The 209,838-nt window shown below is 42.7% G+C and overlaps 8 protein-coding genes across 11 annotated transcripts; 3 read left to right on the top strand and 5 right to left on the bottom strand.

Annotated features, from left to right (window-relative positions):
- The first annotated feature begins 12,075 nt into the window (after positions 1 to 12,075).
- Positions 12,076 to 15,066, top strand: LOC135544424 (boophilin-H2-like). Its single transcript, XM_064972017.1, has 6 exons — positions 12,076 to 12,339; positions 12,909 to 13,118; positions 13,397 to 13,561; positions 13,910 to 13,978; positions 14,124 to 14,202; positions 14,389 to 15,066. Exons 1-6 carry the CDS (start codon positions 12,276 to 12,278, stop codon positions 14,441 to 14,443), a joined length of 642 nt encoding a protein of 213 aa, XP_064828089.1. The 5' UTR covers positions 12,076 to 12,275; the 3' UTR covers positions 14,444 to 15,066.
- An 8,210-nt stretch (positions 15,067 to 23,276) lies between these two features.
- Positions 23,277 to 56,598, top strand: LOC135543793 (unconventional myosin-VIIa-like). Its single transcript, XM_064971132.1, has 14 exons — positions 23,277 to 23,645; positions 26,234 to 26,299; positions 26,641 to 26,771; positions 39,418 to 39,520; positions 47,245 to 47,347; positions 47,519 to 47,675; positions 48,559 to 48,661; positions 48,873 to 48,998; positions 51,137 to 51,245; positions 53,325 to 53,441; positions 53,564 to 53,664; positions 55,106 to 55,192; positions 56,204 to 56,269; positions 56,437 to 56,598. The coding sequence occupies exons 1-14, from the start codon at positions 23,544 to 23,546 to the stop codon at positions 56,596 to 56,598; spliced, it is 1,533 nt and encodes a 510-aa protein (XP_064827204.1). The 5' UTR covers positions 23,277 to 23,543.
- Positions 56,599 to 57,087: 489 nt separating this feature from the next.
- LOC135543792 (unconventional myosin-X-like) lies at positions 57,088 to 74,404 on the top strand. The gene is made up of 17 exons (XM_064971131.1): positions 57,088 to 57,150; positions 57,347 to 57,458; positions 57,766 to 57,809; positions 58,006 to 58,071; positions 58,274 to 58,393; positions 66,841 to 66,926; positions 67,144 to 67,191; positions 67,338 to 67,385; positions 68,512 to 68,603; positions 69,054 to 69,149; positions 69,435 to 69,556; positions 70,368 to 70,561; positions 70,859 to 70,948; positions 71,346 to 71,511; positions 71,661 to 72,032; positions 72,861 to 72,933; positions 74,079 to 74,404. The coding sequence occupies exons 1-17, from the start codon at positions 57,088 to 57,090 to the stop codon at positions 74,084 to 74,086; spliced, it is 1,800 nt and encodes a 599-aa protein (XP_064827203.1). The 3' UTR covers positions 74,087 to 74,404.
- A 3,199-nt stretch (positions 74,405 to 77,603) lies between these two features.
- arrdc1b (arrestin domain containing 1b) lies at positions 77,604 to 134,843 on the bottom strand. 2 transcript variants are annotated; one of them, XR_010456335.1, is made up of 9 exons: positions 134,479 to 134,843; positions 105,413 to 105,523; positions 90,142 to 90,192; positions 87,424 to 87,578; positions 85,357 to 85,539; positions 83,825 to 84,001; positions 82,786 to 83,251; positions 82,474 to 82,604; positions 77,604 to 81,751 (listed from the first exon to the last, which is right to left on the bottom strand). XR_010456335.1 is itself a non-coding variant. In XM_064972016.1 (8 exons), the coding sequence occupies exons 1-8, from the start codon at positions 134,594 to 134,596 to the stop codon at positions 82,537 to 82,539; spliced, it is 1,329 nt and encodes a 442-aa protein (XP_064828088.1). In that variant the 5' UTR covers positions 134,597 to 134,843; the 3' UTR covers positions 77,604 to 82,536. The 2 variants fall into 2 exon arrangements, 1 of the variants encoding a protein (XP_064828088.1); XM_064972016.1 differs by having other exon boundaries at positions 77,604 to 82,604.
- Positions 134,844 to 139,667: 4,824 nt separating this feature from the next.
- On the bottom strand, positions 139,668 to 147,952 carry LOC135544422 (glutamine synthetase-like). The gene is made up of 6 exons (XM_064972015.1): positions 147,536 to 147,952; positions 142,270 to 147,338; positions 140,868 to 141,002; positions 140,614 to 140,681; positions 140,424 to 140,516; positions 139,668 to 140,323 (listed from the first exon to the last, which is right to left on the bottom strand). Exons 3-6 carry the CDS (start codon positions 140,913 to 140,915, stop codon positions 140,143 to 140,145), a joined length of 390 nt encoding a protein of 129 aa, XP_064828087.1. The 5' UTR covers positions 140,916 to 141,002; positions 142,270 to 147,338; positions 147,536 to 147,952; the 3' UTR covers positions 139,668 to 140,142.
- Positions 147,953 to 148,372: 420 nt separating this feature from the next.
- Positions 148,373 to 167,077, bottom strand: mamdc4 (MAM domain containing 4). Of its 2 annotated transcripts, none has more exons than XM_064972013.1 (29): positions 166,938 to 167,077; positions 166,253 to 166,345; positions 165,792 to 165,953; positions 164,641 to 164,766; positions 164,256 to 164,492; positions 162,580 to 162,705; positions 162,342 to 162,500; positions 162,140 to 162,243; positions 161,503 to 161,658; positions 161,221 to 161,311; positions 160,932 to 161,048; positions 154,877 to 154,963; positions 154,555 to 154,692; positions 154,280 to 154,419; positions 154,022 to 154,130; positions 153,783 to 153,887; positions 153,447 to 153,581; positions 153,148 to 153,275; positions 152,780 to 152,993; positions 152,071 to 152,208; positions 151,650 to 151,777; positions 151,339 to 151,429; positions 151,101 to 151,250; positions 150,764 to 150,889; positions 150,514 to 150,638; positions 149,918 to 150,023; positions 149,619 to 149,824; positions 149,443 to 149,502; positions 148,373 to 149,328 (listed from the first exon to the last, which is right to left on the bottom strand). In XM_064972013.1, exons 1-29 carry the CDS (start codon positions 166,990 to 166,992, stop codon positions 149,293 to 149,295), a joined length of 3,648 nt encoding a protein of 1,215 aa, XP_064828085.1. In that variant the 5' UTR covers positions 166,993 to 167,077; the 3' UTR covers positions 148,373 to 149,292. The 2 variants fall into 2 exon arrangements, with proteins under 2 accessions (XP_064828085.1, XP_064828084.1); XM_064972012.1 differs by having other exon boundaries at positions 149,443 to 149,505; positions 166,938 to 167,076.
- A 918-nt stretch (positions 167,078 to 167,995) lies between these two features.
- Positions 167,996 to 171,770, bottom strand: LOC135544420 (14 kDa phosphohistidine phosphatase-like). The gene is made up of 3 exons (XM_064972014.1): positions 171,467 to 171,770; positions 168,688 to 168,815; positions 167,996 to 168,533 (listed from the first exon to the last, which is right to left on the bottom strand). Exons 1-3 carry the CDS (start codon positions 171,630 to 171,632, stop codon positions 168,441 to 168,443), a joined length of 387 nt encoding a protein of 128 aa, XP_064828086.1. The 5' UTR covers positions 171,633 to 171,770; the 3' UTR covers positions 167,996 to 168,440.
- Positions 171,771 to 171,839: 69 nt separating this feature from the next.
- LOC135544416 (ectonucleoside triphosphate diphosphohydrolase 2-like) lies at positions 171,840 to 203,593 on the bottom strand. Of its 2 annotated transcripts, none has more exons than XM_064972010.1 (9): positions 203,250 to 203,593; positions 180,537 to 180,654; positions 178,758 to 178,908; positions 175,790 to 175,949; positions 175,153 to 175,380; positions 173,288 to 173,560; positions 172,958 to 173,077; positions 172,592 to 172,726; positions 171,840 to 172,364 (listed from the first exon to the last, which is right to left on the bottom strand). In XM_064972010.1, exons 1-9 carry the CDS (start codon positions 203,364 to 203,366, stop codon positions 172,149 to 172,151), a joined length of 1,518 nt encoding a protein of 505 aa, XP_064828082.1. In that variant the 5' UTR covers positions 203,367 to 203,593; the 3' UTR covers positions 171,840 to 172,148. The 2 variants fall into 2 exon arrangements, with proteins under 2 accessions (XP_064828082.1, XP_064828083.1); XM_064972011.1 differs by lacking the exon at positions 203,250 to 203,593 and adding an exon at positions 181,655 to 181,895.
- Positions 203,594 to 209,838: the final 6,245 nt, after the last annotated feature.

Below are 209,838 nucleotides of genomic sequence, written 5' to 3'. Positions count from 1 at the left end.
ACCGAATACAAACAGTGCAGCTATTCCCTCCGCAAGGCTATCAAACAAGCTAAGCGTCAGTACAGAGACAAAGTAGAATCTCAATTCAACGGCTCAGACACAAGAGGCATGTGGCAGGGTCTACAGTCAATCACGGACTACAGGAAGAAATCCAGCCCAGTCACGGACCAGGATGTCTTGCTCCCAGGCAGACTAAATAACTTTTTTGCCCGCTTTGAGGACAATACAGTGCCACTGACATGGCCTGCAACGGAAACATGCGGTCTCTCCTTCACTGCAGCCGAGGTGAGTAAAACATTTAAACGTGTTAACCCTCACAAGGCTGCAGGCCCAGACGACATCCCCAGCCGCGCCCTCAGAGCATGCGCAGACCAGCTGGCTGGTGTGTTTACGGACATATTCAATCAATCCCTATACCAGTCTGCTGTTCCCACATGCTTCAAGAGGGCCACCATTGTTCCTGTTCCCAAGAAAGCTAAGGTAACTGAGCTAAACGACTACCGCCCCGTAGCACTCACTTCCGTCATCATGAAGTGCTTTGAGAGACTAGTCAAGGACCATATCACCTCCACCCTGACACCCTAGACCCACTCCAATTTGCTTACCGCCCAAATAGGTCCACAGACGATGCAATCTCAACCACACTGCACACTGCCCTAACCCACCTGGACAAGAGGAATACCTATGTGAGAATGCTGTTCATCGACTACAGCTCGGCATTCAACACCATAGTACCCTCCAAGCTCGTCATCAAGCTCAAGACCCTGGGTCTCGACCCCGCCCTGTGCAACTGGGTACTGGACTGACGGGCCGCCCCCAGGTGGTGAGGGTAGGTAACAACATCTCCTCCCCGCTGATCCTCAACACTGGGGCCCCACAAGGGTGCGTTCTGAGCCCTCTCCTGTACTCCCTGTTCACCCACGACTGCGTGGCCACGCACGCCTCCAACTCAATCATCAAGTTTGCGGACGACACAACAGTGGTAGGCTTGATTACCAACAACGACGAGACGGCCTACAGGGAGGAGGTGAGGGCCCTCGGAGTGTGGTGTCAGGAAAATAACCTCACACTCAACGTCAACAAAACTAAGGAGATGAGTGTGGACTTCAGGAAACAGCAGAGGGAACACCCCCCTATCCACATCGATGGAACAGTAGTGGAGAGGGTAGCAAGTTTTAAGTTCCTGGGCATACACATCACAGACAAACTGAATTGGTCCACTCACACAGACAGCATCGTGAAGAAGGCTGAAGAAATTCGGCTTGTCACCAAAAGCACTCACAAACTTCTACAGATGCACAATCGAGAGCATCCTGGCGGGCTGTATCACCGCCTGGTACGGCAACTGCTCCGCCCTCAACCGTAAGGCTCTCCAGAGGGTAGTGAGGTCTGCACAACACATCACCGGGGGCAAACTACCTGCCCTCCAGGACACCTACACCACCCGATGTTACAGGAAGGCCATAAAGATCATCAAGGACATCAACCACCCGAGCCACTGCCTGTTCACCCCGCTATCATCCAGAAGGCGAGGTCAGTACAGGTGCATCAAAGCTGGGACCGAGAGACTGAAAAACAGCTTCTATCTCAAGGCCATCAGACTGTTAAACAGCCACCACTAACATTGAGTGGCTGCTGCCAACACACTGACACTGACTCAACTTCAGCCACTTTAATAATGGGAATTGATGGGAAATGATGTAAATATATCACTAGCCACTTTAAACAATGCTACCTTATATAATGTTACTTACGCTACATTATTCATCTCATATGCATACGTATATACTGTACTCTATATCATCGACTGCATCCTTATGTAATACATGTATCACTAGCCACTTTAACTATGCCACTTTGTTTACATACTCATCTCATATGTATATACTGTACTCGATACCATCTACTGTATCTTGCCTATGCTGCTCTGTACCATCACTCATTCATATATCCTTATGTACATATTCTTTATCCCCTTACACTGTGTATAAGACAGTAGTTTAGGAATTGTTAGTTAGATTACTTGTTGGTTATTACTGCATTGTCGGAACTAGAAGCACAAGCATTTCGCTACACTCGCATTAACATCTGCTAACCATGTGTATGTGACAAATAAATTTGATTTGATTTATTTGATTTTGATTTGAATGTACGCTCAACAGGCCTACACATTGCACACCCTTTAGTTTGTCCCTTTTCACCCCAACAATTTTACATGAATTTTTCCAACATTCTAATTTCAATAGCTCCTTGGTCATGTGACCTACTGGACTCAAACAAGGTTCAGAATGTCCAGTGGCTAGCCTTCTATATTGCACACCCTTTTCATCTCAAACTATTTTACATGAATTGTTTTAAATAAAAAAAATCTCAATAGCTCCTTGGTCATGTAACCTACTGACTTCAAACAAGGTTCAGAATGTCCACTCAGTGGGCCTACACATTGCACACTCTTTTGTTTGTCCAATTTCGTCTCACACAATTTTACATTAATTTGCCTGCTCTGCCTCCCTGAAGGACAGTGTCACTCACACACCTATTCCCCGGGGCCTTCCTGACCTCCAGGTAGGCCACCATTGACCTGGTGACCTCTTACTCCTGGCCTCTAGGCCTACATTCCCTGCCTGCCTGCCCTCTCTCTGGGCCTGTATAGCTTACTCCCTGGAACTACAGACCTCCATACCTCCACACCTACTCTCCCTACCCGGTCAACACTCCTCTCCCTTGACCTTAGAGTATAGCTTACTCCCTGGAATTACTAAGACTTCTATAATCAAATCAAATTATAGTCCTGCTGTCAGGAACCACATGCACCTGGTAACCCGAAACAGGCTCTGTGCTACTGGTGACACACCCACTTTTTCCTGCTCATAGACTAAGTCCCCACTCCAACCTACATGGTCTGAGTGCTGCCCCCAGCCCCCGAGTCTGGCTGTCCCTGCTTGGACTCCGAGTGCCCCCTGCCTTGATGTAGACCTCCCTATGTACCTGGTGACCTTTTGACTTCCACAACGAGTCCCAACCTGACTCACAGTCCCACCAGAGGACAGGCTCGGGCAGATGGGTGACCGCTATGAACGCTTGGCCTCCACAAGCCAGTTATCAGTGTGGTAACTTTTCTGAAACTCCCAGCTTTCATGCTAAAAATTCAGAAGGATCACAAGGCCCCGCTTACTCTACACCCAGGTGTACACTTACACCTCTCATGTCTCTTCACAGTGCCAGACTAGAGCTCAACAGGGTCTTCTTTCCCCGCTGATTCCGTCAAGCCCGTTCCCTTGGCTGTGGTTTTGCTTGATAGTAGGTAGGGACAGTGGGAATCTCATTCATCCATTCATGCGGGTCACTAATTAGATGACGAGGCTACCTCAAGCCACACTTAAGGGCCCGGCGTGCGTCCAGAGTTGCCGCCCCCACCGGTCTGCCGACGGACACCACCCCGACGAACCTCCCACATGCAGCCCCTTGCGAGACCACGAGATGGGCCGTGCAAATAACTTCCAATGGTGGTGAGAGGAGGGCAACGGAGCGACTGCTCCATTAGCCACGGCTTGAGCCCAGCCTCGCTTCGCACCCCAGCCGGACCGACCCAGCCCTTAGAGCCAATACTTATCCCGATGTTACGGATCTTTTTTTCTAACTTCCCTTACGTTGTTTTCACATACCAGAGGCTGTTCATCTTGGAGACCTGCTGTGGACATGGGTATGGCCCGGCGTGAGATTTACACCCTCTCCCCTGGATTTTCAAGGGCCAGGGAGAGCTTGCCGGACGCTCCCAAAACCGCAACACTTTCCAGGGCTTGGGGCAAACCCATTCCTGGGCGCCCTGCCCTTCACAAAGGAAAGAGAACACTCCCCGTGGCTCCCACCAGCTTCTCCAGGACCGGTCATGTTACTGCACTGGATGCCTCTCGGCACCCATCTCAGCCAGCCCGTGGACATTCTGAAAGTAGTTTGAGGTCAGTAGGTCACATTACCAAGGAGCTATTGAATTAGAAAGTCTGAAAAACATATGTTAAATCGTGTGAGATGAAAATTGACAAACTAAAGGGTGTGCAATGTGTAGGCCCACTGAGTGTACATGTTGAACCTTGTTTGAAGTCAGTAGGTCACATGACCAAGGAGCTATTGAAATTAGAAAGTTTTTAAAACCTTGAAAATTCATGTAAAATTGGCAGCTTCTTTAAATAGTACCAGCAAAACACAAGTCTCAACGTCAAAAGTGAAGAGGCGTCTCCGGGATGCTTGCCTTCTAGGCAGAGTTCCTCTGTCCAGTGTCTGTGTTCTTTTGTCCATCTTAATCCTTTATTTTTATTGGCCAGTCTGAGATGTTGCAACTCTGCCTAGAAGACCAGCATCCCGGAGTCGCCTCTTCACTCTTGACGTTGAGACTGGTGTTTTGTGGGTACTATTTAATGAAGCTACCAGATCTAAAAGAAAAAAACAATGTTATGTTCTCATACATTAATTTCACATTTGTTTCCTTTCAAATGGTATTAAGAATATTCATATTTTTGCTTCAGGTCCTGAGCTACAGGCAGTTAGATTAGGGTATGTCATTTTAAGGAAAATGTTTTTTAAAAAAGGGTCAGATCCCTTTTTGGGATAGGAGGGCAGCATTTTCACTTTTGGATGAATAGCGTGCCCAGAGTGAACTGCTCTGTCCCAGATGGTAATATATGCATATTATTAGTAGTATTGGATAGAAAACACTCTGAAGCTTGGCCTACTGAATACACAGTGTCTATGGGGTCGAGTTGCACTTCCTAAGGCTTCCACTAGATGTCAACCGTCTTTAGAAACTTGTTTCAGGCTTCTGCTATAAAGAAGGGGAGAGTGGCAGAGTGTCTCAGGTTCGTGACGCGCGCTCCCGACAGAGTTAGCTCTCGTTCCAGTGATTTTCTTCAGACATAAGAATTCTCCGGTTGGAAACTTATTGATGATTTATGTTAAAAACATCCTAAAGATTGATTCCATACATCGTTTGACTTGTTTCTACAACCTGTAACGGAACTTTGAGTTTTTGTCTGGACGTAGTGCTCGCGCCTCGTGAAGATGGACTACTGGGCTGAACATGCTACCAACAAGTGGCTATTTGGACATAAATGATGGACTTTATGGAACAAATCAGTCATTTATTGTCAAACTGGGATTGCTGGGAGTGCATTCTGATGAAGATCATCTAAGGTAATGGAATATTTATAATGTTATTTCTCCCTATAGGCTGTCTCATCGTTGTTGGTGATCAGGCCTAACACTGTTGTGTCATTGGAAAACTTGATGATGTTGTTGGAGTTGTGCCCTGGCCATGCAGTCATGAGTGAACAGGGAGTACAGGAGGGGACTGAGCACCCACCCCTGAGGGGCCCCCGTGGTGAGGATCAGCTTGGCGGATGTGTTGTTTCCTACCCTTATCACCTGGGTGCGGCCTGTCAGGAAGTCCAGGATCCAGTTGCAAAGGGAGGTGTTTAGTTCAGGGTCTTTAGCTTAGTGTTGAGCTTTGAGAACACTATGGTGTTGAACGCTGTGCTGTTGTCAATGAATAGCATTCTCACATAGGTGTTCCTTTTGTCCAGATAGGAAAAGGCAGTGTCGAGTGCAATAGAGATTGCATCATCATCATCTTCTGTTGGGGCAGTATGCAAATTGTAGTGGGGTCTAAAGTTTCTGGGATGATGGTGTTGATGTGAGCCCTGACCAGCCTTTCAAAGCACTTCATGGCCACAGACATGCTATGGGTCGGTAGTCATTTAGGCAGGTTACCTTAGTGTTCTTGGGCACAGGAACTATGGTGGTTTATTTGAAACATGTTGGTATGACAGACTCCGTCAGGGACAGGTTGAAAAGGTCAGTGAAGACACTTGCCAGTTGGTCAGTGCATGCTCAGAGTACACTTCCTGGTAATCCGTCTGGCCCTGCGGCCTTGTGAACGTAGACCTGTTTAAAGGTCTTACTCTCATCTGCTACGGAGAGTGTGATCACACAGTCATCCGGAACAGCTGATGCTCTCAGGCATGCTTCAGTGTTACTTGCCTCGAAGCAATCATAGAAGTAATTTACCTCATCTGGTAAGCTCGTGTCACTGGGCAGCTCACGGCTGTGCTTCCATTTGTAGTCTGTAATAGCTTGCAAGCCCTGCCACATCCGACGAGAGTCAGAGCCGGTGTAATACGTTTCAATCTTAGTCCTGTATTAACAATTTGCCTGTTTGATGGTTCATCAGAGGGCATAGCGGGATTTCTTATAAGCTTCCGGGTTAGAGTCCCGCTCCTTGAAAGCGGCAGCTCTACCCTTTAGCTCATTGCGGATGTTGCCTGTAATCCATGGCTTCTGGTTGGGGTATGTACAAACAGTCATTGTGGTGACGACGTCATCGATGCACTTATTGATGAAGCCAGTGACTGATGTGTTGTACTCCTCAATGCCATCGGAAGAATCCCGGAACATATTCCAGTCTGTGCTAGCAAAACTGTCCTGTAGCTTAGATTCTGCTTCATCTGACCACTTTCTTATTGACCGAGTCACTGGTGCTTCCTGCTTTAGTTTTTGTTTGTAAGCAGTGAGCGTCTGCGTTGCCAAGCACTAAAATTGAAGAAGTTGATTCTATTTGTGATGCAGAACGCGCTGCAAGTCCTGCCTCTCCCTTCTCCTCATTGGTTTTTAGGAACGTATACCCATGGTTGTGGTAATGCACCTTACTTTGAAAGTTAGTTGACAATTGCCAAAGTCCAAAGAATAAAAATAAGCCTGGAAGGAGGAGAGATGCCCATTTCAGGTAAAATAACGACTCAATGTTTATTTCCCAGGCCAAATTATCAAGCAACAGCAAGCTAGCTAGCTAAATAGGACAAATTAGCTAGGAACTGCAAGCTAGCTAGCTAAATTGGCATAAATGTTTAATGCTTTTCAACCTGTCCCCAAATGAATATAATTGGTTCAGAGTTTGTTTTGATATTTTATCCTACGTTTCATGATCGTGTTTGGTGTGGAGGGACAAAATCAATTTGCAGATGCATACGCACGTCCGGTTTGGGCATTGTGTTTCAGCATCAGTTTGTGGTGGTATGTAGACAGCTACGAAAGATACAGATGAAAACTCTCTTGGTAAATAGTGTGGTCTACAGCTTATGCGATACTCCACCTCAGGCGAGCAAAACCTTTAGACTTCCTTAGATTTTGTGCATCAGCTGTTGTTTACAAATATACATAGACCACCACCCCTTGTCTTACCAGAGGCCGCTCTTCTATTCTGCCGAAAAAGCTTAAAACCTGCCAGCTGTATGTTATATATGTTGTCCATCAGCCACGACTCAGTGAAACATAAGATATTACAGTTTTTAATGTCCTGTTGGTAGGATATACATGATCGTAGTTTGTCTATTTTATTATCGATTGATTGTACGTTGGCTAATAGGACCTATGGTAAAGGTAGATTAACCTCTCGGCGACGGATCCTGACAAGGCACCCGGATCTTCGTCCACGATACCTCTGTCTCTTTTTCCTGCGAATGACGGGGATGAGGGCCTTGTCGGGCGTCTGAAGTAAATCCTTCCCGTCTGACAATATGGGGTGAGTAATCTTTGTCCTGATATCTAGAAGCTATTTTTTGGTCATAAGACAGTGGCAGAAACATTATGTAAAAATTTACTTGCAAATCACACAAAAAAACATTAGTTATGGGATTGGTTACGGGATTACGGGATCGTAAAATGGCAGCCATTTCCTTCGGCACCGTCCACTTTCTTTTTTTGTTGCCAATCAGTTGTGTTCTGACAAGGTAGGGGTGGTATACAGAAGATCGCCCTATTTGGTAAAAGTCCAAGTCCATATTATGGCAAGAACAGCTCAAATAAGCAAAGAGAAATGTCAGTCCATCATTACTATAAGACTAGAAGGTCAGTCATTCAGAATATTTCAAAAACTTTGAACGTTTCTTCAAGTGCAATCGCAAAAACCATCAAGTGCTATGATGAAACGGGTTCTCATGAGGACCGCCACAGGAAAGGAAGACCCAGGAAAGGAAGACCTCTGCTGCAGAGGATAAATTCATTAAAGTTAACTGCACCTCAGATTGCAGCCCAAATAAATGGTAGCCAAAATAATGTGCAAATGTGCAACATTTTTATACAGGAACCTAAGCATGATGGGATGTTAATTGCTTAATTAACTCAGAAACCACACCTCTGTGGAAGCACCTGCTTTCAATATACTTTGTATCCCTCATTTAATCAAGTGTTTACTTTATTTTGGCAGTTACCTGTATCTCTCTCATCAAAATCAACATTTCCCAAATGGTGGGCCAGGAAGCAGTAGTATGGTTTGATAGGGTTTCACGTTGTTTCATGACACCCTCACATGGAACAGTTTCAGTGTGTAATGGTGTCTTATGATCCCCAGGATGTCACTGTGTGTTCTTCCAGTTTCCTGTGTGCATCATGTGAGCAGCACCAGATGTTATTGGACCCTGAGCTGGGCCATGGGTAGCAATAGATACAGTATTCTACCTGTTGTTTTTTTGCGTCAAAATTTTTAAAGCAACAAATTGACACTTAAACAGAGGTCCCCACCCTAAGAAATAATATTTTAACAGGCAAGACTGAAGGACACCTATGCCCTGTCAGACAGTACAGGCAGAGCAAAGGACCCCTCAGCACTCACTGCCAGCACAAGAAAGGCTGTTTCATCATCATCATTCTGAGACGGGTCATCTTTGAATGATCTTGACTGGAATCAACTTTAAACTCATAAGATCCACACACTTCTTAGTTTTTTTTCTACATTTGTCTGAGGTCTTTTCAAATAACTTTTGAAAAGCCACACTGGACGCTTGTATTGTGTACTCTATGTCCATAATATATACCATACAATCTTGAACACATACAGTGGAGTGGGTCTAAGATAAAAGGAAATGACATCACTGTACCATCATTCTCATTGCTGGTCATAAAGACTGCTCTGTTGACGCCGTCATAATATTTAGGCCAACTTCTCTGACGTAGCTCTGTTATATTATCTTCACTGACTGTAAACTGATACCTGTTTTGGTTTATAGGCGAGAGTGAGACTGCTTTAACTCGATACTTGACTCCTAGTGGACTTCATCCAAATGCTTTTGTCCAATAGACTGTAGGCTACTGCCTGTATGGAGGCTTCATCACAGTAATCTAAATTGGCTTCATTTCATAGACTTCTGCACTTCATCTGCACTAATCTGAAAACAAAGGGTAAGACATAGCAGTTTGGGGGATTTCAGAAATGTGATATTACCTCTCAGGTTCTTTCATATCAGTGCAGACGAGGGGAAGCAGACAGAGAGAGGGATCCCCTTTAGACTATTGTGATGCACCCTAGATGTCGGAGTCTAAATACAACATTGTTCAGCAATCTTATGCACGTCTTAAAATTATACGATAAGTGAACATACCTTTGAAATCAGAAGTTTACACACACTTGTTTTTCAACCACTCCACAAATTTCTTGTTAACAAACTATAGTTTTGGCAAGTCAGTTAGGACATCTACTTTCTGCATGACACAAGTATTTTTTCCAACAATTGTTTACAACAATTTATTTCACTTATAATTCACTGTATCACAATTCCAGTGGGTCAGAAGTTTACATACACTGAGTTGACTTTGCCTTTAAACCGTTTGGAAAATTCCAGAAAATGATGTCATGGCTTTAGAAGCTTCTGATAGGCTAATTGACATCATTTGAATCAATTGGAGGTGTACCTGTGGATGTATTTCAAGGCCTACCTTCAAACTCAGTGCCTCTTTGCTTGACATCATGGGGAAATCAAAAGAAATCCGCCAAGACCTCAGAAATAAAATTGTAGACCACAAGTCTAGTTCATCCTTGAGAGCAATTCTCAAACGCTTGAAGGTATCATGTTCATCTGTCGAAACAATGGGACCACGCAGCCGTCATACCGCTCAGGAAGGAGACGCGTTCTGTCTCCTCGAGATGAATATACTTTGGTGCGAAGTGCAAATCAATCCCAGAACAACAGCAAAAGACCTTGTGAAGATGCTGGAGGAAACGGGTACAAAAGTTAAAGCTTGGTCACAAATGGGTCTTCCAAATGGACAATGACACTAAGCATACTTCCAAAGTTGTGGCAAAATGGCTTAAGGACAACAAAGTCAAGGTATTGGAGTGGCCGTCACAAAGTCCTAACCTCAATCCTATAGGACATTTGTGGGCTGAACTGAAAAAGCATGTGCGAGCAAGCAGGCCTACAAACCTGACTCAGTTACACCAGCTCTGTCAGAGGAATGGGCCAAAATTCACCCAACTTATTATGGGAAGCTTGTGGAAGGCTACCCGAAAAGTTTGACCCAAGTAAAACAATTTAAAGGCAATGCTACAAAACTAATTGTGTGTATGTCAACTTCTGACCCACTGGGGATGTGATGAAATAAATAAAAGCTGAAATAAATCATTCTCTCTTCTAATAAATCATTCTCTCTTCTTCACATTCTTAAAATATAGTGGTGATCCTAACTGACCTAAGACAGGGAATTTTTACTAGGATTAAATGTCAGGGATTGTGAAAAACTGAGTTTAAATGTATTTGGCTAAGGTGTATGTAAACTTCCGACTTCAACTGTATGATAGCCCTAATAAACCATTCGGATGGAGGAAATGTAGGGAGAATGAAAAATTGGAAAGTATATTTACTCACAGATGTGTTTTTGTTTGTTTGGTGCCATTTTTGGCCCAAGTTCAACCACATCCCAAATGTATGATTAATAATTTTAGTGTGGCCGTGGCTATAAATAAATCTACTTCAAATCCATTCTTATGAAATAGCATAAGGTGTCCTTATCCAATGAGTCAGGCCCATGGGTTAAATTGAGAATTTGGCCCTATTTAGAGGAGTTAGGGTAAGGGTTGACCCAGGAATTGAACATAAGGCTTAGGTTATGCCAAGATTAGATTAGGGTTGTGAATGAGGCGAGGATTAGGGATGAACCGGGATGTGTCCATGAAAGGGAAAGGGGGATACCTAGTAAGTTGTCCAACAAAATGTATTCAACTGAAATGTGTCTTCCTCATTTAACCCAACCCCTCTGAATCAGAGAGTTGCTGGGGGCTGCCTTAATTGACATCCATGTCTTTGGCGCCCATGGAACAGTGGGTTAACTGCTAGCTAACATTAGAGTTGTGGTTGAGGCCAGGGTTGAACCAGGATGTGGACACGAAGCTAGGGTAAATCTGCCCTTTTTATTTTTTACTTTTTGAAAATACTAATATTAATGGACCAAAATGCCCCAACATTTAAAAGTAGATGCAAAAATATCATTTTAGCCTGTGTTGCCTGGTCTTAAACATTATAATAAAAACCCATACAACAATGCAACACTGTATAATTTGCATAGTCATATGGTCTTCCTGTTTGTTAGATGTAGAATCAACAAAGCGGTTCTCATTCCCTTCCAGTCCTTTGTAGAAAAACAGAGAAACAGATGCCTGGTCCCTCATTGTAGTAAAACGGCAGTTTGTTGTTGTCTTCCTTTCCCTGCACTGACTTCCCCTCATTCATCTTACTACTGCAAAACGGCTCTGACAGAAGGCCACTTGTCACTAACAAAAGTAGTTACAGTACATGTTCTCTTGCCAGTTTCCACAGTTCTTCAATAGCAGAAAGTTAGGGTTATGGTTGAGGCTGGGGTTAGGGTTATGGTTGAGGCTAGGGTTGAACTGGGATCTGGACATGAAAATAGGGTTGGGCTAAGGGTTATGACTATGGATAGGGTGACTTCTATAAGTAAAATGTATTCCCATTGTATGTTTAGGGTTAATACTTTTATCCTACTTTCTATCCTGCTTTTTGACCCTAGGTTCAGGAGCTCAGCTCTGGGTTGCTCCAGCTCAATGTAACCACTGCACAGGACTTTACATGTTGAAAATGGACAATATTTACTTGAAGATACAAGAAAGGTAACCATAAGGTCTTGTAGTTGGGGATAGGCTTCTTTATTTCTCAATTTCTGTTTGTGAAATGCTTGATTACTCAACTACAATAAAAACATGAACACTGGAAAAGGGTTGCCAAGATACTGCCAGTCATTTCCATGTTTTATGACTGAAACCATGGGGTCTGTGACCGACAGCGAGACACTCCTAGGTAATAAAAACCTACTTGTTGATAAGGGGTCCAAAGGACGTTCCCTGCCTGTGGACAGAAGCTCATAGAACAGGATTTGAAAAGAAACTTGACATCTTCTGCTGGGGGAATCTACAGTCTTGGCCTACCAGCGTCAAAACGATGGCATATCCACTCTTACATGTCTTTTTACTTGGAGTTATGCTTCCTATAGCTTTGTCCATGAGTGAGTATATTCTGTTTCTTCACATCCTGCATTTTCTCTACAAACCCTTGTTAATCGCTTTGACTGCTTAAAATATAGTATGTGTGCTACTGTAACCAGGTCACTGAGCTCCTACTTTGTCATAATTCCTTTATGTTCAGTTATATCAAAGCAAAATCAAAGTAAGGAAAACACAGTTACTAAGTCTAGTATTGTAAATAATGTTGTATTTTTTTTCTCTGAAACGAATGAATTATGAATGAATTATGTAACCCATCCAATGTAAGGCTGAAGTTACATGTGTGAGTGGGATCATTTATCAATATGATTGTGATGAATATTGAGAAAATGTTGAGAGAAGTGTGAAGATGATGCTAGGAATGGAAAACCTTGCTTTTCAAGAGCAGGTGTGTCAGACTCAGAAATAAAAAAATAAATCAGACAGCTGAGATGGTTCAAATTAGATTTAGAATGCACTTGCAAATCATTAATAGAAACTGTATTTTTGCTGTTGAAGAACTCTGTCAAAACTGGCAAGAGAACATGTACTGTAACTACTCAGTGACTGACAAGTGGCCATCTTCTGTCAGAGCCATTTTGCAGTAGTAAGATGGACGAGGGGAAGGCAGTGGAAGGAAAGGAAGATGACAAACAACTGCAGTATTACTACAATGAGGGAAAAGGCGCCTGTTTTCCTTTCTTCTACAAAGGACTGGAAGGGAATGAGAACCGCTTCAACACAGACAGGCAGTGTATGAATGCCTGCTCTGACAAGTTTGAAGAGCTCTACCCAGCTGCAGGTAGGCTGCTACAGAGGGTGGGGAGGGAGAGCGGCTGCTGTATGGCGGCCATTTTGTTAGGTGTAGATTCTAAGAGGATTCATGAACATAAAATATAAGATATTAACAAAACCACATAAAAAGCAAACAGACAGCATACACAGCAATCCTATAATCTGATTAATATGCTACACTAACCTCTCAAAATGATCCATCCATTTAAGGAGGAATCGTTGAGCTGTTCATAGAAGTTTGTCAAACCAATTCATATTCCTCATCTATTCTCTCTGCTTTCTCAGATGGAGTGTGTGGCCTCCCAGTGGACCATGGGAGTTGTTTTGCTATGTTGCTGATGCACTACTACAACGCAGAAGAGGGGAACTGTCGTGTCTTCCACTACGGGGGCTGTCAGGGCAATGGCAACCGCTTCGAGACCCGAGAGCAGTGTCTGCAGACATGCATGGGTCAGTTCACTATTTATTGTTGTGATGCCACTATTTCTCATCTCTTCCTCTGAGGTATTGGCAATATACCTCAATATGCACTCAAAAATCAACAACCCATCATATTCAATATAATGAACCTACACAATTCTATATTTCACTCTACTGCCACGTGTAAAGGCTCGTTTCTGTATGAAAATAGTTTGTCGACATTGAAGTGCATTTGAATCATTAAGGTGCAATTGTCCTTTACAACTGTTTGGACTGTTCTTCTTAGTCCATTAGAGGTCCTTCCTCCACGACGTTATTGCAACTCTGTCTCTATTATGCTTGTTCATCCCGTTCATGTGAGATATTATTCTTCTGCAGCCAAAGCAGGAAGGTTTGGTGGTGCTATGGAACCAGGAACCAACCCAGATGAGAGTTCCACTAATGCAGGTACATCAATACCTTTGTGTACAGATAAGAAATTAGCTAATATCTTGATGATAATCTTTGTAATTGAGCTATATTGTGGTTATGAAAGAGTTGCTCTTGTATTTTTGGTTCTTAATCCTAACTGTCTTTGTTGTGTTTGTCTCAGGACTGATTGTGGGTATTTTAGGAGGAATTGTGTTCGCAGTGGCGGTGATCTCTGCTATTGTTCTTTTTGTTGTCCAAAGGTAAGCAAAGGTGCAGCAATGTACTCTTACAAAGTCAATACAGTAAAAATAAATGAAGGAAAGGGGTGAGAATCCATCTTTGGATTTCATGGTAATATCAATAAGTATGTTAACTCTGGAAATTATAGATTCAGATTTAAGATTTGATTACACTGAAATTTTTACATATAGTTTTTTACTTCACAGGAAAGAGAAATCAAGAAAAGGGAGTGAGCAGGTACCAACTCTTGAGATGAAGTAAAGATGCATCACCCTCAAGCCTTGTTTTGGATTTTTTAAATGTTGTGGTTGAATAAAAAAGGAAAATGTATCCCATGCCTTATCTATATATTTTTTGGTTTACAAACTGTGGGATGATGACAAAGATAGCAGGTGATGAGCATTAACCAAACTGTAAATAATGCCTGCATATTGTATGTTGAATTTTGTAACAAGGACTGATCTGATCAACCCTCAAACTGGTCTCTGACGTATAAACTGATCAACTGTCTTTTTCAGAAACCTAAACACTTATTCATGTTCAAATTACAATGCCATGTTTTAAGCAGTGGGGGCTGGTGGGATGAGCTATAGGAGGATGGGCTCATTGTAAGGACTGGAATTAAATAATTGGAACGGAGTCAAATGCGATTGCCATATGTTTGATACCGTTCCATTTATTTCATTCCAGCCATTACAATCAGCCCGTCCTCCTATAGCTCCTCCCACCATCCTCCACTGATTTTAAGTTAATTATTTTTCAAATAAGTCTATCTTATAAACAATTCAATAGATTGTTGAAAGGATTTACGTTTTTAAATTTGTATATGAATGTTTGCATTTGTTCTTTATTGTACAAACGTGAAAATAAATGCATTTTCATAATTTGGTATGGTCTTTTTCTTCCAAGTTGTCCAAGCACATGGAAAAATAAACTGATATGAAAAAGTCAACTGTTTGTTAAGTGATTGTTTTGCTCTGTGAAATATATATAAAAAATCTCACTTATGATTTTTGATCTCCCAAAAATCCCTGGCATATTTTAGATGGATTACATTTAAAATGTACTTTAGGTCTCTAAATATACAATCACTGACAATATTCCCCCGCTCAAAGGCTTTAAAATTCCATCCATACCTCAGTAGACAATTTCACTGCTTTGTCCTGTGTGACGTGCTCACAATGGCAATTGGTATGTACATATGTACAAAATGGAGGTGAAATTCAGTTATACTAGAGGGTAGAGATGTTATGATGTTATACACTAAAGGGAACACTTAAACAACACAATGTAACTTCAAGTCAATCACACTTCTGTGAAATCAAACTGTCCGAAGCAACACTGATTGACAATACATTTCACATGCTGTTGTGCAAATGGAATAGACAACAGGTGGAAATTATAGGCAATTAGCAAGACACCCCCAATAAAGGAGTGGTTCTGCAGGTGGTGACCACAGACCACTTCTCAGTTCCTATGCTTCCTGGCTGATGTTTTGGTCACTTTGGAATGCTGGCGGTCCTTTCACTCTAGTGGTAGCATGAGACGGAGTCTACAACCCACACAAGTGGCTCAGGTAGTGCAGCTCATCCAGGATGGCACATAAATGCGAGATGTGGCAAGAAGGTTTGCTGTGTCTGTCAGCCTAGTGTCCAGAGCATGGAGGCGCTACCAGGAGACAGGCCAGTACATCAGGAGACGTGGAGGAGGCCGTAGGAGGGCAACAACCCAGCAGCAGGACCGCTACCTTCGCCTTTGTGCAAGGAGGAGCAGGAGGAGCACTGCCAGAGCCATGCAAAATGACCTCCAGCAGGCCACAAATGTGCATGTGTCTGCTCAAACGGTCAGAAACAGACTCCATGAGGGTGGTATGAGGGCCTGACGTCCACAGGTGGGGGTTGTGCTTACAGCCCAACACCGTGCAGGACGTTTGGCATTTGCCAGAGAACACCAAGATTGGCAAATTTGCCACTGGGGCCCTGTGCTCTTCACAGAGATAAAAGCAGGTTCACACTGAGCACATGTGACAGACGTGACAGAGTCTGGAGACGCCGTGGAGAATGTTCTGCTGCCTGCAACATCCTCCAGCATGACCGGTTTGGCGGTGGGTCAGTCATGGTGTGGGGTGGCATTTCTTTGGGGGGGCCGCACAGCCCTCCATGTGCTCGCCAGAGGTAGCCTGACTGCCATTAGGTACCGAGATGAGATCCTCAGACCCCTTGTGAGATGCTGGTGCGGTTGGCCCTGGGTTCCTCCTACTGCAAGATTATGCTAGACCTCATGTGGCTGGAGTGTCAGCAGTTCCTGCAAGAGGAAGGCATTGATGCTATTGATTGGCCCACCCGTTCCCCAGACCTGAATCCAATTGAGCACATCTGGGACACCATGTCTCGCTCCATTCACCAATGCCACGTTGCACCACAGACTGTCCAGGAGTTGGCGGATGCTTTAGTCCAGGTCTGGGAGGAGATCCCTCAGGAGACCATGCGCCACCTCATCAGGAGCATGCCCAGGCATTTTAGGGAGGTCACACAGGCACGTGGAGGCCACACACACTACTGAGCCTCATTTTGACTTGTTTTAAGGACATTACATCAAAGTTGGATCAGCCTGTAGTGTGGTTTTCCACTTTAATTTTGAGTGTGACTCCAAGTCCAGACCTCCATGGTTTGATAAATTTGATTTTCATTGATAATTGTGTGATTTTGTTGTCAGCACATTCAACTATGTAAAGAAAAAAGTATTTAATAAGAATATTTCATTCATTCAGATCTAGGATGTGTTATTTTAGTGTTCCGTTTATTTTTTTGAGCAGTGTATAATGCACAGTGTAATAGCACTATAAAAACGTCTTTCTTCAGACACCCACATACAGGTGGAAAGATCCCTGTTAGGGGTATCATCTCATGCAAGACCAAGGGAGTAATCCTTCTCATCACCTGTTCATGTGGAAAAGCCTATGTAGGACAAACGAAAAGACAATTAAAACAACGCATAGCTGAACACCGCAGCTCAATTAGGTGTAAGAACATTTGACTATCCGGAAGCAGCTCACTTTGTTGAAGCTGACCATCCCATTTCCTCCATCAAATACACAGGCATTGAGCATGTTGCTCTACCAAGGAGAGGAGGTAACATTGAGATCCCACTACTACAAAAAGAGGCTTACTGGATATCCTATCTAAAAACATTGACCCCTGGTGGTCTGAATATTGACTTTGATCTCAGGCCCTTCTTATGAACACATTTTCCTTTATGAACAAGTCTTGTAAATGTAAAAAAATCTTCTTTTTACAGCTTATTAGCGTACACTGTTGATGATGATAATTATAAATTAAGGTTGAACCAATATAACATGTGACAAAAATGAAATACGAAATTATGTGAAATTGAATGAAACATCAATGTATGTTGACGCGAATATGATGTACACTATTCCATTATGTTTCCATATGATAACAATATGATAACAAATGATGATTGTGAAAGTGTGTGTGTCTTTGTGTTGCGTATGTAATGTACAAGTCGGGAAGTTTACATACACCTTAGCCAAATATATTTAAACTCTGTTTTTTCACAATTCCTGACATTTACTCCTAGTAAAAATTCCATGTCTTAGGTCAGTTAGGTCACTTTATTTTAAGAATAGGGAAATGTCAGAATAATAGTAGAGAATTATTTTTTTCAGTTTTGCCTTTAAATTGTTTTACATGTGTCAAACTTTTCAGGTAGCCTTCCACAAGCTTCCCACAATAAGTTGGGTGAATTTTGGCCCATTCCTCTGACAGAGCTGGTGTAACTGAGTCAGGTTTGTAGGCCTCTTTGCTCGCACACACTTTTTCAGTTCTGCCCACAAATTTTCCATAGGATTGAAGTCAGGGCTTTGTGATGGCCACTCCAATACCTTGCCTTTGTTGTGTTTAAGCCATTTTGTCACAACTTTGGAAGTATGATTGGGGTCATTGTCCATTTGGAAGACCCATTTGTGATCAAGCTTTAACTTCATGACTGATGTCTTGAGATGTTGCTTCAATATATCCACATAATTGTCATGATGCCATCTATTTTGTGAAGTGCACCAGCCCCTCCTGCAGCAAAGCACCCCCACAACATGATTCCAGAAAATGATGTCATGGCTTTAGAAGCTTCTGATAGGCTAATTGACATAATTTGAGTCAGTTGGAGGTGTACCTGTTGATGTATTTCAAGGCCTACCTTCAAACTCAGTGCCTCTTTGCTTGACATCATGGGAAAATCAAAAGAAATTAGCCAAACCTCAGAAAAAAATTGTAGACCTCCACAAGTCTGGTTCATCCTTGGGAGCAATTTCCATACGACTGAAGATACCATCTGTACAAACAATAGTACGCAAGTATAAACACCAACTTTTAGCCAAGAGTGAATAATGCTTGTAATCCATGTTTTTTGGTTTGGATACATTGTGGGGACGATATCGTCTATGCACTTATTAATGGAGCGTGTGACTGCTGTGGTAAACTCCTCAATGCTATCGGATGAATCCCAGAACATATCCCAGTCTGTACTAGCAAAACAGTCTTGAAGCCTCTGGTCTGCTTCATCCGACCACTTCCGTATTGAGCACATTACTGGTACTTCCTGTTTGAGCTTTTGTTTGTACACTGGAAGCAGGAGAATGGAGTCATGGTCAGATTTGCCGAAGGGAGGACCATGGGTAGAATAATGGGTAGAATAAATGTAGTCCAGTTTTAGCGCCCCTAGTGGCGCAGGAGATGTGTTGGTAGATGTGAGGTAGGGCGGTTTTAAGTCTCCCCACGTTAGCCTCCGACCACCAGAAATGCTGCCTTGTTTAAACACCCCTATTGAAGAGCAAACCTGCTGCTCCTTGATTCCTCCCATAAACATATAGGCCTAATCATGTGTTATAAACATCACTATGTAAGAACAACATACTTAATAGCCTGTTGAGTGGAAGTGTGCCAGCTGCTCCTTGACTCTCATGCAATCTTGTACTTTTTAATGGCAATCCTTGTAATAGAGTCCAGATGTGCATTGGTTAGTCTGTTCCTGTGTTTTCTCTTCACAGAGTTCATGGTTGAAAATGTTGATTCACAAGTGTATGTGCTCACCTTTTGAACACACGGCTTCAGAGCTGGGCACTCTGTGTCAGGGACCATGTTCCAGAAGTGGGAAACACCTGTTATGAGCTCAGCTTTCAGGGTGTCATTTGCCTGCAGTTCAACAACTTCACATTCCACTGCAGCATGGTCAGGGGAAAGGCCTGTGATGACTGCGGTCAGAGAAGTCCCCGGGACTTGGAAGAGGTCCTCAATGAAATGGAAAAACTCCTTGCACTCCTGTACATCTTGGAATCTTGATTCAAAATCCCTCCTCAGCTCCTCTAACACTTCCACAAATGCATCGTAGTTGAAATGTTGCAAAGGTTCTGGGTCATTTGTGGTGACTGCTATGAGTTTTGGGAAGTGCACAAATGTTCTGAGATATGAACAGTGTTGTGATTTTGTTTTGAAACGCTGTGATAACACGCAGCATGTTACTTGCAGGGATTCCAGTAAAAAGTTGCTCTGGGAACACACCAATGTAAAATCTTATATTCCACATTCTATTCTAAAACATATTTTTAAATTGTTTTATAATTTCGCTCGCTCTCCCAATTCCACCGCTAGTTACCTGACTTTTTTCTTCCCTTGGTGCTGGAGATTCAGTGTACTCAGATGGCAAGTGATGTCAGTCAACGTGGCCAAATGTATTATCCACTCAGTAATTTCCAAGTCCGGCTCGTCTCTCTCCTTATTTGAGAAGAATTTGTGTATTTGGGGGAGGAGACTCAAAAACCACTCAAGTACTCTGCCACAAGATAACCATCTCACCTCGTTGTGCATCACCAAGTCACTGTTAGGAGTGTGTATTGGAGGCGAAGTCAGGTGCAGGAGAGCAGAGTGTAGTGAGCAGGCACACTTTTTATTCCGGTCAAAATGACAGCACAAAATACATAAAATGTGCTCAAAACCTGGAACATAGAAAAAAAGTAATGCGCGTAACAATATCCACAATATCAAAATAAGCGTAACACAAACAATCCTACACAAAGACATGATGGGGAACAGAGGGATAAATACATATGAATTGATTGGGGAATAAAAAGCAGGTGTGCAGGGAACAAGACAAAACAAATGGATACATGAAAAAGGGAGCGGCCTTGGCTAGAAAGCCAGTGACGTTGACCACCTAACGCCGCCCCGAAAAAGGAGAGGAGGTCGTGACAGTCACTGTATTTTGTCTCATATTCCTGCAGCAGTTCACGAAACTGCCAATGATTCAGTGCTCTTGAAACAATACAGTTGACCACTTGTACAAGCAGTTGCATCACATTCTTCAAGTCACTGTTCTTGAGTTTTGCCACGAGTCCCTCTTGATGTATGATGCAATGAAACACAGCGAAGTTGGGGATCCTTTCTCTCTTCTCATTACCCCAACATGTCGGTGGCAGGGTAGCATAGTGGTTAGAGCGTTGGACTAGTAACCAAAAGGTTGCAAGTTCAAACCCCTGAGCTGACAAGGTACAAATCTGTCATTCTGCCCCTGAACAGGCAGTTAACCCACTGTTCATAGGCCGTCATTGAAAATAAGAATTTGTTCTTAACTGACTTGCCTAGAAAAAAAAAAAAAAAAAAAAAAAAAAAAATCCCTTCTCTTTTCCAGGCACGTTTGGGGCTCCATCAGTGCACACACATGTGAGATTTGACCTGTTCAGATTGTTCTTATCCATAAAGGTCTGAAGTGCATTCAACACATCCTCTCCTCTCATTTGACTCTTGCAGTGGTAGTAAGCACAACAGTTCTTACCAATTAGATTCATCTTTCGGGAACCAGACCCATATGCATTACTGAGCGATGTCTCAAACATATGTGCGTTCGTCCAATGCTATTCTGAAACACGGAGCCGCTGTTATATCCTCATTTAGATCCTAACCAATGTACTTTCCTATTTCTTCAACCCTTCTTATTATGGTTGTGTCCGATAGTTGCAGTCCTTTAATTTGTTTTAGAATTGCATCTTTGTTACTGAAATAAGCATAAATTATTTATACTAGTTTGGTAGTTTGATTCGACCAAAGATGGGGATAAATACTGACTTCGATGCAGCCCAAAACCTTCATTCTGCTCTCCACCTTACGCCTCTGTATCTAGCCTTGTTGAGAGCATAGCAACAGTTTACTCAACTGCAGATGTTGATGCAGCAGCTCAACATCATATTATACTGCCACCTATTGGGCAAGCAAAATAGTGCAGTTTGTGTTTGTGTAATTTGACTGCTCAAAAACTATTTGAAATTGTGCTGTATTTGGTAGTCTGCAGGGTTGGGTAGGTTACTTTCTAAATGTAATCCGTTACAGTTACTGTTAAATGTAATCCGTTACCTGTCCAAAATATTAATCAGTAATGTAACTTTTTGATTACCCAAACTCACTGCTCAAACTCGGATTACATTCAGTTACTTTTAGATTACTTTCCCCTTAAAATGCATTAGAAGAAGACAAAAATGTATGTTACCAATTGTACACATCTATTGCAGGATAAATCCATATTAAAGTTTACATAGGTGGCCATATATGGATGTTACATTTTACATTATGGGATGGTTATGTAGGCTTCTTCTAACCCATCACTTTCTACTACACATGGGCTCCCGAGTGGCACAGCGGTCTAAGGCTTTGCATCTCAGTGCTAGAGGTGTCACTACAGACCCTGGTTTGATTCCAGGTTGTATCACAACCGTCTGTGATTGGGAGTCCCATAGAGTGGTGCCCAATTGGCCCAGCATCATTAGGGTTTGGCCAGGGAAGGACATTATTGTAAATAAGAATTTGTTCATAACTGACTTGCCTAGTAAAATAAAAATATATTAATACGAAAAAATTATATCTTTACATTAAAAACCAAAGTCTATCAGAATTCCAGTCACTCCAATGAATGCAATACCTCTTGAAGAATAGAACTTGGAAGTATAGATTAACCAAAGTATTTTACCTGAGCATAACCCCAAAAGTAAGGATTTATTAGCCAGCCCTGCTCTGTTGTTTATGATTTTGTTGTCATGGAGGACTGATTGGGCTCATTGATTCAAGTTGAAAAATAAATGCTGCGTTACATGGAATGGCATGCTTTGAGCACTACTGAAAGGTGCTATATACATGTGAGAAATGAATGCCATATTCTGCATTTGCTATGGGTCTATTGTTTACCTTTTTGTTGGTGACACTTTGATATCTTAATAATAGTGAATCGACTCTGTTGCACGAGCATGCTTTTGCCGCACGGTCGATAGCGCGCCGGACCTCGGGCTCGAAGGTCGAGGGTTCGAGACCTGCTCCCTGCTGTTTCATTACAATATGTTTAAAGGGGAAAATCCACAGATGAAACAATAACAAAACGGAACGCCTCGCCTCTATTTTGGTAAAAAGCTGACCACTCCTGTCATCCTTACTTCCAAGCGTTAATTCAAATTGGATAATCTTTGGATGCTGACAGCAGTCGCACAATTGAAAAACAGCTTGGACTGCAAGCCTACAAACGCCTATTCCTGCTCTTTTCCCGCGATCCATCAAACACATATGGTGTCATCATAGTGGTCTCTGATTTATGGTCAGACTCACTCACGTTGAACAAATTTAATTTGCGCCTTTTTTCAATGCTGTTTTGAATTTCATTGAGAAAACAGAGAAGTGTCAAATATTTTTTTCGCAAACATCCTTTCTGAATTTCAAAGTAATCCTCGAAGTATCTATAATCTGATTACAATATGTTTTGCTGGTATTTTAACAAATTACAGTTAGTTTTTTGTAATCCCGTACGTGTAAAACATGACATATAATCTGTTACTCCCCAACCCTGGTAGTCTGTACATTTAAAATATAAATATTACTGCGAGCCGCCAATCAACGTTATATGACTGGACTATATCAACAATTGACGAATGAAACAAATACTAAAATATCGTTTGGGGGAGTTTTCCTTTAACCATTATAAATTTCAATTTCAACGGGGTGACGTCAGGGTTGGACGTCCCAAGGATATAGTATAGCAACGAAAGAGAGGGAACCCTTGCTTTGCACGCTTTTTAACTTCAGTACTCCCCTGGGAGTAGAGTAAACTCAGTTCAGTTACGCTGTGCGCACTGCTGTCACAGTAGCCTTTTTACGACATAGCACCGCTGTCGTTTCTAGGCGCATATGTTGGATTTTAATGTCAGAAAACCAAGGCAAATTAATTTGTTTTTAATCAAGCTTCAGTATAGTCCAGTAACGTTACATATAATTATTGCATCCGAGTTTATCGAATAAATACGATTTAGAAAGAAATGGAGGGGCTCTTCCACGAAGATTTGGCAGCCTTGTCAGATTTGGATGAACAAAGTTTGTTGGAATCCCTGAGTCAACGGTTCAAACAAGATCGCATCTATGTAAGTACATGTTCAGACTTGAAATGTGCATGTGACTGTTTTGGGAAAAGCAACGTGGTTTCAGAGCATGTCCTATTGTTCTGTACGTAAATCCGATACATTTCATTTAGTGTGGTATGTTACGTTTTCGCATGGAATTAATTTGTGGATGTCCATTCATTTCGTATGATATGTTAGGAATTACAATTTGTATGTTACGTTACGAATTGCAATTTGTATGATATGTTAGGAATTTGAAAAAGGAAGTATGATATGTTACAAATTCCAATTTCTAATTTGTTGTAGCTAACGTTAGCTAGGTGGCTAACACTAAGGTTAGCTAGCAGGGCTAACGTTAGTGCTAGGGGCTAGGGCAGGGTTTCGTAACTGATTCCCTCGGGAGTGGTTTTATTTGGCCCCACAAGTTTTCTGAGCAAAAAAAACCTCAACAGTGTTGAAGGGTTGGGATCTATGTACAATACAGATATTCAGTCATAAATCAACATGTCATTTTAATTCATGCCATTGTTTGCTGCCAGAACAAAACCTTTGTCAAATAAATTGTAATTGTCAGATGGTTCTTCAACAAGTATAGACTAACAGTGAAATGCTTATTTAGGCCCTTCCCAACAATGCAGAATACATAAAATAAAAAAGAATAATAGTAACACAAGGAATAAATACAACATGAGTTATGATAGCTTGGCTATATACGGTGCATTTGGAAAGCAGACCCCTTGACTTTTTACACATTTTGTTACCTTACAGCCTTATTCCGAAATGGATAAAAAAAAAAAATTGCCTCATCAGTCTACACACACTACCCCATAATGGCAAAGTGAAAAACAACAGTTTTTTATACATTTTTGCAAATGTATAAAAAAACGAAATACCTTATTTGCTGTGAGACTTGAAATTGAGCTCCGGTACATCCTGTTTCCATTGATCATCCTTGAAATGATTCTACAACTTCATTAGAGTCCACCTGTGGTCAATTCAATTGATTGGACATCATTTGGAAAGGCACACCTGTCTATATAAGGTCCCACAGTTGACAGTGTATTGTCAGAACAAAAACCAAGCCATGAGGTCGAAGGAATTGTCCGTAGAGCTCCGAGACAGGATTGTGCAGAGGCACAGATCTGGAGAAGTGTACCAAAATATTTCTGCAGCAGTGAAGGTCCCCAAGAACACAGTGGCCTCCATCATTCTTAAATGGAAGAAGTTTGGAACCACCAAGACTCTTCCTAGAGCTGGCAGCCCGGCCAAACTGAGCAATTGGGGGAGAAGGGTCTTGGTCAGGGAGGTGACCAAGAACACGATAGAGCTCCTCTGTGGCGATGGGAGAACCTTCCAGAAGGACACCCATCTCTGCAGCACTCCACCAATCAGGCCTTTATGGTAGAGTGGTCAGACGGAAGCCACTCTTCATCAAATGGCACGGCAGCGCACTTAAAGTTTGCCAAAAGGCACCTAAAGGACTGACCATGAAAGACAAGGTTCTTTGGTGTGATGAAACCAAGATTGATGTCTTTGGCCTGAATGCCAAGCGTCACGTCTGGAGGAAACTTTGCACCATCCCTACGTTGAAGCATGGTGGTGGTAGCATCATGCTGTGGGGAGGTTTTTCAGCGACAGGGACTGGAAGATGAGTCAGGATTGAGGGAAAGATGAATGGAGCACACAGCCAAGACCACACAGGAGTGGCTTCTGGGGTCAGTCTCAATGTCCCTGAGTGGCCCAGCCAGAGCCCGGAATTGAACCAGATCGAACACCTCTGGAGAGACCTGAAAATACCTGTGCAGCGACGCTCCCCATCCAACCAGACAGAGCTTGAGAGGATCTGCAGAGATCCCCCCCCCCCCTTAATGATTTAGATGCACTATTGTAAAGTGGCTGTTCCACTGGATGTCAGAAGGTGAATTCAGAAATTTGTAAGTCGCTCTGGATAAGAGCGTCTGCTAAATGACTTAAATGTAAATGTAAATGTGAATGGTGGAAATTCCACAAATACAAGTGGGCCAAGCTATAGCGTCATACCCAAGAAGACTCTGTAATTGCGACCAAAGGTGCTTCAACAAAGTATTGAGTAAAGGGTCTGAATATTTATGCAAATGTGATATTTATTTTTATAAATTTGCAAAAATGTGAACTGTTTTTGCTTTTTTATTATGGTGTATTGTGTGTAGATTGATGAGGGTGGAAACTATTTAATCAATTTTAGAATAAAGCTGTAACGCAACCAAAATGTGTACAAAGTCAAGGGTTCTTTGTACTTTCTGAATGCACTGTACATTGAGTACCAGTACCAAGTTGATGTGCAGGGGTACAACGAAATTGAGGTAGATATGTACATATACTGTAAGTACTGGTGAAGTGACTAGGCAACAGGATGGATAATAGACAGTAGCTGCAGCATGTGTAGAAGTGTGTGTGCGTAGAGTCAGTGACATTGACTCTGTGCAGGGACACTGGAGTGTTGTGTGTGTTTGAAAATACAGTACAGTACACATTAATTGGGCGGCAGGTAGCCTAGCGGTTAAAGTGTTGGGCCAGTAACCTAGTAAACTCTCTCTCTCTCTTTCCCTCCTACCACCTATCTCTACAAGACCTACATTGGGGACATCTTGGTCGCCATAAATCCATTTAAATACCTCCCTCTCTATGTGAAAGAGGTAAGTACTCCCACAAGACCAATAAGCATTAAGTTGTGCTGGCAGACTTTCTCCTAAAAGCTGCCTTAGTTATCTTGTGACTCACTATAACCTGGAAAACGTTAAAGTTGGCATATTGCAATTAATAATGGCACTTCAACCCAGAAGATAACGTATTTTCTTGGAATAGGACTAGACACTGAACTTGTAATTGTTTTTGGAACATTTGAATAGCTTTAGCACTTATGCTTGCCTTTATTATCTTAGGCGACATAACTGACCAGGAATCTTGGAAAAAAAAAAATCTACTCAACTATTTGTAGACAGTGGCTTTAAAGATGTTCCTCCTTGTATCTGTGCAGGTGTCAGAGAGGTATAAGTACCATGAGAAGAGCAAGCTACCTCCTCATATATTCGCTGTGGCAGACAGAGCCTACCAGTCCATGATGGGAAGGTTAGCCACGGGACCCCGAAACCAATGCATTGTTATCAGGTGAATCCATTAACAGTCTAGTACTTATTTTACACTACTGAGCCAAGCTGTATTGGACTAGCCTGGTCACATATCCACTATAATAGTTGCTGGAAACATGTTGTAAAGGACAATGAATAGAAAGTATCCAAGCCAGCACTGTAACAACGGTTAATGTAATACACTGGCTAATGTAATAACTTTTAAATTTTGTACGTAATAAAACCGGGTTAATGTAATAACTTGCTGGTTAACGTAATAACATGTTCCACTATTAACCTGTAATTATTACATTAACCGGTGAGTAATAACTTTTTGGATGAATAATGTAATAACTTCAACCAATCATGTAATAACATACCAAAATCAGTGTTTTTATGTACTACTTTTCTCAATTTGATGCACATACAGTTGAAGTCGGAAGTTTACATACACTTAGGTTGGAGTCATTAACTTGTTTTTCAACCACTCCACATTTTTCTTGTTAACAAACTATAGTTTTGGCAAGTCGGTTAGGACATCTACTTTGTGCATGACACAAGTAATTTTTCCAACAATTGTTTACAGACACCGTGAATTATAAGTGAAATAATTTATCACAATTCCAGTCGGTCAGAAGTTTACATACACTAAGCTGACTGTGCCTTTAAACAGCTTGGAAAATTCCAGAAAAGGATGGCATAGCTTTAGAAGCTTCTGACAGGTTAATTGACATAATTTGAGTCAATTGGAGGTGTACCTGTGGATGTATTTCAAGGCCTACCTTCAAACTCAGTGCCTCTTTGCTTGACGTCATGGGAAAATCAAAAGAAATCAGCCAAGACTTCAGAAAAAAATGGTAGACCTCCCCAAGTCTGGTTCATCCTTCGGAACAATTTCCAAACGCCTGAAGGTACCACGTTTATCTGTACAAACAATAGTACGCAAGTATAAACACCATCTCAAGACATCAATCAGGAAGTTAAAGCTTGGTCGCAAATGGGTCTTCCAAATGGACAATGACCCCAAGCATGCGTTCAATGGTGTGGCAAAATGGCTTAAGGACAACAAAGTCAAGGTATTGGATTGGCCATCATAAAGTCCTGACCTCAATCCTATAGAAAATTTGTGGGAGAACTGAAAAAGTGTGTGCGAACAAGGAGGCCGACAAACCTGACTCAGTTACACCAGCTCTGTCAGAGGAATGGGCCAAAATTCACCCAACTTATTGTGGGAAGCTTGTGAAAGGCTTCCCAAAACGTTTGACCCATGTAAAACAATTTAAAGGCAATGCTACCAAATAGTAATTGACTGTATGTAAACTTCTGACTCACTGGGAATGTGATGAAAGAAATAAAAGCGGAAATAAATAATTCTCTCAATTCTGACATTTCACATTCTTAAAATAAAGTGGTGATCCTAATAAAGGGAATTTTTACTAGGATTAAATGTCAGGAATTGTGAAACTTGAGTTTAAATGTATTTGGCTAAACTTCCAACTTCAACTGTACTACCACCCACTGACAATTACAACTCAAGCTCATGCCCATCATACAGGAACACTCACAAGCACACTTTGAAATGTAGACACTCACCGGACAGTTTATTAGGTACATCACCCCGTTCTCAAATGGCTCGCTCCTGCAGATGGGGAGTAATGTGGATTTCTATATAGAGCATGCAGACAGGCATCGTTAGTTACTGTTCTATTGAGTGTTCGAAGGGGCAAAACAAGTGACCTAAGCGACTGAGTGTGGTATGATCGTTGTTTCCAGGTGAGCTGGATCCAGGATCTCAGAAACGGCCGCCCTCCGGGGGTTTTCACACACGACAGTGTCAAGGGTTTGCCGAGAATGGTGCAATAAACAGAAAACATTCATTCGGTGGAAGTCCTGGAGCGAAAACAGCTTGTCGAAGGAAAATGGCAAGAATAGGGCAAGTTAAGAGGGGGGCCACAAACAGACCAATAATGGCGTAGTACAACAGTGATGTGCAGAATGGCATCTCGGAACGAACAACTTGCTGATCCGTGTCGGATGGGCTATTGCAGCAGATGACTACAACGGGTTCATCTCATATCAGCTAATAACAAGAAGAAGCGGCTCGAGTCGGCACACGATCACTGGACAATTGAGGAGTGGAAAAACATTGCCTGGAACATGACTGCGAGTTCAGTTCACTTGAGTGGCTTGCGCAGTCCCCAGACCTCAAACCAAATGAGCATCTTTGGGATGAGATGGAACCGGCAGATCGCAGCATGAATGTACCGCCGTCCAATCTGTAGCAACTGAGTGATGCCATCGCATTGGCATGGACCAACATCCCTGTGGAATGTTTCCGACATCTTGTAGAATTCCCAGAAGAATCGGGCTGTTCTGGAGGCAATGGGAAGTCCGACCCGGTCCTAGATGGGTGTACCTAAATAAATTTGCAGGTGAATGTAAAGATGCACACATTAAAATGTACACACCAAATTAACTGCGTACTCATACATGGAGACATAGTTTGGTGAATTGTGTTTCACCAAACTATCAAACCAAATTGAAATGTAGACACACATACACTCGGGTAACACTTTATTTGATTGGTTTCATGAATGCCATTCATGACATCAGTGGAATGGAATTTTCTAAATAAAAGTTGTAATGGAACACATCTTTACTTAGGCCAGGATTCAAGCACCCCTTTTCGGCTATTCACCATTTAAAGGCAATGTTACCCCTGTCGCAAAGATTGCATTGAGTAAATGCTGCAGATTCTTTAAATGTCAACCTGTTTTTATTACCAGTTACTTTATATTAGAAATATCTGGTGGGTTTGAGCTGGATGGTTACTGGTGTTAAAAAAAAAAATATATATATATATATAGATATATTTAAAACTAGGCAAGTCAGTTAAGAACAAATTCTTATTTACAATGACAGCCTACACCGGCCAAACCTGAATGATGCCAATTGTGCGTCGCCCTATTGGACTCCCAATCTTGGCCGGTTGTGATGCAGCCTGGATTTTAACCACAGTGTCTGTAGTGACGCCTCTAGCACTGAGATGCAGTTCCTTAGACTGCCGCGCCACTCGGGAGCCCACTTAATGACTGGTTTATTTCTGTGCAGAACTAGCTGACTAAATCCAACTCCACGATTTACGATGGAGTTGAGCGGCGACTGGTGTGGGCGGACTGGAGTTCTGACATCACACAAATTATATTTTTATCAAAAACAATGAATTATAGCACCCAAAGGATACCTCTGATGACATTTATTAGGGGTTCAGCAGCGAAGCTCGTGAAAGCTATTATATTTGTTGACTTATTATTCCTCCTCTTTACAAATGTGAATACGTAGATGTACCAAATTTGGTGCTGATCGGTCCAGCGGTCCTGGAGAAGAAGACGTTTAAAGTGGTCAACATCATTAAAAATGGTCCAAAAAACCTGAAAAGCATATTATATTGCATGAGCAGCTTGATTTTGTGTTCTGATATTTGGCAAGCTTAGTAAACAGTACAAATATAACTCGTCCTAGGACAATGTGTCCAATTCTTCCTGATGGTGACACAGTGGACACATCTGAACCCCGGAATAGCTGCTTGCAGCTTTAATTATTAAATGTTTTTACTCTGTGTCAAAACAATGACATAAAAATTGCACACGCCTCTCCCCTCATTGAATTAACCAAAAATTATGATTACAACCTCAAATAACAATAACTGTAGCGACCCTGTGTTTATGAACGTGGAGATCGACTTTACCACTTGCGTTAACAGCATGGACAAGCTCACTTTCATTAAACTTGTTGGGGTTTGTAACAAATGTCTCTTTCCATTCATCAAATGACCAGTTTGGATGCTGGAATTAGTAGAGTTAATGAACATGCACAGGTAGCCTACAAGATACTTTTAAGTAGCCTAATCAGATTAAAACATTGACTGGTTGTGTTGGTGCCACATCTAAAACAAGATCAATAGGGGAGCCTTTTGAGCTGCATTTCTCATGTCTTCACTGTTCTTTAATGCGCAATGACGCACCTGTCCTCCGCTGCCTATCAGCTATTCCTCTATGTTCTGGTGGATTTATATTGAAAATTGGTGCAGATTTGAAAGATTTTATTTGTGGTATGATTGGTTGTTTGCTTATTGTAGATCTGGACAAACAATCCACCTACCACTATTGTCACTGAATGGTGGAAAGAGGACAGGATTAGACAGACCAGTAGACTATATTGACCTGTGGTTTCGTAAGCGTGTGGAAAAGCCTAGTGCATATGGGAAGTACCAAAACCCCTTAATAGTGCAACCAGGTGAGGACATTTGGCTATGGAAGAAATGTGTGTATATAGTAAAACCAGGGGAAGAAATGTGTGTGTATATAGTAAAACCAGGGGAAGAAATGTGTGTGTGTGTGTGTGTATATAGTAAAACCAGGGGAAGAAATGTGTGTGTGTGTGTGTGTGTGTGTGTGTATATAGTAAAACCAGGGGAAGAAGTGTGTGTGTGTGTGTATATAGTAAAACCAGGGGAAGAAATGTGTGTGTGTGTATATAGTAAAACCAGGGGAAGAAATGTGTGTGTGTGTGTGTGTATATAGTAAAACCAGGGGAAGAAATGTGTGTGTGTGTGTGTATATATAGTAAAACCAGGGGAAGAAGTGTGTGTGTGTGTGTGTGTGTGTATATAGTAAAACCAGGGGAAGAAGTGTGTGTGTGTGTGTATATAGTAAAACCAGGGGAAGAAATGTGTGTGTATATAGTAAAACCAGGGGAAGAAGTGTGTGTGTAGTAAAACCAGGGGAAGAAATGTGTGTGTGTATATATAGTAAAACCAGGGGAAGAAATGTGTGTGTGTGTGTGTGTGTGTATATAGTAAAACCAGGGGAAGAAGTGTGTGTATATAGTAAAACCAGGGGAAGAAATGTGTGTGTGTGTGTGTGTGTGTGTGTGTATATAGTAAAACCAGGGGAAGAAGTGTGTGTGTGTGTGTGTGTGTATATAGTAAAACCACGGGAAGAAGTGTGTGTATATAGTAAAACCAGGGGAAGAAATGTGTGTGTGTGTGTGTGTATATAGTAAAACCAGGGGAAGAAGTGTGTGTATATAGTAAAACCAGGGGAAGAAATGTGTGTGTGTGTGTGTGTGTGTGTGTGTATATAGTAAAACCAGGGGAAGAAGTGTGTGTATATAGTAAAACCAGGGGAAGAAGTGTGTGTATATAGTAAAACCAGGGGAAGAAATGTGTGTGTGTGTGTGTATATAGTAAAACCAGGGGAAGAAGTGTGTGTGTGTGTGTGTGTATAGTAAAACCAGGGGAAGAAGTGTGTGTGTGTGTGTGTGTGTGTATGTATATAGTAAAACCAGGGGAAGAAGTGTGTGTGTGTGTGTGTGTATGTATATAGTAAAACCAGGGGAAGAAATGTGTGTGTGTGTGTGTGTGTGTGTATATATGTATATAGTAAAACCAGGGGAAGAAATGTGTGTGTGTGTGTGTGTGTATATATGTATATAGTAAAACCAGGGGAAGAAATGTGTGTGTGTGTGTGTATGTATATAGTAAAACCATGGGAAGAAATGTGTGTGTGTATAGTAAAACCAGGGGAAGAAATGTGTGTGTGTGTATAGTAAAACCACGGGAAGAAGTGTGTGTGTGTGTGTGTGTGTATATATAGTAAAACCAGGGGAAGAAATATGTGTGTGTGTATATAGTAAAACCAGGGGAAGAAATATGTGTGTGTGTGTGTGTGTGTATATAGTAAAACCAGGGGAAGAAATGTGTGTGTATGTATATAGTAAAACCAGGGGAAGAAATGTGTGTGTGTGTGTGTATGTATATAGTAAAACCAGGGGAAGAAATGTGTGTGTATGTATATAGTAAAACCAGGGGAAGAAATGTGTGTGTGTGTGTGTGTGTGTGTATATATGTATATAGTAAAACCAGGGGAAGAAGTGTGTGTGTGTGTGTGTGTGTGTATATAGTAAAACCACGGGAAGAAGTGTGTGTATATAGTAAAACCAGGGGAAGAAATGTGTGTGTGTGTGTGTATATAGTAAAACCAGGGGAAGAAGTGTGTGTATATAGTAAAACCAGGGGAAGAAATGTGTGTGTGTGTGTGTGTGTGTGTGTGTGTGTATAGTAAAACCAGGGGAAGAAGTGTGTGTATATAGTAAAACCAGGGGAAGAAGTGTGTGTATATAGTAAAACCAGGGGAAGAAATGTGTGTGTGTGTGTGTGTGTATATAGTAAAACCAGGGGAAGTGTGTGTGTGTGTGTGTGTGTGTGTGTATAGTAAAACCAGGGGAAGAAGTGTGTGTGTGTGTGTGTGTGTGTGTATGTATATAGTAAAACCAGGGGAAGAAGTGTGTGTGTGTGTGTGTGTATGTATATAGTAAAACCAGGGGAAGAAATGTGTGTGTGTGTGTGTGTGTATGTATATAGTAAAACCAGGGGAAGAAATGTGTGTGTGTGTGTGTGTGTATATATGTATATAGTAAAACCAGGGGAAGAAATGTGTGTGTGTGTGTGTATGTATATAGTAAAACCATGGGAAGAAATGTGTGTGTGTATAGTAAAACCAGGGGAAGAAATGTGTGTGTGTGTATAGTAAAACCACGGGAAGAAGTGTGTGTGTGTGTGTGTGTGTGTGTGTGTATATATAGTAAAACCAGGGGAAGAAATATGTGTGTGTGTATATAGTAAAACCAGGGGAAGAAATATGTGTGTGTGTGTGTGTGTATATAGTAAAACCAGGGGAAGAAATGTGTGTGTGTGTGTATGTATATAGTAAAACCAGGGGAAGAAATGTGTGTGTGTATGTATATAGTAAAACCAGGGGAAGAAATGTGTGTGTATGTATATAGTAAAACCAGGGGAAGAAATGTGTGTGTGTGTGTGTGTGTGTGTGTATATATGTATATAGTAAAACCAGGGGAAGAAATGTGTGTGTGTGTGTGTGTGTGTGTGTGTGTGTGTGTGTGTATGTATATAGTAAAACCAGGGGAAGAAATGTGTGTGTGTATAGTAAAACCAGGGGAAGAAATGTGTGTGTGTGTATAGTAAAACCACGGGAAGAAGTGTGTGTGTGTGTATATATAGTAAAACCAGGGGAAGAAATATGTGTGTGTGTGTATATAGTAAAACCAGGGGAAGAAATATGTGTGTGTGTGTGTATATAGTAAAACCAGGGGACGAAACATACTACCCTCCCCTGTGTCCAATTAAAAAAAACACAACCCTCCCCAAAGCAAAAACAAAAAAAAGTATCAACCCTCTTTTCTCTCCTACCCCAGTAAATTTCAAACTATCCCTTAAAGGACACAGCTGGAGATATACATCCTGTTCAATGTTTTATTACGTTAACCGGCAAGTTATTACATTAACCGTTGTTACAAGCATGGATCAGTTTGGGTTGGCACGATAGTGTGAGTTTCCTGACAAACGGCAACAAATACCAATGTCAGGGTTTTGTTTTTCTCAGCGTTCGCGGTTCACTTTTATGCTGACATTGACAGCTTAGCTGTGTCTGTTTGTTGTGGCTGCAGATCAGCAGGCTTGCGTCATGTCAGCATTATCCTGCTGCTAAATGCTGCCATAGTGAAGAGGTCTTGTGTAGCCTCCTTGTGAGAACACACCGTTTTCCTTATCTGCCTCTGGTGACCTTCATCTAGCTTGAAATATGGCACCCTTTTCTATTGCAGATGGAAGAAAAACATATTTTTTTACTGTCTGTCTGTCTGAATCCCCTTATCTGAGCATTTCTCATAACCTACTCTCCTCATGGTTCCTGTGTGTTATCCCCCCCCAAATCTCCTGGAAATGATTTTACAGCAGTTTTGGGTCTCTTAATTACAATACCACTACAGCATCCAGTATCAAGCTACAGAGGTTTCCACTACAGTAATGTGGATTCCTCCCTAAGCAATAAACTTACACTGAAGGTCTGCCCCGGCATAAAACTACAGTAAACTTGGTTAACACGAGGGTGGTTCTCCTCAATGGGTTTGTCAGACGTTTAGGAGCTTAACTTTAGCCCTGTCAATCATTCCAGTGGAGGATATTTTGTACTGTACTTTGCTCTCCATTGCTGCAGGCTACAGACCTTTTTTTCTGTTTTTAGATGTTAGTGTACATATTTTAATATGGTCATTTCAAACACTTTGTCACTTAAATGAATATGCAACCTGCGTGTGAATGTTTAAAAATTTAAGCCACTTTTATCCATTTTCTCTTAAGATAAAATGTCAAATGGCATAACCTACAACTTTACACTGAAAAGTAACTTCAGCAAACCAGACCATGGATTCTAGTATTGCAGATACATGTATCGACAGGATGTGTATCTCCAGCTGTGTCCTTTTTAGGAAAGTGATACATGAGGGTGTTCAGGGCCGGAAACAGGTGTTATTGCGAATGATTTGTAGACTGGAAGGGTGAACACCGTGTAGTTTGCATCTGTGGACATGTTGATTTGTAAACTCCTGCAATGGAAGTGAGATGTTGCTGTTCTGTTTTACATCCACAGAAGCTTGTTGATCCATCTGGAAAGAGGGGGGCTTAAATGCTTTAAAGCATGAATGGAAGGACTAATGCACTTTTACAGATCTATGCGGTTGTCGCTTGCATAGTATTTTCCCATTTGTTGTTCCAAGCACACGCCTTCCCAGCAGCCCCGGCAGTGTTTGATAGGGCCAGTCGTTCTGGGTTACAGCGACGCCACGAATGAGCCAGTCAGGCAGTGGGAGGGGTTGGATGAGGCTGATAATTGTTTAGGCAACAAGGAAGGACTGATTGACGACCTACTAGGGCTGGGCGATATATTTGAGTTTGTTTTAGCGCGATATGGAAAATGCCTGTTTCGCAATAATCAAGGTTCTAATGCTGCATTTGTAAAACGCTACATCTCACTGTCTCTTCTGTCAGCCCAATGTCAAATCATGTCCCAATTGCGTGCCAACACATGCACAGAGGTTATTCACCAATCACAGCCCTCAACAGCCTTTCACAAGAAAAGTTTGAGGTGGAAGGAGAATGGATGCAGAGACCTATTACATGGCGAAATACAGTGGGAAGAACAAGTATTTGATACACTGCCAATTTTGCAGGTTTTCCTACATACAAAGCATGTAGAGGTCTGTAATTTATCATAGGTACACTTCAACTGTGAGAGATGGAATCTAAAACAAAAATCCAGAAAATCATATTGTATGATTTTTAAGTAATTAATTTGCATTTTATTGCATGACATAAGTATTTGATACATCAGAAAAGCAGAACTTAATATTTGGTACAGAAACCTTTGTTTGCAATTACAGAGATCATACGTTTCCTGTAGTTCTTGACAAGGTTTGCACACACTGCAACAGGGATTTTGGCGCACTCCTCCATATAGACCTTCTCCAGATCCTTCAGGTTTCGGGGCTGTCGCTGGGCAATACGGACTTTCAGCTCCCTCCAAAGATGTTCTATTGGGTTCAGGTCTGGAGACTGGCTAGGCCACTCCAGGACCTTGAGATGCTTCTTACGAAGCCACTCCTTAGTTGCCCTGGCTGTGTGTTTCGGGACGTTGTCATGCTGGAAGACCCAGCCACGACCCATCTTCAATACTCTTACTGATGGAAGAAGGTTGTTGGCCAAGATCTCGCAATACATGGCCCCATCCATCTTCCCCTCAAAACGGTGCAGTCGTCCTGTCCCCTTTGCAGAAAAGCATGATGAATGATGTTTCCACCTCCATGCTTCACGGTTGGGATGGTGTTCTTGGGTTGTACTCATCCTTCTTCCTCCAAACACGGAGAGTTGAGTTTAGACCAAAAATCCCTATTTTTGTCTCATCAGACCACATGACCTTCTCCCATTCCTCCTCTGGATCATCCAGATGGTCATTGGCAAACTTCAGACGGGCCTGGACATGTGCTGGCTTGAGCAGGGGGACCTTGCGTGCGCTGCAGGATTTTAATCCATGACGGCATAGTGTGTTACTAATGGTTTTCTTTGAGACTGTGGTCCCAGCTCTCTTCAGGTCATTGACCAGGTCCTGCTGTGTAGTTCTGGGCTGATCCCTCACCTTCCTCATGATAATTGATGCCCCATGAGGTGAGATCTTGCATGGAGCCCCAGACCGAGGGTGATTGACCGTCATCTTGAACTTCTTCCATTTTCTAATAATTGCACCAACAGTTGTTGCCTTCTCACCAAGCTGCTTGCCTATTGTCCTGTAGCCCATCCCAGCCTTGTGCAGGTTTACAATTTTATCCCTGATGTCCTTACACAGCTCTCTGGTCTTGGCCATTGTGGAGAGGTTGGATTCTGTTTGAGTGTGTGGACAGGTGTCTTTTATACAGGTAACGAGTTCAAACAGGTGCAGTTAATACAGGTAATGAGTGGAGAACAGGAAGGCATCTTAAAGAAAAACTAACAAAACTAAAACGAACAGCCTGAATTCTTACTGGTTGGTAGGTAATCAAATACTTATGTCATGCAATAAAAAGCAAATTAATTACTTGAAAATCATACAATGTGATTTTCTGGATTTTTGTTTTAGATTCCGTCTCTCACAGTTGAAGTGGACCTATGATAAAAATTAGACTTCTACATGCTTTGTAAGTAGGAAACACTGCCGATTTTGCAGGTTATCAAATACTTGTTCTCCCCACTGTATATGATTTCAGTACTTACAGTAGGTAAAGTCAGGCTTTAAAAAGCTGATAAGTACAGTTGACCACAAATATCAGCTGCCAAGCCGTAGGTATTTAACGGAAGAAGCCCTGCCGTGATTATACACTGCTACCGGCGAAAGAGTCGCAGAGAAGCTGGCTAGTGCTTCTCATTTTTCCACCACAGTCGATCTATGGTCGAGCAGAACGTCAGAGCCGTACCGAAGTGTGACAGTCCACTACATCAATGAAGACTGGAAATTGCAAAATGTCTGCCTCCAGACGTCTTACTTCCCCGATGATCATACGGGTGAAGTAATGGCCCAGGGTCTCAATGACTCTGGCATCGTGGAAGATGAGCGAAGACCAACAGGTGTACATGACAACTGACAGCCGGAGCAACATGATAAAAACATTGCTCTTGAACAACTGATTGTTGTATTCCCAAAAATGATTATAGAAATTACATATTAAAACAGCTAGTGGTCAAACATTACTTAACAATAGAATATACGTGTGGGTGTTATTAATTTGTTTTGCACAAATAGGTGTATGTATATGTGTATATATATATATATATATATATTTATATTCACACACACACACACACACACACACACACACACACACACACACACACACATCTCAATTTCTTGTTATTTATATATCTATATATAAATCTCATGACTCTTCGAAACCTCTGAATTTTTTTTTGATATTACTTTTAGGCCATATCGCCCAGCCCTATGACCTACAGTATACAATGACAGGGAGAGAAAACACTAGCCTAAATGCATAGGTATACCCAAATGTTAGGATGTAAATAACACTTCTTATTTTAAAGAGAAAGGGCCAGACAAAAGGTGTCAATGTTCAATAGACAAAATGTCTATTAAATTACAGTTTTGCCCCCCACAGCCCCGTCCCCCGATGCACCAACGACCATCAAATGAACAAAAGAGAAAGACAAAGAAAAATAGACAGCCATAATCATGAAAGCAAAGCCAACTGAATATGTTTGAGTGCATGTATGGCACTATTTACATGTGTGTCCATGTATGTGCACGTGTGTGTATATGCATGTGTTCAAACACCTGCAAGGCTTCAGGCTCAGGCAAGCAGGCATCAGCTGTAACAATACTGTCCCTCTTGTCATTCAAACTTTTTTATTTTGACTTTCTTTTTTACTTCTTGCTTCATTGTAGGACAATAAATATGCTCTAGAGTTGCCATGGAGCCGTGATTTTACATGGGGATAAGGAAGAAATGCATTCAACTGCCAAGCCTTATCAGTTCTCCCAGGATTTTAAACTGAGTGTTGTTCTTGGACATGAACTTGCAGTTGGTGAATGTAGAGTTGTGTTATGCAGAAAGTCAAGAAGACTGATGGAATAATGGAAATGCAACCAGAGTTGATGTCATGGAAACATTTAAATTAGATTTAAAACATTTATTTGTGAAATGCCATTTGCAATCAGAGCTTATAACAATAGCCCTAGGCCACACTTGGCTTTCTCCCCTTGGCAGAATGGCGAATCCTGGTATCAACAGTAGCTTCACTGTATTTAGGCTACACTATCAGCTGCACATGAACATTTGCATGTCCTATTGCTCATGCAAAACCCTGCACTGGTTTTCAAGTACTCACTCATGTGTACTGCTTATCAGTTTGGTAGAGAGATACATCAAACTCCTGTAATTTGGCTGCCAAATGTCCTTTTAATTCTGGGTCACTAGAAACATGAACACATTTGTAAACAATCATGTTGAAGCCTAGCCTAATTAGGAATATGGTTCTGAACAAGGTAGATTAAAAAGTCGACATTCTGAGGTGATATTGTGTTATCTGTACCAAATGAATCTGCCAGTCAGTGTTCAGAATGTCTATCTCTCTAGTCTGTGTATTCGAGCAATGCACTGCTTTTTTTTCTTTGAATTTGAGCAATTGAGTAAATTGCCTTATTCAATGTTGTAATACAGCTGTACTACATGGCGCCACTGATACACTGCCACTTATTTAGAATGGTCTCCTGTACTTTGTTACACAGTGGGGAGAGTGGAGCAGGGAAGACCGAGAGCACCAAGCTGCTGCTCAGACAGATCATGGAGCTTTGCAGAGCCAACTCACAGCTGGAGCAACAGATACTACAGGTAAGACTCTACCATGCGCATACCTACACCAATGCTAACATATTGCAGGAAAGAGATCTGTCACTCTCCATACTATGAGCAACAGAAATTGCCGGGAAGACAGAGGTCTGTTATTATACCAATAACAATGCTGACTTTTATCAGACAAATGACAGTAATAACAAATTGGGTTGGCTGCTGTAGGTATGAGAGACATACTGCAGCTAGACCAGTTTCGACATGTTCCTTCTACCACACTTCAGGATTGCCCTCATACCTCAGTTTAAATCAATATGGACATGGAATTTGCATGATGTGAACAGAATGGGACACTCCTCTTATTGCCAATTCCTCAGACATAGTTTGAGTAGGAGTTGGATGTTGATCCAAGGCTACTTTGCCAGCTTACTATCAGAGTATCCAGCAGCAGTAGCACTGATGGACTGATGAAGGACGTGTGGTCCCACCTTGACATCATCTTGATATTCACCTCTGTGTGTAGTTGTCACGGTAAATACAGGGCTTGTGACCTGCTCGTAACACTCATTCCGCGTTCAAAACAACTGGGAACTCTGGTCAAATCATGGCGTCAGTGATATTCAGGTCAGAAAGTCTGAGCTCTAGAAAGAGGCCCAAGTTCCCGAGTTGGATGACCGTTCAAATCTATTTTTCCCAGTCGGAGCTCGATTTTTCCACCCCCAGAGTTCCCAGTTGTTTTGAACGCACTGAAGTCGGAAGTCGAAGATTTCCAAGTTCCCATTTGTTTTGAATGCGACATCATTCCAACGTCTGTGTGTCAGCCATTTTAGTGAGTCACTCAGTTGAAAAAGGGATGTTTAAGGTCATACTTTGTTCTTTTACGGTCCCACCTTCAGGTTGACGTGTTTTTTTTATGGGCGAGAAACAATGAAATGTCACGATTGCATCAAAGAAAGGGTTTGGCTTTTCTTAAAATAGCCTTGATTGTTGTATTCCTATAGGCCTGCCCACTGCTTGTTCAAAGGATGTAGCAGTGATAAAGAGGTGTGTTCTAGAAGGTATAATAACGTTGAATAGGTTAGGTTACCTAAGTCCCAGCATTCACCATTCTGTACCCACAAACCGGGCACACTATGCAGAGACCCACACTTGGGAAATTAACCAATTGGCGTAGACCTCATTTCATTGCACACCACTCGTAGACCGTGGTCTCAGGTTACCTACTATTTACCATGGGTCCAACTGAAACAGCTGAGTCTTGTCAAATGGCAAAACATTACTCAGTAACACAAAAGCATGTTTTTCCAGTTAGATGTGTAGCTGATGAGACTGCACAGTGGAGTGTACCGGTTTGAACTCGCCCAACATGGAATCCCAGTCCAGAAATGCTACACATTGGATTGGCTACATCCAGTTTGACATCGTAGGACATTTTATTTGGTTTGTTTATAAAAATGAATGGAGGAAACCCTCTAAGTCTGAAGTAAATGAGAAATTATAGAGATACCTAGATAAGACTGTTTTGTCTGGCATGTATTAGCTCAATGTTCTCTCCAATGCTACAAAACAAATTCTGGATTCTACTACCATTTTATGCCTATACAGTGCATTTGGAAAGTATTCAGGCTCCTTGACTTTTTCTACATTGTTACGTTACAGCCTTTTTCTAAAATGTATTCAATAGTTTTCTTCCCTTCATCAGTCTACACACAACACCCCCATACTGACAAATCAAAAACAGGTTTTTAGAAGTATCACACTTACATAAGTATTCAGATTCTTTACTGTGTTGAAGGTCCTTTGGCTGCAATTACAGCCTCAAGTCTAATTGGGTTTGACGCTACAAGCTTGGCACATCTGTATTTGGGGAGTTTCTCCCATTCTTCTATGCAGATCCTCTCAAGCTCTGGCAGGCTGGATGGGGAGCATCGCTGCACAGCTATTTTCAGGCCTTTCCACAAATGTTCGATCGGGTTCAAGTCCAGGCTCTGGCTGGGCCACTCAAGGACATTGAGACTTGTCCCGAAGTCACTCCTGTATTCTCTTCTTTTGGCTGTATGCTTAGGGTCGTTGTCTTGTTGGAAGGTGAACCTTCGCCCCAGTCTGAGGTCCTGAGTGCTCTGGAGCAGGTTTTCATTAAGGATCTCTCTGTACTTTGCTCCGTTCGTCTTTCCCTCGATCCTGACTAGTCTCCCAGTCCAAGCCACTGAAAAACATCCCCACGGCATGATGCTGCCACCCATGCTTCACGGTAGGATGTTGCCACGTTTCAGGCCAAAGAGTTCAATCTTCATTTCATCAGACCAGAGAATCTTGTTTCTTATGGTTGGTGAGTCCTTTAGGTTCCTTCAGGCGGGATGTCGTGCATTTTCCCGAGGGGTAGCTTCCATCTGGCCACTCTTATCATAAAGGCCTTATTGGTGGATTGCTGCAGAGATGGTTGTCCTTCTGGAAGGTTCTCCCATCTCCACGGAGGAACTCTGGAGCTCTGTCAGTGACCATCAGGGTTCTTGGTCACCTCCCTGACCAAGTCCCTTCTCCCCTGATTGCTCAGTTTGTTGGGCAGCCAGCTCTAGGAAGAGTCTTGGTGGTTCCAAACCGCTTCCATTTATGAATGATGGAGGCCACTGTGTTCTTGGCGACCTTCAATGCTGCAGAAATGTTTTGGTACCCTTCCCCAGATCTGTGCCCTAACACAATCCTGTATGGAAGGGCTATGGAGCATTTACTTCAACCTCTTGGCTTGGTTTTTGATCTGACATACACTGTCGACTGTGGGACCTTTTTATAGAGACAGGTTTGTGCGCCTTTCCAAATCATGTCCAAAGGGTCTAAATACTTATGTAAATAAGGTATTTAATTATTATTTATTTTTTTAATGTGCAAAAATGTAAACCTGTTTTCTCTGTCATTGTAGGGTATTGTGTGTAGATTGAGGAAGTGGGGCCCACATTCTGAAATATGATTTGTCCCCCTCAGTCTTATCATTGGAATGTGGTATAAAACAGGGAAACGGTGTGCTTTAGGACCATGCGGCCGCCTCCGAATGGTCGGGTAGGCTGTTTTTGAAGTGTGAATAGAATAGAATCCCTCCCTCACTTTTGAAACCAAAGTTGCGCCCATGTTCAGCATTGTTGACCGCTTGAGGGGAAGGGGGCAGGAGAGATGGTCTCTATCTTCTGTTGTATTAACTATGCTGTGTATTCCCCCTCATTCATAGTAGTGTTCAGTGATAGTTGAAAGTGATATAGCATCAATCAAGTGATGCTATGCTAACCTTATCTAATGGCTACATATACAGTATTATGTTGTAGGATTGTCATCCATCATGACCAAAGGTTATTATCTGCTTTGATATTGGAGAAGTATGATCTAATGCACATCCCTTTAAAATGTCATTGGACACATGTTGAGGATGGTCCTTTTGAAATAAGATGGTGGTATAGCGTTGTGCTTTTTCTTCGTGTACTACAGTACGGTCCACTGTGTTGCATTGGTTACCAAACTTGTTCTTATTGTGACCGAAATTAAAATATTTAGAATTTTCTTGTGACCCACCAAATACACACAACCACGTTTCTGGATTTTTGCCACAACCCAAGAGACACTTCCTTCCTACCATTTTGGAAACTCAAACGGAGTATCATAACATCATGGATGTTCCCCTTTTTGACTTCCTCTTGGCTCCCCCACTGTGATGATTACTATGGTAAACACACAGACTTGACCGACGTCCCTCTCCGGCCCCTGTTTTCTCACGCCTGTCTCATGGTACGAGAAGTTCTCTGTGGGATACGGGATGAGACTGAGGGCCTCGAGGAAAACTAGCAAGTGTGGGGAAATTCCTCCAGCCTTTCTGTGGAATTGCATCACTGGGACTTGGTGGGAGTGATTTGGCTGGCTCCTTGGCTGTGAGCTCGGGTTCAGAGAGAGGCTGTGTTTGACAACACTTTTTATTACACTGATGTTATTTCGGGGTACATGTGGTTGGAGTAGACATGGATTTGATTAGCTTGTATGGCTTAGGTCAGTATTCTGTAATGTACTGTACATTCGCTGGTTATTCTCAGTGTTACAGCTGCATGTTCTCTTCAGGCAGGTTGCTGATGAAGTATTCTAGACCTTTTTGGAACAGTGGAAAATGCCGTTCAACTGACCACTAAAAAACAGAGTAAGAATGGAAATATGGGTTTCCAGATATACTGTAGCCACATGTTCAAAGTCACTACTTTTTCTATGCCACGTAATGGTTTGCTTGCGTGTCTGCAGAGCAGGGATAATTGGGAGAGCCAAAGGGGGAGTACAGAGTTCCAGCAGTCAATAAAACATATTTTCCAGAGTTTCACATCTTCCATTTCCCCCTGCTGTTCTGCTGCGGTCTTCTGATGAGTTTGAGACAATCGTAGGTTGTCCAAGTAAACATTCATAATGCAAACACTTTTTCATAAATCGCTGTTCACACCATACAATTATGTTTCATTCATTGTACTTAAAGTGCTCCCTGGAACAAGTACATGGTATTGACGAGCTCACTTGACTATTCCTAATATGGTACAGCTTCTACCCTCTCTGACTGTCTTCAACAGTTGGCCTGGTAATTGACGGGATGGGGAAAGTGAGAACTTAGAGGTTAAGAGTGAAATATGTTGAAAGGCTGACAGGAAATCCTGTGTCATTTACTCCTACCTCGGCATGCAATCCCCTCATTGTGGTCACAGCCAGGACATTGGTTTCATTACAATCATGTGTTTTGCATTATTGTTTAAAAACCAGTATAGTGCTCTTGCTGCATTCTTTTATATGTTTGCTAATGTTCATTTGTTAACTTTTGCACACAGGTTGATAAGTCACCACCACCACATTTTTGATGGCCTGCTAGAGTTCAACACACTGACATGACTTGTAATCTAGATATATCGAGTTGAAGGAGATGTTTCAAAGTGTTTTATAGCTTCAATATGCCATCAGTTTCCCTGAATAACTGCATTGTATTCCTCGTCCAACTTTCACTTCCTTCATTCTCCTGAGGTGTCTATAAATCATTAATTTACACATTAATCCAATGACCTTTTGACTTTAGTATTAATTTCCCCTGGGGAAAACTCTTGACCTTGCTCCTCCGCTATTGTGGTATCTTGGTTTCAAAGTACCACATCCTTAACTTTCATGCTCTTTACTAGTCAGGAAACAAGTGAAAGGTTTCACTGGTCATGAATTCTGTAATGTATTGCATCCAGAGAACAATGCTATCATTCTTCCCTTGTTTATCAGATGATACAACCCTTAGTGTGTTTTGATACTTAGGCCATCTGGCACGAGAGGTTATGATCTAATCATGTGTATGTGACCAATAAAACATGGTTAGCAGATGTTAATGCGAGTGTAGTGACGTTTGTGCTTCTAGTTCCGACTGCAGTAAAAACTAACAAGTAATCTAACAATTTCCCAACAACTACCTAATACACTCAAATCTAGAGAGGTGAATGAGAATATGTACAGTTGAAGTCGGAAGTTTACGTACACTTAGGATAGTCATAAACACTTGTTTTTCAACCACTCCACAAATTTCTTGTTAACAAACTATAGTTTGGCAAGTCAGTTAGGACATCTACTTTGTGCATGACACAAGTAATTTTAACAACAATTGTTTACAGACAGTTTATTTCACTTATAATTCACTGTATCACAATTCCAGTGGTTCAGAAGTTTACATACACTAGGTTGACTGTGCCTTTAAACAGATTGGAAAATTCCAGAAGATTTCATAGGCTAATTGACATCATTTGAATCAATTGGAGGTGTACCTATGGATGTATTTCAAGGCCTACCTTCAAACTCAGTTCCTCTTTACTTGACATCATGGGAAAATCAAAAGAAATCAGTCAAGACCTCAGAAATAAAACTGTAAATTGTAGACCTCCACAAGTCTGGTTCATCCTTGGGAGCAATTTCCAAACTCCTGAAGGTACCACGTTCATCTGTACAAACAATAGTACGCAAGTATAAACACCACGGGACCACACAGCTGTCATACCAATCAGGAAGGAGACGCGTTCTTTCTCCTAGAGATGAATGTACTTTTGTGCGAAAAGTGCAAATCAATCCCAGAACAACTGCAAGGACCTTGTGAGATGCTGGAGGAAACAGGTCCGATATCGACATAACCTGAAAGGCCGCTCAGCAAGCAAGAAGCCATTGCTCCAAAACCGCCATTAAAAAAGCCAGAGTGAGGTTTACAACTGCACATGGGGACAAAGATCGTACTTTTTGGAAAAATGTCCTCTGGTCTGATGAAACAAAAATAGAACTGTTTGACCATAATGACCATCGTTATGTTTGGAGGAAAAAGGAGGAGGCTTGCAAGCAGACGAACACCATCCCAACTGTGAAGCACGGGGGTGACAGCATCATGTTGTAGGGGTGCTTTGCAGCAGGAGGGACTGGTGCACTTCGCAAAATAGATGACAGCATGAGGAAAGAAAATTGTGGATATATTGAAGCAACATCTCAAGACATCAGCCAGGAAGTTAAAGCTTGGTTGCAAATGGGTCTTCCAAATGGACAAGGACCCCAAGCATACATCCAAAGTTGTGGCAAAATGGCTTAAGGACAACAAAGTCAAGGTATTGGAGTGGCTATCACAAAGCCCTGACCTCAATCCTACAGAAAGTTGTGGGCAGAACTGAAGAAGTGTGTGCGAGCAAGGAGGCCTGACTGTTACACCAGCCCTGTTAGGAGGAATGGTCCGAAATTCCCTCAACTTATTGTGGGAAGCTTGTGGAAGGCTGCCCGAAACAACATTTGACCCAAGTTAAACAACTTAAAGGCAACGCTACCAAATACTAATTGAGTGTATGTAAACTTCTTACCCACTGGGAATGTGATGAAAGAAATAAAAGCTGAAATAAGTAATTTTCTTTTTTGAAATTTCAAATTCTTAAAATAAAGTGGTGATCCTGACTCACCCTTGGACAGGGAATTTTTACAATGATTAAATGTCAGGAATATGAGAAACTGAGTTTACATGTATTTGGCTAAGGTGTATGTAAAACTTCTGACTTCAACTGTATAGTCGTGGCCAAAAGTTTTGAGAATGTCACACACATTAATATTCACAAAGTCTGCTGCCTCAGTTTGTATGATGGCAATTTGCATATACTCCAGAATGTTATTAAGAGTGATCAGATGAATTGCAAAGTCCATCTTTGCCATGCAAATGAACTGAATACCCCAAAAACATTTCCACGTCATTTCAGCCCTGCCACAAAAGGATGAGCTGACATGTCAGTGATTCTCTCGTTAACACAGCTGTGAGTGTTGACGAGGACAAGGCTGGAGATCACTCTGTCATGCTGATTGAGTTTGAATAACAGACTGGAAGCTTCAAAAGGAGGGGGGTGCTTGGAATCATTGTTCTTCCTCTGTCAATCATGGTTAACTGCAAGGAAACACGTGCCGACATCATTGCTTTGCACAAAAAGGGCTTCACAGGCAAGGATATTGCTGCCAGTAAGATTGCACCTAAATCAACCATTTATCGGATCATCAAGAACTTCAGTGGCCCGGGTGGTGGTTGTCCTTGAATAAACCGTCACACTCTAATATACCGTGCCCCTCTAATATAGTGTGGTCAGGCACACGGAAAGTTGCAAATCATGGATGTCTTGTGATTAGGGCTTGGAAATGTTAAACTCCTGGCTCCATGTAGGATCACCATGATGAAAGTTCTGGTGCTGTACTGATCTTGTGCTGTATGGTATTTCAAGGTGAATCCTCTGCTGGAGGCCTTTGGCAATGCCCAGACTGTGATGAATGACAACAGCAGTCGCTTCGGGAAGTACATTCAGCTGCGCTTCCACAACTCCTCAGGTAGGTGGGGGGGGTGGTGTGTGTGACAGTGTATTCATATATTGTGTGTACTTATGTTCATATTTGTTTATTTATACACTAAATGTATGTGGTGATTGCATTGATACGACAGACATGTAGCATGACTTGATCCTGTGTGTGTCCTTGTGTGTGGTGCTGTGCCTTTAACAGTAAAAGGAGCTAAGATCAACGAGTACCTCCTGGAGAAGTCTCGTGTGGTCCACCAGGATGAGGGCGAGAGAAACTTCCATATCTTCTACTGCATGCTGGCGGGCATCTCCCCGGAGGACAAAGACATGTATGGACTCCTGGACCCCACACAGTACAGGTGGGTCCACTGTGATGTTATCATTCTGCAACGTTTCCTCCACAGGTAGTGATGACTCTGTGGGTGTGGTCTGGGAAGTTAGACATTTCCACAGAGTCATAGGGTCACACTGTAATAATTTAATTACATTTTTTATTTTCCTGACATAAACCAAGGTTTTTGTTTTGGAACTCTGATATCTAGTCTTAATGTTCCTTCCTGCCTTTTTTGGTTCTTATGGCTTATACAAATAGCGACCACATATAGTTCTCAGTGTTGTTCAGTATGTGTATGCTACTTGTATTTCACTTCTTCTTGACAGTTGAACAGGCCTAGGTCCAGAGTGAAATGCTATTTATTTTAACAATGTGGTGTTTGTAGTGCGCTATGATGCAGTCAGTTGCTGTGCTCTACGATAGTGGCTACCCTGCTATGTTGTTGTGCCCTATCCTATAATGCAGTGAGTTGTTGTGCCCTGCGATAGTGGCTGTCCTGCTATGTTGTAGTGCCCTATGATGCAGTCAGTTGTTGTGCCCTGCGATAGTGGCTGTCCTGCTATGTTGTTGTGCCCTATGATGCAGTGAGTTGTGCCCTGCGATAGTGGCTGTCCTGCTATATTGTAGTGCCCTATGATGCAGTCAGTTGTTGTGCCCTGCGATAGTGGCTGTCCCGCTATGTTGTAGTGCCCTATGATACAGTCAGTTGTTGTGCCCTGTGATAGTGGCTGCCCTGCTATATTGTAGTGCCCTGTGATACAGTGCAGCAATGTAGAAGCCTCAGTGTTTGTCAATCAGATATGCATAATGTGTTGACCATTATGCCCCCTACATATGTAGCCGGTGTGTGTGTTCTGTGCTCACTCATCAGATCTGTATAAATGTGTTTCTGTGGCTGTGTCTGTCAGGTATCTGAATGGGCGGTACGGCTCTGAGGACATAGTGAAGAAATGGGGGGAGAAGTACAGTGAAGTGTGTAACGCAATGGACATGGTGGGATTTCAGGAACAGGTAAGACCTCTCTGAAACTCTTTCTCATCCATCTGTTTGCAATATGTCAGCAATGAGGAGAACATCTGAATCTGATTGATTGTACTTTGTTGGACTAATTGGTTGATTGACTGATAAACAAGTTGTTAGATGTTATTAACCAGTTGATAAATGACCAATTGATTAACTGACAGATGGACTGATTGTATATATGTATATGTTGTGTCATCAGGAGAAGGTAGACATGATGACTATCCTGGCAGGGATCCTGTCTTTGGGAAACATCATGTTTGAGCCCACAGAGACCGACGTGCTCAGGGTCACTGGCAAGTCCATGGGCTGGCTCAAAGCCACAGCTGTGAGTCTACATCCTCCTCCACTCCTTCTTTGCCATTCTTTCTTTTGCTCTCAAGGAAATGGCTCGTCTGGCAGGTTCAATTATTACAAAAGTAAGAGGATGGTACTGCCAAACCAATAGATTCATGAATAGGCTAATAAAAATGGGTGGCTACAGAGTATATTTTGGGTTCTCAAGTGGGCCAGCGGTCTAAGGCACTGCATCTCAGTGCAAGAGGTGTCACTACAGACCCTGGTTCGATTCCAGGCTGTATCACAACCGGCCAGGAGTCCCATAGGGCAGCGCACAATTAGCTCAGCGTCGTTAGGGTTTGTCCGGGGAAGGCCGTCATTGTAAATAAGATTTTTTTTTCTTAACTGACTTGCCTAGTTAAATAAAATAAACATTTAATTCCATTTGGCCTCGTTTGGTAGCAGCTTCTGTTAACATATGCAGTTTACTTATTGACCTGTTGGCATTTTTTTCCCTTTTCCTCCATAAATGTTCATCAGTGGTATTGACATAGTAAAATATAAACTACAAGAACAGTTCCAATCAACAGTTTACAGTAGAAGAGTCATCTGATAGTGGTTTATACAGCAGAAGGAAGGGGTCCAACGACTAAGCTAGGGGAAGAAACTGTTGATTGTCAGTCCTGAGCATACATGGTAAAAACAAACAAGGGGATTTTTGAGGCAATCACTACAGTACTTTCTTTACAAAATCACCTCTGACCTTTCTAACATGGGCAGCTGCTGGCTCTTGGAGACAGTTTTGACACTTTATGTGTTCTTTTAAACTAGTTTGTGTGTCCATGATATTTAAACGTTCTACTGCGTCTGTTTGTTTATGCATAGATCCACATGCTATTTAAACAGGTGATCATGTGTGTGCGTGCCTTCAATTTAAACAGGTGACTGATTGCACCCTGCTCCGCTGTCCCTCTTGATTAGCAGCCCTCCCAGGCCGGCAGTGGGCTGAGGCAACATCTGGCTAGCTTAGATAAGACACAGGTTCACGAGAGGCTATATTTGGAGTTTAATGGAGAGGTACTGCTCACGATGCTAGGTTAACTTCCACCTGACGTAGGATCAGCTGGTCTTTGCCCAGTTTTCATCATCATTATGAGCAAAACATCTTCACAGATCTGGATACTGAGGGGATTTGGGTTCTAGCAACAGGGGTGATTAGGGCACATTAGCAACGGGTGATTAGGGCACGCTAGCAGCAGGGGTGATTAGGGCACGCTAGCAGCAGGGGTGATTAGGGCACGCTAGCAGCAGGGGTGATTAGGGCACGCTAGCAGCAGGGGTGATTAGGGCACGCAGGGGTGATTAGCAGCAGGGGTGATTAGGGCACGCTAGCAACAGGGGTGATTAGGGCACGCTAGCAGCAGGGGTGATTAGGGCACGCTAGCAGCAGGGGTGATTAGGGCACGCTAGCAGCAGGGGTGATTAGGGCACGCTAGCAGCAGGGGTGATTAGGGCACGCTAGCAGCAGGGGTGATTAGGGCACGCTAGCAGCAGGGGTGATTAGGGCACGCTAGCAGCAGGGGTGATTAGGGGGCACGCTAGCAGCAGGGGTGATTAGGGCACGCTAGCAGCAGGGGTGATTAGGGCACGCTAGCAGCAGGGGTGATTAGGGCACGCTAGCAGCAGGGGTGATTAGGGCACGCTAGCAGCAGGGGTGATTAGGGCACGCTAGCAGCAGGGGTGATTAGGGCACGCTAGCAGCAGGGGTGATTAGGGCACGCTAGCAGCAGGGGTGATTAGGGCACGCTAGCAGCAGGGGTGATTAGGGCACGCTAGCAGCAGGGGTGATTAGGGCACGCTAGCAGCAGGGGTGATTAGGGCACGCTAGCAGCAGGGGTGATTAGGGCACGCTAGCAGCAGGGGTGATTAGGGCACGCTAGCAGCAGGGGTGATTAGGGCACGCTAGCAGCAGGGGTGATTAGGGCACGCTAGCAGCAGGGGTGATTAGGGCACGCTAGCAGCAGGGGTGATTAGGGCACGCTAGCAGCAGGGGTGATTAGGGCACGCTAGCAGCAGGGGTGATTAGGGACATACAAATGACTTTGGGGAAGTAGATGACGGATCATAAAGGATCATTGCCAAAATCCTGAAGTATCCCTTTTAATATTTGTGTGTTTGCCTTCTCAGGGTCAGTTTGGGGTGCAGGAGGAGGAGTTGCTGAGGAGTCTGACCTGTACTCTGTCTGTGACGAGAGGAGAAGCCATCCGCAGGCTGCACAACCAGCAGCAGGCCGAGGGTAAGGAGAAAAGCTCTGGTCCAGGATCCGCTTCCCTTACCACATCACCTTAGCCATTAGAAAGGAGGGCCTGAGTCCGTATTAACCACCATGGATAATAACTGTTGTTGTAGGGCCTCTAGAACCCAGTTTCGTCATTCATTTGGGCTTTCCATGAAACTGGAGAGCACACGGTTTGTGTACATTCCTGACAGTGCTAGAACAGTATGAAAGAACATTACAGGATACGGTTTAATACAGTAAATGTACCGTGTCTTACTAATGCCAGCCAATGATGTCCCTAAGATATTGGACAATTTTTGGTGTTTTCACCCTAATGGTTAAGGTTAGGATTAAGGGAGGGTAGACTGACCACAACTTCCTCCTCGAGTGTTTAAAGAAGGCCCATGTCTGTCTGACCAACCACTGTAAATTGTATTGTATTTATTAAAGATCCTCATTAGTTCCTGCAAAGGCAGCAGCTACTCTTCCTGGGGTTCAGCAACATTAGGCAGTTATATATACCATTTTAAAATATTACATGACATTTCATAGCACATTTATTGTGTTCCCTCAGGCCACTAATCTACTACCACATATCTACAATACAAAATCCATATGTACGTGTGTCGAGTGAGTGTCTTATTGTGTGTGTCTCTCTTCAGTCTCCGCTGTTCCATATGGTGTTTAAAAAAAACTTTAAAAAACTCTGATTCTACTGCTTGCATCAGTTACCTGATGTGGAATAGAGTTCCATGTAGTCATGGTTCTATGTACTACTGGGCGACTCCCATAGTCTGTTCTGGACTTGGGGATTTTGAAGAGACCTTTTGGTGGTATGTCTTGTGGGGTATGCATGGGTGTCTGAGCTGTGTGCAATTAGTTCAAACACACCTCACTGCATTCAGCATGTCAACACTTCTTACAAAAACAATTAATGACAATGTCAATCCCTCCACTTTGACCCATTAGAGATGTATTTAAATAAAGAAAAAATGGACATGCATATTATTGTTAGTTCTCCATGTACATTTAAGGGCCAGTTGTGCTGCCCTCTTCTGAGTCAGTTATAATTTTCCAATGTCCCTCTTTGTGGCACCTGACCACACGACTGAACAGTCAAGAGCCTTTAGGACCTGCTTTGTTGATATTGTTGTTAAAAAGGCAGAGCAGCACTTTATTATGGACGGACTTCTCCCCATCTTAGCTACTATTGTTTTGACCATGACAGTTTACAATCCAGGATTACTCCTAGCAGTTTAGTCACCTCAACTTGCTCAATTTCCACATTATTTATTACAATATGTAGTTGTGGTTTAGTGAATGATTTGTCCAAAATACAATGCTTTTAGTTTTTGAAATATTTAGGACTAACTTATTCCTTTCCACCCATTCCAAAACTAACTACAGCTCTTTAAGTGTTACAGTAATTTCATGTGTTGAGTCATCCGCATACATAGATACACAGGCTTTACTCAAGGCCAATGGCGTGTCATTAGTAAAGACTGAAAGAAGTAAGGGGCCTAGACAGCGCCCTGGGGAATTCCTGATTCCACCTGGATTATGTTGAGCGGCTTCCATTAAAGAACACCCTCTGTGTTCTGTTAGACAGGTAACTCTTTATCCACAATATAGCATGGGGTGTAAAGCCATAACACATACGTTTTTCTGTCAGAAGACTACGATCGATAATGTCCAAATTTACACTGAAGTCTAACAGAACAGCTCCCACAATCTTTTTTTCACATAAATGTCTCTCAGCCAATCAGTCATTTGTCTAATGCCATGCTTGTTGAATGTCCTTCCCTATAAGCATGCTGAAAGTCTATTAATTTGTTTATAGTAAAATATCATTTTATCTGTTCAAGCATAGTTTTTCCTGAAAGTTTACTAAGGGTTGGTAACAGGCTGGTTGGTTGGCTATTTGAGCTAGTATTTTTGGTTAGCGGATTACTTTTGCTTCACTCCAGGCCTGACTGCTTTAGAATCCATGGGAAAGAAAAAAATAAACTGAAGCTCAAAATAGAAATACTATTAATCATGTTTTCAAGAGCACTTGACTCCGTTAATATGTTGTTGTTGTTGTGTGTTTATCTACAGATGCCAGGGACTCCATTGCCAAAGTGGCTTATGGGAGAGTATTTGGCTGGATTGTCAGTAAAGTTAACGAACTGCTGGCTCCCAATGTTGACTTTGACGTTGAGCTGAATGAAATAGGTCCGTTTCAAGGGAAACTTTAAATGTAACAAAATTCCACAACTCTTTTTACGTTTTCGTCTTCTCAACAAGAGATGGTCAATGTCAGATTGAACAGTCTATTTTCTTGTTATATAATACAGGTATCCTTGACATTTTCGGGTTTGAGAATTTTGCCGTGAACCGTTTTGAGCAGCTCTGCATCAACCTGGCCAATGAACAGCTGCAGTACTTCTTTAACCACGTAAGTGTAAATATCAGTGCACAAAGAAGTAGCCCTGTCATCTTGGGTCCCTTAGAAGTGATTCTCTATTCAAGTCCCCAAAAATGACAGCCTGTAGGGTTTGTTAACGTAAGACCCAAACACTTAAAAGAAACACGAGGTCAGCTTGTCTCTTTATTTAGTATTAGTAGAGGAACAGGAATCCAAACACAACCTGCAATTGGTTCTGCTTTTTGAAATGGCTATAAACGCCTATTAGTGTCTCTTTTTTAAATGTAATTTTTCAGTGGAAGGCTTCAGAAAAACATGTAATTTTAGGTCAGCTGTACATACAGTGAGCTCCAAAAGTATTGGGACAGTGCATTGTTTTCTTGTTGTTTTGGCTCTGTACTCCAGCACTTTGAATTTAAAATGATACAATGAATATTAGGTTAATGTGCAGACTATCAGCTATCATGATTATGGATATTCCTGAATTAGAAAGTTAGAGGCATAACTATCACCCCCCCCCCCTCAAAAAAAATGCTTGGGGTTATGATATTTGTGCATCAGTAACTTTCTCACTCATCATTATTCACAATTCCTTCAGGATTATCCATAATCATGGTAGCATCCACATTAATGTAGAAGTGTTTAGAAACATATTCTATTCTTATTTACAATTAAGTGTCTCAAATGACACTACATGATTTACCATTCATTTCTATCAGGCACAAAACAATCCAAAACAACCAAAATAAACAGCAAATGCATCCAACATGTTTGTAGAGTCACAACATTGATGTTATCATTGTGTGCTAGGAATATGGGACCAAATACTAAACTTTTGATACACATAAGTTAATTTGTACCAATACCTTAGTCCCCATGTTTTAGGGGACCAGTGTACAACAAGTGCTGTAATTTCTAAACAGTTTAACCAATATGGATGAAAATACCCTAAAATTAAAGCTGACACTCTGCACTTTAAACTCATAGTCATTATATCATCTTTATTTCAAAGTGCTAGAGTACAGAGCCAAAACAACATGTGTCCCTATACCTTTGGAGCTCACTGTACTGTATGCATGGGATGCTGGAGTTAGAGAGTCTACTTGTACTAGTCACACTGCTGTGAACTACTCTCTGCTAGTAAACATTACAGTTTACCTTTGGGGCCTGTCCATTTGAGCACGGAATACATTTGGGTCAAATGCCATAGGAATCTGCTTACGATGATTTACTGCTGTCGGATCACTAGATTACAACTGCATAGGGCTTCAGGGCTTCTGTTGGCGTTTTTGTGACTGAAGGCCACACTATTGAATGTGCCATCTTCTCATGAAACGATTGGACAAAGCAGATTGATCCAATGAAAGATGTTCCCCTGTGACCAAAGCTCTTGTGAAAGAAACTGGAAATACCTGCTGTCCTTTTGTTTTTAGTCGTTCATGTGTCTTTGTATGCATTTGTCATCCTGCAGCACATCTTTCTGATGGAGCAGAATGAATACAAGGAAGAGGGCATCGAGTGGGAGACGATCTCCTTCAAAGACAACAAGCCTATCCTGGTAAAAAGACACAACCTACTTTTTTCCCCCTCATCACTTACAGTAGTACTCTTTTCCCCCTCATCACTTACAGTAGTACTCTTTTCCCCCTCATCACTTACAGTAGTACTCTTTTCCCCCTCATCACTTACAGTAGTACTCTTTTTTTCCCCTCATCACTTACAGTAGTACTCTTTTTCCCCTCATCACTTACAGTAGTACTCTTTTTCCCCTCATCACTTACAGTAGTACTCTTTTTCCCCTCATCACTTACAGTAGTACTCTTTTTCTCCTCATCACTTACAGTAGTACTCTTTTCCTCCTCATCACTTACAGTAGTACTCTTTTCCCCCTCATCACTTACAGTAGTACTCTTTTCCCCCTCATCACTTACAGTAGTACTCTTTTCCCCCTCATCACTTACAGTAGTACTCTTTTCCCCCTCATCACTTACAGTAGTACTACTTTCCCCCTCATCACTTACAGTAGTACTCTTTTTCCCCTCATCACTTACAGTAGTACTCTTTTTCCCCTCATCACTTACAGTAGTACTCTTTTTCCCCTCATCACTTACAGTAGTACTCTTTTCCCCCTCATCACTTACAGTAGTACTCTTTTCCCCCTCATCACTTACAGTAGTACTCTTTTTTCCCCTCATCACTTACAGTAGTACTCTTTTTCCCCTCATCACTTACAGTAGTACTCTTTTCCCCCTCATCACTTACAGTAGTACTCTTTTTCCCCTCATCACTTACAGTAGTACTCTTTTTCTCTCAGCCTTTTTTGCATCCCCTTTTTACACCCTTTCTATCGCATACTTTTTTTGCTCTCCCTTTCACTCCGTTTACCCCCCCCCCCCCCCCCCCTCTCTCAGTAATAACACAGACAGGTTGTGTAAACCCACTGTGAGTCTGGCAGATCTAAAAGAACGCAGACCCCTGGAAGGGGAAATGCTGACGGGGCAGTGTTCAGTCACATGCCAGTAGCTTATACAACTTATACATATACAACTAATGCGTGTCTCTCCCACAGGACCTGATCCTTACTAAACCTATTGGGATACTTTCTCTCCTGGACGAGCAGAGTGCCTTTCCTCAGGTACTGTAGTGTTCTGCATACACCCATACATATCTGTATTAATCAGGGATGGGCTCACTTCTATTTCAATTCCACTCAATTCAGAAAGTACACCAAATTACAGAATTTCATTGTACTGTAATTTTTGTGTATTAATTCTAATCTCTTTTCCCTATTTGTCCCCTAAGGCATCAGACAGAGACTTTGTGGACAAGTTGAACAGTAAATTTAAAAGCAGCCCCCACTATGAGGTGGTCCGGAGTCACAGCCCCCTCTTCACTGTGGTTCACTATGCTGGGAAGGTGAGGTTACATACCTCCTTTATAATGGTACTTTATAATGCACTATGAGGTGGTCCGGAGTCACAGCCCCCTCTTCACTGTGGTTCACTATGCTGAGAAGGTGAGGTTACATACCTCCTTTATAATGGTACTTTATAATGCACTATGAGGTGGTCCGGAGTCACAGCCCCCTCTTCACTGTGGTTCACTATGCTGGGAAGGTGAGGTTACATACCTCCTTTATAATGGTACTTTATAATGCACTATGAGGTGGTCCGGAGTCACAGCCCCCTCTTCACTGTGGTTCACTATGCTGGGAAGGTGAGGTTACATACCTCCTTTATGATAGTACTTTATAATGCACTATGAGGTGGTCCGGAGTCACAGCCCCCTCTTCACTGTGGTTCACTATGCTGGGAAGGTGAGGTTACATACCTCCTTTATAATGGTACTTTATAATGCACTATGAGGTGGTCCGGAGTCACAGCCCCCTCTTCACTGTGGTTCACTATGCTGGGAAGGTGAGGTTACATACCTCCTTTATAATGGTACTTTATAATGCACTATGAGGTGGTCCGGAGTCACAGCCCCCTCTTCACTGTGGTTCACTATGCTGAGAAGGTGAGGTTACATACCTCCTTTATAATGGTACTTTACAATGCACTATGAGTATTGATATAGGCCATTTATAAGCTATTGTTTAGAACTACACTTATACTACATTATGACTGCATAATAACTCATTGAGTGTGTTTATGAAGCATTGTAGATATGGACTTCAAATTAAGTGTAAGTGTTCTGTACTTCCTGTGTCCAGGTCCAGTATAATGGAGGAGGCTTCCTAGAGATGAACAGAGATACCATCCCAGCCAGCATCAGAGACCTCTTCATCAACAGTGTCACCCCTCTACTCAGTGTCCTTTTTGCCGGTACGTGAGGCCATCTGAATGTGTCTGTGTTCTACAGCTCTTCGTTTAGCCAGAAATGAGCTGATACAGAGCTGATACACAATGACGTTTGCTGGTTCCCAATGAGAGCTTGTGGACAAATACACCTCTTAGAAAATGATGTAGTACGCATTTATAAATAATAAATGCTTACTCTTATCTGAACACACCACCATAACATGTACAGCCTCTGGTTAGTTTGAGCATTGTTGTAGTTTAGAACATTGATCAGTCTGTCTGGCATCTCATATCTAATATTCATATGATTTTATATTTTATGCATCTTCAGCCACAATCTCCAGGACAGGGACCTTGATGCCACGCAAAGCAAAGGTTGGCATTGTAGATCACAAGTCCAGTGCTGTTTTTTATTTTTTTATGACTGTTTCTGTAGAATGACAGTTTCTGTAGAATAATTATTGTTAACTAACAGCAAGGCCATATTTGGACATTTCTTACAGTACAAGTCAGAGGCATAAAGTGGATTTTTGGGGGGGTTTAAAGGATGTTAATATTTTTTCCTTTTTAGGTCATGCAAAAGGCAGATGACAACTTTAACTCAACTAGGAAACAGTCGGTGGGGGCCCAGTTTAAGGTAAGATGGAAGTTGACTATATAGCACATCTGGCTTTATAAACCTCTTATTTCTGAGCATTTGGTTTCATAATGTCTGAGCACTAAGTATGAACCAAACTGAAAATCCTAAATATGCCTACCTATAGACTGGACTGCTGTAAATGAAAGATGCACAGATAAGTTAGTAATCTCCACAATGTGTATGTGTGTCTTCCTTGCAGCACTCTCTAGCTGTGCTGATGGAGAAGATGTTTGTGGCCAATCCTCACTTTGTTCGCTGCATTAAACCTAACGGCAACAAGCTTCCTGACCAGGTGGACAACAAAAGGGTCATGGACCAGGTGAGAACCAATATATCATATCCTTTCAGATATTGCACTGTTGATATCTACCTTACACTGAAGATTATCCAGGTATCATCCAATGCTTTAGTATTTCCCCTACCTACTGTAGATTACTTCCTGGGAAGGGTGCACAAGCCTACTGATACAACACCAGTACTTTTGTGCCCTTGACGTTTAACCCTTTTTCAGAATCATCTTTGCTTTCAAAAGCTAAGCAAAGGTGCATTACAAAAGCTATGTGAACGGTGCATAATTGTCAGTGCTAAAAGTTATATCTATAACACAGAATTGATCCTAAGAGTGTAGATTGAGTGAACTTCAGAGTCAGGGTAGTGTTCAATAGGCACGAAATGGAAGAAATCGGACTGAACCTATCTGAACTTATAATAAACGATAATAATAAACGCTTGTTTTCCTTTTCCGTAGCAAAATGTTTTGCTCCGGTGTGTCCTAATGAACATGATTCAGTCCCCAGTATGGCAATCAGGGGTTGACTAAGCAGTAGCAGTAACAGGGTCTAGGTCAGGGCCATAGGGGGCCCGCCCTACCGTACCTCCTTGCCTGTCCAAAAAAACATATTGAAATATGGATCTTTATTTGACTGAGACGCGCCGACAAAGACTCACCAATCTCAAATAAAGCATCCGAGCCCATCTGTCTCAGTATGTGTAGACCATGCGTCTGATTCTGTCTGGACCAAAAGAGTATGGCATGTCATACTATTTCTACATATAGTAAGACAGAGGGGTGCTGTTTCACTCACTAAGATGCTTTCTCTGGTGAGACTTTCAGCAGAGCGGGTGGGCTCGCTCGCGCCAAAATCTGTCCAGAATATGCCCTGTGTGTTTTTATGGGCATAATATGCAGACCTAAAGCTTGTCGCCTGCGTTCCCGCCTTTGGGACAACGTCTCCCATTGTTAGGGTGGAGACATGAGCATCTTGTCGTTATATACAGAGCTCTGGTTTCAGACTCTTGTGAAAGGAAAGTTGGCAAGTGCACAGTGCACTGTTAGGATAATGGCTTCTCCTAAAGTAAGTTGATGTTTTGCCAAAATTCTATAATTCCTACTGTCTAAATAAAAACATTCAAAGTACTTCCTCCAGAATGTGCTCAGTGGTCTCCTGACAATTCATGTGCCTTCATGGTTTCCTTATGGGCGTTGTTTGCCCTTTTGATTGTCCTTTTATTTTTTTTAAATGAATCAATTCTCCATTACACATGTCACCAGTAGGCCCAGTAAATATACTGTTAATCCCCAGTCATTTGGTTAGTCATTTGTTAATGCATGTATTAATTAGTCATTTACAGTTCTCTTCCCCGGAGTGGAAAAATTGTTCGCAAAGTTCACAACCTGCTACGCTTGTGAGAAACACAGTGCCCATTTGGCAATGTATGATTTCTGATTGTCTTAACTCACCGCGTCCACCACTAATAAGCTGAGCTTCTCAAAAATGTTTTATTCACCTCACACAGTAACCTCACAACTTAACTTCTCTGCGACTGGGGGGCAGTACTGAGTAGCTTGGATGAAGATGCCCAGAGTAAACTGCCTGCTACTCAGGCCCAGTTGTGAATATATGCATATTATTAGTAGATTTGGATAGAAAACACTCTGTAGTTTCTGAAACTGTTTGAATGATGTCTGTGAGTATAACAACACTCATATTTACATTTACATTACATTTAAGTCATTTAGCAGACGCTCTTATCCAGAGCGACTTACAAATTGGTGAATTCACCTTCTGACATCCAGTGGAACAGCCACTTTACAATAGTGCATCTAAATCATTTAAGGGGGGGGTGAGAAGGATTACTTTATCCTATCCTAGGTATTCCTTGAAGAGGTGGGGTTTCAGGTGTCTCCGGGAGGTGGTGATTGACTCCGCTGTCCTGGCGTCATGAGGGAGTTTGTTCCACCATTGGGGGGCCAGCGCAGCGAACAGTTTTGACTGGGCTGAGCGGGAACTGTACTTCCTCAGTGGTAGGGAGGCGAGCAGGCCAGAGGTGGATGAACGCAGTGCCCTTGTTTGGGTGTAGGGCCTGATCAGATCCTGGAGGTACTGTGGTGCCGTTCCCCTCACAGCTCCGTAGGCAAGCACCATGGTCTTGTAGCGGATGCGAGCTTCAACTGGAAGCCAGTGGAGAGAGCGGAGGAGCGGGGTGACGTGAGAGAACTTGGGAAGGTTGAACACCAGACGGGCTGCGGCATTCTGGATGAGTTGTAGGGGTTTAATGGCACAGGCAGGGAGCCCAGCCAACAGCGAGTTGCAGTAATCCAGACGGGAGATGACAAGTGCCTGGATTAGGACCTGCGCCGCTTCCTGTGTGAGGCAGGGTCGTACTCTGCGGATGTTGTAGAGCATGAACCTACAGGAACGGGCCACCGCCTTGATGTTAGTTGAGAACGACAGGGTGTTGTCCAGGATCATGCCAAGGTTCTTAGCGCTCTGGGAGGAGGACACAATGGAGTTGTCAACTGTGATGGCGAGATCATGGAACGGGCAGTCCTTCCCCGGGAGGAAGAGCAGCTCCGTCTTGCCGAGGTTCAGCTTGAGGTGGTGATCCGTCATCCACACTGATGTCTGCCAGACATGCAGAGATGCGATTCGCCACCTGGTCATCAGAAGGGGGAAAGGAGAAGATTAATTGTGTGTCGTCTGCATAGCAATGATAGGAGAGACCATGTGAGGTTATGACAGAGCCAAGTGACTTGGTGTATAGCGAGAATAGGAGAGGGCCTAGAACAGAGCCCTGGGGGACACCGGTGGTGAGAGCGCGTGGCGAGGAGACAGATTCTCGCCACGCCACCTGGTAGGAGCGACCTGTCAGGTAGGACGCAATCCAAGCGTGGGCCGCGCCGGAGATGCCCAACTCGGAGAGGGTGGAGAGGAGGATCTGATGGTTCACAGTATCGAAGGCAGCCGATAGGTCTAGAAGGATGAGAGCAGAGGAGAGAGAGTTAGCTTTAGCAGTGCGGAGCGCCTCCGTGATACAGAGAAGAGCAGTCTCAGTTGAATGACTAGTCTTGAAACCTGACTGATTTGTATCAAGAAGGTCATTCTGAGAGAGATAGCGGGAGAGCTGGCCAAGGACGGCACGTTCAAGAGTTTTGGAGAGAAAAGAAAGAAGGGATACTGGTCTGTAGTTGTTGACATCGGAGGGATCGAGTGTAGGTTTTTTCAGAAGGGGTGCAACTCTCGCTCTCTTGAAGACGGAAGGGACGTAGCCAGCGGTCAGGGATGAGTTGATGAGCGAGGTGAGGTAAGGGAGAAGGTCTCCGGAAATGGTCTGGAGAAGAGAGGAGGGGATAGGGTCAAGCGGGCAGGTTGTTGGGCGGCCGGCCGTCACAAGAAGCGAGATTTCATCTGGAGAGAGAGGGGAGAAAGAGGTCAGAGCACAGGGTAGGGCAGTGTGAGCAGAACCAGCGGTGTCGTTTGACTTAGCAAACGAGGATCGGATGTCGTCGACCTTCTTTTCAAAATGGTTGACGAAGTCATCTGCAGAGAGGGAGGAGGGGGGGGGAGGGGGAGGAGGATTCAGGAGGGAGGAGAAGGTGGCAAAGAGCTTCCTAGGGTTAGAGGCAGATGCTTGGAATTTAGAGTGGTAGAAAGTGGCTTTAGCAGCAGAGACAGAGGAGGAAAATGTAGAGAGGAGGGAGTGAAAGGATGCCAGGTCCGCAGGGAGGCAAGTTTTCCTCCATTTCCGCTCGGCTGCCCGGAGCACTGTTCTGTGAGCTCGCAATGAGTCGTCGAGCCACGGAGCGGGAGGGGAGGACCGAGCCGGCCTGGAGGATAGGGGACATAGAGAGTCAAAGGATGCAGAAAGGGAAGAGAGGAGGGTTGAGGAGGCAGAATCAGGAGATAGGTTGGAGAAGGTTTGAGCAGAGGGAAGAGATGATAGGATGGAAGAGGAGAGAGTAGCGGGGGAGAGAGAGCGAAGGTTGGGACGGCGCGATACCATCCGAGTAGGGGCGGTGTGGGAAGTGTTGGATGAGAGCGAGAGGGAAAAGGATACAAGGTAGTGGTCGGAGACTTGGAGGGGAGTTGCAATGAGGTTAGTGGAAGAACAGCATCTAGTAAAGATGAGGTCGAGCGTATTGCCTGCCTTGTGAGTAGGGGGGAAGGTGAGAGGGTGAGGTCAAAAGAGGAGAGGAGTGGAAAGAAGGAGGCAGAGAGGAATGAGTCAAAGGTAGACGTGGGGAGGTTAAAGTCGCCCAGGACTGTGAGAGGTGAGCCGTCCTCAGGAAAGGAGCTTATCAAGGCATCAAGCTCATTGATGAACTCTCCGAGGGAACCTGGAGGGCGATAAATGATAAGGATGTAAAGCTTGAAAGGGCTGGTAACTGTGACAGCATGGAATTCAAAGGAGGCGATAGACAGATGGGTAAGGGGAGAAAGAGAGAATGACCACTTGGGAGAGATGAGGATCCCGGTGCCACCACCCCGCTGACCAGAAGCTCTCGGGGTGTGCGAGAACACGTGGGCGGACGAAGAGAGAGCAGTAGGAGTAGCAGTGTTATCTGTGGTGATCCATGTTTCCGTCAGTGCCAAGAAGTCGAGGGACTGGAGGGAGGCATAGGCTGAGATGAACTCTGCCTTGTTGGCCGCAGATCGGCAGTTCCAGAGGCTACCGGAGACCTGGAACTCCACGTGGGTCGTGCGCGCAGGGACCACCAGATTAGGGTGGCCGCGGCCACGCGGTGTGGAGCGTTTGTATGGTCTGTGCAGAGAGGAGAGAACAGGGATAGATAGACACATAGTTGACAGGCTACAGAAGAGGCTACGCTAATGCAAAGGAGATTGGAATGACAAGTGGACTACACGTCTCGAATGTTCCGAAAGTTAAGCTTACGTAGCAAGAATCTTATTGACTAAAATGATTGAAATGATACAGTACTGCTGGAGTAGGCTAGCTGGCAGTGGCTGCGTTGTTGACTTTGTAGGCTAGCAGGCAGTGGCTGCGTTGATGACACTACACTAATCAAGTCGTTCCGTCGAGTGTAATAGTTTCTACAGTGCTGCTATTCGGGGGCTAGCCGGCTAGCTAGCAGTGTTGATTACGTTACGTTACGTTAAAAGAATGACAATAGCTGGCTAGCTAACCTAGAAAATTGCTCTTGACTACACAATTGTCTTAGATACAAAGACGGCTATGTTTGTAGTTTTTCAAGTCATTGCATCTCGAATATAGTGTCTATGGGGTCAGATTGCACTTTCCTAAGGCTTCCACTAGATGTCAACTGTCTTTAGAACCTTGTTTGATATTTCTACTGTGTGGAGGGGGGAATGAGAGCGTCATGGGTCTGGGTCTGCCAGAGTGAGCTTGCGTTCCATTGCATTTCTACAGACAAAGGAATTCTCCGGTTGAAACATTATTGAAGATTTATGATAAAAACATCCTAAAGATTGTTTCTATACTTCGTTTGACATGTTTCTACGGACTGTAACAGAACTGCTCATGCCTCATGAATTTGGATTACTGGGCTAAACTCGTGAACAAAAAGGAGGTATTTTGACATAAATGATGGACTTTATCGAACAAAACAAACATTTATTGTGGAACTAGGATTCCTTTGATAATCTTCATCAGAATGCATTCCAAGGTAAGTGAATATTTATAATGCTATTTCTGACTTTGTTGACTCCACAACACGATGGATATCTGTATTCCTTGTTTTGTTGTCTGAGAGCTGTACTCAGATTATTGCATGGTGTGCTTTTTCGGTAAAGGTTTTTTGAAATCTGACAGCGGTTGTATTAAGGAGAAGTGGATCTAAAATTCCATGCATAACACTTATCTTTAAAAAAAATTTTTACCCCCTTTTTCTCCGCAATTTCGTGGTATCCAATTGTTAGTAGCTACTATCTTGTCTCATCGCTACAACTCCCGTATGGGCTCGGGAGAGACGAAGGTCGAAAGTCATGCGTCCTCCGATACACAACCCAACCAAGCCGCACTGCTTCTTAACACCGCGCACATCCAACCCGGAAGCCAGCCGCACCAATGTGTTGGAGGAAACACTGTGCACCTGGCAACCTTGGTTGGCATGCACTGCACCCGGCCCACCACAGGAGTCGCTGGTGCACAATGAGACAAGGATATCCCTACCGGCCAAACCCTCCCTAACCCGGACAACGCTGGGCCAATTGTGCGTTGCCCCACGGACCTCCCAGTTGCGACATAGGCGAACCCAGAGTCTCTGGTGGCACAGCCCTTAACCACTGCGCCACCCGGGAGGCCCTAACACTTGATTCTTTTAGCAATGTTTATTATGAGTATTACTGTAAATTGATGTGGCTCAAAATCACCCGATGTTTTGGAACTACTGAACGGAACACGCCAATGTAAACTGAGATTTTAGGATATAAATATTAACTTTATCGAACAACATACATGTATTGTGTAACATGAACTCCTATGAGTGTCATCTGATGAAGATCATCAAACGATAGTGATTAATTTGATCTCTATTTCTGCTTTTTGTGACTCCTCTCTTTGGCTGGAAAAATGGCTGTGCTTTTCTGTGACTAGGTACTGACAACATAATCCTTTGGTGTGCTTTCGAAATCGGACACTGTGGCTGGATTTACAACAAGTTTATCTTTGAAATGCTATGAAATACTTGTGTGTTTGAGGAATTTTAATTATGGGATTTCTGTTTTGAATTTGGTGCCCTGCACTTTCACTGGCTGTTGTTAAAGTGGGATGCTACCTTCCTGAATATCCTAGAGAGGTTAACATCCTTTGCAAATGGATCAATGTGTCCATATGGCAGAGACTGGTGCACTCGCCTTAGTTGAATTTATATATTTTTAAATAATTTTACTTCAGATTTGTATGATTAACCACGTGACAATGATTTTGAGAAACGAGAATGTTCTGTGAAAAAAATGTGCACGCCTATTTAAATCAAAGGCCCGTCCAACGGATTCATTCTGCTGCCAGCCCTGGGACTAGGTACTAGGTTAGTGGGTCAGTGTGTGACTGTCTGATGATGTTCATAGGAAGTGGATTTGGCCCCAGGGGAGGGTTAGTATAGCCCTGATGGCACAATGAAGTCGGTCAATACTCTGCCCTGTCAGTGAACACTGCTGTCTAGTCTGACACCAGGGGTCTTTCTTCTCTCGCCTCTCCTCCTCATCTGTAGTGCTTTTTAATTTGTTTGTCTAGGGCTGAACTGATCAAACAGTACAATGCAGTATTGGCGGGTGGGTGGACAATAGTCAAACTGGAACTATTGTTAATTAATTACTGTGAATAGTCTGTTAAAGCTGATTTAAGGTCTTTTTCATTACATATGTGGGTCATTCCACCAATACGGTGACTTTTGAGATGTGTAACTTGGAAAATATAATTTTTATTTCACAAAATGTTTCCATTCTGTCATAAAGAGCACATGTTCAACTTCATAAAAAAAACTAATTTTCCCATCTCAAGAGGTAAAAAAAAAAGAAGTGCCAAATGTAACAGGGTTGACTATTTTTAAATGACTAATAAATCCCCTTGTGACAGGGGGAATGGAAGCTTGGTGTGTGCAAACTTTCATTTGAATGCAAGTTTAAAGCATTTCTAGCCGGTCTGTCTCTGGGTAACAGGGTTGACCTGTTTTGCTCGGTCCACTCCGTTTACCTCCACAAAACACCAGGAAATGGCCAGGAAGAGTAGAACCAGATCACCTGCTTTTACTGTATGATTTATTGAACTATTAAGCAATTATTTAAAAAATAGTTTTACCATATTAAAATGAGAGTTCAGATGTAAATCAATCAATAATCACATGAAATAAGTAATAATCGTCATAAATTACTTTGTCAAAGCAACAAAATAACCAAGGCTTTATGATGATGAAACTTACATGTTACATGTTTGGGTTAAGTGGGTTAAAATCTCCCTGGAAGTGATACAGGGCTTCTTTAAATAAAATTTCAAAAATAATTTTAAAGGATGTTTTATTCATTTGTTGAATTCTCCATGTGGTCTATATTAAAGGACACTTCATTTAATATAACAGGCTTTTACAATTCAATATTGGTGCTCAATTTCTACTTAAAATATCAGGCATGCAAAAGGCACTGTTTGTGGCACAACCCATGTATGTGGTTATAGGGGCATAATATACCGATTTTTACAATGTTAATCATTGAAATCTCTGTACTGTAGATCTATTGCCCTCCATAAGTTAGACTAGTTAAAGACTAGTTCAAGACTAGCCAAAATAGTTATCATTCTGGAGCTGCTTGGCCATCTGTGGTTTGTGCGTTTTTAACAATCATCATAATGGTGCATTATGTTACATCGCCACCTGCTGTTCAGCCTTGAGATTGCGTTTAGTTTCAAATAAGTCCAGTAGGTCACTAATATGGCCATCAGTAACACCTGATTCTGTTTGGTCTCTGTGGAACATATTCAAATGTTAACTAAGAATAATTAAATATTTTCCAGCTAAGATACAACGGCCTGCTGGAAACCATCAGGATACGAAGAGATGGCTTCTCCTGGCGACCCTCATTCAAAGAATTTGCTCAGAGGTGTGTGTGTGTGTGTGTGTGTGTGTGTGTGTGTGTGTGTGTGTGTGTGTGTGTGTGTGCGCGTATGTGAATTTATATATTTTTATCAAACTTTGCATTATTTGTATAATTTGTATTATTTGTATAATAATCTTGACCAACACAAACTTGTATGCGTGATATTTCTGTAGACTGCCATTTTATTTTCGCTGCACCATGCTAAACTCTCTGTCTTCAGATATAACATTCTGCTGATCAAGCCAGATTTACCACTAACCAAGGAAAGGTATGTATAAAGACACTTGCTCTCATTCCAGCAATAAAAAAGATGACATACATCAACGTCCATTTGAGATATTAAACAGATCTTTGTAGCTGTGTTTTGTTACATCTTATCAAATGTAACCTGTGTGGTTTGTGGGTCTTTTTCAGCTGCTTGTCCATCCTCAACACGACTGCGATACATGGCTGGAAGTGTGGGTAAGTCTACAGTAGTTGCTTTTGTTGTGTTAAATTAATTGGAAATCGGTCCTAGAAGACTAACTTACTTCTGAATCTTCCTGTAAAAATATATATTTTTATAATATGTCCGTTCATCAAAGCATGTCATTCAGGCTATACTCATCAGATGTTTCATGTGTTTACGCTAGAGGTAATAGTGTTGATAAGATTTCAGTTTCAAGACATTTAGGTAGCTGCCTCCTAGATTCCAACATTCAATTTCAAGTCTTATAAAACTCAATCAGTCAAGTGAAAATCATTCTGTCAAAAGCAGCTCATTCTTCAGTTAACAGGTTAGCATTGTCATTGGCTTCAAATCAAATTTTATTTGTCACATACACATGGTTAGCAGATGTTAATGCAAGTGTAGTGAAATGCTTGTGCTTTTAGTTCCGACAATGCAGTAATAACCAACGAGTAATCGAACCGAACAATTCCACAACTACTACCTTATACACACAAGTGTTAAGGGATAAAGAATATGTACATGAAGATATATGAATGAGTGATGGTACAGAACGGCATAGGCAAGATGCAGTAGATGGTATAGAGTATAGTATATACATATGAGATGAGTAATGTAGGGTATGAAAACATTATATTAAGTGGCATTGTTTAAAGTGGCTGATGATACATTTTTTACATCAATTTCCATTATTAAAGTGAGCAGGAGTTGAGTCAGTATGTTGGCAGCAGCCACTCAATGTTAGTGATGGCTGTTTAACAGTCTGATGGCCTTGAGATTGAAAAACAGCTTCTGTCTCTCGGTTCCTGCTTTGATGCACCTGTACTGACCTCACCTTCTGGATGATAGTGGGGTGATCAGGCAGTGGCTTGTACTGGGAGGTCAGCTCAGGGTTTATATTGAGTAGAGGTCTTAACTCAGTTACACTCTTTCACCCTCTTGGTCCCCAGCTCCTGCTTTCTACTGCTGTGTTGTTCTTTAGAAATGTCCCAAAGTTATGAATGTGGATTAATGATTACTGGAGTTAAGTGGTAATCTCAATCTTTCTCGACTATAACAGTGCTCTATGCAACAATTCCCCCTGCAAATAGTACTTAATATCTATGAACACTGTTCAAACATTCTCTCTCACTATGGCAGGTCGTCTCGTCTGTTCTTTAAGTACTGGCACCAGGAGGAGTTGTCCAGGCTGTTGGAGAGACTGGGCAAAGCAGCACTTGTCATCCAGAAAAGTGAGGGTCACTCATCAATAGTATCTGGAACATAGTCTCTCAAATGTCTGTCCAAACAGCTTCATTGGCCTCTGTGAGATGTTACTGTTTTTAAACTCCGGCCTGAGGCTAGAAAACCTTGCAGGTAGGTAGATTAGGTAGATGATGTTGACATTGTTGAATCATGTCCCATCATGATGTATTTCAGACATTGCCATCAGCACCTTACTTGGTGTTTTAAGTGCGACCTGCAGTCTTTGTGTTGCAACTCCCCACAACCCTGTAAGATGGATGATAGTTTCCCTGTTATATTGTCTGTTATCTTGATTTCAAGGCCTGTAATGACCGCATCATTTTGTGTCTGAATGTGGTTCTTTACCATGTCATTCAGTAGTATTGTAGTAATCTATCTTCACTGTATCTCCCCCTCTGGCTCTCTGTTCACATTGTCTCTGTTGCTGTGTTCTGCAGACTACCTCTCTCTGCGCTACAGGAGGAAGTACCTGTCCCTACTGTTGGAGGTGAGCAGACAGAGGCAGGCTCAGAGAGAGAGGGAGGAGAACAAGAGTAAGTAGAAGGAATATTGCTTTCCTTTTCTATTTTGCCCTCTCATCTCACTCTTGCTCACCTTCCCTCCAATCCCCTACTTGTTCTCTTTCTCCCTACCACTGTTCTATTTTTGCTCTTGACCTCTTTACCCCTCAACTCTTTCTCTCTCTACATGCTTGTTGTCAAAGACATTTCTGTATGATGTCTTGAATATTTCAGCACTGTAAGGATCCTTGTCACTCAACATATGCAGCCCTATTAGTGCTGTATGAACAGTATTGTGTGTGTGTGTGTGTGTCTCAGGGCCCGTCTCTCCACCCGTGCCCCTACCCAGGAGGAAGAAGCCTCAGCCCCGGCCTCGCTCCATCATGCCCACAGCTGCCCACCTGACCCCTGTCCCCCGGCCCCGCAACAAACAGTTTGAGGTGGGCTATATTGAAATGAATTTATTTTGGATAACAAACATACAAAAACAATGTGGACCCAGAGGGTATCACTTGAAAGTATTATTTAAAATGCTTGTTTCCAAAGTGGTCCTCGATGGTACATTTCTACACTCAGGACCCTGGTAACCTTTAATTTATTTGAAACAGTGAAAAGTAATTTTCACAAAGTAATCTCATGTTTCGTCTCCCGATCTCTGGTGCTAGCTAGCCCATAGACAGCATGTTAGTTGAAACCTGCTATTGACTGATCTTGTGCCCTTCGACAATCGCCCTCCCACTCTTTCCTCTGACATCCCCTCCTACTCTCTGATGACTAAGGCCTAGATTCAATCAAATCAAGCGTTGGAGTTGTCCAATAGGTGAGCTGCTGCTCTTCATCATTGTCATAAAGCCTAAAGCGTCCCACTCACGTTAGAAGTTCAGAACGGGAAAGTGTAGGCTATATAGAAATAAGGACACTCAAATAAAAAATAATTAAACTAAATAATGAGGATTTATATCAGCCTAATCGAGGTGTAGATTACATCTCACATTCCAGTGTTCCAACTTGTAAAGAAGGCTGCATGGGATTTCTCTTATTACGATTCCATGTAGCCAATGGCAATGTCCGCTTTAGGTATAATTCTAGGAGCTGCTTATGGATTGATAGGTCAGCTGTAACACAGTTCCGACACCGCCAAAACAACCACTATGCGGATGTTGGCTAATGAGATCTGATTGAATAGAACCCTAAACTGAGCCTTAAACTACCCTAAGATTGACCCTATACGGTTCCCTCGGTCTCTCCCAGGCCACTCCCTTTGACAACCTGGAGGTGCACAGTGAGCTGGCTGAGCTGATGGTCCAGGTGGGGGGAGAGGAGCGGGCCAGGGAGAGGAGCAAGAAGAGAAGGGACAACATCCGCTGGTTCAAGGAGACGCAGGCCCGCAAGGTGGTCCGCAACGGTGCCTTCCCCTGCTGGTTCCATGGCATGATAACACGTAGGTCAGTAAGACAGGATGACACACACACACACAGCATATGTTTTATCCTTGTGGGGACCTAAAATTGATTGACATTAAAAATCCTATTTTCCAAACCTTAAACCAAACCCTAATTGTAACCCAAACTCCTAAGCCTAAAATAGCCTTTTCCTCATGGGGACCTGTAAAGTGTCCCCACGAGGGAGAATTGCCCTTGTTTTAGTGTCCAGTACCAACGAGGATAGTAATACACACTTCAGACTTAATTCTGTCAGATTTCAGGGAGGTTTTCAACGCACTGTGTATGTCTCCTCTCCAGACAAGCGGAGGATCTGATGACGGACAAGCCTGTAGGCTGCTTCCTGATTCGTGTAGGACAGAGCCGGGAGGGCTACACACTAACATACAAGTAAGACTACGGATGACAATCTGGATCCAAATTACCTTCCCCTACTGGCTCTGGTTCTCATCACATTAGATCAGTGGTCACCTTGAGGAAGGGTGCAGTTAAGTGTATTTGAAAGGGGTTGATAGACGAGTAGAAACAAGAACAGAAGACAGGGTTGTGTTCAGTAGGCAGTAAACGTTTTGATATAGATTTGGAATGGGGAGGTACTAATTGAACTTGTCCCCATTAGAGGGATTTTTGTTTTTCGTTAAATTGTTTTACTACAGTGTGCTGAAAACGACCCGGTGCTATAGCGTGAGATATAAGACATTAAACTCCTAACTCCTGTTTGCTCCCTCACCCTGTCTGACCGATATGTACCCTTTACCCTCTGTCCTCTCCATCTATCCGATGTCAGGGGGGCAAACCGCTGTAGGCACTATATGATTGAGATGCAGTCTAACGGGAAGTATGTGATCCTGGGGGAGGATAAAGCCCACCCCTCCCTGCCTGACCTGGTGCAGCACCACAGCCGGGTGGGCATCAAGCCCTTCAACGAGCTGCTCACCACCTCCTGTGGACAGGTCAGCAATTGGACCCCTTTAGGGTCTGGCTCCTGTGGAATATACTCACTGTTGGCACAGGCTCTGGCAGGACCTGTGTGTAATACTGTATATTAAGAATGGATAATCAAACATTTTATACACTAATGTTATTCTGTCTGCTGTTCCAGACATGTGACCACAATACAGACTACGAGGACTTGAAGGGCCTGGATCACCTGGTTGACCGCAGGAGCACCGTGTCTGGGGAAGAGGAGGGCGAGTTGAGCCCGGATCAGGTACACCTGGAGTTCCAGCAGCTCTTCCTGCCTCCGGGGCAGAACCCCGCCCTGGAGGCCAAGAGACCCCCTGTCCTCAGGCGGATATCTGACCGCAGACACCGGGCCGAGGCTGAAGGAGGAGGGGAGGCCCTGGAAGGGAAGCTCAGAGATGGGGAGAGAGGAAGAGCGTGGGGAGATGAGCGGGACCGCAAGAGCAAGCCCTTTCCCCGGTTGTATCCTTCCATCCGATTGGCTATGAGGGAGATCCAGCAGATTCAACAGGTGAGAGGCAATGATGAGGAAAGTGAAGACGGTGGATAGAAGGGAGACTTAATATGTTCAATGATACGGTGATTGGACATATAGTTTAGACTTTAATGACCTACGTATTAAAGGGATACTTCAGGATTTTGACAATGAAGCCCTTCCATCTACTTCCCTAGAGTCTGATTAACTCGTGGAAACCATTTTTATGTCTCTGCACAGAGACATGAAAATGGTATCCAAGAGTTCAACTGACTCTGGGGAAGTATATAAAGGGCTTTGTTGCCAAAATCCTGAAGTATCCTTTTAATGCTGAATCCAGTCAGTCATAATTTCTCAGTTTCAGCTAATTTCTCAATAAAATTACACAAACATCTTCTTGGAATGTCAGGGTCTATATAACTGGCTGGGCACATCTGGTCTATCGCTAGAACTGGGTCAGTTACATCTACGTATAGATGGCAGTCAGTATATGGTGTTAAACCATTAAAATAGCTACACTGTAGGCCTATTCTTTAAAACGTGTCATGACGTAACATACTACTCCATTATTCACTATTATCAAATGGTCTTTTTGAATTTATATAATGTAGGTTGAACCCTGTCTTTTTCTTCCAACCCAGATCATAGGTTGAACCCTGTCTTTGTTTTCTTCCAACCCAGATCATTTCAGAACCTCAGGGTTGATTTTTAGGACCTGACTTTTTATGCTGAATCATGATTATCTGACTACATAGCCAAACTGACACAATTCATGCTGGAGTACTGTGCCCCGACTGTTCATTTAATCTGCATTAATAAAGAATTGTGGATGCATTTGTGATCTTTTCTGTCTTGTGTCTGCAGCACTTTTCAGATGTCCAGGAACAGAGCCCCGCCGTCTCTCACAGTACACCCAAGCCCTCCTGGAGGAGGACAGGTAGGTCATAGTAGCTACGCACATACCCCGCCCACCTGAGGATCTGTCTTTTTCAGCCGTCTGCTTCCTCTGTGGGGTGCAGAATCCACTTGTCACGTAAACCTTGCTGAATTGATTGCTTTCATTTTAGTCCTGCGTCTAAAATGTCACAGGACTAAAATGAAATGATATAATGTAACGACCGCGGAAATGTTTGTAATGACCTGGGAAACACACCCCGGTAATGGCTGAAATGGGCTCAATGGAATGCGTGGTCTGCCCGTTGCATCGAGAAAAATAAAACTTTGTTGGAGATTTAACACATCTCGACACTTACATCGCAAGAAAGAGAAGAAAGAACTTTATTTTGATGGATGTACATTTTTTTCACTAATTAAAAAAAATAAAAAATTATTGTACAGTTGAAATATTTACAAACTAGAGGCGCTGAAATAAAAGCAACTGCTGAAAATGAACACATTATTATAGTGATATTGTGTCTGATCTCGCAAACCATGTAAAGTATGTATAGATACGCTTGGCTCTAGATTATGCCTGTTGATTTTCAAGAGGGTATCCTGCTATTGACACTTGTTTAATTATGCAACAGAACGTGACGACAGTAATTAGTGATGCAGTCTAGGCCGTGGAGGTGGGCCTAAACAGAGCACGGTTTTGGTGGTTGCTGCCCTGTTCCACCCCATTGTTAATATATTAATATATGCAAATATACCCAGTGCATTTATACAAATGAGGCACATATAATATTCTTTAGTTTAACGCAACATATTTAAAATTTAAAAAAACATACCTAATAGCATTAGAAAATATATATATAGGAGTGCATTCTAAGAAAAGAGAAGTGTAATTTGACACATTTAATACATGAATTCCCAGCAAAATCTCTGAACTTTATGTGCTATAATTCAGTCAACATCTGATTTAGTTTTTAAAATGTAAACCATTGTCCAACTGTTGTATTTATTAGAATTTTAAAAAAACAACCTTTTAACAACGTATATGCGTGTTTCTAGTCATAGTTCTGGCCTGCAGGGCTCTACAAGGCATTGTGCAATATATTGTGTCCAGTCATGTCTTTGTCGTGTAGAATATTTAGCTAAGCAGTGATTTTAAACTGACTTATGCTATTTTTGTTTCTGTTGCAGATTCATAACCCATGTGATGGAGGGAGTTCATTCAAAGCTGCTATTTGTTGTTTTTGCCCATCTGAATGAGTTAACTGTACCTTATTCTGTCAAGCGTTAACCAGGTTTTTATAAACAAATTGTAAGGAGATACTTCCTTGTTTTACTAGTGTTTTATTTAGTCACAATTTTAATATAAATTTGTTTACGTTTCTGAATATTGTTTTATGTGTGTATGTAAATTATTCAGTGGGAATTTTACATTCACTGTTTTACTGAATGTGTTTTTTACATTTTAGATATCTGGTTGTGCAAGTTTTTTTTCTTCATAATAATAAAATCTGCAGTCAAAAAAGCTAAGGCCACGGCCATGTATTCCTTCTTTAGTTTCACCATATCAGTCATCATTGAGTTATTTCTTTTTTTAACAGTTAAAGAATCATCCAATATGCTTGCAGACCTGTGCAGAGGAGTGGTTTGGACTTCAACAGATATTACTAGCAGCCAGTGATATCCAGAGTAGTAGACAGATCACAGCCCAGTTTCCCAAAAGCATCTTATGACCTATGGTTCTAACGATGAATTTATTAGCCTTAAGATGCTTTTGGAACACCGGGCCCAAAACCATAGAGGCCTCTATCAAAAAGCCATGTTGTCATGGGCAGTGCCATTGAGGGCTTCCACCATTTTAATGTAGCCAACTGGGTGGGACTTCCAACTTCATTGTTTGATCCCTCCTGGTGACTCTGTTGGAGTCCGGGTCATCAGGAGCGATCAGCCAATCATGAAGAAGAAAATTAACTACTTCAAAATAGAGTAGTTTATTAATCTGAGTCCATCTTTTGGTGCTGTCACACACAGCTCCAAAGATGAGTCCTTGATCTCTATGATCAGAACAGGCAAACAGGAGTCACTGGGCCATAGATCTAAATCGACCAGATTGGACAGGGCCATAGATCTAAATCGACCATACACTATAGGACTCCAAATCTCATTGATGCATCTCAGGGTTCTGGCTCTCGCACTGTGTCACCGTCTACTCCATCCAAGGTAATGTGATGCTGCTGTGAAACTGTTATGGATATACGTTGTGCACAACTCATGGATGTTAGAATGATTCGAGATGGACGTCGCAGCGGGAAAGTGCTAAATGAGGGAACTTGTGAGTGAAATTAATGAAGATCACCTGACTGAGGAAAATATTGCCGTGGTTAAGGATAATATTGAAGTGAGTGACAATCAGGAGCCTATTGAGAAACAAGAAATGGCTGGAATTGTCAGAATCATTGGACAGTTTGATAAAAGTATTGAGCAGTGGAACTCCTATACAGGATGGTTAGAATCTTTTGTTCTTGCAAATGACATTGAGGACAAAATGGTGCCTACATTTTTTTTGTGTGATAGGGCCAAACATTTTACTACACAGCCTGCTACAGCCAGACAGAACAGGTAAAATGACGTATGGTGATATTGTGGGAATCATGGAGACTTTTCACCAAAACCACTAGTTGCTGAAAGGTTTAGGTTCCAAAGAAGAAATCAGAAATGGGGAGAATCAGTGACAATGTTTGCTGCTGTGTTAATTTAACTCACAATGTTCTGATAGTTTATTTATGTCCTAAATTACACCATTAGAGACAGACTAGTATGTGGCATACGGAGTGAAGCCACACAGGAGACTGTTAACAAAGTATTCTGACCTTGGCAAAGGCCATAGAAGTCAGTGTTTCCATGGAACCTGAGAGGCTCAGGAAAGTGCACAGAGTTGCTACATTTTTCACCATCACCATAGGCCCTGTTCCAAAGAATGCCAAGGTAGCCTGTTTAAATTACTATCGCCCCATAGCACTCACATCTAGCAATGAAATGCTTTGAAGTGTTCATCGTGGCTCACATCAACACCATCAATCCCAGATACCCTGGGCCCACTCCAAAACGCAACCCCCCTCCCCCAACAGATCCACAACAGATCACTAAATCCCTATTGCACTCCACACTACCCTCTCCCACCTGCAGCTCCGTCTGCAACTGGCTTCTGGACTTCCTGACGGGCCGTCCCTAGGGGTTGAGGGTAGGCAACAACACATCCGCCATGCTGACCAGGGGGCCCCTCAAAGGGTTGCGTGCTTAGTCCCTTCCTGTACTCCCTGTTCGCGCACGACTCCAACCCCATCATTAAGTTTGCTGACAACACGACAGTGGTCGGCATGATCACCAACGATGATGAGACAGCCTATAGGGATGAGGTCAATAACCTGGCAGTGTGGTGCTAGGACAACGTCAGGAAGACAAAGATTGTGGACTACAGGAAACGGGGAGCCGAGCACGCCTGCATCCACATCGACAGGTCTGTAGTGAAGCGGGTCGGGGGCTTCGAATTCCTGTGTCCAGATCACTGAGGAATTAACTTTGTCCACACACACCAACACAGGCTAAAAAGATTTGACATGGGTCTTCAGATCGTCAAAAAGTTGTACAGCTGCACCATTGACAGAATCTTGACTGGCTGCATCACGGCTTGGAATGGCAACTGCTTGGCATCCGACCGCAAGGCGCTACAGAGAATAAAGCGTATGGCCCAGTACGTCACTGGGGCCGAGCTCACTGCCATCCAGAACCTCTATACCAGGTGGTGTCAGAGGAAGGCCCTAAAAATTGTCAAAGACTCCAGTCACCCTAGTCATAGACTGTTCTTTCTTTCTGCTATCGCACGGCAAGTGGTACCGATGCACCAGGTCAAGTCTGGAGCTAACGGGGCCCTGAACAGCTTCTACCCCAGGCTATAGGACTGCTAAATAGTTAGTCCAAGTAGGTCTTTGGCTATCTGCATTGACCCCCTTTGCACTAACTTTTTTGACTCATCACATACACTGCTGCTACTGATTTTTTTAAATCTATTTTGCCTAGTCACTTTACCCCTACTTACACTACTGTTCAAAAGTTTGGGGTCACTTAAATGCCCTCGTTTTTGAAAGAAAAGCATTTTTGTTGTCCATTTAAAATAACATCAAATTGATCAGAAATACAGTTTAGACATTGTTAATGTTGTGGCTGGAAACGGCTGATTTTTAATGGAATACCTACATAGGCGTACAGAAGCCCATTATCAGCAACCATCACTCCTGTGTTCCAATGGCACATTGTGTTAGCTAATCCAAATGTATCATTTTAAAAGACTAATTGATCATTATAAAACCATTTTGCAATTATGTTAGCACAACTGAAACCTGTTGTGCTGATTTAAAGAAGCAATAAAACTGGCCTTTAGACTAGTTGAGTATCTGGAGCATCAGCATTTGTGGGTTTGATTACAGGCTCAAAATGACCAGAAAGTATTCATACCCATTGACTTATTCCACATTTTGTTGTGTTACAACCTGAATTCAAAATGGATTAAATATATTTTTATTCCTCACCCATCTACACACAATTCCCTATAATGACAAAGTGAAAACATGTTTTTAGAAATTTTAGCACATTTTATTAAATGAGGTACTAAAATATCTAATTTGCATACAGTACCAGCCAAAAGTTTGGACACAACTACTCATTCAAGGGTTTTTATTTTTACATTGTAGAATAACAGTGAAGACATCAAAACTATGAAATAACATATGGAATCCTGTAGTAACCAAAAAAGTGGGAAACAAATAAAAAAAAATATATATATATATGACATTCTTGAAAGTAGCCACCCTTTGCCTCTGACAGCTTTGCACACTCTTGGCATTCTCTCAACCAGCTTCACCTGGAATGCTTTTCCAACAGTTTTGAAGGGGTTCCCACATATGCTGAGCACTTGTTGGTTGCTTTTCCTTCACTCTGCGGTCCAACTCATCTCAATTGGGTTGAGGTTTGGTGGTTGTGGAGGCCAGGTCATCTGATGCAGCACTCCATCACTCAAATAGCCCTTACACAGCCTGTGTTGGGTCATTGTCCTGTTGAAAAACAAATGATTGTCCCACTAAACGCAAACCAGATGAGATGGCGTATCGCTGCAGAATGTTTGCTGCTGTGCTAATTTAACAGAAAGTATTCTGACCTTGGCAAAGGCCATAGAAGTCAGTGTTTCCATGGAACTAGCTGATAAAGAGGCTCAGCCGTAGAGTTCATCAGGAAAGTGCAGAGTTGCTACATTTTTCAAAACCACCATAGGCCAAAAACATCTGATTGGCTCAGAATATAAACTGGTTTGGATCTGACAACTAGCTTAATTGGTTGAAACACTAAACAGCATTTTTTTAAATCAATGGGTAGTGAGCTCATTGTTATGGTTACCCTAGATAATTAGGCCTAGATCATTCTAATCACTTAACCATACTGCCATTAATCTCATAGGCTACTTGAAGTTCTTCCATATTTCATTAGTTAAGTAGGCAATTTACCATTTCTTCATCCATGTATGCGTTGGATTGCTCGTCCAATTTACTATGATGAAATGCAAATTGGTTATGATCGACGATAGGTCAGTCATCCAAGGACACTGTAGTAGGCCAGTGACGTAACAAATAGGTCAGCGGGAGGGGGGATGTCAGGGAGGGGATTTCTGTGCGCTCTCTAACATCACACATTCTAAACCCTCAAATGATTTACCTCACAAGTGGTTTGTACATTCTGGTGTATGTAAAAAAATTATAAAAAGAATGTCAAACGATATACCGTATATACAGGGGCTAACTTTAACTCACCACTAGCTCTGTCTCCAGTGGTTGATAATGATATAGGCCTGTAGCCCACACACCTTATTTGGGTCATTATATCATCACAGCAGGTGGTGGAGCTGAAGACAAGGCAATAGTCTAGATGTTGGCCCCAATATTTACTTCCATTATAAAATATCCAACAGTGTAGCTGTTGCAGCATGACAAAAATTAAGCAATGGCCACATACCAGCATAGAATATCCAGCAGTGATTCTGCACATTATGTGAAATGTGAAATTAGGTTGCCCTTGCAGATTATATTCCCTCCATCACTTGGCAGGTATGCAAGCAGACATGAGCTCTGTGGTCCATGTGTGACACAGGGAGGCTGGCGGATTGGGGCTAAGCAGTTTCTATGGCAACAGAGGATGAGTGATGCTGCGGTAAACAGTGAGGTGGCGAGCCCGGGGATGATGCCTGAAAAGGCTTTTTCTTCATTGCTCTTCTCACGCTCTACCCTGCTGCTCCCATTGTCATGGCTACTGGACAGTCTATGGGCCATGTCATTGTCAAAACATTATAAGGAAGGAGGCTAAAGTATAGCATCTCAGTCACACCACGGCATGTAGGATTACACAGGCAGAACACAAGGCATATGTTCCCATCTTTTAAAGCAGTTGATAGACCCATTTCCTTTGACGGCACTTGAGGTCACCTTTGATTCTCTATCATCCAACCACTTATAGTATCATAACATGATATCTTTGTGCTTTGGGACAGGTAAATATAGGGCCCAAGAAACCCTTTTCCTTTGCAAAACCAGTACAAAGGATATGTCAGATTATCATTTTATTGGTCAACTGTACAATTTTGATTGACTATGGTGCTACATTTTTTTCTCCATAATATTTTTTCTCTCTCAAATGGCTACCATTTGCACCAGAAAACTGTTCACAAGTAGAAAAATACAAAACCACATGTACACCACTCACCGATTTGTGAGGGGAAAGAATGCACAACGAAAACATGGAGTTTAGAAAGCTATAGTACCTTTGGTGAAGAGAAATAAAAACAGTGGGGCAGGATTGATAAAAGCAGCATGAAATGACTTGAGAACTAAGCTGCCGTACCAAACACGGAGATAACAGAATTGCACATTTTTAGTCTTGTTCTTTTTCTAGGATTAAAAAAGAGGAGATGCAAGGTTCACAAGCAGAGCTGAAATACATTTGAGGAAAATCCTCACGGGTTTCACAGCTACTTTAGTATTCATTCAGTGCATCTTCAGTCCAGGGGAGACCAGTAGATAAAACAGGGAGGGCCACAAAAGCCCTCCCAATATTCTCCTAGACAAAGAGATCCTATTCCAAACCTCTAGCACCTGGATGAGGATGATGACTATGCAGACTAATGGGAACTGGGACCATGTAGTTAAGGCTTGTTTTAACAACAACTCAGCGGACATGTACATTACACAGTATGTTTCACACAGTAGAAGGTGTAATATTATGTCTAGTGATGTTTAATGAGTGTATTACATAGTATATTTCGGATGTCACTTTCTGGTCAAGCTGCAAAGCCGGAAGATCTACTTCAAATCAAATAATATTTTAACCTTAACCACACTGCTAACCGTATTCCTAATCCTAACCTCAAATTAAGACCATAAATGTTGACAATATATTGCACATTTTGATTTAGCAGCTTGGCCTTATTTTCAGGAATCGTATGTTTCACACAATAGTAGATGGTAAATAAAGTAGAGGTGTGATTTCTATGGTTCTTTCAGAGCTGATGCCTTATTACTTTAGAGCAGTGGTCTAAACTGCAGATCAATTCCCAATATCATCTGCCATCTATTTTCTGGTATATGACGGCTTTGACAGCACGAGGCTGCCATTACAGGAGGGATGGCTATATACATTTATTCCCACAGCAGGTGCTAAAGTTTGTCATTACAGAATTGTAGGAAACATAAGCCACAGTGTGGTTGGCCTAGACATACAAAAGGAGGCTGTCATTGAGACAGAAACAAGACATACAAATCAACATAAACACACAGTGGATGATATTGCCTGATGTCAAGTTGTAAAACTGAGCTGTCCAACGTTATCAACTGCCAAAGATAGGAGGGGCGATCACCAACAGGAACTGGTACACTACATACACATCCACACACAACAACATATACATGCACTGTTTCAAACTGCCAAAAAGTGCTGTCTTGTGCTTGAACATTTCACACTGTTGGTTGTCGCACCAACAAATGTGTTATCTGCATTGACTGCCATTTCAAAAGCAACAGAAACCCTGAAGACAACTGTCTTCATCACCACATAGTAATGTAGGTAGAACAGAAGGAGTTAAGGCCACATGGGGAAAATCAGGGTAAAAATTGTATCCAGGGTAAAAGAAAAGAAAAGAGGAAGGTAAAAGTGTTTGCATCAGATGTCATAAATGCATATCAATCCATGCTATGTCAATTACCCCTACACACCCAAGAGTACAATGTCCCGCTTGTCTGTTTCAAGATGATGAGGTGACAAGATATGAAGCCCCTGGTCAGTAGATCACAGGTTGAAGGAGTATTGTTCTACTTAGCAGGCATCATTGAGTTCCAGTGCTTTAGGGCTCTATTCAATCTGCATTGCAGCTTTACAGCGTGCTTGAAATTTAAAGACCATGTTCCTCCTTTAGCGGAGACTGCATTCACTGTAAACGCTGCAGATGTTGGCTCAATGGGAATTGACCTCTACATTTCTATCGTGGAATCTGCAACGCTTCAGCTTTACAGATTAAATAGTGCCCTTAGTGATGGTCAGAAGCTTTCCCAATGGGCAACATTATCTTCCGTTGATGGGCAACATTATCTTCCGTTGATGGGCAACATTATCTTCCGTTGATGGGCAACATTCTCTTCCGTTGATGGGCAACATTCTCTTCTGTTGATGGGCAACATTCTCTTCCGTTGATGGCCACCAGGGGGTAGGCATGCTCAGGTCCTGATGTCCAGCTAGGCCAGCCCGACTCCACCCATCAAAAGACGGAGCCACTGTGGTGGAAGTGGACAGTGATGGATCGGAATTACAGTAGTGTGCACATTTGGAAAGAAACTACAACAAAGGCCAGCTTTTGGTTGTGTCTGAAGGATGAAGGAGAGACAGTAGCAGGCCTACAACAATTTCAAGGCATCATAGATGCAAGAATATTCTCAAATGCAAAAATGTTTAGCCTCCAATGGGCTCTAAACATGGAATGTCCTACCCACTATATGTTTACTCTGAAGTGCTAATTTTAGACACAGTTCATGTTCTCTCTCAAGCAATCTATATAATAGCAGGACATTTTAGTCAGGGAGAAAAAGGGGTATAAACCATCATGACACACACACAAAAAACAACAGATATGATCCCTTTTTTAAACATATTTAGAGCAGGGCTCTCTAACCCTGTTCCTAGAGAGCTACCGTCCTGTAGGTTTTCACTCCAGCCCCGTTCCTGGAGAGCTACCCTCCTGTAGGTTTTCACTCCAACCCTATTCCTGGAGCTACCCTCCTGTAGGTTTTCCAGGAATAGGGTCGGAGTGAAAACCTACAGGAGGGTAGCTCCAGGAACAGGGTTGGAGTGAAAACCTACAGGAGGGTAGCTCCAGGAACAGGGTCGGGGTGAAAAACTAGAGGTGGGTAGCTCCAGGAACAGGGTTGGAGAGCCCTGTTTAAGTGTAACATTTAGGAGGTTAGCGTCTTCTATCCCCTTGGAGCTAGGTCTGCAGTACCCTATTTGTCCTTTAGGGAGTGTAATTGCAGTTTTGAGCTGCATTATGCTCAGTCCCCCTCCTCTACGGCCTGCTGTTGTTGAAGCTGGAGTTGTTGCTGCTGCAGCTCTCCTCATAGGTGGGAGGGGGTTCTGTAAGATCCACATACAAACCAGAGAAACAGTCCGACAAATAGTAGACTATTGTTAATTTATCATCATAATGAAACAGAAGTGATTTACAGAATCAACTCCAGACAGGTTAAACTGTGTGTAGGAGCAGCAAGTGGTGACTAACTATGTAATAGTGCTGTATTAGGCAGGGGTAACTCACCATGTGGGTAGTCCCAGGTGCTGTACTCAGGGGGGAGTATGAGAGGACAGGACGTGGGTACTGGGGTGACGTTTCCCTCTGTGAAGAAAGGGATGGTGGACCCAGTGGACACACAGAACAGAGGTGCAGAGGTGTCGTCGGCACATCGCTGGCTGGGTGGGAAAGCTGCACCGGGAGCGTAGCTAAATGCACTGGGGGACATGGTGGGAGGCCGGCCGGATTGGTCCTGCTGGGAGTGGCTCTTAGTGGGGATCTCCTCGCTGACTGAACCCCCTGCACCCAACTCCTCATCCAGGTCCTCCTCAGCTGGGGGTGCGCTGGGGGTAACCCCTTCCAGGCCGGTGTTAGGGCTGATGGGTGTTGGGGCTGGGGTTGAGGGCATAGCTCGTGACGGGGTCAAGTTGACAGCGATGTTCCCGATGTAGATGGGTAAAGTGACAACCGTCTCAGGGGATTTTAGTGATACCTGCAGCGTTCACAAAGACACAATGTAAATGTTAAATATCCTGTCATCCCAGGTGATCCTTTAAGTACAGTACTGACACAAATCGCTTTGCCATACTGTATGACGACCAAGACATCTGATCTGTTCAGATTACCATAGTTGTAATCCCTGAACTCAAAAGAGACCTCTGAAACAGAGCATGAATGACTTACAGCATACTACATGGCAGGTGCATTGGGTTAATGAGAGGATTACTACAGTATGATACTGTATGAGGAACATTGTCTGGTTCATATTGCAACTATAACTACAGAATGAACAGTATGAGAATGGTTTACCAAGAAAAACTTCCAAAATGACCTTTTAACCTCTAATTATTCCTTAGGAAGTTTTTCTTGGTAAGCAACTCTCGTGATTTTTGTCATTGTTGTTGAGCACCCCTCCTTGCCTTTGTTTGCTGAAGCGTGAAGTGCCCACCTGAACTCTATAGAATGAACACTATACAACTGCTAAAACTCTGAAATACCACCTGTGAACAACATGCTTTAATCGGGTGGATGCCCATCAGAGCACTCGATTGAGGATGTTACTAACCTGGATGAAGTAGTCAATCTCTATGAGGCTGCAGCCAGCCAGCGCAGACTGGGGGAGGGGCGGTACGATGATCTGCTCTCGCCACTCAGCGTGTTTCCCCGCCTTCACTCCCGCCCCCTCTACCTCTGCTATGGTCCGCAGGTCGTACAAAGCTCGTTTGGTCTTATAAGTCACTTTCTGAGCAAGAGAAAAGGAGGAGGGGTATCAGAGACAAGATCTACATCCAACAAACATACAGCCTAGAGTAAACAATACAGACAAACACTACAGATCAAATATATACACTAAAAATACTAAAAAGTATGTGTACAGCTGCTCGTCGAACATCTCATTCCAAAATCCTGGGCATTAATATGGAGTTGGTCCCACCTTAGCTGCTATAACAGCCTTCACTTTTCTGGGAAGGCTTTCCACTTGATGTTGGAACATTGCTAAAGGTACTTCCATTCAGCCACGAGCATTAGTGAGATCAGGCACGCAGTCGGAGTTCCAATTCATTCCAAAGGTGTTTGATGGGGTTGAGGTCAGGGCTCTGGGCAGGCCAGTCAAGTTCTTCCACACCAATCTCGACAAACCACTTCTGCATGGACCTCACTTAGTGCACGGGGGCATTGTCATGATGAAACAGGAAAGGGCCTTCCCAAGACTGTTGCCACAAAGTTGGACAGAATAGTCTAGAATGTAATTGTATGCTGTAGCATTACAATTTCCCTTCACTGGAACTAAGGGGCCTAGCCCGAACCATGGAAAACAGCCTCAGACAATTATTCCTCCTCCACCACACTTTACAGTTAGTACTATGCATTGGGACAGGTAGAGTTCTCCTGGCATCTGCCAAACCCAGATTCGTCCGTCTGACTGCCAGATGGTGAAGCGTGATTCATCACTCCAGAGAACGCGTTTCCACGGCTCCAGAGTCCAGTGGCTGTGAGCTTTACACCACTCCAGCCGACACTTGGCATTGCGCATGGTGATCTTAGGCTTGTGTGCGTGCGGCTGCTCGGCTATGGAAACCCATTTCTGGGTTTCTGACGAACAGTTCTTAAGCTGACGTTGCTTCCAGAGGCAGTTTGGAACTCAGTAGTGAGTGTTGCAACCGAGGATAGACAAATTTTATGCGCTCCATGCTTCAGCATTCGGCCGCTCCGTTCCGTGAACTTGTGTGGCCTACTACTTCGCGGCTGACCCATTGTTGCTCCGAGACATTTCCACTTCACAATAACAGCACTTACAGTTGACCGGGGCAGCTCCAGCAGGGCAGAAATTTGATGAACTGACTTGTTGGAAGACAGTGCCACGTTGAAAGTCACTGAGCTCTCCAGTAAGGTCATTCTACTGCCAATGTTAGTCTATGGAAATTAAATGGCTGTGTGCTACATTTTATACAACTGTCAAGCAACGGTGTGGTTGAAATAGCCGAATCCACTCATTTGAAGTGGTGTCCACATACTTTAGTATATATAGTGTATCAGCATTTGATCAAAAGTTACACCAGTAGCAACATGAAACCGTGAGACGTGGTCTTGTGGTACCTGTATGAGACTGGCCAGCACACAGCCCGTGTCCTTGCCTGACTTGTTGTGGATCTCAGTGGCTAGTCTGATGATCTGGCCTGGTGTGTATCCCCTCAGGTCACTGCAAGCCTTCAGCATGAGGGTGCCCGTCTTCACCAGGAGATAGCTGAACCTCTTAGTGGTCACAGCATAACTGGGTTGCTGGGGAGAAGCAGTCATAGGAAGGGTAAAACAACCAGTTCTGAGGGACAGATGAACAGAGCGTAGTAACAGAAATAAGAGCTGGGGGGAAGACCTCGTGTAATCTTCAATTATGGATGAGAAAGTGGTTTTACTGCGCTCATCGTGCAGAAATCAAATCCACTAACTATCAAACAAAATAAGGCATGATCAAATAAGTGGGCACTCTACAGATAGTCAGTCCACTGTCCTCTTCAGAAATATATACTGTTCTAGTACACAGTCTATAGCCAAGTACTATATATACACACCACCTTTTAAAAGTTTGGGGTCACTTAGAAATGTCCTTGTTTTTGAAAGAAAAGCTTTTTTTTATCCATTAAAATAACTTCAAATTGATCAGAAATACAGTGTAAACATTGTTAATGTTGTAAATGATTATTGTAGCTGGAAACGGGTGATTCTTAATGGAATACCTACATAGGCGCACAGAGGCCCATTATCAGCAGCCATCACTCCTGTGTTCCAATGGCGCATTGTGTTAGCTAATCCAAGTGTATTATTTTAAAAGTTTAATTGATCATTATAAAACCCTTTTGCAATTATGTTAGCACAGCTGAAAACTGTTGTTTTGATTAAAGAAGCAATAAAACTGGCCTTCTTTAGACTAGTTGAGTATCTGGAGCATCAGCATTTGTGGGTTCGATTACAGGCTCAAAATGGCCAAAAACAAAGAACTTACTTCTGAAACTCATCAGTCTATTCTTGTTCTGAGGAATTAAGGCTATTCAATGTGAGAAATTGCCAAGAAACTGAAGATCTCGCTGTGTACTACCCCTTCACAGAACAGAGCAAACTGGCGCTAACCAGAATAGAAAGAGGAGTGGAAGGCCCTGGTGCAAAACTGAGCAAGAGGACAAGTACATTAGTGTCTAGTTTGAGAAAGACGCATCACAAGTCCTCAACTGGCATTCATTAAATAGTACCCGCAAAATACCAGTCTCAACATCAACAGTGAAGAGGCAACTCCGGGATGCTGGCCTTCTAGGCAGAGTTGCAAAGAAAAAGCCATATCTCAGACTGGACAATAAAAAGAAAAGATTAAGATGGGCAAAAGAACACAGACACTGGACAGAGGAAGATTGGAAAAAAACTGTTATGGACAGACAAATCTAAGTTTGAGGTGTTCGGATCACAAAGACGAACATTCGTGAGACAGAAAAAATTAAAAGATGCAGGAGGAGTGCTTGACGACACCTGTCAAGCATGGTGGAGGCAATGTGATGGTCTGAGGGTGATTTGGTGGTGGTAAAGTGGGAGATTTGTACATGGTAAAAAGGGATCTTGAAGAAGGAAGGCTATCACTCCATTTTGCAATGCCATGCCATACCCTGTGGACAGCGCTTAATTGGAGCCAATTTCCTTCTACAACAGGACAATGACCCAAAGCACAGCTCCAAACTATGCAATAACTATTTAGGGAAGAAGCAGTCAGCTGGTATTCTGTCTATAATGGAGTGGCCAGCACAGTCATCGGATCTCAACCCTATTGAGCTGTTGTGGGAGCAGCTTGACCGTACGGTACGTAAGAAGTGCCCATCAAGCCAATCCAACTTCAGGAAGCATGGGACAAAGTCTCTTCGGATTACCTCAACAAATTGACAACTAGAATGCCAAGGTCTGCAAGGCGCTATTTGCTGCAAATGGAGGATTCTTTGATGAAAGCAAAGTTTTAAAGGACACAATTATTATTTCAATTAAAAATCATTATTTATAACCTTGTCAACGTCTTGACTATATTTCCTATTCATTTTGCAACTAATTTCATGTATGTTTTCATGGAAATGACTGCATAATAACACAAGTTCAGACAGTGCTGAGACATTGGTGACTGGTGGTCTTTACCTCAATGTCGGGCACTTGATTGAGGTTGAGCAGGTTGAGTAGGTAGAAGGGCTTCTGGGCCTTGTAGTCCTTGGAGAAGCGAGGTGTGTCTATGACGGCTCTCACACGGTAAACAATTTTCCCAAAGGGCCCTTCAAAGGAGGTTGGGGCAGCCACTGAGTTGGACAGATACAAAACACAGTTATTAGACAGAGCGAGATTGACTACAGAGAGTTTAAGATTGTATACTAAATGTAACTCTTGGACATAAATAATTTCACAATATCAACTTCTACAGCAGCAACATAGACCACAGCTGATTAATGTATTTCATAAAGCCTCTGCTGTCTGCAGGTGAAACCTATAAATGGGAATACGAGATTCTGACCTAAACAGGGTGGCAGTCTAAAATGGTGGCTGGTCAGTGTGTGTACTTTATCAGAGGAGGGCCAGTCAGTGCTTGGTCTGAGCAGTGGGAAGCAGATAGATCAGGACAGGGGGACAGATACTCAGGGCTCCTAGCAGCGCTGTCACTAAGTGTCTGTGCCTATCTGTCTGATCTGCACAAATCCCCTCCTAACAGGACAGGGGGACAGATACTCAGGGCTCTGTGCCTATCGGTCTGATCTGCACAAATCCCCTCCGAACAGGACAGGGGGAGGACAGAGTTTATTTACAGACTTCCGAAAGGACAGAGGAGGAGAGATGGAGGAACGGAAACTAAAGAAGAGAAAGACAAAAATAACAATTCTGAGAGGTTTGAAGGAGGGAGGAAATGGAGAATGGTCAGATTAAGTTTAGTACAAAAGAGATAGAGATGAGAGAAAAACCTTGGAACATCTCAGAGAAAAACCTTGGAAAACATGTTATCTACAATCTGAATACATTTACAAATGTCATACAGGGTTAAAGAAATGTTCATACTGAATATCCATCTACGGTATTCAGCTCATAAAGCACAATAGGTGCTGATACATTCAAATTGGAATGTATTGTGTCCAATGTCATGCTTTTAACCAAATACATTATAGGATTTTCCTATGAATCATTGGAATAAATAGATAATGCAAAATGGAAGACGTATGAAGGACAGAGATGCATACAGAACACACAATTCAGTCTCTCACATTCCCAATATTATCAATTCCAATTCAGCCCTCCTCCTCTTGTAGCCCTTTCCTGCAGACAAATGACCAAATCATCTTCTAGTGGCTTCACGGGTGGAATGTTATTAATATAAAAAACCTGCCAAAAATCTGGTGTTTCTATGTCAAACGGTTTTGTTATATTTCAGCCTTCTGTGATGTATATAAAGTGTAATATTGGGATACAAACAAAAAATGTAATACATTTCAACTCTATATCTGACATGGTACTGGTGTCTTCTTTTTTTAAGCCCATAACCATAAGTGTTAGGTGTATACTTTTTTCCCAAAGTAGACTTGTTTAAGACTACCCTGATTTAGCCCACTGCAGTAAAAGGTTAAATGATCATGTCAGCAGCGGGTGCTTCACAAGGGAATTGCCTGCTGTCAAAAAGGATTAGTGAGGAGCAGCAGTCTGGGTGCAGAAGGCTTGGCAGAACAGACACAGACAGGCTCCTGGCCAGAGGGAACCCAGCACCAGGCCAGCCAGTCACGTCTCCCTAAGGAAAGAGTGGCTGTCTGGCCTCTTCTACCACTTGCTCCATTCCTCCAGCCTCCTCCACAGAACCAAGGGCTCCTTTTTTCAAGTCTTTACTTTAAGTGTTTATGTACATTCAACAATCTTCACAGCACGAACACCAGTTTTAATGTAGCATCCCATTTGGAGGCGCTATAAAATGTGGATTTTAAAGCCTCCCCTGTCAGCCCCTGACCTGACAACCAGCAGGGGGCACTGCCACTGGGTCACGCAGCTCAATTAAGTGCCTGGATGATTCAATCATCAGCTCTATAATTATCATGTATTCTGTTGCCGTTCTGTTGACGACGGGGGAAGGAGGGACGTGGAGAGCAGCAGGGTGATTGCAGGGGGCCCACAAGGAGCAATTAAATAGTGACAGCACTACGGGACTAAAGGAATATATATAGACAGAGTGTAGCCTAATAGACAGACAACCACTGCACTGTCTGTACCCTCACACCTGCATGTACTCGAGTTCACAGTCCAGTCAAAAGCATTCCGGAGAAAACAAGGAATAGCATTCTACATGTCATGTGTTACGACACAAAGGAGTGTCTGTAGGGACATGATAAGTCTCTAGGCTACTGGCACTTGTTTGCTTGGCCTTTGTGTTAGTCCTTGGCCAGGGGTGACTAACATGGCCTACTTTGACATATATCACCCACTCAAACAGGAGATGTTGACACAAAGGGGGCTGGCTGACTAAGGCAGTTACGATTAAAGTGCATGTAGCGCAAGGGCAGAGACATTAGTTTCAATAATGTACCCTACTTCTGATATGAAAAGGCATTTCTTTATTTACCTGAACAAACTGTACTGAACGTTCTTATACCATTCATATTGCTATATTATATCTAGTCCAATTGTTTCATTGTTAGACAAAGAGCCAAGGACTCTAAGCAATACTACAAAAGCAACACACACTGTGCCTATTCAGAAACTTCACGCTATCAGTGGTTATACCTGAAAACCAGATTCCTTCAAAAAAGTCACCAACAACAGTTCAGCTGTACTGCACTGCACCATAATGATATGGACCTATTGAATGCAGTTCCAGCATTATTCCAAACTTACCTGGGATGACAAATTGGAAAGGGAAACTGTGCTCGCCAGCTGCCAGGGTACCTGTAAGAGATAGAGATAGCTTGGTCAGATAGACAGGCAAAATCACATTTAGACAGACAAGACAAGTACAGACACAGACACAGAGCGCAAGGTAGACTAGTGGCCAGTCTAAGGCCTTGATTCAATCAGATCGAGCGTTAACTGGCGATATCTGACACCCGCAACGCTGGTGTTTTGGCAGTGTCGGCGGTGTAACTGCGTTAGAGCTGTCAAATCAGAGCGGCTGCTCGCGTAGTCATTGCCACAAAGCGCCCCACTCAAGTTAGAAGTTCAGAACGGGAAAGTGTAGGCTATATAGAAATAATGACACTCAAATAAAAAATCATTAAACTAAATAATGAGGATTTCTATCAGCCGAATCGAGGTGTAGATTACATCTCATATTCAGTGTTTGAACTTGTAAACAAGGCTGCATGGGATTTATCTTAATGTCTGCTTTAGGTATAATGCTAGGAGCCGCTTGTGGATTTGACAGCTCTAATGCAGTTCCGCCTCCGACATCACCAAAACAACAGCAGATCTGATAGAATCGAGCCCTACATTTTTAACAGCTCCCACAATGGTGTACAATAAGGGATTATGTTTTTCACTCTGCTTTTCTATATCAACCCACTGTGACATTTCAGCACAAAGGTGTGCAAGTACGATGTGTGTGTGTATGAACAGCTCAGTGGGTAACCATGGAGATCCCTTGGTTAAGCACCACACCTGCAGGGCTGAGGGTTCACCTACATTCTTTAAAAAAAAAGGTGCTCTCTCGACCCAAAAAGGGTTCTTTGCCTGTCCCCATAGGATAACCCTTTGAATAACCCCATGGAACCCAAAATAGTTCTACCTGGAACCAAAACCGGTTCTACCTGGAAACAAGAAGGGTTATACTATGGGGACAGCTGGAGAAACCTTTTGGAAACCTTTTTTTAAATTTAAGAGTGAAGTTTATGTGATAAACCAACAACATTGTTCAACTGCAGTTCCAGAGACATCATTTCACTTCTGATAATACAGATAATACAACTTCAGTTTTTGATAGTTTTGTGGGAATACACTCATATTTCACTCATAATGTGGTTTTAAAAGAACATTGTGCCAATGGAGGCGATAAACCAATAGATACTGTAGGTTTCATAATATAGAAAACCTTGTAGACATTAAAGCCTCTCTGGCCATGAATTCCCTCATAAGCCGACAGTCCAATTAAAATGGTTCAGATAGCAGTGTTCGTTCACTGCATCAAGACGTCAATGTGTTTTCCGTTTGTCTCCATTTCCTAAAGGGGAAGCACTCAGGGATTTCCACATGTTCATTTACATCACTTGTTTACTGTTAGAGGAAGCATCTCTTTGCAAGAAAAGGCAAGGGTGTCACACTATGAAAGCAACTCTGCAGGTGACTCATGTAGTAGCCACATTCTTCCACCTTTTCTCGCTCTCTCTTTCTCACTCAACTCTGTAGAGAACCACTCTCCACGTGCTGCTGAGAGAAAGTACAGTACAGGGAAACTTAAACAAAGTTGATGGGGCTGTATTTCAAATGAGCTCCAGGTGAGAGACAGAGCCTTCTACTGCAGTTCAAGACAGTTGAAAACGCGTACAGCGTTTCTAGCTATGCAACAATATAGAGCAGATGTCTTATAAAGATCTTTTCACCCCCAGTTTGGTACAGTTCGACATATATTATGATGACATTTTGTGATGTTTTTGTTCGTTTTGGAGTTTGGTTAGGATTTTGTAGGCTGTTAGGGCACACAACATGTTTTTCTCAAGGGCCAGCCAAAGTTTGGAAGCTGAAGTCTACGCCCCTTCGTCCACCGTAGGGGTGACATGAGTTTCCGCTTCTTGACAATTCAGCCCGAAACTCAGTGTGGATTCAACATTTACATTTACATTTAAGTCATTTAGCAGACGCTCTTATCCAGAGCGACTTACAAATTGGTGAATTCACCTTCTGACATCCAGGTTCAACATGGCGAATGACAACTTTGCTTGACTGAGGAGGTACAAAAGTACCTTCACCAGTACGATTCTGTCTACTTGGCTGGCTAATGGCTAGCTAGCCTAGCAGCATACTCATGCAGGGAAAGCAAGTAAACTAACTAAACTAAAGATCTAAAGATTTTGATCAAACATCATTTTGTCATAGAAAGAAAATCATAAGCTTACCCAAATTGGTAACACCAAAGTCAAAGTTTAGTAGCAAGGTCCGGTTAGTCAAAATGTTGCAAACGTTTGAGCAGAGATGTGTAACTAGGCCAGGCCTACTCAACTCTGCTCAACATTTCGCAACATTGGTATTGGTATTTTATTAGGATCCCCATTAGCTGTTGCAAAAGCAGCATCTACTCTCCTGGGGTTCAACACAAAACATGAAACATAATAAAGAACATCATTAGACAAGAACAGCTCAAGGACAGAACTACATACACTTTTAACTAACCTGGGGCGGCAGGGTAGCCTAGTGGTTAGAGCGTAACCCACTGTTCCTAGGCCGTCATTAAAAATAAGAATTTGTTCTTAACTGACTTGCCTAGTTAAATAAAGGTAAAATAAAAAAAAAGGCACACGTAGCCTACATATCAATGCATACACACAAACTATCTAGGTCAAATAGGGGAGAGGTGTTGTGCCGCAAAGTGTTGCTTTACCTTTTGTTAAAACCAGGTGTGTTGTTTATTTGAGCAATATGCGATGGAAGGAAGTTCCATGCAATATGGGCTCTATATAATACTGTACATTATTGTAGTCTCGGTTAATGATTTTTGATGTTCATTAATGTTTTGGATGTGTACTAAATAGCCCTCTACTTTTTTATTTTCAAGACACAAACACCAGTGAATGGAGACAGCACCTGGTTTTGTTCTCTGCGTCCCAGCACAGCCTGTTCACCGGCCCAAGCACTACCTCCTACCCCCAGTACTGACTGGTGGTCGGCTCCCAGCCCATCTCCCGCACTGAGTTGCAGTGCAGAATTAGAAACATCTCCATGCTGGACCTGGGAAGCTCTATCCTGGGCCCACCTCCAAGACCTACTCCACTGATGCCTCAGAGCAGCAGCAGTAGTTCTGTAGCAGGGGTGTGAGAAGAAGGGAGAAAACAGCTGCAGACATCACTCACAAAGGCATTGATTGAAGACATATCTCAAGATCTCCGAGCATGTCTTGTTCGCAATGTTGTGTGTCTCACATGTCTGTTCATAAGACACTGTTTTACTATTGTTCCGAAATATTTATATGGCTCATAAATATTTGTATCTACACTCTTGACACTTCATATTTCACCATTTTGTTGTTTACACGTCTGTTCATAGCAGACACTGTTGTACTACTGTTAAGAAATATGTATATTCAGAAATATTTGTAACTATACTGACATATTTTTATTCCATAGACACTTGTTTACATGTCTGTTCTCAGCAGAGACTTTTGTACTGTGGTTTACTTTCAGAAGCAATAATAAAGGTTTATTTGTGTGCTGAAAAAGCATTACTTCATCGCAACACAAGGTGTTTGAATGCATTCTATTTGCGCTGACAGTACAGAAGAGCTGTGCGCCACAGATTTTACTGGCTTTTTTCTACTTGTGGTGTAGTTTAAGCTAATCTAAATTAAAACACAGTGCACACAAAGAACTGGGTCTGTGTGTACATCAAAAATCTTCATCCTTGCAGCCATGATGCCAAATGCATTCTCTGACTCTCCGACAACGAGAATGGTGGTAGTTCCAGGTAGTCATTTCTTTAAACTAATTTTTCAACCACGCCACAAATGTCTTGTTAACTAACTATAGTTCTGGAAAGTTGGTTAGGACATCTACTTGACATGACATCTAAATGACAGAAGTCATTTTTCCAACAATTGTTTACAGACAGATTATTCCACTAATAATTCACTGTATCACAATTTCACTGGGTCAGAAGTTAACATACACTAAGTTGACAGTTTTTTAATTTATTTTTTACTTCACCTTTATTTAACCAGGTAGGCTAGTTGAGAACAAGTTCTCATTTGCAACTGCAACCTGGCCAAGATAAAGCAAAGCAGTGTGACACAGACAACAACACAGGGTTACACATGGAGTAAACAATAAACAAGCCAATAACACAATAAACAAGTCAATGACACAGTAGAAAAAAGAAAGTCTATATACAGTGTGTGCAAAATGCATGAGGAGGTAGGCAATAAATAGGCCATAGGAGCAAATAATTACAATTTAGCAGATTAACACTGGAGTGATAAATGAGCAGATGATGATGTGCAAGTAGAGATACTGGTGTGCAAAAGAGCAGAAAAGTAAATAAAATAAAAACAGTATGGGGATGAGGTAGGTACATTGGGTGGGCTATTTACAGATGGACTATGTACAGCTGCAGCGATTGGTTAGTTGATTGTTAAAGTTGGAGAGGGAAATAAAAGTCTCCAACTTCAGCCATTTTTGCAATTCGTTCCAGTCACTGGCAGCAGAAAACTGGAAGGAAAGGCGGCCAAATGAGGTGTTGGCTTTGGTGATGATCGGTGAGATATACCTGCTGGAACATGTGCTATGGGCGGGTGTTGTTATCGTGACCAGTGAACTGAGATAAGGCGGAGCTTTACCTGGCATAGACTTATAGATGACCTGGAGCCAGTGGGTCTGGCGACGAATATGTAGCGAGGGCCAGCCGACTAGAGCATACAGGTCGCAGTGGTGGGTGGTATACGGTGATTTGGAAACAAAACAGATGGCACTGTGATAGACTGCATCCAGTTTGCTGAGTAGAGTATTGGAAGCCATTTTGTAGATGACATCGCCGAAGTTGAGGATCGGTAGGATAGTCAGTTTTACTAGGGTAAGTTTGGCGACGTTAGTATTAAACATCTCCAATCCAAAATTAAATCTAGAATCAGCTTTCTATTTCGCAATTCTTTGTTGCGAAATATAAAGCTGATTCTAGATTTAATTTTGGATTGGAGATGTTTAATATGAGTCTGGAAGCAGAGTTTACAGTCTAGCCAGACACGTAGGTATTTATAGTTTTCCACATATTCTAGGTTGGAACCGTTCAGGGTGGTGATGCTAGTCAGGCGGGCGGGTGCGGGCAGCGAACGGTTGAAAAGCATGCATTTGGTTCTACTAGCGTTTAAGAGCAGTTGGAGGCCACGGAAGGAGTGTTGTATGGCATTCAAGCTCGTTTGGAGGTTTGTTAGCACAGTGTCCAAGGAAGGGCCAGAAGTATACAGAATGATGTCGTCTGCGTAGAGGTGGATCAGGGAATCGCCCGCAGCAAGAGCGACATCATTGAAAATACAGAGAAAAGAGTCGGACTGAGATTTGAACCCTGGGGTACCCCGATAGCAAATGCCAGAGGTCCGATTTGACACACTGAACTCTGTCTGCAAAGTAGTTAGTGAACCAGGCGAGGCAGTCATTAGAAAAACCAAGGTTATTGAGTGTGCCGGTAAGAATATGGGGATTGACAGAGTTGAAAGCCTTGGCCAGGTCGATGAAGACGGCTGCACAGTACTGTCTTTTATCGATGGCGGTTATGATATCATTTAGTACCTTGAGCGTGGCTGAGGTGCACCCGTGACCGGCTCGGAAGCCAGATTGCACAGCGGAGAAGGTACGGCGGGATTCGAAATGGTCAGTGATCTGTTGATTAACTTGGCTTTTGAAGACTTTAGATAGGCAGGGCAGGATGGATATAGGTCTGTAACAGTTTGGGTTTAGGGTGTCACCCCCTTTGACGAGGGGGATGACCGCGGCAGCTTTCCAATCTTTAGGGATCTCGGACGATACGAAAGAGAGATTGAACAGGCTGGTAATAGGGGTTGCAACAATGGCGGTGGATAGTTTTAGAAAGAGAGGGTCCAGATTGTCTAGCCCAGCTGATTTTTATGGGTCTAGGTTTTGCAGCTCTTTCAGAACATCTGCTGTCTGGATTTGGGTGAAGGAGAAGCTGGGGAGGCTTGGGCGAGTAGCTGCGGGGGAGGCGGAGCTGTTGGCCAGGTTTGGAGTAGCCAGGAGGAAGGCATGGCCAGCCGTTGAGAAATGCTTATTGAAATGTTTGATTATCATGGATTTATCAGTGGTGACCGTGTTACCTAGCCTCAGTGCAGTGGGCAGCTGGGAGGAGGTGCTCATGTTCTCCATGGACTTTACAGTGTCCCAAAACCTTTTGGAGTTAGAGCTACAGGATGCGAATTTCTGCATGAAAAAGCTAGCCTTTGCTTTCCTGACTGACTGCGTGTATTGGTTCCTGACTTCCCTGAACAGTTGCGTTATCGTGTGGACTATTCGATGTTATTGCAGTCTGCCACAGGATGTTTTTTGTGGTGGTCAAGGGCAGTCAGGTCTGGAGTGAACCAAGGGCTATATCTGTTCTTGGTTCTGCATTTTCTGAACGGGGCATGCTTATCTAAGATGGTGAGGAAATTACTTTTAAAGAATGACCAGGCATCCTCAACTGACGGGATGAGGTCAATATCCTTCCAGGATACCCGGGCCAGGTCGATTAGAAAGGACTGCACGCAGAAGTGTTTTAGGGCGCGTTTGACTATGATGAGGGGTGGTCATTTGACCGCGGGCCCATAGCGGACACAGGCAATGGGGCAGTGATCGCTGAGATCCTGATTGAAAACAGCGGAGGTGTATTTGGAGGGCAAGTTGGTCAGGATAATGTCTATGAGGGTGCCCATGTTTACAGATTTAGGGATGTACCTGTTGGGTTCCTAGATGATTTGTGTTAGATTGAGGGCATCTAGCTTAGATTGTAGAACTGCCCGGGTGTTAAGAATATCCCAGTTTAGGTCACCTAACAGAACGAACTCTGAAGCTAGATGGGGGGCGATCAATTCACAAATGGTGTCCAGGGCACAGCTGGGAGGGGAGGGGGGTCGATAGCAGGCTTCAACATGAGGGACTTAATTCTGGAGAGGTTCATTTTTAAAATTAGAAGTTCAAACTGTTTGGGTATAAACCTGGAAAGTATGACAGAACTTTGCAGGCTATCTCTGCAGTAGATTGCAACTCCTCCTCCTTTGGCAGTTCTATCTTGACAGAAAATGTTGTAGCTGGGTATGGAAATCTCAGAATTGTTGGTGGCCTTCCTAAGCCAGGATTCAGACACGGCAAGGACATCAGGGTTGGCGGAGTGTGCTAAAGCAGTGAGTAAAACAAATTGTGAAGTCAGCCAAGACCTCAGAAACTGAATTGTAGACCTCAACAAGTCTGGTTCATCCTTGGGAGCAATTTCCAAGCGCCTGAAGGTACCACATTCATCTGTACAAACAATAATATGCAAGTATAAACACCATGGGATCACGCAGCAATCATACCACTCAGGAAGGAGACGCATTCTGTCTCCTAGAGAGAAACGTACTTTGCTGCGAAAAGTGCAAATAAATTCCAGAACAACAGCAAAGGACCCTGTGAAGATGCTGGAGGAAACATGTACAAAAGTATCTACATCCACAGTAATACGAGTCCTGTATCGATATAACCTGAAAGGCCGCTCAGCAAGGAAGAAGCCACTATTCCAAAACCACCAGAAAAAGCCAGACTACGGTTTGAAACTGCACATGGGGACAAAGATCGTACTTTTTGGAGAAATGTCCTCTGATCTGATGAAACAAAAATAGAACTGTTTGGCCATAATGATCATCGTTATGTTTGGAGGAAAAAGTGGGAGGCTTGCAAGCTGAAGAACACCATCCCAACCGTGAAGCACTGGGGTGGTAGCATCATGTTGTGGGGGTGCTTTGCTGCAGGAGGGACTGGTGCACTTCATAAAATAGATGGCATCATGAGGAAAGAAAATTATGTGGATATATTGAAGCAACATCTCAAGACATCAGTCAAGAGATTAAAGCTTGGTCGCAAATGGGTCTTCCAAATGGACAATGACCCCAAGCATACTTCCAAAGGTGTGGCAAAATGGCTTAAGGACAACAAAGTCAAACTATTGGAGTGGCCATCACAAAGCTCTGACCTCAATCCTATAGAACATTTGTGGGCAGAACTGAAAAAGCGTGTGCGAGCAAGGAGGTCTACAAACCTGACTCAGTTACATCAGCTCTGTCAAGAGGAATGGGCCAAAATTCATCCAACTTATTGTGGGAAGCTTGTGGAAGGCTACCCGAAACATTTGACCCAAGTTAAACAATTTAACAGGCAATGCTACCAAATACTAATTGAGTGTATGAAAACTTCTGACCCACTCGGAATGTGATGAAAGAAATAAAAGCTGAAATTAATCATTCTCTCTAATAATATTCTGATATTTCACCTTCTTAAAATAAAGTGGTGATCCTAACTGACTTAAGACAGGGTATTAACCTCTTGAAACTCTGGGGGCGCAATTTCATTTTTGGATGAAAAACGTTCCCGTTTTAAACAAGATATTTTGTCACAAAAAGATGCTCGACTATGCATATAATTGATAGCTTTGGAAAGAAAACACTCTGAATTTTCCAGAACTGCAAAGATATTGTCTGTGGGTGCCGTAGAACAGGAGCTACAGGCAAAACCAAGATGAAACGGCAACCAGGAAATGAGCAGGATTTTTGAGCAAGACATGTGAGCTTTTTGTAGCCAATGTGAGCAAGACCTTTAAACATATCAACATTCACTAGGCCGCGGGGCCAGACGGATTACTAGGATGTGTACTCAGAGCATGCGCGGACCAACAGGCAAGTCTTCATGGACATTTTCAACCTCTCCCTGACCGAGTATGTAATACCTACATGTTTCAAGCAGACCACCATAGTCCCTGTGCCCAAGAAAACAAAGGTAACATGTTGGTAACCATAAAGTGCCTTGAAAGGCTGGTCATGGCTCACATCAAGACCATCATCCCGGAAACCTGAGACCCACTCTAATTTCCATACGCCCCAACAGATCCACAGATGACGCAATCTCAATCACACTCCCCTTTCCCACCTGGACAAAAGGAACACATGTGAGAATGCTGTTCATTGACTACAGCTCCGTGTTCAACACCATAGTGCCCACAAAGCTCATCACTAAGCTAAGGATCCTGGGATTAAACACCTCTCTCTGCAACTGGATCCTGGACTTACTGACGGGTCGCCCCCAGGTGATGAGGGTAGGTAACAACACATCCGCCACGCTGATCCTCAACACAGGGGCCCCTCATGGTAACCTGCTAGGTTAACATCCAATTGGCGACAGGTTATATATTCAAAACTCTACATAAAAACAATATGCACATTTTCCTACCAGAGATGTGTTTCCATCAAATTAAGTTGTTGCAGATAAAAGGCTGCGCATGATGGTGTAGCACACATAAACATACATTTTGTGGTTAAATTCCCATGTACTGAATAAAAAATACAAGTTAAATGGGTTACCATCGAATTTCCAACTCCACCGATGATTTTCTCACCAAAATGTTTTGTTTTGCTACAGAACTGTATCTGCACGCTGCTGACTAGAGCACACCTATAGCCTACATGATGAGATTAGTACGGACAAAAACCATTTTTATTTGCCTAACGCAACCTAGCGTCGATGATCATTGTTACCAGAATAAAACCCTTAAGATGTATTGTAAAGGAGCCTCAAGCTCATCACCTTGCACTTTCACCACCCTGTGATGTTCATCATAACTTATTTCATCTGTAGCCTAATAAACTGCATGCTTTCCAGACGTAGTGGGAGGATCACACAAGGTGACTCCATGTTTACTTCCATATGATGGTTAATATATCCATATTTTCGCATAAAAGCATTTCCCTCAACATTTCATATTACCGACACAAAAAGATCCCACTTTGTCTAGCATATTTAGTTTTTTCAGATTTTTTTTATCTGACATGTACTTTACTTGCATAAAAAGGTTGGATGGAAACCTGGTTACAGAATCACTTGTTATTTGTTCCTAAAAACCCAAAGCCAGCAATAGAGGCCTTTAAGACACTTGTACAGGAAATTTGCACTGATGCACTGACTACTGGGAAAGAGATGAGATGCAAACACCTCTTCACAGCTTGGCTAAAGATGACTGACAGCTTACCGCAGTCACACACACACACACCACCCTACCATCTGCAGGATATATCTGAGGGTCACATGAACAGAAGTAGCAGAGTATGGGAGGGTACGCTGCCTCATCCCCGTAACCCCCCTACATGTGTGGCTGGCATACCACATTAACAGTCAGCCACAGTGGCCACACATGTCCCCTTGTGTGGTTGGCCACCGCTGTACCCTTCCCTGTCTCAGTGTCCCTACTGTGCCTGTGTCACATAACCTAGAGGCAGAGGAGCCCATTGTTGGGAGGAAAAATGGGATAGGAAAAAAACATTGAGATAAAAAGGAGGAGGATGTGAAATTAATTATTTATGACTTCAGTTTTGGTGTGTGTGTGTGTCAGAGGTGTTGGGATAGTTAAAAGTGCTAAATAACACAAACCCATCCAGTGATTATTCTAATAATCTCTTGGGATGTTTACGTGATGGATGTGTGGTATAGGATTGGTACACACATTGGAATTCTACAAAGAAATGAAAACAAATAAGGTGTCACTCTTAAACGACCTCCAACATATTTGTATGCATGCATGCTAGAACATCTACAATCACTGTAAAGGCTTGTGCTTGAGTTTGTGCATGCCCCCACCTATTTGTATGCAACATGCACAGCCAGTACTTGGATTCCACCTGCTTTCAGCTCTCGGAAATGGTTGTTCTTTGATCTAAGAATAGTCCTGGATTTCACATGCTTCTGTGAGGCTAAATTACATCAAAAATATTAAATCAGCTCTATTGACTGGAATTTTGAGCAGCAAAGACATTCAAGAGCATCTAATTAAATTCCCCTTAACTGATCCAATGAATTGACAGAACATTACAAACACTAACTAGGACATAAAACAAACAGGCATGGAACTGATCTGTCGTTACACAACTGAGTGTTAATGAGACAGTAATTAATATTGACTGCAAGAAATGTCTATTAGACAAGTAGTAATATGGCCAGCCAAATATGACTAGATTCATATTTGCAATTCACAATCTGTGATCACACCAGCATCAATAAATACTGTATAAATAAATAACTGTTTGATAGTTTCACATCACACTCTCCTTCAAATTAGTGGACTTGGCTATTTCAGTCACACCCGTTACTGACAGGTGTATAAAATCGAGCACACGGCCATCCAATCTCCATAGACAAACATTGGCAGTAGAATGGCCCATACTGAAGAGCTCAGTGACTTTCAAAGTGGCACTTAGGATGCTACCTTTCCAACAAGTCAGTTTGTCACATTTCCGCCCTGCTAAAGCTGCAACACCCGTTCCAAACTGCCTCTGGAAGCATCGTCAGCACAAGAACTGTTCGTCAGCAGCTTCATGAAATGGGTTTCCATGGCCGAGCAGACACACACAAGCCTAAGATCACCATGTGCAATGCCAAGCGTCGGCTGGAGTGGTGTAAAGCTCTCTGCCATTGGACTTTGGAGCAGTGGAAATGTGTTCTCTGGAGTGATGAATCACGCTTCACCATCTGGCAGTCCGACAGACGAATCTGGGTTTGGCGGATGCCAGGAGAACACTACCTGCCCGAATGCATATTGGAGGAGGAGGAATAATGGTCTGGGGCTTTTTTTCCTGATTTGGGCTAGGCCGCTTAGTTCCAGTGAAGGGAAATCTTAACTCTACATCATACAACAATTCTGTGCTTCCAACTTTGTGGCAACAGAATGGGGAAGACCCTTTCCAGTTTCAGCATGACAATGCCCCTGTGCACAAAGTGAGGTCCATAAAGAAATGGTTTGTTGAGATTGGTGTGGAAAAACTTGACTGGCTTGCACAGAGCCCTGATCTCAACCCAATTGAACACCTTTGGGATGAATTGAAAGGCAGACTTTGAGCCAGGCCTAATCGCCCAAAATCAGTGCCCGACCTCACTAATTCTCGTGGCTGAATGGAAAGTCCCCGCAGCAATGTTCCAACATCTAGTGGAAAGCCTTCCCAGAAGAGTGGAGGCTGTTATAGCAGCAAAGGGGGGACGAACTCCAAATTAATGCACATGATTTTGGAATGAGATGTTCGATGAGCAGGTTTCCACATTCTTTTGGTCATGGAGTGTATTTGACGATACCCAATAGCACATTCACACAAACACAACACGAGGGGGCGGCTCAGTGGGTTGTTGGAGAAAAGTGCTTGCAACACCAAAATTATGGGTTAATGAATCCGTATGGATATTGAGTATATTAATATACAAGGAAAGTCTATGGAGTATACTGGAAGAATGAAGACAGAAAGAAGGAAGACAGAGTTGAATAGACTGCTCTCTAGTAACACCTCCCAGCTCTGTGAAAAATCATGGAGCCTATAGGTGAGAGAGGCAGAGTTAAACATTAAGCAACATAGTAGTGGTGTGCTAACCTAACCAGCATGGATTATACCCAGTTGTCTGTCCCGACAGGACCAACAAAAATCTGTCTATGTTTGGTTGAGATTTGGTCTGGTCTGGACTGGCCTTGATTTGGCCCAAACATAGACGTCTATAATTGGTTCAGATTTGGTCCGGACCAAATCAGGTTCGGACCAAATCATAGACAACCATGTTTCACAAGTTTGAACAGAACAGTACATCATAGTATAGTACATTACAGTACACAATAAAGAAAAGTAGAATATAGTACAGTTATGTACAGCAGAATAAAGTATGGTGTACTGTATTGTACCAAACTTTACTCTAATGTACTGTACTCTTCTATAATGAACTAAACTAAACTGTACTGTATTCTTCTGAATTAAACTCCACGGTACTTTACTGAATTAAATTATACTGTACTGTACTCTACTACACTCTACTCTACTGAATAAATTTGATGACTGTCCTGTACATGACTCTAATGTGCTCTACTGTACTAATCTGTGCCGTACTATAATGTGATGTTCAAAGTTGTGAAACATAGCCTAGAAGTATATGATTTGTTCAGATTTGGATCTGGTCCGCACCGACCAAATATGTACTTATTTGGAGGTGGAGCTCATCACAATAATACCCAGCATGCTTTGTAAGTGTACATGTTGGTCATTCAGCAGACGCTATTATCTAGAGAGAGACTTAGTCAGTCAAGCGCATTCAACTAAGGTAGATAAACACCAACATAAGTGCATGTGACAGATGGGAGTAATAATAAATATTCTGTTGTAATCTTCAATTGGCTCATTTGTCCTATATTAAAAGATACTTCAGAATTTTGGCCATGAATCCCTTTACCTACTTCCCGAGAGTCAGATGAATTCGTGGATACCATTTTTATATCTCTGCTTGCAGTTTGAAGGAAGTTGCTAACGAGAGTTAGAGCAATTGCTTACTAGAGTTAGCGCGATGACTCGAAGTCTATGGTATGAGCTAGCATGCTGGTAGATACCGTAGACTTCCAGTCATTGCGCTTATGCTAGTAAGCATTGGCTCACAAAATAGCCTCTAACTTTATTCAGTAGAAGTAGATAAAAATCCCAAAGTATCCCGTTAAGAGGCATGAAAAATGATTATTTTGATATAATGCTTACTGCGTTGAAAATATATGTGTAGTTGAAATTTGGCCATAGAATCGATGACTGAAAAATACATATTTTCAACATCTGTAAATTACGTATTTTCAGGACGTAAAAAGACATATTTTCCAGATGTTGAAAATACGTCATTTACAGATGTTGAAAATTCTATGGCCAAATTTCAACTACACATATATTTTTTTTGGAAGTCATATTTTTTTTTCAACGTTCAAAATGTTCAACATCTGTAAAATACATATTTTCACCTTTCACTCAGTACCTAAAATGACCTGACGTCAATGTCAAATACTCGTTTTGCTTACTGGGCATGCTCCACAGCTCACATACAGCATAGCCAGGCCTGCCTGGGTTTAATGACTTCCAGTACCAGTGTGTTGTTCCACTCAAATCTACATTCTCAACAGGTTTCACCACATATTCACCACAAAAAAGGTGCACCTGTTGCTCACAGGAAGCAACTTAACTGGGTTCTCCATTAAGGCCTCTCAGTATGACTATAATGAACATGTGTCTAACTTGCACCGTTATGCGATTATTAAGAGACTAGATAGCTAATCCTGGCAACCAATATTCTAGCATTCATTTAGAGGCAACTATCAATAGACCTACTAAAATATAAGCGTTTAGTCAATCAAAGAATTACTCTGTAAAACGAGGAACGCATTTACTCAATTCAACTAATAGAATGTATTAGTCATAAAATAATTAACACTCAGAACAATTACAGTGTACATGAAATACTTGATACATTACTATCAAGGCACAAGGCGAGACCCAAATGCAGACACAGGAAGCAAATGGCTGGAGTCTTACAATGTTTATTCATCCAAAGGGGTAGGCAAGAGAATGGTCGTGGACCGGCAAAAAGGTCCAAACCAGATCAGAGTCCAGAGTGGTAGACAGGCTGGTCAAGGCAGACAGAATGGTCAGGCAGGTGGGTACAAAGTGGTAGACAGGCTCATGATCAAGGCAGGCAGAATGGTCAGGCAGGTGGGTACAAAGTCCAGAAACAGGCAAGGGTCAAAACCGGGAGGACTAGAAAAAGGAGAATGTAAAAAGCAGGAGAACGGGAAAACCTCTGGTTGACTTGAAAACATACAAGACGAACTTGCACAGAGAGACAGGAAACACAGGGATAAATACACCGGGGAAAATAATCGACACCTGGAGGGGGTGGAGACAATCACAGGGACAAGTGAAATAGACAAGGGTGTGACAATTACAGAATAACACAGAGTAAATGACTATGAATGTTCTACACCAGAACACCACCACAAGACCATCGGGAGACAAACAGACGGGTTCTGTGGAGCACAGCACATCCCTTCTCTTTATCAGCAATTGTTAGGTACAGCCACGTTCGCAGACAGAACATTTAGTACAGGAAGACCCCTGCAGGGACCTATTACTTCAGCTGATTGGCAGTTTCAGTATTTTGTCTCAAGAGGTGTGTAAAATTGCAATTATACTTTAGAATGGTCACCACTATAAAAAAGTTAAAAACCGCTCTTTAGGACAAAAACCTAATCGAGCGGCAGAATGCTACATTATTTTCACAGCATTTTATAATTCAACAGAGATGAAGAGGGCTGCAACTCGACCAGCCTCTATTTAGATTCTCATTCTATATGTTATACTCTATATATTTTGTATCAGTAGCCCCAAAATGGCTTCCATAATCCTCACCTTTGTCAGCTACAGACAGTGTGCTGCTGAAGTATTGCTCTTCCAGTGTCCACGACGTGTCGTTCATTTTGTTGGAGACCCCACATGATCCCAGGCAGTTCACCTTAATGGCTGGAATGGAAAGAAAGAAAAGATTCAATCAACTGTGCAGTTAACTAACTTTATCTATCATTCATAGTTCTCTAAAATGGGTGTTTCCATTATGAGTTTTTCTATCTGTCATGAGTTGGTATAAAAAAAGCCCACATATGGATGCTATAAACACCAAATAGCAGGGTTTTCAATGAATGGTGTCTATAAATATGTTTTGCTGTTGACAGGAAGCCACGTGTTCAACATGAACCCCTTTAAATGAAACCCTTGGCCCTGGTGTGCTCACTGTGCTGTGTAAAAATAGCAGCACTAAACATTCAATAGCGAGGGGTTTGTAGAGTGATCTGTATCATAGACTAGAATAGCCTCACCACTCACCTGTTCGATGGGGCTATTGAATATGTTACTAAGAAGCTAATGCAAGTAAATTCCAATTTCTAGCCTATAATCGGGGAAGCCAGCCACCCTTGCCCTATCGGGATAGGCAGACTCTACATCAAACTTCAGATAAACCCGAACTTTTCTGGGTAATATTATCATTATGTAAGTAAAGGTCAACCTAGACGTGTTCCAGGAGATTTTTATCATGTTTAATGATGTAGCATACATGCAGCCACTACTAATCTATGATAAGCTCCTATCTCTCCCCAGAGGGTTAGTGTGATCCTCAGAGGGATCTGAGAGTGACATCATGATCACACCGCACACAGCAGACACAACACATGTGAAGTGATGTATGGAGAGGCTCTGTGTGGTTTAAGGACCGCTGTGTTGAGTTCTATACTAGGCTTGGGTGGTAAATTGTATATTGGGGTATTTGGAAAACTTCACAGGATGGTTTTTCCAATTGCGTCAATACTGTCAAAACAATTTCTTTGAAGTTGTTCAATACATTTTAATATTTAAGGCTACTTTTTAAGCTAATAAATATGTAGTGTCAACTTGTGCAATATGTTAGGAGATAAAGCAAATTCCATCCTTCATTTCATTGGTCACATTTATTTTACAATATGAAGCTTACAGTAGTTCCCCAGAACAGTTGAGCCAGTCATATGTTTTGCTGTAAAAAGCACAATGGGTTAAATTTGGCCATTACCAGCGGCTGCTGCTGCTGCTGCTGCTGCTGCTGGGTAGGGTGGCTCTATTCTCTCTTGGTTGTAAATAATCGAACAAAACAGACACTTGATTGTATTGTGTAGTTAACAGATGGAGAATGTGGAGGAAACAGCGAAGAAACAGTATCAGTGTTTTCCAATATTCATATGAAACAAGTGTCGAATGGGGACCATTTTGTGTCCAATGATTGTTAGAAAAATCCATTCTGGAAAAAAAATTCTGGTTGGGTAAACCTGGGGGATGCTCTAAAGCCCAATTCACCACACAGCACTGCATTACAGCACATGTCAATGGCTGTAGGGGCAGCAAGTAGCCTGGCGGGTAGGACCATTGGGTTAGTAAGTGAAAGGTTGCTGGATCGAATCCCCAAGCTGACAAGATACAAATCTGTCGTTCTGAGCAAGGCAGGTAACCCACTGTTCCCTGGGCGCTGATGACATGGAAGTTGATTAAGGCAGCCCCCTGCACCTCTCTGATTCAGAGATTTTTCAGTTGAATGCATTCAGTTGTACAACTGACTAGATATCCCCCTTTCCCTGTAGTCAGAGCTCTGTCTCTCTGTCCATATCTCTCAGAACTGAAACCTTTTGATAATGTGCAGTGGAACACCATGTTCACACAAGGTCACACTCCTCCACCCTTATAGCATCATGTTCCCTCATGGCCTCACATTGTCAAAAATGGAAGGAGAGAGAGAGAGGTTAGAGATGGAGAGATCTGTACAGGGAATGGAAGTGGTAGCATATTACACTGCGCAGTTATGGACTGTGTGACCGAATGACACACACAAGTAGAAGATAGCTCGCTAACTCTACTGTCACCAGTGGAGGGGAGCCATCTCTAATCTGCTAACCCCACCACCACAGCAGACATACTGACTGTAAGGCAGCACATGACTTCCTGTGTCAGCAGAACTATATGCCTTCATACACCTACCAGCAGTGCCTACAAGAATCACTCACACATAGTAATGTTAACAGAAGTTTAGCAGTCTTGAGCCATCCCTTATCAGACCACACATAAAGTATTTACAACCTCTGAGCATCAAACAAACACAACAAATGATCAGAGAGTGCATTGCTGGTTGGGAGAGGGAGAGACTAGAGCGAGTTCTGACTCAGTGTCTGTCTTTGTGTTCACTCTAATATGCTGGAGTCCTTCCAAGGCCTATTCCACGGTTCAATAAGTGTAGGAGAAACATGTCAGTAAGCGTGGAGAACACCGGCTCCATTTATTAGTTTCAATTTTCAACGTTTATTCTCCCTGTTCACAGGATACAGATTAAAGCTGATCTCCAAAGGATCAGCCAGCGTAGGCTACTCCAGTACTGTAAGTGTTCATATGATCAGGACCTTGACAAACATGGATGGTTGTATCATAATTAGAGGTCGACCGACTACGATTTTTCAACGCCGATACCGATGCAGATTATTGGAGGACCAAAAAAGCCGATACCAATAATGTAATAATGACAATTACAACAATACTGAATGAACACTTTTATTTTAACTTAATATAATACATAAATAAAAATCTATTTAGTCTCAAATAAATAATGAAACATTCAATTTGGTTTAAATAATGCAAAAACAAAGTGTTCGAGAAGAAAGTAAAAGTGCAATATGTGCTATGTGAAAAAAGCCAACGTTTAAGTTCCTTGCTCCGAACATGAGAACCTATGAAAGCTGGTGGTTCCTTTTAACATGAGTCTTCAATATTCCCAGTTAATAAGTTTTAGGTTGTAGTTATTATAGGAATTATAGGACTATTTCTCTCTATTCCATTTGTATTTCATATACCTTTGACTATTAGATGTTCTTATAGGCACTATAGTATTGCCAGTCTAATCTCGGGAATTGATAGGCTTGAAGTCAAAAACAGCACTGTGCTTCAAGCATTGCAAAGAGCTGCTGGCAAACACAGGAAAGTGCTGTTTGAATGAATGCTTACTGCTCGATCAGACTTAATTATAATATAATAAACACACAGAAATACGAGCCTTAGGTCATTAATATGGTCAAATCCGTAAAAACTTATTTTGAAAACAAAACATTTATTCTTTCAGTGAAATACAGAACCGTTCCGTATTTTATCGAACGGGTTGCATCCATAAGTCTAAATATTGCTGTTACATTGAACAACCTTCAATGTTATGTCATAATTATGTAAAATTATGGCAAATTAATTACGGTCTTTGTTAGGAAGAAATGATCTTCACACAGTTTGCAAAGAGCCAGGCGGCCCAAACTGCTGCATATACCCTGACTCTACTTGCAAAGAACGCAAGAGAGGTGACACAATTTCCCTAGTTAATATTGCCTGCTAACATGAATTTATTTTAACTAAATATGCATGTTTAAAAAAATACTTGTGTATTGATTTTAAGAAAGGCATTGATGTTTATGGTTAGGTACATTGGTGCAACGACAGTGCTTTTATTTGCGAATCACCCGTTTGGCGAAATAGGCTGTGATTAGATGATAAATTAACAGGCACCGCATTGATTATTAGCAATGCAGGACAAGCTAGTTAAACTAATAATATCATCAACCATGTGTAGTTAACTAGTAATTATATTAAGATTGATTGTTTTTATAAGATAAGATTAATGCTAGCTAGCAACTTACCTTGGCTCCTTGCTGCACTCGTGTAACAGGTGGTGATTAAGGCAGTGTAGGCTGAATATGTATGAATATACTTTTGTCATATTTTATTATCATTATTTTTATTTTATTTTTTATTTTACTTGTGCATAAGGCATATGTTTTGTCCATGTGCAATATGATTTCATAGGAAGTCAAAAGTCAAAGTCAAAAGTCACATTTTTTGGCCAAATGCCATAAGAAATGCCCAAATGCAATATGATGGTGGGGCGGATAACAGTCTCCTCGTGGAGTGCAATGTAATCGGCCATAATTGGCACGCAAAAATGCAGATTACCCCTTTGTTATGAAAACTTGAAATCGGCCCTAATTAATCGGTCGACCTCTAATTATAAGCATTCCTTATCCCTTGGTTGAGAGCTTAGAATAGTTCACATTTTCTTCCCTACTTCTTTGTGTAGTTTTGAAGGACTTTTTGTCTAGGACCTATTATACCTGACATTACAACCTTTCTCCACAGGAATGTCTTTGAGGGCACACTTTCATAGAAACTATTATGCAATATTGCATTAAAGCAATATTGCATTGTGTCTGTGTTCTTTCAAACATTTTACATTTTAGTCATTTACCAGATGCTCTTAACTAGAGCGACTTACAGTAGTGACTGCATACATTTGAATACTTTCTTCATACTGGTCCCACCGTGGGAATCGAACCCGCAACCCTGGTGCCATGCTCTACCAATTTAGCTTCACAGGACTATAGAACCTAGAGTTCCTGTGATTTGACATGGATTTTTAAACCTTTGGTTAATGTTATTGTCCTTTTGGTACATGCCTAGGTGGGCAATGCAACTATCTTGTTGGGAAGAAATCTCCTCGGTAACAGATAGAGGGTTGCCCTGACAGTGCAACCAATCAGGGCCATGATATGAAGTCATTCAGTTAGAGAACATGACCCCTAGTGACATCCCTGCATGGCAACAATGAGTCAGCGTGAGTGTCAGGAGAGAGGAACTGGCAGGGAAAACAAAAGACAGACTGCTAACTTTGGGCTGATAATGATATTTCCTTGTTTACGAGCACCCTTAGAAGGGTTTCAACTGGTGGGGCGGAAAACAGAGGAGCTAGAGTGGGTTTGTTTAAGGTCTGGCATTTAAGAGAACAATAAAAGACAGCGGTAGCTCGTTTTCCTCCAGCCAAAACAAGGAGCGGAACTGTGGCTCAAACAAGGGGAGGATTGTGTCTGTCCAGAGGCTGGTATTTGATCACAGGAGTATTAATGAGCAGATTAAAAAGGTCTGCTGAATTTATTGGGAGACCAGGAGGAACATTCCATGGATGAGTCTTAGAGGTCCACGTGATGTCAACAGTAGCATACACACCCACACATATACACACAAGTTCACATAAGATAAAGCATCCTAAGATAAAAAAGGGTGGTACCTTTTAAGGAGCCAAATCCATGCTGACTTCCCCTAAATAAAGAATGGTGTTTGCAACAAGAGAGAAAGCTGAAGACTTGATACTCCCTGTTGAGATCTGTCCACCTTCACTTTACTTGAATATTTCTATTCACCGCACATATCACTTTTAACGTTACAACACCAATTAAAACCTGTAGCCTCCAGTTTTACATGAAGCCCATTAGCAGGGCAGAGATCACCCGTACTTCGTCATTTTCAACATATTCCATCCTTACACTCCAGTAATCCAATGCCACGCTCACTATCCTCATTAAATCTTAACCTCTTACATCTATGGGGGCGCTATTTCATTTTTGGATGAAAAACGTTCCCGTTTTAAACAAGATATTTTGTCACAAAAAGATGCTCGACTATGCATATAATTGATAGCATTCGAAAGAAAACACTCTGACGTGTCCAGAAATACCAAGATATTCTCTGTGCGTGCCCTAGAACGTGAGCTTCAGGCAAAACCAAGATGAGATGGCATCCAGGAAATGACAAGGATTTTTGAGGCTCTGTTTTCCATTGTCTCCTTATATGGCTGTGAATGCGAGAGGAATGAGCCTGCCCTTTCTGTCGTTTCCCCAAGGTGTCTGCAGCATTGTGACGTATTTGTAGGCAGATCATTGGAAGATTGACCATAAGAGACCACATTTACCAGGTGTCCGCCCGGTGTCCTGCGCCGAAATTGGTGCGCAAAAGTCACCTGCAAGTATTTTTCCATGGGGTACAGAGAGGAAAGCAAGCTTCCACGAACTGCATATCAATGAAGAGATATGTGAAAAAACACCTTGAGGATTGATACCAAACAACGTTTGCCATGTTTCGGTCGATATTATGTAGTTAATCCGGCAAAAGTTTTACGTTGTAGGTGACTGAATTTTCGGTTCGTTTCGGTAGCCAGACGCAATGTAGAAAACGGAACGATTTCTCCTACACACAGACGCTTTCAGGAAAAACTGCGCATTTGGTATGTAACTGAGAGTCTCCTCATTGAAAACATCAGAAGCTCTTCAAAGGTAAATGATTTTATTTATTTGGTTATCTGGTTTTTGTGAAAATGTTGCGTGCTAAATGCTACTCAAAATGCTATGCTAGCTTTGCATACTCTTACACAAATTAGTCAATTTCTATGGTTCAAAAGCATATTTTGAAAATCTGAGATGACAGTGTTGTTAAGAAAAGGCTAAGCTTGAGAGCAGACGCATTATTTTCATTTTATTTGCGATTTTCAGAAATCGTTAACGTTGCGTTATGCTAATGAGCCTGAGGCTTTAGTCACAAACCCGGATCCGGGATGGGGAGTTTCAAGAAGTTAAAGAGCTGCAAACAATTAGAGAGCCTCTTGCTTTCAGCTAGCTAGCTAATGTTAGCTGGCTGGCTGGCTTGACTATGCAAGTAACCATTTCAATAGAATGTTCATGATGTCACTGCGACAACTGTCATAAGACGTAGCTGGTAAATTCGATTTCAAAGCACTTATCCGAGTGTGCCAGAGCGCAGAATAACTGACGAATTTTCGAACGCTCAACACCCGTTGAACTGGTCAGTAAAGGTTGGCAAAAAAGCGTAATTAAATTGTTGCCAGCAGCACATTTGTAGTCACCAACGCTCGGTATAACATAAAAACAATGTAACCAGTTCTGCTAGGGCTAGTAAAATGTTCAGAGTGAACTGTTCCCTCATTTGTGTCTGGAAGTAGCTAGCCAACATTAGCCAGTTAGCTTGGGTGCTTGACTGCTGTTGTTAGGTCAGAAAGCTCGATCAACCCTACTCCTCGGCCAGTGTCCAGTGTGAGCTCTGAAAGTTCTGTGTTTATGAACAGACAATCTGACAAAGCTCTGAGTTTACGAACGCCCAGAGCGCACTCTGAGCACACTCTAGCACTCCAGATTGAATATATGAACACACCCATAGTATAAACCAGCCTTTAGTCTGAAATATTTGGTTGTTTAGTACATGGCCTCACATGTGTCTCCTTAAAGAGCTGGGTGGGGCCAAGGCTTAAGAGAGTGTGAACGATGCTGAATGGGTGAAGACAAAAAAGAGCTCTCTAATACTAACGTTGTACCAAAACATTCAAGAGACATTTTCAAACAAAATAGGTTACAACTTTATCAACTTTCAAAGCAGAATTACTTACTTTTTGTTCCTCCTGCAGTATATAATATACTATTTTTTAGCTCTGAGTATCTACTTTTATCCAATGTAAAAGACACAATTGAAAATTTTGTCAAATAAGATTGAGCCGGTCAGTCACTTCTCAGAATGCATCTCTCACTTCTCCATGCTCACAGTGAGGAGAGGGAGTCCAAGTGGCTTGCTCACACAGCAGCAGACAGCAAAACATGGACAAGCAGATACTTTCATAGCAGGAATAAAAAATAATGCATAGGCTATTACTGTTGATCAAATTGTTCTAAAACCATTAGCCTATCTACAGGAATGTTGTATTGCAAAATCAAAGAAAATTACTGGCATATGCAAAATGCTTCAGTAAGAGGAAGGCAATGTCGGTAACTTTCTGTTTATTGTCCTAGCTCTAATTGAGAGTATAGTGGTCAGTAAGTGCTCATGCCTGACTCCTCATATCTGTCTGCTGACTGTCCATAAAAGAAGGGGCAGAACAGACATCCATCCCCCTTCTTAATCTCTGCTGATTTCCACTGATACCATTATGTGCTCTTTGGGGATAACCAAACTCCTCAGGTCATGAGGCCTGACTGGACCTGAGCCTAATTGGGGGGAAATGTTTGGGGTCTGGGCACGGTGCTAGTGCAGGAGCACCCAGAGCTAAAACTTTAGGTTATGACTTGAACCCTGTTTTTCTGATAGTATAAGTGAGGTATTTCACTATGGGATACACCCCCAGTGTATTCATCAGAAGCCTTCATTGCACTACGCCAGCCATGATTGGCTGGATGTCGAGAAGTGTGCGTCAGAGAAGGGCATCCCTCCTACCCTATAAAAAGGTCAGACATAGCATCTCCTAGTTGGAAAGGTGTTATTTAGTGAGCGCTTTACCCGTGTGAGGTTTGGTCCAAGAAGCAAACAACTCCTTCGAAACTCCTTAGTCCTGTCCATGTTTATTTATTTATTTTTATTTAACCAGGCAAGTCAGTTAAGAACAAATTCTTACAATGACGGCCAGAAGGACAACCATCTCTGCAGCACTCCACCAACCAGTGGCCAAACGGAAGCCACAACTCAGTAAAAGGCACATGAGAGCCCGCTTGGAGTTTGCCAAAGGGCACCTAAAGGAATCTCAGGCCATGAGAAACAAGATTCTCTGGTCTGATGAAACCAAGATTGAACTATTTGGCCTGAATGCCAAGTGTCACGTCTGGAGGAAACTAGGCACCGCTCATCACCTCGCCAACACCATCCCTACGGTGAAGCATGGTGGTGGCTGCAACTTGCTGTGTGGATGTTTTTCAGCGGCAGGGACTGAGAGACTAGTCAGGATCGAGGGAAAGATGAACGGAGCAATATACAGAGAGATTCTCGATGAAAAACTGCTCCAGAGTGCTCAGGACCTCAACTGGGGTGAAGGTTCACCTTCCAACAAAACAACGACCCTAAGCACACAGCCAAGACAACGCAGGAGTGGCTTCGGGACAAGTCTCGGAATGTCCTGAGTGGCCCAGCCAGAGCCAGGACTTGAACTCAATCAAACATCTCTATAGAGACCTGAAAAAAGCTGTTTAACCAAGAAGACTCGAGGCTGTAATCTCTGCCAAAGGTGCTTCAACAAAGTACTGAGCAAAAGGTCTGAATACTTATGTAAATGTAATATTTCAGTTTTTTATTTGTAATACATTTGCAAAAATTTATAAAAAAATGTTTTTGCTTTTTCATTATGGGGTATTGTGTGTAGATTTTGTGTAGATTGATGAGGGAAAAAATATTTTTCATAGATTATGTAACGTAACAAAATGTGGAAAAAGTAAAGGGGACTGAATACTTTCCGAATGCACTGTATGGTGAATGTTACGAATACCAGTATCCTGTGTGTGTATCCTGTGTGTGTATCCTGTGTGTGTTTGCTCTCCTTCTCCCCTCACAGGTGAAAATCATCACTCCCCAATCAGTCACCAATCCAATCATCAATCAGAAGACACACCTCCTCCTGTTTCCTACCCTATAACAGTTCCTTGCCCTTGGTTTAAAAACCCTGTCAGTTGTTTGCTCTTGAGCTCAATCTCTCTGTAAATGCCATGTCTGTAGGTCACTCTCTCGTTGTGTATTAACCTCTCTTTTGTTTGAGCACCTCATAGCACTTTGTCTTCACCTGTGAGTATTGTTTTGGTTATGGTGTTTGATTGCTGGTGGGAAAAGGGGAAACCAAGACAAGTCGCCCATGGGCATACACTACCCGTAGGTAGACTTTGTTAAATACACTAGTTAGAACTGGGCGGACCACCCACTGTATTTTTGGTTAGTTAGTTAGCTGTTGTTAAAGTAGGCTAGTCTAGCTTAGTTTTTTTTTTGAATACTTATTGTTTCTTTCCTTGGGTCCAGCTCAGCCCCTTTTCCTGCTCCCCCCATTACCGTGTGTTTTCAAATAAACCTTGAGTTTGACGGTAGATTTCAGTTGTCCTGGTTATTTCGTTCACACTTTTGCTTTGTCACTATTATAATTTGCATGAGTTATGTTACGGGTCTCATTACCATCCCCCCCCCTAGACTGTCGGGCCAAATGGGATTTGTAACAGTGAACAATATGTTTGGAACATCGAATCTCAGTAGAATCACTGTATCGAATTGCAATATATATACACTGAGTGTAAAAAACTTGAAGAAGACCTTCCTAATATTTTGCCATGAGAACTGCCTCAATTTGTCGGGGCACTGACTCTACAAGGTTTCAAAAGCGCTCCACAGGGATGCTGGCTCATGTTGACTCCAATGCTTCCCACAGTTGTGTCAAATTGGCTGGATGTCCTTTGGTTGGTGGACCATTAGATACACACGGGAAACTGTTGAGCGTACCAGCACTTACGTATCATGATAATATCATAAAATTCCCAGCTCTAATTCACACACACAATCGCTTTGCATGCAGGCGCATAATTTATCTACTATACCAGAGCAAATGGTATATACAAAATACCTCAGACCCTTCTGTTAGCCTACTACCTTCTACTATTGAATAAAGATACTCTTGGTTACTCTCACCCAGACTTTATCTTGGAGGAATTGTAATTTAAATGCAAACATTTCTTTATCTACTCCAAGCCCTGTGGGACCTTAGTTGAACCGACAGCTCCTACAGTCCTGTCTGTGCAGGATTCACTTACAGGCATTTGAACTAGATCATTAGATGAACTCACTGTGTGCTCTTTGAGCGTTACTGAGAGACACAGAGAAGGAGATGGAGTGGAAGGGAGAGAAATACGGCAACAGTACGCTTTAACTTGAAATGAAAATTACTTTGACAAATTTGAAATGTGTAATATCTGATTAGCTATCTTACCCGAATACATGGGTGGGTATACATGGATGGGCACTTCTTCCTCTCTGTCACGGATGCCATGGTGGCCTTAGTTTGAAGATGTATTCCGGAGACAGGTGTTTTATACAACAGCCTTTTGTGTGTTCTCTTTTCGACTCCATCTGCATACTTGCAATCAAACGCCAGAACTTTAAAAAAAAACTGCGTTAGGATTACCTACACATACTGACCAGCTCATGTTATAGACAGAAGCGTGCAACATGGCAGACCAATCCGAACTCATCTTTCGACATGTCCAGACCACCCATTATCTCAGCCAATCATGGCTAGCAGGAAGGTTCCTGTCTTTTTCTGTGGTAAGGCTCGGGTAAGGCTCATAATATTGTATTTACAGTTGGCATACAAGTTTGTTATTAAAGCACATGAAAGTTCACATGTTACAGAGGAATTAATGCCCAAAAATGCATTTAGATTTTTTATTTTTTTATTTATGTTTTCTGTGAGTATATTTCTTTTTCACCTCTTAATGTTGAACTCATGGTACCACTTTTCAACTGGAGTAGGCTGTAGTATGGATTTGATGCACCCGCAGAGTGGAGCAGAGCTGCCAGAGTCTCCCGTCTGTCAGCCAGGAGCTGCCAGAGTCTCCCGTCTGTCAGCCAGGAGCTGCCAGAGTCTCCCGTCTGTCAGCCAGGAGCTGGAGCTGTCAGCCAGGAGCTGCCAGAGTCTCCCGTCTGTCAGCCAGGAGCTGCCAGAGTCTCCCGTCTGTCAGCCAGGAGCTGCTGTCAGCCAGGAGCTGCCAGAGTCTCCCGTCTGTCAGCCAGGAGCTGCCAGAGTCTCCCGTCTGTCAGCCAGGAGCTGCCAGAGTCTCCCGTCTGTCAGCCAGGAGCTGCCAGAGTCTCCCGTCTGTCAGCCAGGAGCTGCCAGAGTCTCCCATCAGTCTCCCAATTGAGGTAGTATGTACATGAATATATAGTTAAAGTGACTATGCATATAAGATAAACAGAGAGTAGCAGCAGTGTAAAAGAGGGGTTGCCGGGGGGGGGGGGTCACACAATCAATGCAAATAGTCCGGGTAACCATTTGGTATTTCACTGAAAAAATAAACGTTTTGTTTTCGAAATGATAGTTTCCGGATTCGACCATATTAATGACCAAACGCTCGTATTTATTACATTTACATTTACATTTACATTTAAGCCATTTGGCAGACGCTCTTATCCAGAGCGACTTACAAATTTATGTGTGTTATTATGTTATAATTAAGTCTATGATTTGATATTTGATAGAGCAGTCTGACTGAGCGATGGTAGGCAGCAGCAGGCTTGCACGATTTAATTCAAACAGCACTTTTGTGCGTTTTGCTTCAAGCATTGAGCAGTTTATGACTTCAAGCCTATCAACTCCTGAGATTAGGCTGGTGTAACCGATGTCAAATGGCTAGCTAGTTAGCGGGGTGCGTGGTAATAGCGTTTCAATTGGTCACGCCACTCGCTCTGAGACTTGGAGTAGTTCTTCTCCTTGCTCTGCAAGGGCCGCGGCTTTTGTGGAGTGATGGGTAACGATGTTTCGAGGGTGGCTGTTGTCGATGTGTTCCTGGTTCGAGCCCAGGTAGGGGCGAGAAGAGGGACGGAAGCTATACTGTTACACTGAAAATACTATAGTGCCTATAATAACATCCAATAGTCAAAGGTATATGAAATACAAATGGTATAGAGAGAAATAGTCCTATAATTCCTATAATAACTACAACCTAAAAATTCTTAACTGGGAATATTGAAGACTCATGTTAAAAGGAACCACCAGCTTTCATATGTTCTCATGTTCTGAGCAAGGAACTTAAACGTTAGCTTTTTTACATGGCACATATTGCACTTTTACTTTCTTCTCCAACACTTTGTTTTTGCATTTAAACCAAATTGAACACGTTTCATGATTTATTTGAGGCTAAATTGATTTTATTGATGTACTATATTAAGTTAAAATAAGTGCTCATTCAGTATTGTTGTAATTGTCATTATTACAATTAAAAATAAATGAAAAACTTGGCCGATTAATCGGTATTGGCTTTTTTGGTCCTCCAATAATCGGTATCGGCGTTGAAAAATCATAATCAGTCGACCTCTATCTCAGATCATGAGAAACAAGATTCTCTGTTCTTTTTTCTCCTTATTCCTGTCCCATTGATACAACTCCAGTATGGACTTGGGAGAGGCGAAACACAATCCAGCCAAGCTGCTCTGCTTCTTGACACAATGCCCGCTTAACCCGACACCAATGTGTCAGAGGAAACACCATACACCTGGTGACCGTGTCAGTGTGCAATGCGCCCAGCCCACCACAGGAGTCGCTAGTGTGCGATGCGACAAGAATATCCCTGCCGGCCAAACCCTCCCTTAACTGGAACGATGCTGGGCCAATTGTGCTCCCCCCATGGGTCTCCGGGTGCGGCCGGCTGCGACAGAGCCTGGACTCAAACCAGGATCTCTAGGGTCACAGCTAGCACTGTGATGCAGTGCCTTAGACCCCTGAGCCACTCAGGAGTCCCTAAGATTGAACTCTTTGGCCTGAATGCCAAGCGTCACGTCTGGATGAAAGCTGGCACCATTCCTACGGTGAAGCATGGTGGTGGCAGCATCATGCTGTGGGAATGCTTTTCAGTGGAAGTGACTGGGAGACTAGTCAGGATCGAGGGAAAGATGAACAGGGCAGAGTACAGAGAGATCCTTGATGAAAACCTGCTCTAGAGCGCTCAGGACCTCAGACTGGGGCAAAGGTTCACCTTCCAACAGGACAACAACCCTAACCACACAGCCAAGACAACACAGGAGTGGCTTTGGGACAAGTCTTTCAATGTCCTTGAGAGGCCCAGCCAGAGCCCGGACTTGAACCCGATCAAACATCTCTGGAGAGACACAAAAATAGCCGTGCAGCGGCGCTCCCCATCCAACCTGACAGAGCTTGAGAGGATCTGCAAAGAAGAATGGGAGAAACTCCCCAAATACAGGTATGCCAAGTTTGTAGCATCATACCCAAGAAGACTCATGGCTGTAATCGCTGCCAAAGGTACTTCAACAAAGTACTGATTAAACGGTCTGAATACTTATGTACATTTTATATTTCCGTATAAAAAAAAAAAAAAATATTTCAGTTTTTGGTTTGTCATTATGGGGTGTTGTGTGTAGATTGATTGAGGGAGGAAATGATTTAATCCATTTTAGAATAAGGATGTAACGTAACAAAATGTGGAAAAAGTCAAGGGGTCTGAATACTTTCCGAATGCACTGTATATTATTGGAAGAGTTTGCAGTTCCCCTCCACACATATCCCTACCAAGCATCCTCTGTCTGAGCCAGTCTGGCCCACAGCCGAGCCATTACAAACCATGTAACAGAACTGTAGAGTCGGCTACTCTTGGCATCCTCGCTCTCCTTTTAAGACTTTGTACAGGCCTTGTACATTTCCACCAACCATCCTGCAGAGTTAAAATAAGAGCCAGAGGTTGGCCTAAACCCTGCCTTGCCTTTCAGAGGGATTTATTTGCAATATGGGGACATCTGCTTTGATTGTGTACATACAGATAAGGCACAGCAGCACGATGAGTATATGTTAAATCATCCATCAAAAAGGCAGTTTTCCTAAATGTTGATTGTGACTGATTGGCATTATACTTTTGTCTATAATGTTAATCTTTGAGCCTTTGGAATTAGGATTATATCACATGGCCTATATAAAACTATGTATAGCCTACTGTACAAACTGATTTGTTGCCTCGTAGTATCTTGCTAAAATCAGATTAAATCAAATCCTAATTATGTTACACATTGTTGAGTTGGAGGATCTGCTGAATTATTGTGGAAGAAGTAGATTGTAATTTGAGGAAATCTGTGAAGTCTATGCACATCAATGTGTGTCTATGTAAAGGCCTGTTCAAATACTCATCAAATTAGTTAAACTACTTCAGCTACTACTTCATAGCATTTCTTAGAATCCTGAGAAGTTCAAAAATGGTGAATGTTGTTACTCTTGTATTTACGCACGTGCACCAATAGGAAATAATCATGTCAGTTTGGGTCATGTTGCATTGAATCCTTAAATACTCAACCTAATAAGAATAATACTAGATTGGATTTATATAGTGCTTTTCTACCAACATGGATAGTCAAAGGACTTTACATAGTAGGGAGAAACTCGCCTCACCCCAAATGGGTGATGCACGGTGACCATTTTTGTGCCAGAACACTCACCACACATCAGCTATCAGGTGGTAAGGTGAGGAGTGATATATGCCGATTAGGAATGAGGGGGATAATTAGGTAGCCATGATGGAATTGGGCCAGGTTGGGAATTTTACCACTTGATCTGACATACAGCAAACTAGGTCAAATAAAGAAATGTGTGACCTGATAAATGAATTTTGAGCATGATTCCATTACCATACAAAAAATTACAAGTAGCATAAACTGTTGTGTGACATGATGTAAACTAGATGGAGATAAAGAGACTCCTGAGGCAAGAGGAGCCTTTGTTTTGAGAGGAGAGGGGGAGGGCTATCACAGGTGGAGAGGTGAAGGGGGAAGGTAGAAACCTCCTCTCTCCAGTGGCCATTGATCAGAGTTGGTGTCATGGTAACCAACACATTACCTTCACACACGACAGCTGCTGGCTTGCTTACCTGTCTCAAGTGATAGTGGCTATTATACACTCGGTGTACAGTGTGGTCTTGTGTGTTGTGTAGTCAGCTCAGATCCATCAAACCACCCATTCTGTGTCCAGCAGTAGAGAGTGGTTCTGTTAGCTGTGGAATGTGTGACATTCCAGACAATCTTCCAGCTCCCCACCACCCCCAACACAACCTCTCCCATCCCTTCTGTCTACAAGGGCCTCTGTCTCCAAGGATGGGTGAACCCTGGCCTTTCAAGACAATCATTCCAATCATTGATCAATGTTTGGATCCTTGTTATCATGAGGGTTACAGGAAACCAGATCGTTTTGTGAGCTCATACAGCCTTAACAAACAATACAACACCAGGCTAAGTGCCTGTCACATTATGTCAAGTTAACAACACAGAACAGCACACGCTAACTGGAAAATCCACTTGGTGTGTAGATAACGACAATCAAAATGTAATCTGTATCTCTAAGCAGGAAACCAATGTCTCTGTCTCTTACACAATGTACAAGTGGTAGGTGACTCATCCATCTCCACCCAGGAAGGCTTTGATCTCTAGACTATCTACAGGTAACTGCCAAAATAGAGGAAACACTTGCCCATTATTTTGGCTACCATGGATAGAAGAAGAAATCTCAGTGACTTTGAAAGAGGGATCTCAAAAGAGCATGGAGGGTTAAAAGTGTGTGTGTATATGTGTGTCTCAGTCACAAGATCTCAACCCAATGGAACTCTTATGGGAGATTCTTGAGCGACACCAAAGACAGCATTTTCCACCACCATCTTGTGGAAGAATGGTGTCACATCCCTCGAATCGAGATCCAGGCACTTGTAGAATATATGCCTAAGCGCATTGAAGCTGTTCTGGCTGCTCGTGCTGGCCCAATGCCTAGAGCTGGGACGATAAACCGAAAATTTGCCACATCGACCATACTAGTGTTGCACAGTATACCGAAACGTTGTGAGAAACGGTTCAGTAGTAGAATTTTTTGCTACTTTCGTTACTTTGTCAAATGTGTCTCACGTTGTGTGCTGATTTGAGAGAGGATCAAGTCTGTCTATCACCGTGCCTGCTCCATGCCTGCTCCACATACTCATTGCTAGCTGTAGCCTGTCCTGAGGAAACACTGCACTCCCTTGGGAGTCTGTATCGTCACTTATGTTGCATAGAAGTTAACACACTTGAACAATGCTACAAGGCATGTACATTTTTTTTAAACTGTTAATTACTGTTCGCACAACAATGTCCATTAGCATTACAGGCTAGAACACTTTACAATGCAAGAAGTTACCGGTAGCTTCAAGCTTTGTGGGTCAACTTTCCTTGCTAGCCTACAGCTAAAGCTAACATCAATTCACTACCATAGTACAAAACAGTGATAATGCAAAATATTGCTGATTTCAAAGTTGATTGTCACCAAAAACATTATTAATTTTCTTCATCTCCCCTGTCTCACATCTCTCAATATCATCTTCTGTGCGTGAGAATAACGTATAGAAACAGTGCACACTTCCATAAAATAAAGGGTTGATTCTTCTATGGAAAAGCTGTTGATCAGTACAATAAAATAAGTCCCAAATGGAAGGGAACAGACTGTAGCCTCATGAAATCAACCAAAACAAGCTCAATAACTCAATGCATGCACTCCTATTGAATATGCATTCACCTGTATTGTGAATAAGCCTAGGCTACATCTTGATTTACCTAGTTCATTAATAGACTCAAGATTTAGGGTCCTGTGTGGCTCAGTCGGTAGAGCATGGCGCTTGCAACGCCAAGCGTCGTGGGTTCGATTCCCGCTGGGGCCACCCATATGTAAAAGTAGTGGCCCCAGCCGACTTGTAAGTCGCTTTGGACAAAAGCGTCTGCTAAATGGGATATATTTACAATTCAAATAAATGATTACCCTTATGTTATGTCGTTAGATTGGTAAAAAAAAATATGTCAAATTGGTTATATGATTGTATAATTGATTAATTCATTAAAAAATTAACATTTCAAATGGAATAATGAACTCAAAAGATCTGTTTGAATCAAGTGCCATTCTCTGACTTTGGCTAATACGCCTTCTTTTTTTTGCCGTGGTATCGTTTTGGTAATGAGTATCGTGATGGTATAGAGCAGAGTTATGGACTCGAGTCACATGACATGGACTCGAGGCTGACTCGAGTCACAAACTTGATGACTTGAGACTCGACTTGACAGAAAATAATTAACTTGAGACTTGACTTGGAGCTTTAAGAGTTGGGACTCGACTTTGACTTGAGACTGATGACTTGATCTTATCTGGCCAGGTTTGGTAATGTTTTGTCACTCATTTTGTGGCACAGAGTCTACGTGGTTTACTTTACACACAGCCAGAGACAGTAGCAGCACCATCGCTCTTACAAAACAACCTGCATCAGATTGGCACTCTGACTGGACCAGCAAACTGTCAATCAAACTGTCAATGCCTTCTGCTGGTGTCATGCTCTTATGACTGCTACCAGGACAATATTTTACAATTAGCTTACATGGGCTAATCAAAATGTGTTGTACAAGCAATTATGAAAAGGGCTGGCTGGTAGCCTCAATAAATAGACAAAGATTTGTAGTTGAACAAGTCATTGCATGTATAGATTTTTTAAAACATGATTTAAGACTTGACTTAAACTTGTGACTCGACTTGCTCTTAGAATGCACGACTTGGACTTCACTCGAGTCTTGACCCGTTCTACTTGGGACTAGACTTGAGTCTTGCTTGTGACTAGAATAATAGTGACTTGGTCCCACCTCTGGTATAGACTATTGTGATACTAAACCTGGTATCGAAGTCAGAATTATGGTATGTGACAACACTAGACCATACCGATCACTTATCGCTGGTATTTTGCTGTTATGTGACCCGTTTCAAGAAAATAGGCGTATGTCACGGGTCACTACTTCACACAAGAGCCATTTGAATGTAATATTTTGTTTTATAAAAATGAGCTTTTTGGCAGAAATGCCTTCTGAGACATGTGAACTTTCATGTGCCTTAATAACAAACTTCTATACCGTCTGTCAGAGATGGACTCTAACTCAAAGACTTGTGAACAAGTCAAGTCTCATGTCTTTTAGGGCCAAGTCTAAGTCAAGTCTCAAGTACCTTTTGGACTTTTTTTTTGTTTTTTTGGGTTAGATCTATAAACCTTGTAAATGATTTGAAGAGACTCTCTTGTTCATTAGTCCAAATTGTATGAAAGAAAGCACATCAGGCGCTATTTAAATCAAAACAATTTACATTAATAAAAGTCATTGTAAGGGATATGAAAAAAAAGCAAACATAACATTTTAAAGTGCATGGGTATTTTGCATGGGTATAGACAATTGTCTATATTTCACTTCATTCTGTCACACAAACAGAAAATCTGTAGGTGAGGTAAGATAAATGACAAGTATGAATGTAAACCAAACTGACAAGTGTTCAATAACTGCACTAGTAAAGTGTCCTATATATCAAAAGTAATGACCTTTAGGGGCTGGTAAAACCTTGGATCATTGCTATTCTAACTTAACTTCCGCGACGCATATAAGGCCCTCCCCCGCCCTCCTTTCGGAAAAGCTGACCACGACTCCAATTTGTTGCTCCCTGCCTACAGACAGAAGCTAAAACAAGAACCTCCCGCGCTTAGGTCTGTTCAACGCTGGTCCGACCAATCTGACTCCACGCTCCAAGACTGCTTCCATCACGTGGACTGGGATATGTTCCGCATTGCGGCGAACAACAACATTGACGAATACGCCAATTCGGTGTGCGAGTTCATTAGAACGTGCATTGAAGATGTCGTTCCCAAAGCAACGATTAAAACATTCTCAAACCAGAAACTGTGGATTGATGGCAGCATTCGCGTCAAACTGCGAACCACTGCTTTTAATCAGGGCAAGGTGACCGAAAACATGACTGAATACAAACAGTGTACCTATTCCCTCCGCAAGGCAATCAAACAAGCTAAGCGTCAGTATAGAGACAAAGTAGAGTCGCAATTGAACGGCTAAGACACGAGGTATGTGGCAGGGTCCACAGTCAATCACGAATTACAAAAAGAAAACCAGCCCCGTCACGGACCAGGATGTCTTGCTCCCAGGCAGACTAAATAACTTTTTTGCTCGTTTTGAGGACAATACAGTGCCATTGACACGGCCAGCAACCAAAACATGTGGACTCTCCTTCACTGCAGCCGACGTGAGTAAAACATTTAAACATGTTAACCCTCGCAAGGCTGCAGGCCCAGACGGCATCCCCAGCCGCGCCCTCAGAGCATGCGCAGACCAGCTGGCTGGTGTGTTTACGGACATATTCAATCAATCCTTATCCCAGTCTGCTGTTCCCACATGCTTCAAGAGGGCCACCATTGTTCCTGTTCCCAAGAAAGCTAAGGTAACTGAGCTAAACGACTACCGCCCCGTAGCACTCACTTCCGTCATCATGAAGTGCTTTGAGAGACGAGTCAAGGACCATATCACCTCCACCCTACCTGACACCCTAGACCCACTCCAATTTGCTTACCGCCCAAATAGGTCCACAGACGATGCAATCTCAACCACACTGCACACTGCCCTAACCCATCTGGACAAGAGGAATACCTATGTGAGAATGCTGTTCATCGACAACAGCTCAGCATTTAACACCATAGTACCCTCCAAACTCGTCATCAAGCTCGAGACCCTGGGTCTCGACTACGCCCTGTGCAACTGGGTACTGGACTTCCTGACGGGCCGCCCCCAGGTGGTTAGGGTAGGTAACAACATCTCCACCCCGCTGATCCTCAACACTGGGGCCCCACAAGGGTGCGTTCTGAGCCCTCTCCTGTACTCCCTGTTCACCCACGACTGCGTGGCCACGCACGCCTCCAACTCAATCATCAAGTTTGCGGACGACACTACAGTGGTAGGCTTGATTACCAACAATGACGAGACGCCCTACAGGGAGGAGGTGAGGGCCCTCGGAGTGTGGTGTCAGGAAAATAACCTCACACTCAACGTCAACAAAACAAAGGAGATGGTTGTGGACTTCAGGAAACAGCAGAGGGAGCACCCCCTATCCACATCGATGGGACAGTAGTGGACAGGGTAGTAAGTTTTAAGTTCCTCGGCGTACACATCACAGACAAACTGAATTGGTCCACCCACACAGACAGCATCGTGAAGAAGGCGCAGCAGCGCCTCTTCAACCTCAGGAGGCTGAAGAAATTCGGCTTGTCACCAAAAACACTCACAAACTTCTACAGATGCACAATCGAGAGCATCCTGTCGGGCTGTATCACGGCCTGGTACGGCAACTGCTCCGCCCACAACCGTAAGGCTCTCCAGAGGGTAGTGAGGTCTGCACAACGCATCACCCGGGGCAAACTTCTGTCCTCCAGGACACCTACACCACCCGATGTCACAGGAAGGCCAAAAAGATCATCAAGGACAACAACCACCCGAGCCACTGCCTGTTCACCCCGCTATCATCCAGAAGGCGAGGTCAGTACAGGTGCATCAAAGCTGGGACCGAGAGACTGTTAAACAGCCACCACTAACATTGAGTGGCTGCTGCCAACACACTGACTCAAGTCCAGCCACTTTAATAATGGGAATTGATGGAAATTGTTGTAAAATATATCACTAGCCGCTTTAAACTATGCCACTTTACTCATCTCATATGTATATACTGTACTCGATACCATCTACTGCATCTTGCCTATGCCGTTCTGTACCATCACTCATTCATATATCTTTATGTACATATTCTTTATCCCTTTACACTTGTGTGTATAAGGTAGTAGTTGTGGAATTGTTAGGTTAGATTACTCGTTGGTTATTACCGCATTGTTGGAACTAGAAGCACAAGCAGTTCGCTACCCTCGCATTTACATCTGCTAACCATGTGTATGTGACAAATACATTTGATTTGATTATTCCTAAAATATACTTACTGACCATGACATTTAACAGAAATACAAGTAGCAAATTACATCCTGTGCCCTAAGACGGAGAACATTTCTGTTGCAGACAGTTTACATTTCAGAAAGATCAAGTTTGTCAGCGTTTTTGCACTGAGCCTGGCACGATGAGGGCGCATGATGAGGCCTCCATGACTAAACACTCTCTCCACTGGGGCACTGGTGGCAGGCACAGCCAACACTTGAAATCGATACGTTATTGTCTGCATATTTTTTGACATTCTAGAACGCTTTTCAGCCCTCTGGATTAAACTACTTTGTGTTACAATGCCGCCTGTTCAAATGAAATCAAATTGTATTAGTCACATGCGGCGAATACAACAGGTGTACACCTTACAGTGAAATGCTTACTTACGAGCCCAAAACCAACAATGCAGTTTAAAATATGGACAAGAATAAGAGATAAAAGTAACAAGTAATTAAAGAGCGTCCAACCATAATTAAAGCGTCCAACCATAATGTAAGATAGTCTAGCTAGCTACATTTTCAGATATTACACGTTTCTAATTTTGACATAAAATCTTTTAATTTCAAGTTAAAGTGTAATGTTAGCTAGCTAGCTTTAGCCGGCTGGCTCGCTAGCTAACGTTACATGTATGATCCTATTATTCGTATCTCAGAGCCATTTGCTTTGCTAGTTATAGCCTAATATTAGCTAGCTAACATTGAACCTGTTTGGTTAGTTACCTGCAGATTCATGCAGGGTAGTAATGTCATGAGTTGCGATCATGGTTCATTGTTTAGCTAGCTAGCTACATGTCTTAACAAAAGACTCCACTATGCAAGTGTCCATTTTAATAGAATGTCAATGCAACAACTGTTAGCCAGTTCGCTTGGGTGCTTGACTGCTGTTGTTAGGATAGAATGCTTGGATCAACAATTAAAGAGATTGGTGGAGCTAAAGCTTAAGAGGTTGTGAATGATGCTGAATAGGTGTAGACAAAGAAGAGCTCTTCAGTAGGTACCAAAACATTCAAAGGCCATTTTCTCAAAAGTGAGGTTACAAGTTTATCAACTTTCAAAGCAGAATTTCTTTCCAATTGTTCCTCAAATGCAGTGTATAATATACAATTTTGTAGCTCTGTGTCTCTCCTTTCATGTAAAAAAAATGTTAAAAAACCCCCACATAAGACACACAAAACGGCCGCGACCGGGAGGTCTGCGGGGCGACGCACAATTGACATAGCGTCGTCCGGGTTAGGGAGGGCTTGGCCGGTAGGGATATCCTTGTCTCATCACGCACCAGCGACTCCTGTGGCAGGCCGTCCGCAGTGCGCGCCAACCAAGGTTGCCAGGTGCACAGTGTTTCCTCCGACACATTGGTGCGGCTGGCTTCCGGGTTGGATGCGCGCTGTGTTAAGAAGCAGTGCGGCTTGGTTGGGTTGAGTATTGGAGGACGCATGACTTTCAACCTTCGTCTCTCCCGAGCCCGTACGGGAGTTGTAACGATGAGACAAGATGGTAGCTACTAACAATTGGATACCACGAAATCAGGAGTTGTAGCGATAACACAAGATGGTAGCTACAAACAATTGGATATTGGGGGAAAAAAGGGGGTAGAATTTTTAAAAATAAATAAATAAACACATAAGACCAAATCAAGGCCGTCGGTCACATATCGTTCATTACAACGATATTTACTAGAGGAATGTTAAGTTTGAAATTAAACATGTTTGCTAAAATGGGTGACTGTTAATGGGACAATTGATGGCTACAACAATCAAACGAGTACTAGTAGTTTAAAGGATCATATTTTGTTATTGCACATTAATTATCTTTCTATTTATCGTTATCACATTAATTTAGACAATTTATTGCAATATGGATTTTTGTCCATATCGTCCCAACTCTACTAATGCCCTATTAAGACACTTTATGTTGGTGTTTGCTTTATTTAGGCAATTACCAGTACATCCTTTCCTCTGACTTCATGGATCTGTAACGATTGAACAAGTTAAAGCCAGTCAAATGATGAGAATGAACTTGTTGCTTACACCTTTCAAGTCTTACAGATCATTGCAGAAGAGACAAGCGGGAAGGAAGTCTACTAAAACCAATGTCTCCAGTGGAGCCAAGTACACTAGTCATGCAGATATTACAATATTACAATACAATAAGGAAACTAAGTCCTGTTAACTTAGAAAAAATAGTGGGGGAGATGTGTGAGGTGAGGAAGGGGTAGGATTCCACCAAGGGATTCTGATAGATTCGGGGTTTATGAGGGAGTTGGGGTACGCAGGCCAGAAAAGGAAAAATCATATCTTAGCCAAGGGGGAGGTAGTGGTACTGATAGTGATAACAAAACCTTGCACAGTCGCACCATCCAAATGACATGCGTTTGAAAGCCTTGTGTTTTGTAGGCCTAGCAAGGCAAACTGAAACATGCTCGTCAGTCATGGAAACTGCACATGACAGGAGAAAGTAAAGAGGTTCTTTAGTGTTGTTGTTCCCGTTACAGTTCATGAGTGTTGGGTTACAGTAAATGTTTGTCTGTTTCTGTTTTCTGCAAGGGCAGGCATCATCCATTATCAGCCAGCCACAAACAGGATGAATAGACCTGGACCTAATTTCCCCACCTTGCTCTTTACAGTCTGCTTAGGCTTGTAAAGTTAAACCAAACATGCATTACTGGCCACTTCAAAAGAACAACAGACCAGATGCTAGTATCAACCATCCATACTGGGTCTGAAAACCTGTTTAGGTTCTGGTTTCTCTTTATTGGCCTAGTTGCAAGAGGTTATCAGATAGCGTTTTCACCTGAAATGTCAGGTTGGGAAAAACCAGCCTCCCCTTACGTATAACTCTCGTAAGAGCCCTTTGATGGGACTTCATCAGACTGATGTGGCGTTTTCACCTGAAATGTTAGTCTCATTTCCTACCAGCCTCATAATTGGACACTTCCAGTGACAGTCAGATGGACATCAAATGTGTGAGTCAATTATATACATCCTGACCACAAGCATCCCAAAGCCTGATGAAACCAGCAGTATCAATAAGTGGGGTTACCTTACTGTATCAGATGTCTATATGTGACTCACCACCTGGATTCAGTCTTATCTTTTTTACATTGGATAAAAGTAGAGACTCGGAGCTACAAAATGGTATATCGTACACTGCATTTGAAGAACAATGGGAAAGTAATTCTGCTTTGGAAGTTGATAAAGTTGTCAACTCACTTTTGAGAAAATGGCATTTTAGTGTTTCGGTGAGAGAGCTCTTCTTTGTCTACACCCATTCAGCATCGTTCACACCCTCTTAAGCTTTAGCCCCACACATCTCGTTGATGCTCTGGCCGATAATTTGTTTACCTCTGGATAACATGAAAACAGCCTAACCGGCTCTGCTGGCAACAATTTCATTATGCTTTTTTGCCGACTTTTACTGACACCGGCCATATTCAATGGGTTTTGTAGCTAGCTACCTAGGTAAACAAGGAATGTAGCTAGACAAACAACATGTAAGATCACACACATCACGTCACGTTAGCTAACGAGCCAGCCACCTAACGTTCGCTAGGGAGCCAGTCAGCTAACAGTAGCTAACAATACACTTTAGCTTGAAATGAAACCACTTTGTAAAAATGTTAAACGTGTAATATCTGAAAATGTAGCTAGCTAGACTATCTTACATACATGGAGGACGCGTCTCCCTGTCATGAATCTATGCCACAAATGGTTTTAGTTTTAAGACGTAATCCGGAAACAAGTGTTTTTGCCATCTCTTTAGCTATCGTACTCTAATTGCACTGATTTCAAGACTCGATCCTCCAGAAAGTATAGAGCAACATTATACAGCTACATTTAAAGAAAATCAGCGTTCGACAGAATTACCAACACAGACTGACCAGCTAAAATAGACAAAAGCCTTCTATATGGCAGACCAATCCGAACTCATCTCTCGGCGTGTCCAGCCCACTCATTATCTCAGCCAATCATGACTAGGTGGAAGGTTGCTATCTTTTTATGTGGCTTAACCAACAAGGCTCATAATTGAACAAATGTATTCATATTTACAGATGGCATACAAGTTTGTTATTAAGGCACATGAAAGTTAACATGTTCAAGAAGGCATTTCTGCCGACAAAAAAAGCACATTTCGATAAAAATGGTTTTTACATTGAAACTGCTCTCCTGTGAAGTCGTGACTTGCGACCTACGCCTAGTTTCCTGAATCGGGTCACATATTCAGACTGGGGACCACCATGCTGCTTGCCCAGGGGAAAGACAGACAGCCAGTCAACACAGAGCAGTACAGTGAACATACATGTAATAGACACCACGATTCTCACAGCCACCACGTCAGATCTATAAAGGGACGGTCACAGTCTTATTATTGACTCTGTGGGTTCCCCTGCCACTGAATGAATGCTAAGTAACCAAAGAAAAACAGAACGCCTTGGTCTACCTATGCCTACCTGAACTAGCCTTTATGTGAGGGGCTGCCATAATCAACATACACGGCGCCTGGGGAACAGTGGGTTAACTGCCTTGCTCAGTGACAGAATCCCCGAGCTGGGGATTTGATCCAGCAACCTTTCGGTTACTGGCCCAATGCTGCTGCCCCTTGTGTTTGTCTTCCTCTGCTAGATAATCAATGGAAATAGACTAATGGTCTACTCTTCATCAATAATACAGTGGGCCAGTGAATCTCCCTCATCATTCAAGGTCCGTCTCTACATACAGACACACCATGGGCTGCACCACACCACTGTACTTGCTATTCTATTTGTTGCTGTACAACACTGGGTAACTGTATACACCTCACTCAGACCACAATGCAGATGCAAGGCAGGTATTGAGCCAGTTCATAAAGCTCACATAATGAAGACATCCATGTAATGGATAGCATACACATAATAGTATTACTGTCGTGCCAGATAGTGTTTACACACAAAAGCACATATTTATCCACAGAAACGACACACCCGATTGATCTCCTTTACTAAAATATCCTCACAGCAGTCCTGTTGCATATAGTGACGATGACAGAATGAAATACAATAACCTGGTGTTAATGCAGTGTCTGATGCAGTTCCTCAACATGATTCAGGGCTTGCTAGGGCTGGCTCTAGCGCCAAATAGACATGGCTACACATCAGCAGAATGATTTTAAAAAGCTCTTGAGGACCCATTGTCTCCTGGGGCCTTACAGACTTCATGCAGACTGACTAAACGAGAGGAGAGACTAGGCTGATTGTGTAGGCACTAGGTAGCTCACGGACAATGGTGTGGCTAGGAGACAGAGATCAATTTCAACCAATTTCCCCTTCTTCCTCTCTGCGGGGTGGCAGTTGCCCTCCGGCAATCGGCAGTGAAGCTTGAGGAACAAACCTCTGTGGGAGAGATAAGACAAAAGTGCTGACATTTGTCACACAGGGAAGTATGGTATATATCACCATCGGTTTGGAATGAGGTAGCAGCAACCATATCAAGAGAAGATGGGATACATTTGAACAATGGCATTCTGAATTTGAATCTGAACATTAGGGGTGGACACAGAAAACATTATGTATTTTCTGTTCTCACTAATCTACATAGATTTTCTTTCGGTCTCCAAAAAACAGGTTTATATGTCTGGTGTTTTGAGATAGATAGTGAGAGTATTGGGAGAGGGTACAGCCTGTGATAGGAATACAGAGTACTCCTGGACCCTATTTGTCTGGTATTAATGTTTCACCAATCACAGTCTAAAAAAACATGGCTGGCATTACTACTGGAAAGAAATCAAGACAATTTATCTGGTTATAGCCAGGGCATTTAAAATATTCTGTCGTTAATTAGATTTAGAGTCAAGGCATTTAATGGATAATGATGTCATCAATCAAATAGGGGAGCCATTGCATCTAAAAGGATGATGTCATTGATCACATAGACGGGCATTTACAGTAAAGGGTGATGTCATGCCTGAGAAAGAGCCTGAAATGGGTCCAGAATCTCTTAACCTAAGGAGCCTTCATTCAACAAGGACGTGCCATATATCACATTGGGGATGATAACATGGTCTGGTCACAGGTTTCACACTAGAAGTCTAATGTGAATGCTGTGAGTGTATTACTTAAACAGAGAATGTGGTAGGCAAGTTACAGACCATCTACTGACAACTGCTGGATGCTATGAGGGTGTTGGTGTTAGGCTGATGACAACACCTACCCCCAAGTGTCTCCGTCCTCGGAGCTCACACCTACTAGTCTCATCAGTCACCATAGGGATGTGTGATCGGCCGGCCCGGTGCCAATATGACCTCCCAGTGTAACGTATCACAGTACGCGCCACGACCCGTCTTAAGGTCTGAAAACATGGGAAGGTCTTAATCTACTAATACATACATGTCAAGGTGGATCAGGCTCAGAATGTCAAGGAGACTGAGAAATGTTGGCTTAAATTCACCATGTCACACGACATGATTGAGACAGAAAAAATATATATATGATATTCAAACTTAATAGCAATATTTGAATAAGACACATCATGTGATTTCAAATTTAGATCAGATCCATATGCAGGTGTTTAATAAAGAAAGCAAACAGATTGAAGTGGAAGTCAGGCAAAGGATGCTTGCAAAATACTTGGCATTAGTCAAACTACATTAATGGGGATTCTGGGAAGGGTTTGCATTTCAAGTAACCACACTTGCCAATTTAAAGAGCCAAAATCTTATTGCCTAATAGATTATTGCCATCGCACTAGGCTTGTCTGTGAGATGAGACTGTTGTCTCACAAGTCTGAAAATTCAATATACCGTATTATTGCAAGCAAGGAGCTGTTAATGATGTTGTGTAATGGTCATATATAATGTGAAGTGAAATATACTTTATTTTGAAGTTGTCTATGGCTATGGGCTGATTGCATTCCCCTATTATCCGCCAGGAATCTCATCTAAAATCACTTCTACACACAATTTAAACAATGAGTGCTTTGTGTACCTTAATGGAAACCTCACAAGCTGCCCTCCACCTTACCCTAACCTATTTTCGACCTTCTACCATCTCAAAAACATAATCTATACAAAACCTAAAATGATCTGCCTTTTTAAGTAACAATCCACTGAGCACACATTGGGTGAATCAACGTTGTTTCCACGTCATTTAAATTTCATTTAAACGTTGAACCAACGTGGAATAGACGTTGAATTGTCGTCTGTACAGTGGAAATTGACCAGATTAAAATCAGACATTCACACCTTGAAAAAAAAACACTACACTGCCACACCTGTTGACTTTCTGTTCTTGTGTTTTTTTCTCCACATCATATTGGAATAACTGGCAACATATATACAACTATGATAACTAAACAACAGGTCATACTAAACTAGAACTAAACAGGATGCGATAATGTTACGGGATGTTGCTACTGTCTGAAAGTAACTGTTACCAAAACTGCTGTAAACATCTCTGAAATCAGCAGCTGTCACAGTCAAGAACAGGCATGCCCACTACCCAGCACCAATGCACAATAGCTATCCAAACATAAATGTAGGATACTACTAATACAATGTTATAAGACAAAAGGCAAATACAATAGACAATAGAAAACTCATACATGTCATTTTTGGAAATTAAGGACAGCATCTTCCATTTAAACCATGTAAAGAGCGGAAAAGTTCCACCCCTCCCGCAGTTCGTCCACCGAAATCGAATCCTAATGCGCTTCGTTGAGCCAGTGGTAAATGTATCAACAAATAATTAAATCTTACCCTTATATTGCAGTGAGCTACCACTTGTAATTTTCACAGTTCCACTTATGGATTCGCCAGGGCTGTAGACCACTTTGTTGTTGGTAAAAGTAATATCGAATTCCTGAAGCTTGCCCATGACTTCGCTACCCTCCGCGTCTCATAACAAAAAAAACGGATAATGGTGCGTGAGGGACAGGTCTACCGCCGCCTATGGAAATTTGAACCGAGCTCTCTCGAAGATGGTGGATAAATAAAATTTACTACTAAGGCCGTTTACCATTGACAAACATGGTTAGTTTCGGTCTGCTTAAGGGGGTGGCTCTCCCGATAGGCACCAATGCGATAGCAGCTGGGTCTAGTCTGCGAGTTCATTGACTGTAATATAACCAGAACAACGAGGGAGTGGGATGTCTCGCTTCCCCTTCCGTCTCTGGCTCTCTAATCTCACCTGCAGCATGCACTCCACCAGTTTTCAAGAGCAGTGACGTCAATAAGCAAATATGTATTATATTCAAGTGTATTTTGTTATACTTGTTGTTAATAATAACAAATATTTATTTCTAAAAAAATATTCAAGGTTGGTAGCCTACTCTTTCATAACTAGCCACATAATGTAAATATATGTTATTCAAGCAGTTGCGTTTAGGTCATCTTGGCATATTCACAGTACACCTCCCAGTGGAGATTCTATAATAACAGTGTAATAACCACAGTACACATTACACTACTCAACATTGGTCTCTGAAATGTTCTATATTTCTTAAACATGCTATTTTGCAGACATTGAGCCATTGATTGAGTTGGACCACACATTCACTGAATTACAGGACGGATGCATCAAACACTGTATGGTGGGTTACCCCTCTCTTCACCCATCTCCACCTCCATCCCCACCTCACTAGAAAATGGTAGACAGCAGGGCACTCCCCATCTCCAGATCGAGATTAGCTACATGCTGCTGACATCAGCAATTTGTCTCACTCAGAAAGGAAGGCTGATCAAAGCAGAGGTAGGCAACCCTGTTCCTGGAGTGACGTAGATATTGCAGGATTTTGTCCCAACTGGGCACCACGTCAGACCAACTGAGCTAATGGATTAGTTCAGTGATTGACAAAATTCAACACACCTGGTTTTCCAGAGTGTTTAAATCAAAAACATGAAGTGACTGCGGCACACCAGGACCATGGTGGCCTACCCCTGGAGCAAAGGAATGTGATAGTTTATAGCTCTCAGAGAAAATAATGAAAGTGTCCTGGAGAGAATGAGCTCCCAAGCTGAAGTGGTAATGTGACTTCTGTTCCCAAATGAGAAGCTAGTTGTTCCCCGTTTAAGCTGAGTAAGTAATTTATCTACGCTTATTGCTTTATTAGTGCATGTAGTAAGGTGATATACTAAAGTGCAAGCTTGTGAAACATACAGTTATTGCATTTGCACACACACACACACAAGTGCATGTACACACTCGTATACACAAGCTTGTGTGTGTGTGTCAGAGAGAGAGACAATGACTGGGCTGTTAAAAAAGCAGAGTACATCACATGCAATGAGACAGATGCTTCCATGACAACAGACAGACGCAGTAGTTGCCAAGATACTGCCAGTATCCATGGGAATGGCTCTAATCTTGTCTGAATAAGTATTTAATTTTGAAGCAGCATGTTGTATATGCCTCCAGGTTGCTGATTCACTGTAGGTTCAGACGCCTGTAGAAGTATCTGAAATTACCCTCTTTGACATTCACTCCACCTCTATTACTGAATTTGTGAGCCATTTTCAAATGCATAGGATAAATCAATGAATATAAACGTGATTCCAGCAGCAGTCCATAGCCACATGAAATGGCAACTGAAGGCGTAGATGGAAGTAACACCAGCATATAGAGGCATTCAGATATCAGGACTTGATATCAGTAGCACACATCATATCCTCCTGAGATCCAGCAATTCATTTTTGTCCTTTCTAGTACACATCAGTTCTTGGTCCACACCTCTGATACCATACAAACCACTGTATTAAGTCCTGTTGTCCCTTTGAGAGGACATTCTTGGTGTCACGACTTCCGCCGAAGTCGGTTCCTCTTCTTGTTCGGTCGGCGGTCGACGTTACTGGTATTCTAGCCATCGCCGATCCACCTTTAATTTTCTATTTGTTTTGTCTCGTCTTCCTGCACACCTGATTTACATCTCCTACTAATTTACATGTGTATTTCGCCCTCTGTTCCCTCGATGTCTGTGTGGGGTATTGTTTATTGTCAAGGTTGGCATGCTTCCGGGCTGGGTTGCGGCGGGTTTTCTTTATACCCGTGATTTGTGGCAGCCGGTACTTTGTACTTGGGTTTCATACTTTGTGCTGCCTCATTTGTTCTTTGGGCATTTGTGTTGCGACGCGGTTGCGTTCTGTATTATGATTGCCTAAGTAAAGTGCTTTGTCCATTCATCTCTGCTCTCCTGCGCCTGACTTCCATGCACCAGCTACACCCACCATTGACACTTGGCTTTTCACTGATATCACATGTGGGGGTGTGACCTTGGCAACTTTATCTTCCTGGTTCTTAAATGGCTGCCGTCAAAAGCACATTTTATGGAAGTGTGTATGGAAATGTATGTAATTATTAATGAAAAAAATGGTGAGTTTGATATTCAAATTGTTTCTAGTAAGTGAATATCTCAGGAATAGTTAAGTGAGTTATGAGGACTGTGTAAAATATTTTTTTCACAATAAATAAGAGCTTATCAAGAAATGCCCTCAGTCGTGGACACCCGGATGCCGCAACTATGGTTTTCACCTACTGTACCATTGGCTGTAATGTTAATGTTTTAATATTTACGTCCTAATGACCACTACGGAGGACAATTTGCAACATACAATAAAATATAAATAGCATGTTTAGGTAATAAGTTAATTTTCCATATCAAAGACTTACATTATGTAACAAACAAAAAAACTTTCTGGTCTCAGAAGGCTATTACACTCAACATCCTCATCCAGACACCTACTAGGTTCAAATCAGGTAAACCCATGTATTATGCAACCAGTTTATAGACATTTACTGCTGGGTTGTTTGATTATGTGTTATGGATTTAACTACAAGCGTAGTACCAACGGCAGTTTGAACCAACCTTCAAATTGTATACATGACGGTTGTTAAATTGGTCCCAGATTCAGCTATGTTCAGCATATAGTGCCTTCGGTAAGTATTCAGACCCATTGACTTTTTCCACATTTTGTTACATTACAGCCTTATTCTAAAATAGATTATCATTTAAAAAAAAATCCTCAGCAGTCTACACACAACGACAAAGCAAAAACAGCTTTTTACACGTTTCTGTTCATTTAGTAAAAATAAAAACACAAATACCTTATTTGCATAAGTATTCAGACCCTTTGCTATGAGACTTGAAATTGAGCTCAGGTGCATCCAATATCCATTGATCCTCCTTGAGATGTTTCTTCAACTTGACTGGAGTCCACCTGTGGTAAATTCAATTGATTGGACATGATTTAGAAAGGCACGCACATGTCTATATAAGGTCCTACAGTTGGCCGAGCATGTCAGAGCAAAAACCAAGCCAAGGTCGAAGTAATTGTCTGTTGAGCTCCGAGACATGATTGTGTCGAGGCACAGAAGGTCCCCAAGAACGCAGTGGCCTCCATTCTTAAATGGAAAAAGTTTGGAACCACCAACACTCTTCCTAGAGCTGGCCGCACAGCCAAACTGAGCAATTGGGGGAGAAGGGCCTTGGTCAGGGAGGTGACCAAGACCCCACTGGTCACTGTGACAGAGCTGATGAAAACAGGATTGAACTCTTTGGCCTGAATGCCAAGCGTCATGTCCGGAGGAAACCTGAAACCATCCCTATGGGGAAGCATGGTGGTGGCAGCATCATGCTGCGGGGATGTTTTTCAGCGGCAGGGACTGGGAGACTAGTCAGGATTAAGGCAAAGATGAATGGAGCAAAGTAGAGAGATCCTTAATGAAGGACAACGACCCTAAGCACACAGCCAAGACAATGCAGGAGTGGCTTCGGGACAAGTCTATGAATGTCCTTGAATGGCCCAGCCAGAGCCCGGACTTGAACCCGATCGAACATCTTTGGAGACCTGAAAATAGCTGTGCAGCAACGCTCCTCATCCAACCTGAATTGAGAGGATCTGCAGAGAAGAATGGGAGAAACTCCCCAAATACAGGTGTGTCAAGCTTATAGCATCATAACCAAGAAGAATCGAGGCTGCAATCGCTGCCAAAGATGTTTCAACGAACTACTGAGTAAAGGGTCTGAATACTTATGTAAATGTAATATTTAGATCTTTTTTTTTAATTAGCAAAACATTCTAAAAAACAGTTTTTGCTTTGTCATTATGTGGTATTGTGAGGGGAAAAAAATAATGTAATCAATTTTAGAATAGGGCTGTAACCTTACAGAATGTGGAAAAAGTCAAGGGGTCTGAATACTTTCCAAGGCACTGTATACATAGCGTTTACATTAATATGTTAGGGTTATGGCTAGGGTAAGGTAGTTTGGTACTGATATCTTCAGCTAACATTCCACTCCTTGCCAAAGAGACTGGCCAGGGGTATTATGGTTAGGGTTGAGGTTGAGCCAGGGTGTAGACATGAAGCTAGGGTTAGGGTTAGTTTTGAGCCAGGGTGTAGACATGAAGCTTGGGTTAGGGCTAGGGTGCAGACATGAAGCGAGGGTTAGGGCTAGGGTTAGGGCTAGGGTTAGGACTAGGGTTAGGACTAGGGTTAGCACTAGGGTTAGGGTTGAGCCAGGGTGCAGACATGAAGCTAGGGTTAGGGTTAGGGTTGAGCCAGGGTGCGAACATGAAGCTAGGGTTAGGGCTAGGGTTACTGTTGAGCCAGAGTGTGAACATAAGACGATAGGAAAGTGTGGAGAGACATGGCAGATGACAGTGAGCAGGGCTCCTCCACCTCAGAATTGCCACTTCAACCTCTGGCATCATGAATTTGTCATCATCAAACTAAAGTAATACCATTCCATCACCATTCAAGATTTGTCAATGGGTGAGGTGCAGTATGGCTTGACGTGATGTGTGTGTTGTTTTAACCACAGCTGACATGTTGGTAATAAATAAGCTAACCTGATTCAATGCATTTACATTCTAATTTGACTGGTAGTCATGTGTTGTCAATATATTCAAATAGTTTACAATCAAAGGTTATTGTGCTATTCATTTTATTGTCATTCATGTCCAGTATGAGGGGTGACAATCAAAACTTGCATCATGATTCCACCTAGTGGTCATTTTAAAGAGCACGCGAATCATTCAATTCTGCACCTCTTTATTTAATCTCAATTTCAGACAAACTGAATAATATGCCAATTGGACCAGCTGTAATCTGAAGGATGTAAAACTATAATTGACCATAAACATTCAACCTACATTCAAGTAATGACTCTTCAAAGTCAGCACAACAAAAAACATCACTACAGATTGCTTTGGCTACAATATAGTTCTCTCCTACAATCATGTAACGGGCCGGTTTGACCGAACCAGCAGCTACAGTACCATACTGTATGAGTCTGGTCACTCTCTCATGTACTCTCCTCTTCCTCCTCCACCCGAGCAGGCAGGTGCTTGTGATGCCATCATGGCATAAGGGTCACAGCTGGCGGAGGGCCGACAGTCTTCAATGTAGTCCTTCTCGTCTTGGCCCACCTAGCGTGGGATCCAGATGCTGGCCCCGCGGTTGACCACCCTGGCATAGAAGTCGCGGGTGATGGAGGTTTCATGGAATCCTGTGAGGCATCTGATGTTGTCCTGGCCTCCGCAAGGGTCATACACACGGATGTGCTCGGCGTGTTGCTTGCTCAGCTTCTCAATGGCCTGCTCAATATGTCTGTTTGAAGAGGGGAGGGGTTAGGTATTGGACCGAATCTCGTAGTTATACAGCCTCACAGAACCTGACAGGTCAATAATGATTTTACAGTAATACTCACTGCAGCCACCCTTCTTCACTTATCTCCTTTGTGCTAACTTCGGTGTGGCAGCCCGCGCCGCTCCAGTTCCCCTTTAGAACCATCCTGAAAGACCTGTTATATGGCATTGGGGGAAAAAAGTAAAAGTTTACAGAGTCGGCATGACCTCAACATTGGTGCCACAGATTCTGAGCCCAGAATAGAGACATGCCTTGTCGTGACACTCCACAATGTCCCTGCCATAGATATTGTCTGCACCAACCCCACAGTAGTGTGGACCTGAAAGACAAAGAGAGAGAGTTAAATGGAACCAAATTCAAAGGCCTATTTAATAACATTAAGATTGTAATATGGACATATAGATTGAGGTAGATTTAATATATGTAGTGCTTTTCCGAGTGCACAAGACCATTTACATTCTGAAATGAACAAGGACACATGGTATAATACAATAGAGTCAGTCACCTTGGGGACCTGGGAATCCATTTTGGGGCCAGCCATAAGGGTGACCATCCATCCCTAGGAGAGTGGACTCCTGCTCCGTTCAAAACTAGGGGGTATAGTCCTTCACCTTCTTACAGCCTGAAAGTATGTTACACTCTGTATAGGAGAGAATAGGCATACTGTGGGATTAGTTTGATTGACAGGGAAATATTAGACAGTCAAAGCCTACAGGCTGCTGTTTATCTTGACCAAAACCAGTTGGTCTCTGTCAACTGATGTAGAAAAGTGATCTCTTGCAGTCATTTTTTTACATGTACCTGCAGGCAAGCGGTTGTACTTAAGGACCTCACACAGTACCAGTTTGTTGGGTGACAGGGTGAAATGGTGCCGGAACATCAAATCAAATTTTATTAGTCACACGCGCAGTGAAATGCTTGCTTACTTACGAGCGCCTATCCAACAATGCAGTTAAAAAAAAAATACAGATAAGAATAAGTGATAAAAGTAACAGGTAATTAAAGAGCAGCAGCGAAATAACAAAAGCGTGACTATATACAGGGGGGTACCGATACAGAGTCAATGCACGGGGACACCGGTTATTTGAGGTAGTATGTACATGTCGGTAGAGTTATTGAAGGGACAATGCATAGATGACAACAGAGAGTAGCAGTGGTGTAAAGAGGGGGTGAGAGGGCACTGCAAATAGTCTGGGTAGCCATTTGACTAGATGTTCAAGAGTCTTATGGCTCGGGGTAGAAGCTGTTTAGAACCCTCTTGGACCTAAATTTGGCGCTCCGGTACCGCTTGCCATGCAGTAGCAGAGAGCACAGTCTATGACTAGGGTGGCTAGAGTCTTTGACAATTTTTAGGGCCTTCGTCTGACACCGCCTGGTATTGAGGTCCTGGATGGCAGGAAGCTTGGCCCAGTGATGTACTGGGCTGTTCACACTACCCTCTGTAGTGCCTTGCAGTCGGAGGCTGAGCAGTTGCTGTACCAGGCAGTGATGCAAACCGTCAGGATGCTCTCGATGGTGCATCTGTAGAACCTGAGGATCTGAGGACCCATGACAAATCTTTTCAGTCTCCTGAGGGGGAACATAGCCACTGGGATCAGGTATCTGTAACTGTTGAATCCCTGGACCTGGTAGGTGCTGGAGCCATCAAAGTTCTGCCGATATCAATTCCAGCATTAACATCAGTGTACTAGAGATAAAATGTTCTGCGAGATGGGTCTAATGCTTTCGGTTTGATGAAGCAAGCAAAACTTTATTATACATGTCACCTCTGGACAAGTATAGGTAAACACTCCAAGTCAAAGTCAGAACTTCTTTTTACCTTCCTGCAGAGGTACAAAGGAAAAAAACATGTTTTGCTGAGTGGGAAGTTTTGGCCACACAGTTAAACCTGTGGTCTGGTAAGTTACCTTCTATTCCCAGCGCTCTTTGTGCAGGTTACGAGTCTTGTTCCTCAGCCCCTCCCCGGAGCCATCGATCCAGATGTAGATAACGTGGCACAGGTCCCCTGAGGGAGGGACAGGTAGTGCTGATAGATGGCCTTGTTTAGATGAGAGCTGACTGACACAGATGCCATGGCTTAGAGTCTAAGGGGATTAAAATGACAGAGAAACAGATACTTGAGAACACTTGCTGTATAGTGACACATAGTTCAGCAGGTAATTCCTCACGGTTGTTTCATCAGACAGTGTCATCAGGTGTTGCACAAGACCATATTTTGTATCGTTATTCATGTTCCATTCCATTCCCTTGTACTCTATGCAAATTAGAATTTAACACATTTTTATTTCACAAAATGTATTTAGATCCCAATCTTTTGATGGGACAAATCCTTTGATCCACCCAAATCCGGGTGGATTTCTGTTGCTTTCAGCAGCATTTCAACCATACAGGTCTTTGTGTTTGTCTGAAAACAGCATTGGCTAAACAACAGTAAGACTATAGGTCAACAATACACCTCTACCTCTGTGTAAACAAACCACTAAAGCCAAATGGGGGATTGTCAGGAGCATAATCAAACAACAAGAAAAAGCCTAAATTCACGACCCCTCTAGAAACAAACAAAACATTCAGAATCTGAATGCTGTGATGGATCCGCTATAAAGGGTTACTGTGAATTTTACAGTGGCTTACAGGCAGCTCTGTGGCAAGTAAAATTATGTATTTCATATTAAAGAACACTTACTGTAATATAAATACGGTATCAAAGCAAGTAATGACACAAAATACTATAAAAATAACTATTATACTGTAAAAAAGTCAACGCTATCAGAATCGGAATGAATTAATGGATGAATGAAATTAATTGAGTGTAGGGGTTTGTATTTCACAGTATTTTACTGTAATTACAAGGTATTGGTGCTAGTAGGTTGGCTGCTATGTAAAGTGTTTACACATAACAGTATATCCAAGAATATTTGGTGTTTTATATCACTTACAGTTCTACAGGCCTTAACAACGGCTTCCAAGCTGGCAGCGACTACAGGACAAAACAGACCAAAGAATATGGCAAAATGTTCAACCATGTAAGGTTAAAGACTTGCTGCCACTCCGATCTGTACCCTATACAAATTGATGGGGCATTGTAACCACATAGGAGTTAAATTGTTACAGGATTCTCACTCATGGTTGCAACAAATACAACCTCTTCCAGGGCAAACGCAAAAATATGATAATGAACCAGAAACCACAATACCATGCACCCACTAGTGGTCAAGAGGTTTTTGGCGCTCTAAAAGGTATGGTACGGTACTGTATTCTGTCAGATGGATTTACAGTACCATTCGTAATACAGCAATTCTTTCCCTGCCCATATTTTCCCACAATGCACCATAATTTACAGTATGCTGCAGAGTATTTTACTGATGATAATACACCAAATTACTATATAATTTACAGTTCTCCGTTACAGTGTAGACATACAGTGTAGAAAGAAAACGTATACAAAATAAGCCTGCACACTGTTGTATTCTCCCAAATATCATGTTTTTCTAGGACAATCTTTTGTCAATTGGTCTTAATCAAAAAACCTCTAACAAAATGTATCATTTGTGAGCACACAACGATATTTGTGAGTTTTATTTTGTTTATATTGAACAATTTGCTCTACCTGACAGCTGGTAAGTTTAGCTGGTTGTGCACACATTAAATTCATGTAAAGCATGTCCTCCCACTGGGCGCAGACATCAGTTCAACAGCCAATCCACATTAGTTCAATGTAATTTCAATTAAATGACGTGGAAACAACGTTGAATTAACCAGTGTGTGCCCAGTGGGCGAGGCGTTTCACTTTCTTTTACATCAACCAAACTTCCAACTTCTTCACTTGCTGTTTTATGGGTGACGTGAGGAGAGTTGATTCTACTGAAGCAGGGCTCTGGTCTCTCTTCCTGTCAGCCTCAGATCATCCAAGTCGATTGAGACGTCTAAACCCATTTAGAGTTTTTACACAGGTTATGGAAATTAGCTTGTTGTGACATGGAAGAGAGAGGCTCACATGTCCTCTCATCACTGACAGCTGAGCTATCAACCAACTAGTTAAACTGCTTTGAAGTTCATTGTCTTACCGTATAACTAATTACAAACATTTTAATTAACATTAAAACACCTTAAACTTGTTTCTAAAAAGGTTTCCGTAACCTACATCTGGCTTTGACAAGTTGTCAACTATGTAAGTCTTATGATGTACATTTAACTTTGAGTTGACAACATCCTTTAGTGTTTCACAGGTCCACATCTGTGAAAAAATAAGCTGAAGAGATGCAAAAGCACTGACCAACTCAAATTCACAATGTGATCCTATATGCAAACACCAACAACAATTTCAAATTCTGTTTCATTTGTTGACATCCCACACGTTAACCCCTAAATGAACACAAAACCCTCTTACAAAAATACAACCAGATTTCGACAAGCATGGACCTTTGAACCAGGAAGACTGCGGCAGCCAAATGCTTCCTTCCCATGAAAAATAAAACATGAGCACCCACCTGTGCTATCGCAGGCGGGCCATCTGCTGAGAGAGGACTAGCGCTGTTTAGTGATCCATGCATTGTAAGCAGCTCAGTGCACAAGAGCACACATTACAGGCCAGTACGGAGGACGGCTCCTTATGAAACGCACCTACTTTCCACTAGGCTGGCTTTCCTGAGACTGACAAGGTCTTCTAATGACACGGACTACTGATCTGACATTGGAGAACTGACCACAGGACAGAAGGGGTGGGTATTTCTGAGTCTGATGTGGCACAATGCTCAACGTCTGCTGACAAAGTCAATGACTACAGGAGGGAGAGATCGGGTGTCTCTCTCGTGTATAATCAGATAATATACTGAGATTGGGAGAGGTGCTATGTAAGCCTAAACTGGATGAGTCATCTTTTGAAAAGTAGGTATGAAGCCACTGAATCCTTCCTCCAAAAGAAAAAGATGCAAATAAAGTTCTAATGCAATGGTGTTTCAAAGGGAAACCTATGTTTTGCAGGACATTACCAAAATTGACATGTAACATTCTCTCCAATCAAGTCTCTTATTCTTTTGTATTCGATACCACAGTCCAATATTGTGCTCTTACACAACATATTTGATATATACTGAACAAAAATATTAACGCAACATGTAAAGTGTTGGTCCCATGTTTCATGAGCTGAAATAAAATATCCTAGAAATGTTCCATACACACAAAAAAAAGATTTCTTTCAAATGTTGTGCACAAATGTGTTTAAATCCCTGCTAGTGAATATTTCTCATTTGGCAAGATAATCCATCCACCTGACAGGTGAGGCATATCAAGAAGCTTATAAAACAGCATGATCATTACACAGGTGCACCTTGTGCTGTGGACAATAATGGGCTACTCTAAAATGTGCAGTTTTGTCACACAACACAATGCCACAGATGTCTCAAGTTTTTAGGGATAGCGCAATTGGCATGCTAACTGCATGAGTGTCCAACAGTGCTATTGCCAGAAAATGTCATGTTCATTTCTATACCATAATCTGGCTTCCAATATCATTTTAGAGAGTTTGGCAGTACGTCCAACTGGCCTCAATCGCAGACCACGTGTATGGCATCATGTGGGTGAGCGGTTTGCTGATGTCAATGTTCTTGAACAGTGCCCCATGGTGGCGGTGAGGTTATGGTATGGGCAGGGATAAGCTATGGAAAACAAAAACAATTGCATTTTATCGATGGCAATTTGAATGCACAGAGATACCATATTGAGATCCTGAAGCCCATTGTTGTGCCATTCATCTGCTGCCATCACCTCATGTTTCAGCATGATAATGCATAGCACCATGTCACAAGAATCTGTACACAATTCCTGGAAGCTGAAAATGTCCCAGTTCTTCTATGGCCTGCATACTCACCAGACATGTCACCAATTGAGCATGTTTGGGATGCTCTGGATCGACATGTACAATAGCGTGTTCCTGTTCCCACCAATATCCAGCAACTTCACACAGCCATTGAATAGGAGAGGGACAACATTCCACAGGCCACAATCAACTCACTGAGAAGGAGATGTGTCACGCTGCATGAGGCAAATGGTGGTCACACCAGATACTGACTGGTTTTCTGATTCACACCCCTACCTTAAAGAAAAAAAGGTATCTCTGACCAAAATATGCATATCTGTATTCCCAGTCAAATCTATAGACTAGGGCCTAATTAATTTATTTCAATAGGCTGATTTCCTTAAATGAAGTGCAACTCAGTAAAGTCTCTGAAATTGTTGCATGTTGCATTATTATTTTGTTCAGTATACTGGCTGCTCCATCACAGACAGTCTTTCAACGGTTCATTTCAGAAGTGTGTGTTAATACAAACGTTATTAGAGCCACATCCACAGTAAACACACCTGGTGGTCTCTACATTGGTGGGAAACATGACAAACGTGTATTTTTCTCTTTGAGAAAGAATTAAGTGTCTAAATGAAAAGGACACTTACAATTCCTGGATGGATCTGATGGAATATATAGCATTCTTTTGGAAGTGTGGTCTAAAAGACAGATCCTGGAGGGAGGCTAACAGCTGATTTTGAATACAAACATCACAAAATAACATGATAACATAGGACTATGACCATATAGATTAACAAATAAATAGACAAAATTCCCACACATCCACAGACATTTCCTCATGTTGTACTGCTCTCCGGAGTTTAGACTCATAGCTGTGTTGACCAAATCCCCATGGGCAATGTGCTGCTCAATCACAGCAAAGAGATGCTGCAGCAGATCAAGCTCTTCAAACCTGTCAAAGTTCCAAGTTCAAGACAAGAAGAGGTCTTTCAGTCCAACAATCCACTCTGGGGTTGTGGAATTGTCTGAAGTTCTGCTCAACAGATGCTCTCTCCAGCTCAGGCCTTTCTGACAATTCGTCGCCCACTTTTCCCAGCAGCCCTCCTCCAGTCTCGTCCTCTCTCTGTCCTGCAAGGCTGGCTACTGACCCGCCAGCTGCTAGGGCAAACTCGGGCACTGAGGGGTAGAGAGGAGGGAGTAACAGCTGAATGAATAATGTATTTGTCATGCTGTATTGTAATAACTGCATAATAGCCTGTAATAATGAATATTAGTTATTCAAACACAAAAAAAAGTTCATTATAATAGCCTTAGTCTACTACCGTTGATGCATTTTGTTATTCATCCCATAATAGCATTCACATAGCCCTTACCTGGTACTCCACATCGGCCCGGCTCGTTTGCGGGGCTTGGCAGCTTGCCTCCGGTACTGCAACCAGCCGCAGACCAGCTCATGAGCGATCATCATATACAGCAGGAAGATGAGAACAGCGGGATCCATCCGTACGAACGGTAACAGGCTGCTGTGCAGGTATTCGAAGAGGACGGATGGCGCGAGTCTGGAAAGGAGGTTGTCCAGGGAGCGGGAGCCAGAATGGGTTCGCTCGTGGTATACTCAGTTTATTCTCGAGAGCAATGAAGTAATTTGTCCTAATGGAATTGCAACCGAGATTTTCTCGAGTCCTGCTCCTTCCTAATTTGCGCCTAATAACCACCCACATCTATGGGGTGTGTGCGCTGTCACTGTGTAGCCTACCCCACCCGTGCTAATCTCACTATAGACTAGGCTACAGCCGAAATGATGCCCCCCCCCCCTCCCCACCGATCAATACAATGTGTACCCCAACCATCGTACGAGTTGGTCATCTAATCGAAAACATGCTACTGTGCAAGTGACCATTATGCTTGTAATACTATTGATGCCACCGAAGAGGACAGGGGAGGATGTTGCCGTGGAGACATGGCGGTTGCTAGGGTGGGATGTCGTGTCGTGATTCCCTTGTCCATCTGTTTTTTTGATCAGTCTCATTTGACCAGGGCAAAGCCTTCTGGACTCCTGATCAGGGAGCCAAGAGAAATAACATGACGCAATTTACTTACCTTATGATTACACATTAGACCCATAATTAGGCTACACATAGGTCTGACTGGTTTTAGTTGAATATATCTACCATGCATGTTACTTGTCACAATATATGCAATAGCCTCAGTCAAATGAATGATGATATTTATTGTAAAACTGAACTGAAGCAATATGGTGCATGACATTTTGATTTAATTAGTACTATTCATCATCACAAAACATACAACTAAGCTACATTTAAATAGCATTTTGTTTGGAAATACATGCTCATCATTATATTTTCATTTTAGTCTTTTATTTGCCCCAGAACATCAGCACTGTATTTGGAAGCAAATTGCAACAAGGCACCTCTCTTTCACATATTCTAATATAAGGCATCACATCCCTCTCTCTGTCTTTGTCTCTCTTACTTGAAGTCGAACCAGCTGTCTTCTATGACAGTGTTTATAAACAGCTATATAGCATGGCTCTCATATCAATAAGCTATAAGTACAATTTAGCACTGTAGCCAACAGACAGGATTCTGCAACAGACATTTTTGTCAGTGTTCTTCATTTCTACTTCATCTAACTCATTATTAGTAGAATTACCATAGCAGAGCAGTGTCTGTCTTATCTCTGAGGACCGAAGGGGCAATTTCATGCTTTGGCAGCTAGAACTGCATACAGTGAGCCATCTCATCTCATTGACCTCCAACTATCCTGACAGTGCACCAGCAGAAGTCCCAGACTTCAGGACCCAGTTAGTCAAATCTGCAGCTGCTTCATTGATTGCAATGGTATATGGATGAGAGTGAGTGTGTTTGTGTGTAGGGTTTGTGAAGGTGTGCAGTGGATGCTATAGCCATTCACTCAAAGTTAGCAAGTCAATGCTATCCTGATATCCAGGTGTGTGTGTGTGTGTGTGTGTGTGTGTGTGTGTGTGTGTGTGTGTGTGTATGTGTGTGTGTGTGTGTGTGTGTCAGGTGCAAGACGACACAAGCAGTTCTTCTGCTGTGATATCGCCTTCATTTCACAAAGCCGCCACTAGGCAGCAGAGTCTCCCCGTCTACACGATCTCCTTCCTCACTAATTCTGAGGAATCCTGCAGACACACAAAAACAGATATTTGTAGGTTATTCACAGAGCACATTAGAATAAATAAGTCAACAGAAGTGAATTGATTCTAAGTGGGACATGTACTTAGAGAGAAGCATACTTCATTAGTGAAGTCCCCCGCCATTGGTTGTGCCAGAACTGGAGACACGGTCATTCGGTCCTGCTGAAAATGGACAGAAGGAGAATGAAAACAAATGTACAAATATTTCATTTTAGAAACACCTTCTTGAACCGTTCTTAAATCAGGTGAAAAAAACCCCAAGCCATAATACTCACTGTGGGGTGTGGGTCATACATGTCATTGGCAATGCCTTCGACAGGGGAAGGCGAAGTTGATTGTTCCACAGCTCCGCCAGTCATTGCCTTTGTTTTGTCCTGGGTGCGCAGATAGTAGTACAGCAACACTCCCAGAGTGGCCAGCAGCAGCAGTACCACGATGATGGAAGCAGCAATACCTCCTGCGTTGTCTGGTTCTGGTGTGGCTGTATTGGACATAAGGTGCTATTAGATAAGGGTTGCTCAGCCAGGCCTGGCGAGTGGCATGAGCCATGAAAAAGATATTGCTTGTGTCTTACTTGTTAGTGGGTCTTTTGCTTCACCGGCACAGTTGAATCCTATGTCATAGTCAATGTCATCCAGGGCCAAGACTCCAGCGAATCCTTTGAAACCCTCAAATATAATCTAGAAACACACATTCTCAATGAACAACAACCCTTCCTTGCAATAATACAATATGAGACAATATATACAGGTAACTGACAAAATAAAGTGTCTTAATAGGACGTTGGGCCACCACGAGCCTGAACAGCTCCAATGTGCCTTGGCATAGGAGGGATGCGACACGAGGAAATCCAGCATTTGGTGTTTTGTTGATGGCGGTGAAAAACGTAGTCTCAGGCGTCACTCCAGAATCTCCCCTAAGTGTTCAATTGGGTTCAAATCTTGTGACCGAGATGCACACGTACAGGATCGCACACACACACTTTAAGCCCCCTATGCTCCGTTGAGACCCCCTCTTTCAAAGTCACTGAGATCTCTTCTTCTAGCCATGGTAGCCATAATAATGGGTAACTGGGCATTTTTATACATGACCTGAAGCATGATGGGATGTTAATTGCTTAATAAACTCAGGAACCACACCTGTGTTGTATGTGTTTGTGTGATGTCTGACCTGATACTCTTCAGCAGAAGTGATGTCAACATTGAAGCGTGTCCAAACTGCTCCCACCTCTTCCACACTCAACATTTGTTCCAGGTTCCCTTCAGACTGCCTACACACCTTCAGATGACTACCATCTGCATGGACACAGTATGGAATATAACGGCATTAACAAACTGGCAACCAGGATCACCACCATCAAGGTTGTTTGATAGAGTTAAGACAGCAGTGGTGATGTTCAGTGGTGTAGGTTGGGTCTTACGGGAGACTGGTTTGTACACCCAGAAGCGCAGGCAGGTGCCCATGGTGGAGGGCAGATGAGGACTCAGCAACCAGGCCTTGTATTTGGCTGTGTCCCTGGTGCTACTGGGGAGGAACAGGAAGTGACCTGCAGAATGGACACAAGGACAATAAGACTGGGACCAATCAGAACATGGATTCTAATCTGGAAGAGTAGGATTTCAGAGGCCAATTTGATGCTTATTACGACTTTTATAATGCATTATAACTGCATCATAACTCCATCTTGTAAATAAAGTGTGAGGATTAATCAAGACCGTAGCTTACAGTAAATGTATTTAAATGTGTCAGTGTGTCACCTCTCTCTGTCCCAAGGGTGTGGTCATGGGATGGGGTGAGGTAGTGGGTCTCTGCCTCAGCACTGGTCAGCTCCCAGTCCAACTGGTCTAGCTCAGGGTTCTGAGTGTTGGTCCAGTCACACATTCCTATCTCCAGGTCACACTTAGTACCTGACAAACACACCAGCATGTATGTCACTAACACACACAATAAGAATAATTATCTCTCTGTGTGTTCGTGAGTGTGTAAAGTACTGACCAAGTGTTTGACAAGGATGGCTTGAGAAAATTATGTCATCAACTGAGACATGAGTGCCTTTGCCACCCGCTCCCTGCACCTCAAACTCCAACTGAAACACAAACCGACACACTTATCCAGAGCGACATACAGAAGCAATTTGGGTCAAGTGCCTTGCACAAGGGTATGTCGTCAGCTTTTTAATCTAGTTGGCTCGGGGATTCAAACCAGCGACCTTTCGGCTACTGGCCCAACTAGGCTGCTTACATCTGACCTTTCAGTGCTTGCAGTGTCTGACCAGTGGCTTGATCACATGACATCATGTACACTACCTGCCAGTCTGTGATGGTGCTGCTGATGTTGCCGTTGCCTTGGCGCCAGACATCTCCCTGGTTCAGGTTGTTGGAGAAGATCTTCACCCTATCTCCTTTCACTGGCTTCATGTACACAGTCAGCAAACCTAAATTAGAACACAGACACACTAATGTTGGCAAACATATTTTTTGTAGTACATTTACCCCTTTCTAGTCACAGTCTTGTCCCATTGCTGCAACTCCCGCTAGAGCGCGATGGGACAAGGACATCCCAGCTGGCCAAGTCCTCCCCTGACCCGGACGATGCTTGGCCAATTGTGCGTCGTCTGTAGTGACTACTTAAGCATTTCGATGCCTTAGACCGCTGCGCCACTCTGGAGGCCCCAGCATGCAAAGTGTGATTGAGGGTGGGTATGTACTGTAAAAGGTATATACTCACCAGGATTCTCTCCCCCCATGTGGTACCAGAAGTGAACACACTCTGTTTGTGCCACGCCTACTCGCACAGGGGATGTAAGGGTGGCCACACTGCCCTGTGGCAGGATCTCCACATCACTGTTTGCCATCATGTAGTACCCTAAGGACCAACAATAGGATATGTTTAAGTAGATTCCATGTATCTTTGTATCTCTCACTACTTGTATTTCTGAGAGGTATTGACATGTTGAAAGCACTGAGCTGTCTGTTTAAACAACTAGCACACAGCTCAGACACCCATGCATACCCCACAAGACATGCCACCAGAGGGCTCTTCACACTCCCCAAGTCCAGAACAGACTATGGGAGGTGCACATTACTACATAGAGCCACGACTACATGGAACTCTATTCCACATAAAAATACACCTTATGGAACAGCGGGGACTGTGAAGCAACACAAACATAGGCACAGACACATGTATACACACAAATGACAACATACGCACTACACACACATACACATGGATTTTGTGTTGTAGATATGTGTTAGTGGAGTAGGGCGTTGAAGGCACACAGTGTGTTGTGAAATCTGTTATGAACATATTGTAATGTTTTCAAAATTGTATAACTGTCTTAATTTTGCCAGACTCCAGGAAGAGTAACGGGATCCATAATAAATACAAAGTATGTCCTTTTGTCGTTCTATTTCTCTATCTCTCCGTCTCTCACCCATCACTGTCTCCAGTGTGTGGTCTGTTTTTGGCCCAGTGGTGGAGGACTTCCAGTTTGTGTGGAGCCAGCTGGCAGTGCCAGTGGTAGTGTAGCCGCATTGCTGGCCTTCAAAGGAGCACTTATTGGGCACGGTGCATGGGCCCTTCACAAACGCCACGTCATCTAGTGCAACCCGCCCATCAAAGCCGGAGCGCACTGCTTCAAATATCAGCTGTGTGTGTTTGTGAATCAGAGAGGAGAAAGGAGAGGGGTGGAGAGAAATGGAAGTGTCATATCAATGTCAACATGAACAGATATATTCTATTTTTGTTATTATTATGTTTACGTGCAACTGGACCTGAATCCTGTATTGAACCCACTCATACCTGGAAGCTAGTTAGCTGCTCAGATACTGGACAGTGTCCCTCATGCCAGAAGTTGCCATGGGCACCGCTGCGGCTCCATAGCAGACTCTCACCGCCGTAGGTATCCCGCATCTTAACACTGAGTGCACCTGAGAGGGATAGAGAGAGGGGGAGATGGAGGGGAGTTGAGGGAGGAGTAAAAACATAGGAAGTGGATGTGAGAGGAAGAGAAGAGGGAGATAGAAATAGAACGTGAAAGTGGTGTTCATTGTGTTCAGGAGTGACTCTTCTGGAAGTCAAGGAGAGCCCTTCATCCTCACCTGTCTCAGGCCCGTAGAGCTTATAATAGAAGGACAGGCAGTGATGTCCGGGGGTGCCTGGCTGACGGTACGATAACAGACGGCCAGACACACCCCGTAACAAGGGGCTCCATACGTCCACAGCAAGGCTTTTACCTGTAATCAAAGACAGGATTAATTAAGGCGTTATAGACCCCTAATGACTTAATGATCAGGTCCATTGGTTACATAGAGAGCAGAGAACACTTGGAGTAATGCTACTATGTGATAAGTACGACATGTTTAGAATGTAAAACTGGTATGTGGTTATGTGAACCTAGCTAACTATACTATGCAGGTGTAAGGGCATGTTAGTACCGATGCCAATGGAATGGTCCATCCCTGTGAGTAGGGTCCAATCAAAGTTGTCCGTTTGATCCTGGTACCAGCCACACAGTCCCTCTTCGAAGTTACATGACAGAGCTGTCCAGAAGAAACAAATCATATCAGTAGAAAACTAAATAAAATGCTATATACTATACAGGATATGTGTGTGACCATACTGAAATAATCACAACAAAACAATATTTGTTCAAACTGAAACATAAATTGCTTACCTGTGGGAGAGGATGGGAAATACTGAGCGTGACAGTTGAAGAAACGAACATCCTTCACAGATATTCTGGCACATGGGCACAACTTCCTAGCACGAGCCACAAATTCCATCTTGGAAAGAGAGGGGGAGTGAAAGATAGAGTAACCACAGTATCAAAAAATGAATACAATTAATATGGTAGTAGATAATACAAGATAATTACTGGCTACAAACAAGGTCCCCCAAACCAAACCATAAGCATGTCCTGAAGGTGTCATACCTGGAAGCGGTGATCCCTGGCTCCGATGTACACCTGCGCCTGCTGGTACACCTCCTCTACAGATCCTGTTTTCCCACTGAACTCCCACAGCCTGGGCAGAATGCCCAACAGACTGTCAACCACCCGGATGGACAGCTCACCTAGGGGAGGAAACGGGGAACAAAGAGACAGAGGTAAAGACAAGGAGCGGCAGATGTCCTGAACTGTAGGAGGGACATAGGTTTTGGTTAAGGGGATTGTTAGGGTTTTCTTGCAGGTGGCTGAGGCCGTGTTACCGGTGTGATTGTTCTTGCTGGTCAAGGAGTAGGAGAAGTTGAGGGTGCAGGCTGGCCCCGAGGGGCCCAGGAGAGGTGTGCGTGTCTGGGCCTCGGTTAACTGCTGCCCTGGGGCTTCAGCTAAAAACAGGTACTTGTCTGAGGGCAGAGAGAGAGATGGAGAGAGTTGGAGGTCTGTCACTATACTGAAAAACAAACTAAACAAAATGTACAGCTGACCAGACATGGCCACTCATACCTTATAGTATCTTAATATGCAAGCATAACACACAGAAGCAAGCATGCACACGCATACGCACACACTCCTCTGTCCAAAAGTTACCTTTGGGGGTGTCATTCAGCACCCACTGCTGGCTTCCAATGCTGCTGTCTGTCCATCCAGAGCTGCCCTTCTCATAGGAGAAGTCCCCTACACAAACACACACATTAAGAACATGCAGATTCACACCAAACATTTTTTCACAAATAATAGAAATACAGTTGAAGTCGGAAGTTTACATACACTTAGGTTAGAGTCATTAAAACTTAGGTTAGAGTCATTAAAACTTGTTTTCAACCACTCAACAAATTTCTTGTTAACAAACTATAGTTTTGGCAAGTCGGTTAGAACATCTACTTTGTGCATGACAAGTAATTTTTCCAACAATTGTTTACAGAGAGATTATTTCACTTATAATTCACTGCATCACAATTCCACTGGGTCAGAAGTTTACATACACTAAGTTGACTGAGCCTTTAAACAGCTTGGAAAACTCCAGAAAATGATGTCATGGCTTTAGAAGCTTCTGATTGACATCATTTGAGTCAATTGGAGGTGTACCTGTGGATGTGTTTCAAGGTCTACCTTCAAAATCAGTGCCTCTTTGCTTGACATCATGGGAAAAATCAAAAGAAATCAGCAAAGACTTCAGAAAAACAATTGTAGACCTCCTCAAGTCTGGTTCATCCTTGGGAGCAAATGCCAAATGCCTGAAGGTACCACGTTCATCTGTACAAACAACAGTACGCAAGTATAAACACCATGGGACCACGCAGGCGTCATACCGCCCAGGAAGGAGACCCGTTCGGTCTCCTAGAGATGAACATATTTTGGTGCGAAAACAGCAACTCAATCCCAGAACAACAGCAAAGGACCTTGTGAAGATGCTGGAGGAAACGGGTACAAAAATATCTATATCCACAGTAAAACAAGTCCTATAATCGACATAACCTGAAAGGCCGCTCAGCAAGGAAGAAGCCACTGCTCCAAAACCGCCATAAAAAAGCCAGACTACGGTTTGCAACTGCACATGGGGACAAAGACTGTACTTTTTGGAGACATGTCCTCTGGTCTGATGAAACATAAATAGAACTGTTTGGCTATAATGACCATCATGAATAAACCAAGATGGCATAGCAGTCAGACGTCCTTTGTCCCCTTTCTTTTCATGTCCCGTGTATATATATATATATATTTACATCTTTCTTCGTATATATTTTATACATTTTATTTTTCCAAAAACTCAACTTCAAAACACTCTCCTGCAACCCGCCAATTTTTAAAAAGTATTATTTACCTCAAATCTGTAATCCACAATAGAAGCTAGCCAGAAGCTAGACATTTACACCTGGATCTCGCAGCTAGTTAGCTGCTATCCGTGTGACTATTGGCTTACGTCGATCCCGGAGCAAACATCGATTATTCCGGCCAGCTGAAGAGTTCCATCAGCCACTCCTGGGCTACAATCACCTATTCGGACCCGTTTTACTGCTGATGCGGAGCCCCATCTTGCCTTCACGACTGGAATACCAACTTTATCTGCCCGAGGGAGTTGTACAACTGGCCCCTCCGTCGCGACTTTACCTGAACGCCCATCTGCAGCCCGCTAATCGTTAGCGGTTTTATCAGCTGTTATCTTAAAAGGTCTATCGGACAATTTTTCTTGGGTCACTATATCTATTATGCCAATTGGATTGATCCCCTCTACCACACGGAACCCCGCTAATCTACCAACTGTAACGCACGAGGTGGCTAAAAACAGACCTCCATCCTATGCTAGCTTGCTACAGATGGCCCGGCTCGCTGTCTGAATCGCTGTGACCCCAACCAACCTCACTTCTCACTGGACCCTTATGATCACTCGACTAAGCATGCCTCTCCTTTATGTCAATATGCCTTGTCCATTGCTGTTCTGGTTAGTGTTTATTGGCTTATTTCACTGTAGAGCCTCTAGCCCTGCTCGTTATACCTTATCCAACCTTTCAGTTCCACCACCCACACATGCGATGACATCACCTGGTTTCAATTATGTTTCTAGAGACAATATCTCTCTCATCCTCACTCAATACCTAGGTTTACCTCCACTGTATTCACATGCTACCATACCTTTGTCTGTACATTATACCTTGAAGCTATTTTATCCTCCCCAGAAACCTCTTTTTACTCTCTGTTCCGGACGTTCAAGACGACAAATTCTCCTAGCTTTTAGCCGTATCCTACTCCTCCTCTGTTCCTCTGGTGATGTAGAGGTGAATCCAGGCCCTGCAGTGCCTAGCTCCACTCCTATTCCGCAGGCGCTCTCTTTTGATGACTTCTGTAACCGTAATAGCCTTGGTTTCATGCATGTTCACATTAGAAGCCTCCTCCCTAAGTTTGTTTTATTCACTGCTTTAGCACACTCTGCCAACCCGGATGTTCTAGCCGTGTCTGAATCCAGGCTTAGGAAGACCACCAAAAATTCTGAAATCTTCATCCCTAACTACAACATTTTCAGACAAGACAGAACAACCAAAGGGGGCGGTGTTGCAATCTACTGCAAAGATAGTAGGGCAGAACTCTGCAGGCTATCCAGGTCTGTACCCAAACAATTTTAACTTCTACTACTTCTACTTCTACTTTAAAAATCCACCTCTCTAAAAACAAGTCTCTCACCATTGCCACCTGCTATAGACCACCCTCTGCCCCCAGCTGTGCTCTGGACACCATATGTGAACTGATTTCCCCCCCCTCCCCCATCTATCTTCAGAGCTCGTGCTGCTAGGCGACCTAAACTGGAACATGCTTAACACCCGAGCCATCCTACAATCTAAGCTTGATGCCCTCAATCTCACACAAATGATCAATGAACCTACCAGGTACGACCCCAAAGCTGTAAACACGAGCACCCTCATAGATATCATCCTAACCAACTTGCCCTCTAAAATACACCTCTGCTGTTTTCAACCAATATCTCAGCGATCACTGCCTCACTGCCTTCATCCGTAATGGGTCAGCGGTCAAACGACCTCCACTCATCACTGTCAAACGCTCCCTTAAACACTTCAGCGAGCAAGCCTTTCTAATCGACCTGGCCGGGGTATCCTGGAAGGATATAGTTATCATCCCGTCAGTAGAGGATACCTGGTTATTTTTTTTAAATGCCTTCCTCACCATCTTAAATAAGCACACCCCATTCAAGAAATGTAGAACCAGGAACAGATATAGCCCTTGGTTCTCTCCAGACCTGACTGCCCTTGACCAACATAAAAACATCCTATGGCGTTCTGCATTAGCATCGAACAGCCCCCGTGACATGCAACTTTTCAGGGAAGCTAGAAACCAATATACACAGGCAGTTAGAAAAGCCAAGGCTAGCTTTTTGAAGCAGAAATTTGCTTCCTGCAACACAAACTAAAAAACGTTCTGGGACACCGTAAAGTTCATGGAGAATAAGAACACCTCCTCCCAGCTGCCCACTGCACTGAGGAAAGGAAACACTGTTACCACCGATAAATCCACTATAATTGAGAATTTCAATAAGCATTTTTCTATGGCTGGCCATGCTTTCCATCTGGTTACATCTGAAAGAGCTGCATAATCTGGACCCTTTCTTTCTAAAAATGATCTGCTGAAATTGTTGCAACCCCTATTCCTAGCCTGTTCAACCTCTCCTTCTTGTTGTCTGAGATTCCCAAAGATTGAAAAGCAGCTGCGGTCATCCTCTTCAAAAAGGGGGGAGGCACTCTTGACCAAAACTGCTACAGACCTATATCTATCCTACCCTGCCTTTCTAAGGTCTTCGAAAGCCAAGTCAACAAACAGATTACCGACCATTTTGAATCCCACCATACCTTCTCCGCTAATGCAATCTGGTTTCAGAGCTGGTCATAGGTGCACCTCAGCCACGCTCAAGGTCCTAAATGATATCTTAACCGCCATCGATAAGAAACAATACTGTGCAGCCGTATTCATTGACCTGGCCAAGGCTTTCGACTCTGTCAATCACCGCATTCTCATCGGCAGACTCAATAGCCTTGGTTTCTCAAATGATTGCCTCGCCTGGTTCACCAACTACTTCTCTGATGGAGTTCAGTGTGTCAAATCGGAGGGCCTGTTGTCCGGGCCTCTGGCAATCTCTATGGGGGTGCCACCGGGTTCAATTCTTGGACCGACTCTCTTCTCTGTATACATCAATGATGTCGCTCTTGCTGCTGGTGAGTCTCTGATACACCTCTACGCAGACGACACCATTCTGTATACTTCTGGCCTTTCTTTGGACACTGTGTTAACAACTCTCCAGATGAGCTTCAATGCCATACAACTCTCCTTCCGTGGCCTCCAATTGCTCTTAAATACAAGTAAAACTAAATGCATGCTCTTCAACCGATTGCTGCCTGCACCTGCCCAACCGTCCAACATCACTACTCTGGACGGTTCTGACTTAGAATATATGGACAACTACAAATACCTAGGTGTCTGGTTAGACTGTAAACTCTCCTTCCAGACTCATATCAAACATCTCCAATAAATCTAGAATTGGTTTCCTATTTTGCAACAAAGCATCCTTCACTCATGCTGCCAAACATACCCTTGTAAAACTGACCATCCTGCCGATCCTCGACTTCGGCGATGTCATTTACAAAATAGCCTCCAATAGCCTAGTCAATAAATTGGATGCAGTCTATCACAGTGCCATCTGTTTTGTCACCAAAGCCCCATATACTACCCAACACTGCGACCTGTGCGCTCTCGTTGGCTGGCCCTCGCTTCATACTCATCGCCAAACCCACTGGCTCCAGGTCATCTACAAGACACTGCTAGGTAAAGTCCCCCCTTATCTCAGCTCGCTGGTCACCATAGCAGCACCCACCTGTAGCACGCGCTCCAGCAGGTATATCTCTCTGGTCACCTCCAAAACCAATTCTTCCTTTGGCCGCCTTTTTCCAGTTCTCTGCTGCCAATGACTGGAACGAACTACTAAAATCTCTGAAACTGGAAACACTTATCTCCCTCACTAGCTTTAAGCACCAGCTGTCAGAGCAGCTCACACATCACTGCACCTGTACATTGCCCATCTATAACTTAGCCAAAACAACTACCTCTCCCCCTACTGTATTTATTTATTTTGCTCCTTTGCATCCCATTATTTCTATCTCTACCTTGCACATTCGTCCACTGCAAATCTACCATTCCAGTGTTTTACTTGCTATATTGTATTTACTTCGCCACCATGTCCTTTTTTTTTTGCGTTTACCTCCCTTATCTCACCTCATTTACTCACATTGTATATAGACTTGTTTTTCTACTGTATTATTGACTGTATGTTTGTTTTACTCCATGTGTAACTCTGTGATGTTGTATGTGTCGAACTGCTTTGCTTTATCTTGGCCAGGTCGCAATTGTAAATGAGAACTTGTTGTATCATGTTGTGGGGATGCTTTGCTGCAGGAGGGTTATGTGCACTGCACAAAATAGATGGCTTCATAAGGAAGGAAAATGATGTGGATATATTGAAGCAACATCTCAAGACATCAGTCAGGAAGTTAAAGCTAAATGGGTCTTCCACATGGACATTGACCCCAAGCATTCTTCCAAAGTTGTGGCAAAATGGCTTAAGGACAACAAAGTCAAGTTATTGGAGTGGCCATCACAAAGCCCTGACCTCAATCCCATAGAAAATGTGTGGGCAGAACTGAAAAAGCTTGTGCGAGCAAGGAAGCCTACAAACCTGACTCAGTTACACAAGCTCTGTCAGGAGGAATGGGCCAAAATTCACCCAATTTATTGCGGGAAGCTTGTGGAAGGCTACTCAAAATGTTTGACCCAAGTTAAACAATTGAAAGGCAATGCTACCAAATACTAATTGAGTGTATATAAACTTCTGACCCATTGGGAATGTGATGAAAGAAATAAAAGCTGAAATAAATCATTCTCTCTAATATTATTCTGACATTTCACATTCTTAAAATAAAGTGGTGATCCTAACTGACCTAAGACAGGGAATTTTTACTAGGATTAAATGTCAGGAATTGTGAAAAACTGACTTTAAATGTATTTGGCTAAGGTGTATGTAAACTTCCGACTTCGACTGTATAATACACCTACAATAATACATACATTGTAAACGCAGAGTACTCACCGCACTTGGCCTCGTCATCTTTATCGGCACAGTCTTCACGAAAGTCACAGATCTTACTGGCATCGCTAGTGCAAGGATGCCCAGGAGGTTTGGGGAAATTTGCTAATGTGAAATTTCCTGCAAGAGGAAAGGTGGGAAGGGGACAGAGTAAGCGGTAAATAGATGCAGTATAAATGCTATGTTATGAGCATATTGCACTGTGCTGTTGGTTAACATTATTAGTAGTTCAGTTCTGTATACATTGTGTGATTCAGAAGATACCTTCCTTGTATGTGTTTATTTGGTTCACCTTTAGAGAGACGGCAGTGAGGAGACATCATAATGCTATCTATAGCAACCCCTCCATACTCCTGGTCTCGGATCGCAGCCACAAACACAATCTAAGACAGATAAATGTCATTAAAAGGAGAAAGAGACAAATATGCAAATTAAAAGGTGGTCAGTATTCAACAGGCTTTTATAACAATACTGTCCCTCATCCAATGTAAAGCTCTTTGATTATCTGGAAAACCATTTGAAACAGATGTCCATGCTTTGATTATGTCCACCAAGCCCTATCCAGTCCACTCACTTGGAAGCTGGTGTTGCTAATGATCTCCACCTCAGCCTTGACCCAGACGTCCCCTAGGGCACCCCCCCTCTGCCACACCGGGTAGATCTCAGTGTCTGCCACCAGCACAGACAGGCCTCCAGACCTTGGCCCAAACTGGTGGCTGTACATCACCATCTACAGGGCAGACATGATGTTCATTTAGGTGTTTTTGCTCACATTAAAGACAAGTATCTATACAGACTGTAGTACATTAGTAATTAAAGTGAACATAATGATTGATTCAACTATTGTTACCTTGACTGAGAGGTTAGTAATATGATGACTGTCAAGAGTGATGATATAGTGTGTGATAGTGTGTGTATGTGTGATGTGCGTTTGGTAGCCTTACACCAGTAATATAAATATTGCTGGTTTGAATCCCTGAGTCTACAGGGTGAAAAATCAGCCGATGTGCCCTTGAGCAAGGCACTTAACCCTAATTGTTCCTGTAAGTCGCTCTGGAGAAGAGCGTCTGCTAAATGGCAAAACAAATTAAATGTAAATGTGCGTATAAAGTTCAAAAGACTGGCCTGCCAAGTTAGAAGCCATGTGTGTGTGTGGAGACAGCATGATAGAGGGGTGTTTTGGAGAAGCATTATTGTGCCTTAGTGCATACCTTGCACGGATGTGTGCTATTGGTTGGTTCCAGTAGAGGGCTTTGAAAGGATGTCCAATCAGATTGGAGCCCGCCTTCAGGTACGGTGACATACAGGAAGTGACCTTCAGGGCAATAACACAAGTTGAAGACATCTCACTGAGGAATAAAATCAGGACAGAACAAGTATTACTATGTTTCTATAATGTCGTTGAGCTTGTACCAGATGCAGTATTGTCGGAATGGTCTCTACCAGGTCCTTTAAAAGGGTCTGTCGTGGAGATATTGGCCTGACTGGTCCTTGTCCACTTCAGACTAGTGGAGATAGTCCTCAGGTCCCAGTTACACACTCCTTCCTCAAAGTCACAGCCCCAGTAGCCTCCTAAACACACAAAGCCATACAGAGTTCATAAAAATAGTGGAACAGGGTTAAAATAAGGATGAAATAAGGTGACTCTCACCACAATTCTGCTCATCAGTTTTGTCACCACAGTCATCAGTGCCGTCACAGACCTGACGCTGCTCCACACAGCCCTCCCTGTTACACTGCAGTAACCCTGCAGCACACGACTCCCCTGGGACTGGCACTGAGAACAAAGAGAGAGGTAGAGAAAGAGAAAGAGAGAAAAGAGAGAGAAAAGAGAGATTACTCTTTTAAACCATTTTGGGATAGGGGGCAGCATTTTCACTTTTGGATGAATAGCGTGCCCAGAGTGAACTGCCTCCTACTCTGTCTCAGATGCTAATATATGCATATTATCATTAGTATTGGATAGAAAACACTCTGAAGTTTCTAAAACTGTTTGAATGATGTCTGTGAGTATAAAATAACTCATATGGCAGGAGAAAACCTGAGAAAAATCCAACCAGGAAGTGGGACATCGGAGGTTTGTAGTTTTTCAATGCTTGGCCTACCGAGTACACATTGAGATATGGATGAGGTTGCGCTTCCACTAGATGTCAACTGTCTTTTGAAACTTGAATGAGGATTCTACTATAAAGGAGGGGCTCGTGAGACCTCTGAGTCAGTGGTCTGGCAGAGAGCCTTGCTCTCATGATGCACACTCCCGACAGAGTTACCTCGCGTTCCAGTGCTTTTTCTGAAGACAAAAGGAATTCTCCGGTTTGAACATTATGTTTTATGTTAAAAACATCCTAACGATTGATTCCATACATCGTTTGACATGTTTCTAAAGGACAATAATGGAACTTTGAGCTTTTGTCTGGATGGAATGCTCGTGCCTCATGAAGATGGATTACTGGGCTGAACACGCTAACAACAAGTGGCTATTTGGACATAAATGATGGAACTTTATGGAACACATCAGTCATTGATTGTGGAACTGGGATTCCTGGGAGTACATTCTGATGAAGATCATCAAAGGTAAGTGAATATTTATGATGTTGTGTCTAACTTTGTTGATTCCAAAATGGCGGCTCTTCCTCTGGCTGTTTTGGGTTCTGAGCGCCGTTCTCAGATTATGCTTTTTCCGTAAAGTTTTTTTGAAATCTGACACAGCGGTTGCATTAAGGATAAGTCTATCTTTAATTCTGTGAATAACGCTAGTATCTTTTATCAATGTTTATTATTAATATTTCTGCAAAATCACCGGATATTTTGGAATCAAAACATTACTGCACGTAAGGCGCCAATGTAAACTGAGATTTTTGGATATATATATGCACATTATCAAACAAAACATACATGTATTGTGTAACATGATGTCATATGAGTGTCACCTGATGAAGATCATCAAAGGTTAGTGATTCATTTTATCTCTATTTCTGCTTTTTGTGACTCCAATCTTTGGCTGGGAAAATGGCTGTGTTCTTTTCGACTTGGTGGTGATCTAACATAATCATATGTTATGCTTTAGCTGTAAAGCATTTTTTGAAACCGGACATGATGGGTAGATTAACAAGATGTTTATCTTTCATTTGCTATATTGGACTTACATATTTCTAAAAAATATTTTAGAATTTTGCTCGCTGCCTTTTCAGCGGAATGTTGTCGAGGTGTTCCGCTAGCGGAACCCCTGCGCTAGAAAGGTTAACACACTGACACAGAATAACAGATCTGAGGAAGAGAGCATAAAGAAACAGAGGAATCAAAAGACAGAAAAAGAGCGAGACTCACAAGGCAGGGCACAGTCGAAGAACTGCAGCTGGTCTATAGCCACGTCTCCGCGGCGCCCCTCGGTGCGTTGGGAGTGGAGGCGGATCTGGAAGGTGGTGGGGATGCGTCCCAGGAAGACGGTTGCCTCCCTCCAGCCACGCACGCTGGTGCTCTCAGGACGCCACACCACTGCCTGCTCGGTGCTGTCCTCCCTATACACAGATGCCCACAGTGGGGCAGGCCCCATTCCTGTGAACACTGATAATAGTATAAAGGTTAGATTTTGGGGGAATTTACCTCATTCTACACAGTGGCTAACCCCTGTGTTTCCCCATGCTAAAATTGATCAGAAGAACTAGCTAAATATTACTGTAAAACCCTTGATTTTGTAATGCTATTGTGTTACCTGGGTCCCAGAGGAAGTATCTGAGGTGCATTCGGCATGAGGGAGAAGACTGTTTCATCATTGGAGATGCCATCACTGCAGTGCTGGGAGAATGTGCCTTCACTTCGGTCACTCCCATAAACCAACCTGAAAAAATAAAACACGCAGTCATTGTATAATCTCCCACACACAAATAGCCCCATTCACCAAAGCCCCATATACTACCCACCACTCTCGTTGGCTGGCCCGCACTTCATATACGAGATCATCTATGTCTTTGCTAGGTAATGCTCTGCCTTATCTCAGCTCACTGGTCACTATAGCAGCACCCACCCGTAGCACGCGCTACGGGTGGGTGCACGCACAGGTATATTTCACTGGTCACCCCCAAAGCCTATTCCTACTTTGGCCGCCTTTCCTTACAGTTCTCTGCTGCCAATGACTGGAACGAATTGCAAAAATCACTGAAGCTGGAGACTCATATGTCCCTCACTAACTTTAAGCATCAGCTATCAGAGCAGCTCACAGATCACTGCATCTGTACATCCAACTATCTGATAAAATAATGTATATGTTGAAAGATAATGATAAATTGATTCCACTCTGAAACCTTATAACTGTATGAAATTGATTAGAATCATAAAATTATAATCTGATGGTGTGTGTAGTTTTAGTCAGAATTAGGTTAAACAATGTATCTGTATAGTGGAAAAACACAGACTGTCTGAGCAAGGCATAGTTTAGGATTTGAACTTGTATGTGTGTGTTTAATTGCTAGATTGTAATTACTTCGCCACGACAGCCAATTTATTGCCTTACCTCATTTGCACACACTGTATACAGATTTTTTTCCTATTGTGTTATTGACTGTACGTTTGTTTAATCCATGTGTAACTCTGTTGTTTGTGTCGCACTGCTTTGCTTTATCTTGTCCAGGTCGCAGTTGTAAATGAGAACTTGTTCTCAACTGGCCTACCGGGTTAAATAAAAAATAAAATAAAAAATAGATGTGAATTACATTTTTTAGTAGTGTGTGATACAAATCTTCTTAGCCCTGTGTTTTAGTGTTTTAAAAAAAAAATATTAGTGTACATTCACTGGGAGAGCAGGAGTGTGAGTATCTGAGTGCACCGAGTCCCTATCTGTGTGTTGTAGTACTGTCGAGAGTGTACCTGTGGCTGTCCCAATGGTGAAGTCTGAGGAGGGTCCACTGTCTGGCAGTGTGTCCCCTCTCTGACGCCTCTCCCAGGAGTAGGCCTTCTCCAAGGACTGGTCCTGCCAGCCACACACGTCTGGGTCCTCAAAGTCACACACAAAGTCCATCCCTCTGTAGCCTTGGGTTTCACACCAACACGCACGATACAGACAGGCAGACAGATAGGCAAGCAGACAGACAGGCATCACTTAAAATCAAAAGGTTGTATTGTAATGTGTTGGTCTGAGGGAGCTGCAGTGTGTGTTCTTGGAAATTGGTTTTTCTTTACCTTTTTCCATCCCGTTCTAGTGATATAACTTAACGTTTGGTAAATGTCAGAGCTGCATGATTGGTGTTCAGTGGCAAATGGGCACGGTCGCTGGAGCGCAGGTACTAGAATTGATTTGTACGGCTCAGTCAGAGCAGAGGGAGTCTTACCACAGCCGTTTTCATCGATGCAGTCTGTACAGTCACAAACAAAGTCACACTTCAGCTCTGGGGTCTGGCATGCAAGTGTCTGTGAGCCAATCGCTGCAAAACAACAGACTCATCATTGACTTTGAAAATAATCTCAATCTACAGTACAGTAGGAGAGTGATTTAAGCAGACAAAACTAAAACTGTCTTTTTTAAGTGGCCAATTGCATAAATGCCCCAGTAGGATCTTCCATTCTTGGATCCGAGTACGTGCAATAATTACCCGGGCAGTAACTAACCCCTTAATTCCCCTCTTATCAGAACCCATTATAATCAACATTTTATGAGGCTGCTAATGTTAGCAGGCTCAAAGGCCATACAATGCAGTAATCTGGGAAATGTTCAATCCAAGGTCCCTGACAGCAGCTATGACAGAATCCATGTCACAAGAGTCCATAAAGCAACACTGTACATACTCAATAACTGTTTTTGTGGTAGCAGTAACTTCCAAAGCCACAGGACCTAGGTTCATCATGCACCTGTGATCTACACAGCCTATTTCAAGTCAAAAACAAAAACGATATTGCACTTCCTTGATAACTGTGAATTTAAAAAATGTCCTTGTTGCTGACACGGACAGTGAGTTCAGTAAACACTAGCCTACATTTAGCAACGTATTGCATGAAGACTAGTGTCAATGTTCTTACCCCAGAGAAACGTCAGCAGTAAAACCAGTGCTGAAATCCCTCTGTTAAATCCCATTTTACCCTTCTCTTTCTGCTGGAGCTGTGGACGTCTGAACACCACCTGGCACCTACTAGACTGTGATAACAGCCACTGTCTGCCTCTGACCTCCTCTGATCTGCTGATAGATAACAGGTAGACTTTACATCCACCTAAATCGTTCAGAGCCTTTCGGTTGTAAAACAGCACATTCCATCTTTAAAGGCACTTTACTGAACAGAGGACTACATGTTGTGCCTGCATGCATTCAAAGGTCCTGAATTCCTCTTCATGGCAGCTCTGCAGTGCTCAGTGTCATGTAGAAACCTGACTTCTACATGCACAGAGCCAAGGCACTGAATAGTGATAGGATACTAATTTGCAATGTATACCTTTATGAAGGTATCAAACTTGTGATATGGATACTTTAAATTCACGATAGATACATCATTTAATTGGCAGTAGCACATACTGACAGCAAGGTATATTTTAGGTACATGATTGAGTGTAGATTTGCAGTATACAGTGATGTAATGGTAAAAACAATAGCTGGGTAAACTGATTGTGGTGTAAAAAGTAACCCTCCCTATACTTTCATGTAAACTGCATTTACCCTCCACTATACCACTGTGCCTGTATGGCAACATCGGAAGGTAACACATTTCAGATCAATGAGTTCATCTGACCTTATCTGATATCCACATTTATAATCACTCATGTAGCAGTTGCATAGCAATTTGAAGTTTAGTGGCTCCCAAAACCATGTGAACTTCCTGTAGTTAGATACACAGTGAGATAAAAGTGGAGAGAAACGGAATGACCGATGCGTTTTTCTGTTATGAAACAGGAGTGCGCTATATGAAAGATGGAGTGTTACATTTCCCCTATGTTGAACCACATTGCTCAACATGATAATGGTTTTATGACTCCATGACCGGAGATGGAATTTCATACTCATTCGTTTTCAGGTACCGGTATTGTATGATATAAAATGTCCTTACTAAACATGAATTCATGCTAATAAAGCATACGTTACAATGTATTAAATCGATGTAAACATTTATTCGTTTTATGGTTAAACATGAAAAGATTCCTGTTAAGTATTGTTTCACTGAAACAAAATACAAAAATCAAGCACTGTTCTGCGTATATTAGTCAGCAACTAGGTCAGCATTTCCCAAACGTTTTACCTTAGCACTTCACAGCGGATTCAAATAAACAAAGCTTGATGATGATTTGATCATTTGAATACACTGTGTGTAAGGCAACAAAAATTAATATGCACCCCTTGGGGTCCCTAGGACTGAGTTTGGGAAACGATAAACTAGGTAATGTGTCAGTCTTAGTCCCAGCTTTGTACTGACAGGGTTGTCTTCAGATCTCACATACTGTGATGCCACTGAGGTTTTGCAGTGTTCTGTTGGTCCACACTCAGGAAAGAGTTAGGCCCGAACCAAGTCCAAGCACAGAGGTGGGTCCAGTGTAGGTCAGTATCCCTCATCAGCCCAGGTGATCTCGTATTTAGGATAGCGCACCTTCAGTTTCTCTGTGGAAACAGCGTGATTTGCTTTGCCAAAGCCCTGCAAAGAACAAGAAAGCAATTCAAAGGATAACTTGGCTGCTAGGAAATAACAAACCTCAAGAGATGTAATATCAGCCATGCAATATCAGAAAACCCAATCAATAGACCTACGAGTTCCACTGAAATAACAACGCTATTCTGCATTCTCTTACCATGGAGTAGCCATAGACGTGGATCTTCTTTGACTGGCAGTCGTGCTTAATCCTTCCTCCTCCAATACATTCACAGTCCAGGTGCCCTCCTTTCTCAAGCTCCTCTGCTACCTTGTCATAGATATCCGCTGCAGTGACAAGAACACAACATCATTCATGTACTCAAGGTTTCAGAACCAATCTCTTTGAAATACTCAAAATACACAATATTTCAAAAGCACTGATGTGCAGAATAACCCAGTGAAAGTCTGTTGTTTTTTTGTATGAGGAATGTACACTATATCTACAAAAGTACACCCCTTCAAATGAGTGAATTTGGCTATTTCGGCCACACCCGTTGCCGACAGGTGTATAAAATTGAGCACAGAGCCATGTAATCTCCAGAGGAAAACATTGGAAGTAGAATGGCCTTACTGAATAGCTCAGTGACATTCAATGTAGCACCGTCATAGAATGCCAGCTTTCCAACAAGTAATCTTGTCACATTTCTGCCCTGCTAGAGCTGCCCCAGTCAACTGGAAGTTACGTTATTGTGGAAGTGGAAACTTCTAGGCGCAAAAACGTCTCATTAGTGCAAAATAAAAATAGTAAAGTATAGTACAGATACCAAAAATAACTAAGTAGTACTTCAAAGTATTTTTACACCACTGCCCAGGAGAGTGGAGGCAATTATGCATCGTTGTCTCTACCTTCTTCCCTTTGTGTTGCTGTCTGTGCCCAATAATGTTTGTACCATGTTGTGTTGCTACCATGCTGCGTTGTCATGTGTTGCTGCCTTAGGTCTCTCTTTATGTAGTGGTGTGTTGTCTCTCGTCGTGATGTGTTTTGTCATTACACACACACACACACTTGAAGTCGGAAGCTTACATACACCTTTGCCAAATACATTTAAACTAAGTTATTCACAATTCCTGACAATTCCTAACTGTCTTAGGTCAGTTAGGATCACCACTTTATTTTAAGAATGTGAAATGTCAGAATAATAGCAGAGAGAATAATTTATTTCAGCCTTCACAATCCCAGTGGGTCAGAAGTTTACATACACTCAATTAGTATTGGTTAGCATTGCCTTTAAAATTGTTGAACTTGGGTCAAATGTTTCAGGTAGCCTTCCACAAGCTTCCTAAAATAAGTTGGGTGAATGTTGGCCCATTCCTCCTGACAGAGCTGGTGTAACTGAGTCAGGCTTGTAGGCCTCCTTGCTCGCACACGCTTTATCCGTTCTAACCACAAATTTTCTATAGGATTGAGGTCAGGGCTTTGTGATGGCCCCTCCAATACCTTGACTTTGTTGTCCTTAAGCCATTTTGCCACAACTTTGGAAGTATGCTTGGGGTCATTGTCCATTTGAAAGACCCATTTACGACCAAGCTTTAACTTCCTTACTGATGTCTTGAGATGTTGCTTCAATATATCCACATCATTTTCCTACCTTATGATGCCATCTATTTTGTGAAGTGCACCCGTCCCTCCTGTAGCAAAGCATCCCCACAACAAGATGCTGCCACCCCTGTGCTTCACATTTAGGATGGTGTTCTTTGACTTGCAATCCTCCCCCTTTTTCCTCCAAACATAATGATGGTCATTATGGCCAAACAGTTCTATTATTGTTTCATCTGGCCAGACGACATTTCTCCAAAAAGTACAATCTTTGTCCCCATGTGCAGTTGCAAACCGTAGTCTGGCTTTTTTATGGCGGTTTTGGAGCAGAGGCTTCTTCCTTGCTGAGTGGCCTTTCAGGTTATGTCGATACAGGACTCGTTTTACTGTGGATATAGATACTTTTGTACCTGTCTCTTCCAGCATTATCACAAGGTCCTTTGCGGTTCTGGGATTGATTTGCACTTTTCGCACCAAAGTACGTTCATCTCTAGGAGACAGAACGGGTCTCCTTCCTGAGCGGTATGACGGCTGCATGGTCCCATGGTGTTTATACTTGCATACTATTGTTTGTACAGATGAACGTGGTACCTTCAGGTGTTTGGAAATTGCTGACCAAAGATGAACCAGACTTGTGGAGGTCTACAATTATTTTTCTGAGGTCTTGGCTGATTTCTTTGATTTTCCAATGATGTCAAGCAAAGAGACACTGAGTTTAAAGGTAGGCCTTGAAGTGCATCCACACCTCCAATTGACTCAAATGATGGCTTTAGAAGCTTCTGATATGATAATTGACATGACATAATTTTCTGGAATTTTCCAAGCTGTTTTTGGCAGTCAATTTAGTGTATGTAAACTTCTGACCCACTTGAATTGTGATACAGTGAATTATTAGTGAAATAATCTGTCTGTAAACAATTGTTGTAAAAATTACTTGTGTCATGCACAAAGTAGATGTCCTAACCGACTTAACAAAATCATAATTTTGTTAACAAGACATTTGTGGAGTGGTTGAAAAACGAGTTTTAATGACTCCAACCGAAGTCTAGGTAAACCTCCGATTTAAACTGTATATACACACACACACACATATAATATACATATATTATATACATATATTATATACACACACACACACACACACACACACATACATACACACACACACACACACGACAAAACACCACTACATGAAGAGAGACCTAAGACAACAATATAGCAAGGTAGGGCTGGACTGACTGACCTGACATTTTCAGTGACATAAGCCCCACCTACTGGCTCGCAATCGTCACTGCCGGCACAGTACGAGTCGTAGTCTGTAGCTAGTAAATCAGTGACATATACATGAATTATACTAAAACTGAAAGACAAAAAGCATCCTCATTCTTGGTCATCTTACCATGATATTCGGCCCAGGCATATCCACGTACAATATCTAGGCTCGAGTCATCGCCGTCTTCTTTACTGTGTACTCGAATGAGAACGTATTTGAACACACCCGTCGGGTCGATTTCTGCCTCTGGAATGTTCGCCATGAGGGAAGCAGCCTTCGTTTGAGTACACATTTTTCCTTAAAATACCTCCACGAAATGCAACGTACTTAGCTAGTTCGCACAGCTGATAATGATTGAATTTGAAATAGTAGGCAATTCTTCCTGCGATGATCAATGTGGAAAGAAATATCCAAAGCACACTTCCGGAAATACAGAAAGATGCTATTATGGTACTTGTAGTTTTAGTCAGTTGTAGTCAATTTACAAACACCACTCATGTACAAAACAAAACAGTTTATTTTTTGTTATCAAAACACAAAATGAATATAAATCACAAACAAATGGCACTTAAATGTTGGGTAAATGTGTTGTGAGAGTAATGTTGAACATTAATTATAGCCTACATTGCGTGCTGTACAGAAAACCCCCTATTTGTTAAAGCGAGGATATTTAAAATGTATTGACAGCCTGGGAGGACTCACTTTTTATCTCAGTGTAAAGAGAGACAATATAATTAATACTTTATCCAACATTATATCTACACACTCCAGGATAGTAACACCAGCATAAGGGATTCCCTTACGATGATTAGCTGGAAATGTCACTGCTTCCATTCTTCTTCCCGCGGCAGGCTTGCAGGGAGACGTACATCAGGGCGGTGGTGAGGAGTAGGGCGAAGAGGAAGAGCAGGGCCGCCCAGGCTCCAGGTTTCAGAGCCTTCCTCAGGCCTACGCTCTCCCCCGGCAGCAGACTGCTCAAACTGAGCATGTAGCCCAGGGCCCAGCCCACAGAGGTATCCCCTGCCTAGTGACATTTCAAACAAACACCTCAGGTTAGCCTGGGTACACTCAGAGCATTCTGATAGGCACTTGGTGCACTAGGGGTTAAAGCTGAAATGGAGAGGCTGTAGCCTAAAAATAAGTAAATTACAAACACTAACAAGACTTTGTGTAATGTCAATGATTATGCTGGTATCTGGAGTAAAATAAGGAGATCGAGAAATAAATCATATTCACATCAAGCAAGTTTACCTTTTTCTGGAAAGAAATGCGGGGGAATGAGATCTCGTCAAAGCCATAGCCTCTCGTGAAGAGCACCTTGGTGAAGACAGAAGCAGCACAGAAGTCCTGCAGACGAGGCTCCTGATCTGGGGCCAGCACCAACATCTGAAACAGGATGCAAAAATGTGTACTGCATAGCCATGAAATCCAGAAATCCATGAAAACACTGACAGGGTCTCTCACATGCATGCAGGCTCTCTCCCCTTCACACACAAATGTTTCTCTCTCTCTCTCACACACACACACACACACACACACACACACACACACACACACACACACACACACACACACACACACACACACACACACACACACAAAGAGAGGGCTGCTGACCTCATTGATGCTCATGTTACAGACAGCACGGACTGCCTCTTCCAGTTGGGCAGGGGTGGCAACAAGGATTCCTGTAGTAGTCTGTAGGAACTGGTGAATGTAGAAGAAGGCTGAGAACGCCTGATGGACAAATGGAGAGAAAGAGAGAAAAAAAGGATGAGTTATGATTAGGGTCGGAGCTGTAGTTAGGGTTAGGTTTGTGTTTTGAGGGTTGGGTTTAAGGTTAGGGTTGAACAACGATGTGGACATGAAACTAGGTTGAGGGTTGTAGTTGAAGATAGGGTTAAGGTTGATTCAACCACTGTATGGGCCCCTCCTAATGCCTCTCACCATGAAGCTGCCACTGACATTGGGCTGGAACACCTTGTCAAAGGAGCACTGGGAGAAGGGGCAGCTGTGGAAGGAGAAGATCTCAGTCATGTTGCCCAGGCAGTGATCATAGTCGCCACTGCCCTCCACAGATAGGGCTGCCTGGGGATTGTAGCCAGAGCTGGGTGTCAGGCCCACTGTGCAGGGAGAGTCAAACAATGTCCCCACCTTCATGGTGACGTTGTAGCCTGCAGGGAAGCACGGGTGGGACATTTTCCCTGTGTGACCCTGACCCTGAGAGAGAGACAGAGAGAGAGAGAGACAGAGAGAGAGAGACACAGAGAGACACACAGAGAGAGAGACACAGAGACAGAGAGAGAGACACAGAGACAGAGAGAGAGACACAGAGAGGTATTTCAAGCATTTCTCTACACTCGCATTAACATCTGCTAACCATGTGTATGTGACAAATAAATGTGATTTGATTTGAGAGAGTGAGACACAGAGAGAGAGACAGAGAGACAGAGAGAGAATTGATTACAGTAACTTGACACTTTCCTATAACAAGTAGAGACCAAGCTACAGTCATAAATGGAGTACTATGGTACTGAGGACCAATATCTATTGTTGGAATTAATGCCTGGGATGACTTTCAAATACACATGGTTATCTTAATCTGTTATAGATACAACACATAGAAACAATCTGGGGGTGATATATTAGTGGGTGGGTTTCCAATGATTTATAACAAAGTCTCTAGATTTCTTGTAACGTGACATGACTGGGAAAGACTCCGGGCCCTTGCTGGAGTGCATAAAGGTAAATACACACACTATGGAGACGGAAGGTACAGAGCGTTGCACGGTACTGCAATGTCCTTTTTCGTCACAAATACAGTCCGGGATTCGGCGCAATTTTGTACAACCTAAAAACTGAAAAGCGCCTTATCATTCCTTCTGCAGACATGGGTGCAGTGTTGTCGCTTGGTTCCTTGATCTGATATATAGACTATATTAACCAAAATCCGTCTAGACCTTCATTACCTTCTGTCTCTAGTCAGAATGCGCCTATGCCATAATCAGGAAAGAGCGGAGCCAGCTTGAGAAAATGGACCTCAATCCAGGTGTGGGAGGCAGTGTACTCCTAATTATCCCATTATCCCAACTGACACATCGAGAATATTGAAATACTGCTAGTTTTTTGTCAGCATGCTATTGCAGCCAATTGGATTCCATGAAAATGCGAATCCTAGCATTGGGGCGAGATTGCTCGTTTTTCGGGAAGAATGCGGTCATTAAAAATGAGCAGAATTTCAATCTTCTAGATAATTTCACTTATAATTCACTGTATCACAATTCCAGTGGGTCAGAAGTTTTCATACACGAAGTTGACTGTGCCTTTAAACAGCTTGGGAAATTCGAGAAATTGATGTCATGGCTTTAGAAGCTTCTGATAGGCTAATTGACATCATTTGAGTCAATTGGAGGTGTACCTGTGGATGTGTTTCAAGGCCGACCTTCAGTATATACATATGAAATGGGTAAAACAGTATGTAAACATTATTGAAGTGACCAGTGTTCCATGTCTATGTACACAGGGCAGCAGCCTCTAAGGTGCAGGGATGAGTAACCAGGTGGTAGCCAGCTAGTGACTTAGTTCGGGGCAGGGTAATGGGTGGAGGCCGGCTAGGGATGGCTATTTAACAGTCTGATGGCCTTGAGATAGATGCTGTTTTTCATTCTCTCGGTCCCAACTTTGATGCACCTGTACTGACCTCGCCTTCTGGATGATGGCAGGGTGAACAGGCTGTGAAATGGAGTGAAGCTTACAGTAAGTAGCCCTTAGGGGGTTCTGATGTTGTTGTGGCCAAACAGAGTGTTTCCTACCGTCACCAAGTGAGCCAGTAGGCGTTTGAAGACCTGGTCTCGTCCGTAGCACAGGAAGCTGTGTGTGTACAGGGAGTAGTCATGGCCATACAAACGTAGATTCATCCTGTCCCTCTTGTCCTCCACCTCGTCCTTGGTCACAAAGGTGATCTGGGTGGAAGCCCCACCAAAGTCCAGCGCCCCCACAGTCTGTCTGCCTGGGCTCAGCCAATGGCCCACAAAGCCATACTGCAGCGGGCACATAGGGACAAACATAGTAATATGAGAGGTGTGTGGGTAGCTTGTCTAGTCAGCTGTGCTGTAATGGTCACTAGAGGTCCTCAGGTAGCCATCTACTCAACCAATTAATCCTAACACAAGAATCAGCCTTAGTGGAAATCAGTCATTTGGTAGCTATAATCAATTTCCTTTCAATCTTCAAAGAATGTCTACAGAAGCTTGAAATGAAACTAACACAGGGTCCTTAAGTTTTTAACTGCTTATGGTTGCATTGAAAGAAAAGCATAATGCAGGGACCGATTTCGAACCACCATAGCAATGTTTATGCAGGATCTTTATTTACAAACAACTGTATAAATAAACACTTATTTGGGGTACCATAAATAACTACAGAATGGTGAAAGCTGAGCCATGGTACCTTGATGAAGTTCTCCAAGAGATAGTTGACAGTGACCCAGCCGTACGCTCCCTCCTCCTGGCCACTTAAGATGGCTGCCCCCTGGTAGTTAAAAGGATAGGACTGGATTGTTCGACCCACTTCTTTTAAGACCTGAGCTGACTGGACAGGGCTGGAGATACTGTTGAGAAAGGGAAATGCACCACTTCAGATACTTTAGATGCGTTAAGAGAAGGTACAGGCACGAATCAACATGGGGGTATTGACTGAACAACATTACTCAGCTTGACAACAATAACCAGTGAGGTAAAGAACTTAAGTAGAAATAGTTTAAAGTACTACTTTTACTTCATTACATTCCTAAAGAAAATAATGTACTTTTTACTCCCTACATTTTCCTTGACACCCAAAAGTACTCGTTACATTTGAAGTTCTTAGCAGGACAGGAAAATGGTCCAATTCATGCACTTATCAAGAGAATACGTGGTTATCCCTACTGCCTCTGGTGGACTCACCAAACACAAATGCATCGTTTGAAAATTGTCTGAGTGTTGGAGTGTGCCCCTGGCTAGCCGTAAATTTAAAAAACAATTAAATGTTGCCGTCTGCTTTGCTTAATATAAGAAATGTGAAAATATTTATACTTTAACTTTTGATACTTAAGTATATTTAGAACCAAATACTTTTAGACTTTTAATCATGCTATATTTTACTCTGTAACTTTCACTTTTACTTGAGTAACCTTGTATGAAGGTGTCTATACTTTAACTCAAGTGTGACAGTTGGGTACTTTTTCCACCACTGACAATAACCTATTAACGAGACACGCACACATCTCTCAATCTTGTTGTTGACTCATCTCAGAACCCCAACCTGACTCACATTTTACCCTGCAATAACACAAAGAGAAAGACAAGGCGACAATTCAATATTTTCATTTGTTAGAATCTCTTATTGTGCAACTTTGTGTGTGAATGTATTTTATAGTAACGTTATGTACAGTTGAAGTCAGAAGTTTACATACACTTAGGTTGGAGTCATTAAAACTTATTTTTCAACCACTCCTCAAATTTCTTGTTAACAAACTATAGTTTTATAAGTCAGTTCGGACATCTACTTTGTGCATGACACAAGTAATTTTTCCCACAGTTTACATACACAAAGTTGACGGTGCCTTTAAACAGCATGGAAAATTCCAGAAAATGATGTCATGGCTTTAGAAGCTTCTGATAGGCTAATTGACATCATTTGAGTCAATTGGAGGTGTACCTGTGTATGTGTTTCAAGGCCTACCTTCAAACTCAGTGCCTCTTTGCTTAAAATCATGGGAAAATCTAAAGAAATCAGCCAAGACCTCAGAATGAAAATTGTAGACCTCCACAAGTCTGGTTCATCCTTGGGAGCAATTTCCAAATGCCTGAAGGTACCACGTTCATCTGTACAAACAATAGTATGCAAGTATAAACACCATGGGACCACACAGCCGTCATTCCGCTCAGGAAGGAGACGCGTTCTGTCTCACAGAGATGTACGTACTTTGGTGCGAAAAGTGCAAATCAATCCCAGAACAACAGCAAAGGACCTTGTGAAGATGCTGGAGGAAACAGGTACAAAAGTATCTATATCCACAGTAAAACGAGTCCTATATCGACATAACCTGAAAGGCCACTCAGCAAGGAAGAAGCCACTGCTCCAAAACCGCCATAAAAAAGCCAGACTACGGTTTGCAACTGCACATGGAGAAATGTCCTCTGGCCTGAAGAAACAAAAATAGAACTGTTTGGCCATAATGACCATCGTTATGTTTGGAGGAAAAAGGGGGAGGCTTGCAAGTCGAAGAACACCATCCTAACCGTGAAGCACAGGGTGGCAGCATCATGTTGTGGGGATGCTTTGCTGCAGGAGGTGCACATCACAAAATAGATGGTATCATGAGGAAAGAAAATTATGTGGATATATTGAAGCAACATCTCAAGACATCAGTCAGGAAGTTAAAGCTTGGTGGCAAATTGGTGTTCCAAATGTACAATGACCCCAAGCATACTTACAAAGTTGTAGCAAAATGGCTTAAAGACAACAAAGTCAAGGTATTGGAGTGGCCATCACAAAGCCCTGACCTCAATCCTATAGAACAGCTCTGTCAGGAGGAATAGGCCAAAATTCACCCAAAATATTGTGAGAAGCTTGTGGGAGGCTACCCAAAACGTTTGGCAATACACTCAATTAGTATTTGGTAGCATGTAAACTTCTGACCCATTGGGAATGTGATGAAAAAATAAAAGCTGAAATAAATAATTATCTCTGCTGTTATTCTGACATTTCACATTCTTACAATAAAGTGGTGATCCTAACGGACCTAAGACAGGGAATTTTTACTAGGATTAAATGTCAGGAATTGTGAAAAACTGAGTTTAAAGTATTTGGCTAAGGTGCATGTAAACTTCTGACTTCAACACTATGTATGTAAACGTCTGACTTCGTCCGCCCCTCTGTCTGTCTCTTTGATGTACATTCTGTTAACTTTGCTTGTGTTTAAAACCATTGTGTGCAAGAGCATGAGAAATGTCTATGTGTACATATCTGCATGGACATGGGTGTCTTAGTGTAATTTTGTGTGTACATAATGTGTGTGTATCAGTGGAGGGGAGGATGACGGAATGGATGTGTTTGATACCATTCCATTCACTCCATCCCAGACATTATTATGAGTCGTCCTCCCCTCAGCTGCCTCTACTGTTGTGTATGCTTCTTTGATCAGAATGTAGGAATATGACATCCCTTGTGTTTTAAACAGGTGTGGTAGTGTTTGCTTAGAGCTTGGCAGATGAAAGGTGGGGGCTTGTTCTTGCCTGTCTGCCTCTGAGTGTGAAATCCTTACCCACTGATTGTATGTAAATAAAAAGGTACACACACACAAAGATACACAGACACAAATGCTTGTGCACTCACACTCAAACACACACACATGCATACACAAACTATAACTCACTTGAGCAGCCTCATGCCAGCGGTGGCTCCGAGGTAGACAGGTGTGAGGTGGTGCCTGGCTCTGGGGATGTCCCGCGTGGCCTGGTCCAGACAAGACTGGAGGCTTCTCCCTGCCTCTCGCTGCTGTCCCGCATAGCTAGAGATTCCTCCACCTGCATAGCGGGAACACCCAGACATACTTTATGGCAGAACAAACACCCCTCACCTGGGTGTCCATGCCCTGGTTCATGGAGCAGGATTAAGCCCAGTCAGTGACCCAGGGATCAGGTCATGCATGCCTTCCTCTAACTCAGACCAGATCAAGAGAATTCCCTGCATTCTGTGGGGCATTGAAGCAGGAGGCAGAGCTTTCTGCTCAACACATTACATTGTGAGGGAGAAGTTGGGTAGTCTCATCCCTGGGAATGCTTCTGTTCCAACACACAAAACTCACACACAAACTACTTTCCAATACAGTTAGCTAGCTTAGCTGGAGCCCGACGAATTCCAAGACAGACCAAACTGCCCAGGTGCTACCTTGAGTCTAACACCCTTGAACTCTTTGTTTCTAATACCCTGTGAGGTATAGAGGAGCAAGAAGAAGTCGAGATTTCAGTGTTTGATCCCATCATGTTATACTGATCAGAGAATCCCAGGGTATTTAAAGGTCTTAACCCATGCGGTTGCTGAAAGACAGTGAAGTACAGTAAGTGAAGCATGTATTGTTTCCTGGCACTAGCGGTACAGGTGATGACAGATGGGAGGAGCTGTTGAGGAGTTGATGTTGCTGCTTCAATCAATCAAATGTATTTATAAATCCCTTTTTACATCAGCCGATGTCACAAAGTGCAATACAGGACTCCCTAGCTGCAACCTACTTGCACTGACTTCTCTGATAACTTACTGTGCTTACTATGACTATGACATGTAGTTGTCTGAACTAACGATCTGGGTAAGAGTCTCTGCTAAATGACTAAAATGTAAATGTATATGCTGTTTACATGTACTCTAGGAGAGCTGGTGTACTTACAAATACTTCACATTAATTAAAGCAGCCAACTACCGTGATCTATACAAACACGTAACTCTTCTAGGCATGACAGGACTGGAAAACCACACAGTGCACTGAGTCACTGCGGAACTATTGACAGATCCACCGTTGCTAGGCATCTATGTTTTTCTGCTTCTTTATCTCTGGCCTTGTGTGATGAGATACCGTAACCCACACGGCGTGAACACAGCACACAATGGGGACTGTTCTTTGCCAACTGGAGCGCCCAAAAGGTTTTCTTGGGGTTAAGGTTTTGGGTAATACAGTATTTTACAATTATTATTGTTTAAAATATAAATATATATATATACACACATATATTTTTTTTTATTACCTTTATTTAACTAGGCAAGTCAGTTAAGAACAAATTATTAGTTTTAATGATGGCCTAGGAACAGTGGGTTAACTGTCTTGTTCAGGGGCAGAATGACAGATCTTCATCTTGTCAGCTCGGGGATTCAAACTAGCCACCTTTCAGTTACAAGTCCAATGCTCTAACCACTAGGCTACCTGTCACCCCATTTGCCTGCTCTTTGATAAACATTTCGGATGTAAATCTGTACTTTCTGGTACTTCAAATAATTGGTTACTCACTGGTAACACATGGTAATACTACTTGTTTTAAGTCTCAAAAGGAACAAAAGAGTAATAACAATTTAATTACAATTCTACCAAGTAATTTCTATGTAAACACTTGGTAAATAGCAGACAACCACCTGGAAGAAACCTTCCATTGGGATACTGTCTTACCCTTGGGGTGGCATTCAGTGTGCTGAGTGACCACACCCGTGCCATTCTGCTTGTCTGCCGGCCACTTGTAGATGTACATGGCTGTGTGAGAGGAGCCTGCGTCCAGGACTATCCCATACTGGGGAGAGGGATGGAGTGAAGAGAAGAGAGGGAGATTAGAGACAAATCTTGAGAAAAAGAGCTGATTTAGAATAATCCCCAAGAAAAGACAACCTAATTGGGTCTACTCCAAACCATAAAATGTTACAAACGATCAGGTGCTTGAAATCCATCTATGCCAAGACATTTAATATGGATAGAGACATCTGGAAGACATTTAACTAGATTGAAGGCCTGTCCTCTGGCTTTTATGACATCGTGTATACATTTTGGGCAGCAAGAATGTTGCTTGCATGTTTACCTCATGGTAAGATAGATGGAAAGTTGTAGAGGATGTGAAAGAGGATGAGGGAATTAATTAGGAGAAGTAAGAAGGCTCTGTCTGGTCTGAGAACAACCCATGATTGCAAATAATGAAGGAACAGTTTAGAGTGTGTACGCTCCAATCCTGATTATGCTATGAATCATAAACTCTGAACATGGTAAATTGTGTGTAAATATTCAAATGAGTAAGGCCACATTAACTTTCTAAGATACTGTCTTCTGTTAAAACCCTTGGGCCAACATCCTGCATGAGTCCACTTTGTAATGATGACATTATTACAGCGGAACTTACTATGACCAAAATATGCTGAACAAAAATATAAATGAAACATGTAAAGTGTTGGTCCCATGTTTCATGAGCTGAAATAAAAAATCCCAGAAATGTACGCACAAAAAGATTATTTCTTATGAGCACAAATTTGTTTACATCCCTGTTAGAGAGCATTTCTCATTTGCCAAGATAATCCATCCACCTGACAGGTGAGGCAAATAAAGAAGCTGATTAAACGGCATGATCATTATAAAGGTGCACCTTGTGCTGGGGACAATAAAAGGCTACTCTAAAATGTGCAGTTTTATCACACAAAACAATGCCACAGATGTCTCAAGTTTTGAGGGAGTGTGCAATTGGCATGCAGATTGCAAGGAATGACCACCAGAGCTGTTGCCAGAAAATTGAATGTTAATTTCTTTACCACAAGCCGCCTCCAACATAATTTTAGAGACTGGTCTCACAACCGCAGACAACGTGTAACCACACCAGCCCAGGACTTCTTCACCTGCGGGATCATCTGAGACCAGCCACACGGACAGCTGATGAAACTGAGGAGTGTTTCTGTCTGTAATAAAAAACAAATTCTGATTGGCAGGTCCTAGATCCCAAGTGGGTGGACCCACCCATGGCTGCGCTCCTGCCGTCATGTGAAATCCATAGATTAATTAATTTATTTAAATTTACCGATTTTCCTTGTAACTCAGTAAATTTGTTGAAATTGCGTTTTTATTGCATTTGCGTTTATATTTTTGTTCAGTATAGTTATACATCACGAAACAAATATCATAAACCAGTCAGATGCCAAACACAGTCAGGTAATTATACAAGTTTCAACAGCAGTGTCAGAGAAAGAGAGACAGCAATTAAAATATGTAACTATGGGTGTAGGACCCAAGAGCAAAGGTAAGGCAGGTGGAAGGGGGTGTTTGGGAATAGCCTACGGCAGTGGTTCCCAAACGTTTTATAATCGTGTACCCCTTCAAACATTGAACCTCCAGCTGCGTACCCCCTCTAGCACCAGGGTCAGCACACTCTCAAATGTTTGTTTTTTTTGCCATCATTGTAAGCCTGCCACACACAAAACTATACGATACATTTATTAAACATAAGAATGAGTGCGAATTTTTGTCACAACCCAGCACGTGGGAAGTGACAAAGAGCTCTTTTAGGACCAGGGCACAAATAATAATATAATAACAATCAATACTTTTGCTCTTTATTTAGCCATCTTACATATAAAACCTTATTTGTTCATCAACAATTATGAATAACTCACCACAGGCTAATGAGAAGGGTGTGCTTGAAAGGATGTACATAGACTCTCTCCAATACAACCCAACATTACAGAGTTCAGTCTTAAATAATTTCCCACAGTCTGTGCCTGTATTTAGTTTTTATGCTAGTGAGGGCTGCGAATCCACTCTCACATAGGTACAAGGTTGCAAAGGGTATCAGTGTCTTAACATTGCAATTTGCCAAGGCAGGATACTCTGAGCTCAGCCCTATCCAGAAATCTGACAGTGGCTTCTGATTAAATAAAATTTTCACAGAACCGTTTGTTGCAATTTCGATGAGGCTCTCTTGTTCAGATATCGGTAAGTGGACTGGAGGCAGGGCATTAAAGGGATAACGAATCCAGTTGTTTGTGTTGTCTGTTTCGGGAAAATACCTAATTGCGCACCCAGGTCACTCACTCGCTATATCACATTTGACATTGTCTGTAAGCTTGAGTTCATTTGCACACAAAAAAATCATACAATGATGAAAAGACCTGTGTGTTGTCCTTGTTAATGCAGATAGAGAAGCGCTCCTATTTCTTAGTCATAGCCTTCATTTTGTCCCGCACATTGAACATGGTTGAGGAGAGTCCCTGTAATCCTAGATTCAGATCTTTCAGGCAAGAAAAAACATCACCCAGATAGGCCAGTCATGTGAGAAACTCGTCATCATGCAAGTGGTCAGACAAGTGAAAATTATGGTCAGTAAAGAAAACTTTAAGCTCGTCTCTCAATTTAAAAAACTTGTTAATACTTTCCCCTTTGATAACCAGCGCACTGTATGTTGTAAAAGCGTAACATGGTCACTGCCCATTTCATTGCATTATGCATTTAATACACAAGAGTTCAGGGGCCTTGCTTTAACAAAGTTAACCATTTTCACTGTAGTGTCCAAAACGTCTTTCAAGCTGTCAGGCATTCCCTTGGCAGCAAGAGCCACTCTGTGGATGCTGCAGTGTACCCAAGTGGCGTTGGGAGCAACTGCTTGCACGCGCGTTACCACTCCACTATGTCTCCTTGTCATGGCGTTTGCCCCATCGGTAGAGATACCAACACATATTGACCACCAAAGTCCATTTGATGTCACAAAGCTGTCCAGTACTTAAAAACTATCCTCTCCTGTTGTCCTGGTTTCCAGTGGTTTGCAGAAGAGAATGTCTTCCTTAATTGACCCCCCATAAACGTAACGGACATATACCAGGAGCTGTGCCAGGCCTGCAATGTCTGTTGACTCATCCAGCCGTAACGCATAGAATTCACTGGCTTGTATGCGAAACAGTAATTGTTTCAAAACATCTCCAGCCATGTCACTGATGCATCGTGATACAGTGTTGTTTGATGAAAGCATTGTCTGTATAGGTTTTTGGGCCTTTTCCCCCAGCATTGTCTCAGCCATATCTGCAGCAGCAGGAAGAATGAAGTCCTCCACAATAGTATGGAGCTTGCCTGTCCTAGCCACTCGGTAGCTCACCATTTAAGAAGCTTCTAGCCCCTTCTTATTAATGGTATCTGTTGCTTTTATACATGTCTTACTACTCGAAAGTAATCTTAATTCTCGCTCAAAATAATCCTGAGGTTTATTTTTCAAATTGGCATGTTTTGTCTGTAAATGTCTGCGCAAGAGTGAATGTTTCATTGAGTTGTGAGATAGTACTTTTGCACATTTAACACTGTGGCTCTGGAAAGGCACTACTCCAAATATAAGTGAAACCCAAATCAATGTAGTTATCATATTTGCACCTCTTCGATGGTCCAACGTCCCTGTGTTGTTCGGTGCTTTCCTGGGTAAGGGGGCAGTTGCTCTTCATCTGCATCAGATTCACAACTGTCAGTATGCATGCTAGCTGGGCTAGCAACCAATGTAGAATTACTGATGCTAGCATTGGATGTGCTTGTGAAAGCAGAACAGCTTGTGTTCTCATCAGGTGCCGGTGTAGTACTGCTGGTAGTAGCAGTAATACCAGTAGAGCTGGTATGTGTCTCCATGGATGCCGGCCTTACTTATTTTGAACCATTCATCCATTTCCGAGCAAACGGAATAAGCAGCAGCTACGTTTGGCTACATACGGACCGTTAGTGGAATTCCCGCAACAGAGTAACGGTTAATGTGATTGGATGTTAATTATTTGACTAGGCTACCTGTATTTGACATTGCGTTGTTATTTCGCTGAACACTAGACGGTTTCATTTCATTTTTGGCAGTGAAACGAGGCTACTCAGGCGAGAAAAAATCATCACCCAAATGTATAGCCCAGTTGGAAGATCTGAATGGACTGTTTGAAAATGTGAATCACATGTTTATTTGGCGTACCACCGACGGCATTTTGCGTGTTTGGGATGCAGTCTTTTGGGAATAGCTGGCCTACAGTATCGAAGACTGTATTTACCTAATTTACCTCATGGTAAATTTGCATGTGTTTGTGTGTAAGTATTTACATGGTAATACACATATATACAGTCAGGTTCATAATTATTGACACCCTTGATAAAGAAAAAAAGGAAAGATAAAGGAAAGAAATACTGTATAAAATAAAGAATACAATGCTGAACTAATCATTTTCTAATTGTATACTAATACAAATGTTCTGAAAATAAATTTTGTTCGACTAGTAATACTTTTTTTTTAAGATAGGGGTCAAAATTATTGCCACCCCTATTTTCAATACTGAGCATTTTTCAAAAATATTTTATGTGATAGGAGAACACGCTGGGAGGGATATTAGACCATTCCTCCATACAGAATCTTTCCAGATCCTTGATATCCTTCATCTGTTCTTATGGACGGCCCTCTTCACTTCAAACCACAGATTTGAAATTGGTTTCAAGTCCGGAGACTGAGATGGCCCTTGCAAAATTTTGATTTTGTTGTCAATTAACAATTTTTGTGTGGATTTTTGATGTGTACTTGTGGCTTTTGTCTTGCTGGAAAATCCACTTGTAGCCAAGTTTGGAGGACCTTAAACATGTATACTCTGCGTGTGCTTAATTCTACAGCTAGAGGACCCCTGATATCTCCTGGAGTGAGAAGTATATATTTTTGTTTATATCTGTTGTGGTCCAGTACTGTATTTTTACTAGCTTGGGCAATCTACTTTAAGTGTTGCCTGTCTTTCCAGTGGGCTACTTGGTGTGTGAACTGCTGACTGCTCATAATTTGCAGATAGTTCTGGACACACGAACCAGAATTAAGGGGCAGGGCAATTTGTGCCTTGTTTTGGTAATCAGTGGCTGTATTGGAGGGGGAGTGGTTTCACCTCTGCTAGTCAATTAGCAATTAGTACTTCAGTCTCCCATGGTCAGCTCAGCTGAAAGTGATGGTTGTGTCAGTGGCACCGAAAACAAAGACCGTTGTTCGAGGAAAGGAGGGAGGGAGGGGAGGGGAAAGAAGGGAGGGAGGGAGGGGAGGGGAAAGAAGGGAGGGAGGGAGGAAAGGGAGGGAGGGAAGGGAGGAGAGGGAGGGAGGGAGGAAAGGGAGGGAGGGAGGAAGGAAAGGGAGGGAGGGAGGAAAGGGAGGGAGGGAGTGAGTATCTTACCAAGTTATTTTCAGATCTCAATCTTGACACTTTGATAAGCTAATTTCCTGACGATGGCTCACCACACTTCGTACTTGGCGACTTCAACCTCCCGACGACTGCATTCGATTAATTTAATTCCAATTATTTCCCCTCCTTGCCTCTTGACCCTTTCCCAATCCCCTCCAACTGACAAGGCAGGCACTACACTTGACCTCAATCTTCTCTCTCTCTCTCCCACTACTCTCCTCTTCTATCCTATCATCTCTCCCTTCTGCTAAATCCTTCTCCCTCCCACCTCCTGACTCTGCCTCTTCTACCCTACTATCCTCTCTTTCCGCATACCATGACTCGCACTGTCCGCTTTCCTCACGGGCGGCTCGGCCCTCCCCTCCTGCTCCTTGGCTGAGTAACTCATTGCAAGCTTAGAGCTTTTTTTGGCTCCCTCTCTACCTTCTCTTCCTCAGCATCTGCTGCTAAAGCCACTTTCTACAACTCTAAATTTCAAGCTTCTGCTTCTAACCCAAGGAAACTATTTTCTACCTTCTCCTCCCTCCATGCAGACAACTTTGTCAATCACTTTGAAAAGAAGGTTCACGACATCTGCTACTCATTCACTCAGCCTATTGAGTCCACTGGTCTCACTCACACAGAACTACCCTGCGACCTGACCTTTCTCCCCTCTCTCTCCAGATGAAATCCTGCAACAGTGAGGTCTGGCCTCTCAATGAACCTGCCTGCTGGACCCCATCCCCTTCTCCAGACCTTCTCTCATTCCTCACTTCCCTCATCAACTCATCCCTGACCACTGGTCGTGACACCTCTGTCTTCAAAATGGCACGAGTTGCTCCCCTCAAACACACAACACTCGACTCCTGACGTCAAAAACAATAGACCTATTCCTTTGTTTTCTTTACCAAACACTTGAGTGTGCGGTCTCTAAACTTTCTCTCACAAAGATCTTATTGACCCTAACCAGACAGGCTTCAAGACGGGTCACTCAATCGAGACTGCTCTGTGTCATGTAGGCTCGCCACAATGCCAAAGCTGCCTCTCCTCTGTTATCATCCTCCGAGATCGATCTGCTGCCTTCAACACCATGAACCATCATATCCTCTCCACTCTCTGTTTTGGGCATCTCAGCCTCTGCACACTCTTGGATTGCATCAAACCTGGCAGGCCGCTCCTACCAGGTGACGTGGAGAGGATCTGTGTCTGCACCACATACTCTCAAAACTGGTGTCCCCCAGTGCTCGGTTCTAGGCCCTCTTCTCTCTATACACCAAGTCACTTAGCGCCGTCATATCCTCACATCATCTCTTCTATCATTGCTATGCTCAACTATCCCCCCCCCCTTCTAACACCAAGGTGGCAACACTCACCTCTGCGTGCCTGGCAGATATCTCAACTTTGATGTCAGCACACCACCTCAAGCTCAACATCGACAAGACAGAGCTGCTCTTCCTGCCAGGGACGGCCTGCCAGCTCAAATAACTCCATCACGGCTGACAATTCCACAATGTCACCCTCCCAGAGTGCAAAGAAACTGGGTGTGACCCTGGACAACACCCTATCGTTCTCTGCAAACATCAAAGCAGTGACTCGCTCCTGCAGGTTCATGCTCGAAAACATCTGGAGAGTACGACCCTACCTTACACAGGAAGTGGCGCAGGTCCTAATCCAGGCACTTGTTCTCTCCCATCTGGACTACTGCAACTCGTTGTTTGGGCTCCCCGCAACTTATACAGGGCGCTGCAGCCTGCCTGGTTTTCAACCTTGCCAAGTTCATTCATGTCACCCCGCTCCTCCCCACACTCCACTGGTTTCCAGTCGAAGCTCGCATCCACTACAAGACCATGGTGCTTACCTACGGAACAGCAAGAGGAACTGCTACTCCCTACTTTCAGACCACGCTCAAACCCTACACCCCGGCACTCCGTTGTGCCACCTCCGGTCTCTTTGCCCTCCCACCCCTACAGAGTCCATGCATATCTTTTGAAAACATCTGGAACCTTACCTCTTCAAACAGTATCTTAAATAATCCTCCTCACCTTTTTGTGGCAGAGCTGGGATGAGTTGGTTATCATTTTGTATTGAGCATACATCTCCATACCCCTTGATTAATTGCGTGACATAATTTGACTGTTTTATATCATTCATAACCATACGTTCCTAAAACATTATCTACACGAGAACTGGTTTATCCTCTCCATACATTGGCGTCTAGCCATATTATTTGCTGTAATATGTTGTGCCTCTTCTGGATGATAAAATTGGAATAGCAGCCAACTCTGAAAAGCTTCACGTTAAAAAAGAGGATAATTTAAACAGGGCTCCATTGTCAAGCAACTGGAAATGTATGATTTTATTCTGTATAACAGCAAAGAGACCCCTTTGAAACACCGGATGTGTCTCTCTTAGTAGCCTACTGGATAACCAGTTTGGATTTAGTGCCTTCGGAAAGTATTCAGACCCCTTGACATTTTCCACATTGGGGTCCACCTGTGGTAAAATCAATTGATTGGACATGATTTGGAAAGGCACACGCCTGTCTATATAAAAGGTCCCACAGTTGACAGTGCATGTCAGGGCAAAAACCAAGCCATGAGGTCGAAGGAATTGTCCGTAGAGCTCAGAGACAGGATTGTGTCGAGGCTCAGATCTGGGGAAGGGTACCAAAACATTTCTGCAGCATTGAAGGTCCCCAAGAACACAGTGGCCTCCATTCTTAAATGGAAGAAGTTTGGAACCACCAAGACTCTTCCTAGAGCTGGCCGTTCGGCCAAACTGAGCAATCGGGGGAAAAGGGCCTTGGTCAGGGAGGTGACCAAGAACCCGATGGTCACTCTGATAGAGCTCTAGAGTTCCTCTGTGGAGATGGGAGAACCTTCCAGAAGGACAACCATCTCTGCAGCACTCTACCAATCAGGCCTTTATGGAAGAAGCCACTTCTCGAGAAAAGGCATGACAACCCACTTGGAGTTTGCCAAAAGGCACCTAAATATTCTCGGACTATGAGAAGCAAGATTCTCTGGTGTGATGAAACCAGGATTGAATTCTTTGACCTGAATGCCAAGCTTCACATCTGGAGGAAACCTGGCCCCATCCTTACGGTGAAGCATGGTGGTGGCATGCTTCAGCGTTAAGATTTCCCTTCACTGGAACTAAGGGGCCTAGCCCGAACCATGAAAAACAGTCCCACACCATTATTCCTCCTCCACCAAACTTTAAAGTTGGCACTATGCATTGGGGCACGAAGCGTTCTCCTGGCATCCGCCAAACTCCGATCCATCCAATGTACTGCCAGATGGTGAAGTGTGATTCAACACTCCAGAGTCCAATGGCGGTGAGTTTACACCACTCCAGCCAACGCTTGGCATTGTGCATGGTGATCTTAGGCTTGTGTGTGGCTGCTTGGCCATGGAAACCCATTTTTTGAAGCTCCCAACTAACCGTTCTTGTGCTGACATTGCTCCAGAGGCAGTTTGGAACTCGGTAGTGAGTGTTGCAACCGAGGACAGAATATTTAGACTCTACGCAGTTCAGCACTCGGCGGTCCTGTTCTGTGAGTTTGTGTGGCCTACCACTTCGTGGCTGAGCCGTTGTTGCTCCCAGACCACGGCACAATAACAGCACTTACAGTTGACCGGGGAAGCTCTAGCAGGCTAGAGATTTGAAGTACTGACTTGTTGGAAAGGTGGCATCCTATGACGGTGCCACATTGAAAGTCACGGAGCTCTTCAGTAAGGCCATTCTACTGCCAATGTTTGTCTATGGAGATTGCATAGCCATGTGTTCGATTTTAAACACCTGTGGGCAGCAGGTTTGGCTTAAATAGCCTAATCCACTCATTTGAAGGGGTGTCCACATAATTTTGTGTATATATAGAGGATTTTCAAAGAAGTTTGGATCGTCATTTTTCAGTCCTTATAGATTTGAGACATAACTGTTAATCATCAAATAGTATATTCAAGGCAATCCACCTTCCTTCACAATCCATTTTAACATATTGTACCTCAAGATCCAAATTGTTTTTGAGTAGGATCATAAAACCTTTTGAATTTCTTTACCACCGACTGCAATAGATTTTACCATCCCATTATTTTTCCCAGGGCACTTCATTAAAGATATCGAATGAGCTTCCTGAAGACAAAATATGTCATCCTTGTCCTTTAGCCATGTAAAAATTGTTTTCTTATTATCAGCATAAACAGTGGAATTATAGCTAGCTATATTTGATACACTGATTACCATGATGGGTTACATTTTAAGATACTCATCGCTGTCCTTACAACCATTTTGAGATACTTCTCCATACGAACTCTAAGTAGACCTCCAGTTGTCCTCCAATACCCCTCCCACAAAAACACATAACATTGAGATGGGTCTTCATATATTTTCTCATTTTGACTCCATACATTATGTAAGGTACATTACATAAACAGCTACAATGAAAGTAGTATTGATCAACCCTTAAGCTTCTAAGTGGGCATGTATTCACAAGACATAAAAAATAAATACAAATCCCTCATGTTCCTCTTTCACCTCCTCCCCTTTCCCCTTTGATGCTTCCTGCGTGAATCTGTCCTGTACTGATGCACCAGTGAGAGAGCGACCTTAGTGCCTCTGTAGTGGTAATTCCCTTTAATGGAGGTTATTGGTCAGTGACTGTCTCTACGAAATACAAAGAAAAAAAATATATAGTCTTGGCCAGACTTAATTGTGCTCTAGTCAACCACAAATGTAATATTTTAAATAAGGTGTGTATAAAAAAGAAGAAGATGTAACCTATATAATAACACGAATCATGATTCCATTGGTAAGTCCAATTTATTAGGTACACCCATCTAGTACTGGGTTGGATCCCACTTTACCTCCAGAACAGTCTGAATTCTCTGGGGCCTAGAAATGTTGCTCAATTGGTATCAAGGGACCTAACGTGTGCCAGGAAAACATTCCCTACACCATTACACCACCAGCCTGTACCGTTGACACCAGGCAGGATGGAGCCATGGACACATGCAGCTTACGCCAAATCCTGATTCTGCCATCAACATGATGCAAAGGAACCGGGAGTTGTCAGACCAGCAATGTTTTTCAACTCCTCAATTGTCCAGTGTTGGTGATCGGTTGCCCACTGGAGCCTCTTGTTTATAGCTGATAGAAGTGGAACCCGGTGTGGTCATCTGCTGCAATAGCCCATCCGTGACAAGGACGAGTTCTGAGATGCCGTGCTGCACACCACTGTTGTACTTAATTGTTTATTTTCTTGTTTGTGGCCCACCTGTTAGTTTGCACGATTCTTGTCATTCTCCTTCGAACCTGTCATCAACAAGCGGTTTTTGCCCACAGGACTGCTGCTGACTGGATGTGTGTGAAAAGCCCAGGAGGCCGGCTGCTTCTGAGATACTGGAACTGACACGCCTGGCACCGATGATCATACCACGCTCAGTCGCTTAGGTCACTTGTTTTGCCCATTCTAACGTCCTTTCGAAACAGTAACTGAATGCTTCAATGCCTGTCTGCCTGCTTTCTGTAGCAGGGCTCGGCCAAGTGACTACAGTTGAAGTCAGAAGTTTACATACATCTTAGCCAAATACATTCAAACTCAGTTTTTCACAAATCTTGATATTTAATCCTAGTAAATATTCTAGGATCACCACTTTATTTTAAGAATGTGAAATCAGAATAATAATAATCAGAATAATAGTAGAGTGAATTATTTCTTTCATCACATTCCCAGTGGGTCAGAAGTTTACATACACTCAATTAGTAGTTGGTAGCATTACATTTACATTGTTTAACTTGGGTCAAACGTTTCGGGTAGCCTCCCACAGGCTTCCCACAATAAATTGGGTGAATGTTGGCCCATTCCTCCTGACAGAGCTGGTGTAATTGAGTCAGGTTTGTAGGCCTCCTTGCTCACACACACTTTTTCAGTTCAGGTCAGGGCTTTGTGATGGCCACTCCAATAACTTGACTTTGTTTTCCAAAGTTGTGGCAAAATGGCTTAAGGACGACCCATTTGCGACCAAGCTTTAACTTCCTGACTGATGTCTTGAGAAGTTGCTTCATTATATCCACATCATTTTCTTTCCTTATGATGCCATTATCTTGTGAAGTGCAAAAGTCCCTCCTACAGCAAAGCACCCCCACAACATGATGCTGCCACTCCGTGCTTCACGGTTGGGATGGTTTTCTTCAGCTTGCAATCCTCCCCCTTTTTCCTCCAAACATAACAATGGTCATTATGGCCAAACAGTTCTATTTTTGTTTCATCAGACCAGAGGACATTTCTCCAAAAAGTACGATATTTGTCACCATATGCAGTTGCAAACCGTAGTCTGGCTTTTTTTTATGGCGGTTTTGGAGCAGTTGCTTCTTCCTTGCTGAGCGGCCTTTCAGGTTGTGTCGATATATGACTCGTTTTACTGTGGATATGGATACTTTGCTGCTGTTCTGGGATTGATTTGCACTTTTCGCACCAAAGCATGTTTATCTCTGGGAGACAGAACGCGTCTCCTTCCTGAGTGGTAAGACGGCTGTGTGGTCCCATGGTGTTTATACTTGCATACTATTGTTTGTAGAGATGAATGTGGTACCTTCAGGCATTTGGAAATTGCTCCCAAGGATGAACTAGACTTGTGGAGGTCTACAATTGTTTTTCTGAAGTCTTGGCTGATTTCTTTTGGTTTTCCAATGATGTCAAGCAAAGGGGCACTGGGTTTGAAGGTAGGCCTTGAAATACATCCTCAGGTAAACCTCCAATTGACTCAAATTATGTAAATTATCCTGTCAGAAGCTTCTAAAGCCATGACATCATTTTCTGGAATGTTCCAAGCTGTTTAAAGGCACTCACAGTCCACTTTGTATGTAAACTTCTGACCCACTGGAATTGTGATATACTGAATTATAAGTGAAATAATCTCTGTAAACAATTGTTGGAAAAATGACTTGTGTCATGCACAAAGTAGATGTCCTAACCGACTTACGAAAACCAAAGGTTGTTAACAAGAAATTTGTGGAGTGGTTGAAAACGAGTTTTAATGACTCCAACCTAAGTGTATGTAAACTTCCGACTTCAACTGTATCTGTAGGAGTGAACAATTTTATTGAAAGGGGTGGTGTACTTAATAACCTGGCTACTGAGTGTATATTTCCCAACTCGGATGAAATTACTTTTTTTCTTCAAATTCCTTTATTATTATAATTGTTTTTTGAGTGTTTGAAGTAAATATAGTAAATATTATTAATGAGCCCTGTCTAGGTCTGCTTCTGCCTTCTGAGACACAACAGGTGTAGACCTTACAGTGAAATGCTTACTTACAAGCCCATAACCATCAATGCAGTTAAGGAAAATAACTGTTGAGTAAAAAATAGATAAGTAAAATACCAAAGAACAAAAATATATGTCGTCACATTAAAATATACATTTATAATTTGTCCTGCCTAGTGTGATAGACCTACCTCTAGTTTTTTTTAAAGGGATAGGTTATCCCTCTCAGGGTCAATAACAAAGGAAAAACAACAAAAACACTTGCCATCACTGTGTTAATTGAAAATAAAAATGAATTTGATTATTTAGGAATTAGGCATCTATAGTACAGATGCAGGCATACAACCACTGAAGTAGCCTACAGTTCTATTATATAGCATACAACCACCGATAGGGGCGCACTGGTTTTCTCCCACGGGGACAAAACGGGCAGCTCACTAAGAGCAGGGTGGTATAATGACTTGTAACATCAATGCAATATAGGCACCAGTAGAGCCAAAGCGAGTGCGTCCATTTATCGGCTACATGTTCAGTTGGCCTAGCTAAATTTCTTGTACATTCCACCTTGGGATTCAGTGAATATCTTTAATGCATCTTTCTTTCGACACCAAACCCACCACTGGTGTGCGTGGGCAAAGAGCTCTATCTTCATGTCATCTAACAAATGTAAATGCTTGGAGATTGCTAAACAGCATTGGCACTTGGATTGGAATCAGATCACATGAAAAGAGCTATTTTACATACAATATAGCTCAGTATGTATTAATTTTATACAGGGTGCCAATCATTTTTGACCTGATTGTATGTCTCTCAGGGCATTCATGCCTATGTGAACCTGCAAAAAGGAAACGTGATACTAACATACATCATAAGTAAGTAGCCTAGGACAAGACTTGGCTTGTGCAAGCCTGAACAGCTCATAGGAGCAGGAGCCTATTTAGTGTTTTTGTAGCGTGAGAATGCTTGATTACCATTACTCCCAATCTACTGTGCATTTGGAAAGTATTCAGACCTCTTGACTTGTTCCACATTGTTACATTACAGCCTTATTCTAAAATGTATGCAATTGTTTCCCCCCCATCAATCTACAAACAATACCCCACAATGACAAAGCAACAACAGGTTTTTAGACATTTACCACCCCACCCCGCAAAAAAATATAGATTTAATATACATAGGTGTTCAGACCCTAAACTCAGTACTTTGTTGAAGCACCTTTGGTAGCGATTACAGCCTCGAGTCTTTTTGGGAATGACGCTACAAGCTTGGCACACTTGTATTTGGGGAGTTTCTCCCATTCTTCTCTGCAGATCCTCTCAAGGTCTGTCAGGTTGGACAGGGAGCGCTGCTTGCACAGCTATTTTCAGGCCTTTCCAGAGATGTTGGATCAGGTTCAAGTCCAGGCTCTGGGCTGGGCCACTCAAGGACATTCATAGACTTGTCTCCTGCGTTGTTTTGGCTTAGTGAACCTTCACCCCAGTCAGAGGTCCTGAGCAGGTTTTCATCAAGGATCTCTGTACTTTGCGCCGTTCATCTTTCCCTCGATCTGGACTAGTCTATCCAGTCCCTGCCACTGAAAAACACCCCCACAGCATTATGCTGCCACCACCATGCTTCACCGTAGGGATGGTGCCAGGTTTCCTCCAGACGTGAGGATTGGCATTCAGGCCAACGAGTTCAATCTTGGTTTCATTTGACCAGAGAACCTTGTTTCTCATGTCCTGAGAGTCCTTTAGGTGTCTTTTGGTAAACTCCAAGCAGGGTGTCATGTGCCTTTTACTGAGTGGCTTCCATCTGGCCACTCTACCTTAAAGCCCTTATTGGTGGTGTGCTGCAGAGATGGTTGTCCTTCTGGCAGGTTCTCCCATCTCCATAGAGGAACTTTGGAGCTTTGTCAGAGTCATTATCAGTTTCTTGGTAACCTCCTTGACGAAAGGCCTTCTCCCCTGTTTGCTCAGTTTGGTCCGGCGGACAGCTCTAAGTAGAGTAACTTCTTCCACTTAGAATGATGGAGTCCACTGTGTTCTTGGGGATCTTCAGTGCTGCAGAAATGTTTTGATACCCTTCCCCACATCTGTGCCTCAAGACAATCCTGTCTTGGAGCTCTATAGACAATTCATCTGACATACACTATCAACTGTTCAACCTTATATAGACAGGTGTGCCTTCCCAAATCATGTCCAATCAACTTACCACAGGTGGACTCCAATCAAGTTGTAGAAACATCAAGGATGACCAATGGAAACCAGATGCACCTGAGCTCAATTACGAGTCTCATAGCAAAGGATCTGAATACGTATGTAAATAAGGTTATTTATTTTTTTGCGAAAATGTCTAAACCTGTTATCGCTTTGTCATTATGGGGTATTGTGTGTAGATTGATGAAAACATGCATTTAATACATTTTAGAACAAGGCTGTAACTTAACAATGTGGAAAAGAGGAAGGGGTCTGAATACTTTCCGAATGCACTGAAGCTCTAATGCTGAGAGCCAAGCAGAGACGCATTGGGTCCCATTTTTACAGTATTTGGTACGACTCGGCAGGGGATCTAACTCCCAACCTTCAAACCACAAGAACACTGAGTTGGTTTGCATACTGTGCATTGCTGAAATTATTTTTAACCGAAGTGCTGTCTCTGTACATTTATCTGGCACTAAATGGAATAGAAACAGCTGATTGGCATGGCCAGCATGTTCCAACCCAGGATTACAACTTCCTGTTTTGACCTCCCAATAAACCCCCCCAAAACTCTTCAGTTGAAAACGAGCTCACCCGATGACATGTTTGATGGGGCGGGGGTGGAACAGGATGAGACCTTCAAACTTTTTCTAAACAAACTGACTGTTAACCATTTCACCAGCTTACAGGAAGCTGTGGTCGATGGCTTCGGTATGGGAGCGAGCCGGTAGGGGCGACACACAGAAAACCAATAGTAGTCTCTAGCTGTGATGATAGGTTTTCCGATTTTTAAACAAAGATTTCTCAATTACACAAACTCACCCAATGAGAGGCAAGAGGCAGAGAAGGAAGAAGAGTCTTCCAAAAACAGAGCAACATGGATATGCAACTAAATTAACATAATGAATATGCCCCATTGACGAAAAATACAGCAGTAGTCATTCATAGGGTTCTACGGTGTGATCAGACAGAACTGCAGACCAGTCCTCCACAAAGAGCTGCTTTCCTGTTTTTCCATTGACAACACCATATAGGGTATTCAAACAACTTGAAGGGTATTCATAACATTTATATGAGGACCAGTAGAGGTTTGATTCACATTCTTTATATACACAGACGGTCAATAACCCATGCAAGAAGTAGTAGTTCTGTTATGGTTCAAGGCATTCAACTACTCTTCTCTCTGAGGTTTTTAAATTCACCCAAACATACACAGGGTTGAGCCATTGGCAACGTCTGTTCGAGCAAACAGAGGCTCCTTTCAGCATTGCACAAAGAGCCAGGTATGCAGTATGTGAGTATGTGACTGTTAAAATGCAAACACTTCACTATACCTGACCACACATCATGTTGCCCACATTGTGTTGTTAGTTTACATGCCATCCGTGTAAAGAGAATTTTGAAGAAGTCCAGGCGACTGCTCCATGAGCAGTGAAGAGAACACAGAGAGACAGAAAGCGAGAGACACAGAGAGAGGTGAGAAAGCAGACACCACCAATAGGATATTTCAGATGAAGGTAATATAGTTCCAAGGACCCTGGCTGCAATGTAATGCAGGCCTATGTCAATGAGGCATAGTTTCTGTGGAGGTCAAGACTTCACTTGTGAAAACAGAAGGCATGTAGATGCACACACACATTACATTGGAGGTTGACCGATTACGATATTTCAATGCCGATACCGATTATTGAAGGACCAAAAAAAACTGCTACCGATTAATCGGACGGTTTTTATATATATATTTGTAACAATGACAATTACAACAATACTGAATGAACACTTATTTTAACTTAACATAATACATAAATAAATAATGAAACATGTTCAATTTGGTTTAAATAATGCAAAAACACAGTGTTGGAGAAGAAAGTAAAAGTGCAATATGTGCCATGAAAGAAAGCTAACGTTTAAGTTACTTGCTCAGAACATATGAAAGCTAGTGGTTCCTTTTAACATGAGTCTTTAATATTCCCCGTTAAGAAGTTTTAGGTTGTAGTTATTATAGGAATTATAGGACTATTTCTCTCTATACCATTTGTATTTCATATACCTTTGACTATTGGGTGTTCTTATAGGCACTTTAGTATTGCCAGCGTAATCTGCTGGGGCAGCCTAGTGGTTAGAGCGTTGGACTAGTAACCGAAAGGTTGCAAATTCGAATCCCCGAGCTGACAAGGTACAAATCTGTCGTTCTGCCCCTGAACAGGCAGTTAACCCACTGTTCCTAGGCCGTCATTAAAAATAAGAATTTGTTCTTAACTGACTTGCCTAGTAAAATAAAGGTAAAAAATAAAAAAACAGCGCTGTGCATCCCACATTGCTAAGAGCTGCTGTTTGAATGAATGCTTACAAGCCTGCTTCTGCCTACCACCGCTCAGTCAGACTACTCTATCATATATCAAATCATAGACTTAATTATAATATAATAAAACACACAGAAATACGAGCCTTAGGTCATTAATATGGTCAAATCCGGCAACTATCATTTCAAAAACAAAAAGTTTATTCTTTCAGTGAAATACGGAACCGTTACATATTTTGTCAAACGGGTGGCATCCATAAGTCTAAATATTGCTGTTACATTGCACAACCTTCAATGTTATGTCAGAATTATGTAAAATTCTGGCAAATTAACGATGGTCTTTGTTAGGAAGAAATGGTGTTCTCAACGAGCCAGGCGGCCTAAACTGCTGCATATACCCTGACTGTGCTTGCACAGAACGCAAGAGAAGTGACACAATTTCCCTAGTTAATATTTCCTGTTAACATAAATTTATTTTAACTAAATATGCAGGTTTAAAAAATACATGTGTATTGATTATCAGAAAGACATTGATGTTTAGGTACATTGGAGCAACAACAGTGCTTTTTTTGCGAATGCGCTTGTTAAATCATCACCCGTTTGGCTGTGATTCGATGATAAATTAACGGGCACCTCATTGATTATTTGCAACGCGGGACAAGCTAGTTAAACTAGTAAAATCATCAACCATGTGTAGTTAACTAGTGATTGTTAAGATTGATTGTTTTTTACAAGATAAGTTTAATGCTTGCTAGCAACTTATAGTGGGGCAAAAAAGTATTTAGTCAGCCACCAATTGTGCAAGTTCTCCCACTTAAAAATATGAGAGGCCTGTAATTTTCATCATAGGTACACTTCAACTATGACAGACAAAATGAGAAAAAAAATCCAGAAAATCACATTGTAGGAATTTTAATAAATTTATTTGCAGATGAAAATGCAGATTAATCGGTTGACCTCTACACTACATGTTAATGTATGTAAATTGTAGTTTTTTCTGTAATGTATTTTTCTTTATATGTTGGACCCCAGTAAGTGACATAAGGTGAAAGATACATTGTCTCAGCAGATTGCTTCTGACACCACAAAGTAGTGTCACTAGGTTGTTAGCAACTCACACCCATGTTAACACTTCTCAGGGTGAATATTATATGATGACAATGTGACCCAGATACATTAATGGCCAAATATGATTTGGTACTTTTCAGTGACTGTAATATTGGATAGATGCTCAGCAAGGTTGGCTATCAACCTTATTCAAACGTATGGAAGGAAGAATGTTAGCCTACCATCTTAGGTTTATAGGGTTAACTAAATTGCTACAAGTTCCTCATATTATTTTATGTATGAGGTGGATCAGCCTGGTCTCACAGACCAGTCAGTAGTGGTAGAATGGCACTGAAGAGGATGGTTGACGTTTTTTTGCATTGTTTGTAACTTATTTGTACTTAATGTTGCTGCTACCATCTCTTATGACCAAAAATAACTTCTGGATATCAGAACTGGGATTACTCACTACGGACTGGAAGAAGCTTTTTCCTTTAACGAGTCCGACGAGAAAGATATACTGCTCTCCCGGGAACAGGCTCAGATCCACTTAATTTGCGTGAATTAAAGATGGAGGAAAAGAGGACGCAGATCAGGCTGCCTTTTGAGAATCTGTAGCGAGTAAACTCCCATTGCCATCAATTCTACTTGCGAACATGCAATCATTGGAAAATAAAATGGATGACCTACGATTACAATTATCCTACCAACGGGACATTAAGAACTGTAATATCCTATGTTTCACCGACAATATAGAGTTGGAGGGATTTTCAATGCACCCTCAGAACAAAGAAGCTGCATCTGGTAAGACGAGGGGTGGGGGTGTGTGTCTTTTTGTCAATAAGAGCTGGTGCGCGATGTCTTATATTAAAGAAGTCTCGAGGTATTGCTCGCCTGAGGTAGAGTACCTTACGATAAGCTGCAGACCACACAATCTACCAAGAGAGTTCTCAGCTATATTATTCGTAGCCATCTGTTTACCTCCGCAGACCGATGCTGGCACTAAGAGCACACTTAACCAACTCTATAAGGCCATAAGCAAACAAGAAAATGCTCACCCAGAAGCAGCGCTCCTAGTGGCCAGGGACTTTAATACAGGCAAACTTCAATCAGTTATACCAATTTTTTTACCAGCATGTCACATGTGCAACCAGAGGAGAGAAAAAAAAAGAACTCTAGACCACCTTTACTCCACACACAGAGATGCATGCAAAGCTCTCCCCCACCCTCCATTTGGCAAATTCGACAATAATTCTATCCTCCTGATTCCTGCTTACAAGCAAAAACTAAAGCAAGAATCATCAGTGATTCGCTTAATACGGAAGTGGTCAGATGGCGCGGACGCTACACTACAGGACAGTTTTGCTAGCACAGACTGGAATATGTTCCGGGATTCATCCAATGCTATTGAGGAGTATACCACCTCAGTCATCGTCTTCATCAATAAGTGCATCGACGACGTCATCCCCACAGTGACCATGCGTATATATCCAAACCAAAAGCCATCGATTACAGGCAACATCCGCATCGAGCTAAAGGCTACAGCTGCCAATTTCAAGGTGCGGGACACTAATCTGGACGCCTATAAGAAATCCCGCTATGCCCTCAGACAAACCATAAATCAAGCAAAGCTTCAATACAGGATTAAGATTGAATCCTACTACACGGGCTCTGACGCTCTTCGAATGTGGCAGGGCTAGAAAACTATTACGGACTACAAAGGGAAACCCAGATGCGAGCTGCCCAGTGACGCGAGCCTACCAGACTAGCTAAATTCCTTTTATGCTCGCTTCGAGGCAAGCAACACTGAAGCATGCATGAGAGCACAGCTGTTCTGGATGACTGTGTGATAACACTTTTGGTAGCTGATGTAAGCAAGACCTTTAAACAGATCAACATTCACAAAGCCGCGGGGCCAGATGGATTACCAGGACGTGTACTCAAAGTATGCTGCGGACCAACTGGCAAGTGTCTTCACTGACATTTTCAACCTCTCCCTGACTGAGTCTGTAATACCGACATGTTTCAAGCAGATCACCATAGTCCCAGTGCCCAAGGAAGCAAAGGTAACCTGCCTAAATTATTATCACCCTGTAGCACTCACGTTGATAGCCATGAAGTGCTTTGAAAGGCTGGTCATAGCTCACATCAACAGCATCCTCCCAGATACCCGAGACCCACTCTAATTCGCATATCGACCCAACAGATCCACAGATAACGCAATCTCAATCGCACTCCACACTGCCCTTTCCCACCTGGACAAAATAACAACCTATGTGAGAATGCTGTTCATTGACTACAGCTCAGCATCCAACACCATAGTGCCCACAAAGCTCAGCACTAAGCTAAGGACCCTGGGACTAAACACCTCCCTCTGCAACTGGATCCTGGACTTCCTGACGGGCCGCCCCCAGGTGGTAAGGGTAGGCAACAACACGTCTGCCACGCTGATCCTCAACACTGGGGCCCCTCAGGGGTGTGCACTTAGTCCCCTCCTGTACTCCCCGTTCAACCACGACTGTGCGGTCAAATACGACTCCAACACCATCATTAAGTTTGCTGACGACACAACAGTGGTAGGCCTGATCACCGACAACGATGAGACAGCCTATAGGGAGGTGGTCAGAGAAATGTCCACATTACCAACGATTCATCATGGTCCAAATACACCAAGACAGTCGTGAAGAGGGCAAGACAAAACCTTTTCCCCCTTCTCAGGAGACTGAAAAGATTTGACATGGGTCCCCAGATCCTCAAAGTTCTACAGCTGCACCATCGAGAGCATCCTGATCCGTTGCATCCCCGCCAGGTATGGCAACTGCTAGGTTTCTGACCGTAAGGCGCTACAGAAGTTGGCGCATATGGTCCAGTACATCACTGGGGCCAAGCTTCCAGCAATCCAGGACCTATATAAATAGGCGGTGTCAGAGAAAAGCCCATAAAAATGTCGGAGACTCCAGTCACCCAAGTCATAGACAGTTTTCTCTGCTACTGCACGGCAAGAAGTACCGGAGTGCCAAGTCTGGAACCAAAAAGGCTCCTGAACAGCTTCTACCCCCAATCCATAAGACTGCTGAACAATTAATAAAATGGCCACTGGACAATGACATTAACCCCCCTCCATTTATTTTGTACACTGCTGCTACTCACTGTTTATTAATGCATAGTCACTTCACCCCTACCTACATGTACAAATGACCTCTAACCTGTACCCTCGCACACTGACTCAGTACCGGTACCCCCTCTATATAGCCTCGTTATTGTTATGTTATTGGGTTGCTTTTCATTATTTTTTACTTTAGTTTATTTGGTAAACATTTTCTTACCTCTTCTTAAACTGCACTGTTGGTTATTAAGGGCGTGTAAGTAAGCATTTCACGGTAAGGTCTACACTTGTTGTATTCGGCACGTGACAAATACAGTTTGATTTGATTTAGCATAGTAAACATTCAAATTAGTATGATATGTAACCATACCAAACGTAACACAAGACAGGTTACTTGAGGCAAAAAACGAAAGGAGGGTCTTTGGTCAGGGTGGATGGGTGGGTGTATAATGTGAACGTATAGCAACCAAAAGGTTGCGTGTTAGAATCTCATCATGGACACTAGCATTTCAGCAACTTTGCAACTACTTATCATGTTAGCTAACCCTAACCCCTAGCAAGCTAACGTTAGCCACAAGAAACTGCCATTCGTAACGCTTCATACCTTTTGCAAATTTGTAACATATTGTACATTTAAAAATTCATAACATATCATACAAATTGTAATTTGTAACATTATATGAAATGGATGATGGGCATCCAAAAATGTATACATACCATATGAAACGTGACATGCATACTAAAAGGAGCATCTTGGGTTTACATAAAGAATAATATTAAATGCTTCGGGACCAGGTTGCAGAGGTGGATAGACTGACTGAATTGTTGAATGCTTGTTGACAATGTTATTATCTTCAGTGTTGTAGTAAGTAGACATTTACCTTTTACAATTACCTTGTCAAATATGCAGTTTGTATTCTGCATGCTGCTGCCTGCAGATAGACACCTCACTCTACTCCATTCACAGCCTACACTGTCCCTTACAAAAATATATAGCACTTTTGAAACTGAAGTAAAAGTGCAGTAACTGCAGTCCACTGTAGTATTTTGGAATTAGAATAACTGTAGAATAACTGCAGTCACACTGCAAAATTAGTTGTAAAAAAAAAAAGTATTTTGGAAGCAGTATTTGCAGCATATTGCAGTTAACTCCGCTTTAACTGCAGTTATACTGCATTATACTACAGTTAAACTGCACTCTGACTGCAATCTTTTTTCGTAAGGGGTTGGTGAGGCTAATTGTGTTCAGCTTACATTTCACGAACCAGCATAAAACGCTGACATACACAGTCCAAAAATAGCCCAACGAATCTTACCATAAATTCCGGGGTTTCGGTCAAGTCATCCGTGGGAATAGTTAGAAGGAGAATGGCTACAATCCCAAACAGTAATAGCGCAACCGAAGCGAAAATATGACAGCGTCGCTTGGCCATTGTTAAAAATTGAGCAGTGCTCTTCTTGCAGATGAAATCCACAATGCGTGCGCTGCCTGATTTGGCAGTTAAGGCAAGTGAGTTTGGATAACAGCTTGAGGTAACTACACATTGGGTTTGGCTTCATACGAAGCATACTTTAAGTCACTTCGGCGTGACTTTCAATTACTTATTTACTTCCCATCACAAAACCCCACAGATAGAACCATTGGTAGTGGGGCTGGGAAGTGCCTCACAATAAGATATTATCACTTTTACTTTGGCGATAGCATATGTATTGCCATTCTACATGTATCACGATTCTATGTGGGTTGTTCCAAAAATTAGGTGCCTTTTGAGTTGTGTAAATTGGTGGGGGAAAAAATATGTATTTCATGGAATTTAAATTGCAGTTAAAATCTTGCACATTGAACAAAAATATAAACACAACAAACTTTGTCACATGCCCGAATACAAGTGTAGACCTTACCGTGAAATGCTTACTTACAAGCCCTTAACCAACAGTGCAGTTCAAGAGGAAAATATTTACCAAATAAAGTAAATAATAAGTGACACAATAACATAACAATAAGGAGGCTATGTACAGAGGGTACTAGAGGTTGACCAATTATGATTTTAACCCCGATTCCGATTATTGGAGGACCAAAAAAAGCAGATACCAATTAATCTGCCTATATATGTGTAATAATAACAATTACAACAATACTGAATGAACACTTATTTGAACTTACTATAATACATATAAAAATCTATTTAGTCTCAAATAAATAATTAACCATGTTCAATTTGGTTTAAATAATGCAAAAACAGTGTTGGAGAAGAAAGTAAAAGTGCAAAATTCATCATGTAAAAAAACTCATGTTGTAGTTCCTTGCTCAAATCAAATTTATTTATATAGCCCTTCGTACATCAGCTGATATCTCAAAGTGCTGTACAGAAACCCAGCCTAAAACCCCAAACAGCAAGCAATGCAGGTGTAGAAGCACGGTGGCTAGGAAAAACTCCCTAGAAAGGCCAAAACCTAGGAAGAAACCTAGAGAGGAACCAGGCTATGTGGGGTGGCCAGTCCTCTTCTGGCTGTGCCGGGTGGAGATTATAACAGAACATGGCCAAGATGTTCAAATGTTCATAAATGACCAGCCTGGTCGAATAATAATAATAAGGCAGAACAGTTGAAACTGGAGCAGCAGCACGGCCAGGTGGACTGGGGACAGCAAGGAGTCATCATGTCAGGTAGTCCTGGGGCATGGTCCTAGGGCTCAGGTCCTCTGAGAGAAAGAAAGAGAGAATTGGAGAACGCACACTTAGATTCACACAGGACACCGAATAGGACAGGAGAAGTACTCCAGATATAACAAACTGCCCATAGCCCCCCCGACACATGAACTACTGCAGCATAAATACTGGAGGCTGAGACAGGAGGGGTCAGGAGACACTGTGGCCCCATCTGAGGACATCCCCAGACAGGGCCAAACAGGAAGGATATAGAACATGAGAACATATGAAAGCTGGTGGTTCCTTTTAACATGAGTCTTCAATAATCCCAGTTAAGAAGTTTTAGGTTGTAGTTAATTATAGGAATTATAGGACTATTTCTCTCTATACAATTTGTATTTCATATACCTTTGACTATTGGATGTTCTTATAGGCACTTTAGTATTGCCAGCTTAATCTCGGGAGTTGATAGGCTTGAAGTCACACAGTCTCCCCGTGGAGCGCAATGTAATCGGCCATAATCGGCGTCCAAAAATGCGGATATCCGATTGTTATGAAAACTTGAAATCGGCCCTAATTAAATCGGTCGACCTCTAGGGGGTACCTGTACCAAGTAAGTGTGCAGGGGTACAGGTTTCAAAGATTTTACTGAGTTACAGTTCATATAAAGAAATCAGTCAATTAAAATAAATACATTAGGCCCTTATCTATGGATTTCACCTGACTGGCAATTCAGATATGCAAATATAGAGGTGTGGATCAGAAAACCAGTCAGTAGCCTCCCGAGTAGCGAAGCGGTCTAAGGCATTGTATCGCAGTGCTTGAGGCGTCACTACAGACCCGGGTTTGATCCCAGGATGTCCTTGTCGATTTGGGGCTCTAGCGACTGCTTGTGTCGGTCTGGGTGCATGGATGCTGACTTTGGTCACCAGTTTGGTGCGGCTGACTTCCGAGTTAAGGGAGCAGTGTGTCAAGAAGCAGTGCGGCTTGGCGGGGTAGTGTTTCGGAGGACGCGTGGCTCTCGACCTTCGCCTCTTCCGAGTCCGTTCGGGAGTTGAAGCGATGGGACAAGACTAACTACAAATTGGGGAGAAAAAGGGGTAAAAAGTACTACAAAAAAATAAAATTAAACCAGTCAGTCTCTGGTGTAACCACCATTTGCCTCATGCAGCCCACACATATCCTTCACATAAAATTAAATGAGGCTGTTGATTGTGGCCTGTGGAATGTTGTCCTACTCCTCTTCAATGCCTGTGCGAAGTTGCTGGATATTAGCGGGAACTATAACACGCTGTCATCAAGTTGATCTAGAGCATCCCAAACATGCACAAACTTGGGATCTTTTTATTCAGCTCATGAAATATGTAACCAACACTTTACATGTTGTTTTTATACTTTTGTTCAGTGTAGATGCTACATCCATTTTTGGCCCTATAAATTATTGATATGTCGCCTACCCATTGATTCTTGAAGAATATAACTTATAAATGCCTCATGAGCTTAATTCAATCGCCATACCCATCAGAACCCAATAGTGGGATTAGTGGGATTTCTTATGAGCTTCCCACTCCTTGAAAGTGGCAGCTCTAGCCTTTAGCTCAGTGCGGATGTTGCCTGTAATCCATGGCTTCTGGTTGGGGTATGTACGTACGGTCAATGTGGGGACGACGTCGTCGAGGCACTTATTGATGAAGCCAGTGACTGATGTGGCGTACTCCTCAATGCCATCGAAAGAATCCCGGAACATATTCCAGTCTGTGCTAGCAAAACAGTCCTGTAGTAAAGCATCTGCATCATCTGACCACTTTCTTATTCACCGAGTCACTGGTGCTTCCTGCTTTAGATTTTGCTTGTAAGCAGGAATCTGGAGGATAGAATTATGGTCAGATTTGCCAAATGGAGGGAGAGGGAGAGTAAAGGTGGTCCAGAGTTTTTTTCCCCTCTGTTTGCACATTTAACATGCTGATTGAAATGAGGTGGAATTGATGAGTTTCCCTGCATTAAAGTCCCCGGCCACTAAGAGCGCCATCTCTGGATGAGCGCTTTCCTGTTTGCTTATGGCCTTATACAGCTCGTTGAGTGCGGTCTTCGTGCCAGCATCGGTCTGTGGTTGTATATAGACCGCTAAGAAAAATATAGATGCAAACTCTCTTGGTAAATAGTGTGGTCTAATGCTTATCACGAGCCACTCTATCTCAGACGAGCAAAACCTCTAGATTTCCTTGCACCAGCTGTTGTTAACAAATATGCATAGGCCGCCACCCCTTGTCTTACCAGAGGCCACTGTTGTATCCTGCCGTAAAAGCTTAAAATCCACCAGCTATACGCTAATCATGACGGCGTTAAGCCACAACTCTGTGAAACATAAGATATTTCAGTTTATAATGTCCCTTTGGTAGGATATACGTGCTTGTAGTTCATCTTCCGGCGCCGACAGAGATGGCCGCCTCGCTTCGCGTTCCTAGGAAACTATGCAGTTTTTTTTTTACGTGTTATTTCTTACATTAGTACCCCAGGTCATCTTAGGTTTCATTACATACAGTCGAGAAGAACTACTGTATATAAGATCAGCGTCAACTCACCATCAGTACGACCAAGAATATGTTTTTCGCGACGCGGATCCTGTGTTCTGCCTTACAAACAGGACAACGGAATGGATCGCATGCAGCGACCCAAAAAAACGACTCCGAAAAAGAGGGAAACGAGGTGGTCTTCTGGTCAGACTACGGAGACGGGCACATCGTGCCCCACTTCCTAGCATTCTTCTTGCCAATGTCCAGTCTCTTGACAACAAGGTTGATGGAATCCGAGCAAGGGTAGCATTCCAGAGGGACATCAGAGACTGTAACGTTCTGTGCTTCACGGAAACATGGCTCACTGGAGAGACGCTATCCGAAGCGGTGCAGCAAACGGGTTTCTCCATGCATCGCGCCGACAGAAACAAACACCTTTCTGGTAAGAAGAGGGGTGGGGGTGTATGCCTTATGGCTAACGAGGCATGGTGCGATGAAAGAAACATACAGGAACTCAAATCCTTCTGTTCACCTGATTTAGAATTCCTCACAATCAAATGTAGACCGCATTATCTACCAAGAGAATGCTCTTCGATTATAATCACAGCCGTATATATCCCCACCCCCAAGCAGACACATCGATGGCTCTGAACGAACTTTATTTAACTCTTTGCAAACTGGAAACCATTTATCCGGAGGCTGCATTCATTGTTACTGGGGATTTTAACAAGGCTAATCTGAAAACAAGACTCCCTAAATTTTATCAGCATATCGATTGCGCAACCAGGGCTGGAAAAACCTTGGATCACTGTTAATCTAACTTCCACGACGCATATAAGGCCCTGCCCCGCCCCCCTTTCGGAAAAGCTGACCACGTCTCCATTTTGCTGATACCTGCCTACAGACAACAATTAAAAAAAGAAGCTCCCACGCTGAGGTCTGTCCAACGCTGGTCCGACCAAGCTGACTCCACACTCCAAGACTGCTTCCATCACGTGGACTGGGACATGTTTCGTATTGCGTCAGATAACAACATTGACGAATACGCTGATTCGGTGTGCGAGTTCATTAGAACGTGCGTTGAAGATGTTGTTCCCATAGCAACGATTAAAACATTCCCTAACCAGAAACCGTGGATTGATGGCAGCATTCGCGTGAAACTGAAAGCGCGAACCACTGCTTTCAATCAGGGCAAGGTGTCTGGTAACATGACTGAATACAAACAGTGCAGCTATTCCCTCCGTAAGGCTATCAAACAAGCTAAGCGTCAGTACAGAGACAAAGTAGAATCTCAATTCAACGGCTCAGACACAAGAGGCATGTGGCAGGGTCTACAGTCAATCACGGACTACAGGAAGAAATCCAGCCCAGTCACGGACCAGGATGTCTTGCTCCCAGGCAGACTAAATAACTTTTTGCCCGCTTTGAGGACAATACAGTGCCACTGACACGGCCTGCAACGGAAACATGCGGTCTCTCCTTCACTGCAGCCGAGGTGAGTAAAACATTTAAACGTGTTAACCCTCGCAAGGCTGCAGGCCCAGACGGCATCCCCAGCCGCGCCCTCAGAGCATGCGCAGACCAGCTGGCTGGTGTGTTTACGGACATATTCAATCAATCCCTATACCAGTCTGCTGTTCCCACATGCTTCAAGAGGGCCACCATTGTTCCTGTTCCCAAGAAAGCTAAGGTAACTGAGCTAAACGACTACCGCCCGTAGCACTCACTTCCGTCATCATGAAGAGCTTTGAGAGACTAGTCAAGGACCATATCACCTCCACCCTACCTGACACCCTAGACCCACTCCAATTTGCTTACCGCTCAAATAGGTCCACAGACGATGCAATCTCAACCACACTGCACACTGCCCTAACCCATCTGGACAAGAGGAATACCTATGTGAGAATGCTGTTCATCGACTACAGCTCGGCATTCAACACCATAGTACCCTCCAAGCTCGTCATCAAGCTCGAGACCCTGGGTCTCGACCCCGCCCTGTGCAACTGGGTACTGGACTTCCTGACGGGCCGCCCCCAGGTGGTGAGGGTAGGTAACAACATCTCCTCCCCGCTGATCCTCAACACTGGGGCCCCACAAGGGTGCGTTCTGAGCCCTCTCCTGTACTCCCTGTTCACCCACGACTGCGTGGCCACGCACGCCTCCAACTCAATCATCAAGTTTGCGGACGACACAACAGTGGTAGGCTTGATTACCAACAATGACGAGACGGCCTACAGGGAGGAGGTGAGGGCCCTCGGAGTGTGGTGTCAGGAAAATAACCTCACACTCAACGTCAACAAAACTAAGGAGATGATTGTGGACTTCAGGAAACAGCAGAGGGAACACCCTCCTATCCACATCGATGGAACAGTAGTGGAGAGAGTAGCAAGTTTTAAGTTCCTCGGCATACACATCACAGACAAACTGAATTGGTCCACTCACACAGACAGCATCGTGAAGAAGGCGCAGCAGCGCCTCTTCAACCTCAGGAGGCTGAAGAAATTCGGCTTGTCACCAAAAGCACTCACAAACTTCTACAGATGCACAATCGAGAGCATGCTGGCGGGCTGTATCACCGCCTGGTACGGCAACTGCTCTGCCCTCAACCGTAAGGCTCTCCAGAGGGTAGTGAGGTCTGCACAACGCATCACCGGGGGCAAACTACCTGCCCTCCAGGACACCTACACCACCCGATGTTACAGGAAGGCCATAAAGATCATCAAGGACATCAACCACCCGGGCCA

The sequence above is a fragment of the Oncorhynchus masou genome, chromosome 8 (assembly GCF_036934945.1).
Source record: "Oncorhynchus masou masou isolate Uvic2021 chromosome 8, UVic_Omas_1.1, whole genome shotgun sequence".
NCBI classification, from domain to species: Eukaryota; Metazoa; Chordata; class Actinopteri; order Salmoniformes; family Salmonidae; genus Oncorhynchus; species Oncorhynchus masou.
This window is presented reverse-complemented; position numbering and strand designations above follow the sequence as displayed.

What these genes read in the sequence shown, in the direction of transcription:
- LOC135544422 (XM_064972015.1), bottom strand. Translation starts at nt 140,915, where the DNA reads ATGGTCACCCTTATGGCTGGCCCCAAAATGGATTCCCAGGTCCCCAAG. An exon ending in TGGATTCCCAGGTCCCCAAG is followed by an intron (nt 140,682 to 140,867) that starts GTGACTGACTCT and finishes TTTGTCTTTCAG; the next exon opens with GTCCACACTACTGTGGGGTT. An exon ending in AGTGAAGAAGGGTGGCTGCA is followed by an intron (nt 140,324 to 140,423) that starts GTGAGTATTACT and finishes CTCTTCAAACAG; the next exon opens with ACATATTGAGCAGGCCATTG.
- LOC135544424 (XM_064972017.1), top strand. Translation starts at nt 12,276, where the DNA reads ATGGCATATCCACTCTTACATGTCTTTTTACTTGGAGTTATGCTTCCT. An exon ending in TCCTATAGCTTTGTCCATGA is followed by an intron (nt 12,340 to 12,908) that starts GTGAGTATATTC and finishes ATCTTCTGTCAG; the next exon opens with AGCCATTTTGCAGTAGTAAG. An exon ending in GTTCTTTTTGTTGTCCAAAG is followed by an intron (nt 14,203 to 14,388) that starts GTAAGCAAAGGT and finishes TTTACTTCACAG; the next exon opens with GAAAGAGAAATCAAGAAAAG.
- arrdc1b (XM_064972016.1), bottom strand. Translation starts at nt 134,596, where the DNA reads ATGGGCAAGCTTCAGGAATTCGATATTACTTTTACCAACAACAAAGTG. An exon ending in TTTCCAATTTGTCATCCCAG is followed by an intron (nt 87,579 to 90,141) that starts GTAAGTTTGGAA and finishes TGTCCAACTCAG; the next exon opens with TGGCTGCCCCAACCTCCTTT. An exon ending in TGCTGGCCAGTCTCATACAG is followed by an intron (nt 84,002 to 85,356) that starts GTACCACAAGAC and finishes TCTCTTGCTCAG; the next exon opens with AAAGTGACTTATAAGACCAA.
- LOC135543793 (XM_064971132.1), top strand. Translation starts at nt 23,544, where the DNA reads ATGGAGGGGCTCTTCCACGAAGATTTGGCAGCCTTGTCAGATTTGGAT. An exon ending in TCAAACAAGATCGCATCTAT is followed by an intron (nt 23,646 to 26,233) that starts GTAAGTACATGT and finishes TATCTCTACAAG; the next exon opens with ACCTACATTGGGGACATCTT. An exon ending in TGGTGGGATTTCAGGAACAG is followed by an intron (nt 48,662 to 48,872) that starts GTAAGACCTCTC and finishes TTGTGTCATCAG; the next exon opens with GAGAAGGTAGACATGATGAC.
- LOC135543792 (XM_064971131.1), top strand. Translation starts at nt 57,088, where the DNA reads ATGCACTATGAGGTGGTCCGGAGTCACAGCCCCCTCTTCACTGTGGTT. An exon ending in TGGTTCACTATGCTGAGAAG is followed by an intron (nt 57,151 to 57,346) that starts GTGAGGTTACAT and finishes TCCTGTGTCCAG; the next exon opens with GTCCAGTATAATGGAGGAGG. An exon ending in TGATGCCACGCAAAGCAAAG is followed by an intron (nt 57,810 to 58,005) that starts GTTGGCATTGTA and finishes TTTCCTTTTTAG; the next exon opens with GTCATGCAAAAGGCAGATGA.
- mamdc4 (XM_064972012.1), bottom strand. Translation starts at nt 166,992, where the DNA reads ATGGGATTTAACAGAGGGATTTCAGCACTGGTTTTACTGCTGACGTTT. An exon ending in TTTCCCATCCTCTCCCACAG is followed by an intron (nt 153,888 to 154,021) that starts GTAAGCAATTTA and finishes TCTTCTGGACAG; the next exon opens with CTCTGTCATGTAACTTCGAA. An exon ending in CGGGGGACTTCACTAATGAA is followed by an intron (nt 149,329 to 149,442) that starts GTATGCTTCTCT and finishes GTGTGTCTGCAG; the next exon opens with GATTCCTCAGAATTAGTGAG.
- LOC135544416 (XM_064972010.1), bottom strand. Translation starts at nt 203,366, where the DNA reads ATGGCCAAGCGACGCTGTCATATTTTCGCTTCGGTTGCGCTATTACTG. An exon ending in CCGAAACCCCGGAATTTATG is followed by an intron (nt 180,655 to 203,249) that starts GTAAGATTCGTT and finishes CCCTCTCCCCAG; the next exon opens with TATGGGATAGTCCTGGACGC. An exon ending in TACTGGCTCACTTGGTGACG is followed by an intron (nt 173,561 to 175,152) that starts GTAGGAAACACT and finishes TCTCTCTCTCAG; the next exon opens with GGTCAGGGTCACACAGGGAA.
- LOC135544420 (XM_064972014.1), bottom strand. Translation starts at nt 171,632, where the DNA reads ATGTGTACTCAAACGAAGGCTGCTTCCCTCATGGCGAACATTCCAGAG. An exon ending in TGCCTGGGCCGAATATCATG is followed by an intron (nt 168,816 to 171,466) that starts GTAAGATGACCA and finishes TTGTCACTGCAG; the next exon opens with CGGATATCTATGACAAGGTA. An exon ending in ACGTCTATGGCTACTCCATG is followed by an intron (nt 168,534 to 168,687) that starts GTAAGAGAATGC and finishes TGTTCTTTGCAG; the next exon opens with GGCTTTGGCAAAGCAAATCA.